The sequence below is a fragment of the Styela clava genome, chromosome 8, assembly GCF_964204865.1.
Source record: "Styela clava chromosome 8, kaStyClav1.hap1.2, whole genome shotgun sequence".
Lineage (NCBI taxonomy): Eukaryota > Metazoa > Chordata > Ascidiacea > Stolidobranchia > Styelidae > Styela > Styela clava.
The window spans coordinates 10,694,921-10,938,981 of NC_135257.1; the positions used below are offsets into that span (position 1 = coordinate 10,694,921).

General features: G+C 34.5%; 16 protein-coding genes across 20 annotated transcripts; 6 read left to right on the plus strand and 10 right to left on the minus strand.

Annotated features, from left to right (window-relative positions):
- The first annotated feature begins 24,343 nt into the window (after positions 1–24,343).
- Positions 24,344–34,675, plus strand: LOC120345294 (uncharacterized). Its single transcript, XM_039414686.2, has 2 exons — positions 24,344–25,497; positions 28,311–34,675. Exons 1-2 carry the CDS (start codon positions 25,110–25,112, stop codon positions 32,699–32,701), a joined length of 4,779 nt encoding a protein of 1,592 aa, XP_039270620.2. The 5' UTR covers positions 24,344–25,109; the 3' UTR covers positions 32,702–34,675.
- Positions 34,676–38,029: 3,354 nt separating this feature from the next.
- Positions 38,030–75,554, minus strand: LOC120346225 (transducin-like enhancer protein 4). Of its 2 annotated transcripts, none has more exons than XM_039415927.2 (20): positions 75,353–75,554; positions 74,900–75,000; positions 74,601–74,664; positions 71,343–71,387; positions 59,482–59,544; positions 58,842–58,916; positions 58,361–58,661; positions 58,106–58,149; positions 46,226–46,324; positions 45,496–45,620; positions 44,992–45,134; positions 44,532–44,620; positions 44,211–44,316; positions 43,879–44,131; positions 43,514–43,742; positions 42,679–42,864; positions 42,439–42,566; positions 41,525–41,719; positions 40,761–40,941; positions 38,030–39,354 (listed from the first exon to the last, which is right to left on the minus strand). In XM_039415927.2, the coding sequence occupies exons 1-20, from the start codon at positions 75,368–75,370 to the stop codon at positions 39,250–39,252; spliced, it is 2,550 nt and encodes an 849-aa protein (XP_039271861.2). In that variant the 5' UTR covers positions 75,371–75,554; the 3' UTR covers positions 38,030–39,249. The 2 variants fall into 2 exon arrangements, with proteins under 2 accessions (XP_039271861.2, XP_039271860.2); XM_039415926.2 differs by having other exon boundaries at positions 58,361–58,664.
- A 2,510-nt stretch (positions 75,555–78,064) lies between these two features.
- On the plus strand, positions 78,065–79,938 carry LOC120345938 (uncharacterized). The gene is made up of 3 exons (XM_039415542.2): positions 78,065–78,996; positions 79,542–79,656; positions 79,798–79,938. Exons 1-3 carry the CDS (start codon positions 78,816–78,818, stop codon positions 79,907–79,909), a joined length of 408 nt encoding a protein of 135 aa, XP_039271476.1. The 5' UTR covers positions 78,065–78,815; the 3' UTR covers positions 79,910–79,938.
- LOC120345941 (rRNA N(6)-adenosine-methyltransferase METTL5-like) lies at positions 79,647–82,091 on the minus strand. The gene is made up of 6 exons (XM_039415543.2): positions 81,954–82,091; positions 81,467–81,610; positions 81,106–81,214; positions 80,678–80,730; positions 80,417–80,551; positions 79,647–80,006 (listed from the first exon to the last, which is right to left on the minus strand). Exons 1-6 carry the CDS (start codon positions 82,051–82,053, stop codon positions 79,915–79,917), a joined length of 633 nt encoding a protein of 210 aa, XP_039271477.2. The 5' UTR covers positions 82,054–82,091; the 3' UTR covers positions 79,647–79,914.
- A 1,847-nt stretch (positions 82,092–83,938) lies between these two features.
- On the minus strand, positions 83,939–87,493 carry LOC120345748 (carbohydrate sulfotransferase 14-like). The gene is made up of 6 exons (XM_078115151.1): positions 87,165–87,493; positions 86,683–86,841; positions 85,919–86,091; positions 85,366–85,468; positions 84,635–84,774; positions 83,939–84,178 (listed from the first exon to the last, which is right to left on the minus strand). Exons 1-6 carry the CDS (start codon positions 87,360–87,362, stop codon positions 83,941–83,943), a joined length of 1,011 nt encoding a protein of 336 aa, XP_077971277.1. The 5' UTR covers positions 87,363–87,493; the 3' UTR covers positions 83,939–83,940.
- A 6,152-nt stretch (positions 87,494–93,645) lies between these two features.
- Positions 93,646–95,870, minus strand: LOC120345747 (cholesterol 25-hydroxylase-like protein 1, member 2). Its single transcript, XM_039415289.2, has 2 exons — positions 95,208–95,870; positions 93,646–94,126 (listed from the first exon to the last, which is right to left on the minus strand). The coding sequence occupies exons 1-2, from the start codon at positions 95,859–95,861 to the stop codon at positions 93,902–93,904; spliced, it is 879 nt and encodes a 292-aa protein (XP_039271223.2). The 5' UTR covers positions 95,862–95,870; the 3' UTR covers positions 93,646–93,901.
- A 7,226-nt stretch (positions 95,871–103,096) lies between these two features.
- On the minus strand, positions 103,097–117,052 carry LOC120345488 (chondroitin sulfate synthase 1-like). Its single transcript, XM_039414948.2, has 7 exons — positions 115,154–117,052; positions 110,557–110,757; positions 106,561–106,859; positions 105,753–105,870; positions 104,845–105,521; positions 104,232–104,502; positions 103,097–104,038 (listed from the first exon to the last, which is right to left on the minus strand). Exons 1-7 carry the CDS (start codon positions 116,084–116,086, stop codon positions 103,541–103,543), a joined length of 2,997 nt encoding a protein of 998 aa, XP_039270882.2. The 5' UTR covers positions 116,087–117,052; the 3' UTR covers positions 103,097–103,540.
- Positions 117,053–120,954: 3,902 nt separating this feature from the next.
- Positions 120,955–142,352, minus strand: LOC120346731 (uncharacterized). Its single transcript, XM_039416544.2, has 23 exons — positions 142,185–142,352; positions 141,263–141,545; positions 140,665–141,147; positions 140,268–140,590; positions 139,398–140,147; positions 138,191–138,312; positions 132,998–137,498; positions 132,365–132,550; positions 131,212–131,487; positions 130,445–130,689; positions 129,497–129,653; positions 128,886–129,128; positions 128,171–128,336; positions 127,883–127,950; positions 127,205–127,293; positions 126,122–126,216; positions 125,845–125,993; positions 124,989–125,129; positions 124,596–124,734; positions 124,036–124,220; positions 123,442–123,552; positions 123,083–123,217; positions 120,955–122,447 (listed from the first exon to the last, which is right to left on the minus strand). Exons 2-23 carry the CDS (start codon positions 141,531–141,533, stop codon positions 122,250–122,252), a joined length of 9,033 nt encoding a protein of 3,010 aa, XP_039272478.2. The 5' UTR covers positions 141,534–141,545; positions 142,185–142,352; the 3' UTR covers positions 120,955–122,249.
- Positions 142,353–147,702: 5,350 nt separating this feature from the next.
- On the plus strand, positions 147,703–153,915 carry LOC120346471 (clotting factor G beta subunit-like). Its single transcript, XM_039416219.2, has 10 exons — positions 147,703–147,911; positions 148,212–148,382; positions 149,806–149,949; positions 150,223–150,261; positions 150,469–150,611; positions 151,007–151,092; positions 151,574–151,730; positions 152,222–152,327; positions 153,064–153,215; positions 153,572–153,915. Exons 1-10 carry the CDS (start codon positions 147,824–147,826, stop codon positions 153,758–153,760), a joined length of 1,275 nt encoding a protein of 424 aa, XP_039272153.2. The 5' UTR covers positions 147,703–147,823; the 3' UTR covers positions 153,761–153,915.
- Positions 153,916–154,054: 139 nt separating this feature from the next.
- On the minus strand, positions 154,055–161,419 carry LOC120346470 (uncharacterized). Its single transcript, XM_039416218.2, has 12 exons — positions 161,311–161,419; positions 160,457–160,588; positions 159,921–160,079; positions 159,425–159,574; positions 157,956–158,108; positions 157,685–157,867; positions 157,137–157,282; positions 156,633–156,715; positions 156,389–156,539; positions 156,157–156,262; positions 155,348–155,526; positions 154,055–155,093 (listed from the first exon to the last, which is right to left on the minus strand). Exons 1-12 carry the CDS (start codon positions 161,387–161,389, stop codon positions 154,899–154,901), a joined length of 1,716 nt encoding a protein of 571 aa, XP_039272152.2. The 5' UTR covers positions 161,390–161,419; the 3' UTR covers positions 154,055–154,898.
- An 8,920-nt stretch (positions 161,420–170,339) lies between these two features.
- Positions 170,340–176,125, plus strand: LOC144425722 (uncharacterized). Its single transcript, XM_078115262.1, has 4 exons — positions 170,340–170,473; positions 170,908–171,063; positions 175,171–175,350; positions 176,064–176,125. Exons 1-4 carry the CDS (start codon positions 170,392–170,394, stop codon positions 176,123–176,125), a joined length of 480 nt encoding a protein of 159 aa, XP_077971388.1. The 5' UTR covers positions 170,340–170,391.
- A 359-nt stretch (positions 176,126–176,484) lies between these two features.
- LOC120346413 (tryptase beta-2-like) lies at positions 176,485–180,930 on the plus strand. The gene is made up of 6 exons (XM_039416141.2): positions 176,485–176,624; positions 177,015–177,097; positions 177,379–177,532; positions 177,871–177,973; positions 178,322–178,503; positions 178,988–180,930. The coding sequence occupies exons 1-6, from the start codon at positions 176,499–176,501 to the stop codon at positions 179,198–179,200; spliced, it is 861 nt and encodes a 286-aa protein (XP_039272075.2). The 5' UTR covers positions 176,485–176,498; the 3' UTR covers positions 179,201–180,930.
- A 249-nt stretch (positions 180,931–181,179) lies between these two features.
- LOC120346412 (uncharacterized) lies at positions 181,180–190,858 on the minus strand. 2 transcript variants are annotated; one of them, XM_039416139.2, is made up of 16 exons: positions 190,680–190,858; positions 190,033–190,209; positions 189,399–189,515; positions 188,118–188,429; positions 187,609–187,812; positions 187,285–187,446; positions 186,737–186,898; positions 186,245–186,403; positions 185,861–186,016; positions 185,244–185,378; positions 184,766–184,890; positions 184,337–184,416; positions 183,515–183,668; positions 183,074–183,179; positions 181,761–181,945; positions 181,180–181,603 (listed from the first exon to the last, which is right to left on the minus strand). In XM_039416139.2, exons 1-16 carry the CDS (start codon positions 190,741–190,743, stop codon positions 181,391–181,393), a joined length of 2,511 nt encoding a protein of 836 aa, XP_039272073.2. In that variant the 5' UTR covers positions 190,744–190,858; the 3' UTR covers positions 181,180–181,390. The 2 variants fall into 2 exon arrangements, with proteins under 2 accessions (XP_039272073.2, XP_039272074.2); XM_039416140.2 differs by lacking the exon at positions 186,737–186,898 and having other exon boundaries at positions 181,184–181,603; positions 190,680–190,857.
- Positions 190,859–199,924: 9,066 nt separating this feature from the next.
- Positions 199,925–204,145, plus strand: LOC120345943 (uncharacterized). The gene is made up of 6 exons (XM_039415546.2): positions 199,925–200,274; positions 201,263–201,316; positions 201,594–201,686; positions 201,870–201,972; positions 202,309–202,398; positions 202,775–204,145. The coding sequence occupies exons 1-6, from the start codon at positions 200,008–200,010 to the stop codon at positions 203,521–203,523; spliced, it is 1,356 nt and encodes a 451-aa protein (XP_039271480.2). The 5' UTR covers positions 199,925–200,007; the 3' UTR covers positions 203,524–204,145.
- A 1,703-nt stretch (positions 204,146–205,848) lies between these two features.
- On the minus strand, positions 205,849–214,085 carry LOC120346651 (uncharacterized). 3 transcript variants are annotated; one of them, XM_039416434.2, is made up of 13 exons: positions 213,837–214,082; positions 213,104–213,277; positions 212,001–212,144; positions 211,444–211,590; positions 210,962–211,111; positions 210,136–210,288; positions 209,661–209,795; positions 208,891–209,012; positions 208,459–208,538; positions 208,136–208,289; positions 207,879–207,990; positions 207,124–207,299; positions 205,858–206,894 (listed from the first exon to the last, which is right to left on the minus strand). In XM_039416434.2, the coding sequence occupies exons 1-13, from the start codon at positions 213,931–213,933 to the stop codon at positions 206,682–206,684; spliced, it is 1,857 nt and encodes a 618-aa protein (XP_039272368.2). In that variant the 5' UTR covers positions 213,934–214,082; the 3' UTR covers positions 205,858–206,681. The 3 variants fall into 3 exon arrangements, with proteins under 3 accessions (XP_039272369.2, XP_039272368.2, XP_039272370.2); XM_039416435.2 differs by lacking the exon at positions 209,661–209,795 and having other exon boundaries at positions 205,849–206,894; positions 213,837–214,085; XM_039416436.2 differs by lacking the exon at positions 213,104–213,277 and having other exon boundaries at positions 205,868–206,894; positions 213,837–214,075.
- An 11,959-nt stretch (positions 214,086–226,044) lies between these two features.
- LOC120345969 (brain-specific serine protease 4-like) lies at positions 226,045–232,637 on the minus strand. Its single transcript, XM_039415591.2, has 10 exons — positions 232,378–232,637; positions 231,913–232,038; positions 231,027–231,263; positions 229,937–230,056; positions 229,213–229,361; positions 228,848–228,933; positions 227,945–228,101; positions 227,664–227,769; positions 226,895–227,079; positions 226,045–226,492 (listed from the first exon to the last, which is right to left on the minus strand). Exons 2-10 carry the CDS (start codon positions 231,968–231,970, stop codon positions 226,286–226,288), a joined length of 1,305 nt encoding a protein of 434 aa, XP_039271525.2. The 5' UTR covers positions 231,971–232,038; positions 232,378–232,637; the 3' UTR covers positions 226,045–226,285.
- Positions 232,638–244,061: the final 11,424 nt, after the last annotated feature.

The following is a 244,061-nucleotide window of genomic DNA, read 5'->3' on the forward strand; positions in this document are numbered from 1 at the left end:
GCTGCCTTCTTGACTTTAGGATATGGACTAAACTCGTTTGCTTTTCCCACAAGGAATATAAACATCGATTGAAGATCAACTTGGATATATGTCTAACAGTTATAGCTCATGATCTTTATTTGATACATTGACATGAGCTTTGTCGAGACCGATAGCTAACTCATGTTGACAAAAAAAAAATTCTTATGAAATATCTAGATAATTCTTTATTCGTATCTGTACACAAAGTATATATATAATAATTACCACATCAAGTATATAAAATTAAAATGCTGGGATGCAATTAAGGGCATATTCAGCCAAGACGTTTCGGTTGTGTCGTAAATGTATACTGTTGTGTCTATGAGACAATACTGAAATTTTTATATCATTACCAAAATATATTGAGTTGACGATATTTTAATTTTAGGCTGGATTTTTCAGCACATATATCATAATCAAGTAAAACATAAACCATAATGCTTTTACAGCATTTTCTATATTTTATTAAAAAAATACCAAATATTATAACAGCTAAGTGTGTTGTGATAATACTGAACATCATCATTTCTCAATTACATTTATCGACAGAACATTAAACGAACATCTTTAAATGCCAGTGAATTAACGTGAATAAAAATACCACATATTATTAGTTTTTGTTAAACACAGTGTTTCAAATATTGATGGCCAAAAATGAATAATATACTATTACAAATATAAATATATATTCTGAATATTTTTTGATATAACATTCCAAATGTATATTAAATTGGGCCATTTTCAATAGCGATACTTCCAATGTTGTTACAAATTTATGGAGATTATTTGATGAAGTAGAAAAAATACATTGACATCGCTTTATACAATTTTCCATTTTTACAGTTTTTAGGAATTACATAAAGACACTCAGAGGTGGTCATAACAACTGCGAGTCACATGGCAGCATTTATAAATAGAGGGGGAAATAAATGCATATAGACAAATTCTGCTTTTGGTATTTTAACTAATTAAACAGGGTTGTCCAAAACGAATCCAATATCAAAGTATTCGAATACTTTTTTGGATGATTTTTGAATAATTCCGAATAATAGCCACTTTGCGCCGTCATCGAGATGTTTTGTTTTAAAGAGAAATCTTCGAACCATTTTCCGAGCTTTATCAGGAAATGCAATGACGGCAAATAGTATCGGGATGGTACTGTCGACTTTTTACTATGATTTTCCGTTGCGACAATATATTCAAATTCATGAACGATAAAGACATTTAAAATAATGATAAGCATTTTAATGCCCCACCGTAATAATCAAATTTCGTTTAATTAACGTAACTCATTGTTGCGTTGACGAACGAAGAAATAAAAGTATTATTATTCAATACCACGCAATCTGCGGACATAAATTGTGTGGTAAACTGCCCGATTATAATTAATTTTGTATTCCCATTTTTGTACTTACTTATGGACTTTCAACTAGGATGATTTCCTGTTGAGGCAAAATATTCAAATCCATGACCATGACCGATAAGAGCATTTAAAATATGCCTTTCCGTATTAATTTAATTGTGTTTAACATACCTCATGGCTGCATCGACTCTCGAATAAATAAATGCACTTCTACATTTATACGGCGACGGCAATCTATGGACATAAAATTTGTGGTAAATTGCCCGATTTTAATTAATTTTTGATTCCTAGTTTCGTTTCTATGAAAAACAATAACATTACAACTTTAAAATATGCGGCAATCTGTGGACATAAAATGTGTGGTAAACTGCCCGATTTTAATTTGTGATTCCTAATTTGGTTCTTACGAAAAACAATAGCATTACAACTTTAAAATACGCGGCAATCTGTGGACATATAATGTGTGGTAAACTGCCCGATTATATTCAATTTTTGATTCATATTTTCGTACTCACGGAAAAATAATTTAAACTTCCACCCACTTTTGGCAAATAATGATTGTTAAAAGTGGTTCCATTACATTTGAACCCACGTACATTTGAACCCATGACAATTGCACCTGTATGCTATTGCACCTATGGAATTTTTTTTGTTTCACGGATAGTTAAACCCATGCTAACCCTAACCCATGGGTTTTAGCACCCGCATATAGATTGAACCCGTGGATATACGCATGGGTTCAAATGTACATGGGTTCAAATGTACGGTCACCGTTAAAAGTATATATGGACTTTTCTGTTGCGCAAAATATTCGAATCAATGACTGATAACAGCATTTAAAATGCTTCGCGGTATTAATTTATTTCTGTTCAACGTAACTCATGGTCTCGTCGTCCTACAAAAAAATAAAAGGATTACTTTTATTAAAATAACTGTAAAATCAATCCTGCGGCAATCTGTGGACATTAAACGTATGGTATGGTATACTGCCTGGTGGTAATTAATTTTGATTCGTACTGTACTTACGAAAATAAAAAGGACATGCTACTATAAAATATCACGGCAATCGGAGGATATAAATTTTCTGGTAGCCAGCTTGTAGGTAACAGTGATTCCACTGTTTATTGTATGCTGCTAATTCCTTCATGCGCTGAGATAAGCTTCATTAACTTGAATTTATTTTTGAAGTATTCTAAATTTCATATTCGAAAATAATAATTTCGAAATAGTGAATTATTCGGTATTGCCCATCCCTGCAATGACTAATGTCAGACACAAAACAGACTCTATCTCTAACTGTTCTATTCCAGTCCTAAATCCAGAAATCAGTAAGTCACAGTCTTCCAACCAGTCAGTCTGTGTAAAGAAACAAACGAGAATATCGGTCAGAGACCGAAGACTTATCGATCGAAAGTTAGGGGATCCCAAAACAGCGCTCTTACTCCATAGTGACACCTTGTGTCCCATCACTAATTAATCAATAACTCGCTAATTATGACACATAATTCGCCCAAAATCAATAGGCTTCTGGTCCGAGATAAGATGAATGCACATGCAAAATTTGGAGCAGATTCAATCTTATTAAAATCGATAAGTAATGACTTATGCCCAGATGTGGAGATTGGTATGTCATTCACCACGTTTCAACCAATTCAAAAATTACAGAGAAATTATGATCTCAATTAACCAGACAGTTAAGCAGGTATTCCAACCCGGACTTTCTGAAACCAAGAAACATATATACACAAGATATGTATGATATAGGTGACAACATTACCTTATTGGGAAACGCCTACGGGAAGACGCATCAGAAAACTGATACGTGAGGAGAAACGGCATAACATTATAAGTATAAGTTTATTTCGACTCCACATTCAGCAATAGACCATAAAATAATAGATAAAAACAAAAAACAGAAGTAACTGACTATAGAATCGGGAGAGCAAACAAAACCTCAAGTAAGGTTTGAAGCGTACAGATTTTAGATGGAAAGGTATTGATAAAAGAAGTAGTAGATGTTCGCTCACCCAAAAGTAAAAAAAAACTAATTAAAGCACGCACGCACACACACACACAATCAACGAGACACGATAAGGTCGGAAGTGAAAAAAGTGAGACTTAAAATCAATTAAATTACTCAGTAAAAAGAAAAATATACAAACAAATGAAAAAAAAAATTAATAAATTCTTTTGCCACACCAAATTAATAATTTTATGAGGATTGTGGCACATCGTGCTAAGCGTTAGGAATACGCTCGCCACCGCATCTCTGATTACCCTTTGTGGGATCGCAGGTTCGAATCCCATGCGGGGATGATCATGTTCGAGAGGATTGCTGGACTCCTCGCCGCCGTAGGGTGGTTCAAGTAAGCGCTGGTCGGTTACCCGACCTTGACTGGTAACCGGACGAGAGGCCGTGGATCGCCATATGATTAAGCCGTCTTATCGACTTTCCTCTCCCCCGGGATAAATATGTAAATCCTATCCTATGGACCTTTCCCTGAGCATCAACTTCCTTGTTTACTTCGTGACATTGGCCAATAAGCAAGATGCAAAAAGTGACGTAACAAAGCTCTCTTTTCGCATCCGCTCAGACACTTTTCTCACTCAGACAGATTTTCAAGCGTGGTCGTAAACACTACCTCGTTTTCGCGTTTTTGAACGTTATTCGTTAGTTTACTGTTGTGTTTCGGAAACTTAAATATAAATCAGATAATCCAATGATCACTCTGTCTTCCTAGGAGTTTTAATTTAATTGCAGTTATAAAAAATTTGTGTAGAAATGCTGTGATAGACTAGGCAAAAATTCCTTACCGGTACTTTTAAAAAACAGATTGTTGTATGCGATGAATCATAATGATGGTTTGAAACACATATCCCACTTTACAGGCGCCAACTCGCAACAGCACTTTTAAAATAGCCTCGAAAATTTTGCAATGTCAGTCAGTAGTTTATTTTATCACAAACCGAATGTAAACATTGACGAACAAAATTGAAAAAATACATTTCAGTGTGAAGGGAGACCCGATAAACCAGAGAAGGTTATCGAGCAGCGTCACCTTTGAGGGATGGTAAAGTATAGGATGGTAAAGTATAGGAGGAATTTTTCGGGGGTCAAAGGTCGGGGAAAGGTCCATCCTATTGCCAAATTGGATACCGAATTAATTCAACAGGAGTAATATACTTGGGATAGAAAAGTATTCCTCAAAAGAATATATAGCCTATATAGCGTTGTTCTCTTTCGTGGCGCTATGATCTAATGACATAATCGTACGCTAGGCCAAATACTGTGATAATGTGAAAAATCACGGCATCAAGCTGGGAACTAGGTTCGCTTAAATTCTCCACTTGTAGAAAAAAAAAGGAATGAAAACTTTTTGTTTAGTTTCAATTCCCGTATTTCTTCTGTTTACCCTCTCATGCCTCTAGCTGAGACCTAAGACGAAGTCTGGAAAATTGTAACCTGTAATCTAATTGAACGATATAACGGACCTGAAATCAAACGAAATCGTTAACACATCTAAAAGCAAGGCCAGCAGAGCAGACCACATAACTTTGGAAATAAGCAACCGAGAAATCTGGTAAGAAGCGCCGCGACGAGCGTCGGAGGGCGAGGCGACGTCACGGCTCGTCGTACACAAAAGTCACATGACCAATCAAATAAGAGCCTCGGGGCGATATCAAAACACGGTTTACGACTTTGTTTTTAATACCATATCAATAAATTGTACGCAAATGAATAAAATTTAAAATGAATAAGTGAGTTTTACCGTTGTTATGATGCATATAATAATACAATCAAGACGATTCGTCCGATCGTCTGAAAATTGTGAATGCTTGATTTGGTGAATACCTACCACTGGGGGCGATGAAGAAACAGACAAAACTCTCTCGTCGGTCATTCGTTTTTCAACCGTCAGCTACTCGGCCGCTTCTTTTTGGTCGCGCTGCCTTCTTGACTTTAGGAAATGGACTAAACTTGTTTGCTTTTTCCACAAGGAATATAATTATCGATTGAAGAAGATCTACTTGGATATATTTCTAACAATCATAGCTCATTATCTTTATTTGATACATGGACATCAGCTTTGTCGAGAGCGGTAGGTAGCCTAGATTCTGTGCAGACAGACAGACCACCCTCTCTGAACTACCAGACTACGGTATGACCGTATGAAGATATGGTAAACAATCGAAAAATCTTGTAGATTGAGCGTAACGAGTTTAATAACTTATTTGTGTGTTGATTTGGTTGTAAATTGTAATCAATTAGGTAACATTGTAGGACAGTATAATTACTGAATTAATTCAAGTTAACATCAATGATTTATCCCAATTTAGAGAGAAATCTGGAAATTGAATTAATATCCAGAATATCTACTCCATTCTGAAACGATGTATGATCTTCCCTAATATTAGAAATATTATTTGTAGTGAACTACAGTACATTAGTAACGCAGCATGTCTGCACGTACATATGTCTGTATGTATTTGAAATTTTATTCATTTCATTAAAAAATTTTCGCTTGGTATTTTCTGGCATCATTTGCTTGGGTATGACCATGCCAGATAGAAATAATAAAGCTGAAAACCATTATCTCACATTAGTGATATGTTTATAATGACCAGCTATACTGGGAGCTTGTGAAATAATGTAGATAAATAATATTATGTATTCGGGTAAAAATTATAAACCTATTATGTTCGGCAGTAGAATATATATTTATTATTTTATATTAGCTTTCATTGGATCCACTCACTGGCTGTTGGGTCCATTATCCCAGTTATTGATTTGACCTATAAACCTGATATACAGCATATTTTTAGTTTAAAATGATGCTCATTAATCATGCTTAAATAGTCCAGTCTGTGTATAACCTCATCAAATAGGATCAAACTCAGCAGAATGATATTGGCATATAAATAATATATTGTAATAATTTAAATGCATCATACTAATATTTTTGAGTCTGAAGAAGTATATTCCGTAAGTGCTTATATAAGGCCAAACAAAATGTGATATGAAAATGAATGCGGTCACTGTTTAAATAACACCAAACAGAAATGTGATGTAAAAATACTGTCCAATATTTTATTTTTCAAATTAAAGGCAGTCTCACACGGAATGGTATAAGTACCCTATTTGACATGAGACATACCTGCTTAATTACTCATTGAGTGTTGATTTGAGGTTTGATTTTAACCAAACACGTTTGTCAAGAATTTCATTCCATGCCAGACAAATATTTATTTAAAAATCATAAAAATTTCATATCACATTTCTGTTTGGCATATAATTCAAGCAGTTTCGGCGTTAATTTCACATCACATCTTTGTTTGGTTTATTTAAGGAGTTAGGGCGTTGACTTCTCTAGACCTTATTTTTAAATACATATTTTGACTTATATCTTAATAAATATTTCTGTATAGCTAGTTTTGTAGACACAAAATGTATCAACTATTATTGCGGGTCTTTTAATTGATGGTTGATTTTATAAGCTGGTTTTCAAAATTTGGTGGTGTTTGTTATCCTGCTCAAATTCAGTCTGTAAAATGATTTATGTATAAATATTCTGTGAACATAATATCATTAGGTGTGAGTAGATGTTCAAATATAGTAACTTCCATTGAAATCAAATACCGGGGTTGAAAGAAAGGTTTGCTGTAATACATGGAATCTGTTTTTCTTCTATAGATGGAGATGCAAATTCACATCCTGCATTTGTATATAATATATTTATTCAAATATCTTAATTTGTTCGGAGTATTTCCCGGCATTTAGATTTATTTTGATGATTGAAACATTCATATAGAAGTTTTTATATGAATATTTATGACGTTTTAAAAATCTCACATACTGCATCTGAATGGTATTAATTTCATTACTGTAATAGTTACATTTATATTTTCCATAGCCTAATATGAATGAATAAATTTATAAGCAGTACTTGAATTGACTTACCGTATTTAAAACTCTTTAAAAGTGATAATATTTCGTGTTTCCTTGATGCATCCTGTGATAATTATTCAATTATCTATTTTTTTAAGATATTCATACTAGTCAAATAATGCAAATGTGTTTCTGCTTGTAAGTTGGCTATGCATAGGCTATTTAAAAGGAGTCTACCATTGGTAATTGGCAAAACATATACCTGTTGGCAACTAGGCCTTATTTATTATACCAACTGAAATCCAAAAATAATGACCTGAAGGCCGAAGGGCATTGTTTAAAAAGTCAAATAATCATAATTGAACAGCTTACCGTTTGTAATTTTCTTTTAGAATCATGATTTATCACCTATATCATTTTGCTACCTAATTTAGACTATCAGAGATGATAATTAATTACAAAACTGAATTATAAAATACTTTAGCGTGCTCCTAGTCCTAACCATAATGATATTATGTCAGGGAAATAATTGGCTATTTTTCAAAATAAATGAAAACATCTTAATTGAATAATTATTTTAATAGGTCAATTTCTCTACAAACTTGCTATTTATATCACTTTCTCAATTAAAAACTTCACCCCCATAAAAGCATAACTTACAACTAAATGAATAAGTACGATAAAACCTACCGGTATTTAATAATGGTTATTGTGTGAAATGATGCCAGCAGGGTAAAAACTATCACAATTATTATTTGTTGGGTTTTATATTCATGGTCTCTGATTAAAACATATTATGAGCTTCTATCTTTTATGTTATCGTTTGTTGTATGCCTTTATACATGCTTAACTTACACTTCACGCCAAGGGGGGGGGGGGGGGGGTTCTGGGGGTTAGAACCTTTTAAAATGTAAGGTACAACAAAAACTTTTTCTTTATCATACGTAGCAATTTTTTCATATCTTGAAATGCTTTTAGACCCCGAAAACCCACGTTTTTTCGGCCAGACCTGCTAACGGACCCCCTCAGAAAATCCTGGCTACACCCCTGCTTTGCGTCATGAATTCATTGAACTCTCACTTTCCTATTATGTTTTTGTACTTAAAAATGAGCCACTACTGATGTTACTCATTTACTTTACTGTGAAAATTATTTCAAGTAAATTTCTTTTAGATGAACTTGTATCACGAAATTGACTTCTTGTGAAACAAAATTTAATAGAAATACATTATAAATCAATAATTATAAATCAAACCTGTTTTGGAGCAAATTAATCATAAATTCAATACTTTTAATTTGTATAATTCTGCCTTTTTCAATACTTTTTTTTTCAATAGTGAACATATGACTCAAAGGCGCTCCAGAAGTGTGTGTACTAATATGGCGGTAACTACTTAATCTTGTTTGCCTACTTTGCATCAAGCTGTGTAAAGGGACTAAAACGTATGGGAAGGGGATATATTCACATGGCTAACACAGACAGTCCCTGAACTAAAATTGGGAAGAATGTGAATAAAATTATGGCCTAACCCTAACCTGGTACACACTACGTGCGTACTGGCTCAAGATAGGTCAAAACTTACATAACTTTCAAATGTTAAATCAAAGATAAGGTTTTACTAGCTGCATGTAAGTGATCGATCAATAAACCCATGTTTAGAACAGATTGCTTGCTGATATTGTTATCAGTTATTTGTATACTGGAAAATTTATATGAAATATGATGAAATTGTTGAAAGTCAAACACACCCTAGAAAATACTGCATTTTGAAATACTTCATCTGTATGCTTATTACAGGTAGACTTAACTTGAATTATATTTCAGAAGGTTCAGTACTTGTTTTCAATTAGATTTATCTCATATATGTTCAACAATTTTTCATATTTTATCTTGTATTTCACAGGTATTTTATATAAGATATATATTTAACCTATCGTATGAGCTGGAGGATTCTGACATTGTTTTCATTATTTTTGTTCCAAAAATTAGTGATATCTCAATGAAACTTGGCATTGACTTTAAAAATAAATCTATAATTTTTCAAAGTGATTTATCACGACATTCTTTCATAAAAGATTTATCTTTGAATCAAGGTTAGACATGTAGGCTTATAGTAATGGGGATAATAAGCTGAAATATGTATGGCGCTAACTATCGAGACTACATAGACGAATTTCATTGAGTTATAAACGGGCTTGCAATTTAGGAATTAATTTTCAGTTTCATTCTGACAGACCTGGGTATTTATTCTAAAACTATCCAATATCTAATGCTAATTTCGATTAATATTGAATTGTGAAATTCAATGGGACTTATGTGCAATTTATCAGCTGGGACATTAGACAAAAGTTTTGTTGGACCGATATTTACAATAATAGTCCTAAGGGTGATATACACCGGTATATATTGTTAACAAATTATATAGTATATATAGAAAGTTACTTCATATCGATAAGACACAATATAGATATACCGAAGTTTGTTATTGAGTTTTCTATAGCAACCTGACTTTTCGCCCGACATCGAATAATTATATTGTGCTTCCTTGCGGTATCGACTGAATGATCCAGACATGCAATATAAACCTTGAAGCATATCGCATTGGTGGTATTATATACATATATATGTATTGTGTTTTAATATGAATCACGCGTTGCGCTACTACGAGCCCATAAAATATGCATAACTCAATGCACAAAACTATAGTACTATATTCTGCTCATTTGTATAATATATGCTGAGGCCTGTTCAAGTCTATAAAAAGTACAACTGTAATTTGGTTAATACGAATGTATATGAAGGTCTTTTTAGTTGTATGATCCGTAATAGATAATAGGTTGTCATTCTCCGACATATCATTCCAATTATAAATTTATAGTTATATTCAAAAGTTTCATTTAATTTTAAACTAGCATTTTCGAAAAGAACAATTATCAACAAGTGCTACTAGACCATTTTCAATACTTAGTATAGAATCTATATCCAGCAAGTGTCCTACTTTGTTTTGCGTTGGAAATCTACTTATCTACTATTGCCTTACTATGATGGCAACATTCTTAGTGCTCGATCAGCCGTGCGTAACCGCCGTTACAAAGCATAAATAGCACTGCTACGCCATGAAGACATGAACTGAGTGTTAATGTTATTGCGCCAGCTTTCACATTGTAAATGACCAGTTCAAGCCATATATGTATGTAAGTTTATATATAAACCTTTATTACTAGTTGCTACCAGTAATAAAGTTTTACATACTGTTTGTTCTTTTTATATATATTTTCATAATTATAGTATATTTTTGTTATCACAAAATAATTGTGTTTACAATTACAATACTGGTAGTGGTATGGTATTATTAACAGATTTATTCATTGAATTATACCTGTGCCATATTTGACTCATACTTGACCAAGCTTTATTGTATGAAGGTGCTAATTTTCGAGGATTCATTTCAATAAGTATCAACTTTTTAACGATGTCATTCCATATGGAATATTTAAATTTTATGGTATGAACACATTTTAGAGTTCAAAAAGTATTTTCCAAAAAGAATTTGTTGATGATTATACATTAGTCAATACCAATGATTATTTATCAACTATCAATTGAGAAATAAATTATTAAGTTTTTTACTTCAGGTCAATAAAAATTTTATAGAAAATTTGGAATGTATCTGACATTCAGCCATATTGCCATCAAGTATCGATATTAATATTTCACTGTACATGTCATTAAGAATATCTTCATTACTAAAAAATATTGTATTTTAGGTAAACTTCTTTACATTTAAAATTACATAAATCCTCGGACAGACAATATACTCAATTTGAACTCTTAATGATTATTTTTTATCATTTACCTGAATTAGGAAAAAATTTGTATTTGGTAAAAAGCAGTTTACAATCAAAATAGGCTTCTCATCTGAGACAGTATAAGTATTCTATAACTATATAACAACAATCCATTTCATTAAAGGCGTTTCATATTGAAAGAGCTTCCTGATGTATCTTATTAGTATAAAGTTACATGTATTGTTCATTCCTTCTTGTATGTTGCTCATCAGAATTAGATAAATGTGATATTTTTAGTAGTTTCTATTTGTTAAATTTAATTTTTTTTTTTGATAAAGCTTCAGTAGTTTGGTATTCACCAGCAATTACCTATCCACTGATCAGACACGCTACAAAATATACATCTTACAAAATCTTATATTATATGTTTAACATTCAAGATTTTTTTCATTTCTCATGTGTATATTTCTAGTTCCTACTGTTAATTTACTACATATTTATTGTTTTGGTCACGTTATGTTCATTCATAAAAATGAACATATGGTGTTTTCCATTATGCTGTAACATGATGACTTTAAAATAATCATGAAACATGATGTATGTCGTGTATGAGATGGTTGTATTAGGAAAAGATATGATGTCATATGTTTGATGACTTCTGCTTTTCCTGTTAATGCCCAGCGATCAATAATGCATTTTCAAGCTTCTTATACTTTTCCTATTCCTGCTAGTTAAAACCAGAGCATGCTTTACAATATTGCATAGCCTACTTTAGACATCTTGTCATGGTCACTTTGAGACCTTATTAAGTAATAAGCAGATGATAGATACGTGCAGGTATTTTTTTGTACAGCATAACAGCATTTTATGTTGATCTGGATTATATTGTTTTTAATTTTCATCTGATATTTTAAAGTAACAGTAAAAACATTCGTTGAATCAATCGTAAAATCATATCCTGAAAGTAAGAATTCAAAATTTAAAACATGGCCTTTTTTAATATCTGTAGAATGTATCAATCTTAAATTCTTATTCTGAAAGCTTTGAAACATACGATACCCTTTTTTATTTTTGCTTGATGTGAATCTCGTTTTAAAATAAGAATGCAAAAAAATTAGGCACCAAAGTTTTTAGTCCTACACTGGGCTAGGACTTATCTTGCCAATCCCAAAATTGCTCAAAAGCTTGTAATGATATGTGATACAAAATATGCCAAGCTTTGTTATTACTATTATATTGACTTAAACAGGTTTGGTGCTTACAATCTGCCTGTGATGCTCACAGCAGGTAACAGAAGTAATATTGATTTTTTTCATTCCAGTCTGTTGATAAAGCAAGATGACTAAGCAGAGTGTATAGGAGTAATGTTGTGGTAACAGTATAACCTGGTTCTGGTTGTAAGTGATTTTTAGTGAAATTCCCAGACAAATTTTACCATGTTCCGATATTTCAGAAAACATTTAATCTACCATATTCATAAACGCTTGATGTATAAATGAAATTTTCTGTGTAGAAAAGTTGATAATTCTTGCGAATCATTTCAGCTTTAATAAAATGAAAAATCGATTTTACAAATCATTTTTATTAGTTTCCTATTCATAATTTCAATTTATTAAATTAAATTCCATCCCTCCAAATTAAATATCAATATAATATAACTTAGTACAATTTCACATCATTAGTGTGATGTCATCAATTAAATATATTGGAGGAAATTGATGCAATCCTTATTATCATCATTTGAGAATAAATATATATTGAGAGATAATCGTTTTATTTCGTTCTTAGTATGGAATATAATAATAAGACCAAAAATCAAAAAACACTAAATTTGACTTGGTATTTTTCTATGAGGATAGAACCATATCATATTAACATAGTCAAAACTGAGATTGCATTTGCATATGGCCCTATAAAATATGCATCTTTCCATGTGTTCTCGTATAAAAAAGATCCTTTCGTTCACTTGTTTTTATTAAATTCATTATTCATATCAGTTTACATTAAAACACTCAACACAGGCTTTTTTTCATTTTAGATATTCCATCTTATATATCTGCATTTAAATATTCCTAATTTTTCACTTTTACTGATATTTTCGATATTATTTTATACTTGCATATCGGCTCATATTCTATAATAGTATTTCGATTTTCCTATGCAACACCATTACTGGACAGCTTTGGCCCACTCACATTCGAAAAACAAATAACATATAGGTCCCTTAATATTATCACCACACCTATGACATATTCCTGGTTCATTTATAAACCACTGCATTATATTGTGGATAGCCCATTATGAATTTCCAACCAATATATGACGATCTGCTTTTACTTCAGTCAGGAGATAAATAAATAAAGTACTGTGGTGGTACCAGTAATCTTCTCTTATTAATAATATTACCGTATTTCCTTGTACTGTAGCTTATTACTTGCCAGAGGTTATTTGCAACGCAATGGTAAAGTGTATTAAATTTATTTTGATTCAGTAATGTATGAATATGATTACAGTTTTAACATTTTTTACAAAAGAATTCACCTTTCTGGTATCAGTGATAAGCAAAAAAATCATCTATGACCATCACTTTTCTTTAAATTGTTCGAGTGAATATATATTATTCCAACAGCTTATTTGAATACTAATAAGCAAAACTAGGCTAATCTTCCACTCTAATATTGATGAAGCAGTGGGGGTCATTCAAAAGCAATCATACGGTGATTCTTGACTCGCATGTACCGGTAATTGAAATTCCTGATCTTCTAGGAGCAAATGCTATTTCACCCTGAGATTACTTGAGTGTTTGTTCTGCATTTGCTCTATTCAATTTTACAAAGCTGCCAATAGTCAATGGTCAAAACTTGGGCGCCCATGTATCTCCCTCAGATTTAAATTTACTATGAAGATGATAATTCGCTAATGTCCAAACCTCAGCTTTAAAAATTAGATTGAATTAACTTCATTATGTTGTATTAGAGCGAAATGTAGCGATAATAAAGTAAATGTTCAAAATATATCGAAACTTGGGCGCGGATATATATCTCTCTGATTTAAATTTACTCTAAAGATGATAATTTATTAATGTCCAAACCTCAGCTTTAATAAACATTATAATTAATTAACTTTATTATGTTTTATTAGAACCAATTGTAGCAGATAATAAAGTAAATGTTTAAAATATATTTTACCTAACTATTGTGAACATAATGATCTCAACCTTCATCGATGTTATTACAGACAAGTAGAAGTCGATTTTTAAATTTTGTTTACAGTAAATAGTTTCAGTAAATATTGTAGTAAGCTGTTTATTGAAAAAGTCATTATGCAAATGAAATCATTATTAAATTTTTAAGCAAGTTGGTGTGCTTTGATACTAAAAATAGAGCCATTGAGCCAAAAATGTCCAATGAGAACGTCCAGACAACAGGCAAAAGTTTAAACTATAGCCTCCAGGTATTTATGCCTTACTCGAGGCTACACCAAAACCTATTATGTTCTGCTAGATTTCAGATAAGACTTAGAGCTATTATATCGATACACTAATGCACCGCTGTACCAAAATCCAATATTTTTGCAAGTCTATCAAGTGTGGTTCTTCGACTAAATATTTGAATAGATTTTAGTTCTTCTGTTTGCTTACTTTAGTCCATTTTCGAGGCATAATAACAGAATGAATATTGATGTTTATCATATATATTACAGTGGGATATCCAATGCTCTGATTTAACTGCTGTAAATTTATGATTTGGCGGCCTTTTTTACAGCATAAATACGACATAGTTTTACGCAGATTTCTTTTACAAAAATGATGAAACTGAACCATTATTAGGCTGGAAAGATTTCTATGTTATGTAATATAAATATATGGGAAAAATGTATATATAAATCAACACAAAGCAATTACCTGTAGCATATTGAATTCAGCTAAGAAGTCTTAATTAGTTGAACAATCTTTATTGGTCTAACAATAAGTTTTTGCACAAAAATGACCAATCAAAGTGTTGATAATGTTTTCACACTGGCCAATACTTGATATTTTCTATAATTTTGTTATTTGACAACAGTGATGACTAATTCATATATTATTAACATATCATAAATGTTTTTCTCCTAAATACCATTATCATGTTGAATGTATTTGCCTAAAATATTCAAATAATCGTTAACTCGTTCAAGGATGTCCAAAACCGAATATTTCACTATTCCGAATACATTCTGAGAAAATATTTTTGAATATGGAATATTGAATACATTCTAAATTTGAGGAGAATTCATGTGGAGAATTACATAAATCACTATATCTTCATGTTGATCATATCTAAAATGACATAAATATGAAGATAATTGGTCTCTGTCTTGTTTGATACCAGTTGAGATATTGATATGTTTTGATCTGCTTGTCTGATGGCTTAAAATTCCTAATTTTTGAATAATTAAGTTCTGAATTATTCTTAAATTCAAAAATTTACCATCGGTATATTGAATTCTGAATGTAATCGATTTTTCGATTCTTTTTGGACATCCCTGAACTCAATAAACATTTGCAAATTTGTATCTTCAACAAAGATATGATAATTTATTATATTTCATTTATTTATAGTAGAATTAAACAAAATAAAAGCATTTCTATAAGAAATCCTTGAGATACTCTCAAGAACTTCTAAATAAACTACAGGTAAAATGGTATGATTGTACTCCATACATGGGATGTCCATTTTGATTACATTTTATGTATTCGTCTTGTTTTGAAAGAATAACACATTATTATCGGTATATAAAATAAATTGGCTAATACAATACAACAAGTATGTGTGCTGTGTGGCAGTTCTTATGTTTTGATTTTAAAAAATCTTTCCTGTGTAGATAAAAATATCATATAAGACTCAAGCATTTTGTATTTTATATGTCATATAACTTAACCAATCTTTGCTTAATTAGGTACCTGATTCTAAAATTGATTCTCCATTTAGTTTAGTTAATACCATCTGTGATATAGGGTGACAAAAAATTAAAATTTACACACCTGTATCAATTTAAATGAAGTAACATTACAGACTTATTTTCCGTTGAATCATTGATCTCTCAAGAGAGTACTGGTAAGTAGCCTTGTGTTGCAACAGCAATATAAAATTGTGTAATATGTATACAATTTTGATATATTGCAATTGCCAACAAGTATGGGTGGTTTTTCCTAATTTTTTATGGGAATTTAATTATTTGAAGTAAGGTTGTTATTATGTAGCAAAATATCATGCACGGCACTCCCTAAAGTCAGTAAAGTGTATATTGTATTTCAAATTTTATCTACAATAAGCTATATATTTTTAAGTACATTCTGGATAGAAGAAGATTCCAAATCTTGGTATGATGTTAAACTTTTTATATTCTTATGTAAACTAATTTTTGTTATCCTACCACGACTTGTCCTACTATTCCTGATGCAGTATGCTGCACTAGTATTGATTATTGATCACTTTGTTTTGTTTGTCTTTCATTTATATAAAGTACAAACGTTATCTGAGGCGGCAACTCACTTACATGCTTTATATGTTCCAAATATCAATTCCAAGTCCAAATATCAATTTAGTTTGTGAAATTCATTGCTGTTATTTAATGGTAATTGCATACATTTAATGATATGGATTAAAACTATACTGGAGATAAATTTCACCTATTACATGCAACATGCGATGTATTACGAAAGCATATCATTGATGAAACATCTATTGTGATTTTTGTTGTTTTTAAGAAAGTATTTTAGTTGCACTGTACCCAAGTTAAGCCTCATTATAGCGGAATCATACGATCAAGTTTGATGCGAATAGTTAAATCCAGCTTCTGACTTGATTTTACCGACGCCTCAAAACCAAACAGTGCTAAGTCCACTTTTCCCCAAAATGACATTTTTCAACTGCTGATTTTTCTGGATTTAGCTCTACATTTTGGTCTATTTACCTTATCTCTAGGACCTAGGTGCTCTAGATCTCAAGATAGCTATGGACATAACCCTGCTTTTTTTAGGGCATTTGAGAACTAAACAGAGCTGTGTCTACTTAGTGGACTTAGCTCTGGATAACTGCATTGTAAGTCGGGGCTAAGTCCGTTTTTTGGACATGGCTCCGTCCAAAAATCTGAAATAAATATAATGCAAAGCGCTAAGTCCATACCAGCTCTCAGTCATAGCTCAGTGTTAGCTGTTTCTTATGTTTACAGTAGAGGGAATGAGTGAGTTGTAATTCATTGCCATAACCACTTTCAAACGGCTGTTTTTAAATAATTATTATTTACAGAATTATGGAAATTTCAAGTAGGAAATGTATTTTTCAAGCAAGGCCAGTGTGAACCAGCCAGAGGACTTTGTTCAGTTAAGATATCGTATCTGATAAGAAATCTAGCCAGAATATGATTATTGTCTCGGTCCAAACCTATAGAAAATCATTTCCCTTGACAGTGTCAAGTTGACGCCTTACCTGAATTTGTAAATAGCATTCAACCATAATTTTTGTCGAGCTCTTTTCATAATGTTTTTCAGAATGAGACATAGCCTAGCTCTTAGTTATCAGCTATATTATAATACAGAATAATTATGACTCTTGAACAAAATAATGTCGGTACTAGAAGTTGGACTGCATGTGAGAAAAACCCAGAGCTAGGCTGTGAAGTGTTTGTGTATGCAACGTATTTTGATGAAGCAAGTCCTGGTTACAGCAAAACATTGCAGCACAAAGAAAACTCCATTCTAAGAGGTGAAATATTGAGCATTTACAGCAACACTTACAGAGTGAGATTCTTCCTAGACAACACAATCACTTCAATTAATAGGGACTTTGTCAAATATTCTCTGTCAGAAAAAGAGCTAGATTGCGTTATCGAAGCAGAAAATTCAGAGCAGATTGAGGAAAGGTATATTCTTTCAGAGTCCGATATATTAGTGGATGATGACAATGATCCAGAATATATCCCAGAGAAAAATAAACACCACTGGGGAATATACTTCTCTGACAGTGATTCAGACACAGATCAGCAAATCGTGGATTTGACATCAATTTCAACTCCACAAACAGCATGTGTTATGCAGCCCAGTAGTAATAAGCCTGGATTGCATAATGAGGAGGAAGTGTACCTGCTTTATACAGGAAAGAAAATTTTCAGGGCACAATATCATGCTATTGAATCAGCCTGTGCAAGAGAAATGGAAAAAGATGAGGGCTGCTTTTTCATAACAAAAATTCTCAAAGATTGTCAAGTATGGGAAAACTTTGATGAGGACTATCATTCCCCTGGATCGTCACTCCTGTGGAATATGAATCAAATTGTGAAACTGTCTACTACCATGTTAATAGATTGTCCAACAGAGGGTAAAAGTCCGGATGTGCTGGAGGCTAGGAAAAGGAAAAGAAAGCCTGAAACTTGGAAGAAAAACAAAAGACGAACGGATTTAAACCGTGGAAAAAGAGGATTTGGCTCTGATAATGATTCTTCCAAAAAAATTGGTAAAATCAAACCGTCTTGCTCATGTAAAAAAAAATGTACGGCTAAAATATCAGAGGAAGTTCGCATGATGATCAATATTCAATTCTGGAATCTAGGCGACATGGACAAGCAACGAATGTTTATAACAAAATACGTCAAGGAAATACAAAAAATGAGAAGTAGACTAAGAAAAGATAATAAGACTGATCAAAAACGTAATCGAGAAGTCAACAGAGGGTACACTTTTTCAAATCCAGAAAGCAATGAGTTGGTGCAAGTGTGTCAGAAGTTTTTTTTAGATACCCTAAATATAAGCAAGAAAAGGGTGGAGACATCACTGAGAAAATTAACATCTGCTGGTTCACTGGAGAAAGATGTGAGAGGAAGAGATGGTGACCACAACAAGGTCACCAGAGAAAGAGAGGAGCCAATTATTATTATAAAATTGTTTCCAGTCGTTGAATCACATTATGTGAGAAAAGACAGTCAATGGGAATATCTTCCTGAGTATCTGACTGTTCAGGAAATGTATAGAATGTATAAGATTTGGTGCGAAGAAAATAGCTCTCCAGTTGAATCATATGATTTTTATTTACGCACATTCAATGAAAAATTCAATCTTAAGTTTCATCGACCTAAAAAGGATGTGTGTGATCAATGCACCAGCTTTCAAAGTATGCCAAAATCTCTATTGACTGAAGAAGATCTCGCAAATCAAAATAAGCATATTCAAGAAAAGGACATGGTGCGTTCAATGAAGAGGGAAATGAAAGAAAAATCCACAACAGATGCTTCACTTCATGTGGCAGCTTTTGACATTCAGAAAACTCTTTTTTGTCCACATGGACAAGTGTCCTCCTTTTACTACACACAGAGGCTAAAAAATTTCAACTTTACAGTTACTGACATTCAGTCCATGCAAACCAGTTGCTATCTTTGGAATGAGGTGGAAGGGCGAAAAGGCTCTTGTGAAATAGCGACTGCAGTGTTCCGATACCTGTCCTCTCTCACCACAACAGTGAAGACTGTGCAACTGTTCTGTGACCGCTGCAGTGGGCAAAATAATAACAGAGCTATGATTGTGATGTTACTCTATGCTATGGAGGAGCTGCATTTTGATGAAATAGCACTCAATTTTCTAATTACAGGTCATTCTCAAAATGAGAATGACACAGCACATTCGGTGATTGAAAGAGCTGTACGAAAAGTGAACATTTGAACAAAAGTGAACGACCGACCAATGGGAAACTGCCATTTCAATGGCGTTTAAAAAAACAAAACCCGAAATAACTCTTGCTGAAGCATGGAGATTTCATTAATTTCAAATCAGCATCTGACTTCCCTGAATACGCTGGAATTTGGAAGAACAATATTACAATTCAAACTGGCTCCCAGACAGGTGAAAGGCTCTATTGGTCCAAAATTTTACAGGCAAAATTGAAAAAAACTGAACCTAGTATATTGCAATTTAAGTACAGTTACTTGGATGAGGAGCTCCAGAGAGTTGACCTTAACTCTTTGGTTCGAAAGTCAGCAAGATCAGCAACACAAAAAATACAGAATATAGAAAAGCTACCCCAGCTTTACCAGGGAAGGCTGCCAGTCAGCAGTGAGAAATACAAGAGTTTGACAACATTATGTAATAAGAATTTAATCCCTCCAAACCACAAGGCATTCTACGAAATGCTTCCAGTAGTTGATGAAAGTTAGATCTCATGAACAGAAAGACTATCTTAAAAAAAACATTCATTGGAACTTTTGTAAAATTAAGCCTATTTAAACTGTTTTCATGCTGGGCATTTTTTTCTGTTTTCTTTAACCATCCCTGATTGATGATTTACAACAATTTCTTTCCTATATTTGTTTAGTAATTTAGTTGGTGATGGTTCTGAGAAGATAAACAAATGCAGTAATCAGTAGCAACAGCAGTCTGATAAAAATTGGAGGCTAGATAACCATTGTCATCAAGATTCAGAAGCAGGAATATTTTTCATTGTAAAAATAAGCTCACAAAAAATGTCAAAAACATTGTAAAAGGGAATTATTGACGTTCATCAATGATAAGTTGCCTCTACAATAACATAATAAAGGGGCCCTAAGTCCAATAAAATTGTTTCTAGTCAAGAAAACTGAGAGCCAAAAAGGGTTAAGTCCAAAAAACTCCCAAAAAAAAAAAATTGGGGGGGAGCACAAATTTTTTTATACCACTAAAATATGGTCTTCATTGTAACTTTGGTGGGCCATAAAAACTAGACATCCTTGATGTAAGGTATTAGAGAAATATAAAAAAGAAACAAAAAAAAAAACGTTTTTTGCGTTTTTCTCAAAACTAGAAAGGGTTAAGTCCAAAAAACTCCCAAAAAAAAAAAATTGGGGGGGAGCACAAATTTTTTTATACCACTAAAATATGGTCTTCATTGTAACTTTGGTGGGCCATAAAAACTAGACATCCTTGATGTAAGGTATTAGAGAAATATAAAAAAGAAACAAAAAAAAAAACGTTTTTTGCGTTTTTCTCAAAACTAGAAAAATGGACTTAGCCCAATTTGGATTTCATGCGTCGTTACATTTCATAAATCTATAAAATAAACAGAAAATATAGTCTTCAATACTCAAATAATAGCAGAGAAATCTAAATTTTAAATTGTATGATTCAAATATTGATTGTCTTATGGAAAAGAATTTGCTCTAATAACCCAGTTAATATGAATAAAGTTGTATATCTGTTTTGTACCAGTTGATGAAGCCACACAGTTTTATCATGTGCTAGTGTAGGTGACATACTTATTAATTTATTTTTAATCATACAAGACAGAGAACAGTGATTTTTAACCAGAGTTCTGCAAAGTTTCCATTCGTGTCTGAGTGTCTATATTATTATATGTATGTTGTTAAAGTATATTTAAATACCTGGGTATAATTGTTCCTTGATAGACCCCCAGGTGTTCTGCGTCAAATTGTTTCACATTCTATGATAACAAATATGCATATATATCAATTGCATAGGGGTTCTGCTGTTTTGGAATGTTTCATAGGGGTTCCACCCCATCAAAAGGATTGAAAACCACTGACATAGCATGTTGACATTTTGTATTGTCAGGTTCAATTTTTATAACATTTATTGATAATTTGACTGAAAAAGGGCCTTCCGGCCTTCCGGAAGGCCCTATTTCAGGTCATTTTTACAATAAATTTTCACAGTACTATATAGCAGAAAAACTTCTTAGTGTTTCAGCTTCGAATAGTTCATTAAAGGGTATTTACAGACACTTAACAGCTACTGCAAATATATAGTTTTTATTAGTCTGCTCGACTATTGAAAATAAGAACTTTTTGTCACCTATGAAAATTTTTATATATTTTTCAAAAATCGCAATTATGGGCAACCCAGGTATTAATCGAGGCACTTTTTTTTACTGTTTTCCAAGTTTCTATAGATTTACAACAATTGCAGTGTGATTGGAATGAACTGCTACCACTCGATTATGTCGTGAATTTTGTATAAACATGTGGACAAAAGGTTTTTTTTACACTATTCAACTATGTTGACCAAATTGAAGAGTACAGAGCTTTAAATGGAAGCAATAAAAGTTGTAGTTGCAAGCCTGGCGATTACCAGATGACATAGTCATTATTTTGTCTTTATATCTCCAATTATAAGCAAGTTACCTAGTTTATTGATCAGAATATTAGATTAATTTTTGTTGTTCCAGTGTCAAAAAATATTTTCTTCGTAATTGCAGGTACTTTTTTTTGCACGAGGCATGATTTCACGTTGGTTACTTGATTTATTGAGAAACAAAATGCAATACAGAATGTTTAATGATATATAAAAGTTGGACATTACTATAGAAAATGTTAGGGCCTTCCGGAAGGCCCTACAAAAATAATCAGTTATATATGTCGATGTGGACCCTTAATATTGAGAGGAAAGCCTTTTTTTTCGAAGGGAAGCCAAAATTAAACACACATTATCATTTTATGTTATTGATTAACATAATAAATATATTTAGGTTAAGTTTAAGCTATACAGAAGAATATTTCAAATTTAAAAATTGATTGCTACTATATACAGTATCATTATAATTTGTGCTTGGATGTAGTTTCTGGGTTGATACTTTTCAAGTTTTTAGAGAAAGCTAGAGTGAAATTTTATGATATTACATTGTGAATTGTGATATAATATTACAGTGAGTGAAATAGACTATAAAGATTTAAGACCTGGAGTTTCAGATGAAGAGAACATAGAAAGAACTTAAGAAAGATTCGAATTAGGAAATTACTTTGAGCACAATGCAGAGAGTAGCTTTGGTTTGAATGAATGAAGAACAACCAAACAGCAGTTTAGGTAGCAACCAAAAAAGACTGAGAGTTAGTATTCTGAAGTTGAGAAAGAAAAGGACGTCAGTGAATGTGCTGAGTGCTTTCTTAGCATGCAGCATAGACAGTGAACTAACAGAGATGAATGTATTTTCATTCTCAGACGAAGAAAGTGACAGAGTCTGATTAATAAGACATAGAGTCTGATTAAGACATGGATACAATCCCCTTACAGCGGAGAATGATAGGCAATGTGGAGACAGAGCCTTAGGATGAATTATTAATGGTATAGTAAGTTGCCCATCCAAACTTCCAAATTTTTTTGCAGATAGATTTGATAAAAGGATAATTTTAACTAGCTAGAAACAAAATGAGAATGGCACTCTGGAAATATCCCTACACTGCAAGTAGCAGAAACTTATTTGAAATTTGTCACTGTCATCATTATGATGTGGGTACTGGATCCTTTGGTTTCTAAGATGTGTAACTAATGCGCTCTTGTGACCACTGTCAATTTAGAGCAACATGGGATTTCTACTAATAAATGCTCATCTTTGGATGTTATATTTCATTAATAAAGACAACATATCAACCAAATCTTGCATGATATTCTTTACATGACGAGCAAACATTTCAAATTCAAAAGTTGTATTGTCCAAGTAGGCGCCGACTTTCAATGAGTGATCGTCTTTCATTTACTGAAAATTAATGCCCAGCTGTCATTTGGGGAACACCTTCCCTCCGATCAAAAACGAAAAATGTAACTTTCTTTTCAGATAACATGGCTTAAAATAACATTACTTATTTATTTGATAGTGGTACATTCTCTAATTACTGAAAATAGGAGGTTTTTAGGTTTCCAGATACCGGGTCTTAGGGCCTTCCGGAAGGCCCTTTCAAGAAAAATTTTGAAAGGGTCTCCCATCCATCATGTTGTTTGTGTTAGTATTAATTTTCAAATTTTTTTTTTGGTATTAGGTATTTGTGTTCTGGGTTTTTAGAGAAAAAAATGTACCTAACTGAATATAGTTAAACAATAATCCCTCTTATAAAACTGATCGTTTAAAATTTTTGATGAAAAATTTTTAATTTACAAAAAAAATTGTATTTGCGCTTTTTTCTGTTAGCAAATTTAGTTTTTCAGTGCAACAACATGATACAAGAAATTCATAAACATGAAAAAATTAGATCACAAAGATTTTTTTATTTGAGAAATGAGGATTTTAAAAATTTGATTTTTTTCAAATTTTTCAAAAAATTGAAATTTTTATTAAAAGTAAATAGGTCAGTGATAAAAAACTAAAATGTTTTATAGAAATTGTAACCCATGATTGTGTTCATGAGTAACTGGCAATCAATTAATACCAAAAGCTGAAGAAAATTCAAAATCAAACTACACGAAATCAGGTTTCAAAACTATTTGATTAAAAAGGGCCTTCCGGAAGGCCAAAAGACCTTCCGGAAGGCCTTTTGTCGAATTATCATTATTGTATAGCATTGTAAAATTGATAGGTAGAACAGCATATACGCAAGCGAAGTTGTATTGTGAATTGTCCACATTACGTTTGATCATAATATGAGACAAAACTCGGGATATTCAAATTTCATGGTAATCAAAACAATGATATTAATCAAGCAGATGTTTAACATGGCAATTCATTTTCCAATACTGTTGGAAATGGAACGTGATTGTATTGTATTCAACCACCAATACTGTTGGAAATGGAACGTGATTGTATTGTATTCAACCACCAATACTGTTGGAAATGGAACAGGATTGTATTGTATTCAACCACCAATAAAATTTTTCGAATATAAGGCATATTGAAGCACCAAACATGTTGCCTTAATCGAAGGCACTAAGTAGATTGTTATCTCATGATTTCTGTTAATAATAAGCTAACCATGAACCATGCTCTAATTATATATCAAATAACTGATGTTATAACATATGATTATTTATAATATTATCCCCTTGTGCTTTTATCTCATCAAGCATGCGACTTACCTTATTCTATAACATTGTAATTCTTGTTTTATCACAATGCTTAAACGAGACAGTAGTCAATATAATTTACTTTTTCTGGTTATTGTTTTTCAAAATTGTCATACGAAGTGCTTACCATAAATATGAGCCAATTTTCTACTCACATACTAATTATACGATTCTATCCTCCACAGAATATAGTAATGATTAGCTTTAACTGATAAACGAATGATAAAATTATATGCTATGAGTGTGTGAAGCATCAACCCATGTCTTCTATGAAAGAAAAGCCTATGAAGCGGAAATTATTTGGTTCTTCAGAACATGATGACAAAAATGACTCTCACACAGTTTCCGCAGATAAAAAACGACGGCGGAAAAATACTGTTGAGGCGCCAAAACATTACCCGCTGTCAGAAAGACAGCAACTCGCCTTACTCATGCAAATGACATCTGCAGAAAATAGTCCAGAACCTGCCAGTCCTCCCCTTACCAGCATACGTAAAACACCTGGGAGTACCGGTCGTAAAGACAGAGTGCATCGAAGGAATGAGCGCGGTGAAACTCTATTACATCTCAGTACAATTAAGGGGGATTTAGATGCCATGAAGGAGTTAATCAGACAAGGAGCAGATGTCAATGTGCAAGATTTTGCAGGTATGATAATTCTTATGTGTAGACATGTAAATTGTGCGTTTAAAACGAAATTCAATAAAAAACCTTTTAAGTACAGCTTGGCATTTAGTAATTTTTTATTGAAAGAAGTGGAGAAGCAAATACTTAATAGAATCAATTCAATAATTTCAATGTATTTAATAGAAAATTTATTTTCTTGATGTGTTATGCATACATGTTTTGTCTGTATATTTTTGCTAAGAACTCATACAGGATGGGGATGGCCAAAACCAAATAATTTTCCATTCAGAATGCAGTCTAGAAATTATTAATTCAGTCCCATAGGGTGATTGTTACCAGATAACCACTGAGCTGTTTGCTTCTTGGATGGCCATTTTGCTTAGAATCTTATTATTGAATCACTGTTCCTGTTTAAATTACTCATTTGACAATAATTTGTAAATAATACAATCAATTTTATCAAGCTTTCACTTTTGAAATGGGAAACAGAATAACTTGTACATTTGTTTCATTTCGCAAATAACATTTAAAAACGTGTGTTTCATCAGTATAGGTTTGATTTATTATAATAATAATAATGCTAAACTCTATTTACTAAACTCTTGCAATCTATTTTTTTTTCCATTAGCTCATTAGGCAAATTACTCTTGGTTATAAATTGTTTATTTATTTTGTCAAATTGTCCATTCAATTTATTCAAATTATTCAAATCAAGTTCGGTAGATTATTACCAGAAATTACTATGGTCGTTAGAATGCATTCATTGTATCAGTATGTAGAGTGTATGGAAATTTTGAAATTTAATTATCAATAGTTGAATATACTTAACCGACTAGTCATGCTCAAACTGATCAAGTCATGCATAATATATTGCTATTTATCAACATCACTCCCCATGCTACAAAGCTTCCATTCTTTTAAATAGTACATACGGTATGTATTATCAATTATGGATTCTCCATGTTAGTTACACATACATTCTTGTTTCAAAAATGTGGACAAGTAAATTCCTATATTGTAGTTAGCACTTGCTAATAGTATTAATAACAAATGTGGAATAATGTGAAAAATGTTCTGAATTTCCATGGTAATTTCAATAACTTTACCTTCTGAATAACTTTCAATAACTCAAGTTCACCAACTGCAGTACAGTTTTTATAATAACATATATAAAATAAGATAAAACAAGGTGATAGATTTTTGAAATTTGTCGTCTAAAACAGGGCTATTCAACTATTTCTACCAAAGATTCGTTAACAAAACTTTAAAATTTCTGGGCTCCGGCCTTTCCAGAGATTATATTTCGACATCCTCAATAAATGTGCACTTCCTTGGCAATTGGCATTATAGTTTTTTTCATATATAGTCAGGTGCAAATATGAACAATTTATAAAATAACCTTTAATAAAACTATGAAGGTAATTTAATAAAAGCAAACCTTCACATATCCAAAGTGGAGCCAATGATCCAAAATAAAGAATTAGGTGAGGTTCGAACCGAATACTTGGAAGGTCCGGACCGCGGTCCGCAGGTTGAGTAGCCGTGGTCCAGAATTTTTACTTTTGCATTCTTATTTAATGTAGCCAAACAAACAGCGACTACAAGCATTTATGATCAAAACGTTCATAACAAGAAAAAAAATTTGCTTCATTATTATTAGGGGTGTCAAACATTCCAATAATGGTATCGAATGTATTTCAAGTCATACTTTCAAAAAATGAATCTTGATTCTTATTTACTGTTCTATACTTAAAGTATTTACAATCAATACTAGTTCCATCATTCATGAGCTAACCTGTTCAATTGTTGCAAAGCTATCTATCCCCTGTCAAGAGGCTCATTGATAGTTGTAACAAACTAGTTTATTGATGTCCGTTATTGATTTATATGCAAACCAGTGAAACTCCTACATAACAATGTGTGGTGTGTTATGAATAAATGCAAATTATAGTGTAGTGATACATGCGTGACTGTTATGGTTCTTATGAGATTTCAATAGTTATAAATATCAAGTTTATATATTGCTTGGGAATTATGTACTGTTAATCGAAAATAACTTTGTAAATTTGGATATTTACTAGAAATAGTCGACAATATATGAATATGTAAATAAATTGATGTCAAAAGAAAACTTGTAAATTGTAAATAAATTCATTTGTTTAGATGTTTATTATTATCTGTCAGTGTCACCATCATAATTATTATTTTCTAACCATCATTGGATTTAATTCAAAATTCCAAGTATGCAATATCTCTGATAGTTTCGTTACATATATATTTCCATTTATATATTTTTGAAATTAAAATTTGTCTTTGTTATTGAATGTGATTTAATATTATGTGTTAGCTTACCTAGAAGTAGTAGAAGATTTTTATAATATAAAAGTACTCCTCTCCAATATTATTTCCAATACCCAATCATTATTGGTTATTATAGTAAGCTTATTATGCTTACAATTTACAAAAGCAAAATTCAATAATCTCTTTTAAAGAAAATTTGTGTAGATGCATCTCATTTATCTTTTCTATTCGTTAAAAAGAGTACTAATCTCATTGATTAGTTGTCAAATATGTCAATATCATGAGAATTGTGACAAAATCAGTAGGAACAGATCAATATTTTTTATTGGGCATTAATATAAATGAACATCACCCGGATTATGTACTTACCTCCATTATACAGACCTTCATTTTCTGTCAGTGAGGCATTTGTCAAAATTATGGCACAATTTGTAATTACCGTAGATTCATCCACAGTCTTTATACATTCGGTCCACATGTTTTCTGTTCTTCCAAGATAGCAGTCACTATAATGAAATTGTACTGTTTTTCAGGTTGGACTCCTTTGCATGAAGCTTGCAACCATGGTCATCAAGAAATCACCCGATATCTTCTTGAAGTTGGAGCGAATGTTAACTCTAGAGGTTTGGACAATGACACACCATTGCATGATGCAGTGACGAATGCTCACAAAGATCTTGTTGAACTATTACTCCGGCATGGTGCCAATCCTCTTCTTAAAAATAGAAAGGGAGAGAGGCCTCTTGACATTGCTGAAGACCAGATCATCCGAGAACTCATGCAGAAAGAGGTTATTCTGAGTGACGAAAGTGATTCAGATGCTGAATGTCCATCACCTGTTCGAAGTGAAGATTCCATGGAAGCACGAAAAAATGCAACGAACATGCGCAAAACTAGTACATCATCGTCTAGTCGAGAATTGTTTAAAAACGACAGCGGGAAAAAGAAAAGCCCAGTTTTGAAAAATGATTCTGCCAGAAGCAAATCATCTTTTTCATCACTGACTTCAGATTCATCCTCCGACAGTTCTGATAGTTCAGATGATAATATGCCACTGGTTTATAAAAAGCTTAACCACCATACAGGCAATCAACAACGACCAAATGGACAGAATCTTGGCAAGACGCCAACATTGACAGCAACTCCACAAAAATCAAAAAAATTGAAGCTAATGCACAAGCACAAAGAAGGTAATCGCAAACACACAAAAACAAAAGTTGAGACGTTGAAAATGCCACTGTCAGATTTGGTATCATCCAGCGAGGGAGCTTCATCTGACTCTGATTACAAATCACAAAGAAGGGAAAGTAAACTCATTACGTCATCTAAGCAAAATGATTTCAAGACAAACTCACTCATTAAGTCTGCAAAGAAGGACCACGCTAAAACAAATTCACTGTATTCAAACGAAAAAGCTCATTTTTCTGAACGAAAAAATTCTGATCCATCACAGCAAGTTCACAAGAAAAAGTCTACACAAATTGATCAGTCAAAAAGAGTGAGATCATACAGTAGTGAACAAACTACAACAGTACACACATCTGATATGAAGCAAAAGCCACGTAAATTATCTGACGATCGTCAAAAGATCACTTCTGCTAATTTGACGCCAAAAGTGAATGGCTTTCCTGGCCCAGATGTAAAATCAGCTAGCAGTCAAAATCATAAAAAAGAAGCGGATGGAAGTGTTTATGATTTTTCTTTGTCCACTGAAGACTTTACAGACATCGGTGCCATCAGTTTGAAACAGAAGCAAGTAGATTCAGACGAACTTTTCGATATTCTGTGTTTAGGAAAACCAAGCAAAAAAATAGATGTCGATTCTGTTTCTGAGATTGATGTTCCAAACGATCGCAGAGTTACAAGTGATAAGGCCCCAGTTGTAAAAAGCCAAGAAAAACAAAAAAGTTTAATTCAATCTTCAACAGCCTCTAATATCAGTCACGATGAGGAAAAGTCATTGGTTGATAAAAATCACAACCTTATCGTCTCAACCGATTTGGAAAAACAGTCAAAAAACACAAATTCGGTTTTGCCGTCGCACTCATCACAATTATCTCAACCAAATCAAGATTATTTGTTGAGTAAATCTCTTAATAAAGATAAATATGATAAACCTAATGTTGAAACAAAAACAGCAGTTGGACCTGGTATAATATCAGATGGGACTAAAACACTAAAATCTCACATAAAATCTGAAATGAAATCAGAAAAGAAGAATAAAAAACACCATAATACTGTATTAGATTCTCCTAGAAAGCTTTCTCAAACTGGTGTCTCAGGAAATCCAGTCAAAATCGAAGGAGCCACGTATACGAAAAAAGAAATAAAATCAGAGCATTCTTCTGACAATAAATTATATAAGGTAAAAGAGCAAGACTCGACGTCCCAAGTTAAATTGAGTAGTGATAAAGTAAACAGTTTTTCTTCAATAAAAAAGAAGAAAAAGCACAAGCATTCAAAACACTCTCACGAAAGTTCTAGTTCTGCTGATTCCAAACACAGATCCAGAATGGCCTCAAGTGAGCATTCTACTTCAGAGAAAACTACTACAGCAGAGAAAGACAAACTCTCAAATACTCCTACCACCAAAGCTTCTTTGAAGAAAGTAGATTCCGCTAAATCTCTTCTTGGCGGTTCTCTTTCCCGAAAAAATTCTCAGGAAGGGAAAACTGAAGGTGGAACTACCATGCGAAAAAAGAATCGTTCAACCGATAGTACAAGCTCGGAAACAAGCGTAAAAAGCATGAAACACTCAAATTCTGTAACTAAGTCTGTTAAGCATTCAGCAAATACACCTCAAGAAAAGCAGACAACGCCTAGTTCTGTTAAAAGAGATAAGCCCGATGCAAAGAAGCTTGCATTGCTATCTGATGCTAATTCCTTTTTCCTTTCTGAATTGGAGAAATCTTCACGGCAGAGGGAAATGGAAAAGAAATTAAAGTTAAAAAGAAAGAAAAAGCTTCTGCAGCAGCAAAAACTCAAGCTACAAACTAGCTCGGAACTTGCTGCTGCAAGGGATTCGAAAAGTAACACACCGAATACAGCTGGAGAAAAAACTGTTCCATTTTTTGATAAAGCAGTATTAAATCGACCTGAATATCCTGCATCAGATCAGACAAAACTACAAAGCACTAGCTTTCCTAACAATGTTGGTGGCGTGCATCCTCTGCCTTCCAGTGGATTTACTTTTGGAGCTCATCGGGAACATAGCTCATCTATGGATGAGTCACACAGCATTTTTAAGTCACCCCCAAGCACTGGAAGAAGTTACTCTCAACTTGATACCAGATCTCCATACATACCACCTTTAGAAAACTGGAGACAGGGAGAACGACCAGTACAAAATTTTATGGAGAAAAGAAATATGCCTGTGCAACGATCTTTGAGTTTTTCAAGTTCAGTACCAGATGGTGATTTGCCAAATAAAAGCCATCAAATGCTATCCAGTGAACTTCCTGGCTTGAGACCAGAATTGCACCATGAACATCTACAAAAACGCCATTCAATTGCTGAAGATTTTCATCACAGACCTCTCGTTGCTGGTGCACTCCTGAACGCTCCCCAGCCCTGTAGTGATGTTGCGACTTCCCTGCCTGTGACAAATTTTGTAACGACCATGCCCAGTTCCACAATTCCACAAAACCTGCCTTCAACTCCTGTTCATGGGCAACAAAATGTACCATCTTGTTCAAAGCAGGATTTTTCGACTTCATCCAGAAGCACAATAGAATCTGCACATAATGACGGCACCAATACATCTGCTGTTGCACCAAAACCTTCTATACCAGCAGTTACTGCCGAATCTTCTTCAACTGCTCAGTCTGTGACAAATACTAACTCTAATCAAAATGAATCTCAATGTGCTTCCACCGCAATATCTGGAAATGTTCCTCCTGAAACAACAAAAAGTGGACAAGATTCGGAACAAAGTGGTAATGCATCTGAAGGTAAATCTGACCAAGAGAATAAAGAACAGGAACCATCAGAAATACCACTTGAAAAGAAGTTATCACCAGAAGAAGAAGCGATAATCAAAGAGGAGATGGAACGAAAAATTGCTTTAGAGAAATATGTCAAGGAGCGGTTGTCAAAGCTTGATGCTGTTATTGAAGAACCAAAACCTAAGAAACTGCCTGTTTTCATTCCAATGTCAAAACTGAAGGATGCTGTCAAGAAAGATCCTGTGCAGGATCGTCTGAATGTGTATGAAGAATGGGCCGTTATACAAAAACAAATCAATGATCGCAGGAAGAAATATGCTACAGTTATCACACCACAAGCACCACAGAGTTATTGGGAGTACATGACATATACAGGTGGATACTTGCTGAGTGACAGCCGCGAGAGTTGGCTGTCTGTTCCAGTGCTTGCACCCCCACCATCACTCGGAGAAGAAATGAGAGCACTCTTCGTCGAACATGAAAAGGAGAGAGTTAAACTTCGCTTACAACATGCCAGTCAACGGGAAAAGTTGATCGTTGCATGTGAACAAGAGATAATTCGAGTTCATGGTCGGGCGGCAAGAATGATTCAGAATCAAACTTTTACTGTAAGCGCTTGTTCAGTACTTCTTGATCGGGAAGTGTATAATGTCGAACGTAGAAATAAAAAATCATTAGAAGAAAGTGGCACTAACAAAAGCGCATCGGTTCGTGATCGATTTAACACAAGAATGTTCATTTCTTGGCAACAAGATGTCGGTGACAAATACATGAAGATGAAAAACATACTTCTCGCAAGACAAAGGCATGAATCGCAGGCCCTCCACGCTGTTCAACGCACAGAATGGCTCCTGAAATTACAAGAAACAGAACAAGGGCAACAAAAAAGGTTGTCAAATATGAAGCCAGAGGAGGTTAATGAACTACATGTACCTCTCGTAAACATTTCAGATGATTTCGCTCTACTTCCAGCGGGATGAGAAATGAACTTGAAATAACTATATTTACTTCTATTTATTACATTTTTTCAAGGTGATTTAGATTTTATAGTGTCTCTGAAATTATTATTTATGGATTTGTTAGTTGTATAGCACATGGATAATATTAGGGTCTGTGTATTATAAAAACTCTTGAACTTGAAATCCTTGAATTTAAAATGGATGAAATGTTAGTAGAGCTATTGTCCATTAACTTTAACTTCTCTAAAAGATTATCACCAAGGATATATCATAGGTTTACAATTCTTCATCATTTTTTCCCAACACATCCACCATTGATGTGAGACCCTATGTGACCACTGTCACAACGTAAAATACATTTCACAAATTTTCTACTGAAAATACTGAGTACAATACCTTACTTAGCCATTATAGACTACAATTACGTGGTATTTTGTTCTGCTCTCATGTTGTTTAATGGACAGTGAGACTGGAAATTGCACAAATTTGTGTGATAGTGACTTCACACAGGGGTGGTTATATCAAAATAGTAATAGTATTTCCAAACTTCTTTTATATGTGATGTTTACAATGTAATATATTCGGAATAAACATTGGCATACAGTGTCGTTCTACTTAGTAAATACCAATTGTAGATGTGATTGCTAATAAACATTGAAATCATTTGTTCGAATCAAAGTTTGGTTGAAAATAATGGCTGCCTGCATCATTGATAGATTATTATTGAAATAATCAGTTAGTTATCCATTTTTCTGTTTTTGTACAGAAATTTAGTCTTTGAAAGTTTTTTTGTTAATTGTTCTGCTTAGTGTAGTTGAAATATTTTGCATGTATTTGTAACAATCTTTAACCATATCAGATCTAGTTGTAACACAGTTATTAATGTCAAACGCCCTGTTAAATGGCTTTTACTGACAGACTATCAAGATTTAACCTGTGTTTGCAAATTCAATTCACTGTTTATATTATTTATCTTAACAATTGTTATATTGTCGATGTACTAGCTGATTTTGGCTACTTTGTGTACAAATTTTACACCCTGTATTGTATGTTAGTAGTAGTAGTTGTTAGATGAAGAGTAGATATTCTTCTCCAAATTTTAACATTTCTTGGCTGGTATCCACTCACTCGGCCACAGAGGTGAAATACTCGAGTTTCTCCTCATTTTGATGTTATCCAAGTTGAACTAACATTCCAATGCACAACATTCTCTACTGGATATTTGTAAGCAAGTATTCAGTACCAGATTCTTATTGGATTGTTCATCATAACCATTTGGAAATGGTTTCACATTACAAAAGAATTCGAAATTGTGTAGAAACTGTTTATGAAATAGATTATCCTGGCCTGCTCTTTAGGACGAAAAAAAAGTAGTAAACTGAAACCAATCAACCCCCTTCAAATGTTTTACATTGTCGTCAGAAGAGGATTTAAATATTGATAATGAGATAATCACAAGGTGGGTAGAGATCAAGATTCTGAACCCTTCCTAGATTCTCCCTGTTGCAGGGGTATTGGCATTATATTAAAGATTCAAAAGATCTTGATAGTTTTTTAACCCTGCCAGTATGATATTTACTCGATTGAAAATTTCAATGTGCCTTTCATATATTATTCAGTTGTCGGGTCATCTGCACCCATACTTGTAAAAAAAAAATTAATTTTTTTATCTTATGAAGTTCCATCGGTTTCTGTTATTAGCTTTTTCTTTATGTGGATTTGTTCTATTAGTTTTTGTTTTCTTCTGATTTTGTGATTGTATCTATTGATTGCGAGGCGCCGTTTTAATCATCCTTTTTAATTCTTTCATTTCAAAATTTTCTCTTTATTTTTCGTTACAAACTACTTTCAAAAGCGACACATCGTAATTTTCCGTCGCTCTTTTTGTTGCACTGTATCCGTTTCAACCTCAAATTCGACTGGTTTATATCTGTCTGATTATATGGGATAGCGCACAAAGCGATGTGAAAACTAATAAAAACTTAGCTGATCATATTATGTTGTGTTGTAATTTCACGAGGTCTTTTAGGTGTTAAATGAAAGGACAGATAGTTGAAGAAACCAGCGAAGTGCTTCGCAGTAAATTACTGTAAATTCAACCGAGTTAGCCAATTGATGGATAGGAATGGGATTTTATATTTATTCTGCGTCGTCCGGTACAGGCCTTTGGGATTAGATTACCAGTTATCTGTTTCATATGCATGTACTTGATGTTTGGCGTAGCCGTACTTGACGTGAACCACCTTACAACGGCGAGAAGTCAAACAAAGGGTGCAAACCTACCTATGAAGAGTGCTCGGAGGTGCTATAGCGAGAGTGTTCCTTGCGACATCCGCCGGGCCTGAGATGTGATAGATTTCCTAGAAGCCTGAAACTTGTTTTGGACCAATTATTATATCTATCTTTTTCACTTCGAAAAAGCAGAGTAGTCCGGGCTTGGCAGCAATACAATGTGCAGGAACATTTCGTGAATTTTGTAGTCGAAAAGCATCCAGATGACGGGTGTGCAGGAGAATAATAAATTGAGGTCTTGAGCTCTCAACTTTAAAATTGGGGCGTATTATAAAACTCTTTCGCTCTAATAAAAAATAAATAACCGATCTCTCGAGTTAGCATATTTTGACTCAGCGGTTCTCAAACTCTCTGGACCCGCGGCCCTTCCAAAACTACTCGAACACTTGTGGCGCCAGTTTTGATTTGAGCACGCTTCCAACTGCTATTTAATTAACATGTTTACTAATAAAAAAAATGTATTACAGTCAGTTTAGGGAAAGGTGGGACACGGTGGAAAATCAACTATCACACTGATACTATATCCGCAATCCTGTCAGCAGTTCGATGTTTCAATCCGCCCTTCGGTGAGGTACAACGTCCCCGCGAAGGGACAACGGACGGGTAGAGCGGCGCAAGCTATGGGGTGAAATTGGTTTTGGGAGGTTGAAAGTAAAATTTCACCGTTCCAGTTTTTTCTTTTTTCTAGTTTAGCCTTTCCAACGAGACAAACCATCGTCTGATATTCTTTAGCGTCAGTCCACTGTAAAATATTCCTAACGTTAGCGAGTGGATGTGCCTTCCGAATTTCGCCGTGGGATGGTCTGAAAATATTTGTTTCCCATGGGGAACAATGGACCGGGGTTCAGTGGGACATGCTCTACAGGGCACAATTCGACAGTGTTTGATACAATAAGTGCTTAGAGATGCGTTATATTTTGTGTAATATTATGGTTTCTTTCGACCCATGGCCCAATATGGAATATATTCCAGAATCAATAATATTTCTAGATTTAGATTCGAAGAAGGAAATAATCAAATTTTTTTGCAAAATGTTTTAGATTTCAGTTGAACATTGATTTTAAAAATATTAAATCTTCAAATTCAAAGTCTCCCCGTTCTTCAGACGATTATGCTGAATAATTGCTTATTTTTAGGGGCATACTTCGTTGAATTTTGACAGACTGACCCATTGAGCCCCAGGGTCTGTCCGAATGTGCCCCACAAGTGGGGTACAGTGGGACACTTGACAGACGTTTTTCAAAGCATTTTGGTAGTACGATGTGTGTCGCAAGAGAATTTCTTTGTCGCTGAATAAAAACTACATTTACCCCTCTATGCATTAGTCCTGCAAACTTAAGAGAATATGCAGAATTAACGGCTCAAACTATCCAAAAGAAAAAAAGTGTCCCAACCTTCCCCTATATTATTGATGTATTAACCGCGAATCTAGTGAAGGACTTTGTTTGTGCCTCCGGATAGCCGCTCCCCTATACGTAGAACAACAACTCAAATGGGGATGGATACGTGTCAAAGTTTCCAAAATAAACTTGTCGAGTGCCACACTACGACACTATAATGACCAATAACTATTTACTGGAACAATTCAATGTTCTGAAAAACTACTGCTTTGAGGACAAATTTGAAATGTTGGGCTGCAAAGGAGAAATAGCGATGTCGATCACTGTACGTGCTTGCAAATTCACAAATACTGTGCGAATTTATAAACTTGTCGGTGTTTGTCCCACTAAATATTAAAAAAGCTAATGGTAGCCTATTAACATATATACGAATGCAAAGCGTTTAACACAATGTGAAAGCAGACATTAACAGTATGTATTTGTTATCAGTTTCTGACAGAACAAGGAGCTATACATGCGTGAATAAACATACATATTTAAATTATTACAACACTTTATTGCAATCTACTTTAACACTAAGATTTAGATTTTATCCATCTAACCGCTCGCTATCCGACGTAATCATCTTCAGCTAGGCCTACTACCTTCTGATACTCGGGCCACGACCTAGCTTCGATACAGTGGCGTAGCAAGACTCTCGTGGCCCCCCCCCCCCGCAAAAATATTTCGTGGGAATGACCCTAAAAGCTCTTGGACATAAGCTAAAACAACCCCTTTTTTATTTCGTCAGAAAGCTTAACATGTCGCTATTAAAAGGCAATGGTAACCTAAAATTTGCCGTTTATCTTGTTTACTTTAATTTTTTCCATACTTGCTTCCTCTTCTGCCCTTTTTCTGTGTTTCTGTGCGCCACTGAGAGGTTTTGCTTTCGACATTCTGACAGCCTTCGTGATTTTGCCGGTGCGATCAAACCACAAGACGACGAAAATCGACGACTTCCTGGCATTGTTACGTAACAAAACGATTTGAGCAGAACTAACATCAACGTTATGAGATGTGCATTACTGGTTTTGCAATGCAGCTTTTGGTTTTGCGGCTTAAATTTCCTAATTCTAACCGCTTGGGCCCCTTTTCGTTGTGGGCCCTCCCGCGACCGTGGGTTTTAATGTGGGTTATTAGAATTTGTTAGAAATACAAGAATTATTTTTACCAAACCATTCGCGCGCCACGTTTGAGCTTATATCGTGAAACATTGGGCACGGGTGCCCGGCTTTGTGCACCGCTGTCCTAGAGAGGCGATGGCCCAGTTTGGGAAGCCACTTTAGCTGAAAATATTCAGTAGCCTACTTGCAAGCTTCTGCTTTCTATACTTTGATAAATCTTTAAAAAATGTTCCCAAGGTTAGGTGATGTATATGTGGAGGACTCTTCTTTAATGCCCACTGTGCCAGATATGTCTGCTGTGCCGTTCAAGGGGGATTTCAAACTGTTTTGAGACATCGCCTTTCCAGAGGGATTTGTTCGTTCTAAAAGACCACTATTCTTATAAATTTGAAAACTTCTGACTTGTATAGTCCATCTCTTTCACAAACTTGTGCTTTCAAAGCTAACTATTCGAAAAACTTCTGACGGATGTAGATAACGAATACTTCCCCCTCCTACATTTTTGACTAAACATACATCTAATCGTATTTCAAACATCAGTTTTCACATTTATCAACATGAAATTTATTAAGAAAACTACGATTGATGATAATGACATAAAGACAAAAACGGAACATATGGGTCTTATTACTTCCGAAGACCTTCAATATTTTTGACCAAAGTTTCAACACTTGACTCAAGATGGCGCAGTAGAGTATAGAAAAAAAGTCTCCTCCTCGAGGTCGATCCATGGAGACATTCATAATACAAAATCGTTAATAATTAGGTCGAATGGAGTTAAGAATTCCTCAAACATTGTAAATTCAGTGTGTGTATAAGTTTCAATTTCGGTATGAATATATACGTCAATAGACTGAAACCAACCCAATAAGCTTGGCAGACCAATCGAATACAAAATGCAACGAAATCATTAGCGCTTTCAGAGAATTGAGAAAATGTTTACGATATCAAACGAAATTCATAATTCATTCAGTGTGATTGTAATTATTCATATGGATATCAAGAGATGCTACAATATGTCTATTTGAAATGGATCAAAATAAGGCTGTAACGTGGAGAAATCATAAAACTTATTCTGATATTTCTAAAAGCATGCTAGGAAATATTAAACAATTATCATGGTACAAATTGTTGGAAGTTGTTCACAGTTTACATGGTTTCTACCAAACAATTAATTAATCAATAATTAAATTAAAATGAATATCAATTAATAATTATAATAAACAAAATCGTCAAAGTCTCCAACACGAGTAACAAAAAAAATCTACGGAACACTATAAATGAAAAATTAAAGATAAGAAAAAAAATTCAGTTGATTTGTCTTGAAATATTCTTAAACATCGTTCATTGTTGATGAATTGTTTTGAATCATGTAAAATTAACCGGCCAATCAATACATTTCAACGGTTTTTATCTGGTGGTCGCCTGAATATTACAACAACTAACTCCATACAGTTTATTACGGTTTTATGTTGCAGAAGTCTATATGACAAAGTCAATAAGTTGTGGTATACAACAAGAGATATGCTGTTCTCTATGATCTGTTCCCCAGTTGATTAGTTTGTGTGCAAAAATAGAAACATAATAACACACAAAAATACCGGTCAACAAAAGTGCACAGCGTTCATGATGTACGAAAAACAAAAGTATACTCGAACAATTCCAGAAAAATGTTGCATTACTACGAAATACAAAAAAAAAATGCAGTGGTCGAATAAAACGACCAAAAAAGCTAATTTGAAGATGGAGAAATAACCAAAATAACCATACGCAATCACAGCACTTCGTACAAGGTCGCTTTCTTGTCTCCTGATCCAGTGACGATGTATTTGTCATCAGATGAAATATCACAACTAAGAACTGATGATGATTCTTTCGTCTGAGAACAATATTGAATATGTGTTTAAAAATATTGGTATTCAAAATGATTTCGTCGCTGCTCGGAAATCAGTATTGGTTTCTCGTGTCTCCATTAAATTTTTACTTAAATATAATATTCTGCTTGTACAAAGAGTATTTTCAGTATGGCGAAAAATGAACTGCTGACTACTGATTCTAATTCTAGAATATTGCTTGATTCCAAGCGTGTTACCTGTGGAATAAGTGTGGGCACAATGTTTTTGAGACTTCTCTCAAAATCTGGTGGGTTGGTTATTTTGTTAACTGCTAGGTAGACTAATCTTTTCTTTTTGGCAAGACAGATACAAGGAAATAAAAAAAAGATAAACACAAGCTTTTATAGGACAAAAATTTTCCATTCGGCTTTGAATATTTGCCCAACAGTTATGTACACAATACATATACACACACAGACATTCATGTTAGCTTCGAAATTAATATCATGTGAACTACGACACACCTTACCGTACTAATTTTTAAGATAAGCAAATATACTTTACGCCACGGCTAACAATGCTGTTATGTAGAGGACGGTCTTAATTAAATATTTGTCTACGATAAGGGAGGCCGTTTGGTAAACACTTGTACGGGTAAATACACTGTCTAAAAACTATTTACTTACCTCTTGGAAGCAAAAATTGATGACTAGAACGGTATAATAAGCTTGAGCATAGGGCGGCACCTGACCCATGCATGAGGGGTGGATTATTCACATGATATCAATTTCGAAGGTAACATAAATGTCTGTGTGTATATGTATCGTGTACATAACTGCTGGTCATGTATATAGCTCAAAGTCATGTTGGGGTTCTTTGCTATGACGTATTTCATGCTTAAGTTGATTTGTTAAGTTTCGGTTAATTTTAATAATTGTACCAGTGACGATAATTTACATGCCGTGGGTTTCTACTAATTATTCTTTATAGTAAAACCCCGACTGGAATTTGAATATCCGGTGTGGGTTAGTGAGGATATCGAAATAATTCCAGAGTTATATCAATTAATAATAGCAGAAATCTGAATCTGGGTATCGTGGACATTGGGAGAATGGAAACACTGACATAGCTGCAATATGTTATCGCGAAAACTATTTACAAATTTAGCCATCGAGAATGGATTCTGATCATTGGATATGGATTCTGACGAAATTTTGTTCAACTATCGTTTCACTCTAGGTCGTATACGCATTCAGTCACGTAGAAACGAAGAGAGTTTGTTTAGCCGGTTGGTTCTTCAGCCTTCAACAATTTATCATTGTTATAAATAATCACGATAAAAAAGTATGATATGTTCCAAGTATCGTTTGTATATCAAAAAATATATTTTTCTGTCATAGTATTAAAAGGGTCAGACAATATATTGCGAAAAAAAACATTAAAATCTTACCTGGAAGAGTTTTGCGCCGTATGGAGTCCGCCAGGCATTCAATAGATTATCTTTCCCAGTGCTAACAAACCATTTCCCTGAATTTGCAAATTTGAGCGACAACACACAACTTTCGTGTAATTGTAATTGATATTTGTCAGGTTTTGACTCGTGTAAAACTTCAACCATACTGCTCTCCATGCTATAAATATATACATAAACAAGTTAAATTATAAATACACAGTAACCTAGTGATTCATAGATATTATTAAATGTAATTTCCAATCTGGTATAGAAGAGATAACCACAAATTCAAAAGCAATAATATGATTAATCACAAAAAAACACATATTACTTTCGGAGCTTATTTTGAATTATAAACGGTGTGTCGTACGCTTTTCAAGTTAGGCAAACATGTCTTATTCGACAAAACAAAGTACATTTTAATTAAGATAAACGTATACATAATTCTCAAATATCGAAAATAGTATTCCATCAGCAAACATTGTAAAACATTATTTCTTTGATCCTAATACAAAAATGTCTATCATTAGTAAGCCACATGAATCGCGGCTTAACTTACCAGATACAGACATAGAGGACAAACCAGGGATACTTGACTTCAAAGTACCAATTCATAATAAAACCATTTAAAGGAATAAATTACAAATGCATGAAAAATCAGGATGATAGGATGAACTACGTGATGTAATATTTATATGCCTTCTATTCTACAACTTTTTACTTTATTTATACAAACATAAAATCAATTCCACTTAACATACCCGACAGCAAGCCAGTCTCCTGATGGGCAGTATCCCAGTGAGAAAATCTGAGAACTGAATGTGTGTTGTCGCAGTTGTTTTCCCGCCGTGAGATCCCATGATCGTACAGTGTTATCCAAACCTCCAGTCCACAGTTTTGTACCATCTGGTGATATATCGATGCAAGATGCACCGTCCGTGTGCCCTTGGAATTGTCTGAGAATTTTAAAATTTTGTTCATTCATTGTAACTTGATTTTATGATTTAAGGAACGCAATATTTAAATTTAAAACATACTGAATGACATGATCGGTGCTAATTAGTAGTAGTCCATATGCGAACTGAATGTTGAAATTCCTCAACAGAAAATGAATTTGTCTTTATATCCTACTAAGCCTCAAGCAGGTACAAAATCACGATCAAAACAGCTTTATATCACGAGCTCTGAGCAAACAGATTAAAACGCTAGCCTATACGGGGTTATTGTTTATAAAGATTGAATTCAATAAATTAAACCTAGAATCAGTGAGGTGCCAATACGGAAGTGCGAGGCCCACAGCGGCCGCATAGTTTGCAGTAGCCTTAGGTGGTGCTGCTTAATGTATATAATAAAATAATGATGGTGTGTGAAATTTAAATTCGTATGACCTGACAATGAAGACCCACACAAAAAAGATATATGGCATCTTAAAATATTCATTTATATCACAAGGGAAGCATACAACCGAAACTTGGACATTATCACAGCTCAAAATTACGCATAATTCATTACATTCCAGCAGTTCACTCAACACAACAAGTGAATATTCAACAATGCTTTATGGCATGTCCTTGTAACGAGTTAATACTACAACGAGTCAATACAAATTATATACACATGGCACTCATCGTCATCAACTTTGATGCAAAGTATAAAAGTATATCTACTATGATACCTGATCAGTTTATGATTGTGTAAATCCCAGACAGCAATATTCCCATCACTGCAACAACTGAAACAAAATTTGGAATCTGGGCTGACAGCAAGAGCATAGCAAGCTGGTGCAGAACAAGGTAATTCGGCCTGAAAGAAAATTGATTGAATTGAATCCCTATGCATGGGAAACTGCATCCCTTTACTAATTTCCAGCTTCTACAGTTGAAACAGTAGTCAGACAAAAGAGATAATTACTTACTTTCCGACATGGTTTAGCTGCAGCAAGATCCCATATAGATAAAGTACTTGCTTCTCCGCCAACTAATAAAGTTCGACCATCTGGTAATATTTTACATGATCTTATATAATTATCTCGCTGCAGACAATCTAACTGAGATATTGGTTTTTGTTTAACGATAGGTGGTTGAGGACTTGTCCGTTTCATCTAAAATGAAGGATAAGGAAGTGTTATCACAATATCAAAATGTCAGTGAAACATTGATATCATGTGAAAAAATCTTTATTATATGTCAACAGTATTTGGTGAATTACTACACCCCGGGTTGCGAGTCATATCGAGTCATAGAGCATCGGAGTCTCAGTTCGATTCCGAGTCGGAAATCGAGTCAATCACTTAGCTAAGTAAATTAGACCTTGAGACTCCCCAACACTGTATTATTCTTTGAAAAACTAGCCAAATCGTCTCTTTTACAAATGTCAATAGATGTACATACTTTTTTTAGTTTGTCGTATGGGATATACAGTAGATGCTAAAAGGGCCGAGTGATTAGCATCGCATTGGGCTGACTAAGTGTTGCCTTCGTAGGTTGGATATCTAAGGTTCAATTATTGATTGCCCCAGGGTAGGCGCAATCACCCTCTCCGCGCACCCAGATGATAGATGGTAAATAACGTGAGGTGAACAGAAGAAAACAGAAAAAAACGTCCAGGTGGCTGATGATCAGGTGGCTAGAATGTATGTTAATATGCAAGAGAATAATTTGTTTGGACATTGTTTCGGCGAACTAATTGCGAACATTATTTGAGCCTTCTGGTTGACTAATTGACTAAATAATATAATTCGTTTCATATACCGCATTCTGTGGTAAGTCATTCATATCCCATATTTTAACGATTCCCTTTCCTCCAGTGTATACATGTCGTGTAGGATTGCTAACAGTCACGGCACACACAACTTCTCCGTGGTTCAGGATTAGGGCTTGTCGTACTCCGCGAGGAATTCCTGGCCCTGTCGTGGCATCAGGAGGGAATTGTACCGCTTGAGGAGACCTCCCTTCATCACTGACATGAAAAGCGTATGATCTGGAAAATAAGCCACAAGAAAGGATGATTATATTTGATAGCAAACAGTATGCTACAATAATTATAGATTTAACGAAAATTGAACTAGGTGCAAGAGGTGAATAGTTGGTGCAATAGGTGCAACTGTTTAACTTACATCTTAGACGAGTGCAGTGATCCAGAAGAAACGGAGCCGGGTACTCCGGAACCCGATAGCCGAATTTGAGAATGTGAATCAAACGGCATAGGTCGGGCAGCGGCAAGGTATGCTGCGTGATGTGCCGGATGAATACCACCTAATAGATTACTCTGTGCGCCAGTAGGGCCGGATCCTTCCGGTAGGCCGACCGGAAAACCGAAAGTCCCGTAAGATGACGTCACAGGTATACCAGGACGCAATCCTGGGTGAACTGTAATAAACATAAAAAAGTTGAAAATCGGGCACTTCAAAAGTACACAAGAAAACATCCTGTTTGTCCATCAACCTACTTATGTCTGGTTTTGTTGGAGTTACTCCAGGACTTGTGGTTGATAATCTCTGTTGTTTTGCACTGCTCGGTGATAAGCTTTGACGTCGTTTTGGACTTGAAGGTTTCTGCAAAAAAGTAGTAATAACGTTGTCATATTTAGGAACATTAACCAAATAACTAGTGCGGAAGTGTGCACCAATGACATGATTTTTGTGGGTTTCAATAAAATATCAAACGAAGAGATTAGTGAAAGAAGTCGAGAGAGCGATAAGGTCAGGAGAAATAGAAAGCAATAAGTCAGAAAAAAATAGTTGAACCAAGTTGATGCTCAAATATTTACCATGCTATCTTTGGTGCTTGTGAGTGAAATCGGTCCGTTCAAAAGTCCAGGTATAGGATTTGCTGGCTTTTTGAGTGATTTGCCATTTCCTTTCAAAAAATATTAATAACGTTTAAAAAAATAAAATTTCATAATGATACGAAAATTAAGCAAATATATGATTTACCATAGAATATCACACTAACATCTGCAGCGTGTATAATTGAATATTAGTGTCATCGAGAAATCAGCAAAAAGATAGATCCTTAGTTTAGATTAATCACATATCAGTACGTGCTCGCGCATGTAGCGTTATGGTCTAAGGCCCCAGTAAATATAAACCAGTGCATTTGTTTTCATAGTACTTAGTGACTTGATAAATAGCATTAGACCTTCACTCATTAGGTCTCTGAATCCTGTACCTAATTACAGAAATGGACATATCCCATGACAAAATGAACGAAAAAGACTTTCCTCCTACCGTTAGGTGACGAGACGCCCAATTTACTTGGTCCGTTAGTGAACGTCGGTGCAGAATTGAGAGGACTTGTGCTCGTACTACTCGTACATGCAGCTGTTGTGATAGGATGTGTGCTGGAAGATACAACGTTTTCACTCGGAGACCTCAAATAAAAATATGTTGTTTGAGTGATTGCATGGGAAAATCTAATTTTTTTTTTTTTTTTGGCTTTAATGACTACGTATGCTCGACAATAGAGACGTCTCCCTATCAAAACGCGTTTATCAGAAAAACATAGAAAATTAATATTTTCATTCAATGCAGATCTAAATCTTTTTAAGAAATACCATTTGTGATTGAAAAAACTGAATTGTTAGTTATTCGCTCATATATATATACTTATTATATATACGTGTGAAGCATATATATCAATTATAGCTATGATACGATTTTGACATTTTTGATTTCACATATATATATTTAACATTGCTTTCAGGCTAATGTTGGTTATTTTAAAATACTAACTTTCGTTCTCCATCTGAATTTTCATCATGATTGTTATTCGCGGGAGATTTCTTGTTGTCATCTGGTCCTGATAAATCATCTACAACAACATTCTGATCACTTTGTTCACCATCGCTAATTGAATTCTGAAAATATAAATGAAAATGATTTTTATAATTAATAAAAGATTACTACATGTATACGACAAAGTACTGTTGGGTACAGGCAGTAGTGGGATTCGGGGGATCGCGAGAACCAGTTTTTGGAATGTCGTGATCATCGGCGAACCCGTTCTTGTTTAGAGCGATAAGTTCGGCATGGCAAAACCTGTTGTTAGCGAGTTCGATACAAAAAAGAACCTATTTCTAAAACTTCCCATTCCTGGATACAGGTACAATGTGAATTGCAGATAACTAATGGTCAAATCTGTAAAGCAATAGGACCACAAAATGTGAATCTCATTTTCATATTCAGTGCAGACGATAGGACGATATTGAGGCGTACACCAAGAAAAATGATTAGGAACTATGCTTGAACGATGTATTGACTACCTCTAACATGCAATCCTAACGCAATTGTAAATATATTCCCTCCGACATTAACTTGTGTCTATGAATTCTATATTGAATTGGCGAGTATTTAGATGTAATGAAATTTTAATGCTCTCAATGAAATACGACCGACATATAATTTTAAAGTGGAATTGTTAATTAATTTGTTTTTTCATTTAACTTATGATTAGTTTGCTTACCTTTATTATGTCTGATTTTATCTTTTTGGGAGAGACTGCACCGAGTCTATTTTCCGTTATTGAGAGCTTGTCATTTGGTATAGTAGGTGAAGAATTATTCTGCAAAAAAAAGAAAGATTCAAGTTACGAATACTCATTTCGATATCTCTGCAAGTTTTGCATTAGCCATCTACTTTGAGTTGAATGACAAATACGCGTTTCCACAATAGGCAAGTAGCACTTGAAATAGCTCTTGAGGGGGTGAAGTTATCCGACGAAACAAAAGTTAAAGGAAGCTGAGTGGCCCACTGAAAGCCCTCAGTCTGATGTTGAAAGGTATACGGGAACGTTTTCCAAACAATGGCCAGAAGCAAAACAATGTTGTTCAAATTTTAAGAGACATGAAAAGCACTTGAAATTTCAAATTGCGATGGGAAATTATTCGTTAAGAGGATGAAAAAGAACCGATTGGACGACTTTTAGGTATCTATCTATAAATCAGATGCAGAATCGACCAAGAAAGGGGCAAGAAAAAATTCAAAATGATAAAAGCAAATTTCCTCACTCCCGTATTTGATCTAACATCAAAAATACATTTTAGAACCAAGCAACTACTCATCGCCGAGACGCATGCGGAAAATTTGGCCAATTTATTTTTTTTAATCTCAATAGGATATTCTGAGGGAATAAAAGGACGGAGAACCTACTTGAAAAGAGGCTCAAGTGACTATTTATCGAATAATGTCACCACATGTTAAAATAGTTGCCTAGAATGAAACAATTAAATCACACAGTACGTTTTGTTGATATATCTATAATTTGAATTCGTTTTTTCCATTTTCATAGTCGAATAATTTCTACACAATCTTCAAATATTGTTAAATAGTTTTATGCAATTGATTGAATTAAATTACTTTTTCAAATTATTGTATTTTTAGTCTATATTTTATTGAACGCAAACTGCCAGTTTGTGAGTGCACTAGTAAGAAGTAATAAGCTCATCTGACAGATTATATTTACGTAATATATTTAAGGTATCCATGGAAAAATATGGGCGGGTATGGAGCCCTATTATCAAGAGCTTTGGCCTTTTAGTAAGTGACTGTGGTATCCATATTTCCAATATGATTTTCTGATAATTTAAGAAAAAAATCGATTGACTAAGAATTACGGCCTTCGCCACGCCCATTCGAGGAAAAATAAATCACCATAACCATATGTACAGATGAACATATGAACCTCGTTTTCGAACATAAATAAATATGAACGCTGTGGAACCCGAGAAGCTAATTAGATCTTGAAGTCACAAGTGCTTTCACTTTAGTACCATTGATTGTGAAGTACACTCCAAAGAGATCGAATGGACCGTGATGTAAGAGGGAAAACCGCAATCCAAATTAAGTAAAGCGTTGCCTGCCACACGAGAGCAACGGAAATTACTGAACTCATTGTGCATTTGACTGTTGTTAAATATATGAATATTTCAAATTTTACTTTGTTTATATATTTAACTTAATGCCACGGGCAGTTTAGAAAAACTTCATCAAAAGACAATTGGATCATATGAAGAACCCCCCCAATCGATCGATCTCAGGCTGAATCATATGCAAATCCTCCCTCTCAACTAGATTTTGGGGGTCTCCCCCCCCCCCCCAAGTGGGTTTAGAGGGATGGATCTTCATATGATCCAATATGTCTAAAACTGTAGTTCTCAACCTTTTTTCTTTCGTGGATCACTTTTGTTGCACAATAATATCTGTGGCCCATCAATTATTTCATGTAAGGGAAAAACTACAAGAAGAACAGGAAAACTTTTGTCGCAATGAAGACACTTTCACTTTAATTATTGAAACAAGAAGAATTACCACTCGGTAGCAAAAACAGTATCATCATTCATTGCTACTACAATCAAAGTTTAACCAATTTATAGATAACTTGGTAAATAACTTGGTCATGGTCCACTGGTTGGGAACCAGTAATCTAAAAATTGTCTGTATCTGACATCAATGAAAAATAGAGTATATACGAATTCAAAAACCTCTTTCATTTGAATTTACTAAATTAAGATCCTGTGAGACTGACATGATAGACACTCGGAAAAATGTTATCAACAGTATAAAACACAGAATCGCCTGAAATGAAATTATTGTAAATTTCATCATTGGAGTGCAAGAAAGCGAAACGACATTTCGCATTTTACAGGTACTATGTTTATGCGAGTCTAATCGAGCGTCTAAAGTCAACAATGATATTATATGATGAAGCCATGTAGTCGTTAAGAGTAGTAACACCGTCCTCGTAATATTTACGTAAACCAGAATCCGAAAATGTATCGAGCAACTAAAAATATTCAAATCTCGAGCATTTGACAAAGATATAACTCATATTAAAAACGTCGTTTACTTTGCACTAAACTGGGTTTGTTACATTACAATCCGATCCGATGCTTTTGTTCTCAAAACTGCATCGAAATTCAAGTAAATTTCATCTAAATTTAACATAGTGATATGCTAAGAAAATATTTACTCGGCTGTATTTGTTGAACAACGTTTTCAAGTGGATGAAAGGATACAATAATTAGTTCGCAACCAATAGGATTGCTTATGCTTGTTTAAGTAAAAGCATCCGTTGAATGTATTTATTGGTTTAATAACAATTATGTCGTCAGTTCATAACAAGAGTAAGGGCAGAATTTACAAACTTTATACGTAACGTTTATCTCTGGTTTTCTATATTGTCATTTCCACGAATGCTACAATTTAGAAATAATCAATCCTAAATGGCCATAGAAAGAGATAACCCAACCTAGAACCTAGTAATGGTCGGTTTTTGATAGAGATCTCTTCAATTCAATTTGTATCATTTTCTCAACTAAAAAATCATTTTTGCCATAGAAAAATATGTAAAATATAGTTTTTCTCGAAGAAAAAACAGCATATCCACATAAAAGCATGCTCTGTGTTTGAACTTCAAGTCGGATAGTATGACTGTATTAAATGCATTTATATAGGCTACCAGCAGCACTTGATTGTTGTATAAATATTTCCGATAAAAAGACTGCTAATATGGTCATATGCTCAAATAAAACAATACGCGCGACTTCCGTTGGAAATTTAGCAGCAATGCCGTTATGCTGAAATGTTTCTACGTCAATAGGCGGAAACGTTGGCATAAAACAATACTAGAGTTCAATGGACAGTTCCAAAGGTAATAGAAATGACAAGATTTAAACAAATTTAAAGTTGTTCGGGGCAATCTAATATTTGATGCTACAATGGTTTCATTATTCACAATCGGATTTTATGCTCCTAAACTAGTAAATTGTAAGACGAAATGCCATGCTATTTTACTAGTAATTGTTACTATAATTCAAGTATTTCCAACGATCTGTTTGTCGCTATCAGTTTATACGCTAGATATTATGATCAAACACAGTAATGTAGGCAAACAAAGAGAGACTATATATAATATAGCGCGTCTTGAAACTATTGTTGATTTAATCTGGTATCTTCCCATTCAATTTTACGTTGACAACATCTTCAAACAAAATATCTTTCGTTGGCTTGAAAACAATTTACATGGAATATTGCTCAAATACCATTGTTTTAAGCTCGTACACATAATTGTTTTTTGCATTGCAAATTAAATGATTAGAACTTCGGTACCGCAGGCAGGCGATCTCGAATTCAATCTCCAGCAAACCACGGTAGAGGGGTGCAACACATGGGATGCAAAACGACTAACCAAAAAATTCTTTATTTTAGTGGCTTGCTATTTCACATCTATGTTTCCAGCAACTGTAACGCGTAAACATCTTATAAAACAAGTGACTTTTGGATACACAAAACAGTTTCAATATTTTCCACCCAAAAGATGATATATTATTCTACAAGACACAATTCTTTAAGTACAATGGCAGTGAACCCAATAAGTAGGATTCCGAGATCTGTGTTTTGTTCATATAAAAGTACTTGAAACAATTTGGAGTTGATTTTGATAGAAGTCAAGTGGTCTTGAAATAGCTCGAAAATAGGTGAAGCGCTTCAAACTCCACAAGGACTTTCAAGTTGAGCGTGACGACCAACAAACCCTACCCGAAGAGCCAAATATAATCCCAATTACAAATTATTTGTATTTGGCGGTCTGTTCGATCTTTGGCCGTTATACAGCTGAACAGGAAAATGGGGTATTTTCTATTATCGTAACAGGTCTGTGTTGAAACTTGAGCCATATAAAAGTTTAATTTTTAAACAAGATCCCGACCGAAAAAGAGAAACTGAAAATTCACTCCAGAATCAAATAAAGTTAATCGGTTTGGGGCGTGTTCACTAGTCTGCAAACATAACAGCTCAATATGGGTGAGATTGTGCGCGCAGGCGGAACCGGAAGTTTAACCGGTAATGCCATAATAGTTGAATTTAACGCTTTAGACCTGACACGGGCAAACTATGGCCCGCGGGTCAAATCTGGCCCGTTGTGTAATTCAATCTGGCCCGCCTGATGCTGCCACAACCAAACTAAAACCAAATTTAGATGTTTCAGCTAAAAATAGCTAAAGGAATTTGTTTAGATTGCTAGAATATCCTATCTCATACAATCGTACAACATATATCATTCAATCTAGGAATTATATTCACATAAAGTAAGTTTACCTAAAATTGCATTCCCGTACATATTGCCGTTACTCCCTCTCTACATCAAGTGACGACACGACGGTATATGATTGGTCATGTACAATAGTTCAAACAGTTGTAGATAATTAAACGTAGGTGAAGAATATACATTTTACCACAGTCAATTCCATTGGAAAGGGAATGGTAAATAAAATTCTTCACGATAAAACAGAACAAAGAACAGCAGGGAGGGACTCGTATACATACACCCACGAACCGCACAACGATAGGTGCCGGAACGTTGAGGTCGGCGGTTTATGTGTCTGGTGTATTTGAATTTGTCTTTCAACATGGGCGGGGTATAGCTGGTAGACAATGGAGAATTGACACAAGACGCATATTTCTGATAAAGCACATACTATCTATGAGAATAAACAACACATTCTTGTTTCTATCGATAATATTAGTTACTTACTTCGAAAGAATCTGCCAGCAAATCAGAATGATAAAAAGCTTATCTATCTAAACATTAAATCTGAAAGTTGAGTGCCTAATATAAAGTATTATAGAGTTTTGTAATCGTTTTATCATATTTAAGAAATACATTAACCCGTATAACGACATTTTTAAATCGGGCTTGAAATTTTGACGGGACTTTTCGAGCGTGGTTGAAAGTTTAAATTTTTTTGTTCAAATCAAGATCATTAAGATGAATGTTGTATAACAGATCTTAAATACTGCCAATGTTTATCAACATAACTCAATTGATAGATAATTTGGGAATTAAATGAAGCATGAATTAATATGAACCATTTGTGAAATAAACTCGTTCAGATATTTTAAGATCGGGGCACCTATCTAAGAATCTTCAAAAAACGACCGTTTACAACACTATAATCTAACTATCTAGAAATTAGAATCACGCAATTTCTAGCGATATAATTGCCTAAAAACATCAATAACTAAGACCATCGCCCGTATACAATAAGTGGGTAAGTAAACAGTGAATTCTTACGTCGCGTGAAAACACTCCTTTGATAAATTTAAATCTGTTGTTTTAGTATGGAAGTCAAAGCCGTCGTGGTGTCTTTTGACAGAAAATTGTACAATTATAGTAAATCCTTTTTAAATAAAAATGTTTTTGAGACAACAACGCTATTGTGGATTTCAATGGAAGGATTTAGCATAGGTTCCTTCTAACAAAACAAAAATTGAGCTGAAGAATGGGTCTGGAATTATGGAATAAAAAACGGCTTCAAAGATTTTGCCTGGTGTCACTGAGTTTTGAAATTATAGCTATTTTATATTATTCAAGTATAGATATAAATATATCTTCATATGTTAACAAGCTAAGATTCGATTCCAAGCTTATATTATTAAAATCCTCTTCGTTACCAACTAAGGCTGAAGGCAAATGACAATCGGGACCATATATTCATGTCTGATCTTAGCTCAGTTAATTCAGTAGCTAAGACCGCATTTTGAAGAGTTTAACCGTAAGTTTAGAGGGACTATCTTGTTAAATAGGAATATGGATTTGTTGTTCATCTGCCAATCAAAAATCTAACAATTTCAAAACTGTATCGAAATTGAAACGAAATATAAATTGTTTACTACAACAAATCATTTTTTTGTAAACACATAGCGCAATTGTTAAATGCCACTCAAAACGGTATTTCACGCTAAACACGCTAAATATGTACGCAAAATTCGACATTCCACATTTAGCGAGGCATGACGCAGGTGACAGCTATCGTAGACTAATCTTTGTTGGTTAAATAATCCATCGCCCACAAGCGGGTGGTCCCACCATTTGCACACGTGTGCCCTTGCATCCCAATCCTCGGAATGTTGGTACTTAAAACCAATGGTCTTAGACTATAAAATCACGATGCAAATTGAACATTTTCCATACAAAAAAAAAGATCTTCGAAATTCTGAAACCATTCTGCGTAGTAGTAATCTACATAAAGTCCTTATCAACCTTACATGAACTTGGTACGATAGATAGTTATTTTCAGCTAGGACGATCCGTACTCTACTTAGGATATTTCGTAGATCTATTTGACACAACAAAAGTTTCTGTATTCTTGCCGTCACAGCGCGATACTTGGAAATATTAATCTAAATTTTGTGCTTTTGCTTCAGCAGAAAGTTTCGTGCAAAAGATAAAATTTAATGCTGTGTCGTTTTGATTTTGTGTTCTATAACATGAAAAATATTCCGTCAATATTTGTGTATTAGCAACTAAACATAAGATGAGGGTCGGTTCATTATAGAATATAGATTATGACTCTAAACTAATTTACGATTAAGGATGGAAAACCCAAACAGTTCCGCAAAATTGACAAAAAAGCATTACTCTGGTCAATTATTTTTATATTTCTATCATTAACAAAGAATGGCATTTTGTTCATTTCCGCCGCCAATTTTGACAGCAATCTATTTCAAATCTTGGCAAATAGCGATTCAATAACTGTAATTTAGTTAGACTTCAATTTCGTCTGCCAGATTTGATGAATTAAATGCAAAATTTTCAGGTTTGTCTGCGATGACGGTCAATAAACTAATCTAACTTATAACAAAATCGATTGATTTTCGTATAGTCGGGCTATTTTAATTGATTTTGAAAACCATGGCCAGTTTATAAAGCAATATACCAAATAAGTTGTGCATGCAGTGGAGTTGGCGACCGGTATTAAAAATATTATCATAGCTGTGATGGGCTGTAAAGCCGAATCGGTTATCTCACTATCTAGAGTCGAAAATTTTCGTTGTTACATGGCTTGCAAATACCATTGTTTTCTTGAGCCATTGATTTGGTTTCTGCGGCACTAACTACTTATCCTTCTTCTATTCCTCTGTGCGGTGGATATGTATGCATATATTGCAAGCGATGATGCTGTAGCAAGGTTGAAGGCAACAAACCTAAGTGATTGAAGTGTGCTGCAAGACCCTTGAATAAATTGCGACCATTGTTTTCGTGGTCAACTTCTACTTTACTGTACCAAGACGTAAAACTGTATAAGACATCATTCATGCAAAGCACTGCACTAGTTACAGTTCTACAGCAAGATCAAGTCCATTTGAGTAAATAGACTGTGATCGAACTACGTGAATATATCATTGAATTTTACTTAGTTTTGTTTGCTGTAAACAAAACTCTTTCATTCCACGTCTTGCTAAATTTGATTTCTAAAATTAATCGTATTATCCAACAAAATGAACATATTGACTCCTTTTTTGTCAAATCAAGTACCCATACGAACAAGATTAGTACACTGTAAAAATGCGTCAAATTTAACTGACGTTAACATGTAAATACAATAACTCAAATTTTGTAATGAGCTTGTGCCATGAATAAATTACAACTCGATGGTTCGTTCCATCTGCAGCACATTCTTGGACATTGAATATTATTATAATAATACGATTCTCAATGATTATCGAATAGAATTACCATAAAATGCTGGTTATTTTTGCTATTGCTCTATTTGACAAATTTAATTAACTTTCTGGTCATTGGGGATTCCTGACAACCACAAAAGCGATAAAGTGGACAAAGATAACTGTCATCTTATTTTGTCAAATGATACTATAAACAAACCTATAAATTATTAGGCAATTTATGTGTAATTTGGACTATTATTATTGGGATTAGTGTTGATTAATTATTGTACACTACAGACAACAATGGTGACGAGTATTAAAATAGCGGTCAATTCACGAAAATGCGAGTTGATTTATAATACCGTTCATTAACACATCATTCGTTGTTTGATTTCGTTGTATATTTTTTTTTGTCTGAAGAAGTTAGACTATGATCTAACGAAAGCTTACCAATATACTTTATATTTCGTGGAACTAGACTATTCTTACCTATATTTATGTTTACATTAATAACTTTTTGGCAGTGTTTATTCAATCTAATTTTGAATTCGATATGGTTTACGTTAAAAAACATGTATAATTTTCTATTATTTTGACACATTTTTTTCCATACTTAGAGATTGAAGTCTTCTTCTGCCCGATCTAATTACTATTGATTTAAGGTTTTGGGTAACACATTTTTCAAATGAGTCCACCGCAATTCACTTCGCCCAACAAATAATTCATGAAGTCTACCTACTTATGCGATTTTCTATTTAAAAATGTCCTACACAATCGAGCCTAGTCGTAGATATAGAATAGTCGAGAACGGTAAAACTACAAAACAAATTTGCATATGTATGAAAATGTTAAATGTATGGATGATTAATCTTAAAATGTTGGTTTATGATATTCGGATTACTAAAATACAGATTTGTCGGGCTATTCGTCAAATTTCACGTTTCATGAAACCACAATTGTACCATTTACACCACCCGCACCGTTTATTTAATTTTCGGAATTTGAAGCTCAAATATAAATACAGAAGGCCTATAAATATAACATTAGCTAGACTAATTTTGTGTAACGACAGGCGGGCGCACTAAAATGTCCAAACAGAACACACTCTAAGAATAGCCTAACAACTAGTTTGTGCGATTATAGAGTATGTGTACTAAGTAACTGTTATTATGTTTCAACAGAACGATTCTTATCATATTTTACAATATTCAAAATTTAGTTTCTTGAGTTAACCAACACAAATCCTTTAGATATATGGCATTCATTAGAAAAAGGTTTGATGGATTGACTGATACAAACAAATTAATCAAAACAAATATGTATGAGAAATTGCTTGATTTTCATAATCTTAATTTAAAATGTATTGAAAATTCCTAAATTAGATGATAACAAATTAGGCCAATTACAATTAAAAAACGGAGAAACGAAAAAGGGATAAATTTTGTCTAATCAATGCACGTCGATTGATGGATCATTTTAGTTTTGAAATTGAAATAAATAGTTAGGAGAAATTAATGCAAATGAATATTGCCACTTGAAACTATAATTAGCATTGTTCAACTTCACACAAAATATCGTACACTACTGCTTGGGGATTGAAACGACACATACGTCAATACGACACTTGTTTATTGAACGTTGTTCTAAATAATTTTCAAAGCTGAGACAAGTGCTTAATCCTTAATCATTTTTATTATGGAGAGTTTTCAGACAGTCGAAAAACGATGACCTCGAGTTTATATATTAATGCAAATTCACTAATTTCCGTCAGGATCAATTTCTTCATCTACTAATTGAGTCTGGTAACTTTGATTGAACCTATGGACTTATTTACCAATTTATCAAGGCCTATTCGCTTTATTTCAAACTACAATTTACTGATAAAAAGGGAATGCTTGTGAGCATCACAATACGATTAAATAACTAAAAGTTACTGTCAGTAATTCGCGGTAAAAGAGATTATTATGCCATTATTTTTGAAATAGGAGCCAAGTTTCATGGGTATTCATTCGGACAGATACGATATTATACAATAATTGAATCCAAATCTAATACAATGATTTTTCAATATATATAAGGTGTATTCCCGCAAATAATTCATCCATGAATCTTAAAATCTATGTTGCTTTGAACAGAGCAACTAATACTCATTTCAAAAAGCTAGCCCGCAAGACTAAGCAACCGTCTTCATGTTTTATGCATGAAGTACATCGTTCATTGTAAAACTAAACCGTCTTCGATTATAAATTTTTCAACGTTATTATTCAGAGGACAATTTTATAAGGTTGAATTTTCCGCTTTATTTTACTTTTTAAAAAAGGGAGTGTTGTTTAAATTAAAGGCTTTTCCTAAAAATAATCACCCTCTCTTATTATCAAATTTGATTAAATAGACATCGGAATATTCACATATTTGGCTCGTGTATAATAATTAAATATAAGGTAAAGTGTAATGGAAAAATATTACATTTACATGCATATAGAAGCCTTTGTATACAATTACTGGATAAGAGAATTATTACGGACGGTATAAATATAAAGAGGCAAATTATAACTTCATTTGCATATTCAACTGTCATTTGATATAGCTAGAATATAGAAATGGAATTTATTTACTTGAAGTAGTGCTGTTTGTTGTTTTCAACCAGAGCTAAACGCAACGAGAAGTCGTCACCTTTGCGATGTAATTGGATGGAATTTGAATATGAAACGGTATGAAGAACAACCGTTGATAACAGTACATCAAGTACATGATAGTGTTTGTATAGTTATCATGATTGTTGAAGATAATGCTGATATTATGATGCAACAAATTCAATGAAGACATATGAGAAACGCACCAAAAAAGTTTTATTTTAAACCTTCAACGTAAGCTCCCAAAATCGATGGCAAAAAGTATGTCATCAAAAATAGAAATTCGGAAATTATTTAAATTTTAGAAAAAAAATTTCAATAGGCGTGGTATACTAGATATAGTACAGGCTAACAATGAAATGAAAACAAAAGTGGTTGAAGTCTTGAGCGAACTAAATATTCATAACATGGAAATAACGAGGTATTATAACTTCCGTTGACGCAGAATAAAATCAGAAACAACTCACTCAAATACAGATCAAAAATAACCTCACAGGGATAAAATATCCAATGCATTCAAATCACACGAAACACAAGCTTCAAGATCTATTTCAAGACAATTTTAGGTGCCAGATTTCACCAGCAAAACATGAAAGCTTCCGACGCTATTCTGATCTCAAGCATGAAAAATTATAATAAGCTTTGATACAGTTTTAAGCACGATAGTGTATCTGATGTTCACCATACGCTCTCTTTGAAATGATATCTTAGAGAATGGCATTCGTGAATAATAAGTATGTCATTACTGGAATTCCTTTCTGGGTATTGTTTTACGAAATTATCGGGGATTTATGTCAGAACTTCGATATGAAATAAAAATAATAAAGGCAATTGAATTCCAATTCTCGGTAAATGGAAATGAATTCCTTATTGAATATTGTTTTAAGGGCATATCAAGGTATAGTGAAGTTATAATGACGTCGTCATCATCTTATATTGCTTGCTAACCGTTTGTTTTAGATATCTGAATTACCAAAAAAGTTTGCCAAGCTGTGCTTTGTTTGCCATTGAAACAAAATATTGAAATTTCGTTCTAAAAATGTATTAAATAAAACCCAAACGGAGATACTTTATATTAATCGCATTTCCAAACTGAATTTTTTATAAGAGTAAACATTTTTAGTATTGGACATAAATACAATATGCAGATACACACCCGCGTGTTCCAGCATATTTTTGACCTGCGATTTTTTGGGTTTTGACAAAAACACCATTAACTACAACTAAACGATTTTGATAGCCTGATTGAAAAATTGTTCTCATACCTGTCGGTTTGCAGCAGCGGCCCTTTCTCTTTCCCTATCGATCCCTGAAAATACGAAGACAAAATTGAAGCGAAATTATATCTTGAGGAATGAATAAATCAGCTTTGAGCCTTGAATATATGTGTAATTGAATTCTATTCATCAAAGATATTCGATCATAACCCAGACCATATCAAATATGACGCGTAACAGAAATGTACTCTAGTTTCTGAAGCAAGAGTGTATATCAGATATAGATTTCTCTACAAAACTTACATTGTGAGACTTGATCAGGTCCTCGTTCATCTTTTGAGTTTCGCATTCTCAGCATGTTTAGAGGATGTGTAGACGGTAATCCAGTCGATCCTGAGAATGCTAGAAGACTCGCTGCACTTGCAGCTGAACTTGTGGGTAAATTTCCGCCTGGAAACGAGTGATTTGGGCCAATGAGATTTCCCGATACGGCGGCAGCCGCAGCAATAGCGGCAGCGTGAGCTGGAAGCGGTAATTGTCCAGGATGGAGACCAACACCAGCCGCGGCGGCAGATTGCGCTAAATGGTTTTGAACTTGAAGTTGCTGCTGTAAAAAAATGATCGACATTATAAACTTGTTAAAATGAGCAGAAGAAAGCCCTCGAATTGTAATGTTAGGGAAACTAAATACTGTATAAAACAAAATGAAAGACAAACGTTCTCTCAATTAATTTTTATCTAAATTTATCATCTATATTTAATCTTCAAAAAAGGTTATACTTACACCAATGATCTGGTTTAATTCTGGCATCGTGACTTGTTTAGCTCTTTCAACTGCTGTTGCCACTTGCTGCTGATGCTGATGCGAGGAAAGAAAAAATATGGGAAATATATATCAGTTGATAATTTTATTATATCAACCTAATTTTAGATTAGATTTCAGTAATAGTTGTATTACCAAGATTAATGAATAAAACAAAAGGTTTCCTTGATATAACAATACATAAAAATTATAGGTAATAAAATATCTTTATTGCTACTGTATCAGAGAACTGAGTATTAGGACGCGGGAAAGTAAAGCGCAGTTTGTTACAAGTATCCTATAATCGACTAATTCAATAAATAATTCATCTCGTTTAAAATTACTCGTTTTAAGCGTCGTTATAGGCTTTTGACATATGTATAGATGTATGCAAAAAAAATCCTGATCGCAAAGTTTTAAACGAAATCAGTTCCTGCGGTTGGCAAATGCCGGAATTTTCACTCTACGAAGTAGATTAAAAGTTGAAAGCCGAATTGTTGATACTCATTGTAAGGCAAGAGCACAGATTCATGGCTAGACCAACCAGAGCATGAACTCTTGATCTATAACGCAAATTTTTTTGAATAAACTTGCAAAAATGCGTAATCATATTTAAACTTACCTCTTGTGATAAGAAAGGAATGATTTGAGCGCATATCGCACTCAATCTCTTGGCAATCTCACTCTGTGAACACAAAAGAAAATTCATTTAAACATATATTACACCAATATTTCATAAGGAGAAGCACGAGTGACAAGGGATTTATATAGTCAACGATGTCTAGTCTAGACTGTATTCTACTGTAAAGGTAAGCTACGAAGTCAAGGTTAGTGTATAGTTCATGATCTGTCTATATCGAGTAACATGGACACCTGCCAGGCGTGTGTGCAATTTTAGAGACGTATATTTTGACACGCATTTCGTTTACCAATTATTGTAATTAGTGAGAAATTTGGATGAATATAATAGATAGTCCCAAAGGCCTTTCAAATGGCCTCCCGTGTATAAGACTGTTCAGCTGCAAAATAGCACGCGGATTCATTTTTTCAGAAGCTAGAGAAGAAGTGCACTGCAGTTGGGTATACAGTTGAAATGTCCACTGATCTTTGACCAGATATAAAACAAAAACACTAGAGAATATTAGCCAATTCACAGTAGAAGCAGTGGTAATTTTATTCCACGATAAGATACATACAATATCTTATGAAAAACATCCATTTAATTTACTGTGTCGAAATTACAGGCCACCCGCCTTGGAAATTATTATTTTTGTTACAGTGCAGACGAGTTGTATAAGTTTTCGTCATCTTATCAATCAATGGTTTCTGTTCTTCAATGTTTGATTTACCACAAACACGTTGCTATGGGGTTTGACTAAATCAAAAACATAAAAGTCGAAGGCTGTGGAATTTACCAAACACATTGATATTCATCATTTGCCATTCACGCGTATCTGATTCTGTTCGTGTTTCCATGAATACAACAATGTTTTTTTGTGTTGAGATAAATGCAAGTTTTGGCGGATTAGTAAAGTCAATTTACAACGTATATACGTCAAATGGGTTTACATTTTCTTATTTCGTATCTGTATGTGAATTAGAGTGATAATATATATAGTAAATGCAGATTCAATTTCACCGATGTATTGAACGATTTGTATATTATGTTCGTTTATAAATGTGATAATATCTAAATTCGAGTAAATTTGAGACTATAAATTGCGCCCTTAATCCTAATCTAAGTAGGAAATTCCATTTGGCGAATATCAGAATAAGATCGTAAACAGAACAATGGAATCCGTTTTAACGCCGAAAATATCATAAATAATGACTAATAATATTATTTTCCCATGTTCAATAAACGCAATCAGTTAAATATCTTCATTGTTGATTGTAATTCAGCCTAATGGCATGCACAACGTTTGTTCAATACAAATAAAGTAAATTCGGCTGAAACTCTGGAGCGAACCGAATAGCAAGCTATATACTTTTTATGAATATGCGGAATACATGATGACTGTACTTGAACATAAGTTCAAGCATTTTTTTTTTCATATTTCTATAATGCGATCTGTAGTAGCACAAATTACCTTTTCGTGTATCCGGATAAATAGTCTGTGAGACGAATCACTGAGAAAAAACAACACTGCGGTCGCGCTATTAATGTAGTGATAACAAACACTGGATATATACGCGAAGTTGTGTAAACGCGATCGACATTGTATGGTTAGCGGGGATTTAGCGGGCGTGTAAATATGCGAGATTTTCAAATCAAAAATAACGTATTCATTATATTGGATTACTCTCAATAGTCAGTTTGTGGTTATGCTTCGTCGAGTGTGAAACAAAGATTAAATGTTGATATTTATTCATGTGTCATGGTTGGTAAAACGTGTCGGTAAATTTTGCTTTGTACCGAAAGAAAATTTTGATTTGTTGTAAAAGACAAACCTCTATTTTCACAATACACAAACTTAATCTGTTGTCTTTGTTAAAATAAGACTGATTCAACTCAATTATAGCGATGTGACGGGAGCTGGAAATTTGGATCGAGATTGATATCTTACCGCTTCAAATATGAGTCAGAATTTTTCATTTGCTATTTTTTAAATTAGAATTTTTGTTACAATTCAGCAGTAATGTCTGTCATTATTGAACCAAAATGAGAGCTTCTATATACTAGCTTTAAACTTGGTTGAGATTGCTAATTTGATGGCGAACTAAATGCTTTACAGTGGTCTATTCGCATCCATAGACTAACAACCGCACAATCAAAATAGAAATGAGCTTTCGCTTTTTTAAAATATGATTATCTATTTAATGCGGTTTTTGAACTACTTTGGTAATTATTTACCACAGAACTAATGAGTAATGAGTAAATTTCTTATTTTCATTTCGATTTCAATTACTATACATTATATTAATTCAATGCACACTAAATTTACGATCCCCGTATTTTCAATATATGATGTTTGTACAAATACACATAGAATAAACGTGCACAAATCACTATTTATAGAGACATATTAACCCGTTGAGATTGTTCAACCCCAGAGGACCCAATTGCAATAAAAGATAATGGACAAATTTGATCATCAAATCAATGAATAAAAAGTACTTTCAATCAATATGAAGTTACGTCTAGAATTTGACTTTAACGTTCGCTCTTAATTATGACAAAGGATTTGAATCCCACAAAAATGATTCTACCTATAATCTTAGCTGAAAACAACATCTTAAAACAACTTGCGTGTATTAAGTGCGATTTATTATCTGTTTTCAATGATAACTTCGTGTTCATTAATAAGTAGCAATCAAACGTCTGTTGCGCAAATGAACACATTCCCAAGCGACCAATAAGCACACACGAAGAGCGATATGTATAAACCTCAACCGACCCCCTCGAGCATTGAACATATTTAACCCATCAATAGGCATGAGGTCACGGCTTTCATGCTCACACGTAAATATTTTGTAATGAAGGGATGCCATCTATATAGAATCTTGTCCGTCTCGCCAGCTTCGTGGCTCATCATTCTTCACTTTGTGATAAGGCGTAATGCGGTCGGATTGAGGCGGTCCCTTGGCGATACCGTGGCTGAATCTATTAATGAAGGTGGCGAGCCACAGATGGAAGGCTATATCGAAATCATTCGGTCGATGCCCGAATTTATCGTGTTTTGTGGTAGAATAGCGCGAAGCAAATGTAGAAATCTCCAGGGGCGGATTGATTTACACGGCACGGACTGAAGAAAAATGATTAGTGCCAATGTTCCGATTTCACGTTTTACATCGAAGATTGTTGTCGATCAAATTTGATCTTGCCTTGACCATACGATATTACCAAAATATTATATTCGGCTGAACTTGGCGTCTTTATTTTAATATATATATGATTACTAAAATTCAGTCGATAAACATAATAATTTTAAGTTTATTATTATAGTACATGAATAGCCAATCGACAAGATCGAAAATAAAAGAGTTAATATCATTCAAGGTATATTCAAGAGGTTTTACCTCTTTTATTATCGATCATCAATAACTAGTAAAAGAATTTCGTATTTGAATGGGGTTATTTATGAAAATATTTCTATTCACTCGGTATATAAAAAAAATACATGACATTGATCAAACACTTTCATTTACACATATTATTACACACCATGGTATATTTACATAATACAATCTTCAAATATCGGTTATTTTGATCCTAAGAAAATTTTCATATATTGGTATTTTTGATCGTAAGCGACGAAGAGGTCAGTATATAGTATATACTGAGTCACGGGCAAGATTATTTGAGATATAATTCAATCCCATTTCAAAAGTAAGATTTTGAAACCTCAGCACAGATCATTTCAAGGCCCAAAGAAGATCATAAATGACAGAATTACTACACTTGTGATGATATATATACAGCGCTATACAAGACGGTGTTTTCCCTAATCCACTTGTTTGCGTCCACGGATGGGGCGGTTCGAAATATTCCGAAATTAGTGAAAAAAATTCATCGGGTTTTTTATTATAAAAACTTGTATGCAAATTTTGCACCTTCCACCAGAGGTGAACTGCTCTTGAACCGAACTTTGGCATGTTCAGTATAAAGCAAATCGATTTTGATCTGACGCAAAAGTTACGGAAACACATCCCCCTGTGATGCAAACCAGAAAATAGGCTCAAGTCGATCAGAACTGATGAGGCAGCTGTCGGTGGTATTTTCAATGCAATTTTGATGAATAATAAAGCACGGTCATATATTATTCAAAGCGTTGTCGAAAATTAAAACGTGGTTGAATTTCCACGCCAATAAATTGTACAAAATAATCAACAATAACAGCCGTTCAAAAGTACGCTTACAATATTTAAATCGAGACTCCGATATAAAGCAAGGGCGACAAACAAGATCCCAAATTTAATGTTTTAAATAAGTCCACGATCGAAATAGAAGACGAATTAGTTATTGATTTGGGTGAGTAATAAGAATAATATCAAATTGAAATATCTTGCAAATTGGCGTTGTATATGGCTATTTTTCGTAGCAAGTAATTATTTTTCTATTATAAGAACCACTATTACAAGAATCTCTCACGGGATTTGAACGTGTGACAACCACGAGGGGCGATCAAGATTACGATGATGTGCGAGCTCAGATGTAAAGACTTACATTACGCAATTTGTTCGACCCGAAAAGGCAAAAAATATTCAAAGTTGTTCGTCAAAGGTTTCGCGGTTTCTCATTTTAAAATATTAATACGACAAATGTCTTAGTGCGTAAGAACATAGGTCAAGCGTAACGATTTACACGGTCGTTAGCTACGCTGCGGTTCGCACTGTTCGCAGAGTTTCCACTCAAATGCCTGATTTGAAAATAGAATATATCACCTTTTTATCTACCCTCGAAAAGTGAAAAAAATTAAGTTTAGAGAAATACAGATTCACAGATTATATACTCGTACTTTTTTACAATTTTGAAATATTCAGAACATACTGACGATTGTGACGAATCATATATAACTGTATATTCAGCTTACTCTTCACTGTATCATTTTAATATGTTGAGGTAAATTTTTTTCATATCAAAATAGAAACCAAATAAAAATTACCTATATAAATGTATTTGTATATCATTTGCATATCGTAAACTTTCCCAATACCATCTGGTGATAATCAAATAAAATTTAATTTGTAAATATGGCATCCAGCAATAAACGAATAAGAGACAAGAATAAGTGAAGGAAATTTCGGCGTTCGGTTCGAATTGTTCCCGAAACGCGAGCTCACATACAGCTTAATTACATCTCATTTGCATTAATTTATAAAAATGATGCTATGTATAGGTATTGCTCATTACAGGATCCTATTGGGCAACAAAGTTGCTAAAATACACGAATAATTGATTACACGTTGACGATAGAATTCTACGATTGCTAACATTCCTCTATTGATAGTATTTGGAAACACAACAGAAAAGGCATGGGTTTTTCGGTAATCTAGTTTGTTTTCACTGCGCAACAATTAAAACATGATGTCTAAATACTTAGAAACATTAGAACATGAATTCCAGTGAGAAAAATCTTTCATGGTTCAAGGTCGCGATTTTTCCACAAATTACAAAGAATAACACGTCTAATATCATCAAATCACATTTATCTCAACGAAGAAATTGATTTACACCTATTTCGTATGTATCAATTTTCATATTCATCAATTTATATGAAAATATGAGATGTTTATTATGGTGTCTCACCGCAACAAATTTCAAACACGGTTAAGTTTGAAGTAAATCCACATTTTACCCGGGGGCATACATTTTGTAAAACCGCAGATATCCAGTTTAGATTTTTATTTAGATTATAACAAAAACAAAGGTATATTTTTGTGGTTACATCTATCCAGAATACGCCCATGAGAAGATAGATAATAACAAACTCAAAGCATCAAAAAATTACGATAAACAACTGATTAAAACTGAATTATTGTTGTTGTTGCAATTCATTTCTGGAGAAAAAAGGTTGGCGAAACAAAGTATGGAATGATTACTGTACATGGCGATGATACCAGCGGCATTCTTACTAAAAGATATACACATGAAATTGACAAAATAGCACTAGGGTTCTTTACAATTCTGGTTTTTACAACATAGCGAAGCGTATTTTGAACACTAAATTGGCTATACCAAACTCATTATATTAAATATTTGCACATGACATAAAAGAATATACATTTTTATCTTTGTGGCGGCAATGTTGTACGATGGATTCGACGTAATTGAGAAATAAATATGAACTATTATGGTATAAAAAGTGGAATCTCAGAAGATTCCACAAATTATACTGACAAATAGGGAGTAGAGCATTCGATTTCATAATTTCCAATTTATGAATTAATTTTGAAGAATCGGGAGAAGTCACCAAATATACAGTGCCACTTCAATACAATAAAAATAGAAAAATAAGACTACGCAAGAAAGCAAAAAAGATCGACTACACATGATCCTCGGATTAAGATACGGTAGGCAAAGGGAATTGCGGTTGAGGGGATTTAGAGAAGCCGTACCACCTGGGTAGTAAATGATTACTTGTGAACTCAAACCCATTATACATATTTACAGAAACCTAATCTTTCGTTTCGAAACTGACTTTGGTGGGCAATATTCAGCCCACCGTGAAAATATGCCTCTCTAAGAAAGGATTATATTTCGTACAGAAACACCCGACAGAAAAGAATTTGACAATGAAGGTAAAAAATGTAAAAAATATTATGTGTAAATTAATGCCTGTTCTTCCCTCATCTCCCTTTATTTTTCTAATATGCTTTAGGTAATGAAATACAGTTGTCCGCGAATTCATTTTGTTACCGGACTACCTTGAAATGGATTGACTTTTCGTGGATAAAATCACATTTAGTAATAGAACGCCGCTATCCGTACCCGTAACAGGTTTCGTAATCGTAATATGGGCCATTTTTTAAACAACGAAAACGAAATTCTATGGAATATAATAAATATTGTCGCATATTGATGCGTGCAGCATCCAAACCTCATACGCATAATACTAGTAATATTTTCCGATGAACATGAATTCCATACAAAATACAAATAGTATTACGGCCTATGATAGACCAAGGAAAACGGACATTTCAAAACGATTTGTATCCAGGTGCGACCGACTCGCTACTTTGATTTACAATGTGATATGTTGAGCGTAAAGTATCGGAAAAGAGGGGACATGTTTTGACACGGGGTCAACAACACCCACCCCTTTTATACATTATGGGGGCTCGTGAAAGATCAGTTGATACCTTACCGAATCGGATAATCCTCCGTGGGCTGTACAAACATCGATTTCTAACGAAGCGTAAGAGCGAAACCACTTAGGATTCCAAAGCGCCCGTGCAAGGCGGGGTAGTCTGTAAAAGAATACAATGTGGGCAAATGCAGTCTCAAAAAATGAGATCTTCATGTCGCTACGGTGATTGTTATATGCTTGTCAATATGATAATTGCCTGCGTATTGTTAAACAAATGTAAGGTGAATAAATGATTTGATGAATGAACAAATAATTTGCAACAAAACGTATAATATTTATACACAAAAGACCGAACTGATACAACCGAAAACCGAGTACAACCTATTGCACACTTATTTCTATACCAGTATATTTGTGTTCTAAAACAAACATCGCGGAAAGGTTCAATTCTGATATGCAAGAAGTAACCTTAGCAAAATATAGGTATAAAGTTACAAAACATTTGCAAATACAGAAAGTCTACTGCTGTACGAGATTCTGCAGAGAATTATCCCGAAAATGAAAGTGAAAACATGAGAACAAATCCAGTATACACCAGCGTGACTACAGATACTCTTAATGAGTGTGAAGTATGTTGAAATTCATTTGAATGAAAAAGTATAATCGTTAGAGAACATTTCGCGGGAAATATATATGCTCTTATACAATTAACCTCAGACCCATGCAGACCCCATTAGTGCTGTTAAGTTTTACGTATGCAACAGTCAACATTTACATTAATATATTCATGATTATATATACAGGTAATTTCAGTTCACAACAATTTGCAAATTCAAATAATTTGTCAGTTAAGGAAACGAGGCATACTGATAGCCTATTTGAATATCAATTTATTATTTGTTTTGTAAATTATTCAAAACGTAAATCTTCGTGATTGATCGAAGAAAACATAACATTTTAGCACTTTGCTTGACGCAAAGTTAGAAAAAGCTCAATTATATGGTTAGTTTCAGATCAAGAGATATGTATTTTTTAATAATCGTACAACCATAACTGAATAATGAGAGGAAAAACTTTTAATATACCGAAATCAATAAGACGAACATTAACAACAAGTCGGATATTTACATACAGTACATCCCGCATTTTCTCTCCAAAGTAACATTGCAGAAAACGACCGCTCACGCAAAACGTTTTACCGCAAAAGCCGCAAAACGGAATTGTATATTCTGACGTTTTAAATTTTAAGCAAACTGAGCGAAGATGAGACAGACAGATTAAAATCGACCGTGAAACAGTCTTTGTTATATCGTTATGAGCCCTAGAATTTTCCACTTAAACTTTTAAGCCCTCGATCGATAATGTAATGACAGACATTGTCAAGCAGCAAACGACAATGTGGTATTGTGAACTAATGGCAAAATTGTAGGTATAAACGTGAAAGACAAGTATCATTTATGCAAGCTTATTAAAAAACTTATTTATAGCCCGTAACGTTACATTGCCCGACGAGCCTTCATTTGAAATTGCATATCAGGCCAAAGCGTTGAGTAGGTGGTTCATATGTGTTTGATATATAATCAGCCCTAAACAATAGACAAAGCTAAGTGAGTTGATTTGCGGGCAAGATCAAAAAAGCGAGTCCACTTTAATACCCAAATATAAATTACTCACATAATTCCTCTACTGAAACGAGGATATAATTTGTCAATTGTACATATAATATGAAAACAGGCAAAGCTTCTATTTTGCATTTTAGTTGGGTTTTAAATTTTATTTCGGGCTCGGACATGGTCTAAAACGGTTATCAATTCTGGCGTACATTTGGCGCTTCTTCCTAATACAATTCATGAGTAACATTTAAAAAAAATCATTTCAAAGAAAAATGAGCTTAAAATTTGTCTCATCGGCACAATCTCACGTAATTGTATTTTCGGAAAATAATAATGAATAGTATCAACCACTGGAACAATATAGAATCTACCGCCCACACTGAGACGATTCTATTCAAATAGAATGATGTCAGTCGTTTGCAAGTTTAAAACGAAACCAGCTCTTTGATTTATCAAAGTGAAGCTGGATCAAGTGACATTACTTTTAGTTTTTGTGTTGAGGCGTCGGGAGAGTTGGATGGATGTGATCGGCATGCACAAAGATTAATACTTGAAAACATCATGAATAATTCAGTGAGATTTCTAGCCAATTCTTACCAGTTTTTTTCCCGATCAACAGTACGCGAGTACTACACAAACCACACTATAAAAAGACAGTGAAAAAGGTACCAGCGATAGATTCTACACCGACAAATAAAATTTTTTATTTTTATTACAAAATTTTGCTTCGCATTAATACATTATGCAGCTTGTATATTGACAGGAGAGTTGTGTTACCACTTTTGTTTTGTCGGTAAGCAGTGTGCTAATGTGGCGACGCACAATGTACGAAAAACAACTTGATATTGGGTTGCATAGACCTGAGAGAAAATTGGAAATAAAATAAAGGTAATAGCCTTTAAAGGTAATAGCGATTTTTTCTATCTCCAGTACTAAAAAATCTCCTGGTCTATTTAGTTAGTAGATGTAGATAAGATCGATTTTTCACAATAAAATCCCGCACCCTAAATAACACAACAAGAACGACAACTTTGCAAAACGATCCCAATGTACACTTCGTGTTCGATAGTAAACAGCCACGATACTTCACTCCAATAATTGACAATATATATATTGTTATTCCAGAGCCATGCATGATCGACTTCCCATGGTTAATGAATTAATCAACTTTTGATACGATATCAATTTTCATAATAATTGACTTCTGCTACAGCATGTCGAGATAATAAAACAGTGGTTTGTCGTTACAACCCCAGTAATGCATAATGCAAAGCCTTGGATTACGGAAACGTCAATCATGAAGCGAGACATTTCGACTTATACTTGGCGAATAGTCAAGTCGTTATTACAATAGAATGTTGAGGGCCATAACACCACAGTCCGTGTGAATTTAGGTTAATGAAGTATTTTGTACATACCGGTTTTCATTAATTGGGACTAGGTATATATTGACCGATTATTCATTAACGTTTTGCAAATTTTAACGTGTCTGTGTGTCTTTGAGGTTATACTCGAACAGTTCAACCTAACCTACCTGTAATCATACTTCGAGACAAAACTAATTTTAAATATTAAACAAATTTAACTGCATTCTATATAGTAAATATATACCTGATTTTATTATGCTGGTCACGGTTAACTTCCCAATACAAATATTCACATATCTATTTAAATTTTAACAAATTATTTCCGAGAGTTCAAGGAATAGGTGGCAATTGTTTAGCAACTTAACATGCAAAATTTCATTGTTTGTATATGAAAGATGAAATGGTAAAGTTGACTTGAATTTAACAGTCACATAGTCTAGAACTCTAGATGTAAAAGATGTCAATATGTTTACCCAAATACAGACATCACTAAATAAAATATCCAAAATTAGAGAAAAGTAGCAGCAGATTTACATACTAAAGTTATTTAAGTCAATACTATAGAAAATATTCAAAAATAGAATATAAGTCAAATGCAAATAATTTATGATGACAAACGAGGTATGCACAACTCGACTCTAGGCTTTGTTGACTAGATATATTGCAGATATGCATATATATATTATAAATAAAAACGAATTGCGAATAAATAAAGTATTGCAAACGGAATATTTTGCAGTTACATGATCTTATTGATTTACATATTGTGAATGAAGGCCAAGAAACTCGTTTGTATTTTACTAATTGTCCTATTAACAAACCACAATTACCGTAAACAACCATTTAAACGACAAATAAATTGAATTGTAATTTTCAATTTCTTGTTGGTATGTATACAAAACATATAGCACTATTTGGTACATAATTTGTTATACAAGTATGCTCATGGAAGCTCGAATATTTTCGAGTAGCTTTTTCAGTCTGTCGATCGCTATCACTTGAGGTTAAGGATCCTTGACTCAAAACACTTTAATTCATCTAAAATCGACTAATGAAAGAAGTGGTACAATTGATAACTGCCCCCTATACAAACTAGATGTTTTTGATAACTTTTGCCGCCTTCACGCTACGAATTTTCGAAGGTTTTCGTGAATTGTTTACTTTCATGTATGCAATATTTTATGTATTAAGGCTTACACAAGATTGGGAATATGGGTGGATGGTCCCAATCGCCATTTGAGCGGTTATTGGATGCCACATAAACTAGTATAGGCCTACTTGGAATGTAGTGGTGAGCACGGAGCAATTCCTGGATTTCCCAGGAATCGATCGAGTGCGGGCGTCTGGCATGTAATGCTGACATAGTTAAGGCATGCAAGACACAGATCTCAGGACTAGACTATTCAGACACTCAGAATGGATAATATAAATTGAAAGTATATATAACAAGAAATAGAAATTGTTCAAATACTTTTTCGTGGGTGAAATTGGGCAGTTTTGCCCAAAATCATTTGAGAAATAGATTTTAAAGTTAATATATTCTGAAGGGATAGCATATACAGAAATTCCATATAACCTAACTGAGTTAGTCTCTTATACATGTGGCGGTTTCGGAAGTCTTTATGGCGAAGTCTTTATGGATTCACCCTCAAATTATAATTTTTTCAGCAAGACGGTCGAAGTGTACGCATATTTTAGATTTTCGCTCATGCTGCCCCACAAATAGAATTAAAGAAGCAAAAATAATCTCACCTGCTTATGCATCTCGATGTTAAGTCCGTATGACATTTCGTAATACTGTAAAAAATGAACAAATATATTTTTAGATCAGAGAGTTAAAAGCTAAATGTAATTTCCCATTGTTTTAAATTATGCATGAGATAGTTATGTTACTTGTTTCTCAATGACGCGCATTAGAACTCATTGACAAAGCAAGAAATTCGAATTTACTTATAACATGTTATTAACTATGCGTGCTGTATAAAACCTTGCATCTACAATAATGTAGACCGCTTCGAAGATGAAGAATGATTTTCGATTCGGGTCCCAGTATCATTTAGTGGGCCCTAATGAGCCCCCATTAGGGTGGTTCGTGTCGTTTTATAAATATATGGGAATTTTGTAGTTTTTTATTGTATTCATTTAAATATAGATATTCTAAATTAATTCGTCACATTAGAAGTAAATAAAAGCATTTCTATTATCTATATTGCAATGCAGTTTCGCGAATATCGATAAATCTTGATTTTAGATCAGGGTGGTCCAAACCCAGGCCCGCTGGCTACATGTGTCCCGCCGCTCCTTTATCTGTGGCCCGCGTCGCATTTGCGGGAGAGTAAACAAAATATACCATTTGGTGTAGTTTCACCATAAAAATAACCAGAAAATGTCACAATGCTTGCTTGATATGCCTGCAAGTTGTGTTGGTGAGGTGACCGTACATTTGAACCCGCGTACATTTGAACCCATGTCTATATCCGCGGGGTCAATCAATATGCGGGTGCTGAAACCCATGGGTTAGGGTTAGTATGGGTTCAACTATCCGTACAACAAAAAAATTTTCATAGGTGCAATAGAATGCAGGTGCAATTGTCATGGGTTCAAATGTACGTGGGTTCAAATGTAATGGAACCGTTGGTGACAATCTGAAACGACATTTTCTCCCTGTGACACTTTCTTCATTATGTAAGAGTTTGAAATCTTACACTAAATGTAGATATAGTAAGATTTTTGCAGGTTTCAGTGAGTTTTCTAATGGATTTTGCATGGTTTGGCTTGACGAATGACAAATAATGATCAAGTGTTTGGACAATAAAAATGTTTGTTTGATATTGCACTGTTTACCTATTATTGGCACTATTGTAGCCCGCGAGCAATATAAAATAATATTGTGGCCCGCAAGGGCGACAACCTTGGACCACCCTGTTTTAGATTATCCCACTCACTGGACACCCTTAGCCAGATATGGTAACAAGTTTGAGAATGGGATAAACTTTCAAGTTTACATTAAAAGAACATTCTACATTTAGATTTCTAATTAAAAATCTGCGATCCGGGAGAAGTTCCTGAGTAGCTTATCAAGTACGAATGTGAGCGTTTAGAAATTGAATTCAATTGGCTTGGTTACTGCTTTGGTTGCAAGTATAGCCAAATGACGAATTAATCCATTCAGATCATTGTATACCAACTAAGCGATTAGTATGAATAAATTGAATGTAATGCACAATGGATGTGCACAAGATGCAAATTTACAAACAATTCCATAATGCAGTAATTGCATCCTAATGCTTAATCGTAATGTTTTAGTCGAAGTATTATAGCAAAAACGTGTACAGTATTGCGCAACTAAAATGAAGACGAATAGGATGAAATCGCTTATTACGCATGTACTTATCCTACTTCCGTATCCCTCATAGATTTCATTTTAAAAAGGTGAACCAAGTTCAAGAAACTTGTATCAGTATCATCAACAACACTTCCATCATCATGTTTACTCGACCCTACATAACAATTATATGATTTTTTTAAAAGCATTCTCCAATAGAAGGAAGTAGGCAAAGGAAGTATTTCATCACGATTGCCGCTAAACGAGGGAGCGGAGATTATACCAAAATGACGTTGCTGTGTATAACCTGCATTTCACGCCCTGAGTAGTATTATAGAATGAAAACAAATGCATATTATGGCAACACACAACTTATTCAGCAGAATCTGTAGATGCATATCTTCAGACACGTTTCGTTAGGAGGGCAAATTTACAACTTCAACATTTTTACTGAACTATAAATAACCCATTATCGGTCACGTTTTATATCAGATTAGGATACTTTGTTGGCTGGATACCAAAATAAATTATTATAAATAAATATATTGGGCATGTTGTTTACTATATATAGGCTTATTTGTTTGCGTGGACAATAAATCAGTCTAAATCGGTAATACATTCTCCAATATATGACAAACAATACTTTCAAGATTTCGTCATGAGGTATTCAATATTTGCTGATTAAGAATGGTTCTTTGCATGTTACTAAAAATAAGACAAAGGTCGCATCATCCATTAAAATCCAGATATTTTTGAAATAATCTGGTTAATTAGAATCCTGACAATTATCGATGTCAGTACTTCAATGCTAAATGTGGGCTAAATAACGTAGCAACGGAATTTCGATTTTTAATTAATATGGCCAATAATGGATATATTCCTGTTTTAGAGTCGATTAAATTGGCGTAAACTAAAAGTACTAGACCAACTGAATGGCTGTCTGGTATCCGCAAATCTTTATGAGCTTTGGTTGTTTAATATGTAATGAAAGTCAAATGATATGAAAAGCGAATGAAGGAGAATGGACAAACATCGACGGAAAATCAATATTTGAGTTGCGCGGGGCAAATAAAATTGACTGCTTTTGGAAATAATATAGGCTTACACTTACACCGACGTTCAATAACTTAATATAATATAGCATGGGAAAAGTTTACATTTGTAGATTATGATCATGACAAATGGAACAGCTCTAAAATTTTCATTTTAAACTTATTAAGTTTTATCTATATGAAATAAAAAAAACTTAACAAGGGCATACATTCGTCGTAATTTATTTCGATTGCTTTTCAGTACAGTAAAGATTATTATGTAGCCACTATGCGGGAAATAAAATATACATTTGAATAAAATTTTAACCTTCTTTGCTTTTCAATAAATATACAAAATGAAAGTAGAGCGATATGAGTATACTCAATTTTTATAACTTCACTGCTTTTGTTGCAATTGCATTTATATCCATGATACACAACGAGCAGTTCAATAAGTAGCAGCAATTCAAGCACTCAAGGTTTCACAGTCAATTACATTATTAAAGGGTCGTGTCCTCAATATCAAAATTATGCCGAAATAACACTTTTAATTTCGTGAAAACTTTTTTAAATAAAATGCATGAAAATAAGCTACTTCGAAATCCCAACGTGAATGTTTCCATCACGTATTATGAGTTTATGACTAAGACTTACCATTACATAATGTCTTTGCATTTCCGTTTTTTCGTTTGCCAACTTTTCACACTCAAGCTTTAAACTATAAATAACAAAAGTACAAAAAGGTACATATAATAGTACTACAAAAGTTTTGAACTACGTTTGTTATACACGCATATTTTCGAGCACTGAGATATCAATTGGTATTTTCTGGTATAAACTAATATACAACATATTACACATTATAACAATTATTGGGGTGTCATTATATAAGCCAATCTAGATTTGCCGGAGAATGAATTATTGTTGGATATTTGATAACCAACTAGATTCACCTGTGATTTTGTGCTTGCAAGAATGCAAAATCATCTTTTATCCGATCACAAAATTCCGGTACAGAATTTTTAAATTGTTGGGTATGTGACGGTACAGCGCCCTGAAATCAAATATTCAAAGCAATAAATACGTGTGACTGACAGAATTTTCTTTATATATATCATAAAATATTCACAAAGTACATTTATCTCGTATTAATGATAAGTATAATGACGATTGGCTGCTAAAATGACGTAGTTGGAAATATTTGGCATTGTTAAACCACATGACATGACATGTCCCAATAAAGTATTTGTTGTGCAATGACATAATTCGTAGAATCGATTCTGTTTGAATCGTACATTTGTTTTAACCCAAACAAAATGTTCATTTTTGCATCAATATATTGTAATTTACTTTGCCAAATCAAAATTTTTAACAATGGTTATATAAATACGCAACATTCCTCTTACCGTGGGCCGCGGAAACATATCGATGGTTGTGGGCGTCAATTGCTTGATACAATGGCGTTCATAACACTGCGGTTTAAAACAAGATATCGCCTGCTGTTAGAGCATTCTGAAGGCAGACAGTGTATGTAATAATAATAATGTCTATTGTACAATGAATAATATAGAATTTGGACTCTATATTTGGTTCATCTCAGACGTCTGACATTCTGCCAATATAAAAAAAAAATTTCACAAAACTTGGCGCAACAAACATATATTATCCAAATATAACTAATTTTGCACGACGTTTGTGACGCATTCTCCATAAAATTTTAATTTGTAAATATGTCACCTCTTACCGATGCATCATTATTCTGTACCGATTAATTTCCCGACCGTGTAATATAATCAATTAAAACCTGCCACACTAACCACATATATCTCTTGTTATGTCCACTTTATTATATATATAGGCTACCGAGATAAATAACAAATCATCTAGATATCTAAGTTTGTTTGAAGATTATCACGAATGTATTATATATACTTCTTTTCCTGTTGACATATTTCATTGCAAGAGTTGAATGTTTTTGATAGCTATCGCCGCAGACCAACAATTCTACAAAACCTTCTGCTAAACGACAATAAATCAACACAACTTCTTACAATGAAATGCAACGAAAGCGGAGGAAAACGACATCGCGGCAACAGTTCCTATGCGCGAAGCTCAATACAGCTGGAACTGAGGATGGAAGTTCACTAGTGTCTTTCACTAGTTCACTAGTGAAAGACACTATTACGCGAGCTAATCTTATATCACTCGAATAGTTGTCTCTCGTTTTTCTGTCTTGTCTGCGGAAGATAGATTTACCGATGGAATTTTCTCCTTACCTGTTTTCATTGTGTTCTATCCATGTGAACATTGTTCTTTATCGCCCTCGCCGGGCCAGGTTGCTCAAAGGGTGAGGAACAATAACAAAAATCACGGCCAGGGTAACGGTAATATCGCATAAAAATAACGCAATATCGCATAAAAATTGCATTGCACTTATCTGCATTATCATTAACTTCCCGTTTCATAATATTAGATAATATCTTAATTAGATATTAGAACCTTGAATGTAGCAGATTGACGACCAGCGCTTCCTTTCTATATTTTTCCATAACTGCGTTTTTTTTTTATCATTTTGTTTTCCATTTTATTGTCTGGAAAAAGGAAACATGACTACTACTGTAAAGATTGCGTCTGAGTCGTAGTTTAAGAGATATATAAACCATTTCTTGCCATTTGTAGAAGTAAAATTTATTTTGCTAAAAAATGAAGCGTAATCATGTTGGAAGTCGAATAACTACAGTGTTTCTCCGAAAAAGACATACCCCGCAAATAAGACTTAGGATAGGATTTACATATTTATCCGGAGGGAAAGGAAAGCCGATAAGACAGCCTAATCATATGGCGAACCACGGCCTCTCGTCCGGTTACCAGTCCAGGTATGGGATTAAGTTAGCCAGTTATTTGTTTTCGGAAGCATGGACTTTATGGCGGAGGAAGCCGTAACCGACCAGCGGTTACGTGAACCACCCCACCCTTATGTCATTATGCCACAACAAATACTTTATTGGGACATGCCATGTGGTTTAACAATGCCAAATATTTCTTAGCATGAATTTTAAAAATGATTTTAATATAAGCCCTCCCCTTGGGTGTCGCAGCTCGATAACCAGTTTTGGTTCCCCGCGGCTTCCCTTCCCCAGTAATATAAATATCATTTTTTCTTTATATTTTTCACTAGTTGGAAAAAATAAACTTGACTTGACTTAAAATACGACACGAAATTGCACCACGGACAGTTCTTTCTAAATGGTTGATAACTTTCTTGTTAGGTTTGTTATTGGGGATAAGTAACAAATATGCGCAGAGAAATGTACCTCAGGGTTGCATGGAACTCGATATTTCATTGATATTAGCAACAATTGAAATTTAGAGGTAGATTCAAGCTTTTGACTTAACTTGTGATGACTTGCTGTGGATCAATGCGGGGAGGCGCTAGTCACGCAAATGGCTTTTTTTTACATTTTGGTGGGTCAAACGAGATTGGCACGGTATTCTTAACAAAATCTGATCTAACCAAATCGTTTTCTATTTAATAGGAAATCCACATGTTACATAGAGTGGATTAGAATTGTTTCCAAATCTTGTTTGCAAAGCGTGAAATCTCGTAGAGCCGCAATTAGATGAGAAATGTTTGATTCTTGCTGAATACTTGACCTAAAATGAGGTTGAATTTTGTGGTGATGGATCTTGTCCCATATGATTTGTGTGTTCATTGCGGCATCTAGTGTCGCCCATTGCACTGCGCGTTTTGGTTTGGTGTTTTGGGTGGTGACAGCAGATTTGCACCCGTACATCCACGGGTTCAATCTACATGCGGGTGCTAAAATTCATGGGTAAAAATAAAATCACGGTTAGGGTTAGTATGGGTTCAAAGGTGCAAATTTCCACAGGTGCAATTGTCGTGGGTTCAAATGTAATGGAACCTTTTTGGGTTGTTGCGGTCTGCTGCATAATTAGTCTTATTCAACCCCCAACATCATTTTAGACCGAATAGTATTCCGGTTTAGTACAATACACAAACCACTACACACATTTGCTATCTTTAGATAGATTTTTCAGTGGTTCAGTGTATGTTAGCTGCTTTTCAATATGCAGACAAGCATATAGAAATTCCAGAATTGTATCCATTTGATAATAAGTATAAGTTCATTTCGACTCCATTATAAGCAATACATATAAATAATTATTAAAAACGGATTGTGGAATCAAAAGAAAACCCTAAAAAGGTTCAAGGGGTACAGTACAGAATATATGCTAACTTGAAAGGTTTTGCGAGCTCATCTAAAAGAATTAAATTAATTCACACACACGCACAACCACAGAGATATAAAAAAGTAAGAAAAAAAGACAGATAAATTACATAGCAAACAAACAAAAAAGAATTTCTGGGATGTTGTAGCTCCAATTTCACGATCTGACGATCGACTGCCAGCGTCACAGAGTTGCTAAACTGTAAATATTCAAGCCCCGCTAAATAATCCATGGTGCCATAGCCACACGACACTGATTTTCGTTGAAAGGAGGTAAAAAAAATTTTCAGGGAGTTTATAGTTAATTACTCTTAGAATCGTTTACCTTGTAATATTAAAAGCATTATATAAGGCAGTGGTTCCCAACCATTTTTTTCAAGCGACTCAGACTTTTGCATTGGCTCTTACGGCCGAAAAATCAAATCACTAATACAAAATATTCATTTTTAAATAGCATTCATTTTACTATAAAATACTTCAAAGTGAGAAACCTTGAATTATCTTAAGACAGCGCAGCCACATTCATCTTCTAATCCGTGTTGCGAATTGCAATGTTTACTTCTAGAAATTCTGTCTGAAATATACTATTTATCACAGATAACAGTAATATATTTCAATAATGTCACACAAACTAAACCCAGGTGTTTACATCACCTTGATAATTACAATACTGTTGATCATATGGATGCTGCTTAATGAACCAGAAAATCCCATTGTTGATATGGAACATTATATGAAGCAGCATATTATTGTGGAGTTCTTTAACTCTTTGCATCCATTGTTATCGGGACTATTTATTGGTATGTTTAACAAGATTTGAATGATTGCTTGTTTCATGCTATATATTGGCATGGTGCATTGACTGTGAGAAATAATTTGGCAGGTGCTATTCTGAAATTGCATGCTAAAATCGCCCCAAAACTTTCACCAATCATTATTTGATAGACGCTCTGACAAATTAGTTTCAGACTCAGCTTGCTACTGGTGATCTTACCTTTCGTAGATATTAACACAAAGCCATGCATACTCTAATGAAATAAAGGATACCCATATCTGAGAAAAAAGTCATGACTAACCAATGAAACCATACAGACAATTATTGCTAGTCAATGCGAGAGAGACTCTAAGAAATTTTATCAAGAAAACAGCTAATTGGTAGTGAATTCCCTAGTTGTGAAGTTATCTGGAAAAAAATTAGAAGCTTACCACAAATTATTTTTAGAGTTTGGACAGATATTTTCTTTTCATTCCTTGGAATTCACATAACTAATCTCCTTGTGAAAGATTTGCTAATATTTCGACAGCAGTCTGAACTCTCATGTTAAAATGCTCTTTCTTCATGCAGGCTTGTTCTGTCTATTTCTATGCTGGACTGTCATCTACTACAATAGATTAAATGTTGGAGATTTTCCATCAACTCCACTCTCACCAAGCAGATCAATCTTTCAAATATCAGACATGTGAGTAAATTCTATTTTTTTTTGACTCTCTGCCCATAACCCACAGAAATAAGTCAGGAGAGCAAACATGACAACACAGAATTATTTTTTTCCGACCAATTGTGTGACCCAGAAATTTAATAAACTGTCTCTTTTTCCTAGAGTTCATCCGTCAGAAGTTGATGGTTTCAATGCCGTACTTGCATATTCTACAGCGGTTTTAGTTTCCCTTGGTGCAGCAAGTGTTATTGTGTACAATTCACTAACTGAATGACAATTTCATACAATCTCAAAACGTATGAAATCAACTTCGATGTCTTTCGTTCTCGACTTGTGGAACTTATGAGATGAAGGAAGATCATATCTCAGTTCTGGAAGAAAAGAAAAAGAGCCATTTTACCTCATTATTAATTAACGGTACAAGACTCTAAACCCGACACTGTCATATTATCATAAACTATTATTATCAACATTCACTATTTATATATATTTTCTCATACTCAACAGGCCCAGTACTATTGCATATTGGGTCGAAAGCGATAATCTTACAGACTGTACCTGGTGTATATCGAATATAATCATGCTTATTGGTATCTAACAGCTTTCCTTGTGTTATAAAAGTTTGCATTTGATGCATTATTGCGGCAGCAATGAAACAATGTGGCACGGATTGGGGTGAAATATAAACATATTGGTGCAACCATTTTACCTACTACTTAATTTATCATAATAAACTCTTCACTGTTGATATTCACTCATTAAACTATGATAAAAAATGTACCAGCAACCACTTCTGCTTGGAGTCCAAATTCTTTTGCCTTCCTGAAGACATGAGATCTTGTACTTGTCTTGTGCAAAGAATAAATTGTGTGCTTAGCCATCTTAGATGCAATGTTCAAGAACATCATATCAACACCTTAATTATAGTAAATTTTATGTATAGATAAGTGAGTACAGCTCAGTGAGAAAATGATGTTAACACCACAAAGAGAAATCTGAATTGATAAACAAAATTAAAAAATATTTTTTTCCTAGCTCTTACCCTGATTGTTCTTAGTTCCAAATGGAGGATTCATTATAACTGTGTCAATATTCCTAAAACATATCAAATTTTAATATTTAAAAGTTGTAGAGTTTTAATTTGCAACACAACAATTGGTTGGCAACAAAATGGCATAGAATAGTTTTTACCATAATAGGTAGCTTAAACATAAAGTATAGGTTTTCAAACAGCCCTGGAGGGCTGCTAGTGCACCTTGCAACTAGGATCACGCTTAATGGTGGAGTGACCCTTTACTTGATGGTGCGAGAGCAATGCGGAGCAAATCCGGTGCTGGGGTATCTGGTACTCTAGGACCCTACGCCACCGCTACATGTTATCTCAATTAGGTAGTTTTTCTCCATCCATACACGTACGTGCCATTGCCATACATTTTGGCAGGTTAAACAACGCAAGTAAAAGTTTTCCACCTGTTAGATTTTCCAACTATTTCTGTTGCAAAGGCCACATCAGCTTGAATTAAATCAATGTTGCATGCTTCAAATTCTTCACAGTTTTGATAGCAAATCTCTAATGCATCTGTAGATGGAATTAACATTTCAAATCTCAGTACCAATACATAACAAAACCTGAAAATCGGGAGGGAATATTTTTTATTATTGTTTGAATGGCTACGAAGCTTGTGACCGGCGATAGCCACAACAAATTCAAATGTTTCCCAGAATATATTCCCTCAAATTCTCTAACCTTAGTCAAACTTAACTAATCAAAATCGGCTTATGCACACATAACCAAACAAGCCATCTAGCAGGTAACACAGTGCAAATATACCTTCATCTATATCTATTGAAAAGCAGAAATCACATTCCATAAGTGAAGCAGCAATTGACAAAACCCCACAACCACATCCTAGATCTGCTACAACTTTCCCACTGATATCATTATACCTGGTTTCTGCTGTATGAATCATACAAGCTGAAAGATAGAGAGATTGTTTTATTTCCAAAAGACACTCAACACACAAGATGATGAATATAACCATGCATCTACAAAACACGGCTACTATGACAATACTACTAGAGAATAGTAACTGCGATCTAGGGCAAAACATTTCAGACTCAGCTGGACAATACATTTTTTAAAGCCACGCTGTCACACAGTATGTTTTTTTCAAGTTTAAAAGTAAAACATATACTTTGGACCAGTCATCACTGCTTAACAAAGATATAAATCACAAAGTTCCTCTCTGAACTCTGGTCACAAAGAATCTCAGTCAGATCATGAAATTTTTTTGGTATTTCTTATATTATCAGATTACCTGCAATATGTGGAGAAGTCACATACTGTTCCAATGCAATTTTTGGTTCCTTGAAGCGCTCAACATTTTCTAGGTGACTTTCAAGATGTCGTAACTTCATTAGAATTTAATTAAAAAGAGACTAGTAGGTCTATGAAAATTCCATTAATACAGTGGTTAATGTAGTAGAAAATGCAAACTTGAAGAATGGACGATTGACATTTTGAAAGGATGGTAGTGCATGCCATAAAAATATTAACACAGATTATATCAAACCAATGTGAAATAAATCTGAATATTGTGAGAGTACGAAATAATATAACATGAAGTATATTGAAGATGTAAATAAATTACATTAGATGCGTATTACATTAGATAATTCGAAAAAGAGTTAGACATCCAGTGCTTTATTCTGTTTTCTAATTTTTTTTGGTAAGCGAAAGCAATTTCAGCACCAGCTAACTGACAAAAAATACACAACAAATAGAAAACAGCCAAATAAACGATTATACATCATTTGTGCTACTCTTATATGCTTTTCTAATATTGAAGAAATAAGAATTTTCTTGCTGGGTGACAATGCAAAATAAGAAGCACAAAAAAAAATTGATTTGAGCATGAAATACTGCAGAGAATAGCGAAGATTAGAATAATGAAATATAAAAATTACTAGTTTGGCAATACTGAGCACCTAATTATCATGAGTTTATAATTTGCAAGTGGATCATGTCATTGGTTGCATTGCATTAATATTTGGATTAATTTTCTATCTAGCAGCTAATGAAAAATTGAATCTACAAATATAAAATTAATGAATAAAAATTAGCTTGAACAAGAATATGATCATCACAAATCCCCCTTAAATTGGCAGCAAATAACTTGAATAATGAAGCGAGAATTATCGTGATACAAAACCAGTGGTTCCCAAAGTTGATTAAATGGGGGCCAAAATTAGGAGCGCCTGCATGGAGCCTATAATGGTATGTATTAAGGTACCAGTGTAATTGAATTGTTACGAATATATACATGTTTAAATTGTGATAATGATGTAACAATCGGCGGTATCTAAAATGCAAAAACCTAAAGTACCGTAGGTTGTAGGCAGTAGTGGGATTCAGCCGGTTCTATAGAACAGTCTCACGGAATTTTATGAGATCAGCGAACCGGTTAGCATTACTGGTTACTGTCAAAGATTTTTTGTAATAGAGTATGAAAAATATGACCTTTGTGATGGAATCGGCTGACAAAAACAAAATTGAATCCCACCACTGGTTGTAGGTACTTCACTTAAGTTCGGCGGGCCATAGTAAATAGTTACCACGGTTTGAGAACCACTGTACTAAACTAAAGACAAATATGAACATTCACCGAACAAAGTAAAATACATTCTGAATCGATACTAGGTATATTATAGGTATACTAGGTAAGGTCAGGTAGAAACGTTTATATTAAGAATTTGTCTAAGCAACTGCACTGGCCAAGATGGAATATTTAAAACAGTGTAACTTTTTGCTAACCTTAGTACCACATAAATACTTGTGTCATATTCCTTTTGTACTATATACAAGGGAGCCGGGATAAAAATAATTCAAGTTTGTGCAAAATTCCATGAAATGAGTGAGTGTTGAGGACAAATTGTTAAACTAGCAGATGTTGATGAAATATTTACAATTTTTAATATTGGCAGCAATACAAAGTCTTCAGAATAACCCATGCATATATTGTTTTGAAACATTACCACCAAAGAATGGTATAAGTCGGTGAGTGTCGATTGAGTCACTGTGTAGAAAAATCACATTTATGCTATCTCCTTCAACAAAAAAGAAATTAAAATAAGAGCATGCTGTGTTAAAGACGGAATTCACAAAAAATAGTAATTTCAAATATATCAATCTCAAGAAAAATGAAGAAATCGTTCATTTTATTCAAATATCATTGGGTATTTCTACCATTACAACCCAAGCAATTGCCACAATAAACTTTCCTATGTATACCACAAAACAACAGATTATTTTATCTTTGGAAACGGGTACGAAAATAAAGTAAAGTCTTGATAATACTTTGCAAACAGACTTTCAAGATATGTGTTGTTAACTACTGAGTAATAATACGCAGTTGTGGATAAGCTGGAAGGAGAATAATATGATTGACGAGTTGGAAAGTGTAGATCTTTAGGTGCTTTAATCTGCTGCAATACTTTTTCTGAATCTTCATATAAGTTGTCATAGGAACCAATGAAATCATAACTGAAGAAAATAAATGGAATTAAGGTATCTATATAAGAATCATACATTACATGCATATGGAATAAGATTTCCATATTAATATAGTGAGCAAGAAGTTGATAGAACAGCTCTATCATGAGATGAATTTGCCATCTCGTTACCATTTAAATATGTATATGGGATATCTGAACAATTACTTGGTGTGATGCCAATAGTACACTTCATATAATATACAAAACTTCTGCAACAATTTATATAAACCAATTAAAAAATCCATCCTTTCATAAAATTTTTTTGGACTTGAGGCACTTTTCATTTCACGTACCTCAGTCAGTAATCCTTGTCTTCCCTGCGCAGGGTGGCAAAAACAGTTAAACAGTACCAAAGGGAAAATATTAAGCTATGTAGAAGATCAGCATCCACCACACTACCTCAATGTATTATGGTAAGCTATTCTGCATATATAAAAATACTTACTCAACTACACATGGTTGACAGAGAATATGCATTGGGGCCCAATGTTCATTCATGTTTTCAACAACACTGTTGTCAAGAAGAAATCTGATGAATTCTTCAAAACTGACGTCATCACCAGGAATCTTACCAGTATATTCTTCCTGCGTATAAAATAAATGAATAACAAATGGATAAAATTTATTGCTGGAATTACTAATCTCACTCTCATATTATATAAATGTGGTTATGGCAATTGTTCCCTCATGCCATCCCTAGATTGGACAGTGGAAAATCAAATTTATATTAAAGAACGTTGGTTCAAAATCAGTTTGGCAGCTCCTACATTAGGATAAGATTCACATATATATTTCGGGGGAAAGGAAAGCCGAAAAGACAGCTTAATTATATAGATAAACATATAAGTTATTTGTTTCCAAATGCATGGACATGATGGTGGAGAATCCATAACTGACCAACAGTTACATGAACCACCTTATGGCGGTGAGCGGTGAGGAGTCCAGCAATGCTCTTTTTTTAGTTCATTAAGCAGTTGAAGAATATATTCTTTGCAATATTGTTATTATACGTTTGTGTAGTTCCTTTCAGTTCATGGTATTCTAATATTATCAATTTAAAAAATGATGCGGCTCTCATATATTTCTGACTTGCTGCCCACCCCTGCCCTATGGAGTAGCTGCATCTATTCAAATAAACCGTCGATTATATTTTTTTTTGGTGGGAGAGAAATTCACCTGTGATGCACCAGATTTACCATATCTCTTTTTAATTTTTACTCCATATGTCCTCATAATATCTTCTATCTCCCCGAATTTATTTCTGTAGGCTGACAACAATCTAAAGTAATGCATATGTTATAGGGGTTGAATTCACATAAATATTTTTGTCTATTGCAGGGTTCTCAAACTTTTGTTGTTTCTGAAGCCTGTGAAGTGGTCGAATATTATTTACGGAGTCACACAATGATTTTTATAAAATTAACTCATTGCTACTTACCGATTAATGTTCTTGAGTAAATTAAAATTATTTTATTTAATAACTTGGATGTTTTTATTGCCTCTTTGGACAGTTACAAAATTAGCCAAGTCAGTATTTTGACAAGTAACTGAATAGCTCGAGTAGCGCCTAGCTTTCTATCTAGGAGCCCTGGAGTTTTGTATGGAGGACTTTTGAAACCTATGGTCTGTTGGACTAGTTTCAGGATTATATTATATATAATATATATGTGGAAATTGAAATTCAATGGTGAATTTCAAAAGTAAAGGGAAACCAAGAAACAAAACTTACCTTTCAAGAGGATTTCGTACAAAAGTAAATTTGAAATAATTTTTCAATCTGTAATCAATTTCTTTGCTTGAATATTGATATAAATACTTCAAACCATGAGGATGATCTTTCACAAAACCATCGGATACCCCATCCAACACCATGACAACTCTTTTCCAATTTGAGCATGCTACCTAGAAATAAAAACACAAATGGTAAAATATAACTACTACAGAAAGATAAACAACATATCTGCTATAACAAACTCTATTCAGAGTTCCAGTTGTTCAAGTCAGTAAAAATTGGCATCAGGACTTTGCTCCAGTATAGGACAATTTATAAATGATATTTCACAAATTTGAAATGGATTATTCATTATATTACTAGCTTCTGAACATCAGAAAATATTGGTTTTCACTTCAACTGCACACCATAAATAGATTATGGAGCAATTCGGTCAGACATATCAGCAGTGTCGGCAACACCTGCTGCCATTTTGCATTTCCAATGACCATTATGAATTGTATAACACTGTTGTTGTAAACAAAATATTATTTAATAACTTATCTGAGTGTTTAATTGAGTGAATTACAATCTATGTTAATATTGATTTGTATGATTTAATATAGATATTTAACATATATGAATGAGTCATTTCATTCTGGTGAGCAAATTTCCAACAAAGAGATATTATAATTTCAAGTATGGTCTGCTTGGGATTATCATGAAAATTTATCGTCTAGTTTATAATAAATCACAAGCCATCAAAATTACAATCACATTACCTTTGGGGTGTAACAATAAAGAAACTTATATTTGTCGCTGACAATAATATGCTTTAGTAAAACACTCCTTTCTTTTACATTCAGATGCTTCAGAATCTTGGATGATTTTGATGTAGAACATGCTGAACGAAGATTGCCAAGTCTCTGGCGTCTTTCTTTCTATAAAAATAGGGTTGATGGACCGTTAAATTTGAATATAGAGACTAATCCTCTTTTAACAAAAAAGACATGCCCTATGCGAAGAGAGGCAATTGGAGCTCAACAGTAGGTTACAATGTAAGTTACATCTGGTACAATGATAACAAGCAAACAATATTAGAATATAGACCAAATGCTACCTACTCTCACCCTCTGTACCATACTGCAGTACTGAGCTAAGGCTGCTAGACAGTTGCAGGTTAGAAATGATCAGATACTTTATATATCAAAAGTCAAAACAAATAAATAGCATTTCTGCATTTAGCTGTATGTATTCGGCCTACCCCATTAGCAATCCCATTGAATTGGGAAATACTGAAGTCCTCATCATTACTGACGTGATATGTTTCAATCTGGTCAGGCGGGGAACGCACTTGATATGCTTGGACGTCAACAGAGGAACTTGATAGCGAAAGCAAAAATTTCCCCAGTTGGTGAAAAAACAGAACAGCAAGCGCCAACTGAAAGAATCTATTGTTCATTTCTAAACGTCAGAATGTACACCAATGTTAGAATGCTACTACATTATTTCACAATCAGGATATTTCGTGTCAGACAGAGAGATAATCATGGATCTTTAACAAATTTATCAACACCAAATCGCCACCATTCTTCGATTGAGACCGTGGAATGTTAATTTAACGCGCGAGCTGAATTAACAAAAACTTTAAGCGGGCAGAACCAAAATTATTGACATATAAACATTTTGGTGAATAACGTAATCTGAATCTATGAGAAGGTTATTTTATCCACAAAAGAAATTCAAATAAATAAAATGGCTATGTCCCTTCTAAAATTGCTGGGACAAGTGAAACACGTGGGACGCGACATTTTGGAGACACCGAACGAGCAGCAATATGGACATTCTACGAATAAGCATCTTCGACAATACATACGAAGGCACGATAAGCCCTTACACGATAGTCGTCATCGAGGTGTTCGGCATTTTAAAACCCGAAACTATTAAAACTAATCTCAGACTGGATAGGGAAGACAGATATATACATCAACTTGATATTGAACTAATACAACAAATGGGAATAAATATGTTTGTACAGTATATATACAAATATATTTCGACCCAAAATATTGAACACGATTACGGGCTACAGCAAAGCTAGAAAGAACTACTACGGCCAACAAGTCAATAAAATCACCGAGATTTATATGCCCCTACCGCACTACCCATAACTGGTAGCATAAATTTATGAGTCGGGCATCACGTTTTAATATGCTACTGATCCGTAAAAAACACGGTTTCCCCATTAGCTGTTTTGCATTCTTCAAATGGCTAAGAACTTTGGATGGTGTAATAAATTTCTTGAATTAGTGGAGGTCATGCACGTTTAATTCCCTCATGATAACTAATTTACTTTTAGATGTTTTGCAGCTCTTAAAGTAAAAGCGACGCTATAAATAAAAGACAATTTGCCTCGGAATTGATGAACTTTTATCCGTTGTGTGGCAACAAATTAAATATTTATATCGAACTTTTAAATGAAGGAAAAATACATATTATTACAAAGGTATATTATATTTGTATAACCTTTGTTGAATAATGATGCATGCTAAACACACTTTCGAAAGCACAAGAAAAAACTTTCATTGCGTTATAACATACACGAAATAAGTAAAAATAAGTAAGTGCGAAGGTTTCATTCTGGAGAAGGATATGATAGAACATCCGTTGAAAAACCATGACCAAGCGTGCAAATATTTGATTATTTCCTCATTGTTTTTCTTCGCATGGAAATATGGGTGACCTCAAATGAATTTCTGAAAACGAATCCAGATGTGTCAAACATCATAATAATCCTTCGAGAGTCTCAATGAAATTAAAAGAAAGTTTATTTTACGTCAAATCAACAAATTCTAGTTTAAACTTTTATTCATCAAAAATGTAATATACTTCAGCAACGGATTTCGGAGACATTCTGATCTGAGCTATCCATAGACCCATAAGGATATATTAATTGGATAATACAGAAAGACGAGTGCTTGAGACTCAATGAATCGGTGACAGTTCGGACATATTGCCGATTTTATTGATGCCTTATCAGTCAGCAAGAAATATATATACGTTTGTTGCCCTGCTCGTCTTAAGATGTTTATCACGAAATTTTTTTTTGTGATATTTGATTCTATATATATATTCAGAAATTTTGACGTGTACTATTTACATAAAGACGACTTAGTTTTCAACTTATAAATTTTTAAAAACCGCTCGAACGAAATTCGACAGCACTTCAGAAATGGCATTTGATGAGGTAGCATTGAGAACTCCTTTCAGAACTTGCCTTCATCGTGTGATCGCGAGTAGGTGTTTAAACTCTGTTTTCGGCATTTAATCCTAGTTCCTCATCGCGTGGTTTCATAATAATTGAAACAATAATGATATATATATAAAACAGAAATGCTAATGCACAGGAGGCTGTGCCTGAAAGGAGATTAATCAATGACGTTTTATGTAATGAACGAACCGGTACTGACCGGTCGTCAATAGGCTTTGAAAAACCGATTCTTGAGTGAGTAAGTTTTAACCACTTTACTTCGTTTTTCGGCTGTTTGATGTAATATTCAGGTACCTTATGAAGCTATCAAGTCACACCGTTATATAAACCAACTTTGCACATGGTTAAAATTGCAATCTGAGCGTCTGGACAGCACAAATTGGTACATTTACCAAGTGAAATGACTAGTAAGGATTTAGTTTTTTATGCATTTCACATTAATATGCAACAAGACACTGTGGCATGCTGAACATTACTAATCTGTCTGGTGATATTATCCTGATCTCTTTTAAGCTTAATTCGTATTCTGTTTTCCTGTTCACACTGATATTAATTAAAAACAAAGACCGGCTGTCAATGAAGGTACATTTTAAGCTAGTCATTTGTTATAAAATGTTGGAGTATGAATAAAGAGAAGATGAGATTCCCAGTTTAATCCTGTGTGATTTCCAGAATAAGAGAAACGTTTAGGTCCATCCAGGAATAAATTTGGCTCTTGCATGTCAATGCATATATTTAAACAGAGGCTTGTTTGGAATAGAATGACAAAGCACATCATTTAGTTCAATGCAATATTTATAACAAAAGGCATCAACTATTGGAGATTCATGAGGAAAAATAAATTTATTGTCATGAATGAATTACATAATATGATGAAAACTTGTAATAAAATATTAAAAATAGATAAAAACTTGATTTGATAAACTGCGTCAGGTATTGTTGTTTCGGGCTGCGAGCAAGAGTTAGCATGAATTTCTACATTATTCTAAGGCGGAAACGATTCGAATTAGAGGACTTCTTTAAGTTCCATGGAGACATCAGAACAGGTTACTTGAGAAAATTTGATCCATAGGTTTCTTGTTCCATGCTTTGGGACAGACTCATTACTGTGAATTCTTCTGTAACCATCGACTACACATCCCACCCGCTAGTGTTGAAAAGCACATATATACTAATTCTAATATACGATGAACGCCAAAAATCTTAAAAAGTTATATAGAATCAAATATGCCACAAGAATGTTTGCGAGATAACCCACCTTTAAGTTGACAGTAATTTCTGATAATACAACGATATTATTTGAAGATATTGGTATGTATTTAAACGACTATAGCGTTTGCCAAATGCATCGCCCAATAGAACTAGCATAAGGTTCAAAATAAGTACACAGAACACTATAATTGCCTTTGACCTATTTCAAAACGACGCCGACTATTTCCCAGTACTACGTCATCAACGGGACATGCTAATTTGAGTTCGATTTCGGCTGGGTTGACTTTTAAAAATTCTCGCAAACGAAATCCACTTTATGCAAGCGGTAAACGCCAAAAATCTTTAAAAATCATATAGAATCAAATTTGCCACAAAAAACCTACCTTTAAGGCTGTATATATATACTAATTATTTTCAGCTGCGATGTAAAAATAATTATGCCGTTACAGAACATACAGTCAATAACTAGGTTTACCGAAAAACTAAACTTTCATGACATAATTTCATATCAACAACACAAACGCAAATGCAATACAATATTTAACAACAGGAACGGCGCGCTCCGACTACAGATCACCTGTGTACATAGGGCACCAAAGTCTTAAGTGCGTATGGCCTCTAAAACTGTAACATGCATGATTTAAACAGTTGCACAGTTTAAACTGAACTTTTGAATTATAGGAACCTTCATTACTGAAGCGTCCACTATACAAGTATGGATATTTATAAGTTCATAACATTATAAAGTGAGATCATAAATGAAATATAAGTACAGTCGGTGTGTTAGTAAGAAGCTTTATTAACACTGTTCTGCTTAGAGTGGCTGATAAGGTACGGCTACCGTATTGGTATCCTGGCATAGGCATTTGGCCATTATGAATATTGAACGTCAGGAAGTAACGGTATACTACTACAATTCTACTTTTGACAGTATTGAAGTTACGATGAAATGCTACTTAAAATATTTAATGAATGACACTTTTAACAGTAATACTGTTAAAAAGTGACAGTCGTTCAACGTTTAAATAGCATATCACCGTAACTTATCGATAATATTCGATTAGGGATAAACTTGAATAATATTTTCTTCGCCAGTGAGTTTTTTAAGCTCTTCTCTCGTTTAGGATAAATTTTCGTCAAGTGGTAATAAAACGAATTTTGATGGCTCCTGTCAGCGGGTCAGTAGCCTACTTAAAAAATCTTTTGAACCATTTGATCATTGAATTATTGGACACGTTTAGTGAACATAACGATCGTTTCAAAATTTTGTTGTTATTGTTATTTTCATTATTATTTGTCTCCATCATTTTAAAAAAATCGCTTTTCTCTTCGAATACTGGACCAATTGCTTTAAAATTTTCAGTGAGTAAAGATTGATTTTTTTGCCAGAAGGCTATTACTTTTATTTATTTCTAAATTTCCCATGAAATCTGATATTTCGTCTAAAATTTCGCTGTATTATTTTATCCATGGGAACACTGGCTGTCCGGTTTGATTCTGTAAATTATTTCTACGCGAAACTCGGGAATTTTTTGTGGGTACCGGTGGCGTCAAAGGTAAATACTGCTTCGCTCTGGTTAACGTGTCCATGTATTTGAGCACAGCTCTCTTGTTGTTTATATAACCCCTCTCCGACTTATTTGAATCGATCATTATTATTCTGTTGCAATTAAATATCCTGCCACCATTTGTAACCCTTTTTGCCGAATTTATCATTCTGAGTTGAATTGTCTAACGATGCCTGCTATTTAGTAGTCCGATACCCCATGTATGGAATTTCTCTTTTCTCTTCTAATTTTGTTTTAGGTCTCACCACTGCATCCAGCCTCACCCTGTCATGTACCCTATCGCTAGACGTTTGTCTTGGAACATTAAATTTCTCCGCTGCTGTTTGAATTTTCATTTAATTTAAAACCGGACGATATGCGTCGCCACAATATTTTTTCAAGATTTTTATGGTGTCCGTCCTGGCGATCTATGATGACTTTTTCCCATTATAAATAAACGGGAGCAGGCTAATAATTGGTAATGCCCGCGCCCCCATGCCGTGTGGGACATCAGCTGATTTCCACATGTCAAAATTACGCCCGGTTTTTACATGCTTTTACGCCACCGGATGACATAATATGTTTAGTATTTATCATTATTTTTTAGTATGACGTTGCAATCCGAAACACCTGAATCCAGCGGTATCTCGAAGAGCGACTGCAGTGAACATTTATCCTCTTCTTAATTACAAAATGCAGTTCTTACGAAAACGCATTTGGTTGAGGTTTTAAGGGTGGAATGGGATGACAGCTCAAAAATAGGGGCGGTGTAAGAAAATATAGGTGGACAGCGACACGCCAGCCCACAATTTGATCAACCGGTCCTCTATTATCACTAAATACAGAAATGAATACCAAAGTATCGATTTCGTTGTTTACTTCCGTAACAATGGATAATCCATGAGCAGTCATCCATGGCGTAACGATTAGGAATTTTTGGGATGCCCGGGCACCTTTTTCATACAGACAGATTTCAGGCACATTTGTACACGTAGACTCGTAGTTTAGTTAGAGTGTATAATGTCAATTTTGGATATGTTTCCAATTGTAAATATAAATCCAATAACTAATCCGTCTTGTTGTATTTGGAAGAGTTCTATTCTGAAGAAACCTTAAATAAAAAGCGCTAGGCTAGTAAAATTAGCTGTCATAGGCGTACCATGATTGCAACGCAAAATGCACTTGGCGAGTCTTGTCGGAAAGTACAGAGGCGTGAAATCATTCTGTGTTTTTCAATCGGGTATTTCTCGTACCATAGATAGAGCAACTGTCTCCGACGATGTTCAAAATGAATATAAATACGGCTGTCGATGACTTACGATAGACAAATGAAGCTGTACTTTGTGACGTAATAAATAATATGGTGGTCATTTTATTTCGTTTTATCATCGATTCATCATGTAAGTAAATTTCGCAATCCCTTTAAATCTAAAACAACATTACAATAACATCCTAGTACGAGAAACCTCGACGTTCTCCGTTTTTGTCTTCTTTACATGGACATCAAAATATGAAATATAATCTATAAAATTCAAAATAAATGACGGCAGATTTTACTAGACAGACTATCAATTTCTTTTGCACGGCAGAAAATACTAAATGTAATTTCCAATACAAACGGTGGTTACTAAAGCAGAGCCAATGTCGGTGGTTTGAAAATGATTTTCGCCACACAATGTAGGTGCCGTTTCTTTAATCCCGCGTACCATACTAATCAATAATTTATATTAGTTAAATAATCAAAATATTAATTACAGTTTTATAGGTAAGAAATTGAATCATGCGATTCGTATCTCAGAAATAATCATGGAGTTGCCATGTTTTCCGATCATTTACTCGATGCCGTCATATTCCACTTTTTTTTTAAATGCCATTACATTGAACTTTGCTGATTTCGTTATTTTGATTTGGAATACTGAAAGAGGTTTCATGGAATTATATTCTCGCCTCTATCCAATTCCATATTTCGGCTCAGTTACTTGTAGCAAGGATTATTTTTTGTTTTTTCAGAGGATCACGTGATTCACAGTGTGCAGCGTCTGAAGATGTTCCGAATATGTTGTCCAAGTACGTGAAGAAAGGTTGAAAATTAGTCAAGGGCTTCTGATGGTGCATATCATGTGTAGGTGCTCCTCCCCATAGATTGAAAGGTGATACAGACGCCATCGACCACGGGAAATCATATCCGGTATGTGCCTGAAATTTGCGTGTAGAACAGCATTACATTTCATAACAATTATGAATTGATAAAAATAACAAGAGAGCAATGCGCAAATAAATGAATACGAAGTAACTTACCGTAGCTCGTCTACAGTGCGATACCGGTATCGGAAAAAGTCCGACGTTAGCGTAGCACGAATTCGCAAAATCAAAATGAAAGGAAGCCGGCACGATTGGCGGAATAAATTTTCCCACGAATAAAAATTGAACAGCGAAATTTTGGATGAAATATCAAATTTCATAGGATCTTTAGGAACAAATAGAAGTAATAGCCTACTAGCGACAACAATATTCTTCAACCATTAAAAATTTCAAGGGAATTGGTTTGGTAGTCGAACAGAAAAGCGATTTGATCTAGGACAGGTTGTTGGAACTGACTATGTTGAAGTTGCAGGCTAAAAGGTTCAAACTCCATGCCAGCGGCCATGTTGTAGTTAATGTTTTATTTTTTGCGAGCAACGCCTAACAGGAAAGATTTCAGTTATTTCAAAAATAGTAGCTACTCAGTGACTGCTTGACCAAGGTGGAATGGTGTCATAAAATTATAGTTTGAGGCTAGAGAATTCCATCAGATTTTATTTTGCAATACAGTAAACTGCAGTTCTAAAACAATGGAATTAGTATTCAAATTTGAGCCCTTTTTATTATACGGAAAACAACATAAAATGACAGCTTTTGCGACCTTTATACTTAAGAATAGTGCACCATCAGCGCTTGCCTTTTACCTACACACTCGAGCGCCTTTTTGTAAAACAAAAGTCGACGCTCATGTGATAAATGCACATAATAAATGATTGCGACGACTTGCATATACGGTAAATAAAAATTGATTTGATGAATGAATAAGTAAATTGAATGAACTTCACAGTTTTTCTTTTTTACCGTTGAAATGCATAATTGGAAATAATTAGATAATAAGAGAAATGTATTAATCGAATCACATATGACATAAACATTTGTATAGGGTTTCCCAGTAGTTTTCACATATTTTACTAAATGTTAATATTTTCATGGTAACAAAAACATCTATTTTCACTAATATTTCGATTTCACTTGCCTCGACTGATACGTAGATATTCATCAATATTGCCACGTGCGTGGTAAGAAAATGTTGATTCAAAATAAGTGGATTAAGATTTGCAAATATTCCCACAGCAACTAGTTCGCATCCTGTTACATACTGTGTTGTCCAAGAACAAGGTGAATTGTGCTCATGGTGTAACTTGTGCACATATTTATACAGGAATCTGTAGTTGTGGTGAAGCCTGTGCCACCAGTAATACTGAAAATCAAATATCAACATATTGCCCAACAGTCCCAGCACAAATTCCGCCACAGAAGGTGCCTGGACTGACAGAGAAATGGGTGGTCTAAATAGCCACTGGTAGATGGCAGCGGGAAGCACAAAAAGCACTTGGTTCTGTAAAGAACAAACAATGGCTTCCTTCATCTTGCCCAACTTTACTGGCTTTTGCTGGATCTTGTATTTATATATCCGCGGCCAACTTTCACCCATTATATCCATAATCATGAAGGGTAGATTCAACACAAAATAAAACGTCACACTGATCACGACAGGAAATAATGGAGAACGGCAGAAATTTCCCATTTCTAGACGAAGATAATCCCATATCGGTTGTAGCAAGAAGTCATCTGATATCCATTCATTTTCAGTATAATTTCTAATCATCGAAAGAACCGCCAATGCCATGACTTTATTATTGACTTTAATTCATATTTAGGCTTACTTGGTTTGTACAAAAAATTATAGGAAATAAATAAAATCAGAACTAAGTTGAATTCCTTTCTCAATTTCGAATTAATTAAAGTACGGAAAATAATATTTCTCGGTAAAATGATTTTAGAAATAAATAATGCAATATTTGTACTCTCATTTTTAAGTTTCAAAATTTATTTATTTTTACTGCTAGAGTTTCGCTTGAAAATTCGAGTTCAAACTTTCCATTCAAAACAATTTTAGTCGAACTCGAATCTTGACCTGGAGTTTACGGTCTAAAAGCAGTCTCGAGTTATCTATCATTTATGACTTCAGTCGAGTTTGAGTCCATTCTTTTAGAGTGCTCGATTCAGAAGTACTACGGCAACTTAGTCAATCAAATAACTTCCGGGATACTGGTTAAAGAATCGGATGAGTTTGTCCGAGTGTCTTTTTATGGCCTGAGTCGAATTAAAAAAGTTTCGAAGTTTCTTAAACTCAAGTCATTTTAATTTTTACACAAGTCAGAAATAGAATATTTGGTCCTCCCGAAGTATGTGAACCAAGATGGAGGAGGACACCGAACGTTGTATGTGTACCAGGTTAGAGTTAGGCTATGATTTTATTCCAATTTTCCTTATTTCAATTATATTACGATTTCGGGGACTGGCCAAGTGACTCCCGTAGTATTTGTACCTGAAAGTATGGCATAACCCTAACCTGGTACACATACTACGTTCCGTTGTCCGCCATCTTGGTTCACATACTTGGGAACATCGAATATTTTCGAAAACTTCAAACGCTTTGTGCATATTGAAAGCTCTTGGTTTCGTTAGACACGATAGACTTTCAATCAAATTTCAATTGTAGGGCACATCTATAGTCAAATTTTAAATATTCGAGCTTTTTAGTTCTTAACTACATTGTTCAAGATATTTAACAAAGATCTTGAATTATAGCCTCATTCACAATTCACTTACTTACTTATACTGAAGACAAGTTTTAGCCTTGTACTGCTCAAAGTCACACGCCATCCGGTTTTACCGGCGAGAAATGCACCATGCCTGAGTACCTGTTAGAATTTCAGTAGCCGCCCGTTACTTGGTTCGGAGATAAGTTTGCTTTTTTTTGTAAATGAGTGCCGGTCACTTTGATTCGAGAGAATTCCCGTAAAGAGATCAACAAACCTCGTTGATTTCTATATGTGTGTACGGTGCATTTATGATAACACTGCCTTTATCCTAATTTTTGTCTGAATTTTCCTATTCATGTTAAACACAACTTTTGCGTCCTTAACAATATTAGCTTTTAGGAGTGTCGTGTCAATATCTAAAATGACGCACTCGAAAATTTATATTTATTTTAGTATATTTTCGTGAGTTCTATAAACTACAAATACACATACCTTATAAATAACCATATTTTATATAACTATTTCACATTGTTGCAAACTGCAGACGAAAATTCACCATTTTTATGGCTTCAGGTGGAGATATTCTCATGGAATCATGCGTGTTCAAATAAAAAATTACTCGGCGCCTCGATAAGCAGATTTCGTTTGCTAACACTTATCCTTGTGTTCTTGGTAAACATATTGCGTATGGTTGTGTAATCTAAAATAAGAAATATTGTTTGATCATGGTAATTAGGTCAAAGTACGCATTGCTTCACATAACTAGTTGTTCTTTATGTTACAGTTTTGCAACAGAGGCAGTTCTTGAACTGAAGATTGCATCAAATCGTGAATTTATCTTGCTAACGTATGTTTAAGAACATGTTATTTTCGAAAAAATGGACGGAACGAAAAGCGAAAAATTAGAATGATAGTTAAATGTAGAAAGATAATAGTAATATTAAGATTTCTCGGAAAACTTGACCATGGAAAACATAACATTAAATACAACGGTGTTGACATTTTACCAATAAAGTTTAGTACAGCGACGTGCATTTTTTATGTGTGTACTTTTCGCTGCAGTTCACATCAGTTTCATTCAACCTGGTCTATTCAACTGAGTTTTAACCCGGTAGTGGTTTAGACTGGCATTTTCCGTTGGTTATAATTCATTCCTTAATCGTACTATCGTTGCCACGCGGACTATGATGCTATGATGTACAGAACATCCACTTTCATGTAAATCTACATATATACACGACAGCAATTGAGTGGCTAAAATTGACTAAATTTATCGAAGTATGGTAGATGTCTTACTTTACGTGTAAACTCTTGGCTTAATATTTGATTCTAGCTTCTATTGCTTGTCGTCAAAATTATTTTCTGTTTTTTCAGAGACTCTCGTAAATCACAATGACCGGCGTCTGATGACGTTTCGAGTATCTTGTCCAAGCACGTAGAGAAGGGTTGAAAATTAGTCAATGGTTTTTGAAGATGCATATTATGTACAGGTGCTCCTCCCCGTAAATTAAAGGGTGCTAGAGCTGAAACAGTCCACGGAAAATCGTATCCGATATGAGCCTGAAATTTAAAAAAATAGAATAGATTTGTATGTGTTTAACGACTGTGAGCAATTGAATAGTGCGCTACCAACATTTTTCGTCCCCAGTACCAGCTTCCGCGTCACCACACCCTTTGTCAGCAATTTAAACAAAAGGGAAAAACCTGTTGCAGGAAGAATTTTCCCTTTGCGACCAATGACCTTCATATGTATGTCGAAGGTGACGGTGGCAAACCGTCATGACGACAAGAATGTTTGAATGTGGTTTCACAATCACCATACCTCGTAGTTTTTGTTTGTACCCGCCATATTTATTCGCAATCAGGACGACAAGCAGACTCAAATAGGCAAATATTACTGGTGCAGTCGGGAGTTATGTGACTAGGATTGATATGCACAGCACGTTTAAGAACAAGGAGAATTGTGCTCATGGTGTTACTTGTGTACATATTGTATGGGAATCTGTAGTTGTTATAAAGCCTGTGCCACCAGTAATACTGAAATTCGAATATATATCAATATATTGTCCAACAATCCCAGCCAAAACTAAGTCATTGAAGGTGCCTGGCCGGAAAGAGGATGGGGTGATCTAAACTAACATTGATATATAGCAGCAAGAAGCACAAAAAAGCAACCGGTTCTGTAAAGTACAAATAAGGACTTCTTTCATCTTGCGCAACTTTACTGGTTTTGGCTGGATCTTATATTTATATATCCGCGGCCAACTTTCACCCATTATATCCATAATCATGAAGGGTAGATTAAACACAAAATAAAACTTCACAGGAAATAATGGAAAACGGCAGAAATCTCTCATTTCTAGACGACGGTAATCCCATATCGGTTGCAGCAAAAAGTCATCCAAGGCCTACTTTTTAATATAATTTATAATATGCACAAGTATATTATATCCCATGTTGCAATAATGCAGTTTTAAGTAATATTTCAACGTTATTTAGTAGACACGACAAACTGTAAGTAGAAAGATGCGATGATACAATTCCCGATATTTCATTTGTCCTGGTAATTATTCCAAATCCAAAAAGTGCCAAACTATATACCATAAGTATCATCAACTACGTAGGGTACTTAATTGTGTATCCTTGCAAGTTGCAACAAATGAGGATCTTCTGGGCATGAAGTTATATTGGAAATGACGCGCCGTTGCTATTTCAAATATCCACTCATTATTCATTTCCTTGTATGATTTACGACAACAATCTTTCAAGCAAGTGTTTATTCCGTGTTAAAAGAAGTCTGATCCTGTGCTCCAGCCCAAGATTTGGTCATTGGTATATTTCTTCGGTGTATTATCAATTACTAATAGTATTAAGGTTTAAATGTATGTTCATGTATCGCTTATTTGAAATAATTCATTTCGATCATGCAACTTTAATATATATGGACATTTGGCAATGCAATCACGAATATATTTGCGAAAACAATTCATTTTCGCAGCAAACTTTGTCGTCCATAGCTAAGAAACGTTCTTGCAAAACTACGTTCACGCAAAACTACCATCTCGTTTAGACATATCTAGACCTCACACAACCAACGACTCGGGTTCCTCACCCCAAGCCCTTAATTGAAATGGCTTCATAAGATATAGCCTTTTCAAACCAGCGCCGCGAAAATGTCAAAAATAGGACTGATAAAAGTAACATGATACAATGAAGACATATTGGTTTACAAACAGTTGATAGATTTTTTATTGGTTATCCTATAACCACCGCTTGTGTCGCTTTCATTCCCCATGTCTAATGAACATTAACAACAAAGCAATGCTCTGACATATGAACACAAATGTCCATTGACTATCGCAATAACAGTAGTACATGCGCCTTAGAGTGAAATCCGCTATCTATCAACTCAAAAACTTCGAATTAAAAATTTCAAATCGAATCTCAGGTAATATATATACACAGATACTGGTAAGGCCAGCTGATCGGCTTTGTTGAACTGGTCTGACACAACCCATCAGCGTAACATTCGTATAGGAATATCAATATTCTGTGTGATATTTCGAGTCTTTGAAACCTCGGAGAATAAATAAACGATTAATTCTATAGTTTCGGAGAAAATTTATTTTCCCCACCTACATAGATACATTTCGTGTTCAATAAACAAAACTCTCGCATTCCGTCTAGTTGGACTCTACAATGTGATTTATATTTTATAATACGTGAGGAGCACGACTTGCGTTCTAGGTACAGGGTGACCCGAAGGAAAAACATTATTACGCTAACAATATTAATTTACTAATTATTTCTATAAAACTGGATTAAATTGTTTATTTTTGTTCTAACGTAAACTTCTGTATGTATGTGATTGTACCCAAAGGTTTCGGAAATCTGGGACGTTCGTACTTGTACAAATTATCTCTAAAATGACCTCATCGGCATTGGAGACAGACTCGAAACTGTTGTGCTAAATTGACCGATGAATGTGCCCCCCCCCCCCTCCCTCCAGATCTGACTTCTGATCTGCCTTTCCAAAAATCGCTCTTTCAGCCAGCCAAGGGTGTGACTTGACATGAGTTGGGTCGCATCGACTTGCTGGAAACACTGTCATCTCGATCAATCCCTCCACATCGTCTGAGTGATGTCTAGAACATTCTCAGCACTGCCGCATAACGTGTCCTATATAGTTTGTGATCATTCATTTTCGTCTTAAAGCCAGTACGGACCGATTATACCATGTTCGGAACTGGTTACCCAAGCCGTGCGCTTGATTAAGTGTAACGGTCTTTGTAAGCCCTCCTTCGGAGGTGCTGTTCCCCAATAAACATTATTTTCGCTGATGCTGATATGTTCTGACAGCGCGATATGCGCTACCGCAGAAAACCAAGTGAGTGAGTGACAATTTTGTACAAGGTATACAAGTCTCCATAATCTGCTGATGTTTCATCTTCCTCAAGTTCATGTCATCTTAGCACGACGGGCACGCGCACTTCCATCTTGTGGTAACACCACAACCGAACTTTATCAACTTGTGAGGTGTCCTCACGGACTTCCCTTCCCTGGACAGCGAACGAAACTATAGTATAAGACAGTACCTATATACACGCATTTGTTACAAACGACTGAGTCGCGCTATTGTTTTTAGTGCACATTGTACAGTAATTATTTTATATTTTATTTACTTGTTAATGTTCCGGATCCCCATATATCAGTGGTTCTCAACCTTTTATAGCTCGTGGCCCCCTTCCGGCGCCTTTTTGCACTCGTGGCCCCCCTGTTCGCCATGATCCCCTGTTTTTAGTATAGGCATTATGTCAGACAAGGTTCCTTATATTAGGCACCGTCTCTGATATAGCCAGACGAGTGTCACTGTCGACATCAAGACGGTCCTAGATTTTCTTTTGATCACAAGAACCAGATTCGCACATATAAGTTGTGGCAAATTGAACTAGCAGTGACGAAGCTTTATTGCTGAGTAGTGGGTAAGAATCTGATATGTCGCTTCATAGCTGCATTCAAGAGCGGCTTTTCCTCCGACAGAAACCCGAACTTGGCCAATGATGCTTTCTTGTCATTTACTTTGGTAAAGTCAAAGCTAACGTAACCTTCGTCCCATTTCCGTATTTTGTGCATTAGGAATTAACAAATGGCTTTTGCATCTATAATACGATAGCGTATGTTACCTCGCACTCACTCGCAGTCTATTGAAACTGCCCGTCTACGGGTTAGTTAGAGGCCTACCGGGGAACTATTTCGATTGGAAGATTCCAATTTGCATTATGATCAAACAATTCACGCAAAAGAAAGTGAATACACCCTGCGATCGCAAATAACCTACTCAGGCAATGAAACTGTGGTGAACGCCTGAACGAAGAATTCTATTTTAAAAGTAAAATATGCAAACGAATTCGCTTTATGATCAATTTCTAGCCTTGTGTCGTGGACCCCCTTAAGCTGCTTCGTGGCCCCCTTGGGGGGCCATCGGCCCCCGGTTGAGAACCACTGCCCTATATTATAGCAAAAGCGATGCTATAAATAAAGGACAATTTGCGCCCTTTCAATTTTTATTAAAGCACAAGGGACTGTAGAGATCAATTGTCCCTTAAAATGAAGGACAGTTGGCAACCATATCCACACTATATCGAGGGCATTTAATATATTCGATGCAACTTTAAAGCGATACAGAGTACGGTAATATTCCGATTATTATTTGCAGTCGAAATGATTTAAGATGGACTGTAATACTTGGGTAATTAAGTGATTTGAATAATTTTTCATTATAAGGTAGAAACTAATGGAATGATATTTACTGAATTTTGAACCCTTCCCACAATATCATAAATTCATGCGATGGTGGACAATCCAGATGTCAGAAACGGAGCATCGGGTCAAACTTGTTAGCATGTTCTTAATTTATGGGTTCCATTGACAGAAGACCTATTTTTGAACTCAAGTTGAAAAATTTATTTACATAATGATATCTGAACCCCCACAGACTGTAAAGTTTAAATGTCGTAAAGTCTAGACTTGTAATACACAACACGTTGGCTTGTGCAAGTTTTCAGAAATGAGACTGTATCCCAAAGATAAATTCAAACCACGGTTATCTGTGATGAACGCTATTCTGTAAATGCGCACTACTATTAACCTAGAGGTAAGTATAGTTTTATGGTAACATATGTGCTTATTGCACCTGCTTTTATAAAAGACACCCGTAAATGAATCAAGTTGCAGCGTTTGATCTCGTTTTATCTAAAGCCATTTCACTAAATTGTGGGTATTCGGTAACACAAGCACTCCCTGCTAATATAAAAGATTTAAAAAGAAATTATTTCTATATTGTGTAAAATACTGTAGATGACATAAATAGACAAACTGTACTGCTTGTTTTGACAATGACTAAGTATAATGTAATAAAAAAATATCAAAATCAAGGAAAGCCTAAATGACCTAAATAAAACAGATGTCAGAATGCATGAAGAAATAATTTTGTTTAAACGTTATAAAAATATGACAAATACTGAAATATATTAAAATAAAATATTCATCGAATGTACAATGAATTCGTTATACATTTACGCATACAGGACTGTACTCAAAAAGTACATATGGACGACTTGGAATTACAGTGGAAGGTAGAGTAACTCCATTGTTTGTACTTGCAAACATATTTTTACAATATATGTATATGGTCACTCTTGCCGTCATGTGAGGAAATTATAAACCTGTAGAATTTTATAAATATGCAAATAATTTGCCATCATTTCTTTTTGTCCATTTGATTAAATTTATTTTTACTATTATAATATTTGTTAATTTCATCTTCTTTAAAATTTTGTCTATTGTTTTGGTGTTCAACAGGTTGATCGTGCTGCTGTACAATATGGCTAACAACGTTTTTCTGCCATTTTTCATAAAGTCTTGAAACGGACATTATGCTTGTTGCGCGTGATGCACGACACATTGACAATTGTTTTTCACTCAGTTCCGGATCACAGTGTGAAGGGTGATGTGCGTGTATTAAATCTGGTTCTTGAACTCTCATTGGTTTTGCTGTAACCAATTTTATGCTGGCGGGCTTTATTTCGTCTTCCGAATTTTTCGATTCGGACATCACAAATTTTCCATACAAGTCCACATCTTCGAAACCCCACCCTCTAATGCTAGTATCGAATCCACCAGTAGAGGCGAAGTCACTTTGATATACACATAACAAACCGTACCCAAAGCTTCTCCAATATCCAGAATTGCCAATTATCTGTAACAAAATTTAATTTTGTCGAGATGCAACGATTTGGTGCAAAACTTACAAAAATTACATAATGTTATGCTAACAACTGGACATGCTTGTACTGTGAATTAATGGTATTTAATTTAGAGAGACTGTATGTGTTCAGTGACAGTTTAACATGATATATCTACCATTCTGCCTATCTGATTTGAATACTTACTTCAAAATGATCCGCTCTTTCTCCTTTTACGTTTGTGTTGAATCCACTTAGTTTCGGATCAAATTCGCTGAATAACACTGGATAATAAACAGTTTGACCTCTGATAGTATTACTTCGACATTTGTCAAGAAATTTGGAATTGAAGATGACATCAACGTCACAAAAGAGCAGCAAAGAATCTCCGGAAAACTGCGAAGCTCCCACTTCTAACGCCAAACCTCGTGAAAACTCGCCAGCCACCGGCACATATCGAATATCATTCTTTGGATATCTGGAAAAATTGAATGAAAACAAATTTGTTTGTAAAATATTGTTCAAGAGACTAAACCAATACATAAATATAATATAACTAAGTTGCAAATACAAAGGAATAGCGAGGTTACAAGAATAAAAGGAGAATCACTTCACCGATGCTTCGTCACTTTACCAAGTTTGTTCGTAGCGTCTACTACTTTATGAAGCACTTATTAATTGTAAAATTAAACCCGTTCACTGTTGATTAGTAATCACGAACTGTTCCATAGATACGAGATTCTCAAATAATCAATCTATGCCAAAAAACATATTATTGTTTCATTTCTTAATTAAAAATCCAGAATGTCATATCACTTACCGTACTTTATATTCCTGTATAAGTTCTTGCGTGAGCCTCATATCTATTTTTGGATTTGCGTCTTGTGGCATAAAAAGCATTATTAATACTGACACAGGATTTCCAGGAAATAAAGCAATCTTTTCCAGATTTGACATAAATCTTTGAAATGTCAAAAATCTCCCAGTAAGCGGTATTATTATATTTACAGTAGGTAAATTCAATTTGCCATCACCGGCTTGAGTGAACCTACTATGTAGAGCAACCTCCGGTTTAATTTTAACAAAATCGTCATATGTAGCTGCACCTTGATCTTGGTATGAAATCATATCAAAATCAGGCGCAAAGTCTGATTTTTTGTTCAATCCAAACAAAGATTTAATATGCTTTGGTATCATTCCCACAAATGAGTTTATTGCCCATCCTTGAAATTTTAGTGACTTCATCTTGACCAATTTTTCCAAATGAGTTGAAGAGTCTTCGTATAATTCGGTACGAGAAAACGTTTGCTGTAGATACGCGTGTCTGCGTACCGGTAGGGAAACCTTTTTCCCACGATATCGGTTGTACTGAAGTAGTAAATCCAAAACATATTCGCATCCAAACAAAGGATTGACACGCATGTACCCATAATTTACCCTTTTGAACGAAATAACACGACCCCTGACTTTCGAATTGCCATTCATCATTCCCATTATCTGAAATGTAATAAATCACAATAACAACGACATACGAGAAGAATAGAACTTTTAAAACTTAGCATCACTGTGATAGGCAATTAATATATATTACAAGTTACACAATCAACTTTTGATATTGCTTGGTACTCATGAAAAAATACATAGATATTGCCCAACCCGAGACCAAATTCCTGTTCCACTTAACTTCACTATAAAGGTTTGAAAACTAAAATAAGTCAAGTCACTTACCTGCAGTACAATATCTTTCACGGAAGCTTGCACATAGGAGGGGATATTGCGTCTTGGTGTATCGGTTGATAGTTGGTAAAAACGATCACTGAAAATCATCCATGGAATAACTGCACTCCTGAAACAAGTTATCGACATTTTTTATTTTTTAAATACCTGTCTGAGATCAAACGAAAAAAGCATAAAAAAATTAGTGGTTTATGTTTATGAAATGCTATATAATCCATTTATGATGGAAGTGATTTTTTATTTATTTGGGATTTGATTTTTCTGAGCTACCTTCCCCTATGGTGGTCATTCGATTACGTCAACTGATATCTGATGACAGTTCCTTAACTATTTTAAACGTCAAAGAGGCACCTCGCAAGTCAGAGATCACCCGTGACTTTTCTCATGGTGACAATTCAGTTCAATCGGAGTTTTTGTGACATTGCTTTGAGATAGAATTTATTGAAAAATAAATATTTTGCGCCGTAACACTGTTTTTTGGTTGTACTTGAATAGTACGTTTTATTAGTAGGCTATATATATATCAAAATATGATGCAACCGATTACTTATTGAAGCCCACTATTTCAACTAAAATTTAGGCAATAAGGGACGTTGCGCCTAGCCGGGATAATCTTAGGCACCTACAACACATTACCTCTCGAGGCCACAGTTCAGACGAATGTATATCACTAAAATCAAAATAGTATCCTGCAAAATTTTGTAGAATGAGGCAAAATGTTTTATTCTATAGTCCTCATATGTACCCTTGTAATCACATCATACATCTTATATTTACGTAACGAATTATGTTTACTAACCCTTCTGTTGGACGAAATCTGTTAAGCGTTAGAGGACTTCCAAGCATCAATTCCTCCATATCTGATGTCCGCCCAACAGCATTGTCCATCTCTACCAAATCTCGATACAATAAGGTTAGTTTTGCTTGCAGTAATTTTATCTTTTGTGAAAGAAAATAGTTATGGAGCCTTCGTTGATATTCGGGCTTCTTGTTTGGATGTAAAGTAATAGCGTCAATCAAACTGTTTCCAAATGAGCCCTCTTGAGGATCGATGTAGCCAAGTCTTTTGGAATAATGTTCGTAGAAAAGTTCTCTCATCTGAAAATAGTAAAGATCTATTAATCACACTTGGTCTTAGATCCTGCGAACCCGCGTAGGGGGGTTTGAGAACGTTTTTAGCACGGCAAATATTCAACATGAAAGCAACATTCAGATCCACAGAATAGGAAAAACACATGCCCGTCATCCAATCAAATATGGCTTGCTGTAGAAGCTAATAGCTGGTGACAATGTGAATGTGAACTGCAGTTGCTACTATTCTTGTTGTTGGATATACAAACTTCGATCTAAAACGGGTTTTTCTTTACTTTGAAAATTGCTAATTCCATATGGAGTTAGAACATGGACTGTAAATTTCTCAGCCATATCCGTTGTGATTCTAAGTCAAGTAGTGTAGTAGTCACACACGACACACCGACAAGGTTACATCAAATTACACCAATCTAGGGACAATGATGATCTACTACTGCTTCAATATACAACTAGAGTACGGCTTTTCAAAAATATCACGCGTGTTTTCTAACATATAGATGTATGAGTAAAATTTTTTAATATTTTATTTCACTGTTAGTATGTGAGTGTTCTCCGTTCGCCTCTATTCAAATTCCTTTTTCAATACCGGCTATTGGCCAATTGGCGTTTAACCTTTTGATTAATGGTCATTGAAACGCTTTTGTATTTATATTTTCATCCAGTTATACTTAGTGAAAGGTGGTGACATAATACAGATGGACATACCATAATTAAGTGCTTCTACTTCACTCAGCCGTACAAGTATACGGAAGCGCACAGCGAACGAGAACATCACTATCATTACCGTACGATACGGTGAAAAATGAGTTATAGTTACAGTCTAAGTGTGAATATACATAGATCGCGCTGTCGATTCATTAGGAACATCAACAAAATCAAAATTACTTGCAACGTTGTACATAACTTTTTGTCTACAGAAATAGAGATACAACGTTATGTGAAAACTGTATATATATGACACTAATATCCAAACACAATTCCCACTGATGGACGACAGTTTTCGTCCTTACTCTCAAGCAAATGAAATGTAATATAACGATGAAATATTGGCCATAAATCAGTTCAATAACCATAGACTTAGAGGGTCTTTTGTAAATATCATTAAGATTTTTTTTGACGTACAAGGTAACGGTAAAGTGATTTGCATGGTTCTCAGTTTCAAATTACGGCACTCATTTGCTGACGTAGGCACGTTTCGCTTACCCCAGTTTACCAAATAAAATGTTTACCGCGAAAATTTTACATACATTTGACAAAACAATGTGGAGCATTGTATTTCAGTCATTCAGGCACATCTCTTGCAGCGAACCGCGACCAATAGTGACACGAACAACCCGAGAATGATTTCCTGTACGTCACTTTGGGGCCTCGGTATAAGGATAAAATTATTGGCGGCATATAAAATAATTGATCTTTTCCATATGTGCTACGCTGCTTGAATCTACTTTATGTATATATATCTATATATTTATAAAAATGGCATCAAACGTTTGAGCAAATAAGACGATAATTCAGTCCACAAAACCGAATTCTATGTCTTTTTTAGAAACCATGCCCACCAATTGGGAATCGCAATGTTCATTATTAATAATCTTTTCATTTTCAAATAAATCGTTATTCGAGTATCGTATTTCGGATATGCTCCAGATCAGAGATGAAAAATTGATTTTTATAGTCGGACAGAGAGTCAGACCAGACTGTAAGCCTAATGGGCAATTAGCATAATCTTGGCAGTGCTATATTTATGATCTCTTAATTATGAAGTGTTTTAATTAACGTTTTATAGAAGTCTGCTCCATCAAGGTCATTTTGCATAAATCGCTTAAAACCTTCAGTTGGACACGAATTATATATGAATCGTTTGGTTATATTGTTGTTGATCTCGTTAATCATTCTTGTCTTCTCGTTGTTATGAAAAATCGTCTTTCTCGTTTGTTACTGGACCAATTGCTTTGAAATATTCAGTGATTGAAAATTGAATTTTCCGCTAAAAGATTTTAAATTATTTTAAAAAACTTTGTGGGCTCAATGGAGTTCGTTTTTTGTGTGCGATGACGTCATAAAAGTGCACATCTTGTGACGGTACCCTGTTCGCGTGCGTTACGATCTGGTGGTTAGGAGAAGTAGTGAAGAATGCCGTACCGGTCGGTGTCCGGTAGTATACTGTGAATGATTGCCTAACCGTGCTACTATATCCTTTTGGCCTTCGTGTTCATACATTTGAGCATTACTCTCATGTTTATTTATTTTATACTGCTGATTGCAACTTTATACTTCTGATCGGTGTCTCTGGTGGGAATGCTGATAATCCCTCATTTTTAGTACAAAGATTTAGCGTAAAATATGGCTGATATTCGGTTTTACTCTCTTCTGGAAATTTGATGTAAGTAATGTATTTGAATGTGAGTCGTTCAACGTTGTTGACCGAAGAAAAGAATAAAATACTGTACTGAGTTTGGCCTGTGATCGTATACTGAACCTTAAGATTAATGTAGACGGCAGAGACCACGAAAAATGAAGTTAGGCGGTAGTTTATTAGACGAAGATTGCTACTTTGGCAGAATATAAGTAGCAAAACATAAGCCATATAGTATTCATCACAGACAAAAGGTTAGATCTAGAAATGAGAATTGCACTTTAGACATTCGAGTCGTTTTTAGTACGATCAGAAATCTGAAATGTCGTTCTCATCTGAACTGAAAGCAGAAATGTCTGTCTAACGGTATTTAATTCTCTTTACCAGAGTCGCGTACACGGCTCTCTAAGGAATACGGTATAAAAAATATTGTTGATATTATTTGCGAGATGTGAAACACCGCCATGATGATCCCAGGGGAAATATTCGATCAAGGCAGTGATACCGACCTATATAACACTACAAATCAGATGTGAAGGCCTTTGTTCATTGTGTCTGCATGCCTTTTCGGACTATAGCAACAGATTTGTATATCGTAAATACTTACAATGTCTCCACGTTACAACTTGCGCGATGCATCATTAAATATTGAAGGCGTAATGGTAGCAAATCACAAGACTTTCACTTTTAGACATTACACAAATAATTCATCCAAATCAATGCGAGAGGTGGTAAAGTTTAATGATGAATATTGAACTGTTATTATTTGGAAAATTCGTAACCTCGAATCATCGAATTCACAATAAGTTTACTCTAATACACTATTTTCATGGCTGTTAGCAATGTAAATACGAGTAAACAAAACCACAGGATGTCTGCAGTTGCTTAGTAAATATTTCTTCTGAATTCGCATCCGCCCGATGTACTTGCACAAGTAAACATTGGATTGGTTAAAGTCAAAGCTTTACAGCCACTACACGCCTTAATGACATGTGAATGAAGGTTTTTTATAGAATCATCGCGACTCTGGTGGTAATCGAGCGAACCTTTTTATTCAAACCTAAATTGCTAATTCAAAAGCTCCATGCAAACATGTATATATATATAAGTGCCATCGATATGTGTACATATCTGAATAAAACCAATTCATTCAAGGTGCAAAAGGACAATGAACCATCATACATTCGCTCTTTCTTGGTTGCTTACCGCTTCTGCAGCAGGTTTCTGCAGCAACATCTAACACGCGGGGTGATTGAATGACATGACATTATATAGTAGTAGAAAAAAAAACATATTTTTATAGCTAAAATAAACACATCACCAGAACATTAGAACAAAAATACTCACTTCGTACGACCACACACATTTGACGTCGGCATATTTGCTCACGCATCGACTTATTTCGACGTCCTCGTGGTTTGTGTACATATTGCGGAGACAAGTGCGGATATGAGGGGCTATTCTTCGGATTACTTCTCGACTGAAAATCATCCCGGGTCCACCCATGCAATAGTTTTCTCCGTGGTCGAGAGTAAGTTTCCCTCGTTCCTGATAAAAGAAAATAATACAAATTGAAAAACCATCAGATAAAAATATATAATATCGCGAAATAAAAACTAAAACCAATCATGATCCAAAATGAATGCCAAATGTAGGCTGTCAGATTCCACTTAAAGAAACATCTAGGTGTATATCGTTCAACAGTTGAATATTGCCACTAGGCCTTAAATCTTCATGCACAAACGTAAAAATACAAGCCAGAAAAATCTGAGCTTTAACAAATATCTATTTGGAACCTTCAAGTATGCCCAGCATTTGAAAGACCAATCAATTTTTAGTACTGAGTCGTGTGACAAGTCGTGATATAGCTGTTTTATGAAGATGGTGACTTATATTGATGTTTTGAACAGAATATTTGTTTGCTTATTTCAAAACCAAGCCATAACTCAAGATTGAAAGCCCGGAGAAAACTCATAACTTTGAAAATAATGTATTGAAAGTATTTCATAGGCCTCGTTAGCAAGCAAACATTAAGTTGTTACAGGAATTTTCAAGTTATCACATTTGATTAAAAATTTAGATGACTTACAACAGTGGTCGGCAAACTTTATGTACTCGCGGGCCGCATATACACATTCCGGTAGCGTGCGGGCCGCATTAATTTCTGCCTGGGAACAATAGCCACATTAAAAGTAAAACTACGGCGCACCCGCACTTTCAATTGCTGTGTTACAATGAGACGTTTATGTTCCGTCCATTCACGGAAGGCAAAAAAATTTCCATTTCCATACTTTAAAAATCAAAATTACCTTATTTCGAAAGTACAACCAACATCAAGTAAATGACATACAACTCAGAACTGACGCTGCAGAAAAGAGCCGTTCGTTACCGAACAAATCCATGTGGAGACAACGATAAATTTATAATCATTTTTTATATTATGCATTGAACGCCGGGACGTTCGCGGGCCCCAAAATATTAGCGGCCCGCGGGCCGCAGTTTGCCGACCTCTGACTTACAACAACACAACACATATTCCAAATAATTTGAACAACTGAATTTTTAATTATATCGTTCAACGAGTAAATCTAATAACAATTTCTGTATGTTGACTAAAATTATACTACAAAATTAATAAGTAGATATTCAGGCCACCCATTATACAACTTAACAAATATTTTTGAATGTTTATAAATATGAACAAATACACAAATGAACAAATACATCAGACACAATCAGCCTGAAATTGCAAAAAATGTGAAGATATCGATATTTTTTCATATAATTTTAGGTTGATATGCAGAGTGAGTACACTACTAAGTATTTCTGGTCGTTAAATTTCCCTGGTTCCATTTTCATATAGCATATAATGCTTTTGACTAAACTAGACCCTCATAGACATCAATTTCCTGTTTTAGAATGATATATCTCAAAATAATTGTCAAGCTGAAATATAGGTAGTGGAATAAATCTATAGCAATTATAGGATGAAATAACCGGAAAGTAAGTGCCTGAGAAGTTATTCCTGAGTGATAAGTCAACGGTGTTTTCAATTTTTATGACTGTGATTTACCTTCAACTTAAACATGTGGAGATATACTTATCAGTGCGACAGAAATAAAAATATACATGAAATCAGCTTTCTTTTTCATCGGGCACATATGAGTTGAAAAATATTTACGGAAAGTAATTGTGGTCCATTCTGGGAGAAAATGTTTTGAGCAAACAATAGGAAATCTAATTTACAGGAATATTGGATTTTTTTAGTAGTCAAAAATGATGTGGATATAAAACAAATTAAAGAAATCAAATTCCGAAGAAATATTCACTCCGAATAATATATTTCATAAATGTTAGAAATTTATACCATATTAATATGTAACAATTTAAACTATGTTGAATCGAATAGATCAGGGCTACTCAACTATTTTCACCAAAGGTACGTTTGGAAAAATTCAAAATTACTGGGGTCCGGACATTACAGAAAATTTATTTTATAAAATATACGAAACTTCAGCAATAATAAATTAAATACAAGAGTAATGATTGGCTCGCAAATATGGACACAAATGTCGATACCAGTACGACACACTATGTATGTAAATGGTATCAAAAATCATCTAAGACTATAAAACGATGCTTATGCTGCCAAAATAAACAAGCAGACGCGGTCCAAATTATATGGTCGAAAGGTCCGAATTCGAACTGCGCTCCGCCAGTTGAGTAGCCCTCGAATAGATCATGGCTTTCTATGGCATTAAAAATTCAAATATTCAACGTCTTCAAATTCATGTTTTTACGCGGCCCAACGGAATATATATCGCTGTGATGTATCGCTGGCTAGAACCTCGAATACTGATATGCCATTTCCATTCCCAGATGAACGAAATCAGTAAATTAATACAGCTATAGGTAATTTTTTCATACAGAGCGATTAAAATAACGAATTTTTTACATTTTGGCTACAGGCACCATGAATCGGAACATTAATTTATTTCAACAAATGGTTTAATTTGGTTTGACAAGTTATAAATTCAACATGCTTTATTTCTTGTCTAACATTTCTGACTCATTTCCTGGGCAAAGAATTCGTCATCGACTTTCTGTATGTATGTCTAGTCGTGTAGAACGGCTGTGATCCCCTTCGGAACAGTACGAAGGCTTCTGCCCGACCTTTTAACCCTCATAAATGTGATTTGATCTACAGACAAACAAACCTTTTCATTTGGTACGGAAGACCAGGTAACTTGAAATGAACACTTCTTTATGAGATATTTATGTTCCGCGCGCCAAAATCACATGGATCCCATTCCTATATTCCACACGCGGATTGACCAAAAACAAGAACGTTTTACAGTACACTTACATGCCAAACTATTCAACAAATGAAATAAAAAACATAATACAACAGTACATGGAAATGTTTTGTTTTGGTGTTTACAGTTTTAATATTTTATATATATTGCTCCCGAACGCTGTATGATCAGAGGTGGGTTGCATTCATATTCCACACTAGGATATACCAAAACGGAGACTATTTTACAATAGACTTATAGCGGTCTATTCAACAAATCAAATGAAAAAGAATAATACAAAAGTTCATAGAATTGCTTTGTTTTGGTGTTTAATTAAAGTTCTGATACATTCTTGAGTTCTCTGCAGGCGAATACGATAAAAGGATAGGAGAACTAAATTGCTGTCAGTATATATCATAATAGGCGTAAATACTCTGAAAATGTTTTTATCTTACGAACAACTATTTGCAAAGATTTCACGTAAACGAGAAGATGTTTGCTCTGAGAAAACACTTAATATATTTGGTTTGGCCTGTTTCATAAGTTAGCAAACAGTCGGTATTTTCGAAATGAACGATTAGTTCGCAACAAAAATGTAGTATTATGAGATTTTTAAAGGGGTTTTGGGGAACAAATTGTCAGCACATGCTAAGTACTGCTGCGTCAAATACAAATCACGTCAAATTTTGTACTTCAATTTCCAAATTAGGGTCATTGTGGATGGTGGAACTGCAAACACTCTAGGTAGCTTATTACCAAATCAATATAGGATTTATAGTTCTAACAATTTGGATTATTTTATAAATTCGTTTTGTTATTTTGGAGGCAAGTGAAATATTCATATGGGCATTTTGAAGAAAAATGGGCGAAAGTTCGCCTAAAACGTATGCCCTTATCTTCAGCACACTTCAATACCGCAAACAGCTTTATAACAGAAGCTAACTACATTCCATGTCAAATATAATGGATTGATCGAATTGTGAAGATAAAACAATGCAAACACTCGGCTGGTAATTGCTTACCAGTGAACCAGAATATAAAAAAGGTGAAATGACTGAGTTTACAACATAAATCCTAATTTGAACAGATTTAGGAAAGTGGGTCAGCGTAGATTCGGAGCCATCAAAGTTTCTTTCAATTAGGAATAATATGGCGTACTTACTTGGCTGTGTTGCTAAAATTTTATATTAGTTTAGTCTAATCATAAAAGCAACACCGCCTAGACCTACCTGCGAATGCGTTTCGTGATCATGTCAGAGTCGAGTAAACCAAGCGTAAAAAGGTAACAACTCTAGTCGTTGCGGTGGGGTTGATTCGACCATGCAGTCCCTTTTGTCGATTTTAAAAATATTACGAAATAAGATTCCTACAGTACGCGTGCTATCGTATTGTATTACACCTATTTTAAATAAGTATTAGAACATTTACCCCTTTTTTTCGAAACTGTCTGCAGCGATTTCATGTGCTCTAAAATTGTTTTCTAGTATGGCTTGCAACCATTTAATTAAATAATTTATATTACTTGCGCAACAATGAGATATATCAATATCACAGCATCTTTTTTGATTTAAACCGATTTACAATGTTATAGCAAATAAAAATACATCAAGTTGTGCCCTGTAAAAGTACCCCATAATTATATTACTCACCTCTTCATTACCTAGTCCCGTTTGTCCAAGAAAAAGTGGTTCACTGCTGTTTAGCCTTCGTAGGAATCGTTCTAGTTTGTCTGCTTTCACATATGCATCGTCATCAGCTCTCATAAACCATTCGTATCCATTTAAATATTGATCGTACATGTGCTTCAACATCATGAACGATTTCTTTTGAGGTGGATAGTCGTTATCGTTCACTCGTTTTAGTCTAACTACATTCATGGCTTTTTCATCTTGTATATCCTGGAGGATCGCTGTTTCTCCTACGAATAATTCGACTTTTCCATTTATTTTTGGAGCCCATGTATCTAGAATTGCTTTCCCTCTAGTTCCGACGTATTTCCCAGCAGTCATAACTCCAACATATAGAAACTTTTCTTGCTCGTGTATGGTTCGATCAAATTTATCGTGACGGTGGTGATTTCTTTTTGTCTGAATAACAACATCTTGATGGTGGTCAAGACTTTTTTGCGTTGTTTTTTTCGAGGAATATGCATGCGGAGAACCAATGAGATCGTTCTTTTTAGGTAATCCAACTCTAGATAAATCGATTTCGTATATCTTGTCGATCTTGCCGTCTTGTAGGAGACCATTTATATCATCGTCACCTTCAATTTGATCATATCCATTGTAATCATCCAGTTTATAATTTAGTTGTACCATTTCATCATACCGCAAATGTTTTTGTTTTTCTGGATATCGGATCGGAGAAAAATTCTCTGGTAAAGGGTCGTCGTCTTCAAGAGATCGGGGCTGAAGTAACACTGACAAACACGGATTCTGCGAATTTCCAATCTTTGTGTAATAAAACTGCGAATTCATGATTGCCAGATGAATACTTCCCATCAAGAATCCCATTATCACACCGCATAATAATCCAGTAAGAGATTTAGCAGAACATAGAGTACGTCTAGTACAAGTAGCCATCTCTGGAATTTCTAAGTATTCAACACCCTCACTCAATCTTCTGTCAACCCCTCCACTCAATCAAGGCACATTCATACGCAAAAAGAGATTCCACTTCATAAATGACGCCGGTCGTTCACGTGCTTCGTTTTCCAGATATATACAAATATAAGTTACTGTGAGTGTAAACTACAACACTAGGTAAAATCTGTTACTTTGAATAACACAAATACGCTGATAGCAAAAATCTAACAATACCATCTGGAAGCAAAAGTAATATTGCTATCTACAAAGGAAATCATAATAATCATGACCTATAGAAAATTTTGCAGTCGCGAGATTAATACTTCAATATCTATTACTCGTTGAGCCAATTTCATTTCCTGGATTGGCATCGAAGTCAGAATGATGAAAAATTCTAAAATCGAAAGTCTAATTTACGCGAACATTATCAAACCCGCTCATAAAAAGTGTGAAAGTATTGCATAATGACGTGTGTGAATTTGGATCATATTCCATAACGCGCAGTCGAAGCGTCACTTATTGAAAAGATGATAAATTAACAAATCCCAATCCATTCAAAACTAGTAGGACAAAATGCTTATTTTGCGTTTCACGATATATTTATAGATGATCTTTATTCGATCTGGGCCACTAATATGGCGGAAAAGTATAGTTACTACCTTCTAGCTGGCGAAAGCAAAGCAAACCCCAGGTGACTTTGATCAATACCAATCAGATGATCTTGTCCGCTAGTCGCCGATGTACTCAAATGTATCGCATATATGGAGCAAAACCCCTGAAGTACTGCGTATAAAACTTGCTGAATATACGTACTTGTGGCTACCTTATTACAATTCCGTACCTGTACGACTTCCAATGCAACATAGGCTAAATATAATTTATTACTGAATACAGTCATGTTTCAGCATACCTAGATTTTGGGTAAGATGAAGCCTATTCAAATTTATATTCATGTAACTAACTATCTAAACTCTGTGGAGAACTTCAGCGCTCTATCCACTTTCAATGTACCAAGGAAACTGAATGAACGAATCTAGGCTACATCGCCGATTTAGGTCAAGATTGTTTGCCGTAGCGATCTAATAAAAGCATGCGTCGTAAATATCCGGCAAAATCAAACAAATGTAGAGAAAACGTCACACGACTGATTGAAACTTAATTTTCGCGCCATCCCACTGATAAAGCGTTATTCTTAGAGCTTAAGATTGGCTATCAAAAGATCTTACGTCCTGTGATTATGCTTCGTAATACATCTGGTATTATCAGAAAGAACTTATTTGAACACACGCTGCGATGGCCTAGATTGATGGCTAATATGAATAGACTACTCGTATGAACAATACCTTATTAAATTGTTATGATAACAAAATTCAATCTGACCACATAAATATTGTAATTTCCTAACGCGAACCAAAAGTAATCGTGACGATATGATGTGTTTTACTTGTGTTCCGCCTTCGGTTTTATAAAACAAAATATTAATCGTGAATATGGAAGCTAATACATAACGAAACCTTGCGGCACCCACATACCTTTTTAATGTAATGGTGATCATGTGATATCTTTTTGTCATCCCCAATGATTCGAACTATTATGAAAATTGAAATATTTCCCATGTTTATAGTCAATAGTCCGTATAATGAATAATGATATGGACTAATGCCTGCGAAATTCCAAACATCGAATATATGAAATTGGCTGCACTAAGTTTTCATATCATATTTCTTTAACATATTTTCATAACTTGTGGTGAGTTTACGATAGTTTAATAAGTATAAATGAGTGAATGAATTGGAACTTCCTTTCCCCCAAATATTTATTTGTTGTCTTACTCAAACGTATCATACCCCCATGTCTGAGTCTGAATATATTCAGACATTCCGCACAGGCTGTTGTCACAATTATTCCAAAATTAACTCATATTCGAAAATTATTATCAAATATTATCACTTTAATGATAATTAATTAGTATTAATGAGTATACATATATGAAAAAATAACAACATCTCTGTCCTTGGAGCGTTATATAAAAAAAAATCGGCTGTATGTGCAAAAATCTTGCACAAATGGCAAATGTGGAAATTGCATCGTTTGCAAATAGTCATCATCGCACGTGTGAACGAAGAAGCGCTGGGATAATAATAAGAGGCGACGTTCTTGAACTAAAATATCATTTCCATTAGCACACAGACGGAAGTAATTTTTTGTTTAACGAATACCTGCAGGAACGTATTTAAGAAACTATAATCTCTTAGAGCAGAAAAACGTTTAAGTGAATTTTGTTAAATGTGAGCCCTTTCCAGGAATTCTATTATTGAAACAATCCATTGTCAAGAGTAACCGTTATTCGGACGGAATTCATTTTCGAGTAAAACCCACATGACCCGCACTCATAGAAATAAAGATTTTTATCTACTATACCATATTCTTTGACGAGGCAATAGAATATTGGAATTTGCATTTTGGATTAATTCAAATTCTTTATTATTGCAAACGATTGCATAACAATTTATTGTCATTTAGCAAGTTTTCTGTTAAATCCTTGAAATCTCATAGAACTTTGAATCAAGTATTTCATAATGTATCAATAACCAAATACTTAGCCCGTGGTATGGCCGTAGTGTATATGTCTGATTCGTGTGCGAAACCAAATTTCGTTACATGGATGGTTACAAAACAGCAATTCTGTTTTCCAGAGAGATCGAAACTCATATCGAGGTGCGAGGTAAAAGTACAGCATGACATGCCAAAGAATATGTAGACACTCTTTACTTTCTCTTTTACAAGCAAATTTACCCCTTTTCAGTTGACAGTTTTTTTTTTAATTCTGGCGACAAAAATAATGACTCGTGATGTTTTTGAAGACCTGGATCACGCTTTCGCTTTATTTCTAAACAACCTCAGTCCATCTCTCTTGTTCTGATACCTTATATCCATTGCTTAATATTTTTCTGGTTCTATCTTCTGCGAAATCTATACTTTATGCTATGTAATAAAAATATTGATCAACATCACATGCGTGCTTACATGCCCTGATCAGTAGACGGCATTCGTAAATGAACATAAATTTGAAAAGTATGGAGCCTTCTTGAAATTGCTAATAAATCGTCCTTATTGTCTTTGCATATAGCAAGTCGACGGGCCATCCTTATTCCCTTTCAACTATATTTTACGTGTTTCCTGATGCGTTCTAACCACTTGATCTCGAATAGCTAACGCTGAGTGGGGAACACACTGCAGACAATTTTGTGCATTAGCGCTGAGCTATTCAAACGAAAATGTTCCAAAATATCGGGTCAACCCAAGGGAGATTTCTTTGCTCGTTAATTTTGTTTCGGTGACGTGCGCCGTCAAGCGTTAATTCCGCTACGACTGAATAAATTCTGTCAACATTTGTGATATCACTGCTCGAGCCAAAGGAAGCGTGAGCACGGTAAGGCGATTTCATGCGTGAATATAAGAAAAATTATGACTTGACATTAAATGAAACATATTTTATGTGCTACACAAATTTCACGTGCTGCAAAAGAAAGTTATAAAATGAATTATACAGTCCGCTAATTGATCATAAAGGAATATCCTAAACCATGTATCTGACTTCTATACCATTATATTTTTTACACATTAATTTACTATTACGCATATTGTGTCTTTGGGTGTGTTGCGCTAAGATTTGAAGGGGTCTAAAGTTGCGCTAAAGTTTGGTTGAAGCCGGTAGAAAACTTACTTTTTTTTCAAAATTTTTCTGGATCCCGACGTTTCATTCAAAATTTGGTATATTTTTCAACTCACGTGGACACTTTTTACGAATTATGGGTCACACTCAATTCACAGAAACTATCGGTGCCCATACGCCAGCATTGATGTCTTTTTATTACGCAGATTATGTTACATTTTGAGGCATATGAACATACATACTTACCTGTGGAACTCAACAGGAAATTAATATCTGTGCACAGGATGCGAACGATAGACATAATTGTCAGATATATACACATAATGCATAAGAGCAGACATTGCTAAAAAGCATTCACACGACACCAATTATTCCATGACAAGGTCATGATTCCGAATCTCAAAGATTGTATAGGAAACATTTGATTCCACTGCAAACAAAATGAGCAGCCATCTTGGTGCAGATTGCTGTTAGGTTCGACACAATCGTCTACACGGGTCACAACCAATGTAAAATTCTGGAAACAGGTAGTTAACTGAAAAAAGCAAATGTTCAACTACAGAAACTCAAATCAGATATGAATGACAAGCTTCACGCACGCAGCTATAATTGCTTGTGAGAAAGATTAGCGGTTTGTTGTAAGATTGGCATCTGTCGATATGGGTTGCTACGACGGCCATACAGGGCAACGATAACTATAAAGTAGCTCGCTCTGTGTCCACTCAATTTTAGCGCCCCGTTTCCACCCTGGGTGAATATAAATTAAATCGATTACTCTCTTTGCTAGAGAAATCACGCTCTTTTCGACTACTAGAGGCATCACCACCCAAGGTGGTGTGGATAAACACTACACGCCTTTTTGGAACCATTTGAATATTTCGTCATGTCATATTATGCTAAAATGTTTTTTTTCTGTTAAATTAGGTGGAGCGTATTGAAATATTACAATTCTTCACAAAATATGTAAACTCTGGAAGCGCAAACGGCAGTGAACGAGTCGAGGGCAAATGGAATAAAACATTTCAGGCTCGTGAAACTTTAAATTAAAGTCGAGAATGAAACACCCATCCTTTTGTATGCAAAAGACGTAATGAGTCAACGATTACCAACGTTTTTCGCATAACTGAAGAACACCCCTACACCATCCAGCCAGTAAGTCATTTTGATATTCATCTGCAGAAGTTACACATAGTTTTCTATGCCCATCTATTCTTTGTACAAATTAAACAATGAGCAAGAACTAACTGTAACTGTAGTATCGGTTAATGTGTTTGCATTTATAAATAAAATAGAACATTGTTCAGTAAGATTAGTTGTGTATTAACAAAATAAATAAACAATATATATTTAACCATAGTGACTTTTATCAGCAGCACTCCCATAAAAAACTCGTGATGTAACCGATGCAAAACTTGCTCGCTTCGTACCGCAACCAGAATACTATGGCATGTTTATTACAGACTTTGCTATTCGAAATCAAGCATTGATTTATGGGAAGGTGACACAAAAGCAATCCTTCAATTGGCACAGTCACAATTGCCATGAAGAAGTTGGCTATAAAAGTCATTGGCATTTTATATGTCACACACAGACAAATTTTTTTTAAAAAAATGCAAATATGTGTCAATTGCAGACTTCGTTTCACAAAAAGACATAAATTTTCATTTGGATATTTCAGAAATGGAACATAGAACATGCCAAATTTTTCATTCTCCAAACAAATAACTGTATATTTTAAATATGGTTGATATCAATGTTTAAAACATGTGGAACACACGAAATACAAAATTGGCAAAAAAGATAAGTTCTATATGTAGATAAATATTATTCAATTCATTAAAATAACACACCAAACAGCAGTTAACCAGCACCGTCTGCTGAAAATCATAGCATAAATAGGCTTGAGAAAATTTTTTTATTCTTCCACTTTAACTGCAAATAATCTAGTCTGATATATTATACAAAATGTAATGTAAGGCGACTTCGGGAATAGGAATCTCAATTTAACATACAAGTTCATTTTTGAATTTGATTGTATGACCAGGTTGCTCAGGATTGTTGAACAGGTATATGAACAAGTTCAAAAATTTATGCATGGCCTAAAATAATGTGCGTTGTTTAGATAATTTCAGTTCTACTAGTGCACCACCTCTGCTTTTTCAGCAACTCATTTTGGAATATTAAGTTGACAGCAATTATGTCGAACAGCAAGAAGCAAGAATCGGCTCCTACAACACCCACCTATGGTATAAACTAATAGGCAAAATGGTTTTTCATTCTAGTCAAACACAATATAAAGCGTTGATAAATAATGAACCATTATCTATGCACACCATTCTTTACTTGACTAAATTATGAATTTTCTTCATACCCAGCATATATTATAGATTACGGTTTTCTTATATCATAATGAAATTGGTCCAGAAGCCGTCTCGGCAACAGATCATACTTAAGTTATTGATTAAAATCGAATTAACATGTTTGTCATGAAACATGTTTTGATTTAACAAATGCAAGGCCATGCGTCCTCATGTGTGTTCGTAGTTGAGCGTCATCTTCGAAACGCTTGAAGCAAACTGTGCACCTATGTTTCTTAGCAGTAGATTCGTCTTCTGATTTCGATTCCACATAACCTTCTCTTAACTGATCATCATACAGTTGCAATAGTTTTATTCTTTTTATCTGTGAGCGAGACAAATAAGAATAAGAACAGACCTTATAAGAATAAGAACAAACCCTTACCACAAAATAGCAAGTATATCTGTAAGGTTTCGTTAGATAATAGTCTAACTTCTTCAGGCAAAATAAGCAAAACAGCGACACGAAGTAAACAAGGAGAAAGGATCTGCAGTTCAATACACAATATTCTAGTACATTTTGAAACAAATTAAATGGGAACTTGACTAATACAAAAAAACAACCAGAAAGTCTGCTGAATTTTGTTGCCTCTTGTAGGACCATACAGAGAGAAATACTTATTACATCACGAGAATACACACGAAGGGGATAGTTTAAGCAATTAGCTTCACATTCGTTTGTAAGAATGATTGCACAAAAGTTATTTCTTGTTGATGTAAAAATAGCACAGTAGCATAATCTTAAAAAAATATATTCCGTGCAAAAACACGGAAACACAAAAGTTGGTCCCAATCCCCAAAATCCAATATTCTCATATATTGAATAAAAAATATCTGAGATATGACTATAGTATCAAGTCGATCGAATAAATTAGACCATATAAAGACAATAATCTGTAGTTTGCAAAGATAAAACCATACTAATGAATTTATGATCAATTTATTGTGAAAAAAACTCACTTTGTGTTTTATAAACATATGCTTGGCATGAGAAGCCACTGATGCAAAGCATAGACCACATTCAGTACACTGTTGCATAGTACTGAACATGGCTGGATCGAATTCAGCTTCTTCTCTGTGCTCAATGATGTGACCCTAATAAATAATAGTATGATTATTGACGACACATTACATCGTTACGTGAACAATAACACGATGCCTAATTCATAATATTCAAGATAGTTTAAGATCAGTAATAATTATCATTCAATCCAATACATAGTTCACAGACAAAAATACTGTTCGTATACGATATAAAATTCACCAGATCTTCCATATCTTTCTTCTTACTGTTACTAATTTTTACCAAAGGCACCTACCTGAAATGTCAACCTATCCTTGGATTGGAAACCACATTTGGCGCACACGTAAACATTGGGAAATCGAAGTAACGAAAAATCAGGAGATTCCGATACATCCTTTTCAGTGTCCTAAACAATAAAAAAAAGCATTATAAAAAAAACCGACACACAAATCACATATGTTCCAGCCTAACCTTTACAACAACTAGAAAAAACTCAATGATGACTAGACTATTTGAAAATCTATAACAATCCTAATTCAAATTAATTTAAAGAAAGTCTCGACCTATTTATTCTGCATTGTATCCTTTAAAATTGACCCACCCTACAGATTCCCTTTGGATTTTCACTTCCATTTATGTCTACAATAAGTCAAAAAAAAAGAGTTGAAAAAGAAAATTTAATGCATAATTGTGGATTTCAAGTACTGGTATATATAATTAAGTAAATCTCTTTTAAACATAGTGAATCCCCAGTGGCAAACTCTGTTTTAAGGTTTCATTTTATTTTTTGTATATAAGAACTGATTATGGGCTTATGGCACCATTGTAAATGCGAAAGGTACAAAACTATCAGACTTATAAAGCAACTACTCAATAAAAAAGTATAAACCTCCACATAGTTCCTTGTAATTTTCTCAACTTCTTCATCAGAATTTTCAACAATAGGACTTCCGTTCTCAACATTTCTTTTCGTCTGACGTATTGGTCTCCGATCGATCTTTTCGTCACTAGTTCTTCTGCCGATTGACGTTATCTTCTTTCGAACTTGTTTACGTTCACCAGAGGGTTCTGGAACTATATAGAAGTGAAGACTAAGTTAAAAGTTCTCAAGTAAATCGTTTTATTCAAAAGCCACAAGAATTTGAGAGGGAGAAATTTGCTAATCAAAATAATTTTTATTTGTATTAAACTTAAGAAAATGAATAATCGCTGGTAAACTAGCAATACGATTATGTATTCTTCAGATTTTTTTCGACAGTGGAAAAATTAGAATAAAAACTTTGATTTTTTTGACTGCACATTGGTCGCAAAATTTCATGATGGACTAACTAACACTGTCTTCAATGAAATCGTGTAGTGGTTCAGAGTTTACAGGCTCAATTTCCATATGCACCACCTAACTTGTGAAGGTTATATCGAATAGGAGTAATATTTTATAAACAAACTTACGCTGTGTAACAACTGCCAAAGGATTTGGCGATTCTTCTTTATTAGAATTGAATGTTGAAGGATCAAACCTTTGACCGATGGGAATTTTGGCATATTCAATATGGACATCTTGCTTTTTCATCTCTTCAATGGAATGAACCTGCAGCAATAGAATCGGGTTAGAGATTATGAATATTGAGATCACAAGATGCAAATAGATGCCAAGAATAATGAATAGTCAGTGTTTGTGATAATTCCTCATTATAGAAATCTTCTGATAAGCAAATTATTCAGAGCAATATAGGCTACAGATTGAGAAAAAATTTATGTCTGCACCAACCAAAGCCATAATAGTAAGGTTAAAGAATTAAAAACTAAACAAAAATATTCATCCAGTGAATCCTAAACACCCACCCTTTTGAGATGTTTTTTCAGTGAAATCCTTTTGGCAAATTTAATTTGATTGACAGTACAGTATGGACAACAATACAATGTCCTTATGCCTTTGTGTTTCAACTTCACATGATTTAATCGAGCACTTGCAGATGGTAGTTCCTGCGGAAATAAATTTCGTTTTGTTATAAGTTTTATCCAGACATGGGGAATAAAACAAATGACACAACCTTAAAAGAACTTGTTATTATCATATACCAGGGAATTTCCAAACAGGGGTAAATTTTTGATCTGCTTTGGGGAATATTCACACTTTTAGGTTTGCTCCAATAAGCTTTCCATCCATTATATAATCAAATGTGGCTGATGACTGTTCGGCGCATGTAGCAGATTGTAACATTGTTGGCATTGCAACGTCCATTGCTGTGTAATAAATGTTACTGCGCTCTCAAGACTCAATAAAGAGAAAATCGTTTATAGTTTTGTGGATTCAAATGAGTACAATCCATTTTACAATATACATACAAAATTCTTTATTTAAATTCGTTTTTCCGAAGCCCTTTTCACACCATGCGGCATTACAGTGAAAAATGAAAAATTAACTTCGTTGCAAATGGGTAAATAAGAAGATTAAAGTTAAGAATCCCTGTTATAGACTGTGTATTTTTCTAACAAATTCGGGAATTTAAAAACTTTATGAAAACGAAAGACACATTTGTCATTATATTATATATTAACAGTGTGAAAATCCGATGTCCTGCCATATGAGATGCCTACAAGCAAGCTGATAACAAGCGCCCTAATAGGATATAACAAATCAATTATTACAATGCAACATTTCAATTAGATATTTTATGTTACTCTATCCACTACATACTTTGCTACATTGTCCACAGGGATAAACTTTCTTGCCATCTCTCAAAATCGCAGGTGGCATATTATCAGCGGCAGATGACACATCTTTAGATACACTAGTTGATGACACAAGTGTGGAAGACAAATTGTTGTCTGAATGAGCTGTCATACCTAAATGAAAAAAACATAAAATATTTCTAAATAGTGATCAGTTTTGTTTGTTGTTATATTCTTTGAGTGAACAAATTTCTTCATTCATGGAACCAAATAATAATAAACTGTGAAAACGGAAAAAGTACCCTTTAGCCTCAATTTAACTGGTTGCCTTGCGCTCTTCATTGTAGCAGGTGAAGCAGATGAGATTTTACCAGATGCCAGGTTCTTCTTGCCAGATCTGAGAAATCAAATAAGATCGTGTCATCAGAAACAAACAATTTTTTATGAATTTTCATAAGAATACAACGCACCAGCAGTAGCAAATCTGCTAAATTAATTAGGTATTCAAAAGAGTGGTTGAAAAATATTGTTCAAACTTTTATTTGCGTGCATTAACGATTGTTATTTGTTTGATGGTAATCTGGAGTTTACAAAAAAGTGTTCTAATGAAATATTAAATGTTCCAAATGACGGGAGGTAATACAGAAAAATAAATGTCAATATCAGCCATGAGCAAAAATGAAATGCACTTTGTACGAAGAAATAAAATTTTTGCATATTATCGCCTCAAACTAAAGCCAAACTTATAAATTTTCTCAATATAATAGGTTGGGATGGAAATGGTTAACTGATTAATCAATTTTAGATGGTTAACGGTTATGATTTATTTTGACCGTTAACTGAAATCTCAGGTACATATCACCTTTACACTGTACAATTTCTTCAAAAATGATTAGTCAGTCGTAATTTTTATCTTCCGTGGCATTTAATTCAGAATATATCACTAACTGTATTCGTAGGCACCAAAAAATGATTGAAGTAAGGCAATAAAGTTGAATTTGCTTTTCAAGGCGCCATGATTTGTATTAATGAAAGTGATTGTATCGTGAGTTTGAAAAGAAATTCCATATTTCTGAAGTATGCTGCATATCTCTTGCAGTAGAGTGACCCTGAAACTATATCGTTCCGCGAATAATTTCGAGCGATACTTGGATAAGATCCCATGAAATTGCTTTGCAAGGTTAAATCATAACTCATTACATCATATGTCACACTGTGGTTAACCGGTCAATTTTATCCGGTTAGCGGTTAACATGTTTTCCCTTAAATTCCCAGCCATTATAATAAGGATTTAGAGGGGATAAAATTTAAACCTGTGTAGGCCTACAGCAATATGTGCACGCAACTAATAACTCCAAATCATCCTAATTATTAAATAAACATACCCATCAACATTTCCCAGAATTCCGGAGGCAATACGAAGGTTACTAGCTGCATCAAATGTGCTTCTATCTGGCGACAAAATCTTCGGTACCTTGTTAGATAAATATAACATTTTCTCATGTTCATGATATATATATATATATATATGATATATTATATAAAAATTTATGTATTGAAAAATTTTTCAAAAAAAAAAATATACAAGTTTTTTTTAAGTACAAGTTAGCATATGCAATTACTAAATTAATGTAAACATCATCTTGAAAAAACATCCAACTTTTATATAGTTGATGAAACAAACCTACTTGTACTTTGAATCAAAAACCTTCATTTCTAGCCATAGCTCACTAAGAAGCTATCTTGACAAATTTTTTAATTTATCAAACAAATTTATTTTGACAAAATTCATTATCACAATATAGTATTTCCTACAAAAATTCATTGTGATTATGATAACAATTTTTCAAAAATTTCTGGATTATCATGCTATCCAAATGTTTAAAACAATTATGATCTTCATTGAAAGGCAAATCAACTTGGTGAAGCAGAAATACCAAATGATCATACAATTCAAAAAACCAATACAATGTTTAGAAAGATCAGATGCATAATATTGATTGATTGACTTCAAATAAAAATAAAACTATTTGTGCCGGAGTCAAGTACTACAAAAAGCTTACTTTCGAAGAAGGCTCTTTGGAGGACACTTTCGCAATTCTTTTTTTTGCGATTCCCTTTTTCAAATTTCCTAAAAAAGAAAAAATGAAGAATAGCAAGATTATTTTTCAAGAGGGTTGACTCGTTTAAAATCCTAGTGTATTACATCCTGGTTGAGATGAAGGTCATGAGCTTGAAAGCAGAGAATGAAACCTTGCTATGGTATTTATTAGGTCTCTTGTTTCTATTCTTTAGCGTCATGCATGATATAGTAATTGGGAGGAAAAAACGGTATTACAGCATTCACAAACCTCCAGTATTTTCTTTTGTAGATAAATCCATCAGCATTTGAGCTTCATTTATTTCTTTCGTTAAATCATCACTGCACGATTCATTTGTTGCAGTTACCCCATGAGCTGATTTCAAATGTTCACGAAGTAAGGATTTCCTCTCATAAATATTGTTACAGAATAGACACTGAAATCATATAAGGGTTTTGCTCAATAATTGAATGCTGGTATAATATTAATATAACAATATACTGCAGACATAATGTCTACATGACTTAGAAAGACAGAATAGAAATATAGAAACGATACCATACAATTGCTTTTGACCCTTTTTATAGTCATAAATACATGCTGAAGAAACATAAATATCTAATTGACAATGAATGGCAATTTCCATGCTTAACCACTTCTATCAGTAAAACAGTATAATAAACAATTTATTAAGTAGAAAATCATTAACAAATTCAGATAGACTAGTTATATAATTTGGAACGTTCTGGTGGAATTTAGTACAAACATACCAAACACAAATATTTTAACGTCTGACAAGACAGGAAAGCATGCGAGATGCGATGCTGAAGCACATTGTCAACATTTATATAATGAAAACTATTATATTTGTTTATGATTATTCATATTTAGCAGCTGTCTTGATGCTATTCTTATTTACCAGCAGGGACAAAATGGATCAAAAATTAACCTTGGCATTGTAAACATAATCACTACTTTCACTCACTTTGTAAGCTGTAATGTTAATAGAAGGATGATTGATGTGGCCTTCAAAATGTTTTTGTAAAAGGAAGAGTTGTTGAGTTGGACTGTTGTCTGTGAAGACAGTATCACAGAGCGGACATTTGTGGATTGTTTTTGTGACTGCAACGACTCCATGAGCAGATCTTTGATGACTTGCAATGTTTTCCTGAGTCTTAAAAGCCATAGGACAATCGCGACATTTGTAAAATGTTTGCAAATGACGAACCTAAGGAGTGAAATAATATACGGTTTCAATACACGGTAGCTAAATATGGTCCATGTGGCACCATGCCATAAAAAATTTGAGAAAATTATTTTCAAAATCAGATATTTCCCATTGGTCTGAATATTTTTTTTGAATTTATTAGTGAAATCAAGGTGGAATGAAAACTCTATACTAATAATAACAATTAACAACCAATAAAAAGATATTAAGACTACAACATTGTTATGGAATTTTTATTCATTAAAGTAAGTTAATGAACAATCCTCAAATTTACAACACAGGCCATCGTTATATGCTCCCCATTTACATTATAGGCTAATCAATGAAATAAATTATGAAACTTTGATAATTTTATGTATACAATTTACCTCTAAGTGCCTTCGCAATAGTTCAGCGTTTTTGAAAATGGAACAACAGATCCTACATTTGTAACATGACATTCGGGATAGATGGAAACATTCAATACTCAAGTGAAGATTGAAATCAATCTCTTTCTTGTTTTCAGAACAGGTTTGTTCTTTTGACCTTAAGGAATGTTGAAGCGGTTATAAAATGACTGAAGAGAGAAAAAAGGAGCACAGAGATTCAAAAGTAAGCATCCATCATCTGGTGAAACAATGAATGCTTTTATAATACCTTCATCGATATGCTATTACGAATATGTAAATGAATACACATTCATTTGAAAATAAAAGTACTTAGAACTTTTATGATATTATCATAGTTTTACTAATGCTTCGAATTGAAAAAAAAATTTGTTTTGAGAATCGATTTAAAACATGTTCCTATTTGAGCTGTGCTACGCTTTTATGGCGAGCTTTCACAACTTTACCGGACGCTCCAGAAGTGTGTGTACCAATATGAAGGTGACTAATTTTTTTTGCCTACTTTACATAAAGTTGTGTAAAGGGACTGAAAGCTAAGGGCAGGGGGTATATTCACTTGGCTAACACAGACAGTCCCCGAACTCGTAATAGAACTAAAATGGGGAAAATCGAAATCAAATTATGGCCTAACCCTAACCTGGTACACACACTACGGGATTACCCTTTATCGTCTTCAAAGGCTCTATATGAGCTTGTAATAAGAAGTAAGGTGCTGATGTGTTTGGACTGAGAACAGTTTGAATTTTTTTGCTCGGGACACGGTCAGGATTTTGATTGGTATCGCAAACTGTATTATATAGCTATACGGTAACAGATATATCAACTAGGATAAAGTTTTCCTCATAGTTTGAAAAAAGCATTTAGAATCTAGATATTTACATTCAATACAATGATAAATTTTGTATAAACTACATAGGAAAAACAATTTACCCTTCATTATCAAAAGTTTTGCCACATTCGGGGCATGTATGTGGTGAAGATCTCTTGTGCATTCTCATATGTGCATTGAAGCTGCATTGATTTGAAACAGTCAAGCTGCACATATCACATGTAAACTTGCTTGAGGTAGGTTTTGGTCCAGCGGAAGTATCTGGTGAGGGCGGTGTCGATTGCCGTTGAAAATGTTCTTCCAATGCTTCCGGACTCGTTGTCAGAAAGTTGCATTCACTGCAGGCCTGTACCATGAACATCCGAAGTTTGATTTATAACAACATTTATTACTTTATCTGGTAAATCTTACTTTACATAGGGGAATTCAAATGAATCATGGCTTTTCAGAAAGAAATTTTGTGAAAATTTTTTTTTTTTTTTACTTTTCTCAGCATAGTCACTGGCATAAGTTCAACAATTACGTAAGTCGATAATGTACAAGTAAAATAAGACGGCAATATGACCCCAGATTGACAAAAATGGATACTGCTAATTGCATGTTATTGACTGAATAGAGCCCTAAAAGGAAAATGAATCTAATTGAAAGAAAGCAATCTAAATATACTTACTCAATCCTAATCAAAATAAACCTTAATCCAGGTTGGGAGCAAAAGAGGATAATATGGATTGGTTAGTGCTGAACAAGGTTAAGGCTTGAACTGTAATGGGGAACTAAAATAAGTACTGTTAAAAATCTAGCAACCAACCATGTTTGGATCGAAATATGCTTATTTAGTGATATATGAAACCAATAATAGGCCAATTACCATCACAGTATCACTGGAGGTGGAAGATGTGTTGAGTCCCGAACTTGCCGTCTCATCCTCACTACTTGCAATTGAAGATCTTCTTCTCTCAGAGGAAGCACTATTGTTTAAAAACTCTTCTCTAGTACGAGGTTTGCACATAGAGAGTGGCAAAGGTGAAATATGAGCATTATTGAATTGCATTCCATTTCCTTTATCACTGTGCTGACGAGCGTGAAGCAGAAGTTTGCACTTATTTAAAAAGACCAAGTTTTGGTTGCACTGCATACAACGAACCTGCATCAAATCAAACAGCATAGAAATAAAAAGTCTATAAAGGCTAGAATAGTTACTATATTCTAATTGTTCTTGTCTAACATAATTTATGTCAACAAAAGAACATATACCTATCCAGGAGCAATAAATTATTTAACGAGCCAAGTCAGATTCTGAAACCAGTCAAGATAGTATGATTATTTAACGAGCCAAGTCAGATTCTGAAACCAGTCAAGATAGTATGATTATTTAACGAGCCAAGTCAGATTCTGAAACCAGTCAAGATAGTATGATTGACAGTATAACTGCACTTCTTACGTTAAGTCACAAATATAGTTTATAATTAAATCCTATACAAATTTTCAGCCATTAAATCAAATTAAGAAAACGAGAATATCGGTCAGAGACCGAAGACTTATCGATCGAAAGTTAGGGGATCCCCCAAAACAGTGCTCTTACTCCATAGTGACACCTTGTGTCCAATTACTAATTAATTATTAACTCGCTAATTATACGACATAATTCATTCAAAATCAATAGGCTTCTGGTCCGACATATGATGAATGCACATGAAAAATCTGGAGCAGATTCAATCTCGCTTTCGTGAGATATCGCGTGCATCTAACAGACAGACAGACAAACAGACAAATACCTATCAACATACTTACCGATTAAAATCGATAAGTAATGATTGATAGCCATATTTAATCAAATAAAATCTCATATATATATCTTAACATGAAGAAAATCAATTGAGCTATATCACAATAGATCGGATCACAATAGATCACTTCTGGGTTTAGTGTGGAAAGAGCAAACTAGCAGACCAAATGTATGGAGGAAAATTACAGTCTTATTAAATGTGATCCAAATAACATATAAATATGTGCAAATTTACCTTGATGAGAATGCACCTCCTGTCATAATGATCATCCAGGCTGTCATGAAGCATAAATTTATCTTTACATTCCAGACATTGATGATGTTTATTCGCTTTTGGATCGATCATGAGATGCTCTGGTGGATCCGGAGGAACATATTGCGAGATTGGGTTTTGGCTGCTGATCAGTTTGGAGAAGGTAGACTGAAAGAAAATTTACGGAATTATAGTTACAAGAAAAAGGTAAATATTGAATCTTTGTTACTGGAAAGCTGAGTGCCATTTATCAAATTGGAAAAGTGTATTAGTATCCATTCTGCCGCTTATTAACAGCCAGCAGACCATAAAGTATTCGCAGAATAGGATTCTCTTTCTTTTGATACATTATTTTCGAACCATCCTAATGAAATAGGTGAAAATACTAGCATAAAACAATAGATTCGTACGAGACTACAGGTAGCGATCACCATCGCTTGTTATTTCAGCGATCACCCATTTCCTCACAAGCAAATACTGCTGAAAGTAGTTAATTGGTCAAATTGAAAAAACTGTAAAGGCACACGTTCTTCCATAGCTAGAAGCTCCGTTTATGTGAGTGGCTGTATGTTATTCACACAAGGAAACATCATTAGAAACTTGTATAAGCCTCACCTGAAAACTGTTCATGCTTGTTGAAGTTGGTATTAAAGTGGGCGTGACTTTTGTTGTTACCCTGGGCAGTACTAATGTTCTTGTTACAGTGTTTGATTGTGAAAGTTGATCGGAGAACAGGCATGTTGCATCTGAAGGTCGAACAATTGCCAAGGTTGATGACTTTTTGGGTGATGGTTTTAAACTTTGCAAATTTGCTTCTAATATTTTGGAATTGACCTTAGTTGATGAAACCACAGTATCACTGACCGAGAAGGACATTGATATACCCTGTTTGGCATTAGACACTGTAATTGGATAAAAGCCGGATGAAAGAGACCGACCTAACAGAGGTGATACCAGTGACATTGGCATTGTTATAGGAGTTGATATATTAGGCAGAATGATACGCTGTGGTGCTCGGCTATTGGGGATTATATATTGCATCCCAGTATTTGCGAGTAATCCTGTGGACAAGGTTTTTGGCAATAGAGTTCCTGCCCCACTTGAGCCAGCAGTTTTAAACTGTGCTTCTTTATTATCAATAACACTTTCTAAAAGTTTTGTGTTACGAGCTACTAATTGTATTGTAGGCACTGCAGCAGACGTCGAGTCAGATGCATTCATATACATTGGCAACTTTCCTGGTGCTCGATGAAACGCTGACGGCAGTGTTACAGAAACTTTTGTGGTTGAATGTGTACCTGGGGAAACTGAGTTAAGTGCAGATTTTGGCTGATACCTTGCGATAGGTTCATTGCTTTTTGTGTCAGACTTTTTCTTGGTCGTTGTCTTTGAGACTTTGACACGTTTTATTGGCTTCTTCTTTTCAGTATTTTCCACAGTGCTGGCTTTTGTTCTTTTTCGCTTTTGAGGTGGTTTCGTTGAATCGACTATTGGCGCAATTTTTATGATGGGCGTAGACTGGGTAGAAGGTGGTGGTTGCTCCAATGTTTTTTCTATAACTTTGCTCGCTATTTCATTATATTTATTGGCCATTTGAGTAAGTTTAATACTAGGTTCCATAGATGACATAGATGTTAAAGATGAAACTGATGAGTCATAATCTGAGGAAGATAACCTTTTTCGTTTCTTTCTTTTCTTCTTTTTCTTATGTTTTTTATGAGTAGTGTGGTCAGAATCCACGGAGTCTTCATTGACTGCATTACCTACCATTGATGCCTGGTGAATAACCTGGCCTTTTGAGGAACGAAACATAGTGATTCTGAGCTTAGGAACAGCTGATATTTTGGGTAGAGCTTTTTCTGTTGCTGGTTCACACTCTGAAACTTTAGCAATATTGACTGCTGGAACAGTCATAATAGTAGCATCTACACTTGTGACTGCTGGGACAGTCGTAATAGTAGCATTTACACTTTTGACTACTGGGACAGTCGTAATAGTAGCATTTACACTTGTGACTACTGGGACAGTCGTAATAGTAGCATTTACACTTGTACTTGCAACTTTTGAGGTTTGTATAGGTTCTTTCATACTCTCACTCCTTGTGACTGAAGTTAATTGTGGAGTAATTGTATTGGGAGTTGAAGACGGTAAAGGCACTGCTGCAGTGGATGTAGCAGTAACCAATTTTTGTTTGATGGCTGTACTCCCAGCGCTTGTAGGCTGGGACACTGGGAGAGTGGTTGGAAGTATCTTTGTGTTCCCAGACAAATTAACAGCTTCATTATCACCAATGGCTGGGTAAGGTCTTCTTTTAAATGGCACAGTGGCGGCAGGTCGATTCTTTTTTGGGATGTTTTTGACTGTATGTACCGGTTGAACAACAGTTTTTTTCACTGGCTTTGATGTTTTTGCCACTGGGTTTGATGTGCCTGCAGATAAGGTTGTTGTTACAGGAGTATATATCGATTTTTTAGCCTCTAGCATTCCTCGTAAATCACCTGACACCTTCGGTGATTGTTCCACAGGATTTTCACTTTCTTTATCACTGTCTTCAGCTTTAGTTTTCAGACTGTCTGCTGCTGATTGTGAAGCTTCTTGAAGTAGAGAGTTGAAAAATGACAGCATACTTCCAGCTTGATCATCATCCTTTTTGTCAGGTTTTTCAACTGCAGAGACAGATTTTTCAGCTTCTGAAGAAACTCTTCTCATTTCAGATATGCCACCGGTATTATTTGCGGTCTTTACAGTGGGTAAATCAGACTGCTTGGTTTGCGCAGCTGAAATAGATTTCTTATCGTTTATAACATGATGTGACACTCTGTGAGTGAATTTTTTATTACTGTGTTCTTTTGAATATCGCCGTTGCTTATCCAGTACACTGTGCGCAAGAGAGGTTGGAATCCCATTCTGAAATTTGGAACTTGGAGTATTGATAGAAGATTTATAGCTGTCAGATGACTGAGGATAAGCTTCAAGTATCCTATGCTTTTTATGATTAAGATGTTTCGTTTCCTGGAAAACTGGGGTGCTATCTTTGTTAGTCAATGTAGAAGGGTGTGACTTTGGTATATCCACATGATGAACTGTGTGAATACTCTGCTTCAATGTAACTGTTCCCTCTTCTGAAGCAGAAGTTATCTCAGGCTTTGAAACAGTCACTGCTGAACCAATGTCAAGATGAGTAGAGGTTGCTGCATTTTGAAATGGCGTATCCGCAGATGTTTTGGTCACAAGGCTTCTTCCAGACTCTGGTGTCTTACTCTTGTTTGGAATTCGACTGTAAGGTTCGCGATGTAGCCAGTCCAAATCAAAATGCCTATTGTCAAAAGGTTGAGGTCTATTCGATGACATTTGCGCTAGTGACATATCAGAAATTAAATTAGTCTTTGTTATATTATCACCAACAAATGTTGGAGCAGGAGTTGGCGATGGAAGACTTTTTTGTGGTAACGACATGTTGATTGGCAGTGAAGAGATGGAAGAAATCGTTGATGTTATCGAAGTATCTGACACTGATCTGAGTGGTGGATACAACAGAGACATTCGCTGATGTTTAGACGAAGTTATAATACTTGCAGAAGTAGACATAAAAGGTGCAGTTGTGGACATCAAAGGGAAGTGCTGAGGAACATTACTGCTTACAGAGACTGACGATGATACTGAACGTGTTGGTGCTTTAGGAGGTGTAAATGACGAGGTTGTATGTTTTTGCATAAGAGCACCAGGTCCAGAAAAACTTGACAATTCTGTGGAACTTGATGTTTGATTAGCCTTTGTGAATGGAGTTACAGAATACAATGGAGGTTGAGACACAGGGCCAGTGCAGGTCACTGGTGTTGTTAGAAAATTTAAAAAATGCGGTAAAGATTGACTTGAAGTCGATGTAAATGTTGGGACACCATGAGTTATTGAAGTGCATGTCATTGCATGTGACGTAGAGCTACGAGACGAATATTTGGATATTTCACTTTCTTTTGATGGAACGTCAGATTGAGATGTTGCAATTCGTATAGATGACTCTATTGAAGGCCGCATATTAGGTTGTACTGCTTGAGAAACTTTAGGCAACATAGGCAGAGGCAATGATGAAAACTTTGGAAGCGCTGATGAATTTAAAGGTTTCTTTTCTTTAGATGATGGATGTGGCTGTCTGTGGTATGGCACTGCCTGAGTTTTAGGTATTACTTGCTGATTACTCATATTACCTCGATTTGAAACTGGTGCCGAACTTCCACATTGCTCTTGGAATTTTTGAATCTTTAGGAGCATTTCTTGCTGTTCATGTAGTTTTTTCAGTTGCTCCATTTGATTTTTCATATCTGATCCAACCGTAGCAATGGGCAATCGTGTCTTAGGGGACATCAGGTTGGATTCAGGTTTATTACTCTTAGCTGCTTTTGTCTTTGGTGTTGGCTTACTTAAACAAATTGTTGGCTCTGCATCATCGTCAGATTCAAAGCCAAAATCAGTATCAATTGAAGACTTTTTAGATTTGCTCAATGATACCTTAGATTTCTCAGAACTACTCTTTCTCCTATTTATACCAAAACTTCCTTGCTGATCAATTGTTTTTGGATCAGAGGTTCCAATACTAGGTTTCTTTTTTAGAGGAGATGACTGCAGATTTTTTGATGTAAAACCACTCGATTTATTCAAGATGGCAGGCTCAGGGAATGGCAAAGCATCGACACTAAAACGTGAGCTATCAAATGGGGGCAATGAAGAGCCCCATGATTGCTTCTGCCTCAATGCGCTATTAGGCTCAAACGATGGTGCAACATTTGAAGTTTGGTTTGATAAACTCGATAAAAGACTTGACTGTGACGATTTCACAAACTGCTGAGAGTTTCTATTGAAACTACCTGCATTACAATAGTTTGCTGACACAGGCGGCATCAAGTCTTTTTTCAAAGTAGCTGACATGTTCAGATTCAGTTCTTGGGAGAGAAATTGACCAGGTAAACTGGGATTGCTGTTGACATTGGTTTTAGAATGTTTAGCATTGTCGTGCTTCACATACATTAGCACAGGATCAGTTGAGGCACCATCTGAAACAACAGAACTGGATATGTCTTGGTTGATCATCATATCAGTCTTCTCAGAAGGGAACTTTGATCTATTGAAAAAAGAAATCAAAGTGTTATCATTTGAAGCATATGAACCATCTTAAATGAAATTTTGACGCAATAACAGAAGCGATAATTACACATATAAGATGTAAATAGTACCCATGAAAGATACCACCAGCCAGTGCTTACGAACCGATTATAAAAAAAACACACACAAAGTACATTAGTATGCATAAATGATATTACCGGTAATTAACTACCTGTTACTACGATTATGGCAAGCAGACATAAAAATGTTTGCAAGATGGCATTTCATTTATTTCTCACCAAGGATGTTACTCAAACATTCCAATAATCAATTATCAACATTTGATAAATTGAATTTTAGGTAAAATTGTAGATAGAATCATTTTGGAAATGTTAATTGAGCAAATGAGCCTTCTTTTAATTTCCGAAAACTGATTTATAAATAAATGACCGAACAAATCAAAATCTTTTCAGATATTACTTCAAACTTCTGTTTTGCTTTACATGACACACATAACTTTGAAATATAAAAATTTCTTATTCCAAAAACTATGAGATAGTAATTTAACAGTTCTGGTCATCCCTATTGTTCACATCCTGACCACAAGTTACAGCAACGAAAAACTGAAAATAATAAATTTTCAATAAAATAATTATGCCCTGATAATTCACCATTAATAAAGAGTTATAAAACTAAATATATTTTACTCACGGAGAAAAGAGAAAGCTTTCAGGTAGAGTATCATCACTAACTGTTGTTTTGCTTACAGGAGACATTGCATAATCACTTATAGGACTGATTGCTTCATAATGAGTTGCTTGAGAGCTGAATAACTGGTATATAAAAAAGTAGAAAAATAAGCGAAGTCAGCAATAGGCCATACTTATCTCTGGACTTTAGATACATTGGTATATGGCTAGGATTATCACACCATTTCAAATACCATCTGGCAATGGCGCAGCCAGGAGGAGGGGGTATGTCCGCGAATCGCGGTGGTATTTTAGAGTAATGATGCATTTATCTTGTCGACCTAACCACAGGTTAAATTGAAGACAATTAAATTAATAAAGCAAGACATTTTGAATATGCTCCTATCGGCCATGGATTGATTACTCCGCACAATAGAAAAATCACTATAATCCCTCGAAAAAGTCGTTCCGCGAAGATTTCGGGGTGATGAATATGTATTTTTGATTCACTGATATACTTTATATGTATAATGTATTTAATTGTACTCTACGAAATTTTATTACAGATCTTGAGATTTTTCTAGCGCCGATTCGCAAGATCGAAAAGAAAAAGTATCAAAACTAAATACAATTAGTCATGATTATCTCATATTTTTATGTCAACAGATTGACGTGGTAATTTAGAGTAGTAATGTTTTTATTTTGACGCAAAACAACCACCAGTTACGTTAGGTACAATTATATTAATATAGAAGGAAATTTGAGATTTTCATAGCTGTCATGAATTGAATATTTCCGTGACAGAAAAGTCGGCAGTCGCTGAAAAAGAAGACTCTTTAACGAGCTCGGAATTGCGGCGCTGTTTCAGAAGGAAATGGGAATTTCAGATTTTGAAACCCTCCCCTTTTGAAAATCCTGGCCCTGCGCCAGCCATCTGGCACTATATGGCCCAAACAATGCTTGGCATTTTGACAGTGCAGAAAAAAGCATGGAGAATTAATTGTGTTGTATTGAACGCTACAGAAAGTCATAATATGATTTGGTTATCTTTTTCATCCATATGTCAGTAAGAAAGCACACTATTCAATATTATTAAGTGATAAGATAGCACACACCTTTAGTAGTAGCTTAGTTAAGTGAAGCTCTAATTAAGGTTAGAACATAATTTAATACTGCTATTAGATCTATATTAACAGATAAGTAGCCCATCCAAGAAAGTTGATAATTACCCCTTTAACAGCTGCAGTACCAGCATCATTAGCCTTGTTCATCATATTCAATGTGGCATTCGATTCTGAAACAGATAATCCAGATGGTATATCAAATTTTTCTGGAAATCGATTTGACATCAGTCCACTAGGTCCAGATTCTAAAATATTCTCTAAAGACGATGGCGGAGCGAAGTTAGGTTGTTTCATCTTTGATTTGCCAAATGAAGATAATTGATCAAGAAGTGCATTTTGCTTTGAAGTTAGACTTGCTGTACCAGGGCCCGTATCTGCACGCTCCAAATGTTGCTGATTGTGCAATGGCATACCAAATCCATCACCAAAAGTTTCAGAAGCTCCAAAATTATGCTGCCAGTCTGAAGCCGCAAAGGTGGAGGCTGGAATTGTATGTTGATTGTTGGCTGGTTTGTTAATAAACAATGAATCTGGTGCCATCAATGCTGGTGTAACATTTGAGTTATTAATTGTGTTTGGAATCCAAGGTTGACTGGTATTGTTATCAGTAGCGATAGAATGCATCATCACAGAATTATCATTGTATGCAAGATTACCGGTTCCAATATTTTCATGGGACGACCCAGCATTGATCGGAGAAACAAAAGATTCTTTCATTGGTATATGCAGATTAGAAATAGAATCATTGGATGTATTTATTGCAGGCTTTAATGGAGAAGGCTGCTGTTGATATGCTGTTGTTCTTTGATTGCTTGTGAAGCTATCATTTGAATTTTGACCAGCCTGTCCAGGAATCTAACAAAAACATACATTTTGATTAGCAATGAAGATAACATTTCAGGTTTATTTTTGCAACAAATTTGGGTGCAAAAATGAGGATCGTCAAAAATTATTTCCTTTTCTGAATATAAGTACCTGTTGAAGTTCAGAATATCCTGAAGCTCGTTGTCGCTGTTGATTTATAATATTCGACTGCGGGGTGCCAGGGTTATAAGACTGTGGTGTTCCAGCATTGTAAGACTGAGGTGTCAGGGGTGTGGCAGGATCTCCTGAGTGGTTAGACCCGCAAGATGGACTGGGTTGAGGAACACTGCCTGGGTGACTTCCAGGATGATCAGAAGTGGAAGATGCAGCAGACAATGGACGAGGTGGATTAGGCAGAGCGGGTTGCACTTGCTGTCGTCCTAAGTTTGGATGAATAAATTGGCCTTGTACTTGTGGAAATGCTTTTTGCTGGCCTGCAAAGAAAACAACCGTGAGACAGAAACATATATAAAAGGGTGCAATAAACTATGTAATACAAGATACTTACCACCAACATTAGGAGGCAAATTTGCAACTCCAGTATTTCCTTGCATATCAGTAGGCATCCCAAATGGAGGAGATGACACTGGTGTTCCCATTTTCATTCCATGAACTGCTGCATTGCTTTGTGATTGCACTGGCCTTTGGAACGGGCTAGCAGCAGATTGGGTGACATTGGTATATTGTGATCTATGAATCCCTGATAAAGGTTCTGTGTTTTGTACAACTTTATTAGATTGATAGTTTTGATTCCGGGATGGTGCGTTAATCGTTTTTTGATTTTGTCTCTGCTTACGTTGTGCTGTTTTTGGTTGCACAGTGTTTTGAGTTTGTGGAAGTTGGATCATATATGGGCTTGTTCCTTCATCTGATAAGAAAGATTCAACTGATGAAAGAAACATTGATCCAAGACTTCCTCCACTGAATGAATCATCAGCTGCTGCACCATGTGTTGTGACATCATCAGAAAAGTTGTGATGACTCTGTAATTCTGTCAAACAGAATTCAATACCATGTAATATATGAAACAATAAAAATAATTTGAAAATCAACAAAATTTTTTTGAAACCTTTGCCAGAAATACCGTTAATTGAACACACTATTACCTGATGAAATATCTGGATTCGTAGTAGGCATCTGACGTGTTTGATTACGAGTTGTAAATCCTTGTTGGTTGATTTGTCTAAATGGACCATTGTTTCGATTTTCAGCATAACCTTGAGTAAATTGCAACGGAACATTCCCGCCAAATTGTACAGCACCAGCATGTAAGCTGGTTCCATGAGTGGTGCCGGTGATCTGTTGCAAGCTTACAGCAGGTGGTGCATCATCAAATGCAGCAAGAAGATCAGCAAAATCTGGCGTGCCATCTGCCATCAGTATTGTTAACTGCAAATCAAGTAAGTTGCTTGTTGAATTCTCTATTTTTCAGTTATGAGCACAATGACATTTATAGTTTTGACCCTTAGCGATTTGGATGAGCTTATTATTACCTTCTTACCATCGATAACTACGGCTTTATTATATCATCATAAAACAAGCTCCATAATCATATTTTTGTGAAAAAAATAAGAAACAAAAACATAATGATGTATCTAACTTTTATTTGGGAAGTCTATCAGAAATAAGATTGCCTCAACTATATCTATTTCATTGACGTCAAAATTTAATTTTCGTCTCGAACTATAGCATACATAAAAATTTCTATCTGGAAAAAGAGATTATTATAAGGTATTGCTTTTAGAAAAATTTCTCATTGTTGCAGCTTGTCATAATTTATGTCAAATGTACCAGGATTTGACTACAGATAGATCAATTTATAATTTTTAAGAATATAATACATTAATGAGAAGAATCCCAGAATACTAAGTATTCATATATGAACACCGGCGGGCCTGGTATGGCTTATACGTTAGTTCCATACTAGATTGAATGCTTCCCTACTCCGAATACATAAATATATCCAGTAGAAATGGGATTGGTACGCAAGCATTTTAATCTTGTACCAGTAAAAATTTAAGAACTCACTTCAATGAGGTATCAGGAAAACAGGAGTAGATCATCACGAACAAGTTTGATTTTTTATGTTTTAACATTACACTGTACAAAATACACTGCTGCAGTAAGCTCTGCAGCAATGTTATGAATTACATAGATACTTATGGCCTGATTCTGTTTTGAAATAAATAAATTTGAATTATACTTCAGACATAATACCTTATAGAGAAAGAACATCATGAAGTGTTCAAGAGTAACATCTGGACACTATAATTCGTCATCGCTACATGACTTGATACACTCATCATAATATCACTAAAAGCAATCATCTATCCCCCTATCTTCATATTTATCAACAACTAGAATAGGCTACCATTTTTTAAATATACATCATGTCAACCTAGTGGCAATACTGGTAATATGTGCGATAAAAACCTGTAGCTTTGAGATTCAAATCTATTCTGTAAAATTTTTTTGGCAGATTGATGAGTGATGGAGACACATTGGATTGCCTTCATTATCGAGGATACTGGGATAAGTGAACATGAACATATAATAAATATGACTGTATAAAGATATTTCAACAATTTTTATATCCAATAAGAATGTCTTTTCTAGATAATATGTCGTTGGAATAATTTTTCTTACTACCTACAGTTACATTTTTAAATCAGGACTAATAATATGCGAATAAAAAGGGATGTACATATATAGTTAATTTAATATGTAAAATATATCAACTATCTAGTAATAATGAAAGTATAATAAAAATTGACATTGCTCCGCGGTAAACAGTTAGCAATGAGAATTACAGAACCGCACAGTGGGTTCGAATGAATTTCAATTTCCTATGATAGTATATTCAAAAATGTGTATGGTCACATTAAAGCTGGATAACACGAATAAATAAATCGATAATATAAAATGCATTCACTCAAGGTTTATTTAAAATAACCAAACTGCTACTCATCATCATAAGACCATTTTATTATTGAATACATTGCGATGACTAATCCAGGAACATTAACTAATCAATATTAAGCTGATACTAATAAAAAGTCACAAAAAAGCATTCTGGAAAATTAGTTTAATGAGCGATACATATGGATGAATACTGTTAAAACTGTGCTGGAAGATCCTTTACCAAACCTAATCACATTACTGTATATGCTAACATACCCCTTTATATGCCCACCACCCGTAGCACAAAGTTTTTTTTACCTTATTTAATACAGGATCTTATGAATACTCTGTATGTATACAACATATGTTATAAGTGATAACAGTCATCTATGTGGCATCAGTGACCTAATGCTCGTAATTATGTGTTAGTCAGTAGATTACCCAATATGAGCCTGAAAACTTGATCTTGCACCTCTTAATTACACAAGGTATCATATTCATGGCAATAATGAAAAAAAATAATAATGTTAGGTTTATTCAAACCCAGACTCACTACTAATTTCTTCCAATGAATATCATGATTAAAAATCATCCATCTTGGAAGCCGATCTGCCTTGAGGCATAGTAGGTTTCGATTTACCACACGAGCTCATTGTCATCAACGTTACTTTTCTGGTGAAAGTATAAACTCATCACTCACCATATCACCCAATTTAATATAGTTTACGACCAATGGTTTCATCAACCCTACAAAACTGTCCTCGTTGTTACCTCCACTCCCAACTGACAACGCGTAAACAAGAAGGTACATCATGGCAAAACAGCCATACGAAACGGTCATAACTGGATTCAACCGGTTCTATCTGGATTTCTCGCGACACTCGTCCATGAGAAAATTCTTCATAGAAAGATAGAAGAAACTGCGTCATGTTCCTACTTTTCACGCTTCAGCGATCAAGAAACGTGAGAAATTTAGGACCAAGTCACGATTTCATTCAAAAGTGTATTCTTGTTTAACTCCGGCAGTGATTATAATCATCTTCGCAATTTAAAATAGCTATGTTCCATGCGTGGTCAATTGCAAAACTCAGGCTAGCTCAAAATATAATAAAGAGAATAAAGTTTTGCGCATAATCACTCACGTCAATGTAGACTCTTTTTCGCGATAGTCTTGTTTTCTCTCAAACACACGTGTTGGCGGAAAAGGAGATAACTCTTGGGCTGTACAAATACGCATTGGGCAAGTACGATCCATGCATACCAAAGTGACTATTGTGGCCATAAGATGCGAGAGGGCCTCATCGACTTTCTGTCCATTTGATCTGGCCGTCGCAACAGTTGCGTTACCAAAGCCGGAAGACTCAGGGAAATGTATTATAATTTTTTGATTTTGCTCATTTAACTCTTGAATCATTTGACATAGCAGTATGATCAAAGCTTGCGACCATTTATAATATATTTAAAAAACTATTTTTTGGGCATGTATGTGATTGTCAGCTATGATAAAAAAAACCTCAAAAAAATTTTGTCTATTGGGAAAAATCAGAATTAATTGTGTAGCTCTTATCAATGTGACTTGTGGTTCGCAACCTTTTTACCCGGAGGACCAGAACCGCAAACAGAATTTTGAAATGAATGAAATAGCTGCCTCGTTTTGATATACACAAACTAATACGATTTTCGCGTTATAATCCCAGCATCGACAAGCGTAAATAAATTATAAAGAATTGAAAATTATTCCCGCTTTTGTTTTGTGATCTTCCATATTTTTGACCAAACAACGTAAATAAAATATTATCGCCAGGTATAAAGATTAAATTTTTCCATCAGTCGATGACGACTTTTTTACGTGCTATACAGTATATTCAAAGTGACTATATTACGGGTAAGTCAGATAGGAAGTTGAATGGCGCCAATAATGTCAATTTCAAGCGAATTCCTAATCGTAATTTCCTCATTTTGGACATAAATTTTCTGTGATGTTATGTTCTTTTTTCACAATCAAAATGGCTGTTTTGAATGCTTTCCACATGAAAATCTAATATCTCTGTTCACAGTTCGTTAGAATATTTTTGACGTACGGCTGTTTTATCATTTGTGTTTGCAAGAAAAATATGGAATTTAGCGGTACGTTCGAATCAAAACATTGGGTTTTTGAAGATATTCATACTGATTGCCTAGAGAAATTTGCAAACAGATTGGATAAGTAAAAATGGCTTGCAGTCTGATTTTATTTATAGTACTCAACTCAACCACGGATCCTTTCGTGTTGGTGATAGCATGTCTAAAACAAAGCATAAATCGTATTAATCCGACTCAAATCTCTAATCACAACATTAAACGAGAAACAAAAGAAATTTAGAATTATATAGGATTAACCGACGTCCCACTTTTGGCAGAAATACGGTGTAAAAAGGTATCCGGATTCGCAGAACTGTGCCATAACGCTAGAATATTATGGCAGTAACATCAAATAATTTCAAACCACGATCTTTTGTCTGTTCGGACTATCGATAGTAGACATTATACACACTAATTTATATTCTGACTGTTATCCAACGCAATGGGATCCAACAACCCTGACAAAAGAATAAGAACACAAATACCAAAATGTTCCGCGCAAAGGCAAAAAACTACACTGACAGGTGGTTGATACTGGTCTAAATAGATGTCGTGGAGCATAAGGCTTTGGCTTGTTTTCATTGATACTGAAGTCGGCGAAAATAGGAAGTAAAATTTTCGGCGAAAATTTCAGAGGTTTGCATAGATAGACCAATGCTTTTGCTATCACTGTTTTTTTTTATTGGAGTTCTGCACTGGAGCATATTTTGTCAATTTAGAGTCGCAATTTTTATTTGTAACGGAGTTTGGACCCGGTGTCCGAAGTGAAATTTTTTTCCGATTTAAACTTCACGTCTTGAACTGCTGAATACTTTTACGCTACAAGGAAAAGTGATGAAACCACATAATCAAACTTTCGCTACATTCGTACATGGTCAATCATATTATAAATCAACTGCAGAAACAACATGTTGCTTCTATGGAATGTTTTTTGAGTTGGAGAGTCCAAGAAAATGAAAATCTGTTGAGTTTTTTATACGACTTCACTGACATTTAATTACTAATGATGAATGCCTTACCAATGGTTTCCATGGTTTTGAAAACTCACGCCTTTCCCAGTTAGAGCAACGGGAAAAGTCCATTTTCATTGGTATTAGAAAAGCTAAACGTGAATACGGATGCATAAACATGGAGTTGTGTTTTCAGCTTGATGAACATCCAGGTGGATAAATTATATAAAAGCATATCCAAATCGTCATCAATGAGAAGTAAAAATAATGCATGCTTTATATAGTATATTCTTTTTACAATTGATCGTTTACAATATCGTATAAGTATTACTCGTTTATACTGACGGTGATTATTTATCAAATACACATATTCGACGCAAGCTTAGATTTCAAACAAAAAAACAACAACTATGAGGAAATAGTAGTTAATTCACATTAATTTGTTATTTAACCTTGTAACAAACTAAACATCTACATTAAAAAAATTACATTTCTCTAATAACATCCCATGGGTATTATTCCATTATACTGAAGATGATTATTTAGTTTAGTTAATACAGATATCAAGCGAGTGTTAGAAGTCGAATCTACAACATTCGTTTATTGACTGACCAAATACCAGCGTCTAGTTCAATTTTTTCTATCTCAGATTCACATTCACAGGTCCTATCACACTCAACTATATCCCTTGCTTCTTGAAAAAATATGGCATTATTTTAATATATATGCCCTAACATGAACATAACCAATATTAAATTCAATGTTGTACCATTAAATAACATGCATTTGCTTATTTTATGCCACGTGATATATTTTTTAATTGTTTATTCAGTTGAGAACTATATCATAACGTTTTTATTGGAGAATATTATGAAGCACGTATTGTATACCATTTGCCGACTAACAATATAAAAAAGATGTTTTGAAGTACGAGTAATTTGTTTGTTAGTTGATACAATCTAGCATTATATATATTGGTATTCCAGGCGTTGCTAGATTCCAAGCATTATTTTCGAAACTCTGTAATTAATTGACCAACAAATTTCCAGAGCAAACCGTCCTTTTCTGTGTGGCAATCGGTATCAACTTGCACCGGTGTGATGCATCGATAAATTTTTCCCTATAAATACCATCTAAAGTAAAAACAGGTAGCTAATTCGAAGCGTATCCAATCAAAATTATATTTTATAAAAGTTAAGGTTCAAAGAATTGCCCTTTTTTACATTTTTACAATTACATTGATATATTTCGAGACTAGCGTCTGCTTTTATGAGTGGATATGTATTTCCTACAAACAGAACAACTTGTAATATATAATTAAGTACTTTAAATGTACTAACATATAGCATACAACAATAATATATTATTACGAGGAGGCTTTACTAAATACCATATCGTTTATAATAAACAATAACGCGAAAAATTGATAATTGTTGAGTAAGGAAGTAGTCACTTTGTCGCCGACTCTTTGAAACCTATTGTTCTCAAGTTTGACATTCCTTGGGGCGGTCACACAGCTGACTTATTGCGAATTTACAGTTTGGAATGTGTCGAGGGTTTCTCGTAAAATTTCGTTACGCGATTTATTAAATCCTTCTTGAAGGTATGAGAAGTATATATAAGTGAATAACCAGTTCAAACTATCTTCTGTATGAGATCGCCAGTGTTAGTGGTTCGGATAGTATTAGAAAGAAAATGATGCTATATCAAAGATGCTGTTTTTCTTTGCTTTTGTTGGCAAGTTTTGTTAAATTTAACTCGGGAATTGATTGGAGTGTTTCTGGTGAGTGAGAATCTATTGCTTTGAGCGGTACAAGTAGTTTGATTTTTATTTTATTTAAGTGTAAAAACTGTCGCATTCGTAAAGCAAAAGTTAGATTTTAATAATATACAATAAATCTCTCCGAACGTGCATTTGAAAAATACCTCGACTGATTTAGTTTGTTAAATATAGATTATTGGAAAATAATAATAAAAATAATTATTTTATGACAAAATTTATTCGAAAAAAAAAATACTTTCAACTATTTATGACTATGATGAAATGAACGTTACCATAAAAGGTGTGATTTTATTTTAACAGGTTCCAACTCAGACTTGCGGAAAGGTTACTCCGCGGGGGATGATGCTTGTTTGGTGGAGCCTTCTGTCGATTGCTTCACCAAAGGATCTCAAACGGCTGCCAAATATTGCAAAAAAATGGGATGTTATTGGTGCCCCAAAAATACAACAAGTGAACCGTGGTGTGTAACAGGTAATTTATGAGATTCTTTTTGTTTCAGTCCATGAACTAGAGCGAATTGTAGTCTTGTTGGTATTCTACATTTTGTTGGCAAAATATTTACAATTACTGTCATTTTATCACTCAAATTGCCGCTATTGTCAGTTTTCTTGGTGTTGGGTCAATTATTAATTAACGTTTTCACAGTGCGCCCCATTCAGTTTAAATAATTATGGTTTGCACCCACGTGCCGTAAAGTAGGATACTATACTAGAACTAAAGGGAATTGGTATTATATAGAAATATCCAAAAATTTGCTTTGGAAATTGGAACAGTTTTTTATGATCCAACGCCAAGGATTTTTTTGCAGTCAGTGACAATTATACCAGACGTGTATATTCAATCATTATAATTATGTCGTTGTTCCGATTATTCCTGCACGCGGCGTCGCCCAATTAGTGGTTAATTAAATTGTTATATTTACAAATCCATGTACATACTAATTGCTTGTACATTGTCCGTGTTGGTTTATTGTTTTAAAGTTTTCCTTTACTTTCGGCTACTGATTCATTAATCTTATATTTATCTCCCAACGCCAATTATTACAGATTCCATTATTTCTGAAATTCACTGAAAGTGTACATATATTTTGTAGTAATCATTCAATCTTGGTGTAAGGCTTTTTTACAGAGTATAAACAAAGGTAAAATGCATATAAACAATAATACAAATACTATCAATATTTAATCCGGAAAATTTTGAATTATCGCTACGCGCGTCTTTGCATATAAAAATTTTGAGATCAACTATTAAACCATTAGAATTGTATGCTCTCTGAGAGTTGAATACGAAACGGGGATTAAAAATATCCAAATGTTCGCTGTAATAGACATTCGATTTACTTCAAGAGGCCATAGGCTATAATTTCAGGTACGAATAGTACGGGAGTCACTTGGGTATTCCCCGAATTCGTAATAAAACTAAAATAAGGAAAATTGGAATAAAATTATGACCTAACCCTAACCTGGTACACATGCTACGTTCCGGCGTCCGCCATCTTGGTTCACATACTTCGGGCGTACCCAATATAAAGCAAGGTTTGCAGACGCGGTACACACACGAATAAATACACCATCATGCAAACATATACTTCTGACGGAAATCTGCTTGCGTGAGCCTTATATATCGTAGTTTTCAAATATCTGCAACTTAATTTCGATTTCATTCAAAATTATTTTCAAACTTACGTTGTGATTAAAAATGACGTTAATTCTTGCACCCAGCGATTATTACTACTAGACACGTGTGGTATGTGATTTGTTCAAAATTGAAAAAAACAAATAAAAATACATCGTAAAATATATATTATACGAACGGAAAAGCATCAACACCATCATAACACATATACTTACATCTTATAACACATATATTTACAGAATCCATACTTATATTTCAGGGGAAACTGAACGACCGAGAGAATGCCAGATCAAACAGTCGGAAGATTGTTTTGAAACAGGATCACGCGTCACAAAGAAAATGTGTGACAAGAGAAATTGCTTCTGGTGTCCGAATAAAAAAGGAAGGCCGTGGTGTGTAAAAGGTAACAACTGTTAAAAACGGGGACATTTTTCTTACTAATTTTACATCTGTTTCGAGTGGGATATATTTTCTTGCTTCTTCTGAAAGTGTTGTACTTAAATCAAAGGATACGATTATATAAAGAACTAGTAGTTTTCTGTACACTGTTGAATATGACACTAATCTATTATTCACTCATAATATATTTTTACATATATATAATACAGAAACATTGGTCAATAAGCTTTAATACGAATACCAGATTTTTATATTTTACTGAATTGTTTATTTGCAGGACTTTCAACCTCAAATGCAGTGGATACAACAGAATCAGGTCTGGCTATTTTTGTAGCTTTTTTGCTTTAGATATCCACATTGTTATTGCATTGATTTCAAATTAGTGTGAAACTTTTGAGAGAGTTATTTATCATTTTTTTGCTTACTTCTTATGTTAATGTTGTATACACGAGGTATCGGTAGAGAGTAAGTAGAATATCAAATACTAACAAATTGTATTTAATATTTCACAATTTTGCTACAGTGTGTAAGGCCGGATTCGCTCCCAGGTATACCAGTAAGAAGTCTTGTTGTTCGATAAGTCCAGCATATTCCTGTGGTACATTGCCTCCAAAAGCCAGAATACTTGGTGGATACGTAGCAGAGAGAGGCAGCTGGCCTTGGATGGTAAGTAACTACACGGTTACACTCTTGGGTCGTTTTCATGCTATCGAACTACACATGGTACTTCTGTACGCGGAAACAGGAAGCCCCTATATGCGTTGTAATGGTTAAAACTATACATCCTAAATATTGTTTTACAACCAAAGAAATGTAGTAGTACTTTGGTTAGCCATTGGATTAAGCAGGACTTAAAGTCAAGATCTTGGACCTGCGATTTCGACATAGTTGATTAGCCCAATATACTCGCCCTACAAATAAATACGTAAAATCCATGTGTTGTATTGCTCTTGTAATTCAAGTTTACAGCAGATACATAATATATATAAAGCCATAGTACTAGTATCTTCAAGCCAGCTTATGCTAGCTGATAGTATAGTTTTTGTATATTTTATTGACAGATTCATATTGTTCCATATGGTAATGCTGTCTGTGCAGCTGTACTCATCAACAAGGAATACGCTCTCACTGTTGCACACTGTGTTTTGTAAGTATCATATAACAAATAATGAAAGAGTAAAAATAGGAAATTATTATTTATTCGGCAATCTGCACTGAAAACTATAATATTATTTCGTAGCTTTGGTATCCTAACGGGCCTTTGAATGCAGTTCAATTTTCTTCTCAAATCAACATCACATTTCTCAGAATAAAGGCCATGATTACTCAATAGTAAAAATATCAGTCAAAAAATTAATTCTTGACTGTGATGACACTTTCTTACGAGACACATATAATGACTTTTTAGTAAAACACGTACGCAAATCTTTTCCAGATGTTGAATTATTTTTGAGAGATTTGACAAAAGTAGATTTATATTAATTTCATAACCAACCCTTTTCGAAAGCTACAAATTTATATCAATAGGTAGATAAAATAAAACGACACCGTTTTTGTACATTTTTCAACCCGATTGCCTTCTCTATAAAATGACTGAATACGCATCCAATCAAAAGTGTTTCATTTAGCCGATATTCTGCCAAAAGAATGACTATGACTCTAGGACTGAACAATGTTAAAAACCCAGCAACAAAATGGACAACTTGGGCTCAATTGAAAAAAAATATTATTCATCCCGATTTTCGATATTCTCCGCGGCTTGTCCAAGATATCGCTGTCATGCAGGTAAGAAACAAAAATGCAAAATAAGAACCAAAGCTTTAGCATTGTTTACCAGGTTGTTTTAACGAGTCATTCTTATACCGTTACACTAATCTATATATAACTTGCATACTGTATTATTTGATTTGTATAGTTTGTATTCATATGGAATGCATAAAAACGAAGTGTATACAAGTCGTTTCATTTAACAATGCCACCGCATGCTTGTCGTCGTAAATTTTTTTAATTTACTGTATATATATACTTGAATTTAATTTGAACCGGCTATTACAATGTACCACGATTACCCTTTTAAAACTTAAAACTGGCATAGTATAGTCTGAGACTCTGAGTGAAGAAGAAATTTAACCAGACTTGTACCTCTCATTGCAACTCGCTCTTCCCAACTCAGGAAAATAGTAATTAAACCTTATTCAAATATTTAGACGATTTAATTCAAATTATTTTTTATATCTGATTAACACTTTAATAAACATTATTCGTATGTATTTCAGTTCCAAAAACCAATTTCATATTCCAACAACATTCATCCAATCTGCCTACCACACGGAGAGGACCCACCAGTCGGGTCGAAATGTGTTGTTGCTGGATGGGGTTCAAGTAAGCGTTACAATTTGTCATATATAATACACACTTTGGGAAATATTGTATATGGGTATAAGATCTACCCGTGATTTAGAACGAAGTTGTGTGTGTATGATTTTTGACTTGTCCATAATAATTGCCTGTTACTAATTTGCGTAAAGGGTCTGCAGGTGATATGTCTTCAGCCTGTTTGCTGTGTATATAACTGGAAACCAAACAAAGTACAGTGTTGAAACCTCAGTTGTTTCACAATACAATCTCGCTCTTTCCTCTTCTCACCGAACGGGCTGAACAAATTGCCACTAACAGTGCTGTAAACTGTGTACAGATAGCATATGACATGCCCGTTAGATGACTCTACGGAGCAATAGTAGCGTTTAGCAATGAAGACCAAGCAATAATAATTTGCAGGAGTGATGTATTTCTCTCACAAATATATCGAATAAATAAATAACAAACTGCATAAATGACATGTTCGAAGCCTTGACACCTTTTGAAGAGGAACAAGTCTGTATTAACTTCTCTTTATACGCGTTTCGAACTTTGAAAAGATAGGATCCCAGATAAATTCGGTTATGATATTTAATATATATACTGTATCAAAGATCACTCAAACACTTTTAACAGAATTTATACCTACTTAATATTTTAAACTGGATGAAAGTTTGTTTGGCCCCCTGTAATATGCACAATATATCTGATTAAATATAATAGTATATTAATTATCTAAATTCATATTTATATATCAAAGCTGTATTTCGTGGATATGCTTCAAAACGTCTACGAGCAGCTCAAGTTTTTATTTTGGATCCTGAAGTTTGTGCAAAAGCCTACGGACCCACTTTCAATACTGAGAAAATGATCTGTGCTGGACACATGAACGGGAAAGCGGATAGTTGCCAGGTATATAAATATATGTAATCTTGCTGAATTCATAATTTATATTTGAAATATAAGAATAAAAGTTTTTTTTGTCACAGCTGTTAGTAAAAATTAACTGAACATTGTTTAGCATAAATTTACGAGCGTGTTAGAACAAAATGTTATGTAGCATTTTAACATACTCTTCAAATGGAGATTGTAAATATCATCAACATTTTTTTGATTTATCTTACCTAAGAGATGTAAATGTGCTACACTGTAAAAAAAAAAAAAATTAACGCTCTCCATACAAGATACAAAGTTATGTCTGAATGAAAAAATATATCGATCCTTATTCCTAGTATATAGCAATCATGCTAAGTTTTGTTCCGTTGCAGGGTGATAGTGGAGGACCTTTGATGTGTCAAAGATGTTCTTCTTGCCAGTGGTATGTTGCTGGACTTGTTTCATATGGTCGTGGATGCGGGCAGCCAGGCTATCCTGGCATCTACACTCGTGTATCTTATTTTGAAGATTGGTTAAGAGAGAAGGGAGTTATTGAAAATACGAAGAAAATATCTTGTTAACGCCAGTTTTCGTATAATTTATCGTGTAGAACAGAAAATTTGAAAAATACGATTCATATTGTACAAATTTACTGTTTGCAATTTTTAAAAATAAGGGTAGTTTTATTTGTACTGTGATATTTTTATATTGAAATAAAATATTTTAATAAAATTTATATGTATTTTGTACGCATACACAATATTGACGATAAAAACCTAAAAATGTTGCCTAAAACTTCTCAAATTTGGAATATTTGTTAATGATATGTCCCGCGGGAGTGTTTTAGCCGTTCAAAATTTTACAGTTGCATGTATAAAACCTTACCACACAAAAATACGTCAGTTAAATCATATTGTTATTTGAAAACGAAGAACGAAATCGTAACCTCATTGACGTCACTTTGAATGTTCGAATTCTTCTGATTCGATCTTGACAACGATTTTAATATTGAAGACTTGGTAATAACTTAGGATTAGCAGACAAAAAACAACAGCATTGCGTTAATTGAACACTTTATTATTTCATATTTTTACTATTTCATTATGTACACACATGTGTAAATATGAATTGTCCAGGCGTTTGGAGTATTTTCGAAAAATCCTTTTTTGTTGAAATATGAAGAAAAACAGCAAAAATTATTTATAACCAAATTATTCCGGAACCTCATTTAAAAAAGGAATGATCATTTAAAATACAGGCAATCATGTGGAATATAAATAAAATACACCTGAAACCTTTTTTTTCGAACTTTACGAAATTCACAAAATATATCTTCGACCGTTTGATCCAAATCGATAAATACAAATAATATATGTATTCATCGAGAATAAAGTAACACTTTTTATCGCAAAATTCAGCTTCAATAAAGATTTTAAGATCTTTTGCGTTTATTAGTCGACTATTTAGTTGAAAGAATGTAATAGATTCGAAATTTTTATTTAAAAAAATCAAAATTGATATTAATATTATATTTTAAAATAATACGGGCTCAATAAAGTGCATGTAAATAAAATAAAAATAATAAAAGGAAGGTATTGATGACCAAAAGCATTCAGAAATATCGTCCCAACTTATTCTATTGGACAACATCAGAGGGTTGCTAAGACTTGTATCCTGGAAGATCAGGAAGCATAAGTATCCTGGAAGCTCGGAATATTTTTATTTCTTACAACCGCCTGCTTTTGGAAACGATATATGTCGGCTAATCCATCTTTCGAATGATACAATCTTCGTAAACACTGCGGGAGATCCAATTTCGCCACAAGTTCCTTTTGGTCCAAACGATACAATCCCAGCAATGTACCATGCGCATGAATTTCGTCTTTGGCAAAGTAAAGGTCCTCCGCTGTCACCCTAAAAGTACATCATATCGTTTTTGCTACAAGCTGAATTTTATCATCACTCTCAGATGCAAATAGTTAAAGTTACACTGATTTAAAATTGTTATCGAAAAACTATATTCAGCATCTGCATGTGCACTCTAACATATTAGGCAAATTTTATTTTATTTTTGGCTCATTATCTTCGGGATACCAGTAGAATTCATTAGTGAACACGACAAGATAAATTTAGCAATAATAAAATCGGTAGGATATTGAATGCCTTACCTCACAAATGTCGTTGCGTTTAGTTAACATTCCGGCGCATATAAGTCGATTAGAATTCATAACGTAATTTCCTATATCTCTGGTACGTCCGTATCTTTTTCTGCACACATTTATGTCCAAATGATTCAACTGAACTTCCATCAAAGAATTAGCTGGATTTGGAGGACCTTTTGGATCAGCTAAATGTATTCAAATGAAATTTAAATTCATACATTATATGAAAATATAGCACCCCATTCCTGGATCGACTGAACTACGTCAAATTGGTTGTCATTATGCATGTTGCTTAACGCTTGCTTTGTAAGCGATTATTTATAACTCTTGTTGTCACTTGTGTGGCAGATAACCTCACTTGAAACCATACAGATTATTGATTGACGGGTTCATTCGATCCACTGACTAACGCATAAGATTTGCGTACGTGTTTTACTAAAAAGTCATTATATGTGTCTCGTAAGAAAGTGTCATCACAGTCAAGAATTAATTTTCTGACTGATATTTTTACTATTGAGTAATCATGGCCTTTATTCTGAGAAAATGTGATGTTGACGTGAATGACCTTCGATAATCACGTATTTATAACATATAAATTTTAAAGTATTGCGTAAGTTCACAAAAAATATTTTCTGTGAAACATGGTAAATTTATTATTATTAAGCAAACTAGGCATATTAGCACTTACTAAGCATTTTGCGCTGAAAACATTTCGTGAATCACAAATATTATTCACACAATATAGAAATACAGGTTAATATATTAAGCATCATATATAAGTGTATAGCACAGTAAATGGTAAAACTTAAACTTACTTATACCCCAACCAATTGCAATGCAAGGGCTGTCAGCGGGAGGATCTTCGCCATCTGGCAAACATACCGGCTGCACTGAGCTACTGAGTTTCACTTGACTTTTCAACTAAAATGTTGATTGTACAATTAGGCTTAGTGATAAAAGTAATTTGATTCAAAGCTCATATTATGTTAAAACTTTTTAAATAAGAAATCATGGTATGAAGATAAATTTGAATTGTAGATGACATACTTTTATAATGGCAATATCATTCTGCAAGTAATCGTGTCGTGGGTGAACGATAATTTTAGAAGCTTGATGTTTTGAAACATATGGTCGATCCCAAAAATTTGTTCCGAGGCGAATTTCAATCTCATTTAGTTTTGCTGTAACTCGTCCTCTTCTAAAAAGGTTAAAATTAACAGGAATAAGAGGAAATCAAGCAGCAAAACAAAAAAGAAAAGACTAAACTTCAAAAATTACTATTATTACTTACTTTATACAATGGGCTGCTGTGACAATCCACTGTTTGTCAATCAAGGTTCCACCACAAAGCAATCCTTTTATACGTAGTGATACCTACAACAACAAGAGAACAATACTGAAATTTGACTATATGGACGCGAAGATCCGATCACTAACCGCAGCGAAAGTGATGTTGATGGAATAAAAACAGTGTTCACATACAATAAAATAAAGCAGTGAAAATTAGAGAAAATCGAATAGTCAATTAGTTACGGAGAAAATCGTCTTTCCCAACAGCAACAAGCCTAACAACAACAGCAATGAAAAAGGAATAAATATAATTTTGTAAAGTTATGGATATAATGTTTATCGGCAAATGATTGAAATAAAAAAAGTTCAAGTAATAAAACTCATGAATATATCTAATGACAAGAGTAAATTAGGAATTATTGTGATAGTAAAAAATTAAAAATCAATGTAAATAAATAAGCAAGAAATACATTGTTCAAAGCATGAGATTAAATTTTCAATTTACCATCCAAGGCCATTGTTGATTTTTCGAGAAATCCCCATTGATCACACGACCACTTACAAACGATTGCCCGCAATGACCAGACGATGGTCGACTGCAACACCCGCTAGATTTATACCGAGGTACAAGTCCATTCCATGAACATGTTTCTAAGCAAAAAATTGATTGTGAGTGAGTATTGTAAAATCATTAGTAAAAGCGCAATAACAAACCAAACACAGCGTAACAACATGGCGAATTTACATTCAATACGCATTGAACATCATACACGAATTAGTCATACATGATTTTTGCATATAGTTTAGTCTGATCATGCTCAATATTTTTATAATAACAACACCGCAGCAAGTTCACATTTAGTTTTTTTTGAAAAAAAAAAACAGATAAAAATGAATTCAAAAACCTTAAAAAAGTTTAATACCATATATAAAAGTAGAAAGCAAAGTGATAAGGATAAAAGAATACATTTCATACTTGCTAATTTTAGTATGTGTAACTCATAAGCAAAGATAGAATGTCAAATACACAATACTTTTATATTTGTATATTACCTGTCGGACAGTTCTGAATGTTACATTCCTCGAATGTACGTAAGCATTCTGGATTGTTAACGTCAGTGCAACTAGGCTTATCAAATTTAAATCTAGTCCCAGTTCCACACGATCGAGTACATTGACTCCATCCAGCACTGTCAGAACGAACATTGCTTCTGGTTGTTGTCATGGTTGCTGGTGCTGAATACAATTATCGGATATGAATGAAAAAAAAGGAAACAACAATCTATAATTTTGAAGTACTGGTGATTGGGTGGTGATTTTTTACCTTGCTTTTGACATGGACCAATCGCGCAACTTCTGACTTCTTCAAAAAATCCAGGACAAGTTTTAGCCCCTCTGCAACTGCGATATCTGTTCTGTTTTCCTCCGCCACAACTAACGCTACATGGTTGGAATGGTCCCCAAGCCGTCCATTGTCCTAATAAACAACACATAAAACTCTTAGCAAAAAACTTCTGTTGGTAGGTAGAAAGGAAGAGTGAATTTTGTGAAAACAGGAGCGGTATTAAATCCATTTACAAGAAGAGAAAATTTTTTTTTGTTGTGAATAATCAATCAAAGAACAAATATTAGTAGGCTATGATGTCGATTTGAGTTCATTTTCTGAATAAATTTAAATATGTATTAAAGAGCAAAATTCAGATGATTTTTGTTATTGGCTTTGTCAGATGTGAATTATCTATTTTTAGCTATATAATTCCTTGACTTCTTCTTGGTTAATTAGGTTTCCTTGAGACTCAGGTCACACAACGATTTATCTTTATAGTAAAACGGGAATGAATTACAAATCCAATATGTCTATAGTAACGTATGTCTTAGATGTCAGTTATATGTTGTTTTGGCATGGTCTTTTCATGTTGTTGGCCTAATCTGTACTGAAGCAAAAACGAATAAGATACTTACCCCTTATATATGACATTTCACGCAGCAGACGATAAGTGATTTTCATATTTAATGAAATGATATAACATACACATATATAACTTTTACCCCATTAGTGCCTATCTTTAATTGGGCAATTAGTAAGAATTAGTAAGAGTATGTGTTTAGAAGTGATATTCACTTTTATGGGTTCAGGTTTTATTACCTCCAACCTAATGATTTTATCTAATAAGATGTTCAGGCTTTATGAAACCTTCAGTCTGACTTTAGATTAGTTGCATTGGGTTGACCTATTAGTTAGACAATAATTATCACACACTTAAAGACTCGCATGTGATAGGTTAAATTGATTGACAGGCACTGTAATAATGAAACCGGGAACAGATTGACTTTATATTACTATAAGTTATCAATACAACAGGCAAAGTAAAATTGATATAGAATACAAAACTGTGCACAATACAAAACCAAATGTCTGCAATCTGCAAGTAATCATTAACTAAATATAAATCGATTTGAATTATTTCAATTACTCAATCAATGGAGTGATTAATTTATTAGTTCTTCTCAAGTCTGTGACAAAGTTGAACAATTTGAATCAGCATGAAGTTTTTTTATTAATAAGATCCCAAGTGAATCTGAATTAACTGTGTTAATGTGTGGGATTTGTTGGTAACATAAGACAAATAAGATCAGCCAGTAAGCCAGTAAGATCTGCTCTCTACATACTTCAACATTTCAACCACCAAAACGAAACGTTCGACTTCTCTTGATTGATTCTCATATTGATTAAATTTTATTAAGTTTATTTTTGTGATTTCATGCTTATTTCATACGGAAAATCGATCTCACCTCTCTGACATATTCCTCCATAGCAAGCTTTCTGTGAAGTACCGAGTCCAATACAAGTGCCAGGTATCGGACATGTTCTTACTCTATATTTCAGTCCTTGGCCTCCGCATGGTATACTGCAACTTCCATAAGGGCCCCAAGGACCCCATGCTAATGAAGAAATAACATCTCCGTTATATTTCACAACAAATAGTTCCTCAATTTTAAATTTTTTGAAGTGAATAAGTGGCAAAAAAAATTCTATTTTTATTAAATAAAGGGGAAAGGAAGCAGTGGAGTGAGGTAGCGATAAAATGATTATTACTAAAAACTTTGTACCAGAACATGACGTCGACGGGCGTTGTTCTTAAATACAATGCCCTTGTAAGAAATATCGTTGTAAATTTTCAACATCGTGCCTACTTTGGAATTTTTTTCTATTCTAGTCCGCCTTTTCAGAATCAATATTAACAAAAATATTAAAAAGTTACTCAGATAAACTAAAATCACCAAATACCTGAAGGACATTTCTTCTCTGTATTACACCTTTTATTAGAAACACTTGATCCAGAACATCCGTTCAACGAATTGCATATTCGAGTTCTTGTCTGCACACCACGACCACCGCAGGTGACACTACACAGTGAAAATGCCGTCCATTCACTCCATCCCATAGCTTTTTAAAAAACAAAAAAATGGCCGATAGAAAAAAGACAATAAAAATGTTTCAATAATTTGTGATAAAAAAATTATAGTTTTATTTACTCTTACTTACTAAGTCGGAAATTTCAAGTTTTTACATTGAAATTTTATAGTAAAACTACTGATCACTTCGTTTCAAAATATACGTTTTCCATTGCGTTGCTCAGTCAGATAGTACAAATTTATACATTGTATTTGCTGAATGTACGAACATGATACTGGAAACAGGTCGCCGAACACTGATATTTATAAGCTACCTTTAAACAAGATAACAAATCCCTCATAACTACTAAAAGAAACCAAAATAAGTATACCTCCCATAACTACTAAAAGATACCAAAATAAGTATACCTCCTTGATCTAGTATAACATCGCTGCATCCACTGCATGTTGCCCTACAAGACTTTTCAACATATTTGCATAAGCGTCGTTGATGATATACTTGACAGATTTGTAGTGGATATCTATCGTGGCATAATTGACCTGCAAAATAGCCAAAATACTTTCAATTTATGTGATGAACTTTGCTTGACATTTTTTGTTTCGAAGAATAATTACGTATATTTGAGTCGGTTTTGTAATTGGAAGGAATATTTTTAGGAAAGGAGCATTTTGTTAGAAATAGAGTTTCAAATTATTAAATTTGTGGAAAAAAATCGCATATACATTAAAAACGACACGGTGTTGCATTTGTGGATTTGGCTCAAGTTCAGAATTTAAAAATTAATCTTCCTTACAACTTTGCGGCAGACAGAAAGTTTAAAAGTGTAATAAAAATTGCATGATTTTCGAAAGAATTCGAAACGATATACTATATGTATCAAAATTTTTTTATATCTTTCGTCAATTCAGAAAATAGTCATGTATTTGTCAAGTTTTCATCAGAGAGCATGACAGAAAATATTTATTTTTTAAAACATAGTTCCACGTAAAGCTTAAAACATTGTATATGGTCACGAGGTAAACTTAATTCGTCTTTTCTGTTCGTATTTACAATAAACGCCGCTTTAGATGCAGATAGGTGCAGATAACGTACCTCTTATTTTTATACTACTTCATCTAAAACACCAACGCACACTTATACCCAACACCGTGTATATTCAGTGCGAGACGTATAAAGATAGATGGTGCCGTAGAGCAACATCTTCATTTTAGTTCCTGATTATTAGAGTTTGCTTGGTTAAACAGGAAAATAATAAACCAACCTTGAACCTGGTGAATTTGAGAAACAATCACAATTGCAAGAATACCAACTATAAATCCGTTATCCAAAATCTTGAACATATTTACGATAGTATATTGAATCTAAAAACACGTAAGTTTTAAGCAAATCCCAAACACCAATTCTACAAACCGACGCGGGTTATAATCTATAAAGAGTTAATTTTTGCAACATCTATAGTAAGTTTAGCACTTAATATCAATCAGCAAGTCAAAATAAAACATTTTTCCTACAGATATCCTGAGGAGTTCTATTTTCTGCTTGTAGCTTATTATACGATTTTATCAGGTGAAATTACGGTGAATCAAACTATACGGAGAAGTATTGTCCATCTGGCGTATATACGAGTATGTAACAAACGCTGTAACAAAAATGAAGAAATGATATCGTTTCAAAGTGGAATGGACTATAAGTAGAGACCAGGATATTCGGGACCAGGGCAATTAATTGTGCCATATATCATGCTTTATCATCTTATATGTTGGATGGCTTCCGTAATGAACTAAAATAATTGTTATGTCACGATCTGAAAGGTTGATTTATAACATAGAAAATTAGTGACTTCCTTTCAAATTGTTCTGACGGACAGACATATTGCTATAAAAAGGTTTTTTTACTCGAAAACTTGACAGCCATATATTAACCCCTTGATTTCTCAGGTAATTTTAAATGTAGTTGAAGAATGCAGAAAATGAGATTTTAATTACAACAGAGAATATCGTCACGCTAATAACCGAAATGCGTAAGTCATTTTTGGCAGTTTTGAGAAAAACGTAAAAAACTTCCTAATGATATTGTTATGCCATTCAGAGTCAATAATTTGCCACGGTTCAATTTTTTGATCGTAGCCGGATTTAAGTTAATTTGTATGACGCAGTTAAGTGACGTCATAATGGCGCACTGTGACTTAGGCAGAAATGTGTCTATGACTTGGGGACATACGCAATTTTGCATATGCACTATATGCACCAGTCCTGAAAACTAAACATTCCAAAAACGAATGTAATTCTCAGTATCTACAATGTCTAATCCCCAAAATAGCTAATCAGTTTTAATTACATTATTTTTTATGTTTAAAAATATATATTTCATTAATATATATAACACGTTCTGCACACCCACCACAATAAGACTAAGATTAAATATAAAGAATAAAACAGCAATGCACCCAATATAAAAGCCAACCAAGGTGAATTGGACTCGGACAGTGAATATCACAAGTGCACGTCTTCCTATACTGTAGTAAAAATTCAAATTAATACGCGCTAAGCTAGAATCCGAGATGCAAAAACTCGAAAATACTTCGCCGAGGTTATTTTGCTTTTGTGACGTCACAATACTCCTGCGGTAACAATGATAATTTATTATGACGAAACAATTGCACAAATGTACATGTCATTCTAAATCTCCATTTTTATGAGTTTCGGAATTCTTAAAATAAAATCTGAGTTAACAGACAGGTGCGCAGCATTACATAAATACCTATTTTATGAAAAACTCAAAATCGCCAAAAATGACTTACGCCATTCGGTTATTAGCGTGACGATATGTCAAAATTTGTAAACTTTGAATTATGTGTCTGCTTTTTTAATATATTCGGTCTCGCGTTATTTCTGATCGTAAGTGTTAGTCTAAAAATATGGGATATAAATCATAATAGGAGAATATGTCATATCCTGGTGAATCCGACCGATGACAGCGTTTATGAGCGTGCAGGAAGCTGAAATTGCATTAAGTCTGCCAGAGTATTGCCATCCTTCATCGACTGCCATCGCCTGTTCCTTAAAACTTTACTGATTCAATCCAGACAAAAGTCCCATTTTGACAAGTATAATTTTTCCGCGTGGTCGCATTAATCTATTCCGTTGCTGCCAATGGGAAGGAAATAATGAATCACATTCGCCATACAGTATTGCGTTGCGCTCAACATCATTCTACACCAAGATGTCGCAGAACTACCCATCACATCGATCACACAACTATTTTATTCCCGCTAATCCGAAGATCAATTTTCGCCTGAAATGTCGTCAAGGCCATTCAATGCAAATTTGAAAATTAAACGGTTCTCAGAAATTAGTCTGTTGACTGGCGTACTTTACATTGCAAATTAGCATTAGCCAAAGACGATCAGTAACGCTGTTTTTATATTGTATGTTACTTCTTGTGATTCGAGCATGATTTCATGTTATTTATTTTATTAATGGCCCAATCGTAACCTTTTGCGTATTACAGACGTGCTTAACTTTCGTTTTCTATTTTAGATTAGTATACTGTTGAGTAATTTAGGCCGCCAACATCGACATTCACCATATGACGCACCATTCAACAGTTACGTAACTCAAACCTCCAATGTGATACATTTTTTGTATGATGTATTACGTTGTGATATCGATGTATCATCAGTGAAATGTTTTCAACATTATTTTTCGGTACTTTTGTAAGGGTGGTTCAAAAAAAGAAACGAAACCTTACTTGAAAAAGCATTTTCGCATGAATATTAAAATAGTTGATAAATCTATGAAAACGTATTTTTCATTTTGAAAATGCTATTTTGCATATATTTCATTTCTGCTTTATAAAATGATAAGCTGGAAAATAGGTTGATAACCACAACTATATATAAAAAAAGATTTTAATGCTGAAATTTTTGACAACAACATAATATCCACATTCCTTTCGATGAATATATAAATGTATGGTACTAAAGTCTCTGCCAATCGTTGGTTCAGTTTGATTAGTACGTGTTAACAATAAAGGGCATTCAGTCTTTCAGTGAATTTAGAAAATACGTTTGGAAATCATAATAGCGGCAACGCTAAAAACAATTGATACTGCTACAAGTTGCTGCACCATTGCATCATCTTATAATATCTGACATCTGAATGACATATCCGAACTTCCGTTTCAACTTTTTGAATGTGATATTATTAGTTCAATTTACGTGTAGTTTCTCGTATTCATAACATGATTGGAGCATCAAAATATCTGTCGACTTTGTGACGCAGTTACTTCGCTGTTTCTCCGTCCCGTATATTTTGATGTCTGAACGTCAAATCAGAACTTCCGCTTAAATGAGATATTATCAGTCCAAATTTTAAGAACTTTTGTCGGTGTTTAGTTTTTAGGGGGAACTATCGGAAGAAATTCGAGTTTGACTCATCTTCCTGGATCATGTATCATCGCAATTGCAATTTCCTGTGTGGAAAGAGCACTTTTTTGGCATTTACAGTTAAAAATTATGATGCCTTCAATTGCTTTCATTGTAAGTTTCGGCATTCGTAGTGTTGACAGACATGACATGTACATAAATTACGCTGTAGGTATATATAAAAATCGCATTGTGTATTTGTTGCCATGTTCGATATGACTAAAACCGGACCGAAGTACGAATTAAATAAGTGGTTATCGCCCACTCAGTTAATTGTAGTTTGTAGTACAAAGGAATTAATATGTATATTTTCTCCTTAGGCTGAATGAGAACGCTCCTTAAGTTCCGGTCGCAGTAACACATTAGTTATCTTAATTGTGTAGCGTTGGATACGGCACTTGGAATAATGTTACAAATATCCACTTAAAACAGACGATTAAAATACAGGAGAAAGTCGATAACGTTTCGCTATTATTCTAACCGACTCGCGGTAACATTTTAATTTTTTTTTTTTAATTTTTTTATTATAATTTGACCCAAATAATACCCGTTTCCGACATCTAATCACTTTTAGGTTTTATTAATTCGAATATTACACACATTACGTAGTATAGCTATTTAATGATATTTCCAATTACATAATGATATATGTGATTTTGTTTCTTTTGGGTTCAAAATTTTTTGTGTTTTACTTCATGAGGACAGAAAGCCTCAAAATACGACCTATAGAGTGGTGGGAGTTTCAAATTTTATGCTTTCATCTACAATTCAGGGGTCGGCCAGCTACGGCCCGCGGAACAATATAATCCGGCCCGCGACGCTTCGTATTGTATTGACGATTATATTTTTTACGTAACAGAATTTGTTTTGAAACACTAAATTGTATTATAACCTAACAAGTATATAATTCACAATCACTCGTTTAATGAGCCTATAATTGATTATAATTTGCGAATGGCAACAGAACGTAAAAGAGTTGATGCTGAGTGCAAATGGTTTAATGGCGCAGAAAATATTCAAATGTCTTTGCGGGCTGCTTGAAATTTAACTAAAATCTGTATGAAAAAATGTGATTCTTGGCCATTTCCTCGGTTTTTAACTTTCTAAAAATATGTGCGACCCGCTAATGACTTGCAACCTTTAATTTTGGCTTGCGAACGACGAAAGTTTGCCCACCCCTGATCTACATGCAAAAATCTCAAAAACATAAGATAAAATGAATTCAACGCCAGTTATTATATAAAAATCTTGCAAAAACGCAACATGATAAAAGCAATCTGAGATGATTTTAAACAATATCAAAACGAAAGTAGATGACAAACAAGTTCACAAAACAAAATATTGACAAGCGTCTCAATTTTAATTTGCTATGGACAGATTCTGTAATTTCACTAATCGATAGCAGTTATTGCCACCCAATTCTGATATTCAAATGGTATTAGATCGCAGCTGTAGTTTCAGCCATTAATATCAGACAAACCGTTTCCCAAATGGTCTCGGTGTGATTGATACAGCCATAAGAATCTGTTTACTCATAGCTTCAAATGAAAACAACCATAAAAAGGAATTAGCTTGGGCCATTTATTCACGTTTCAAGATAATTAGGGCGAAAAGTTAGTTTTTCATTCATATTTGTAATTTTCTTTTCTAATGATTACCACCACCAACGGCGCATGAGAGATACGGATGCATGTAGTTGTATACCATTGTTCATTTGTATTCAGTATCTTATTTAAAATTTTTATGGTTATGGAAACAGCAATTAATCTATCTCGAAAAAAAAGTTGTATTATAAAATGTTTGCAACATTTTGTTTCTGTATATGTTTAAATGGCATTACTATTTATCTGAAATCATAATTACGCATGCTCATTACTTCTATTTATTAGCATTAATATTGTCATGAACTTTTTTTATCGATCCAAATTCTACAAAATTCGCAAATATTCCATTGTTTTAGAATCAACAAAGTGAAGCAAATACTAAATAATTTTCTGGCAAACCTGTTTGTGTGATTTGCGACGATGAATCGGTCTTTTTACTAATATGATGTCATTGTCTGTAATTCAGGTTTTGCGACAAATTTTCTTTGCGTGCCCAACATTTTCGCATATACTATACAATTGGTTTTATTAGCGATCAGGTGACAGACAAAATTTTCAGAAAGTCTATTTTAGGTAGTGTAGCGAAATATTTACGTTTTAATGACATGAATAATACCTTCCATTGCTCAATTTAATCACATACTGAAGTCATGTGACCATTTAAAATAATATATATGCGTGAGAATCATGAATAAATTAACTGCGTACAACTTGTAACACGCGATATAAGGTTTTAAAAATCTATTCTAGTTACCTTACATGAACTCAATATAGTACTTGTTTATGAAATTATACAATTTTCAATACATTTGTTCATGCTGACACGAACACAATTATCTTCCTAGCAACCTTGGCTTTTTAACAGCAAAAAATCAAATTATATTGAGCAGACTTTGCGAGCGACCCCATCTTATTTAACAGTTTATTTATTTTTTCTTTAATTAGATAATATATCTCAAAATATCCATTATTCATATTCTGTTCTGTCACGGTTGTATGTAAAACTATTTTAGGTGTGAGTTATTATTACAATTCTGGTATTTTAGTAGTACATTCTAGTATTTTTAGAAACATTTTTTTGGTGTTAAAAAGTTTTGAAAAGTCTCTGTTTTTATCTGCTAGATTATTGGTTTTCAACCTTTTTGATTGAGCAGAATCCAAATGCAACATTCCAGGCTCGAGAAACCCCCGCACAATAGTTTAATTGTCTGAATTGTATAAACTATAGATATATATATATATATATAAATACAAACCTAATACTGGTAAAATAAAATTATCGTTAAACAACAGTGGCAGACCTAATAAATATTTGATTATATTTAAATATAATACAAACTCTCGTTTTTTAATGTAAAGTTGGAGAACCCCTGGACTGTATTGTCGGAACCCTATGAGGTGCGGCGGAACCGCGTTTGAAAACCACTGTTCTGGATAAGTTCATGAGATTGGTTTATTAGGCTCGAACTAGGTTGTGCTGATTCCACGTTTAACATACTTATTGACGTTTAAAATGAAAGAAAATGAAAGTCCGCGTTAACTAGTGATTGTAGCCCATGTTTTTGATTACTCTTCCGTGATAACTATAAAACTCCGACCTTATCTTCTGTACTTTGCGTGCGTTCAATAATAAAAGGAAATTTTACTCGGTGTTCAATAATAGGTTAAGTCCAAACAAATAATGGTCCCTATGCTTATTGCCAAAATCTGCTTAATTACAAATTTTTTAATAATAGCTTGTTGTTATGATAATTAAATTTATACTCGAGGATGTAATTTTTATCGTTAATGTGATTGACATTTAAGTGGGAACGCCCTGCTATATGAAAGGATAAGTCGTGCTTTTAATAAAATTATATATTTTGTTAGATTAATTTACTAAAATAAAGTTATATGACAAACATTCATACATGTTTCATTCAAAAAGGTCAAAATAAAATTGTAAATTAAAAAAAATGTGCTACTTGGAAAACTCTGCTCGATGAAGTAAACTCATTGGCCTTTGGTACCTTCCTTCAGGCATAAATATTCTATTAAATTGATTTTTGGTGGCTTCTAAATACAAACCTACCACAAAACACTTTGTTTAAAAAAATTAGCCAACTTTTATCATTGTTAGTCTTGCGGTCAAAAAGTTTCATCGCAAATTTTCCTCGAAGTTTTTCGCAACAAGAGAGGTCACGAGTGATAAACGAGAGAGCGATGCAAAATTAATGATATAATGGTATGCAATCTGTCACAGTGGAATATATTCACGACTTCGCCTGACCACCAAAAAGCAACCAACGCAAACGCAGAACCGCGACAAGGTGCACAAGTTATGATTTTGATGACGCCATCGCGCACAAAAAAAAAACGAATCCCACAGAGGCCACAAGAAGAAAATCGATTATTTATAACAACAAAAGGAAAAATGCCATCAAGAACAATAACATAATAACAAAACGATCCATGGGTCCATTTGGTGTCCAATAACAAAATAGTTGAGCAAATCATCGATGTGGCCATGGAAAACTCAGTATTTACCGGTATAATAACCATGTTTATTGCTTCTTATAATTAATGCGTTTGCTTTTAATTGCATTGTTCACTTCGTACTTAATCTAAGAAGAAATTCGTAGGCAACAGTCCCGTCTGTAAAATTTACGGCTTGTTAAAAAAACACCAGTGTCTAAATGTCGGAATTCACCGACTAACAATCCCACAAAACTAGTTATCTCAACTTAAACATAGACAATCTTTATGTAATTACGTATTGCTTTAAAGGCCATATGAAACGAGACAATTGGAAAAACCAAGGAAGCAATGCTTAAATATATGACCACGAAAGCCAAAACGACGTAGTACCAAATATTTTACAGTACCGGTAGTCGAAACCACGACATGAAATTCTCATTTTGATGACGCCATTACACAATACTTCGAAGTTAGAAACGAATCCCAAAATGCTCACAGATGTTTTTAAAATAAATAAAAGTAATAAATAGTCTTTTACTGTCAACAACAGGCTCCAATCACCAAAAATAAAGCATTTGCTCATTTTTTTGAAACAATAACATATTCATAATACGATCCACAGGCCCAGTTCGTGTTCAATAAGCAAAAACCATTCAACTGTAATGCAGAGAAAAAAGTCTACCTTTGGGCTGAGAAATTCCCGACCGGATCCCGTCGAATCAAATTTGGATCGACTTGAAATTAAAAAATGTAAAAACAGTTTTCCCATACGCATAAGCTAACATTACCTATGCATAATGAACCAACTAATATTATATGAGGATGAAGAACAACAACATTTTCAAAAAAATAAAACATACTTTGTTTATAATGGTTTCGTGGTTAGCGTGTACTCTTATATTCACGTTTTGGTGTTGTTGTTTGAGACTCGCAATTTTTATGTATAAAATAATTTATTTCCTACATAAAATACAGCTTAGTGATTATGAACGTTATTGAAAAATATGCACTGTATTAAAAAAATCCAAGATAACTTCTTTGGTTTGAACAGCAGTTATTCGTTTGTGGCTACTTAAAAGAAAATGCAAAAAAGTTTTGTAAGGTATGCCGAACTTTGAAAACAACGGTCATGTTAACCCCAGTATTCCCATACGCATAAGATGCCATTTAGATTATCATGTGACAAAAAAGTCTTCCACTAAAATCACTGAGGTATATAAGGCTTACAGTGATCTGCAATCTGATCTTCAACAAGAAAGTTTGATTAAGTATCAATTCACAAAACAGTCAAATTTTATCTGAAACTCTATTATAAAATAAATAAAAAGCATTCAAATAATCTTGGCTATAATACATATTTTCGGTAACAATTAGTTATGTCCTTTGTCAAACATCATTTCATCTTTTTGGTACGAATATATATTCTAAACATGATTTGTAATGGAAATTTAACAAGAACAAGCAAACTAAATGGTTAATATTTAAGTGAACATCATATAGAAGATAAATTTCAAATGAATCCTGTTACAAAATGAGAAAGATGATCTTACTCATTAGTAAGGTTAAGGTATGATTTCATTTTTACTTTTACTACACTTTTTTTTCAATTGTAAGTAAGTATCTAAACTGATCGCACATGGCCAATTTGGAGTTTTATTAGTTTTATGTTGCCATGGCGTAATACCAAAAATACGAAAAAAGAATTACGTGATGATTCTGGATTAGAGACAAAAATTCCGAAAAGAAGTCCGGAAAGTGCTATGGTTTTTGGCGCATGTGCGCTATATAAATGGCGTTCGTCGAGGATACGACAATATTATTAGCTTTTGTATTATTTGAAACGTAAAGAAGAGCGATGATTCTCTCAACTCATTCATGGGTATTTTTATCCATTATTATATGTATGGTCAACTGTGAGAAGGCTAAAAGTTCGGAAGGTATGTGCAATAAATATGATTATATACGTATTGCTTGCAAGAAAAGGGGAATAGGGAAGAAACCACGGAGCTCTTTGTCTGGCTTAATAGTCACTCACTACCTTACTTGGGAGTGAGTTTTGTTCACTTCCATTGAATCATTGTGACCTTGCATAAATATTTTTCTCACAAGTCCCCATCTATAAGTTTTCCTTTATGTCGTCACAATGATAGCTCTTATATGAGCACTAAACTTTCATATGAATGCGGTGATAATGCATTGATTGAAGACATTGCATATATATATATATATATATATATATATATATTGAATTTAAAATTGAATCGAAATTAAAGTAGCGTTGAAACATGCTGTATTTTAAATAGTATTTCAAATAATTAAGATCTATATAATAACATCCTTCGTCGTGTTGAAACTATGTTTACGTTTTCAGAAACTTGCGACAATTTTTACGAAGATTATAGTTGTGAAATGTTCCGTTCCCGTGGCTTGTGCAAAATGTTCAGAAAATATTGCAGATTAACTTGTGGAGTTTGTGAACTACCAGCTACTACCACTGCGACCAAGAGAATTGTGCCATATTCTTCAGGTCAGATTAAGTTTTGATTTTTAAATGTTTACATTAAATTTGTCTGATCATATGATTCCGAAACTTTTTATTCCATAAAAAGCCATTAGGTTAAAGATCTAATAGGTAAAAAATTAATTGTTTAACATGGATTTGCCAAATAAAGATATTTTTAACACATAGTTTATTAGCATATCAAAATGAATGGATTCGTGAAATTTTAATCAACGCTATGAAAAGTTTGATAATTTTTGTTATACCGTTGAATTTGGATTCAAGCCGCGCTCACTCAGATACATATAAACGCGTTTCATCTTTTTGGGTAAACTGGAAAGGGATCCAAAAGTCACAGAATCAAGTTGGAAGGTACAGAAAAATTACGAAATTGAATGGGAAGCAACCTTATATTTATCGCTAGATTTTTGGGTTTGTTTCCCAGTTATTTCATTTTAGATGAATAGCTCAAAGGTCAATGTAAGATGATGAGTCCAGGTGACATATTATTTCAATTATTATAGATTAACTGCAACCAACCTAATTGGGATGTTAGTCACAGATTATACAGTAGATGCTTTAAGAGATTATTTTTCGTGGTCTTTTTGCAGTGAGAAAATAATAAATTTCAATTTTTTCAAATTATTCACGAAATAATGTGATAAATCTCACTTTTGTTATGTTTCAACTTGGTATATATACCATCTTAGTATCTCGTTTCCATAAATAGGTTTTTCGAGGCACAATTATGAGATGATTTAGCATAATTTCATACTTAACGTCCTGATGCAAACATTGCATCTATTTTTAAAGCATTTTAGTCATCGATAACAACGAAATATTTTCAATTTCGATTGTTCAAAAAAAAAACCAAACAATATCATTATGCATCCAAACTTATATATGATAACATAATAGAATTATGCACATACATGAATGATTCATATAAATATATCAATAATTTAAATGGTCATACTGCCGTCAATTATTAGCTTAATACCAAAAATAATTTCGACTAACTTTTCAATGTTCCATACATAAAAATGTGATGAAAGTTGGCCAAAACATGGGAATGCCGTGTTAATAAACGTAACCAAGAGCGTTCAAGAAATCGAGAAATAAGTATAAGATTGTTTCGGGGGTGTCTACATCTATTTATGAGCTACTTGTTATGATTCCAAAAATGACCGAATTTTCGATGTGATTAATATTCACATATGTAATGTGGTTGGTGGTTTCCGTCCACAGTCCTCGAAGTCCCATGCACAAACACGATAACGTGATGTTGCGCACAGATGTGACAGTAAACAGTTTTATGTGAAAAAATTCCTAAATCGTGCATTAAAATGTTTCTTTTAATTCTCTTCCGGTAATGTTATTCTAATATAGCTTAAGTTGATAAAGAGCGGTTGTCAACAATTGTCAGCACTTTTTCGATCAATTTGTACTCGGAGCAATTTCTGCGAAAACATTTCAAATCTAAGTAATTGTGTCAGAGATAATCTGGCAAAGATGTGCTTTGAGTCAAATCTCATGTTAAACAAAACAACGTAAACCGAAACCACGAAAAAAATGTCTAACGAATACGTCACTCAACATGCAGTTCTCTCGTTTGGTCATTTACGCAGAAACTGCGAAAAGCCTACATATCTTCTGGTTTTATTCTTGCATACACGTGGCCAGAGATAATTTATGCTTGCTCGTGTACAATTACGCAGCCCCGAATGCTCGACCCAGGTATGCTTTTGTGTGTAGTATAATTTGTGACATTCTGTGCGTTAGCAGAATTTAGTGACTTGCAAAAAATGTTACTGTCCGGTTTTCTACAAAACACCAAAAATATTTTGCCACTAAATTACCGAATGTAAAGAAAATATTTTTTTAAATTACGGTTTACATGCATATTTTTATCAAGTTTTACAAATATTCCAAAAAATACTATTCTCGTGGGATTCATTACAGATATTACGAGGCTATAATCTGTTAAATCAAATGGCCTATATAATATTTTATACTGCCCAACTTCAAATTTTGAAAGTTTTTTGTTTATGAACATACTACGGAAGTATAAACAATTCTAGTATCTGCCATTGTTTTTGCGAAGATATGTTAGGCTTCAATGATATTGCTGTAAAAATATTTTTATGGGTGGTCTCTATATTTTAATTGTAATAGTGAAAAAAAATTTACAACATGATTTGTAATGACAAACTGTCTGTTTTATCTGCATCTTCATCATGATATATTTGCAGAGGTCAAGTATCAGTCTTGAACATATTTTCATGTAAACTTTTTTATTTTCACTATGTAAACTTAAATAGATGAATATAGTTTCAAGTAAAACAAAAAAGCGTTTGATAATCTGTATGAGGTAGTTGATATCGTCAACCATCGAAATGTTCATGCCGGTACTTCAAGACAAGAAATTTTACATTGATCATCTAAATTTTTGAAATTCTTCATTAAGTGAAATGAAGCTTTGGACTGCGAAATCAACAATAAATTTAGCAGTTTTTGACTTCAATTTAAATTCCAACTACAAAAAGGTTAAAACCGATAACTATTAAAACATTTTGTTTTGTAAAGGTTGTGAAAGTCAAATGAATACCGTTGTTGACTATCTTTTTCGTTTGTAGAAGTTTAACCTCTTTCCGAAACATTTTTGAATGGAAATCCTATAGGATTAAAATGTCCAAAACGACGTCTCGTCGTGGTACAAACCTGTAAGGTGTGTAGTTTCGATCCTATGAGCAGTAAACATTTTGAAATAACTAGAAAATACTTTTATAAAGTTCATAGTTGATTTTAAATAAGTTTTTTAAATATTTAGCCACTACAAAAATTTCAATCGATGTTTTCTTGAAAAACCTGTTAAAAGTATCAGAAATTAACATGTCATTTCATTATCATTCAAAAGCGTATCGTATTTAGAAAATGTTAGCACACACATCTGTGTTTGGAAATTACGAAGTACATTAATACATCGCACCGTAGTTTGTATTACAGGTGATGCCCCTTTTACCGAGAGTTTTCATTAGTCAATACAAGAAACCGGTAAATTAAAAGTTAGTATTAGAAAGCTAGATCAATTTTTAAAGTGTGACCGAACTTTATTTTTTTGAAGCACCGAAGTAAGCCCAGACTATCTTTAGTTGAAAGCGGGTTCTCTATAACAAAAAATATAGTTTGATGTATGATTATATGAACTAAAGTTTTTTCGCTAATTTCAAACTCGAACCTGAAACCGGTTAACACAAAAAATCATGCGGCAATTTCGATTTAACAACGTTTGTCATGTAACTATATTTGAACGAAGGTATATGTGGACCAAGTTATGAAATTTTATTTGAATAGTAATTCAGATTTATGTTTTAGATCCACGAATATGTTATTTTATTATCAAGCACGGGTTTCCCCTGCTGTCGCGAACATGAACTAACATATCTGAAAATAAATATTATCAGCAACGTGTTCTGTTTGTTTACACGGAAGGAAACGACTCTGTAAAATTAAAAAAGTGTCACGGCCGCGAGTCAATATCACTTGTAAACGATTGCTGTGAAAGCGGAAACATTTATCAAAAATTTGGAAATGAAAAATAGATGTTATGTTTCCGGTTAATTATGACATGTGCGGTGTTATTGGTTTCGGCAACACCCATGACTTGGCTTTCTTTTCAGCGTGGTATAATATAAATAAAATGTTAGATTCCGCCAATTGCTTTATGAACTTCAAATCGAGCCATAATTCACAGTTATATTCAAGGAAGAGGTTGTAACGTTAAGTAAAGCGAAATTAAACAAACTTAGACAGTTTGTTCCTCACATATATATCACATTTGTTTGTCCGGTTCACTGTTTAAAACCTGTAAAATGAAAACTTTACTTTATGCACTTTTATTTTTAGAATAATGGCACATTCGCCAGTAACCCCGGTCTTCCCCCAAGCAGGATGCAATAACAGTATCATCGCATCGTATTTGAAATTAACCATAACAAACTAAAATAGCAAATCATACTGTAAAGTGTAAACCATCACTCAAAATTACGTAGGATGCCATGAAACGGTGCATCAAAGCTGCTGCAATGAAAGTTCGAACAAATCAAATTAAATTATACATTTTGTTTAATGCAGGCCCTAAACCAAAGCGACCACCAACGCCAACCACCTATCGTCCGGATAAATGGAGTTCCTGCACTAAATCGTGTGGAGGCGGAACGAGGTTTGCTCTTCTATCAAGAAGATGTACCAATCCCAACAACCATCGATGTTTGAGAGTATTTGAAGAGTGCAATACTCATACTTGTCGTTATAGTAAGTGCTTGTTGTATTATCATTTACCAATACATGTCACAGCACAGAAAATACAGCAATTCCATGCAACCAACGAAGGTTTCAATGGTTTAGTATGCTACGTCAAGCCTTATTTACGAATTTTATGCTTTCATGGCTTTTCTGTTTCCATTATAGCAGATTAATTTGAATTTGAGTTTCGGAGTCATTCATGAGTTAAAAAAAAGAAACTAATTGCGAATTGTTACATCAAGGCGAATTGATGTTAAGTTTCCAGGAAGGAAAAGTATACTTTTGACCTGATTTTGTGAAAAGCAAAGAGCGATGAGGTTACTCTCAACTCTCAAAGTTCATTTTAGATCCATTAATCACTGACAAATCAAGTTCACTCATCAGAATTTATTAATTTTTTTACGTCACTTCGTCATGTAGTTATTGGCACGCAAGGCTAAGTTGGATGGGTCGCTGACCGGTCTTTTCATGTGTTACAACTAGCTTGGTAATCATGAAAACTGAATTGTAGCAATACGACAATGTTGCATGCTGTTGAATTCATAGCGTGAAATGATACATTGATTGATGGAGTCGATTAAGTAACAGACCACGATGCTATTTTAAATGTAGTCGATGACAGACTTATAATTCATGTAATACATAACTCAAACAAATACCAATAAAAACTACTTTATATAGGTCATAACTTCAACTCTATATCATCATATGCAAATTTTCAGACAACTGTATTTCATGTTTAACTACAGATGAAAATGAATTGATGTCAACAGTATCATTTTAAAAAGCATTTTCCTAACTAATGAATAGCGATAATAAAAACCATTGTAATCAATTCAATCAAATTTAATTTACATTTTTTGAGACGAAACATTAAAATAACTGGACTTAAATCTATCGGTACCTCTAAACTCAGTGAAAAGTACACATGTTTTTTTTTTAAATACGACGAACTGAGCACACAAAGCTATATTGCATTACAAATATTGACGGACTCCTCAAAAAATTATATCTAAAAAATCAATTATTTTGACTATCGTTCAAATTTCCAAGAGGATTTTTGACTCAAATAATTTTACTTCAGAAAAAAATTTGCTGTTCATAATACAATAAAAATTTATTTGTTTTTCATCACAGGAGCCTGTCGAAAGAACCAAATGAAAAGATATGGATATAAAAAAGGTTGTTGTAAGCGACGTGGTCCCTCAGTTACAAAATATCTCGCAAAATTGAAGTCTGCCAATAAAGGGAAATCTTTCAGTGATAACAAGTGGCCATGGATGGTGAGCTGCAAACAAAATGATTGTCAGCAAATATCAGTAACACGTGAATAGAAAAGGTTTTTCACGATATTGTAGAGTTAGACAATATCCTGTGCACGAAAAAAATGCGTGAAATAGCAAATTAAAAGACTTTTATATCACTTTCGTGCAGTTTGTTTATAATGCCACCCCACGAAAATATGTACACGTAGGAAAACCTTTAACGATATGTGTTAATGGGCTTCGTTTGCCGCGTAGAAGGTATTTCCTAGGACTGCACCACGCGTTATATAGGTAAATAGCTAAAAAAAAGAATTATCTGTGGTATATTGTGATGGACGCAGTCCTATTATTCTGTTATATCGGCTGTGTACATGGTGTACGCTCAATAAATTCACATTTGTTTTACAGGCACTGATCACATCTTTTAACGACGTTTGCAATGGGGCATTAATTCATCCACAATGGATTGTAACAGCTGCGCATTGCGTAATGTAAGCATTTTCATTTATATATATATCTATACAAAATTTTACTCCGAAATATGTATTCAATTTCAGTTGCATTGAATTTTGCAATTTAATTTTTGCAAATGAATAATCTTGTTGACTCCCAAACCTAGAATCGTTTGTCAATAGCTAACTTGCATAATTTTTAACTTCACATATTCGAGGTCGTTGTATATCAGAAATGCAGAACGAACGATGGTGTTTAAATTGACATATTTTCTGCTAAGATCTTTTAATATTTCAAACGTATTTCCATATATTTACAGGAGCGGAAGCTTGAAAACGAGTACTTCTCGTATGTTTGTTTACGTTGGTATCAATGATCTTGCTTATTCGACGTCAAAAAACAAGTACAGAGTGAGGAGAACTATTCCCCATCCAAAATACAGGCAGATGCAAAATGACATTGCTTTAATACAGGTTAGTATCCCACGCCTCACAAATAAAAGCGAAAATCAGATATCTATCTCTGTTAATTACAAACAATTGCCACGATTTTGTCTTCTGTTGGAAGTTGGGATTTTATAACCAGTATGAATTCATGTAATTCGAACCATTAGCGCCCACTAGAGGTGATAGTACGAAGTCAATCACGAGCGATCCGGAGAAGTGTGACTCACTGGATCGTAACTGCACATTGCTGATAGAAGAGAAATTACTTTTAACCACCAATGTATATTAGATGAAATACCCCCTAATGAAATTAAAAAGTTTAATTTTAACGAGCGTTTTACAATACAGTATATATATTTTTGCAGTTAACTAAGCCTGTGCAATCAAGATATGCCAATTTCCTTAGTTTTCCAAGAAGCGAAGTCACACCACTAGACACAACTTGTATGGTTGTAGGCTGGGGAATAAGTGAGTATACGTCATATTATATTATAATTCATGTAAAAGCAAGTTATAATACTGCAGTCACTTCAAAATTCTAGACATTCCTTAAAACCAGATTCTATAGATCTAACTTAAAAAATAAGAATCAACGCACTGTCTGTAAGCAAAATGTAATCACCAAATCACTGAAATGGTATGAACAACAAAATTGTTTGACCGTGCATACTTAACAGCAGGATCTGATACTTGTTTTGACATAAACGAATATTATCTAGATTCTGGAGTCATTAAATTTAACGAATGATGATTCGATGAAGTTAAACGGAGTACAAGTTAAATATTGCTTCTCTTAATAAAAATCATATTTCACAGATCGTTCTCTCCGAATTTCTGCTTCTTCGAATCCAGTGCACCAAACTGATCAGCAAATATTTGATATGAACGTTTGTAGGAGGGAATTTAAAGACGACAAGATTTTGAAAAACTATGTCATGAAAAAATCACCTAAAATGTTATGTGCCGGAAGTTTAACAGAAGAAAACAAAATTTGCACCGTAAGTATAAAAATATATAATTTAAGGCAGATTTTCATGAACTTTTCAAGATCTCCAGTCTACAGAAATTAGACCTAGGTGAAAAAGTCAATCGTAACTTATATTGCTACTAAATTACATTTTACCTGGTATTTCATGTTTAATTTGGTTCATTCGAAATATGAAATTCGAATATGTTTTCTCGTCATTTTTTTGATCGAAAAGTTAGAATGGAATCACCTTTTAGGTTCCATACCCAGAGCGAGTCAAACAACACAAGCCATAATCAAAAAAATATCTGACAAAACATTTATTAGAGGCAATCCTCAAAACTGAAATCACCAACTGTGGTGTGAGCAAAGAGATCGTTTTCTCAAACCTAAACTCTGATAAAAAAAATCCGAGTTGATCCTCTTGTCCTGCCCTCAGCCTCGAAAACGACATATAGAACAGTTACAACCCGTTAGCAACATTAATGATCAATCGATTTATAAATTCATTGAAGGGTTATGAAGGGAGTCCATTAATCTGTCAGAGATGTTCATCCTGTGAATGGTATATTGCTGGTGTCACGTCAACGAATCGAAGAAGCAGTTGCGGAAAACGTGGCCACCCTAATCTCTTCACGCAAACGAGAGCTTTTGAAGACTGGGTGTGCAAATTCATCCCAGACTTGAATCAGTCGCCTGTTAAGTGCCCGTATAAGTATGGACCATAAATCAGACAAATAGTCAGCATTACAAACTGATTCGGTAAAATATTTTAGCTGGTGTTAGGCGAAGCGATTCTGGACTGATCGATATGTTTTCACTCATATATCATTTCTGTTATATTTTATTGATAAAAGACTGTTAACAATTAATTACTATTATCAATTTTCATATTTTTCTGCTACGGGATTTCTTACTAGTACATTTTGGTTCGAAGCAGACGATACGCTTGACTTTGCTGAAATACCACATTTCAGGCGTTTTCAATTTTAGTTCCAACCTCACTTCGCAACGTGTATCATTAATGCAAAACTTGTAACGTGAAAATAATCTCAAAAAAGAAAACGATAACATTTTGAAACATATTAATTACTTCATTTATCTGCCTGATTCAATTACAAACATCGCTATGACGCACAAGGAGATAAAACACCAGCTACTGCGAAAAAATATTAAAGACGAATGTTTGAAAATTGGAAAATATACAACTGTTTGTGTATGTGTGTGGCCTGCATATAGTTAACTGTGAACAAGTGTAGGTAACATTTTGATTTCTAATCCGATACAACACTTAACATGTTTTACTTCATTAATGTCATTATATTGCTTTTTTATTACAATATGCTACTCGCTTGCCTATTTTGTAAAATAATAAATATACATAACGTCATGAATTAAAGATCTAGTTATGAATAATGACGGTCGTCAGTAGGATATATTGAATTGAATGTAATAATTTTTACATTTATGGGAATTTATTATGAGAATCATGTTTTTCATGAGAATTTTCTCAAGTTGAGGTCATGCACACTCACTTGGGAGCAAAGAAAAACCGCCTTTCAGTGAAATAACGGCCGGCCACTAAAATGCCAAGTGATACCGAACGGCACAGACTTGTGGCGCTGCATTGTAAGTAAACAACGGTTAACGCTAAATTAGATTAGAGAAGTCCAAGTCAAATCAGGAAAACAATTAGAAGGTTGTGAAAATCTTTAGCACATCCCAAGCATTGCACAAAGGTAGCACATTTTCAGAAGCCCGAAAAAAAAAAGATTCACTTAAATATTTGTTGTCAAGTTCAGCCAAATATATACGTAAACTGTGGGAAGCATAATATGTTTTAGATATGTAGCACGTAGGCTATAATGTCTATCCCCTAAGCAGTCAACCAGTCAGTGTTATCACAACTCTGTTTGAATCAATTTCTTAATTTTAGCAAATTCAGAATAGTCCTATTGTAACAAATATTGCAATTGTTAAAGGGCAACTTGGTGAACAATTCCACTCTGAAAGTCTCGGAAAAAAAACAGACCATCGCTCCAAATATTAGCCAGGCATGGAAAAAGGCACTTACAAACAACAAGAGTTCAGATTCCTGTGCTAATACGATAAGAATGCCATATTGGGAATTTCCCCTCCCATGAGACCACTATCCAGCCAATATAGGCTCATTCGCCACAAGGTGGTGGCCCTCTGGCCTCCAAGGCTGCGCCTGCAAAGTTTGCAAGTCCACACAAGCCTATCCACCAGACCACAAATGGAGGCGCTCCAGAAGTGTGTCTACCAATATGTCTAGCTAATTTTGTTCGCCAACTTTACATCAAGTTGTGTAAAGGAACGGAAGCATATGTGCAGGGGGTATATTCACTTGGCTAACACAGACAGTTCCCGAACTCGTAATATAACTAAAATAAGGAAAATAGGACTAAAATTATGGCCTAACACTAACCTGGTACACACACTACAGGAGTACTCCAATGAAACTATGTTACGCTTCAGTGTTTCGCGCGTAATTTCTAAATAAACTTTTCAGTCCGCTGCATTGTGGTGCTGCTTCGTTACGCATGAGTGGCAATGTATGTCATCGTTTTATACGTCTTGAAGCTTGGGGGAGCAGCTTAGGTTGGAGGTTCATGTGTATTTTTCAAATGATATTATAATCAGAAGTAACTAAAAACATACCGAGCAGTCACATGGTCATTCAATCAAGTCTTATGGAACTGTCATATATTTATTCATGGTTCAAAATGTTCATGGCAGCAAAATCTAGGGAAATTTAACTATATAATTATGTCAAGTCAAAAATCCGTAATATGTGTACCCAGTGCTCACTATAAAAACAACAGCTAACGAAACTAATGACTACGTCACAGAGCGAGAAACGATATTTACAACATTCAATGCCTAAAACAACCACCTCATGGCCCATATTTGTACGGGCATGACTTGCGACCCCTTGTTAGCTCAGTTACATAACTGGCAATCCAGTTTTCATAGCTTCGAACTTTGACATACAATCCAGGATAACCCACTCTTCCACATGTACCCGGAAATCCGAATGTCGTTATTCCGGCGATGTACCAGCGACAGGAAGAGCATCTTTGGCAGACTAATGAACCGCCACTGTCGCCCTGGCGAAAAGATAATAGGAATGTCATATAAAAATTTTGGCATTTCTTGAGCATTTCATTGATTTGTGAGTGATGTAGCATTATACAGAGGGATGTGATTTGTGGTTTTGTTGATGCTGATTTTTTCTTATTTCAAAAAACAACATCTCAGACTTACATAGCACGTATCTCGGTTGTCGGTAAGACTTCCTGCACATAGAAATTTAGTAGTAGTAGAAATCATAGCTTTCTGGGCTTCTGAATTTTTTCCAATTTTGTATTGCTTTCTACAGTATGCCATGTCAAAATTTTGTAAACTGACTTTTTGCAATTGTTCGGATTCGACAGTTGCATCAGGATGAGCTGCGGAAAAAAAGAAAAGATACCAAAATCAAATATTATTTGAATACGAGAAGAAGAGAAAGATCAGGACATGGAACACATGTTAGCAGTAATACTCCAAAATTAGTGTGAAATTTCATAATTTATATAGAATAAGATAATGCTTGTAACAAATGCTAATAACAAATCTTAAATTGAGCTACATTAAAAAGATCTATATTATACAAAAACGATTATATATATACATATATGTTACAACCCGAAACATCTTCCAATCATTAGAGGAGTAGCAGGGGTTGATAAATTTTAAATTTTCGTTCTTGATGCCCTTATCAACGTGTCGTTTCACACCTAACTTTCGTACTGAATAACTTTCTGTCTGTCGGAGCAATGCCTGAGGTAAAATTGTAACTGAGCGTCGCAATTAAATGAGAAAATGTTCAACCAATCGATCCATGGCCGAATTAATGTAGATTGAGGCACCTAGCGGTAATTTTTACAAGTCAAAATGAATGCATGGGAGTCAAAAATAACGCCCGCTTCAGAGTTTTGAAATGTTCGATATTTTATATAATAAAATTGTTAAGAGTATTGGGAAACGATTATTTTTTTAACACATTCAGCAATAATAATAATACAGAACCAAATTTAGAAATAATAATAATAGCCAACATTGTAGTACAATTCTTAATTTTGTGCACTTCTATGAAGTCTATGCAGACCTATACATTTGTATGTTATAAAAATTATTTTGTTCATTTCAATTTTGTCAACTTAATTTTTTATTTCGTAGAAAATTTTAACTTAGGATGAGATAGGATTAACATATTTATCCCGGGGGAGAGGAAATAAGATGGCCTAATCATATGGCGAACGAACCACGGACTCTCATCCGGTTACCATTCCATGTCGGGTATGAAATTAGTTAGCCATTTATTTTGTTTTAAGATGCATGGCTGAGGAAGCAAGCTTTAACTGGCCAGCGGTTACGTGAACCACCCTACGGTGACGAGGAGTGTAGCAATCCTTTCGAACATAATTACCCCTCCTCCCTCGAATATACGACCCGACCAGCAGCTCCGCATGTTTAAACCAGTTTGGGGAACGATGATATAAAAAAAGCTGAACTAAACATAATTATCGACTCACTAACTCCCCATCCAGTTGTGTAACAAATTGAATCGATCGGTGTTTCTTCGCCAAATGGAAGATCAACAAACCTTATAGTGCTTTTCATCAAAAGGGGTTGTTTCAGCTAGAAAATAATATTTGTGGTTGAAAAACAACTGTATAAATATATATTACCCGCTTTGGTAATTACAGTCAATTGTTCGAATTCAATGGATAGAGTCGGAAATTGTTCATATTGTAAAGCATATAATCCTGCTATAGCTAATGTTTGGGATGGATAGCCCGCGGAACCACTTGATACACAACTTGTTTCATTTCGTTTATATTGACTGAATTTCTAACGCTAAGAGAAAACAGAAACTTTTATACAAATAATGTGGACTGCACAGAAAAACTATGAACCGCAAAAGAACGCAAAGTTTTAATGTTCATATTTACATAAATAGTTTAAACTGATACCTCGATCAAAGCGATGTCGTTGTTTAAAGTTTTGGAGTTAAACTCAGGGTGAATAATAACTCTTTCAATTGCAATGGGATTAGTCTTGTGGTGATCAGAATATTTTTCAATCCCTGCATATATTTGTGTTTTTCTTCGATCAACTGGATTGGAACTGGAAAGTATTTAAATATTTCATTACACAAATAAATATGAAATAGGGAATACGACTGAATCATCAATAAACATTAGATAAAATGCAGCAAAGGTAATAAACATAGAGTGAACGTTTGTTAAAAATGACGCGATTGACGAGTCTTACAAATTACCGATAAAGATGAAAAATACTTAGCCAAAAATTTATTATCGGACGGGGTGTAGCAGCCATGTCTGGGGTTGCCGTATTGTCAATCTCTACCCTTTTCTTTTTCACTAATAACCAAAATCCTTCAAGTCATCGAGTTTTACGTCAAACCAAGGTAACGACCAAATTATCAGCGTTTTAAAGGAACCGATATATATATATATACATATATTTATATAAACTCAGATTACAATCTAAAACAAACTTACAAACCGTTTTCTTTTACCTATGTTGTGTAACGTAGTTATATATATCGTTCAAAGTTAAATGGGCAATAAAAAGAATCGGTAAATATAGTTTATAGCTATTATCACATATTATTTCAATACTGATTTATTGTGGATTTTTATCGATTTGGCAATTTTACAGAAAAACAGTTGACCAGCTATCCATTACCAAGAATCAGAGCACTCTAAGATCAGTTTTACGTGGTCTTAATCACATTTAGTTCATATAGAATTTGTTAACGCAATTTTTACCTCAAGCAGTGAGCTGCTGTCAACACCCACTGTCTATGAATCAAAGTTCCAGCACAGACCTCGCCGGTCAAAACAAGAATCTGAAAATTATGATATGCGTAATTTTCAAAAAGATAATTATGAGTTTTTCAGTATCTCTATATGTATTTTGTGGAGATATATCTACGAACTATGCAATCAAGACATGTTTTCATTATTATTCTTGATTCCATTTTTACATTTTGTTTTAGTGATACGGATACCTAAATTTACCATTTTATACTATACAGTCAAATAAATTTTACTCTTAGTCACTTTAAAACGACTGGCGATCCCGCTGTTTATCTTTTATTCCTTTGTATATACCTAAAATATGACATAAAACTACCGAGATCGAGGAACGAATAATAAACATAGGAATTTTCAGAACTAAGTCGCTAAACAACTCACCATCCAAGGCCAGTTTTGTATACTAGCCCCATCTCCACCAATAATGCGTTGAACATTACTTTCTGCGGATTCGCAACAAGCATGATTCGAACCATATCTCAGTTTCTTGGGTCTCGGACAACTTTCTAAAACCGATACGGTAATATAGTAAGAGCAATGTTCGGGTGCCAAAATCTTTCTCAAAGACAAGTGCGAAAAATGATATAATATTTGACCGTTTTGACTATTCAGCAAAACGCCAGATCCCGTACTCGATTCGCAGTAAGAGTGTGTGTCGATTTATTAGTCACTTAAACATCAGGAATATTTTTTAAGAACTTTCGCTATGGTGGCCTAGAGCAAATAAAGAAGAATATTGAACTCAGAGAAAATATTGCTAAGAATGAGAATATCGAACCGTGTATTTAGTGAATAATGCGAAGAATAAGAATATCGAATCCTGTGATCAGCTTTAATGTTAGCTGTATCTGACACTTACTATTTGGGCATCTTTGTTTATTACATGCTCGAAAAGTGCGAAGACATCTTGGACTTGATGCAGATGTACAACTTGAGGAATCAAATTTATATTGAGTACCGATCCCACAAGTCTTTGTACATTTACTCCAACTTCCTGTAAAAAATAAGAAAAAATTGGCTGAAAAACTGTCTCCAACGACCATGCCCACAGAATTCAATTGTCGTTGATCTTGTTGGGGTGGTCGAAATGGTCATTGATGTTGTGGAAAAACGGCTTTTCCTGTCAAATAATTGTCCAATCGATTTCAAACTTGAGTATGTCAGATGGGAGATGTCGCTAAGAGGCTATTGCATTTACTATATTCTTCAAATATTTTCAGAGTCCAATAAAGCTCCATATTTCACTCCAAATTTATTTTTTTCCCATGTTGCACCACCACGTGGTACTCCATAGAGGTATGGTTCACTATTTTTTGACAAAATCAGTTGAAGCTCCACAGGTATCGATGTCAATTGCTAGGGTGGTTGTGCTTAATCTTTTTTTAATTTTGATTGGTCATTGACTCCTGTGTTTACCCCCTTACTTTTATTTACCATCACCTCACTTACGATGAATGTCTAGTAATATTGTCATACCTGATGATGAAGGGATACATCGCTTTTGGTTACATTTCTTCGAAGACGTTGAGCTTCCAACGCAGTTCGTTGTTTTACATTTTCTTTTTCTGGTTTGAGTCCCCGTGGTTCCACACGTTTTTGTGCATTTTGAATACGGGCCCCAATTATCCCAAACTAAATTGAATTAAATGATTTATTTGTTTCTGAAATCAAGAATATTTGATATTGCATCAAACCACGCTTTTTAATTTACTTTCGTTGAATTTTGCTATTTGCGGACCGCAAGTAATACAAAATGGTTATAACAAGATTAACAAAACTCATGAGCCGCAGTCACAGTTCCAGATGATGCATACTTAAAATCACCTTAAAGTACTATACTGAAGGTAAATGGTATTTTACCTCCTTTAGTTGTCGTGCATTTCTGAACGTTACATTTCTCAGTCTGTCTAGAAGATCCTAATCCGCAGAATATACCATAACATTTTCTAGTTCTGGTCCTCGTTCCTCCGCCACAACTTTTTGTGCATTTTGAATATTTTGACCAAGGGCTCCACCCTCCTAAATATACAAAGTGATGGTAAAAATTTTTGCCAGTCAATAACTAGAAAAAAAAATTGATTAAAAATTTGGGATCCTGGTTTCATCTTCAAGGTTAAAATCTAGAATAATTATGGCGTTAAATATTTTTAGACGATAATGCCGCGTTATCCCAGGCTTCTAAGAAAACTCAATGATATATTTGCGACAAACAACAGGTAAAATTTAGTTTGATTAGTTGTAAACTTGACACGAGTAAAAATTTCACCAATTTCGTGTTAGTTTCGAAGTTAGTCAAAGTTGCACAGTAAAGGGGGACAATTATAACGTACATTGTCGGACCCCCATACTAACGTTTTTTGCATTTTTGAACATTGCACTTTGTTGTTGAGGTTGAAGAGCCTTTGCAAGATTTACCGTAGAGACAACGTCGTTTCTTAGTTTTCGTACCACCCCCACACTTTCTTGTACAAGAAGAATACGCACCCCATGTGGACCATTTCGATTTTTTAGGTGCTAAAAATTGTAATGTGTATTTAACAAATTCCTAAACGTTATGCTTGTTCAGTGCAAATATGTATTCTGCTAGACATCTGGCGGCTTACAAATTTGCGGCCAACATTAAATGAACGTGATAGAGAATTTCATAAATGTTCTAAATTGTATAAGCAATAAAATTCACGAACTAAATTGGATTACCGGATCGTATTGAAATGAAGATAAAATGATTTAAATTAATGAATTATTATTTACTAGTGAATTATATTTGGTGACAAAACGAGATGATTACTTAATATTAGCTTTTTTTTATTGAAAAGTTCTTAGCTTCATCTCGAAAATATCGAAATTATCCATAGAAGGGAGAAAATGAAATTTTTCGTGAAAACGGCATTCTTACTCACGTTTTTTCGGGCAAGTTTTTCTGATTGTACATTTTTCCGTTTGTTTTAGTGTTTCTACGCAGCGTCCAGAACATTTTCTTGTTCTGGTCCTTGTTCCTGCCCCACACGTTTTGCTACAGGATCCCCACCTCGTCCATTTTCCTAATGTACCAGTTGAACCGCCTAAATATGCAAGAAAAATTATTTTGCAATAATAAATGAATTGGGTATTTATTCATGTGACATGACTTTCCGATCTTTTGTTAAAAAATGAAAGGATCGTACTATTTGGCAAATTGTTATATTTTATCTACTATAAATACTTAATAAACTAATCTTAACCACCTTTGCATTTTCCACAAGCCTTCATACATGCAGCAGCTACAAGTGATTCGGAACATTTCCCGGGGTTGAAAGCAATGTATGATTTGCAAAATCTATCATCAGTGCATCCTCTTATTCTTTTGAAATCCGAAATATCGGGAATTGTGGGAATATTTGGAATAATAAATGAAATATCTGGTAATAACGGTGAAAAAGGCAACGGTTCTGAAATAAATAAATAGTTTATAAATGAGTGCTGTAATATTTATTGCATATATTCAACAAATCACTAATTGATCTTATCAATGTCATACTTTTGTCAATAAACACAAGAAAAAACATGATTTTTAATAACTAACAGTTTTTTCGTATTCAAACGCAGTGGTCATGATCTCCCTTATATTACACAAAATATTATGATGCCATCTTTTCGCATGTTTACTCCTAAACCAGTTTATAATTTTCGTTTTTGTACTTTTTTGATGCCCCCGACATTTTTTATACTTATTGTACATAACGGCTAATGATACCTATTGCACACAACGGTTTTACACAATTTGTTGTCGATGAAGAACTGCCAATACAATTTATTCCAATACAACGTCTGAATCTGGTTCTTTCTCCTCTACCACATGTTACGGAGCATGATCCATATGCTCCCCATATTTCCCATCGTCCTTTTGGTTCAGGACAGGCTTGTAGGAAACAGGAATGACTTCTTGAGGAAGATCCAATACAGGAAGTTCCAATACAGGTTCTGTATTGGGTTTTCAGACCGGGCCCGCATGCTTTGCTACAGGACCCGAAAGGTCCCCAACCCGTCCATGTTCCACTTGTTGGTCCTGAAAAACAATGCGAACTATAGTGATTAAGAGCAGTCTCTAATCTGAAGTGTTACATACCCATAAATTGCAATTAAATAAAATAAATCCAATAAAGAATGGGTATGAAAGATATTTGATTCAATTCAAAAGTAATTTGAATTTTCAAAGTTCGTGTTTTTAAAATTTATTTCTTTGTATCAACTTTGAGTACTCAAAAGGAATATGAAAGGTCAAGGTATTTAACAATAATGATTTCGATATAGTATAATGGTGCACAAAATTGTAGAATAGCTATCCTGGAATATACATAATCAGAGGTCTACCTATTTCAATTTTTGCAAATGCCAAGTTATCGCGTATGCCATAATTTTCTCCTCACATAGATAATTCACAAAATTGAAGTTTTATTTGCGCGTCTACTTTTAATGTATTTTTTAAAATTTGCAAGAGTTTTCAGCTATCAACCAACCCAGGTGTGTTTTACACTTCCGTGGATAAGAATCAGTTGTTTATTTGCGGTTACTGGATATCTACTAATCCAATTAATTACATTACCCGCCTAAATCAGTATAAAGCATTCTAAAATACAAAAAACTTCTTGGTTGTATCATTTATCGTAGCTACATTAATAACGACGTCGTTGTACCAGGCGGCGATAAACCGCGAACAAATAAATAGCACCTTCGAATCAATGTTTAGCATTGCAATCTGTCGTAATCAAAACATTGGACGGATTTCCCCACGACCACACGACAGACGGATAACAAACATTTTCTTGAAAAACAACTAAATCAAAGAAAAACAAAACCAAAATAAAGTTGCTTTCGGTGTCGACATGTTTCAATTCAAAAAATTTGAAAAGATTTCTTTGTTGAAGAATCTTCATTATAATATCCTCGAAAATTACATCTGTAACAACAGCTATGATAGAAATGCAGAGTAAATTTGATCACATACGTAATCTGTAGACAAAAATATGCATTTTACCTGCTATTTGTACGCAAGAATTACACGATCTCGGACAAAGTCTGGCAACTTCATTTACCGTGAAACAGTAGCCCGATGCAACCCAAGTAGAACATTGCGCGTCCCGATCATTGCAAGCTGAAATGGAAATTATGAACATGAAGTCTCAGAGTCTTTAAAATTTCGTCAATGGAATGTTTCACGACCTAACTCATAACCAAGTTCTTTTGGGCACCCAATGGCAAGGACAAAAATCGCTAGGAAAGGAACTATACTGAGTTTAAGAGTTTTAATTTCTCGGTTCGGCACATCAAAGTATCGGGGAGCCTAAGGCGAGGGCATACAGTTAAGACACGGTAAGAATTCTGACTAGGTTAGCATGAGCCAGGCAAAGCAGAAAAATAGTAGTATCAATACCACGTTCACTAATACGGAATTGAAATGTATTTCAAAAAATAAAAAGATTCGGTAACAGCAAATTGTATACAGATATAATGCTTAAAACTGGATGCTTTCGGGTCCAACTCAACCATTAGCTCAATCAATACCCAATAACCAAAAATTTAAATTTCAGTTCAGTTTTATGTTTCTCTAACTCAATTCCTTGGTTACTGCTTAAATTATGTAAAATTGCTGCTTGTTGAAACATACACACCAACTGGTTGCGGTCGAGTTACTGGTTGGGGCGGAGTTTGTTGCAATGGTGGGCGAAAAACCGGGCCCAAACTGCACTTTCCACATGTCACTTTGCAAAGATTTCCAACGTCTGTTTGACACTGGCCATTTGATTGAAAAATGCGACAGGCGTCAATTGGATATTCGTCAATGCAACCTGTAAACAGATGCCACAAAATATGAATTTCTTATTGCATCACTTTTTCTTGAAAATAGATACGAAATTTTATAGATCTTGGTGTTGTTTAGCAAAAGGTTTTGGTTAGGTGTATAAACGGGTTCCATTACATTTGAAACCACGGCAATTGCACCTGCATACTATTGCACCTATGGATTTTTTTTACGGATATTTGAAGCCATACTAACTCTAACCCATGGATTTTAGCACCCTCATATACATTGAACCCGCGGATATACGGGTTCAAATGTACGTGGGTTCAAATGTACGGTCACCGCATAAACGAGTGATGTAGTAATCAACTATTGCATCTACAAGTCGTCTAAAACGCTCACTTGTCATTTCGATACATGGCTGTTGACTGAACACAGGACAAGGTCCATGCTTTTGTCGATTTTTTCCAGATAGTGGGAAATTTTATTGAAGGGGCAAATAATTAGTGTACTTACTTGACGATTGTCCAGCACAAAACAAAGGTGTCCAAATCAGCATCGTCATACACAACAATAACATTTTTGCTGACTTTTTCTCCAAATCGGTTGGAATATGATTTTCTCAGATTATCATGCTTACTCCCTCGCTAATTTTATTGTTAATTCTAACATACATATGAATAACGCATAATAGAATGTAACTAGAAAATGTCATTTTGTGCATAGATATAGGTAATTATAAACATTAAACTTCAACATCATTTACAATATATACTATGATATCACAAATATTATTCACAATGGTTTATTATTGAATTTTTTCCCAATTCTAACAAAAATGTTTTGGGTTGAGGGTTCCCATTCCCTATAAAAGTACGAAACGAATAAACTAAGCATATTGCATTATATTCCTCAGCGCGCTGCTATGTCAAATCAATTTATGATATTCGATTTAGGTGGTTGTTTTGAAACAAACTAGTAATTCTTTTTCTGTCCTTTCTGTTTTATGTTTTACTACTCTAATTACATATAAATGCTACATAATATTATCTTCTTTCTTTAGTTACTGATGATCTATCTATACTGTAATTTCGCGGTATATTTTCTTTTCCGGGATGCTTCTGATTCTTTATTTGGATAATATTTTGAACTCTTCCAGTTATCAATAATTGTTTGCCGTTTAGCCTGTGGCAAAAACTGTTGACGGATATTTGTTACACGCAAGTACTTGACGTAGATGAAATTAAGTTCAATTATTTTATAATAATTTTCTGGTGCTTTTCTCGGCTTATTCTTTTTGAAACTGCAACAGTTCTAATAATAGACGAGAGTTATTACACCCGAGAGAAGATAGATTAAATAGAACTATACAGCTTTCCAAAAATGATACGTATAGGATTAACTAAGTCTTTAAAGTCGCTATTACTTTTATTTATTCATTTTTTTGTCTGAGTCCTATATGACCCGATATTCCACTCAAAAGCCTAGGGTAAGTAAAAGGTTTAACTCGTTTTCATCGCTTGGATGTGAAGTACATCTATGGATCGTATTATTAAATTATTGTTGTTGGACACGTTAGTGGACCTATGGATCGTTTTAATATTTTGTTGTTGTTGTTCTTATTTTTGTTCTTTGACACAGAATTTCATCGTTATGAAAAAGTCGCTTTTCTCTTTAATTACTGGACCAATTGCATTGAAATTTTCAGTGGTTAAGAATGGAATTTTTCTCCAGGAGGCTACTTTTATTTATTTCTAATTTCGTATGAATTTCGCTGTATAACTTTATGGGAACACGGTTTTTAATCTGCCAAGCGTGACGGCATATTCTGAAAATCGGTGCTACTCAAAAATCGGGAGTTTCATGAGCTTACCGGTAATGTTAAAGATACGGTAAACTACTGAAGTACCTCACTTTTTCGCTTGGTGTCAATATATTCGTAGACTGTGGTATCTGCTGTTATAAATATCGTGATAAATCGAATGAGTTTTTTTTTTTTCAATTCACGTTCAAACGAAATCGTCACAGGATCTGCAAATTTCGGTCTGGTCTATCTGTCCCACAAAAGAGAAGCGTCTGGCATTACAGGTACACTGGTAAGTTACCGTACCGCATATAAATATCGGGTGAAAAAAATCGTTTTTTTAAATGGAAAAGTAACACGGATCTATTGGTATTTCAATTAATGTTTCAATATAATCGAGAAGAATGGATCATTGTCAGAGGACCTAAAAAAATATGACAGTCCCTGTCTCGGCAGGGTACTCCGATACAGGTGCTAGTAAGTCACCGCATATGATTTTTGGGGAATTGTTTTGTGTGTCCATATATTTGAGCAATGCTCTCTTGTTATTTTTGTTGTTGTTTGACGGTGCCTTTTTGTTGCGGTGCTGCGCCCTTTTTGAGCATTGCTGAGAATGGTTATCTTCATTGGGCTCTATCGTTTTGTATAATTGAAGGTACAAGATTTTCTTATAAACATGTATTCGTACTTATATATGGACGACATTTTAAGAGTATATTCAACGAGTTGACGCGTGCAAAATCGCTTACATATTCGTTTCATAATATCATAACGTGTTAAATCAGCTGCGAATAAAAACACAAGCATCTAGTTTGAAAAGCAGAAATGAAACTACTGGAATCTCTATAATTGGGAAACATCCATCGCAAAGCTACACAATTAGGTGATTGGTCGGTATCAAAAAACAGAATGTTACAAGGCCCCAAAGTCATCATGTTCATATTTGTAAAAATTATTCTCGTGATGATTACGTCACGTCTACACATCATTAATCCTCTACGAAAAAGGTAGGTAAGGCAGAGAGAATGATTTGTATGTGACCTATTCAAGTCCCTGTATAGGACTATATCGTCACGCTAATAACCGAATTGCGTAAGTCATTTTTGGCGATTTTGAGTTTTTTATAAAATAGGTATTTATGTAATGCTGCGCACCTGTCTGTTAACTCAGATTTTATTTTAAGAATTCCGAAACCCATAAAAATGGAGATTTAGTACGACATGCATATTTGTGCAAATGTTTCGTCATAATGAATTATCATTGTTACCGCAGGACTATTGTGACGTCACAAAGGCAAAATAACCGCGGCGAAGTATTTTCGAGTTTTTGCATCTTGGATTCTAGCTAAGCGCGTATTAATTTGAATTTATACTACAGTATAGGAAGGCGTGCACTTCTGATATTCACTGTCCAAGTCCAATTCACCTTGGTTGGCTTTTATATTGGGTGCATTGCTGCTTTATTCTTTATATTTAATCTTAATCTTATTTCGGTGGGTGTGAAGAACGTGTTATATTATTGAAATATATATTTTTAAACATAAAAATAATGTAATTGAAACTGATTAGCAATTTTGGGGATTGGACATTGTAGATACTGAAAATTACATTCGTTTTGGGAATGTTTAGTTTTCAGGACTGGTGCATATAGTAAAGTTGCAAAATTGCGTATGTCCCCAAGTCATAGACACATTTCTGCCTAAGTCACAGTGCGCCATTATGACGTCACTTAACTGCGTCATACAAATTAACGTAAATCCGGCTACGATCAAAAAATTGAACCATGGCAAATCATTGACTCTCAATGGCATAACAATATCATTAGGAAGTTTTTTACGTTTTTCTCAAAACTGCTAAAAATGACTTACGCAATTCGGTTATTAGCGTGACGATATGAGGATTATAAAGTAGCCTTTGCTATACGATGATTTGCTATTTTTGAAGGGTCAGAATATTTCCGATTCAGCATTGCCTGTCCGATTTGTTACATTGTGGTTACACGTTGTCAGGTCTTAACTCGAAACTACAATACCCAACGAATTCTCCGAAATCTTGAGACAGTTAAAAATCAAACGACATGATCAGTGAGATATGGCATTAATAATTTCAGGGTTAAGGTTCCAAGGCTTTAGTGAATCGATTTCTACATGTAACAGTAGTCGCACGTGACTTATTTTTTCGTACTCAACCCAACAATATTTTTTTTATATTTGTAACGTAATGTGGAAATGGAGAGAGAAACAGGGACTTACTTTTCTTTCACCCTCAAAAAGAACGATGAGTTCAAACATTTAATTTATTCTGTATCTGAACCTATTTCAATATGAGGGACTTGTTGGCTCGAAAGAGAGATATTTGCATTCGTTAAACGCAATGCCCTTTACTTCTAATATGTGTAATTACACGTGTGTTATCGGGTGCCTAATATTTGAATTGTACGAAGAACAACGCTTTATATGTATGTATATATGTATTTATATATCGGCTGTGCCTTTAGACGAGCATGCTTTTTGAATAGAAGAATTGAATGCTAACATCACATCTCACCTAGTCACCAGCAAGAATGGATTTGGAAATAGTTAAATATGTTATCGTACCAGAGGGTCCAGTCACGTGGACGTCGATGGCAGAGGACGCCTAAATAGAGGAATTGATATAATAATAACAACTTACTTTAAATCACAACAAAATATCAAATAGCAGTGAAAATGTCTAACCAGCTGAGTTTGGCGTTACAGGGACAATAAATGATCAAGTTATCGCTTAGTATGGTGTGAAATCCGAAATTGGGCTTTCTGGTGTAGTTATTTGACCTCCGTGTCCGTACAGTTGAGCATTGGACTCTGTTTATTTCATAATACCTCTTAACATAATTACGTCACAAAACACGTAATAATATATTATTACCGTTATGCGTAAGTGATTAAAAAAAGAAGCTCTGGCTCATACCAAGCTTGGCGTATTTCATAGAGTAGAGCAGAGGTGACGAACCTGTGGCCCGCCAACGAATTTTGTGCGGCCCGCGGAGCATTCAGGCGATTCATTGTTTTGCGCAAAGCTTTCAATTCACGCACAATACTATTCTGTTTATAATGTCTTGCTTATTAATTTATTGGTGTGTTTAATGTAACCTGCGGTTGCGTCAATAAAATAGGGACAATACTATGAGTATGGGATATCACGTCAATCAACGACCACAAGGAAGCGTGTCAAACTGTCCGATTATATCTAGTTATAATTCGTATTTTTGTTTTGTTCGTATTTTTGCGATGTTACGAATTATACAAATTTGATATGTTCACCGACTCCGCTCTATCATAATTCTACTACCCACGATTATTTTCAAGATATCAACGTTAGAAAAATCTCTAGATATGCGATACAATATCAAAAACTACAATTTATTTTAGTACATAGTAAAACAGTGATACTCCGGTAGTCGACCAAAAAATTCGAGTCAAAAATACAGCGGGCGCGCGGCCGAGTGAGATGAAGTTTCGCATGCGGTTGAGGGTTTCCAAATCATCAGTTCGTCCTAACATAGAGCGCACAGTAAAGCTAATAAGATTCCAAAAAGCTTACTAAGCTAAAAATTTATTGGAGATTTTTTATTTTATGCATGGGTTTTAGTACTTTCGTATGTTGTTCGTTGCTGTTGATGAAAATTAACAGGTATCATAGTATGAATAAAATGTTCTGCGACCCGCTTACTCAGCAGTGACTGAAAAAATGTGCGGCGGCAAGAAGACAGTACAGTAGCAATTTTTGTTTTGAGCGCGACGCAGCAAAGATGGCCTGCTTGGGACAATAACAATGGGCACAACTATTCAATAACAAGGTCCCAAATTATTGATATATCAAATTTATCGAATTCATCGATCGACGAGCGCCCAGGGCCCACGAATGTAAAAATACAACAAATGAATCCTTCATCTTCCAGTGTTGAACATGAATCGAAGAAGATTGACGTGGGGGTTGAAGACTTTGTACATGGTTGTGTTGTGAACGGTCAGCAACCTTATAAATTTCTTTCTATCGAACAGAAAAACAAGACAGAGTTGTCAGATGCAACGATGGATTGTAAAAAGAAAATTTGCCGAGAAATAAACGTAAATAACTTCAAAAAGACCAAGAATGAAGAAATACCGACAGGTACTGCGACTACCGAGCTCACAGATAACATGGCAGCCTGGAACCCAGTGGAGTAGATACCGATTGCAGACGCACTCAATATTGTTTTACAAGCAACGAAAAGAATTGATTTTTCGCAGAATTTCCAATTTTTTTACGACAAAAAAATTTAGAAAAAGAAAATTATTGCATTGATTGTACCCATATAAGAATAGAATTAATATCGATAGAACCATTTCCGAAAACAATAAAAGAAATGCATGGATGGCTCCATAATATTGGAAGAGTATTTAAATGATTGCCGCTACTATCAACAGTTATAAATATTCACGTCTTGGTACCAACTCAACCGCTTATTGCGATGTCATAGCGTTTGAATTAGATCTTCTCAACAGAAATGATATTTCGAGAGTTCTGCAAATAAGGATAGAGATATATATACTCCTAATCTAGTGGTGTGCAACAGGCGGTCCCAGGGCCATAACTCGGGATCGCCAAGCCATTTAGTGTTGCGTTTGTCAACACTCAGAGTTCCCCTTCAAGCATACAATCCTAATTTGACAGTTTATGTTTAACAGGGCGCTCACACAGTCACATGGGTAAAATACATACCGGTACCGTTAATTTTTTTTTGCTTTTGTCGCTGCGTTAAATCGTTCGCCGTTTTGCCCGGTGCCTTTATTACTGTACATGGAAAAAACATTTTTTTTACATTTTTGTGGTGCCCAGCCATAGTTTGAAGTTGGTTATATGGCCCACCGACAAAAAATATAGCACACCCCTTGTTTTTAACCATTGAAAATAAATTGAAGATATGTACATAATTCAACCCGTACCAATTCTAATAATAAAAGCAATGTCAGAAATGCTCACTCAAAGCAAAATGTATTTTATTCTAGAAAAGTCACAAGCGACCACAGAATATCAGAACTTGCTGAGAAGTTAGCAATAAATAAGGCCTCACAGTTGATGCAGATATAATATACCACTTATTATTCGAAATTCCAGTAAAATGTTACACATATGTGTGAGTGGTAGGCATGAGCAAGCTCTCATTGTGGCGAAAACAAGTTGTATTATATTGTCTAACTGTTGTAAACCCAAATCATTGACGTCCGTATACAATCGATATCTAAGCAGTGAGTTGGCTGAACGAGTTGATCTGAGACAGCGCGCGAATGACAAATTTCATGTCGAGTGAGTGACGCTCGTCCAATCCGAGAGAGATAGTTACGTGTTATGCGAAAAAAGAGCTGAGTACGTCACTGCTCACATTTTTTCTCTCTCCGAGTGGCTTTGTTGCTATATAAGGTTGAGGAGCTTATGGGCGGGTCTCTTAGACTAGCGATCAGGGATCTCGGTCGGGTCTGTCGGAGGTGCGGTTCAGGTTGTTGACTTAGTTCGAGTGCTATGTAAATTATGGAATTTCTGTGGGGATTCACCTTCGAGGCAAAACAATTCTTAGTCAAATTATCCGGACAGCCCCAAAGAGCATATTGAATGGCTTTTGAATAATATAATTTGTTTGCAAGTCGAGGATTGAAGTCGAAATAGAAATGCGCTTTTCCATGTGCAAACTGTTTTATATTTTATTTCTTATTTACTTGACGCTTCTGTAATTTCTTCCTTCAAAAAGCAATAGGCAGCTAGAGCGATAGTTCGAATAATTTACCTGCTTGACTTGTACTAACTCTTCAGTTGCACAGACGTACATGGCCGGCGGCTATTAGTAGACTCTAAAAGAGGATTCGTGGTATTTGGGGCGGAAAGAGTGTAGATGCGTTCAACACTTCAGACATTCTCACACTATTTTTGTTTCTCTAATGCTCTCTCTTCGATCGATTTTCGTGACGTTTTAAATGTCTGGCTCGTATTTCCATAACGCTGTTTCCGGGAGTAGACTGATAGCATTGTCACAGCGTGCTGTTTAATTAATTACGTGATTTGATCTCGAGATTAGACTAATCCTTGTTCTTACAATGCAACTTGAGGCCGAGAAACGGCGAGATTCCCTTTTGTCGGCAACACTAAAATTTCCTGTACATAAAAGAATGCCAAATTAAATTCAGTGATATTTATCCGTACCATATTTATTTTATAATGGTCAAAATTGCGCATTTTTCGACAAACAGAAAACATTTAGTACACTTCGGCTTTTACAAGGCTATCAACACATTGTGTCATAATTCGAATGTAATCTTGGGCATTCTGTTTTTGGTATAACATGGTGGTGGGAAAATTCTGTCCACTGTTTGTGCAAGACCTAAACCCACACCGCTGGGACAAAAATGTACATTATTTTATACAATAAACAGATAGTTTGCGCGAGCCGTCTGCTTCAGGTGTTTGGAACGAAGCTAATTTTGGATTTTATCATATTCAATGCATATGCCAATTGCCAACTAGGTTTTGTAACATTTAAGGAACCCTGGCATAGATGACATTTCGTTTCGGTCATCATGACATGCTTTTGGTTTTGATCAATGACTCTTCGTGCGTAAGTGTCAGAATGCAATGGTCGCTTGTTGCATGTCGACTAAACACGATGCGTAAGCGGCTGCTGTGTTGTAGGCTTATTCATATGCCGAAATGGGTATTTATAATTCTACTTGTATGTACGTGAACCGTGTGCGACGAAACGGTGTAAGACCTCCCAGGCTCGTGATTACACGATGCCTACCTTCCTGTAACGAGTAAATGTGCTTCATTGTATGGATTTGTATAATGGGTTGGTTGGTTACATCTTCACTGACACTCGCTTTGTCGGCTATACCACAACGATTTTCTGCCCCAACCATGCACTCATTGTTTCCTCATTTTATAGCGACCTAATCTGCAGTATTGCCTAGTTTTTCTTAGTAAATAAAATTCGACAAAGCTTAACTGTATTGTATTATTAGGTAAATTTCAGCCGCCAGTATTAAAATGCAGAGCGCCACGCCATTGATTACATATATGTATACGCTTGCTAAATCTTGAAAATTGAATATATCGGATGTTTTTATCGTTCACTACGAAGCGTTTTTTCTGTTCATTGGGATGCCTTCTTCGGGCAGATGGAATGTGTGTGATCGCCTAGTAAGGAGAAACGATAGGGCTTCAGAACCTGAAAATTCTAATCTTCTGGTTCCATTACATTTGAACCCACGTACATTTGAACCCATGACAATTGCACCTGTATGCTATTGCACCTATGGAATTTTTTTTGTTTCACGGATAGTTAAACCCATACTAACCCTAACCCATGGGTTTTAGCACCCGCATATAGATTGAACCCGTGGATATACGCATGGGTTCAAATGTACATGGGTTCAAATGTACGGTCACCAAATCTTCTATGTATGCTTCGTGGCTTAAAATGACACCCATACGAGATCAATCAAAAATTGTTGAAGTTTTCTATGTTAATTTTTGCGAAGATCTTGATCACATAAACTCTGCGACTTAATTGATTAATAATGTGGCGAATTAATGCGAACAAAATTTTCACCTACGTTTGCGTTCACAAAAAAACTAAAAAGGAAGAATTAATTAAGACTAAAAAGGAAGAATTAAGCTTAAGACCTTGATTAATAAATAGTCTACTTTGGTTACAAATAGTTTGACTCAACCTGCCGTCAAATCTTTCTCCTATCTAGTGCTATATTGAAGTCGAGAATGATGGCATTGCCCCAGCCCGCGGTAATACTAAACAAACCAATAACTAGATTAATTGATATTTGATTTGTGATCACTCGAGCCATTTAAATTTGTTAATTATTTACTGATTGATTTCCTATGACAACTTTTTATTTAATTTATAAAGCAAACTTATAAAATTGCCTTATTTTCTATTTTCTTTTAAATAGTCACTTAATTCCAGCTCTATTCACTATTTGTAAAATACCAACTTTTCAGAAGAATAGTTATTATGCCCGATGACACAAACAAACAAACGGGCTTTGTGACACGTTCGCCTGAGTCGCGTATTAGCGATATGTGGGTTTCAACAGACTCCGATAACTTCGAACGAGATGAAAACCACGGGGATGACGGTGTTACTGATGCATTGGATATGTCAATAAAACTTGAACAATCCAGACAGACCAATGTGGAAATGGGTGGTGAAATTTGGATGTCATCTGGAGCGTCAAGAGTGCCGTTTACGAAGCGAGAGAAAGAATTCCTATGCGCTCTGGTGAGTGCCCGTCCTATCAAAGACGTAAAAGTTTACGGCTTTACACCAACCCGTAGGCCGCATGCGTCCCGCCAGGCTGTTTAATTTGGCACGCACTATAAAGCAGACTTCTTAAATTTTTGGTATTTGTAGAGGATGTGTTTCGTGATTTTGATGATTGTACTGGCCATCTAAATCCACATGTAGGCGGACATCTATATTTAAGTCGCATAACTGCGCGTTCTGTTAGACAATTTCGAATACTGTTATACGATCATTGGCGACGTTAATTTTATTCTGATTACCGATTAAAAATTATGTTAAAATTACCTTTCTTATGGCATTTCTACTTATTCCCTACTCAGTAACCAGTCATTATTGACTTGTTTGTTATTAAGCAAAATAACTTGCTTTTTATGTAATCTATTATGTAAATTCTAACGCGGAGAGGGGATTGGCAGGTATTTGAGTTCAGTGAAACGTTTGCAGCCTGCAATGAATTTGCTTGCTTGAAAGTGACCCCTGACACTAAAAAGATTGGGCGCGCTTGGTTTACGCCAATTTAAAATACCTCCCGTTTTATCGATAACTACTCGATTTGTTATTTCAAGAAATAGAAGTTTCATACTACTTACGCCCAAGGCAAGATTTTCATTGTATTTTAATGAAAGTAATGAGTTTCATATTGTTTTGATTTTAGACATTTTGCAGTTGTAGCTTATCAAAATAAACATGCACGCATAGGCTTATTATTGGAATCCACCATTCTAAATTTAGTCACTATGTTATTTGAAATGACTCATCGACCACAATTTTGTAGTTCGTACCTGAAATATCAGTGAATACATGTTACTGGCTGTATCGGATGGGCTTTTTCGCTAGAAAACGTTGGGCTTCAATTTCCATTCTATATGCACGTACCCCGTTGCACTGTAAATGATATTGTGATGGCACGACATAGTATGGCTGCACATCTGGCAATATTAAAATAACACTATTTTCACTTCAGATCCAAAAGCATGTTTATACTAAAGTTGGGGAACAATGCGATATGTCAAATTTGGTGAGTAAATACCATTGAGAAAAGGGTAGATCGCTGAGATTTTGGCTAAAATCGTTTTGTTTTGTGCAACAAACACATTCAATTTTGCAAATGCCTGCCTTAGGCAAAGTAAATGTATGCGTTGTCAGAGGAAGTGTAAAACTATCAGCAATCGATAAAAGGGCGGGTAAGGTGTGGGTGATGGACAATTTTCCACTAATTAACGTACGTTAACCCACTAGCCATCAACTCTAGGATGTTTCATATACTCAAAATTGAAACTGTTTTACTTTACCAGGGATCTTTCAACCAAAAAAACATGTCAACGTTTTGTCGGGTTCCAAATGCGGCATGGAAAGCGATAGAAACGGAATTTAATGCCAAAGAAAATGTAAGTAATGTGAATTCAATTAATAGGAACGAATAAATACGTTGATTATGATTTAATACAACTAGAATCGAGTATATTACTCCATATATTTTGACCAGCATCTAAAACGTAAATTGAACTTTGATATTATAATAAAATGGCGCCAATCGCTTATGTTGCATACTACTTATTTCCTCGTTCCAGGTGCGTCCAAGAAGCGTAAAGCAATTGAGAAAATGTTGGGAGAATCTCAAACACAGAGGCAATATCGACCCTGCTGCATTGTACAGCGGGAAGAAATTATTTGGTATTTGTTATTTATGTTATGTCGTTATCTCTCGTGTTCTTTCTTTGGTGTGTATTTATAGTAATTTAAACTTACTCCAGTCTTCATCCCCTGACGGGCATAAATCGCCTTGGCTTATAGATACAACTTCAATCATCACTTGTAATCATAATTGGGAGTTGGTACACAGAATAATCCACCTCTAACATCAGGCGTATTCAACATAATTGTTAAACGTGCATTACTAGATGGGCTAATCAAAGTTATTTGTGATTCTCATAATCTCTTACCTGAAAGCTTCAATGTAACTAAGTATGCCTCGACAGGTCATAACTCTACTTTTTCGCGTTTTTACAGCCCGAACGTCTATGAGTGGTGCATTCACATTGACCGCTGCTGGCGAGGAAGGAAACAATGAACCGGCCCCATCGTCATCCACGGCAGCACGTGAGAAACATTTGAAAAGTTTTATTTTAAAATAAAACGCGTTGGGATCTTTCACGAACCCTAGAATATAATTGTAATAAATAAACCGCAGAAAAACCAATTGAATACATCATTATGAAAAAGAAAAATAAGGCTATAGGAAGTAATATCTTGTCGGTGTGATAATACTTGAGCTGGTTTTTATTATAAAAATTAAGTCGGTTCAATCAATTGATGCAATAGAATGACCATGTCAAGAACGCCCGAACAAAATTTAGTTATCTAGTCTTGAGGCGTCACAAATACCATTGCGCTTGCTTATTTTGATTGGTAAAAATTTATGTGTGAGCCTTTATAAGTTGAGGGAAGTTTATGTTTGCCTAACATTGTATTTCAGCACCATCTGATCAGGGATCTTTCGTTGAAACATCTTTTAATGAGGAAGCCTCTTCAAATCAAGACCATTCTATAGTTCAAGCTATTGAGTCCTTCTCACCAGACGTTTCACCAAATAGTTACAACACTGATACTAATGTCCCAACGAACCTAAACGGCGTTGAAGAAAACCTCTTTCGCCTTGGCGGCGATCACACTACAAGCGTAGCTGCGATAACCTCTTCATCTTTGGCTGCGTCGCAACTGATTGCATCTTTCTCGCGGTCATTAAACACTCCATCTCAATTTGGTAGTCCTGCAGTTCGACCAGCTTCCAATCGCCTGCAAAGGATCACAAACGTTAGAACCGTGAGATCCTTGAAGCCAATGCATACCCAACCTCCGCGGCGTCGATTAACTCCAGAACACAATCGAGAGCATTTGACTGGTCCGCGAGCCAATTCGAATTTCTCAATGTTGAACAAAACTAATAGTCAACGCATACATGGAATGAAAATGAAACTCATGTCTGCTAGGATTAAGGAACACGAAGCGAACATAGAAAAGGTCAACATGCAAATGCAACAGGCTCAAGCTCGTCATGACGTCACCATGCGCTTATTGCGCACAAAGGCTGCTTGGTACGATGCTCATTTACGCAAGTTGGAAAAACAACTTCAAGATGGAGACGTTTCGCTCGTGGGCGAAGATGACGAGGAATATTTAGGTGACAGTTTTAACGAACTTGAAATGCAATATGAAGAAGATTGAAGAACATTTATCAAATCCTTTCTTTGCGATTAAATTTGATGGGGTGTACAAAATTTCATCAAATTTTTTTTTTGAAACATTTTTAGCATACTTTTTGTTTTTGTTTTTTCCTTTTGTTCTCAGACCATTACTGATGTTCTCGTTGTTGGATACTTTTGTTTTAGTTGTTTTTCATTATTTTTTCTACTATCCTCTTTAGTTAACTGTAATCAAAGTAATTTTTGCTTTATGATAGAATTATATCATGTGATATAATTAGAGTACCGATCTTCTGTCCCAAAAACATATATTAAATAATAGTATTTAATTTAACGTTTTCATTGATATATATGTAAATATTCTAACGGAACGATATATAAAAAGCGCCAAATAAATTGAAAGGAAAACCTTGGGAGGTTTTCAAACAAATAACGTTGTTTATGTAACTGGTACAATTGGCTCCACAAAAATGTCTCCCAATGATATTTTCAACATAAATTTGTTTGTCATTATCAAACTCAAAGATATATACGCCTGAACATACCATCGCAGACTGGGCATTTAACGAAAAATCTGATTGCCTTCAAGTGTTCTTTTTTTGTCTATTTTCTATTCTGTACAATACACAAGTTATTTCATGCTACCGCTATTAATATTTCCAAATGAAATGAAGTCCGAGCATCAGAAAAGAGTTAGGTGTGTACCGTGGTTCTTCCGAATTTTGGATTAAAAATGCACTTACCGTCACTCAGTTTAGTGCAGTGGTTCCCAACCGGTAGGAAATTTAGAGGTTGCAGGTGGAAAAAAGAATGCTCCTTTAAAACGGTACGCACAACAACACAATAATTAAATATTACACAATGAAAATCACAATATATGCCATGAAGCGGAAAAAGATTCCCTTTCAATTAATCGAAACTGTAGTAAAATATCACGTTGTTGGCCATGATATTCTGATCGTGCTACGTAACTCATTTTGATCTTTGGTCGGCCGATAACAACCTCATAGACATGTGTCGAACGAGCACCAATGCCTTGAATGTTACGCAAAAAAAATTTTCGTTGCAGAACCTCAAAAGAGAACAGTTTTTATTCAAATGTCTCAGAGATATTGGGTAGGCACGTGCTCTGATGAACAAATATTTGACCTGTTCCTCCATTCTGCTAAATTGTTATTAAAAAGCAATGGCTTATGTAAAAATAAAGTACGATGATAGTCATCTCGGCTAATTTTCACGTTTGTAAGGAAAAATTTTGAGCAACTGCCGCAATGCGTTTTTTGCACTAAGACCATCTCCAATGGTTTTATGTAGCCCTATCAAATGAGGCAACATATTTCAAACATCAGTTTGCTAAAAAATAATTGCAAAATAAAGAGTTTCCAAAACATGGGCAATTCAAACGAGTTCAAAGGTGATATTGACTGCGTCATTTGTAGATGTCCTACGAATAGTAAAAACCAAAAGTTCCATAACATCGGTGGGACATAAATGAAACTTTGTCTCGTGGAGTGTGATAATATTCTGTGGAGTAAGTCTGCGGCGTCAAAGGTGAACGGGTTCGATAGCAATGCGCATTTTCAAAAATAGATTCCGAACCCCGGTCTATCATATGAAGAAAAAAAAAGCAAAATTGATATGGACGGTGTAATGTAATGTAAACTCTGAGGCGTTCTTTGTAATCTTATGCGTTGAAATGTTCTATTTGATGAATAACAATGGTTTTCTTTACACGGATCGTTACTATCCTGGAACGCTAGAGTGCGCAATGAATGTTTTCGCGGCGTTTGAACTTCTACACCAATTGCAAGGTTTATTAAAGAAAGTTACTAATTATTATTGACAGGAAAATTATTCTTTTTCAGTGAGTCCATATGTGATGGGAAATAAAAACTCAGCCACTAAATCGGAAGTGGGATAAAAATTGAGATAAAAAGGTTGGGAAACCCTGGTTTAGTGGATTCCATTTCGATCAACACCATTTATCTGAACAAATCTCGGTACAAGTACAAGTGACGGCCTACGTCAAGGCTGTCCTGGTTTTTGATGTTACGAATTCATGCTGCGCGAAAGTCGGAAGGTTATTAGTGCTGTAGTGGGTACCGGAGATCTGGTGTAGTGATTTCCATGCATTTCTAATGTGCTTTCCGTTTGCATATGTCATTCCTGACCCCCACGCGACTACGACAACCTAAAATTACGTCACAATCACAGGTGGGGGTCGGGTATGACCTATGCAAAAATTGTTACATCTGTGCCCACTGTAAGGACTCGTGGTACTAAACTACACTGAATCCACAGGTACGGTAGCCATTTCATAGATCCAGCTTCCATAATATTGTTTTGGGGAAATTGTGGGTAAAATGTTTCGTTTTGGTCTTCGTGTCCATATAATTGAGCATTGCTCGCTTGTTTACGGTACCGTCGTAGCTGAGAGAATGCGTTCCACTCGCGCTGAACTCGTTCGTGTTGAATGAAAACCGACCCTACGAACCATTTCAAAATGTTGTTGTACATTCCTAAATACCTCTACTATTTCATTTCTTAAAACGAAACTTGTTGAAATTAGATGTGGAACGAGAACAAATAATATAAAAATAAGGTTTTTCAATTAAAACTACATGCACACCGGATAAATAAACACGAAATAAAGATTTAAAACAATAATACACACTGTAGATATACTCAATAGGCAAAATATCTACATTATGGGACATTTGACAGAACCACACAAAAGATGAAGCATCCGAATGAGACTAGACGTTCTTGTTATTATACACAAATATAATATTAGATATTTTAATGAGGTAATATGATCGGCCCTGTTTAACTGGTTATCTGAATGAAATATGGCAAAACTTGGTGCAAATCTTACCAGTCTCAATTTAAATATTATCTTCACATCTCTTGACATGAGTCTTTACATTGACATAGATTGGTTGCAACATTCGCCTGGATAATTCATTACATGTCTTACTAAAACGTTACGCAGAACCGCTCTGAGAATAAGTTTTTTTAATATCTATTTGTTGGGGACAAATCCAGAAACTCACATCAAGTGCAAAAATTTATGAATAGCGTGCGTGACTGGGGCTACGTTTATTGTTTATTCAAATTGTTTTACAGGCTCGCGTCAGTACGACCCATGAACTTGAATCACTTCAGGTTCTTGTAATAGGTTCAAGGTCCATATTTGTACTCGCATGATTTTTGTTTTCCTTTCAAGGATGGTATATGACCGACGATCCAGTTCTCGAAGCTCTTCACTCTTGAGTACATGCCTGGATGTCCAGGTAATCCACAGTTATCTTCTGGACCGAATGAGGTCACGCCGGCCAGATACCATTCACACGAGGAACATCTTTGACAGACGAGGGGACCGCCACTATCGCCCTGTAAAATAAAATACTCTGTATACAGTACATATGTAATTGCACGATGTATGAGTATATCTACATTACAGTGCACACTCCCCATAGTAAAAAGGACTGCTCATCACATATTCAACAATCAAGTGATCATGCCAGACAAATGAGCGCGATCTTTATTACCATAGCACAGTCTAGTAGCATAATCATAGGCTGTTGTGATGTGCCGTACGGAAAATCGTAATTGCACTTACCATGCAAGCATCGTTTTTCTTGGTTAAACTCCCGGCGCATATTAGTTTGCTAGACTCCATAACATAGGAGCCAACTTGCCGATTATCTTTGTAAGCTTTTCTACATACACCAATATCAAGTACCTGGACATCTACTTCCATGAGAGGGTCGGAAGGAGTGAAACTTCGAGGGTTTGCTGTCACGTAAAATAGAGTAATTAAATATACGATTGACAATGTATAAAGGAGTCCATAACATTGGATAGTTAATAGCTAACAGGTGATGATAATTGGCGAGGAGGGCTATCGATGTCCGGCGGTCGTGTTAGATATCACTGGTCAAGTCCAGCTTGGTTTGAGGATGTTAATCTGTGTTCATTACCAGGTCAACTAACAGACTAATTGGACAGTCTATTCCGGACAGATAAGATACTTGGGAATAAATGGCATTGGTGTATTCCGAGCGTTTATCTGTAGATTCATGTTTAGCGCCACGAACAAGTTTTGAATTCACTCCAATGCATATTAGACAGACTTGCACACGCTGCGCAAAATCGTGAAATCACTCACACATACTCCTCTATAGGAATTTTTGCTGCAATTGCAGTTTTGAGTTGACCAAATGTTTGGGGAATGTTCTAATACACATAGTCCTTCAAATACTCCCAGGGAAATCTGAAGTCCTATGAATGAGTAACAACGTGAGTTTGGTGATACTTAGTAATACTAATCCTAGGAATAATGGGCACACTTTATCCTAAAATAAGCAAACTCACTCAATCCCCATCCAGCAGTAAAACAAGTCGAATCTAGAGGAGTATCTTCAGTGAGCGGCAGGGAGATTGTCGAGACTGTTGATAGAAACTGTGTGTTCACTGCATCTTTGAGCTAAACAATAAAGATAAATTCATACCAGTGAATTCATTAGTGCACAATTTTTCGAAGATATTGTAAAAGGGTGAACACAAGTAACTGAAATATAAGTGTTCGATATAGCTGTATAAAAATAGTTTGCTGATAAACTGGCGCTAACCTTTAGAAGAGTGACATCGTTTTGTAGATCCTTGTATCTGGGATGTTGTATAAGCTTTTCCACCAAATGGCGCTTTGATGAATCTTGTCTTTGTGTTAAGTTTTGAATTCCTACATAAACAGAGATGGACGAGGGATCTGGATCAGTTTCTTCACTGAAATTGATAACAGATAGATACGTGTTAGACAAAACATTACGTTTTGTTGGTTAGTATATAATTGAATATTATTAATCTATCTGACCAAAGTGCTACATAGGCGCGATAATAGTATTAAACAAGGAATGACTATATGCAAAAGTCTAAATATTCTTCAAAAACTAACCTGAAACAGTGGGCGGCGGTCAAAATCCATTGTGGGTGTATTAATGATCCCCCACATATTTGTTTGAAGACAATCAACACCTGAACATGATTTTTCAAATGAACTAATTAAATATATTGTATTATTTAAAGTAATATTTGATAAATACAAATTATTGCTCTTGTGAAAGCGAAAGCTTAGACTGAGTTCGGAAGCTTCTCAATCAACTTTATGACACAAAGAAATATATACAAACCAAGAAAGTAACACTTTTCTTACATTGTAGTTTCGAATTTGACACTCATAAACTTGCGCTGCTTTTTTTTTAATATATGCAGTATTTTTGTGTCATTTCGTAGCATTGAATTATCTTATTCAGAATGCTTTTTTAATTAACTTATATCAAATGGTCTTTTACCAAAAAAATAAAATACCAAACGGAATTTTACTAACCATCCAAGGCCATTGACTAAGTTCGGCTTCTTTACCCTTAATGACTCTTCCACCATATTCTTCGTTATCACAACATGAATACTTCATTCCATATCGATAATCTTTACCATCGGTGCACGTTTCTTAAAACAAATTACTTAATTAAATTCGAGAATTAGCAACAAATAAACGACATCACATAAAACTATTTTAGACTGGATTCTATATGAATTAGCATCTGAATAACAATGATCAAACAATGGTAAATTGTAAAAAATACTGAGACAGTGTCTAAAATAGATGGGATACATTGCGTTATCGAAGATGCATAATGAGATTACCCAAGTTCTAGAATTACTAGAAGTAAATTATTCATTTGGGGTATTTGTCTGCCTCCTATCTTCGAAAATAAATCGTTTTAAGATAAGTTTTTAAAAACGTGCAAAATCCCAACACGTAAACGAACGCATATTTTCATATTTTTAACATTTGCCATATTGGGATATTACATCTCCAACGCCCCATGTAAATGATGGAGAACAGAGGCGAATTACAAAAACTATTACGAAGGATTTAATGAATGTGGAATAGATAGAGAACGATATTGTGTGGGAAGCAGATAAAGTAAACATATTGGGTCAATTTTTGACTTGGAGTATTGAGAAATTCTGGCGCCCAACGTGGAACAGCCATATTATAACACTGTATTGGACAGTTGTACGGGATTTGTTAATTCAGAACAACTATATTCACAATCGGCTTAGTAATAATTTTCTGACAGTATAACAAACCTTCTGGACATTCTATGTTATTGCATTCTTCAAACGTCCTAAAACATTTTGGATTACCGGGATTCAGACAGTTTTCTGAATCAAATTTATATCTCGTTCCAGTTCCACAAGACTTTGTACATTCACTCCAATCTCCTATACAAAAAGATTTAGCCACGTGACTTTGGAACTATCCACAAAGTTAATTGTTCATTCGGTCAAATCACGACCCAACTACTATGTAAGCGGCGCGAAATATCCACTTCTTGTTCTGTTATTATTATACCAGTAGGTTATTAAAAACTTGGCAATAAAAATGCTATAAAGCGTACATGTTGCATTTAGGAGCATTTTACAATGTGGAGCATGGTCATTTAGTAATACATTGAAATATATAGTTTCAAGTATGATTAACCCATATCTTTGGTGACCAACCTTGTCATAATAATAAGAAAACAGTCAACAAGCCAGTTCTACTTTCTCAGGTAATTCTTACCAGGGCACGGTGTTTCCTTACAATTCCCAACTTGTTTGGAGGGTCCACGGAGACATGTTCTACTTTTGCATTCTCTTGTCCTCACTTTCATTCCTGTTCCACAAGATTTGCTGCACGGCGAAAATTTACCCCATTCTCCCCACACTGACGGAGCTTCATCAAAATCAAATAAATTTTTATCACGAATACACAGAAAATAAACGGCCAATTAATTTTTGATGACGATAATATGTCTTGCTCGGCCTTAACCGAGAGTTAGTCAGCTGTATGTTAAATACAATCCATGAATAATAACAAAGTGGACTAATAAATTGGGTTGTTCTGTGGGGCCTCTTGTTTCATCGCCTAATTTTGCTGCTTGTGAAAATATGCACCGTTAGGTTGGTTTGGTCATTGGGCGTTACGAGGGTGCTGAATGAGTGCCATATGATGTTACACTTTCGTGTCCATATAGTTGAACAGTGCTTTGTTGTTGTTTATTTGTTAGAACGACATGCCACTTTTCCGTTTGCTAAAGAGGCGGTCGCAATTTTCAGTAGTAACAAATGAAAATTTTATTCAGAAGGAATTTCCTATTTTTTGTGAGTTTTCAATTTTTCGGGGGATCTTCTAGGGCTTATTTACTTTACTGTATATTTATCTCATTTAAAATTTGCCTTGTTACGCAAATTTCTTCCGGGTGATTTTACCTGGTTCGGACTCACTGAACGGCATTCGCCCAGGCATCATGACAGTACCTATACGTGTATTGCCCACTCATATAGTAAAAGAGATTTTCTATAATATCACTTTACAATCAAATTTTATTCAAAATCCTTTTTCTCACCTTCGCATAGTTGTGTTTTACAGTCTCCTCTTTGTGTGTTTGGTCCTCTGCATGTCTTCGATTTGCAATTTCTTGTTCTTACTTTAACTCCGGTTCCACATGATTTTGTGCATGGAGCAAATTTAGTCCACGGTCCCCAGATTGAAGGCTCTGTATACAATACAAGATATCACATTACTGCCACCATCTCAATTGTATATGCGACTCCGATGATCAACGAGTGTAGCCCATATTTACTTCTATGAAATATTAGTGTTGCATTGTAGACATTACAGTCCCCGGGGATATAATATGACCGATAAACCTCAAGATAACACAAAAAGATAAAATTCAGAAATTTATGTAGTTAAACAAAATCAAACAAACTAACAAAATATAACTTAATGCTAATGGCTCCGCATTCGAAAATATGAGCATGTAACAGTATGTATGCAAGGTCGGACATTATATCTATAATAATAATATAGGCATGTGGTCATTACCTGGGCATACTTTTGTACCACATGTATCTTTTTTCTTACTGGGTCCGTAGCACTTTTCCGTAGTCAAACATGTCCTTACGCGTTCTCTTTTCCCCCCACCACATTTTTTACTGCAAGGACCTGGTGGACCCCAGGCACTCCATTTACCTGTTAAAATTCATAATCGGTTCGTCTTGGTAAATTAGTTGCTATTAAATAAATTCACGTTTTAAGACCAATACTTCTGCTGTGTGAATCGTCAGTCGATTTGTCTTAATTTGTACATTTCTGATTATAATGAACTTCCCAAATTTTCGTGTAGAATGAATTTGCAGATGTACATATTCGCAGCGGAGATTGAGTCAAATTATTACTAACAATATTCTATCAACATGTATTTTAGCTTGCGTAGAGCTCTCCTATAGACTTATCTCTTGGAATAAGAGAACATTGTCATAGACTGAAGCGACAAAATATATCAAATAGTAAAATTTCGTATGGAAAGTATCTTTTACTAATGGTTGGTCATATGGACGCTATGGACAAAGATTTACAAATTAATATGAATAATAGCTTACCTTTGCATTTTATTTTATTGCATGGTTTCGAATGTTGATCAGGCCCTAAACATTGTTTTCCTTTGCACTTTCGTTTTCTGATTTTGATTCCCCCTCCACAGGACTTACTGCAGGGACCAAAGTTTGACCAAGGTTTCCATTTACCTATATGAAAAAAAACATTGTTATATTTGTATTTTTGTATCTGATTTAATTGCCTCTTAAACACAAATTACAACACAGTTCGACGGGACGTGGAACAAGCACATAGCTTCTTCTTATACATTATTATATATATTATTCCGCAGTGTATTCGAAAAAAAAAATTTATCTGCGGAAATACACAAAATTACTCAATTTACAAACTGATCAAATGAAATAAATGTTTGCTTATTTTCTTGGACAAAAAGATTATTTTATGAAGTACTCAAGAAAAGATACAAAGCACAAAATTTTGAAATATACTATGTTCAATCGACTCTGGTGTTAATAGATTAAATCAAAGCTGCTAACACAAATATGGCAAGCACGTTTTGGCAATATTGCAGCCAGAACTAATTTCTTCAAGCATATATAAAACGATTTTCAATAACACAGCAAACGTCAGGAAACGCTGGTAAGCAAAAACAAGGCATTATTGCTGAATTTTTTTTTCCCAAACCAAATTCAAATTAGTCTGTTAAAATCAGTCTTCAAATATTTTTGCAAATTTTCTAGTGTTATGAACATTTCGACGCTGCGAAAGATGGTTTTTGGACACGTAGTGGACATAGCGATCGTTTCAATATTATGTTGTTGTTCCTGTTCTTGTTCTTCGACACGTTTTTAAAAAGTCGCTTTTCTCTTTGATTACTGGACCAATTGCTTTAAAATTTTCAGTGGTTAATGATAAAAATTTCCTTCAGAAGGCTATTAATTTTTTTTGTTGCTATGTCGTCATCAAAATTATTGCCATTAGGTGGCGCTACGTGTCCATATATTTGAGCATAGCTCTCTTGTCTTTTGTGCGTCATTCAAACACCTGTTGAAGTTTGCTGAAATTTGCCTCTGTTCCAAAGCTTTTTTACCATAATTAATTGTGAAATTGTTACTTTTTTGTTTTATCAAATTTTCAAAATAAAAACCTTCTTCGCATGGTTGCACAAAGCACGGTTGTGTCGAAAAAGACTTTCCCTTGCACATAATTTTTTTGCACAGGCGATATCGTGTCGTCACGCCAATGCCACATGTTGCACTGCAATGCCCGAATTCACCCCATTGTCGCCAATTATTGTTTCTTCTACGCCCTCTTTTAAAACCTGTAACATACTCTGTTTATTAGCAGAATATGTAAATAAGTACCCTATTCCGAACTAATATTTTGCGTGGATAGTACTACTATTAGAACAATTTCAAAGTCATATTGAAAAAAATTAAATGCTAAGTTCGATTGAAAATAGTTCACATCTTTCTCTCTATCTCAAAATTTCCATGATCAATGGCTCACCAGGCATCGCTGGTTATAAATACTTATATACGAACATGAGCTCTTCGTGGGCGATCTCTTGCTACAAAAATGCTGAAGTCCTCGAGTCACGCTGCAGTCAATGCTCAGTAAAGAAGTTTATCAACGTTAATCTATATCGTTGAAATAGTTAGTTTACCACACTCGAACCGGACTGCCACGAAACCGTAGTCATGGAATATCTCCTTCCACAAAATGTAATGACGTAATTCTATTTTTTCTATGTACAATATCTTTGTCTTTCCTCGAGTTTAAACAGTGAATTTGTATTTTGATCTTTGTACTAAATATAGATTTATTTTTATACCACGCTCATTCAATTTTTTGAAAACAATTTAAAATACCAAAATCACCTTTTGCCATTCGTTTCCCACCAGCAACTCCAAACTCTGCCATGCAAATAAGCCCTGCAACGATCAGTATTGAAGTAAGCAGTATAGAGACATTCATCTTCGTGAGGTATATTAGAAATGTGTTGTAAAATAATTGAAAATACACAATAAGAATATATTGCTCGAAAAAAACTTCAAGTTAACAATCAACCTGCGTTACGAATAACACGACAATCGCCTGGTTCCATATATATGTGTACATTTATATAACTCATGTTTGACTAAAATTCGGTCTCGCCAAAGGCGATTTTATGTAATTCTCATATTTACGCCTCGTTCTTTTTATATAACTAAAATCTAGACAAGTAGACATAAATAGCTTTCCGTATCAACTTTTGCTTTAGTACAACTACTAATAAAAAGTCCAAATTTTAAGTCCAAATTAATTTGACCAATGTGATATCGAAAATTGTCAATGTGTCGATAATCGAATTGAAGTGAAAGTACCGAGAGTTTCCGTTGTGCCGAAATTTCCCGCTCCCATATAATTAAGCACGGTTTAAATATAATGAGCTTTGACAACGGTGTCAATTTAAAAAAAGAAAATTTAAATGAATAATAATTATATGAAGAATAATCCTGTCAAAGAACGTGTAATGTCGATAACGAGTACCATTGTCAGATATCACCCAGGAAACCTCACTGCTTGGCATATTTGTAATGTGCCAATTTTGGATTTTTTGACGATTTCATTCCTGTTTTGCAATAATTGCAAAATCCCACAAAGTATACGGGAAACAATATGAACTTTGGTTAGCAGTACTTGATTATGTCAACCCAACTTGGTTTACAACAACATATGAAGTAATTCGATGAAGTGTTCAGATAATGCCGTTGCACTATGCATAAAATAAACAATAAAGATATGCACAATGCAAATTTTATTTGAAAAACAATAATCATGTACCAAAAAAAACAGTTGCAATGAGTATGACTTGTTTATTAATTCAATCTAGGAAGGTCTCACAATGGCAAACCTTCTTCTGACATCTAATTTTTAGGTATCGATGACGTAAAAACTATATCAAATTTAGCAAATGAGATGTCATAAAATGGATAATTAAAAAACACACTTCTGAAAGAAGTAGAAGAATATACAGTAAGTATTTTACTTTATTCTATAAATGCTACAAATATAATTACTGGGTTGTGTTAACGGTTCGATGTACTTTTTTCATAAAAAATCATATTTCTCTCCTACACAAAAATGAAAAATTAATAACATTTATTCTTACATCATTTTAGTTTTTTTTATTTATACTAATAAACAGTCATTTGAAAGGAGAACGTCCTAAAATAAACGCTCATCACCTATAAATAGAACTAAGGACTGAAATAAAAACTAAACATTGATATCAGTCATGAAGCAAGGAGAATGTTCTAAAATGAACTTTCCTTTGATTTGAACAAAAAAACAATACGCAACGCCATAAAAACTGGATTACGTTTAGTCAAAATAATATCGAAACCAGCCTGTCAAAATAGCAATTATAACTTATAATTAGTACGTTATAATTAGTATTAATAAAAAAAATGCGTTCCAAAATATCAAAAGATCTGTCATATACGATATAGGTCATATACGACACACTTGTTTAAAATTTCGGAGCCTTGGAGGTTTTTTGGATGACATAGCTGAATATGAATTTTCATGACATTCGCATTTACTAAAGTAGTGCTTCTCAACATTCGGTCGGCGCCAACCTTCCTGCCGGTTCTTCAAATATATTTAAATATTATATATATTTCAATTGCAAAATGAAAAGAATTAATGGCCTCCCAATTTATTTTGTGAGTTTTAACTCCAATTTATGCGTTTATCTTATTATCTTATTTATCTGATATTTTTAATTTAGACTACAACCTGGCTTGAAACGCTCATGTAGTATTGATATGGATTATGCAAAAAACAAGACAAAAGCGGAAAGGAGACTTTATTGGACATTATGATAAGATCCTTGTCAGTGAAGCCGGATTTTTTGTAGAAAGCCCTCACCACTAATGCAAAAGTGCAAGATTTGGGAAAACCTTTCCTGCCACATTTTAAAATAAAACATTAGTAATTATCCAGTTAGGTTTCGGAATGATTTGAACATTTGAATTTCCACCGCAATTTGAATAATCTGCAAAAGATCCGAGAAACTTCCGAGTAAGGATATTATTAATTCGTACAATGGTAACGCTGTTGAGGAAAAATTTATAATTGAGCTTTCCTGTGGTACCACGTTAATGCGAAGCATAAAGACCTGCCATTGTTGCAGTGTTGGATATCGCTTCAAAAATAATATGCTGATCTCTGTGACAAAGCCATTAATTTACTCTTCATTTTTTGTACAACCCACTTATGAGAAAAAAGCTCTTCTTCGTCATCTTTTATCAAGACCAAACAGAGAGAAATTGTGTGGAAGTCAACGCTCTACTTCGCCTTGCAGAAGCTTCATTAGCATCGCATTTAACACGTATAATATCAAAAACTAAACGGCATATTTATCATTAAATTAAGTTTTCTGCTTTTGAATTGTATACATTTGTCGGTATTACATTCGTTTAATTATGTTTTGTGTTTTTGACATTTTGGGTTGATCTTGAAGGTTCAACGCTACGCAAAATTAATTTTAAAGGTTTACCGGTACGCAAACTAAATACGGTTGAGAACCACTGCACTAAACAAAGAAAACAACGTACTCGGTATAGAGGAATTTCTCGACTATTGGCGATTGGGAGATTGCCAATTGGTCTTAAGCAGATGGAGTCACCTTCCTAACGGGTGTCCTGTTTTATATTATTATTATGCATTAGCGCCTGTGTTTAGTGAGATTCTCCTTAATAGCTTCTAGCATGGGAACGGCAACGAAAATGGGAGGGCTATGCCTGGTAACCGTAGTCATGTCACAATGATCTCAATTCGGTTTATTCATGGCTATTCATGCTTAGGTATGGTAGTTTCGTAATAGTTTTATATAGGTTATCATATTGAAGACTAGTCGAACCCTCTTTTAATAAATCTGGTTATGATGAACATCTATTCAGGTTTTATTTTATTTGCCTATATTTGCATCTGTGTAGCGCTTTAACAAACATTATGACTTCATCAAATCACAGGCATTTGATAGTTCGTGTGTCCGATATAAAATGTTATTATAAAGTTGCATGGAGCACTTCAGATCATAATACAGTAAAATATTTAGAAGCAAATAGGATGCGCTGTTGTATAACTTATTAATTTACATTCAATTTAGAAACATGAAAGGTTTCCATTTTCCACTCAAAGGTGTCCACGACACGCACGCCATCTTGGGGTTTGAACCGAGTCGTAATGTCACCTTTAGTTGGCGATGCTGATTATAAACTAGAACAAACTTTTCAAAGTGTCTATTTCTTTATTGCTGACACGTATTGCACTTTTTCACCTTGTCAACGTCGCGAACGTAAAAAAAAGTGTCAAAGTTAGCACAACTCAATGGCAAGTACGACAGGGCAAGCGCTCATTAATTAACCAAGACATGTATTGTCTGTAACTCTCAGAGTGTTCACAATAGTTTACTGAAAAAGTTTCAACGTTAAAATATTTTCACCAATATTTCGTGTGTGTAAGTTACTGCTTAGTAAACGTATTTACACATCAGTCTCTGCAGTTCTTAGTGTGACGAAGTAAAACATGTGGTATTGCTCGACAGAACCTTTTACAGTTATTATGGTTAGATTGTCACATTTAGCCTCTATTGCCATGACAAGAGTCATGATAATCCTGTCTCGTTTCGTAAACACAGGCTGAGCTAAAATCTCCTTATGCAACCACAACATGAAAAACAGATTCGATTGATTTGATTGCTGTCATTGTGACTTATGTTTATTTGTTTTAGATAAACGAGTTGTTTCCAGAAACAAGAACAAGAGAGTATTTCTCTAATATACGAAGACGAGGATTAAATCAATTTTGCAAAACAATTCATAGGTGAACAGTGATTCTTGTTACTTATCGATCTTTAGATCGGTAAGTATGTTGATAGGTATTTGTCTGTCTGTCTGTTTGCCTATTAGATGCACGCGATATCTCACGTAGGCGTGGTTGAATCTGCATGTGCATTCATAATATCTCGGACCAGAAGTCTATATTGATTTTGGATGAATTATGTCGTATAATTAGCGAGTTATTAATTAATTAGTAATGGGACACGCGGTGTCACTATAGAGTCATGAATCGAAACCGCAGTTTCGATCGATAAGTCTTCGGTCTCCGACCGATATTCTCGTTTAATTTTCATCAGCTTTGAATTCATCAAGGTTGAATTTCAAGTAAATACACAGGAGTTTCCACATTCGATTATGAAGTAGTCATAGTAACGCATTCATCTAATCTCTACTTTCGAACCAGATCTACCATTAAATAAATTATTGAACTTAAAATAATGATACAATGTGCATGAAGTAATGCTTATCAGCATATGACCGCACACGATAATAAATCGTACTTCACTTATTTTCTACCCATTTTCATTAGATGTTTCGGTGACAGCACATTTGAACCCACGTACATTTGAACCCATACATTTGCACCCGTATATCCGCGGGGGCTCAATCTATATGTGAAAGCTAAAATCCGTGGGTTAGGGTCAGTATGGGTTCAAATATCCGTAGGTGCAAATTTTCATAGGTGCAATAGTATGCAGATGCAATTGTCGTGGGTTCAAATTACGAGTTTAAATGTACGTGGGTTCAAATGTAATGGAACCGATGTTTCACATGTTCGCTGTTTCTGAATAGCTACGTAGACATTTCGTCGTGATATCAGACATCATGCTAATGCCGTTACTTTCTTCGAAATTGTTCACCTTCCCCGCGCCACTTCAAACGCATTCGTTGTTAAAAAAATACTTTATTTGTGACTTTAAAATGTCTACCTTTATCTTTCAAATTTGACATTGCCTATTTACTTTTTCATACTCTGGGTAAAGTCAAAGGCTCGTTCGAACTTTGCAATGATGAGGTCTCAGACTCAAGTTATTTAGACTTGAGAAAAAACTTCGAAGTATAAAATGGACAGTTTGAAGTATTCAAATATATGTTACGTTAAATTTTAAAATAAATTGATTGATAGTGATACAAATATTGAAAATGGGAATATATTTCATACAAAATGAAGCAATTCTACAATTAATAATTATAATATGTACATCATCAATGTCACATGTCAGAAATTCAGGGAATGTTTATTATGTAGACAGGCAATACATGAAATATACATGTAAATAAAGTCAAAGCAATTTACAGCTAGTCAGCTAGAACTTACAGAATTTCTATTTATTTAGTCCTGGAATGAAGAAAACTGACAGATTTTACGCCTAGCAACGGCTTCTCGTGAGGTTACGAGTGCATAATAAAATAGCTAACCAATTACTCGACACAGGTGTGCATGATTATGAACGTGCATAATTGCCGTTTCTCCTTTTATTGTGTGTTTATAAGCTTGCTCTAAGAAAACTTTATGGCAACGATTATTCGTAACCCTGAATCCACACCTCATATATTGGAAGTGTTTCTTCTGTTCCTGGTTCGTATTGTGCGCATCTCCAGAAATCTTGGTTATATGCCACTTTATCCTTATTCAATATTTGTTTAAAATGATGAGCCATTTCATTGCAATATTTTACGGTGTAATTGGCCTCGAATGTGTAAACATATTGGACAGATCTGGCTTGGAAGTCCACTGAAGTTTCGAAATCATCTTCAGCGCCACGTAGTGGATAATAAAATTCAAATGAATATCTACAAGCATTTATTTCGTCCGAATCTAGTCCAAATGCGGGAACCTCCACTTCTTTACCTCGTACCTTTATGATTAAAGGAAATATCAGTGATGAGGCAGTGTCCTGGTGTTCGGGTCGTGACAGAAGTTCATGCATCCTCAGTCGGAATGATGTTGCGTCAGATTCATTGAAGCATGACGTTGTATCTGCCCACTGCGTGTTGACGTATTCTCTTACTTGATACTGCAGCTGTGACGTAGGATGGGGAATTTCTCGCCATCTTGGTTGTAACGCCAGTTGGTCTGCGCTATACCTATTTCGCCATTCCGACGTAAAATAGTCAACCGAAGATTTTTTCTTTGTTTCGCTGCTTTGTCTGCTTTGTAACAGGTTAGAAAACGCGACGGTAATAAGTGAAGTTAAAATTAATGAGTTAAATAAAGATTTTTTCATCATGTTAATGAAGCGGTCCTATGTAATAGTAGACTGCGAGAATATAAATTAATTGTCTTTTAAATTCTACATACTCAGTTTACTTCTTATTTTATTAAAAAGTCACTGTTTTAGATACTGTTGTATTCGCGTAAATAGCTACTACGTTTAATTTTTATTTTGTTATAAATTATGATAAAAAGTAATAGATTCCACCAGTATTTAACACAAAGTTCTCGGTTCTATCATGCAAAAATGTATTAAAACTATTGAAAATTACAATTTATAGGTATCGCACGATAGACCGCAGTCAACAGATTTAATCCATGTGCGCTCTGCTGGCAAAGACGTCTCATACTGATTTAAATATTAAAAGTTGTTTCGCCAGCTCGTCGTCTGATTGACAGATAATGTGACGTAATTTACAAGTTTTCGAACCATTTGTTTCACTTTCTGATTTTGACTAAATATAGAATAAATTGATGTCGAAAGTTGATAATAATCAACAGATTTATTATCTGCCACTGCGGATTTAAAATACTTAACAGAGAGCCTCCTAGTAATTAATGTTGAATGGTTGATATACTATACATTTCAGTAAACCGTATCATTTTTTTACTATTAGAGTATTAATATATCAATTTAGTCACAAAATATTTCCTGAATTTAATGAAAACGTACATAAATAAAATGCAGTTTAAATTTCGTCGAGTTCGACTTTATATTTATGAAAATTATAAAACCATTCTTCAAGTATTACACAAATAAAACGAATATCTCAAATCATATTTAATACGCAATACGCATTACGACCTTAAATAACGTTGAATAAAAATATTTCTGAATGACATGCGACTTTACATCGTATTCATTTTTCCAAGATTTCTTTGATACACATGAACCGTCTAATTTCATAACGAGTATCACTCGAAATCAATCAGCTACACATGTTTTGTGAAATCACTTTTAAACAAAGTCGTCATGCGGACGAACCACAAGTTCATTAACGTCATAACTGGATTGTTCAGTGACAGTAAAAGAAAATAATATCGAAATTGTTTCCATACGTGTGCCTCAGGTCGAAGGCGTCTGGAAATTCATCTAAGTCAACAATATTTGCTGATAAATACAAATACAGTCGTCCAATGGCTATATACGGAGATGCACTCGGACCGCCATTCGTTTTGCTCTGGGCAAAAAAACAATTTCTGGATGGGATAGGCATGTTTTATTTTTACAACTTGTCACGTTGAACTCTGTTTCACGGAAGACATGGATGAGTTCGTATCAAGCGCGAGATTAATTCGATAAAGTTTCTAATCCGTATTCTAATATATAATAACATAAAATCTACGATTAACGTGACACAAATTTATTAAATAATCCAAATTAGGTTATTATCTGAGGAATTACCGTTGGGCGTAAAAAAACTCGAAGGTATCGTCAATAAAATAGGAAAAAGATACTCGCTTCCAAATTTACCACATCCTATGAACAAAATTAATTAGTGTTTTGTCTTTGATGTTCACGTTCGAGACCAGCTTATCTATAAAATGAATACCTGATTTAAAATTATCATCGACATTTGTTTGCTATTTATTTTCGTCATCAATCCCGAATCTAATCTCAGCTAGGAACACCGTAACCGAACACTTCATAAGATTGTGTGAGTCTGTACAACTCCAAAATATTTTATAATTCTTCATTCTCAATATTTAAATTCTTATGCTCAAATTAACGCCATTGTGTTGTTTGAACATATACGCAGATGATGAAAAACGAAAGGAGCAAACGACATTGTTTTTACTCCAATTGCTATGTACAACTAGACTTAGGATGACTTTCCATGAATTTTCAACATTCATTTGATAGTAATTAGGTCGCCAAAGAGCCCGATTAAATCTCTGAAGGTCACCCTCCTTTCCTCACTAACCAAACTTTTTTTGTCAGCGATGATGAATTTTCTTTCAACTTTATATATACGCTGTGCATTCAACCCGGAAGCTTGATATGAAGAGGAAAAAATTCTGGATTCTTCGTACATTCTTTGTACAACTAACTGACTGTTATATCTAATCAAGTTTATTAATAGTGCATCATACCTTCCTACACCATCGACAATGAGGGTGTGACGTTAAAGTCAAAAGCTTATCTTGTTGAATTAGTCGAAGATACATAAGCTTATTGTGATAAAGTCAGTTTTAACATTCTGTTTATTACTTACACATTTAAATCTATAATCCTATTGTAAATTTTTATGACTGAATGGCAAAATTTTATTGGAATAAATTTAAGTCAGGATTTTCACATTTTTCAGTTTCTGATTGGGCTTCATCACATAATATCCACTCGAGCCTAAATTTTTACCATGCATTGTCTGACAGATTGATCGAAGAACGGTTTTAATACACAGCCCGAGTAACTGTTTTTATTATTTTTATGCAATTTGCTTTTACGAATCAAACAAAAGAATATACAATGAGTTTTAGATATGCCTTCCATATGTATGCCTATCAGGGGTCGGCAACCTTATGTCGCTCGCGGACCAAAATTAAGGTTGCAAGTCATTGGCGGGCCGCACATATTTTCAGAAAGTTGAAAAACCGAACGGATGGTACTTTTTATAATAAAAATCAAGCAGTTATACATCTCTCGAATAGAGTATAGATTTATTTCCTCATTGCATCTCAAAAAATCCCATTTGAATATTTTCGGCGCCATCGAACCCTTTGCACTTAGCATCAACTGTTCTGCGTTTTGTTGCCATTTGCTTAATTATAATTAAATTGTATGCTCAATAACCGAGTTATTGTGAATTATATAATTGTTAGGTTATAATATAAAGAATATATTCGTCAAAACGGATGTTTTGCTACTATAATTTAGTGATGCGTCGCGGGCCGGATCCGGCCCGCGGGCCGTAGGTTGCCGACCCCTATTGTATATGATCGCGTCAAACTTGAATCGACATATTACAATAAAGCACTCTTGGCATTTCTCCCATAAACTCTCTATTTTATTTTTAGTTTTGAAGGGTGTCTCCAGAATAAACTGCGTAAAAAAATTGCATTACGATACGGTAACAACATTTATCGTTGCAAGCATGCTGAATGACGACTTGTCCTTCAAACATCAGTATTTTTATAAGATTTCAAATCGATATCATTATTAATTTGCTTGCTTTGTTACAAGCCTCTCAACTAACTTTTTTTTTCCATAGGTTAAAATATACAGTCTGACGGCCTGGTTGATATATATTGAATTGTTCCAGACTTGAGCTACAACTGAGTGCAAAATAATATTTCCAGACGTAAAAAAGGAATTTGTTGCCACGGTGCCTCTCATATCAATGCAAGTTTGTCTACTTTAACAATTAAAAAGTGATAAAATCTTCGTAATTCGCTGCACTGTTCAAGATCAGGCTTTGTGGTTAGAGTAGTTACTGACGCTATACAGCATATACCACCTGTGATTTAATCATTTAGTTTGCCTTTAACCACTTCCCTCCGATAATACTTGTACATGTACTTTCGCATGAGCAATTATTAGGTAAAGGTAATAGTTAAAAAGGTTGAATTAGGCATCGCCATAGTTGAATATTCAACTTTTTTAATGGATTACAAGTTTGCAAAATAACAGTCTGATACCGTAAGCATTTTCGATCAAGTTACCACTTTTGCAGGTGTGTCAGCAATAGCAAACTCGAGTTCAGAAAAGTAACATGATATTTTGTGAGCCTTCACCGATTTCTTCAACTTGAGGTCAAATATTTGAATACACTGCTGAACTTTTGTTTTATAGTTTATATCAGACGTTCCCAAACGTTTTTGTACCATCGCCCCCCTACAGTTATTTATACAACTCCATCGCCCCCAGCACTACAATAAAATGTAAAGTCAGAAACGAATATATTACAGACCGAATAAACAAAAAGATATTGTTTTTTAATGTAATGGATGAGCTTGATCGTCTTCAGCAAGTTTTTTAATATCTGGTGACATTTTTGTCTGGCACACTCTCGAATCATCGTTTACTGACGGAAAGGCGATTTCGTTATTGGACACGTAAGTGGACATAATGATCGTTTTGCATTTTATGCTGGCACTCTTCTTCTTATTATTTGAATTCTTCTTGGTATCGTTATGAAATAACCGCTTTTTTCATTTATATGGACCATTTGCTTTGAACCATTTTCAGTGGTTGAAGATGGAATTTTTTCCCAAAAGGTGATTACTTTTATTTATTTCAAATATTTCGGTGTGCTGCATAGGATTCGTTTTTTTTTTTAGTGCATGACGTCATCCGAATTCGCCACTAGGTGACGCTACATGTCCATATATTTGAGCGTAGCTCTCTTGTTTTGATAGTAATCGTGTCGCGACTGAAAACCCTTTTTCCACCATATAAGAGGACGGGAATTAAATAATCCAGGGCTCTATCTCCTCAAAAATCGCCGGGTACTTGCCTGATGACCTGCACCAAAATACGATCTTCGGTAAAATTCACCTTCTATTCCTCATTATGTATCACGACCTCTAGTCCATAGAATTAATCAGCCATTTATTTGTTTCAGATTCGTGGAATTGATAGTGGGGGAAGCCGTAACCGACCATCGGCTACGCCAGGGGTCGGCAACTTTTGTCGCCCGCGGGCCAAAATTAAGGGTTGCGAGTCTCCCAAATCGCCTCCCTATCGCCCCCTGTGTTTTTTTGCCCTCTTCTGTCTCGTTTTTGCCCACCGTTTTTTTGATTTATAAATTTAAATAAAAATATCTAACCAGTATGGTAATAAAACGCCAATCACCCTTTTTTCCCCTTCCTACATTGTACAGTATACAAGGGAGATTTGCATAAACGAACTAATTCCTTTTGTACATGTTTACTGAAAGCGATAGCAAGGCAGTGAGCCCTCAAATCAAAAATAGAAAGAATACTTATACAAAGACAAAGAGTTCCAAGCGACTACTATATACTACCAAACTATATAAATTTGTATTATACATAGATTGATACTCGCGATAAGAGATGTTTGTAAATCACGATTTGCACGAGACTTCCCAATTTAAGTAAGGGAATCAAGACAACGTTACAAGTGTAACAAGAATGTAAATCTATATTCTCCAAAAATGAAACACTCTTTAAACCTCTCGGCTTTGAAATCATGGAGCTTCGACTAAAACGACAATCATGCTATAGGAATTCAATTTGTAGTAGGCATGACGCTTTGTCTACAAACGAAGTCACTTTATCAATGTGCGAAAGTACCGCAAAACAACTTGGCTCGTAAGCAAGATTATATGGGCGTGTAAATATTGAGTTATCCCCTCAGTTCTGAGGCTTCTAAAAATTTAAAGAAATTTCGTGCCATGGCGACGATATATTTTATCATTTAAAAGTGTCTGGCCTGTTTAGTCTGATTGACAATGTTCTTACCCAAGTACAAGTAGTCGACATATAGAATGAATATCGAGAAGATAGGCAGACGAATGTCAAGTTTGAATTTGGCGCAATAATTCCACATCGAAAACTCGACGCATTCAGATTTAACGATTACTGCCCGATAGCAGATTAATTTCAGAATTTTGCAACATTACTCTTTTTGTCCCAACGACTGATTCCTATGATAGACATTCTTTCTTTCCACTAATGATTAGACTTGCAGTTTGCTTAGTGATGAAAAGTATCTCAGATTCAAATGTAAAACTGCTAATATCTTTTTAATTAATAGAGCCTCTATGATAAACATTTCATTTTTGAAATACTCATCGCAGCTCAACAGCGACATCGTATCGTGCGTGTCCTAGTTTGTATTTTTAACGGTCAAAAATTTATCGCAATTAATGTATTATAACAAATTTTCCGAACGCTTTGAGCGTTGCTCACGATCCTTGGTTATTTACGTGTCTTCCAAATGCAAATGGAACCATTTATACCCAACTCTATGTTTCTAAGTTCCTCCACTGAAGGTATTAAAAATAACTTACAATAACATTTTCTTTTTGACTTGTATTTTACGGATTATATATTCAATGAAGCTAATCTAAAATGCAAGTAGTAGAAGATTTGTCAATCAATTGACTATATTTTCCACATCATTTTAAAATAAAGCATTTGAATTTATACTATGCTGCTAAAAATCAAGTTTAACAATAATTCATAAAAACACCAACAAGGTTTTATATTAGGAGCAAAATGAATGCAAATAGTTTGACAGAAGTACAACATGATAAAACTACGGGCCATATTTTCTGTCACACCCATACAAATCTTTTTTCATTCCCGTTATGCTGTTTATCCAGTCTTCTGCGTCAAGAATACTAGTATAGACTCCTGGAACTCCAATAGATCCACAATCGTAGTGACCAAAAGACACAATACCCGCAAGATACCAATCGCAAGAATCACATCTCTGGCAAACAAGAGGTCCTCCACTATCTCCCTACAAAATTTTAGTGAGGAGATTTTTTTACGGTATTGCTTCAATGTTTATGGGCATGTATCATTCAATGAATGGTATGAAAGTCTAGTTGAAGAGTAAGCTACATTTATTGATTGATATAGAGAGCTATATATTACAAATAATAGCACCTCGACAATTATATCAACTACACCAAATTTAAAATAGTGCATTTACACTTTCTATGGAAATATTCCGTGTCTATAAATATGTAAGATAAATATAAGGTTCAAACATACTTCAAAGTTGTGCGTTATTCTATGTCTGCATAGCGAAGATTGATTGTTTAACACATAAGCATAAGAGAACTGGCTCGTGGTATTTGAAACAAAATTTAAGCTCTGTGGCACGAACGATCTGTGTTGTAAAAATAATTCAACTCACCAGACAACTGTCAATTTTCTTTGTTAGATGACCGGCACATAGATAGCCTTTGTTTGAATTCAGGAAAGCCAGAACATTGCCCATGTATGGAATATCCTTATAAGCTTCTTGGCAAATTTTTCGGTCAAGATTATAGATTCCAGCCTCTTGCATATGGGTGGTAATTGATCCGCCTGATTTGTCACCTGAACGTTTCAAATTATATCAGACTGCGCAGACATTTCCTCGAGTGTACAAGAAGAACAGCAAAGATTGCTTAAATAAATTGAAATTATTGTATCACAGCCGCGGATAAAACAACATTTACATTTGACAATATTGTTTTGAAGAAGAAGATTGTGAAATTTCTCCCTGTACCATACGAGTTGGAAAGTGAAAAATAGGATGATTGATGAGGCATTGTTTTGTGTTTGGAATGAAGCAAGTAAGAAACTTTCAGATATCGGTGGTCATTCACAGCGAACCTGCGCCACCAGATAAGATTTTTTTTTAGAACTAGCGGAGTAAAACCGACAGGACCTCGAAAACAATTGAAAAATCATATAAAGCTTGCAGAAAAAACTATCTTTAACTACTCCAATTTAAAAGCGATTTGACCTGTTCTTGGAGCAAAAGCGACGTAGGTTACAATAACAACAATATGAACACCGTGATCAACAATTTATCAAAACAGTTCCAAGGTGTAAGTATTGCCCGAAACCATAAATGAAGTAAAAGACTGCGATGACTAACTATTACTATGTCAACAGTAATCACGAAATAAACTTACTAACACCCCAACCGGTAACAAAGCATTTGGTATCTTGAGGAGTGACTTCTCCACCCGGCAAACATATTGGAGTAATTTCAGATGAGTATTTAACTTTCCTGTCTATCTGAAATGTTTAACAAGTTGAAGATTTTATGTTTTACCGGTTCTTTTATGTCTTATATAATAAAAGCAATTTTATAAATCAGTAGGTACGCACACATAAGAAGTGGTACGTTAGTGGTTCTGACAGAAGTTTGAAAAAATTTAAGCATTAGTGTTTATGTTCAAATCGTTTTTACCTCGATAACAACAATATCGTTATTTGGAAACTTATATTCAGGATGTGCTGTCACAGATTTGATATTTCTTATCTCCTTCGGTTTGTCTTGAAACAACTTGGTTATTCCAAAATACAATTTCCATTTCTTTGTATTGCGTAGGTTGCCTTGATCATTTCTACATATAAAATTGAAAGATATTTGAAAAATAGAATGAAAGATATTTATATTTTAAAGATATTTAAAGAATAGATTAGGATATAATTTCATCTAAGTAACACGACATCGAATTTCAGTCTTTTGTACGTTTATACAAATAATTTTTTTAGGTTAGAATTTAATAACGATATTTATCACACAGAATAATTTGTAACATTTAACTTTTATTTCTGAAATCTGGTAAACCAATCCAATGTTATTCTCTTATACACTTTTGTTACCGAGTTGGAAGACTTTAGTTTTGATAGTATATCTCATTGAAAACGTCCAGTGAAATTGAATAGAATTTATTTGTTATGTCTGCTCTCTTGCATAATACTAAGTGATACAATTTCAAAAATTTGTTATTGATTCAATCATTGTTAAACCAGATGTTGTGTTTGAAGGATTCATACAAGCATTTCTATAATAATTTCTTTCGTAAAAGGCGTTGGGACTTCTCATAAAAAACTACATAGAACTATTTTAACGATCAATGATTCTCCCATCAAACATACACATCGGAATTTAGCTAGCGACATAGAGTACAAGTAAATACGTATATCATGTCCACTTTCACCTGTTGCTTTAGTAGGTTATTCACAAAACAAATAACCAGCATTTATTAGAACTCTTAGACCTTAACAGTTCTTCAATGTTGTAGAGGATATATACTTAAAAATTCTGTTTGATAACCATTTCAAACTAGTTACATATTATACTCACACAAAGCAATGTGCAGCGGAGACTAAGAACTTGTTATTCACGAGAACCGCACCACAAAACTCGTTATTGTTAGGAATTATGGCAACCTGAAATAAGTTCCATATGTATTATTTATATAATTCTGATAAACGTTTAGTGTTTAAATAGAATTATGATAAATGCATTAGGTTTGTGACTGTGTAATTTTTAATGAGTAATTCAATTTAAACGACAGTTTGAATATTATTCGAATAATTATGCAATGATGATATACGTATTTGCATAAAATAAATTATACCAAACTAAAGGATATATTTATTTTTTTAAATACTAATTTTATGAGGCAATTCAATATAGGGCACAAGCTTAAATGCATTATTACTGACCGTCCAAGGCCATCTCTTGCGGTCAGCGTTGACGCCACCAAAAACTTTACTAGCTACGCTTGACTGACCGCACGAAAAAAAATATGATTCTTTTTTGCAACATTGGTGAGGAATTCCGTACCGGTAATCTTCAGTTTCACTGGTGCAATCTAAATAAAAAGCAGTAAACCTCTAAGAAGAAGAACAAACAGATAATAGAATAACCGTTGGACATAAATTCTTCTGGCACTGTGCATCATAAAAGTCCATTTATAGCCCATGCCAACCACTCACCAACAGTATAACAATTTTGGTAAGCAATGCCGAACTCAAAAGATTACGCGATTGCGAAAAGTATTTCATTCTGTAATAGTGTCTGCTTATACAGAGCATTTTCATAATGAAGGTGGTGGAGCGTTCCAGTAAAACAGGGTGCATGGACCGTTTTAATATGAATTATTATTGTTGTCGAAACAAAAATTTGCTTTTTAATTTATTACTGGACAAATCGATTATAAAACGAATGAAATGCAGTTCGTTCAAGGTGACGACATCTCACAAAATATCTGAATGCTTCATTTGACTAGTCAGATTTGTTTTTAGGTCGTACTCCACGGTTTTTTAAATCATAGGCAGACTTAAAATTTTGAAAATTTGTTCATACTTTTGAAGACACCCTATGGTCTGGCAATGTGAGCCTGGTAATGAAGCAGAGTTCAAAGAATATGATAACAATGAAATTCACCTGCACTTCTACATGACTCAGTCCCACATTCTTCATATTCCTCTGTGCATTTACCATTTTCATCGCATACTCTTCTGTGTCTTGTCCCATATCCACATGATTTAGTGCAAATTGACCAGCCTACATTAATTTATATGATATATCAACCATTGATTGGAAGTATAAGAACATGAGGAACAAAGAACGCTAATATTTCGAAGCTAGTTCACTTGATCATGAAAATCAACCAAACGGACGACCTGACGGAAATATTTAGATAGATGTAGGCTGAAGAAGTTTTATAAAATAAACTGACCCATTGCTTGAAATCACTACACCTCGTATCGTGTCTACCATTCAAGTTAGAAAAATCATTTTTATTCTTAATATTTGTTACTTAATACTTAATTTATTTTACAAATTATTGAAGCTTTCAACAATATATTCCAAACAAGAGTTTAATTTGAATTCTCATTCAAACTTGGTGACAAATCACATGACACAAACCGTTTGGCGTGGTTCGATGGAGGCTATCAAATGAACATTTACGCTCATTGTACGTTTGTTGTTAAAGTCAGTTTTTATGCTGAATTTTTTATGCCACTTCAATTGTGATTCAAGACAAATTTGTTGGGTGTTTTATCATGTTTATGGTTGCCAAAATACACAATATTGAGTATATATGTACAGAAAGATGATTTCCATAAGCGTAAAACAATCAACGCTAAAAACGAAACCTCAGTTTTAAAACGCCAGAGGCATTTTATAGAAGAATTTACACATATTTTCCTTCAGTGGATTTACAAGCAATATAGTTAAATATTACAAAAACCTATGCGTTTTTTGCCTTTATTAGTTTTATACTTTCAACGCTCTGGCAATATCTGATCTTCAACGAAGGAACCAATTGGCATTACTACCGCTCGCTTCGAATCCCAGAGCATTCAGTGGTTCATGACAAGCGCACCCCTTACACAAGTGTACCGTTTTTATTCAGGGTAGCTTGAAAGATCCCCGCATTACAAGATTATCCGAACACTTTAATTAACACTGATGTATTTGTTGAGTACACTCATATAGGGTATCGTTCGGAGAGAAAGCGTAAACTCACCGCATAGGTCACATGTTTTCCTGCAATTTGTTTTAACGTAGTTGTTATCGCAAGAAGATTTCCAAGCTTTACATCTGGGGAGGTCGTCTTCACATGAGTACAGGGTGGAGGCAACTGTTGGTTTAGGTGTTGTGGGACACGTACCGCATGTTTTCGGACAAATTTCCTTTAATGAGGGAGAAAGGGAACACCATGTTTTGGTGACATCTTCACATCCATCCGAATCTTCACATGGATCTAAAACACATAAAAAATATTACCATCTATCTGTTAAATACCAAGTTATTTCTTCATTTACATTTGCTCAACGCTGATCCATACGAACTTACTCGGAACTAAAGTAATAAAGAGCTTCAAAATATTTATTTCTTGCTTAATGTCACAATACGACGCTTACTCGTGCTTTTTGCCACGAACAAGACTAGATGAAAGCAGACCCTCATAACTAATGAATGTTGAAAATTGGATTCGGCATGGCTGTGAAGGCCTGCGGAAGCGGCTGGCTATACGCCTACTGTGAATCATTGAAAACTCGAGTAGAGAGCAAATATTCTAATAATTAATAAAACGGAGAGTTTCATTATATTTACAACATTAACAAATAAAACTTTATTCTGTAAGATAGTAAATTTTTGTTCTTTTCCATAATGCCCCTCGCTGACTCGGTGGTTAATACCATTTTTTTCATTAAGTATTTTTTTTTCTCGATTGTTATAATAATGCAACTTTGGATGTAATATCGGTCTATTAAAATCGGTTTGTAATTGGAACACGAGCAATTCTCACAATCGGCGACAAAATCTCACTTTATGAAGGAAAAGTCTGAGATAATATGAGTGAATAACAAAATTCAGTGAAAAGCCATTACAAAAACACCGTTTCTCACCTTGAGCAAAAGTTCCGCATAAGAAGATTATGGGTAGTACATATAACCAGTAATCCATTATTGTAAAACTTGAGCTTGGACAAATGCAAGAATTTCTCAGATTGTTACTAAATATGTAATTTCAATCTGTTAATTAAAATTGATAAAATAAGTTTATTACAAACTTAATTTCTTGATATATACTTTACTAATTTATATAGTTGTCCGTGGTGCTGCTGCATGACAAATTTCTTACAATAACACGCATGTCATGCTCTATAATTTCTGCTGTTGGAAACGACCGAACAAGTTTAACATATCTTCTCTGCACTTGTAGTTAGTTAACTTATGCTATGGCCCGCAATAAAAAAAAACCAACCAATAAGCGAAATATATTATATACCGGATTCGAATGTTCGAGCATAGATTTCCAGGCAAGATTACTAAACAACGTTCCCGTATCCTAAACTAAAACTGAAAAATTACCTGACAGGAAAATCGCTAACTTCCACTGACGATCAGATCTACACAAAAATTCTTCGGAAGAGTGACTGTAGCAAAGATTTCACAAAAAGGTAAGGTGTTCACAATTGCTGGTTTAAAAATATCGATATAAAAAAAAATCATTGACTAATCACGACTAAAAAATTATTTTCTATGTGACAGTTTTTTCATTATATCAACATCCATGTCTAGCAGAAATTAGTTTTAACAGGATACAATCTATCAGAACTAAACATCACTATCACTTGCGGTAAATTATCACATAATCATTTGAAATGAAATAACATTGACGCTGTTGATGTCGTTATATATACAAAATAAAACGAAGTATGTAGATATACCCAGAAGGCAATGGAACCGAAACGATTACGTAAAAGTATTAAATTCTTAATCCTCATTTCTAGATAAACACATCCGTTGAAAATTAATTGCGATTTATTTTTTATGAGCTCAATCGAAAATCGTGAAGAACAATGGGAAATTTTTTTTCATATCCATGCGAAAAAACTGATGTCACCTACAACTTCCGAAAACGAAACATTTACTGGGAAGAATACCAAGAACCTTGAAAACGGGATGATTTTATGACGCCGCGAAGCCTCTTACCTAGGAACGAACATATAAAGAAAATTTAAAATTATGCCAAAATAATTCTCATCAAAATATGTCATCACCCATAACGATATAATACTTTTTGATGCCAGAGTTTAGATACAGTAAGTCAGTTGAAATAAATTAAATATATTCCCCTATTTCTAGATTAAATTTCAAACTATATTTTAAACTAAATCCAAAAATTTCCACAATTAGTAAATATGAAGAATTAGATTAGATCGTAAGCTATACATGTGCGCGTTCGATGAAAATCCGCTTGCAGAACGGTCCGATCCAACCGGTTTCACTTTAGACTCAGTAATCAAGTTTGAGATATTAAAATCTTTATAAATTAATACAATATTCTCTGTGTTCTCGGGCTTTGAGAATATGCAAATTATTTATGCTTCCCCAAATGTACGTAAAGGCTAATTATTTTCGTAAAATATGGGCATAAAATATTTGAAAAAATCACTGGCCACAAATTGAACGTATTAAAACTTTCACTGAGCGAAGGAATGCACACTTTTACAATAATAGTCCATGGGGCGTAAGATCGTGCCGACAAATTTTACTGCATTATCAGAAAACCTTGTAATATTTGTGAAACTTTGCTAAATATAAAAAACGATCTAGCAATCAAAGGATTGAAAATCATAATGATATGGAACAAATGCCAACAACTCGCAATGAGGCTTTCTGTTTGTATATAAAATATATTCATGATATTTTCATTCTGATCCTGTTTCAAATCTATGTAGACCATACATAATTATTTTTAAAAATGTAGAAAATAAAATACAAATATATATATGAATACTAATTGATTTTTTGAATAATAGTAGTAGTAGTAGTGTAATAGTGGTTGTAATGTGCATCGTCGGAATGGGTAAATACTCGATCACGTGTTTTTCTGCCGTTTCATAAAAAATGTCATATTCATATAGTATGAGTTCATTTTTTCAATGTTGAAAATTTTTAAAGCATTTTCGCTAAAACAAAAATCATGCATATATATTTATCGGCAATATTGCAAACATTTTGAATATTGTATTTTTTCATTCATTCTCTGCAATTTCCAGTATCGCGGCCCGCAAGTTATGAGCTCTTGCTATATATACAATAAAAGTTATTCCAAAAAATGAATAACTGACTAATTACATATTTGGCAGATTTGCAAGTATTATTTGCTTTATATACCGTGAAAAAGTAATTTCCATGTATATTTTGCTAAATTGCACAATATATTCGGTTAAAAACAATTTTTTTTAATAAATTAGGATTTTTTTGGCATTTTCACATAGCCTCAAGCTTAAAAACTCCTTTACGTTATAAGTATCGTGAAGTAGTTTATTTAGATCGTGTTAACCACGATTATTAAAAATATACGCCTATACGTTTCCCATCCATTGGCCGTTTGTGATAATGAATCAAGCATAATCATACAGAGCCAAATAAAATAAATTATTTAAGATTGGGAATTGAAGATATTAGGAGATGATATAAGTTAGCCTTTAGCACTAAATTTTTTGGTAAAATAATATAAGATGTCTAGTAAGCAATGTCGTCAAGACCATGCGGTCAGATACGATAGCGTCATAATAAATCGGTTTAATGGTTACAAGACAAGTTTCATCTTGAATGTTATCTAACATACTTCGGTAATGTTGATTTAAAGATCTTTCAATGTATGAAGCTATATCTTCAAAAATATGGCATTTCATGCGGCCTGTGTCCTTTTAATCAAATATGCTTTGTTCTTCAGGGAAAAGAAGCCCTTCTGTTTCTTGTAAAAGGGGATATATGGAACATAGCAGCATAGGTCTCTAGGAGAGCCCAATCTAAGGGACAGACCTGTCGGATGAATCCGAATGCTGGGTAGTGGTCGTCCTAGCACGGAAATTGCCATGACATGATGTTAATTGTTAATCTCGCCAACGCTATATCAGCATGCAGTATCGCTTTTATCGATTTATGTGAATTGCTGGCTTCTTTCTCGTCTTAGCAGATATTGGTAAAGAAAAATATTATTTATGTCGGGACGTTTATCATATTACCGCGATTGTAGTAAGCGGTACCATCTTATTCCTTTTCCTCAAAAGCGACGATTATCAAACTTTAGAATCTGCTGGACAACGGGTTTTGGCAGTATCTTTTCAATACTAGCGGAGTTTGTCACGTATAAATAATTCGTGGTTAAAATTGTTCATGTCGCTAGAAAGCTTATTTGCTTAACTTATCGTGAATTTGATATGAGAACTGATATTTCATCCAGAATTTCAATTTTTTTATTTTATTATTGTGATCACCGTTTTTATCAAGCGCAGTTTCAAGTATTTTGTGGCGTCTGGAGCTGCTGCAAAACCATGACGGGATTTTCAAACCATGGCCGCTATGGCCAAACCATGGCGACTGACTTTTTAGCTGCCACTAGGGATGTAAGTTTTGTATTATTTTTTCGAATCGAATTTTGAATCACAAAGTTCCGATTCGAATATTTCCGAATCTGATTCTATTTAGTGTATCATCATATCATCGTTAACTATCTTCAAATTTGGAAGAAATATCGTATAAATTTTACTGAAAGAACAATAATGAGCTTGAAGAATGAAGAAAGTTACTAGAAAAACACAAGGCGTGGATGTATCAACTACCAAATATATTACGGCTAAGATAAATTTTTTATTACATAAAGGTATACTCATGTACATAATTACTTACATACAATTATGTTTGCAAACAATACTGGGTGTATAGCGATTGTTTCTTCTAAAATTGACCTTCAAAATCCATCCAAACGATAAACGCTAGTTAGTACCGTATGAGCCATGATTTTAAAAGAAGCAATGGTAACGTTGGGAAGCATCGCAGACATGTTTATAAGGAGTAAAACAGTGATGTTTTATTGTAATCATATTATGTAGATAATTTGAAGAAACGTTTAGATATTAAAATATTTGCGAAACTTTATAACATTTCGAGTAGTCGACCGCTATTGGGCAAAACCATTGGTCCTTCGAAAGCTTCTACCAAAATAAAATATAACGACTCTGGGAGTGTCACGGCTTTGGGAAGCTGTAAACGTAAGGAAAACAAACGCTTCTGGTCGATTTCAAAGCAGCGCCGCTGTGTCGTGCATCTGCCTCAGGTTATCTATAAAAAAAATTTAAATAGAATCAAGCCCCTTTTTCCTAAATTGCTTCGAATTGATGTTGATTCGAATCGCCTCGATTCGAAATTCTGAAACTTACATCCCTAGCTGCCACAAACCAATGCTGTTAACGCGGTCGCAAATTGAAAAGCAATGGCGGAACCTGACATTGTGGGCTGTAATAGCAAGGCTTCCCTGATGGTGATAAATATTGGGTAAGTTGGAACATTTTTCTCATGGATAGTTTTGATGTAATGGACGTTAGGTTTCAGGTTTAAGTAGATATAATTTCGCATGATAAATTAAAATATGGTACATGACTTTGTGAATACACCGACAATAGCGTCATAACCATGACAAGAGCCGCCATTGGTTCGTTCGTGGCAGGAGATGCCAATAAGTGCTAAGGACTCAGACTCGTTTTTATTTCGTCAAGCGTGGCGGCCTACGTCAAGGCTGTCTTTCGTTTTAAAATTTTAAATTAGGGGCTCACACGCATTTTCGTATGGGTCGCGTAGAGTGTAGACTACCGGCACCCCTGTTAGTAATCGGATTCTCGTGTCCTTATATTAAGCTTTGCTCTCTTGTTTATAAAAAAGAGGTAAGAGAGTCTTTGTAAAGTACAACGGTTAATGAAAGTTTGATAACCGCTGATATAAAATTATCATCTCTTACAATTAAAACGTGTATTCAGTTTGACCATCTTAATTCAACAGAAAAGACACCGATTTGAAGCAATGATTGGATTTAAAATTTTGAGAACGTGTTCTCTTTTTAGTATCAAACTCAATAAAAACGGGTTACCCCATTTCACGCAAACGACATGAATCACACCACCGATTTGAAGCATATTCAGCGGTTTTAATAGGTCCAAATTTTTTCCTATTTGCTATCGACAATTCAAAAGGTTTAAACCGAATTTTCTAATTTATTTCACTCTTGGCGAATGTTAACGAAACTGTATCCTAATTATGAAAGTGATACTCATACTCACTTCAAAACCCCATCCTAGGACCAAGGCCTATTCCCGGGACAAATTTTTCTATCCCATCCCATGGACGAATCTGAGGATTAAATGGGAATCCCATGGACAACCTTGCCGGTGTCTCGCAATAAAATAAACAATAGATATAAGTATATGAAGAAAAAAGACAAGTGAAAAACCTTTAAAATGTAAAAAAAAGTATTAAGGCCAAGGTCAGCTCTGACGTAACCAAGTTGGCTTGTCTTACTGCCCGGTGGGATATACAAATTTGTTTTTCATCCCATCCTATGGACGTTTCCCAAGGACAACCCTGCCAATACTACCATCGCGTAACCAGTACCAATTGTACAATTGTTTAGTTAAATCTAAATTATAGGAGGGGAAGACACTGATTTTGCGGAAGGGAGGATGCTATGACCACGGTCTTGTTGTGGTATAAAACAAACATATCTAGCTTGCGTTTCATTCTTTCTACAATGCAAATCATCACACCATGGTGGTATGAGCTAGCCAAGGCTGCCCAACACTCGGCCCGCGGGCCGCATGAGGCCCACCGGACTGTTTTTGCGGCCCGCCTTATAAAGTTTGTGAGCAGACCTTTTAATTTTTTACTATGTTATATATCAATTTATAGGCTTATGTATGTTTTGTGATTTTGATGTGATTATTTCTGCCATCTATCTACATTCAAATGCCGGTTCCTATTAATACGTATGCGTCAAGTCTTGCACCCTGGTGGACATCGACGTCAGTTTTTTTTTATTTCTCGCAAAACTGTGCGTTCTGTTCGACGAACTTGAAAGATATTGTGTGATCATTGGGGACGAACGCGGAGCGCAATCATAAGAATGAATTTTAAGGCCTAAGTTTGCAAATTAATTTCATTCTGATAACTTTCGTGTCGTCTTTGATCTTTGCAATGTTACTTCATGAAATATATACTTGTATTGGTCTTTCAAATTTTACGAAACGACCCACTTGAACTCGATATTCCCGCGACATTGGTGCACATTATGCTCATTTAAACATTGAGGCAGTATCATAGCTACTGAAATTGAATAAATGAAATTATAACGCAAATATAACACTGAATTTTGACGTGATGTGTGTGTTCTCGTGTGGTCGTCAAAAATCCGCAAGTGTAATGATTGATTCAGCTGCACGCCAGCGTCATGTCCACGCCCTGTGTTACCAGATATTCGAATAGTAAACTGCTATTCTAATATTCGACTTGAAATTCGAATAATTTGCCAGCTCTACCCAATAACCAGAAAGCAATTATTAACTCGATTGATTGTATGTTAATAAACTTGCTTTTTATGTATTATGTATATTTACTACACCGAAATCAGGACCTGGCTGGTATTAATGTTTGGTACAAACCTTTACGGCCCGCAACGAATTTCTTCACGTGAAAGTGGCCCGCGAGACGAAAAAGGTTGGGCAGGCCTGACTGCTAAACCAACGTTTTTCAAACTGTGTTCCGCTGAACACTGCTGTTCCGCAAGTGTGTAGGATTGTTCCGAAATTGCGACTAAATTGGTCTTCATGGCAATTTCGGCGGTACTTCGGAGCCTCTGGGTCGTAAATTTGTCTCCCAACTAGAGACAAACAGGTGGACAGGCCTTGATATTTAAACAGGTGGAAAAGCTTCGTGTCAGTCTGAAAAACATGGAATTTTCGTCAACTGTTCAAATGGTTAACCGTCGACCGAATTTTTAATTGTCAAGTTTACAGCAAATTTTTCAATTTTACCATAGGCTAACTTTGTTGGAAACCACCCTTTTCAATAGATTGTTGGCTTAAAACGTAAAGCTTCAAAAGATGTCGTGATAATCCGGTTAGTCAAGTTGATGCAAAAGTAAATCCATTACATAATTTTTTTAATATTAATTTAACCTTTCGATTTCTTGGTGCTCCGCGAAGCGAGATAAAAAGCGTAGGTGTTCAGGGGCAAAAAAAAGTTTGAGAAACGCTGAGCTAAATAGACAAAGCAGGATTCAAATCGAAAGTACAATGTTCAGGAACATGTCTTAATATTATATATTACTTGGACTTTGGTGGATCACTACATTACACCATTTTTAAGGCAACTAATTTAATTTGGTTCGTCAAGAGTTATGTTATGCAGTGATGAGGGCTGGGCATTTCGAAACACTAATATGTCGAAACGGCGCTCTTTCGCCTTTGGAACGGATATTATGACGCTTTAGCAAATTCAAACTGAAATTCGTCCAGGCATCACGTTTTGACTTCACAAAAATAGCTTAATAAAAAATATTTCGTCACTTTGCACGAAATTATTTTAGATGCGTATGACTTTGCTGGTTCACAACAATCTGTAGCATCGGGTGAAGTAGCAAATGTGATTCTCTGATACTAAACCCATAGTCCACATATAAGGGGCTTTGTGGGCCCAACATTGTTTTCAGACATAAAGTTTTGTTTTTTTATTATTATCTTGGGGTCATTGACCATCATTTCTACATGGATGTGGAGTTTGCAGCCTTAAGCATTTTTTTTACGTTTCGATATTTGTATTAGGGTTTTTTAAAAGTGGCTAGATGCTGTCGATAGATCTTGGCTCATATTAGTGAAATAAACTACCATTTATTGTACTAAAATTGAATTTCTGACATTGTAAGGAGATTCAATGTTACTATGTGTAATGTTACTATGTATTCAGAACTAACCCATGTAGTTATAAAACAATTGTTTTTAACAAAAAGGTGCTCTCGAAGTATTCGTACCAAGATGGCGCAAAACCTAAACATTGTATGTGTACCAGGTTACGGTTCAGGATGTGCGTCATCTTGGTACGAATACTTCCGGAGCGCCTTAAAATCCACTTAGAAAAAATTGCTCAACCATGTATACTGCACACACACCTGGGTATCATTATTACTTATCGATTTTAATCGGTAAGTATGTTGATAGGTATTTGTCTGTCTGTATGTCTATTTGTCTGTTTGTTTGTCTGTTAGATGCACGCGATATCTCACGAAAGCAAGATTGAATTTGCTCCAGATTTTGCATGTGCATTCATCTTATCTCAGACCAGAATCCTATTAATTTTGGGCAAATTATGTCGTAAAATTAGCAAGTTATTAATTAATTAGTGATGGGACACAAGGTGTCACTATGGAGTAAGAGCGCTGTTTTGGGGAATCACCTAACTTTCGATCGATAAGTCTTCGGTCTCTGACCGATATTCTCGTTTATGTCATTGACATTAAATCTAAACAATAAAAAAAACTTTATGTCTCAAAACGAGCTTCGGTCACGATTCTGCCTGACTATTACATAGTGGCGTGATAATAATACCTATGTGTTATTTTAATATGTCGTAGCTTGCCCTAACTCCCGTAAAAAAGTTTTCTGTACTGTAGGCCATTCTGCTATAGAAATAAGGTTAGACTAAACAGGCAAACACGTAGAAAAAGTCTTGCAAAACAGTAGGAAATAATACAAAGCTTTAGGTTAAATATTGTCAAAAGAACGCGAAGAAGTCTGGAATGGACTCCGTTTGCCACCAAGAGAGTATATAACACGTGACCTATTTTGTGAAAAATCTGCAGGTTGAGGAAAAATTAAATTACACAATATTCACTTTGCCGCTTATTTTATTGATAAGTATAGAAAGTAAGGCAGGCGGTCGCGAGTAATGTGTAAACTACCAAAGGGGGGCGAGAGTCAAAAAAGGTTGGGAACCAATGCCCTAGTGTTTTTGAATGGAAATACCTATTTATAACTGCATGACATTCAAGTAGGGCAATAGTGTAAAGTGGCTACCTGTACCTTCAATTAGACCGAGAAATTGTGACATTATCATTACGTATAACAATCACACTTCTGAAACAATTTAACAATTAGAATCATTGATTGTGTCTCGTTAAAAATTTAGTACACCCCCGCGTGTTGGGAAGTATAGGCAGGCTACTAGTCAGATCAAAAATTTGTTGAATCCGGTTGGAAAGTAGCAAATACGACTATGATTACATTAAGTATGGTTTCATTGAAGCAGTAAATGACTTTGAGCCAAAAGCACAATGTGTTAAGTGTCAATACTACATTGCGCGTGAGCTTGTCTCCTATCAAGCCTCGACTTGACCTGATAATATCCAACATGTAGATTCAAGTTTTGCATTAATAGTAAATTGCATGTGTATACATTTCTTCTTTTCTCGTATATTAACATTTCATTGTGGGTCGCAAAGAAAAAAATGGCAATAAACGTGGATCGCGAACTGAAAAAGGTTTTGAAACACTGCACAAAATTGCTTGATATACGCACACAGCGCCAGAGAGTCAAATCTGGCAGATGAGAAAAAATGTGGCTGATAATAAACTGAGTGCATCATGCGATATAAATCATTAAAAAAAAAAAAAAACTAGACTTCGACCAAGACTAAACAATTAATTTTGAATATAAAATAATTTCAATCGAAAGATTGCGAATTGAGAGAAACTTTCAAATTAGGTCGACAAATTAAATTGATCTGATAATATCCAACATGTAGGTTCAAGTTTTGCATTAATAGTAAATTGCATGTGTATACATTTTCACTTCTCTCATATATTAACATTTCATTGTGGGTCGCAAAGAAAAAAATGGCAATAAACGTGGATCGTGAACTGAAAAAGGTTATGAAACACTGCACAAAATTGCTTGATATACGCACACAGCGCCAGAGAGTCAAATCTGGCAGATGAGAAAAAATGTGACTAATAATAAACTGAGTGCATCATGCGATATAAATCATTCAAAAAAAAAAACTAGACTTCGGCCAAGACCAAACAATTAATTTTGGATATAAAATAATTTCAATCGAAAGATTGCGAATTGGGAGAAACTTTCAAATTAGGTCGACAAATTAAATAAAAATGTGATTCAGAATCGGGATATTCTCAGTTACATAAATATGGACACGTACATCTAATGATGGATGTGGAATTAGCTACCAAGTTAGGTACATTAGTATACGTAAAAGTCTTGTAACCACCGTGTTCCTAATTCAGTGATCTATGCCCGAATCTTAACATTTGCCGGCGGCAATAACAATTTTAAGCTCAAAACAATATAATCGTAATAAGATGAGTCATTGTATTAAATTACCCGATGATGTCTTGTCTATTTTCGAGTCAAGACGTCTCGCACCTATCGAGTATGTTCAACTCTATCCAATTTGAACACACTGGCTGTATCATGAAGTGAGCCAGCATCTTATTATTTATCTCCTATGACAAGACAAGACTCATGCTAAATGCCATAGTATACATAAAGAACGATTATTTGTCGTTGCAAAATTATGGCATAATAATCTATATAGTCTTGTTCACAAATTGTTTCGAACAGATAATGATTCAATAACAATAAGAGAAACACGCTGTAGGACAAGCTGTAGCTGCATAAGATTGAGTAGCCTGTCTTGATTTCAGTTCTCAGGGTTGGTCGACTTCGAGACGAAACGAAAAAATGTTTAAATACAGCGACCCAAATCTTAAGAAATCTAGTCTGGGTCAAACGTAATTCCCCCTTTCGCATTTTAGAGCTTCAAAATAACTATCAAAAGCCAGAAATCAAATAATATGAGGATGCAACGAAAAAATGTTGTAGAAAAAGATAATGAAACATAACGACAAGTTGTTTGCCTGGCAGCTTGCTTTGTGAAACACAAAGTATATGAAAAGAAGGTTGAAATATTACATTTTTTCAGTCAGTTACTATTATTGGTTTAATCATACCAATTGCACAAAGACTGGTCATTGCCATTGGTCATCAGTAAGATGCAATGCGCCTACAACTTGCAATATTAATTTCATTTTCATCTCAATCTTATTTAATATATATAAAAATAGGTTCGATTTATGAGATGAAACAAGGCAACCTCATAACTAAATGAGTTTCATTAGGCCACCATGATCAATGTAGGCTACGTTATTTGTGGAAGGCAAATAGCAAATAGAGGGCCATTCTCCTTGAAATCGTTCAATTCGTGGTAAAATAGGGAGGTATTTTGAAATAAAGTTAATTTGATAAACCCAAATTTCATTAACTTGACATAATTAATTGAATTAAGTTAATTAACACAAGGAAAGCACGTTGAAATTATTTAAATTACGTCAATTTATACACGATTCAGACGAATGTAAGTATTTTTAAATGGTTTATTTATAAAATATAACCATATTATAATAGTGTCGTTAGAAAAGGTACAAATATTTACCTAGCTGCACCAAGGCAGGCATGGCACGGTTTGGCAACATTTATCTGATCAATCCGATCTAAATTTCATGTTTTATGTTGTCTGTCGAACCGGGGATGCTTGATTTACCGAAATTTTGATTTATCCAAAGATCAATTACAAAAACACTACGTCTGCATTCTGCAATTAGGCTGGCGATATACGCTTCAGGCGATAGTGAACGTACCAGGAACGCCTGTTTTAATAGCATCAACGATATTGCTCAGTCATATTTTTAGACAATTTATTGACGTTGTTCACGATTGATGTCTGTATTTGTCGTTGAAGTTATGCGAATAAAACGATAGGACATTTGTAATCAGATAGGTCATCAGAAAATATTAAGTATTCAACATATTAAGTGAAAAACATTTGTAATCGCATTTGCATCATCTTAGTCGTTTTATAAACTGTTCCACTAATTTTATTCGCAAAAATGTCAGGCTAAAATGTAGAGTCATTTTACATATTCATATCGAGAGGGACAGAAGTGTCCTAGTTGTATATGTGTAGACAGTAAAATATTTTAGATTATTATTTAAGATTTTTCTGGTTTGCCAGCACTATTATTACAATCAAATAATATAAACTGTAAAAAACTATAACACTCCCGAAAACTAATCTTTTTGTGGGAGCATAGTTGCTGTTTGGTTTCTTTGTATGAAATGAAGAAAAAATTTTTTTTTCATAA

What these genes read in the sequence shown, in the direction of transcription:
- LOC120345294 (XM_039414686.2), top strand. Translation starts at nt 25,110, where the DNA reads ATGTCTTCTATGAAAGAAAAGCCTATGAAGCGGAAATTATTTGGTTCT. An exon ending in CAATGTGCAAGATTTTGCAG is followed by an intron (nt 25,498 to 28,310) that starts GTATGATAATTC and finishes ACTGTTTTTCAG; the next exon opens with GTTGGACTCCTTTGCATGAA.
- LOC120346225 (XM_039415926.2), bottom strand. An exon ending in AATTAAACCAGATCATTGGT is followed by an intron (nt 58,665 to 58,841) that starts GTAAGTATAACC and finishes ATTTTTTTACAG; the next exon opens with CAGCAACTTCAAGTTCAAAA. An exon ending in CCGCTGCTGCAAACCGACAG is followed by an intron (nt 46,325 to 58,105) that starts GTATGAGAACAA and finishes TTTTTTTTGCAG; the next exon opens with AATAATTCTTCACCTACTAT.
- LOC120345938 (XM_039415542.2), top strand. Translation starts at nt 78,816, where the DNA reads ATGTCACACAAACTAAACCCAGGTGTTTACATCACCTTGATAATTACA. An exon ending in GTTATCGGGACTATTTATTG is followed by an intron (nt 78,997 to 79,541) that starts GTATGTTTAACA and finishes TTCTTCATGCAG; the next exon opens with GCTTGTTCTGTCTATTTCTA. An exon ending in ATCTTTCAAATATCAGACAT is followed by an intron (nt 79,657 to 79,797) that starts GTGAGTAAATTC and finishes TCTTTTTCCTAG; the next exon opens with AGTTCATCCGTCAGAAGTTG.
- LOC120345941 (XM_039415543.2), bottom strand. Translation starts at nt 82,053, where the DNA reads ATGAAGTTACGACATCTTGAAAGTCACCTAGAAAATGTTGAGCGCTTC. An exon ending in GACTTCTCCACATATTGCAG is followed by an intron (nt 81,611 to 81,953) that starts GTAATCTGATAA and finishes TCTATCTTTCAG; the next exon opens with CTTGTATGATTCATACAGCA. An exon ending in TGGAACTAAGAACAATCAGG is followed by an intron (nt 80,552 to 80,677) that starts GTAAGAGCTAGG and finishes ACTATAATTAAG; the next exon opens with GTGTTGATATGATGTTCTTG.
- LOC120345748 (XM_078115151.1), bottom strand. Translation starts at nt 87,362, where the DNA reads ATGAACAATAGATTCTTTCAGTTGGCGCTTGCTGTTCTGTTTTTTCAC. An exon ending in GTACGAAATCCTCTTGAAAG is followed by an intron (nt 85,469 to 85,918) that starts GTAAGTTTTGTT and finishes GCATTACTTTAG; the next exon opens with ATTGTTGTCAGCCTACAGAA. An exon ending in GTAAATCTGGTGCATCACAG is followed by an intron (nt 84,775 to 85,365) that starts GTGAATTTCTCT and finishes TTTTATACGCAG; the next exon opens with GAAGAATATACTGGTAAGAT.
- LOC120345747 (XM_039415289.2), bottom strand. Translation starts at nt 95,861, where the DNA reads ATGGCATTGGCGGTTCTTTCGATGATTAGAAATTATACTGAAAATGAA. An exon ending in ATATCTACGTATCAGTCGAG is followed by an intron (nt 94,127 to 95,207) that starts GCAAGTGAAATC and finishes CGCAAATTTCAG; the next exon opens with GCACATACCGGATATGATTT.
- LOC120345488 (XM_039414948.2), bottom strand. Translation starts at nt 116,086, where the DNA reads ATGGCTACTTGTACTAGACGTACTCTATGTTCTGCTAAATCTCTTACT. An exon ending in CGGGACTAGGTAATGAAGAG is followed by an intron (nt 110,758 to 115,153) that starts GTGAGTAATATA and finishes TTCTTTTATCAG; the next exon opens with GAACGAGGGAAACTTACTCT. An exon ending in ATACAGGAATATAAAGTACG is followed by an intron (nt 104,503 to 104,844) that starts GTAAGTGATATG and finishes CAATTTTTCCAG; the next exon opens with ATATCCAAAGAATGATATTC.
- LOC120346731 (XM_039416544.2), bottom strand. Translation starts at nt 141,533, where the DNA reads ATGGCAGATGGCACGCCAGATTTTGCTGATCTTCTTGCTGCATTTGAT. An exon ending in TATTGCGAAGGCACTTAGAG is followed by an intron (nt 129,129 to 129,496) that starts GTAAATTGTATA and finishes TTCACTCCTTAG; the next exon opens with GTTCGTCATTTGCAAACATT. An exon ending in ATTCTGGGAAATGTTGATGG is followed by an intron (nt 126,217 to 127,204) that starts GTATGTTTATTT and finishes TTGATTTCTCAG; the next exon opens with ATCTGGCAAGAAGAACCTGG.
- LOC120346471 (XM_039416219.2), top strand. Translation starts at nt 147,824, where the DNA reads ATGATGCTATATCAAAGATGCTGTTTTTCTTTGCTTTTGTTGGCAAGT. An exon ending in AAGGCCGTGGTGTGTAAAAG is followed by an intron (nt 149,950 to 150,222) that starts GTAACAACTGTT and finishes GTTTATTTGCAG; the next exon opens with GACTTTCAACCTCAAATGCA. An exon ending in TGTTGCTGGATGGGGTTCAA is followed by an intron (nt 152,328 to 153,063) that starts GTAAGCGTTACA and finishes TATATATCAAAG; the next exon opens with CTGTATTTCGTGGATATGCT.
- LOC120346470 (XM_039416218.2), bottom strand. Translation starts at nt 161,389, where the DNA reads ATGTTCAAGATTTTGGATAACGGATTTATAGTTGGTATTCTTGCAATT. An exon ending in AGAGAAGAAATGTCCTTCAG is followed by an intron (nt 159,575 to 159,920) that starts GTATTTGGTGAT and finishes TTTCTTCATTAG; the next exon opens with CATGGGGTCCTTGGGGCCCT. An exon ending in TGGAGGAATATGTCAGAGAG is followed by an intron (nt 158,109 to 159,424) that starts GTGAGATCGATT and finishes GTTGTTTATTAG; the next exon opens with GACAATGGACGGCTTGGGGA.
- LOC144425722 (XM_078115262.1), top strand. Translation starts at nt 170,392, where the DNA reads ATGATTCTCTCAACTCATTCATGGGTATTTTTATCCATTATTATATGT. An exon ending in GAAGGCTAAAAGTTCGGAAG is followed by an intron (nt 170,474 to 170,907) that starts GTATGTGCAATA and finishes TTACGTTTTCAG; the next exon opens with AAACTTGCGACAATTTTTAC. An exon ending in TACTCATACTTGTCGTTATA is followed by an intron (nt 175,351 to 176,063) that starts GTAAGTGCTTGT and finishes GCAAATTTTCAG; the next exon opens with ACAACTGTATTTCATGTTTA.
- LOC120346413 (XM_039416141.2), top strand. Translation starts at nt 176,499, where the DNA reads ATGAAAAGATATGGATATAAAAAAGGTTGTTGTAAGCGACGTGGTCCC. An exon ending in ATAACAAGTGGCCATGGATG is followed by an intron (nt 176,625 to 177,014) that starts GTGAGCTGCAAA and finishes TTTGTTTTACAG; the next exon opens with GCACTGATCACATCTTTTAA. An exon ending in AAGAAAACAAAATTTGCACC is followed by an intron (nt 178,504 to 178,987) that starts GTAAGTATAAAA and finishes AATTCATTGAAG; the next exon opens with GGTTATGAAGGGAGTCCATT.
- LOC120346412 (XM_039416139.2), bottom strand. Translation starts at nt 190,743, where the DNA reads ATGTTATTGTTGTGTATGACGATGCTGATTTGGACACCTTTGTTTTGT. An exon ending in AAAAACTTGCCCGAAAAAAC is followed by an intron (nt 186,899 to 187,284) that starts GTGAGTAAGAAT and finishes TACAATTTTTAG; the next exon opens with CACCTAAAAAATCGAAATGG. An exon ending in ACGACATCGCTTTGATCGAG is followed by an intron (nt 183,180 to 183,514) that starts GTATCAGTTTAA and finishes ATTATTTTCTAG; the next exon opens with CTGAAACAACCCCTTTTGAT.
- LOC120345943 (XM_039415546.2), top strand. Translation starts at nt 200,008, where the DNA reads ATGCCCGATGACACAAACAAACAAACGGGCTTTGTGACACGTTCGCCT. An exon ending in AATGCGATATGTCAAATTTG is followed by an intron (nt 201,317 to 201,593) that starts GTGAGTAAATAC and finishes TTACTTTACCAG; the next exon opens with GGATCTTTCAACCAAAAAAA. An exon ending in CAGCGGGAAGAAATTATTTG is followed by an intron (nt 201,973 to 202,308) that starts GTATTTGTTATT and finishes GCGTTTTTACAG; the next exon opens with CCCGAACGTCTATGAGTGGT.
- LOC120346651 (XM_039416434.2), bottom strand. Translation starts at nt 213,933, where the DNA reads ATGAATGTCTCTATACTGCTTACTTCAATACTGATCGTTGCAGGGCTT. An exon ending in TGGGAAACGAATGGCAAAAG is followed by an intron (nt 213,278 to 213,836) that starts GTGATTTTGGTA and finishes AGTATGTTACAG; the next exon opens with GTTTTAAAAGAGGGCGTAGA. An exon ending in TAAGGAAACACCGTGCCCTG is followed by an intron (nt 209,796 to 210,135) that starts GTAAGAATTACC and finishes CTTTTTGTATAG; the next exon opens with GAGATTGGAGTGAATGTACA.
- LOC120345969 (XM_039415591.2), bottom strand. Translation starts at nt 231,970, where the DNA reads ATGGATTACTGGTTATATGTACTACCCATAATCTTCTTATGCGGAACT. An exon ending in GCAAGAGATGGCCTTGGACG is followed by an intron (nt 228,934 to 229,212) that starts GTCAGTAATAAT and finishes AACTTATTTCAG; the next exon opens with GTTGCCATAATTCCTAACAA. An exon ending in AGAAAATTGACAGTTGTCTG is followed by an intron (nt 226,493 to 226,894) that starts GTGAGTTGAATT and finishes AAAATTTTGTAG; the next exon opens with GGAGATAGTGGAGGACCTCT.